Below are 282007 nucleotides of genomic sequence, written 5' to 3'. Positions count from 1 at the left end.
TCCTGGACTAGTGAGTTTTCTTTCCAGGGAAAACTCTGAAAAATGAGCCCAGGGGCCCCCGGCCCTGGGTGGGCACCTGAATGCAAAAAATCAAAACATCGAAGGATGCATCGCAGAACAAACCTGTCCCCGCCTCGAACTTGTGCTGCCGTAACAGTTCCAATGGTTCCCTAGAAACTGACATCAGGAACCTGGCCTGGTGAGTTTCCTTTTCAGGGAAAAGGGCTGGAATTAGAGAAAAGGCCCCCCTGGCCTTGGGCAGGCGCCTGGCTGCAACTCATAAGAACATCAAAGGATATCTCCGAGACTTCATCTGCCCCCACCTCAAACTTGCGCTGCCCTGAGAGTCCCAAGGGAGCCCTACAAACTCAAATCAGGAACTTGGACTGGTGAGTTTTCTTTCCCAGGCAAAAAGGCTGGAATTACCGCACAGGACCCCCTGACCCCGGGTGGGCACCTGACTGCAACAAATAGGAACATCAAAGAATATCTCCCAGAACAAAGCTGTCCCCACCAGAAAATGTGTGCTGCCACTACAGTGCCAAGGGAGACCTACAAACTGACATCAGGAACCTGGACTGGTGAGTTTTCTTTCCCAGGGAAAATGGCCAAAGTATGTGCCCAGGGGCCCCTGACCCTGAGCTAGTGCGTGACTGCAGAAACTACAAACATCGAAGGATTCATCCCAGAACAAAGCTGTCCCCACCTCAAATTTGTGCTGCCAGTAGAGTGCCAAGGGAGCCCTACAAACTGACATCAGGAACCTGGACTGGTGAGTTTTCTTTCCAGGGAAAAAGTCTGGAATTGGCGCACAGGTCCCCTGACCCCGGGTGGGCGCCTGACTGCAACACATAAGAACATCAAAGGATATCTCCGAGACTTCATCTGCCCCCACCTCAAACTTGCGCTGCCCTGAGAGTCCCAAAGGAGCCCTACAAACTGACATCAGGATCCTGGACTAGTGAGTTTTCTTTCCAGGGAAAACTCTGAAAAATGAGCCCAGGGGCCCCCGGCCCTGGGTGGGCACCTGAATGCAAAAAATCAAATCATCGAAGGATGCATCCCAGAACAAACCTGTCCCCGCCTCGAACTTGTGCTGCCGTAACAGTTCCAATGGTTCCCTAGAAACTGACATCAGGAACCTGGCCTGGTGAGTTTCCTTTTCAGGGAAAAGGGCTGGAATTAGAGAAAAGGCCCCCCTGGCCTTGGGCAGGCGCCTGGCTGCAACTCATAAGAACATCAAAGGATATCTCCGAGACTTCATCTGCCCCCACCTCAAACTTGCGCTGCCCTGAGAGTCCCAAGGGAGCCCTACAAACTGAAATCAGGAACTTGGACTGGTGAGTTTTCTTTCCCAGGCAAAAAGGCTGGAATTACCGCACAGGACCCCCTGACCCCGGGTGGGCACCTGACTGCAACAAATAGGAACATCAAAGAATATCTCCCAGAACAAAGCTGTCCCCACCAGAAAATTTGTGCTGCCACTACAGTGCCAAGGGAGACCTACAAACTGACATCAGGAACCTGGACTGGTGAGTTTTCTTTCCCAGGGAAAATGGCCAAAGTATGTGCCCAGGGGCCCCTGACCCTGAGCTAGTGCGTGACTGCAGAAACTACAAACATCGAAGGATTCATCCCAGAACAAAGCTGTCCCCACCTCAAATTTGTGCTGCCAGTAGAGTGCCAAGGGAGCCCTACAAACTGACATGAGGAACCTGGACTGGTGAGTTTTCTTTCCAGGGAAAAGTCTGGGAAATGTGCCCAGGGGCCCGCGGCCCTGGGTGGGCACCTGAATGCAAAAAATCAAAACTTCGAAGGATGCATCCCAGAACAAAGCTGTCCCCACCTCAAACTTACACTGCCCTGAGAGTCCCAAGGGAGACCTACAAACTGACATCAGGAACCTGGACTGGTGAGTTTCCTTTTCAGGGAAAAGGGCTGGAATTAGAGCAAAGGTCCCCCTGGCCTTGGGCAGGCGCCTGGCTGCAACTCATAAGAACATCAAAGGATATCTCCGAGACTTCATCTGCCCCCACCTCAAACTTGCGCTGCCCTGAGAGTCCCAAGGGAGCCCTACAGACTGACATCAGGAACTTGGACTGGTGAGTTTTCTTTCCCAGGCAAAAAGGCTGGAATTAGCGCACAGGACCCCCTGACCCCGGGTGGGCACCTGACTGCAACAAATAGGAACATCAAAGAATATCTCCCAGAACAAAGCTGTCCCCACCAGAAAATTTGTGCTGCCACTACAGTGCCAAGGCAGACCTACAAACTGACATCAGGAACCTGGACTGGTGAGCTTTCTTTCCCAGGGAAAAAGTCTGGAATTGGCGCACAGGTCCCCTGACCCCGGGTGGGCGCCTGACTGCAAAAATAAGAACATCAAAGGATATCTCCGAGACTTCATCTGCCCCCACCTCAAACTTGCGCTGCCCTGAGAGTCCCAAAGGAGCCCTACAAACTGACATCAGGAACCTAGATTGGAGAGTTTTCTTTCCAGGGAAAAAGGCTGGAATTAGAACAAAGGTCCCCCTGGCCTTGGGCAGGCGCCTGACTGCAACACATAAGAACATCAAAGGATATCTCCGAGACTTCATCTGCCCCCACCTCAAACTTGCGCTGCCCTGAGAGTCCCAAAGGAGCCCTACAAACTGACATCAGGATCCTGGACTAGTGAGTTTTCTTTCCAGGGAAAAGTCTGAAAAATGAGCCCAGGGGCCCCCGGCCCTGGGTGGGCACCTGAATGCAAAAAATCAAAACATCGAAGGATGCATCACAGAACAAACCTGTCCCCGCCTCGAACTTGTGCTGCCGTAACAGTTACAATGGTTCCCTAGAAACTGACATCAGGAACCTGGCCTGGTGAGTTTCCTTTTCAGGGAAAAGGGCTGGAATTAGAGAAAAGGCCCCCCTGGCCTTGGGCAGGCGCCTGGCTGCAACTCATAAGAACATCAAAGGATATCTCCGAGACTTCATCTGCCCCCACCTCAAACTTGCGCTGCCCTGAGAGTCCCAAGGGAGCCCTACAGACTGACATCAGGAACTTGGACTGGTGAGTTTTCTTTCCCAGGCAAAAAGGCTGGAATTAGCGCACAGGACCCCCTGACCCCGGGTGGGCACCTGACTGCAACAAATAGGAACATCAAAGAATATCTCCCAGAACAAAGCTGTCCCCACCAGAAAATTTGTGCTGCCACTACAGTGCCAAGGGAGACCTACAAACTGACATCAGGAACCTGGACTGGTGAGTTTTCTTTCCCAGGGAAAATGGCCAAAGGATGTGCCCAGGGGCCCCTGACCCTGAGCTAGTGCGTGACTGCAGAAACTACAAACATCGAAGGATTCATCCCAGAACAAAGCTGTCCCCACCTCAAATTTGTGCTGCCAGTAGAGTGCCAAGGGAGCCCTACAAACTGACATCAGGAACCTGGACTGGTGAGTTTTCTTTCCAGGGAAAAGTCTGGGAAATGTGCCCAGGGGCCTGCGGCCCTGGGTGGGCACCTGAATGCAAAAAATCAAAACTTCGAAGGATGCATCCCAGAACAAAGCTGTCCCCACCTCAAACTTACACTGCCCTGAGAGTCCCAAGGGAGACCTACAAACTGACATCAGGAACCTGGACTGGTGAGTTTCCTTTTCAGGGAAAAGGGCTGGAATTAGAGCAAAGGTCCCCCTGGCCTTGGGCAGGCGCCTGGCTGCAACTCATAAGAACATCAAAGGATATCTCCGAGACTTCATCTGCCCCCACCTCAAACTTGCGCTGCCCTGAGAGTCCCAAGGGAGCCCTACAGACTGACATCAGGAACTTGGACTGGTGAGTTTTCTTTCCCAGGCAAAAAGGCTGGAATTAGCGCACAGGACCCCCTGACCCCGGGTGGGCACCTGACTGCAACAAATAGGAACATCAAAGAATATCTCCCAGAACAAAGCTGTCCCCACCAGAAAATTTGTGCTGCCACTACAGTGCCAAGGCAGACCTACAAACTGACATCAGGAACCTGGACTGGTGAGCTTTCTTTCCCAGGGAAAAAGTCTGGAATTGGCGCACAGGTCCCCTGACCCCGGGTGGGCGCCTGACTGCAAAAATAAGAACATCAAAGGATATCTCCGAGACTTCATCTGCCCCCACCTCAAACTTGCGCTGCCCTGAGAGTCCCAAAGGAGCCCTACAAACTGACATCAGGAACCTAGATTGGAGAGTTTTCTTTCCAGGGAAAAAGGCTGGAATTAGAACAAAGGTCCCCCTGGCCTTGGGCAGGCGCCTGACTGCAACACATAAGAACATCAAAGGATATCTCCGAGACTTCATCTGCCCCCACCTCAAACTTGCGCTGCCCTGAGAGTCCCAAAGGAGCCCTACAAACTGACATCAGGATCCTGGACTAGTGAGTTTTCTTTCCAGGGAAAAGTCTGAAAAATGAGCCCAGGGGCCCCCGGCCCTGGGTGGGCACCTGAATGCAAAAAATCAAAACATCGAAGGATGCATCACAGAACAAACCTGTCCCCGCCTCGAACTTGTGCTGCCGTAACAGTTCCAATGGTTCCCTAGAAACTGACATCAGGAACCTGGCCTGGTGAGTTTCCTTTTCAGGGAAAAGGTCTGGAATTAGAGAAAAGGCCCCCCTGGCCTTGGGCAGGCGCCTGGCTGCAACTCATAAGAACATCAAAGGATATCTCCGAGACTTCATCTGCCCCCACCTCAAACTTGCGCTGCCCTGAGAGTCCCAAGGGAGCCCTACAGACTGACATCAGGAACTTGGACTGGTGAGTTTTCTTTCCCAGGCAAAAAGGCTGGAATTAGCGCACAGGACCCCCTGACCCCGGGTGGGCACCTGACTGCAACAAATAGGAACATCAAAGAATATCTCCCAGAACAAAGCTGTCCCCACCAGAAAATTTGTGCTGCCACTACAGTGCCAAGGCAGACCTACAAACTGACATCAGGAACCTGGACTGGTGAGCTTTCTTTCCCAGGGAAAAAGTCTGGAATTGGCGCACAGGTCCCCTGACCCCGGGTGGGCGCCTGACTGCAAAAATAAGAACATCAAAGGATATCTCCGAGACTTCATCTGCCCCCACCTCAAACTTGCGCTGCCCTGAGAGTCCCAAAGGAGCCCTACAAACTGACATCAGGAACCTAGATTGGAGAGTTTTCTTTCCAGGGAAAAAGGCTGGAATTAGAACAAAGGTCCCCCTGGCCTTGGGCAGGCGCCTGACTGCAACACATAAGAACATCAAATGATATCTCCGAGACTTCATCTGCCCCAACATGTAACTTGTGCTGCCCTGAGAGTGCCAAGCGAGCCCTACAAACTGACATCAGGAACCTGGACTGGTGAGTTTCCTTTTCAGGGAAAAGGGCTGGAATTAGAGAAAAGGTCCCCCTGGCCTTGGGCAGGCGCCTGACTGCAACTCATAAGAACATCAAAGGATATCTCCAAGACTTCATCTGCCCCCACCTCAAACTTGCGCTGCCCTGAGAGTCCCAAAGGAGCCCTACAAACTGACATCAGGATCCTGGACTGGTGAGTTTTCTTTCCAGGGAAAAGTCTGGGAAATGAGCCCAGGGGCCCCCGGCCCTGGGTGGGCACCTGAATGCAAAAAATCAAAACATCGAAGGCTGCATCCCAGAACAAAGCTGTCCCCGCCTCGAACTTCTGCTGCCGTGACAGTTCCAATGGTTCCCTAGAAACTGACATCAGGAACCTGGCCTGGTGAGTTTCCTTTTCAGGGAAAAAGGCTGGAATTAGAGCAAAGGTCCCCCTGGCCTTGGGCAGGCGCCTGGCTGCAACTCATAAGAACATCAAAGGATATCTCCGAGACTTCATCTGCCCCCACCTCAAACTTGCGCTGCCCTGAGAGTCCCAAGGGAGCCCTACAAACTGACATCAGGAACCTGGACTGGTGAGTTTTCTTTCCAGGGAAAAGGCTGGGAAATGTGCCCAGGTGCCCCTGGCCCTGAGCTGGCGCCTCACTCCAAAAACTCCAAACATCGAAGGATGCATCCCAAACAAAGCTGTCCCCGCCTCGAACTTGTGCTGCCGTGACAGTTCCAATGGTTCCCTAGAAACTGACATCAGGAACCTGGCCTGGTGAGTTTCCTTTTCAGGGAAAAGGGCTGGAATTAGAGCAAAGGTCCCCCTGGCTTTGGGCAGGCGCCTGGCTGCAACTCATAAGAACATCAAAGGATATCTCCGAGACTTCATCTGCCCCCACCTCAAACTTGCGCTGCCCTGAGAGTCCCAAGGGAGCCCTACAAACTGAAATCAGGAACTTGGACTGGTGAGTTTTCTTTCCCAGGCAAAAAGGCTGGAATTACCGCACAGGACCCCCTGACCCCGGGTGGGCACCTGACTGCAACAAATAGGAACATCAAAGAATATCTCCCAGAACAAAGCTGTCCCCACCAGAAAATTTGTGCTGCCACTACAATGCCAAGGGAGACCTACAAACTGACATCAGGAACCTGGACTGGTGAGTTTTCTTTCCCAGGGAAAATGGCCAAAGTATGTGCCCAGGGGCCCCTGACCCTGAGCTAGTGCGTGACTGCAGAAACTACAAACATCGAAGGATTCATCCCAGAACAAAGCTGTCCCCACCTCAAATTTGTGCTGCCAGTACAGTGCCAAGAGAGCCCTACAAACTGACATCAGGAACCTGGACTGGTGAGTTTTCTTTCCAGGGAAAAGTCTGAGAAATGTGCCCAGGGGCCCGCGGCCCTGGGTGGGCACCTGAATGCAAAAAATCAAAACTTCGAAGGATGCATCCCAGAACAAAGCTGTCCCCACCTCAAACTTACACTGCCCTGAGAGTCCCAAGGGAGACCTACAAACTGACATCAGGAACCTGGACTGGTGAGTTTCCTTTTCAGGGAAAAGGGCTGGAATTAGAGCAAAGGTCCCCCTGGCCTTGGGCAGGCGCCTGGCTGCAACTCATAAGAACATCAAAGGATATCTCCGAGACTTCATCTGCCCCCACCTCAAACTTGCGCTGCCCTGAGAGTCCCAAGGGAGCCCTACAGACTGACATCAGGAACTTGGACTGGTGAGTTTTCTTTCCCAGGCAAAAAGGCTGGAATTACCGCACAGGACCCCCTGACCCCGGGTGGGCACCTGACTGCAACAAATAGGAACATCAAAGAATATCTCCCAGAACAAAGCTGTCCCCACCAGAAAATGTGTGCTGCCACTACAGTGCCAAGGCAGACCTACAAACTGACATCAGGAACCTGGACTGGTGAGCTTTCTTTCCCAGGGAAAAAGTCTGGAATTGGCGCACAGGTCCCCTGACCCCGGGTGGGCGCCTGACTGCAAAAATAAGAACATCAAAGGATATCTCCGAGACTTCATCTGCCCCCACCTCAAACTTGCGCTGCCCTGAGAGTCCCAAAGGAGCCCTACAAACTGACATCAGGAACCTAGATTGGAGAGTTTTCTTTCCAGGGAAAAAGGCTGGAATTAGAACAAAGGTCCTCCTGGCCTTGGGCAGGCGCCTGACTGCAACACATAAGAACATCAAATGATATCTCCGAGACTTCATCTGCCCCAACATGTAACTTGTGCTGCCCTGAGAGTGCCAAGCGAGACCTACAAACTGACATCAGGAACCTGGACTGGTGAGTTTCCTTTTCAGGGAAAAGGGCTGGAATTAGAGCAAAGGTCCCCCTGGCCTTGGGCAGGCGCCTGACTGCAACTCATAAGAACATCAAAGGATATCTCCAAGACTTCATCTGCCCCCACCTCAAACTTGCGCTGCCCTGAGAGTCCCAAAGGAGCCCTACAAACTGACATCAGGATCCTGGACTGGTGAGTTTTCTTTCCAGGGAAAAGTCTGGGAAATGAGCCCAGGGGCCCCCGGCCCTGGGTGGGCACCTGAATGCAAAAAATCAAAACATCGAAGGCTGCATCCCAGAACAAAGCTGTCCCCGCCTCGAACTTCTGCTGCCGTGACAGTTCCAATGGTTCCCTAGAAACTGACATCAGGAACCTGGCCTGGTGAGTTTCCTTTTCAGGGAAAAAGGCTGGAATTAGAGCAAAGGTCCCCCTGGCCTTGGGCAGGCGCCTGGCTGCAACTCATAAGAACATCAAAGGATATCTCCGAGACTTCATCTGCCCCCACCTCAAACTTGCGCTGCCCTGAGAGTCCCAAGGGAGCCCTACAAACTGACATCAGGAACCTGGACTGGTGAGTTTTCTTTCCAGGGAAAAGGCTGGGAAATGTGCCCAGGTGCCCCTGGCCCTGAGCTGGCGCCTCACTCCAAAAACTCCAAACATCGAAGGATGCATCCCAAACAAAGCTGTCCCCGCCTCGAACTTGTGCTGCCGTGACAGTTCCAATGGTTCCCTAGAAACTGACATCAGGAACCTGGCCTGGTGAGTTTCCTTTTCAGGGAAAAGGGCTGGAATTAGAGCAAAGGTCCCCCTGGCTTTGGGCAGGCGCCTGGCTGCAACTCATAAGAACATCAAAGGATATCTCCGAGACTTCATCTGCCCCCACCTCAAACTTGCGCTGCCCTGAGAGTCCCAAGGGAGCCCTACAAACTGAAATCAGGAACTTGGACTGGTGAGTTTTCTTTCCCAGGCAAAAAGGCTGGAATTACCGCACAGGACCCCCTGACCCCGGTTGGGCACCTGACTGCAACAAATAGGAACATCAAAGAATATCTCCCAGAACAAAGCTGTCCCCACCAGAAAATTTGTGCTGCCACTACAATGCCAAGGGAGACCTACAAACTGACATCAGGAACCTGGACTGGTGAGTTTTCTTTCCCAGGGAAAATGGCCAAAGTATGTGCCCAGGGGCCCCTGACCCTGAGCTAGTGCGTGACTGCAGAAACTACAAACATCGAAGGATTCATCCCAGAACAAAGCTGTCCCCACCTCAAATTTGTGCTGCCAGTACAGTGCCAAGAGAGCCCTACAAACTGACATCAGGAACCTGGACTGGTGAGTTTTCTTTCCAGGGAAAAGTCTGAGAAATGTGCCCAGGGGCCCGCGGCCCTGGGTGGGCACCTGAATGCAAAAAATCAAAACTTCGAAGGATGCATCCCAGAACAAAGCTGTCCCCACCTCAAACTTACACTGCCCTGAGAGTCCCAAGGGAGACCTACAAACTGACATCAGGAACCTGGACTGGTGAGTTTCCTTTTCAGGGAAAAGGGCTGGAATTAGAGCAAAGGTCCCCCTGGCCTTGGGCAGGCGCCTGGCTGCAACTCATAAGAACATCAAAGGATATCTCCGAGACTTCATCTGCCCCCACCTCAAACTTGCGCTGCCCTGAGAGTCCCAAGGGAGCCCTACAGACTGACATCAGGAACTTGGACTGGTGAGTTTTCTTTCCCAGGCAAAAAGGCTGGAATTACCGCACAGGACCCCCTGACCCCGGGTGGGCACCTGACTGCAACAAATAGGAACATCAAAGAATATCTCCCAGAACAAAGCTGTCCCCACCAGAAAATTTGTGCTGCCACTACAGTGCCAAGGCAGACCTACAAACTGACATCAGGAACCTGGACTGGTGAGCTTTCTTTCCCAGGGAAAAAGTCTGGAATTGGCGCACAGGTCCCCTGACCCCGGGTGGGCGCCTGACTGCAAAAATAAGAACATCAAAGGATATCTCCGAGACTTCATCTGCCCCCACCTCAAACTTGCGCTGCCCTGAGAGTCCCAAAGGAGCCCTACAAACTGACATCAGGAACCTGGACTGGTGAGTTTTCTTTCCAGGGAAAAAGGCTGGAATTAGAACAAAGGTCCCCCTGGCCTTGGGCAGGCGCCTGACTGCAACACATAAGAACATCAAAGGATATCTCCGAGACTTCATCTGCCCCAACATGTAACTTGTGCTGCCCTGAGAGTGCCAAGCGAGCCCTACAAACTGACATCAGGAACCTGGACTGGTGAGTTTCCTTTTCAGGGAAAAGGGCTGGAATTAGAGAAAAGGTCCCCCTGGCCTTGGGCAGGCGCCTGACTGCAACTCATAAGAACATCAAAGGATATCTCCAAGACTTCATCTGCCCCCACCTCAAACTTGCGCTGCCCTGAGAGTCCCAAAGGAGCCCTACAAACTGACATCAGGATCCTGGACTGGTGAGTTTTCTTTCCAGGGAAAAGTCTGGGAAATGAGCCCAGGGGCCCCCGGCCCTGGGTGGGCACCTGAATGCAAAAAATCAAAACATCGAAGGCTGCATCCCAGAACAAAGCTGTCCCCGCCTCGAACTTGTGCTGCTGTGACAGTTCCAATGGTTCCCTAGAAACTGACATCAGGAACCTGGCCTGGTGAGTTTCCTTTTCAGGGAAAAAGGCTGGAATTAGAGCAAAGGTCCCCCTGGCTTTGGGCAGGCGCCTGGCTGCAACTCATAAGAACATCAAAGGATATCTCCGAGACTTCATCTGCCCCCACCTCAAACTTGCGCTGCCCTGAGAGTCCCAAGGGAGCCCTACAAACTGACATCAGGAACCTGGACTGGTGAGTTTTCTTTCCAGGGAAAAGGCTGGGAAATGTGCCCAGGTGCCCCTGGCCCTGAGCTGGCGCCTCACTCCAAAAACTCCAAACATCGAAGGATGCATCCCAGAACAAAGCTGTCCCCGCCTCGAACTTGTGCTGCCGTGACAGTTCCAATGGTTCCCTAGAAACTGACATCAGGAACCTGGCCTGGTGAGTTTCCTTTCCAGGGAAAAGGGCTGGAATTAGAGAAAAGGTCCCCCTGGCCTTGGGCAGGCGCCTGGCTGCAACTCATAAGAACATCAAAGGATATCTCCGAGACTTCATCTGCCCCCACCTCAAACTTGTGCTGCCCTGAGAGTCCCAAGGGAGCCCTACAAACTGAAATCAGGAACTTGGACTGGTGAGTTTTCTTTCCCAGGCAAAAAGGCTGGAATTACCGCACAGGACCCCCTGACCCTGGGTGGGCACCTGACTGCAACAAATAGGAACATCAAAGTATATCTCCCAGAACACAGCTGTCCCCACCAGAAAATTTGTGCTGCCACTACAGTGCCAAGGGAGACCTACAAACTGACATCAGGAACCTGGACTGGTGAGTTTTCTTTCCAGGGAAAAGGCTGGGAAATGTGCCCTGGGGCCCCCGGCCCTGGGTGGGCACCTGAATGCAAAAAATCAAAACATCGAAGGCTGCATCCCAGAACAAAGCTGTCCCCGCCTCGAACTTGTGCTGCCGTGACAGTTCCAATGGTTCCCTAGAAACTGACATCAGGAACCTGGCCTGGTGAGTTTCCTTTTCAGGGAAAAGGGCTGGAATTAGAGCAAAGGTCCCCCTGGCTTTGGGCAGGCGCCTGGCTGCAACTCATAAGAACATCAAAGGATATCTCCGAGACTTCATCTGCCCCCACCTCAAACTTGCGCTGCCCTGAGAGTCCCAAGGGAGCCCTACAAACTGAAATCAGGAACTTGGACTGGTGAGTTTTCTTTCCCAGGCAAAAAGGCTGGAATTACCGCACAGGACCCCCTGACCCCGGGTGGGCACCTGACTGCAACAAATAGAAACACCAAAGAATATCTCCCAGAACAAAGCTGTCCCCACCAGAAAATTTGTGCTGCCACTACAGTGCCAAGGGAGACCTACAAACTGACATCAGGAACCTCGACTGGTGAGTTGTCTTTCCAGGGAAAAGGCTGGGAAATATGCCCAAGTGCCCCAGGCCCTGAGCAGGCACCTCACTCCAAAAACTCCAAACATCAAAGGATGCATCCCAGAACAAAGCTGTCCCCACCAGAAAATTTGTGCTGCCAGTACAGTGCCAAGGGAGCCCTACAAACTGACATCAGGAATCTGGACTGCTGAGTTTTCTTTCCAGGGAACATGGCCAAAGTATGTGCCCAGGGGCCCCCAGCCCTGTTCTGGACCCTGACCGCAAAAAATCCTTATATCTAAGGATGGACCCCAAACCGAAGTTATCCCCACTTCAAACTTGTGCTGCTTGTACAGTGCAAAGGGAGACCTACAAACTGACATCAGGATCTTTGACTGGTGAGTTTTCTTTCCCAGGGAAAAAGGCTGGAATTGGTGCACAGGTCCCCTGACCCAGGGTGGGCGCCTGAATACAAAAAGAAGAACATATATCTCCGAGACTTCATCTGCCCCCACCTCAAACTTGCACTGCCCTGAGAGTCCCAAAGGAGCCCTACAAACTGACATCAGGAACCTGGACTGGTGAGTTTTCTTTCCAGGGAAAAGTCTGGGAAATGTGCCCAGGTGCCCCAGGCCCTGAGCTGGCGCCTCACTCCAAAAACTCCAAACATCGAAGGATGCATCCCAAAACAAAGCTGTCCCCACCTCAAACTTGCACTGCCCTGAGAGTCCCAAGGGAGACCTACAAACTGACATCAGGAACCTGGCCTGGTGAGTTTCCTTTTCAGGGAAAAGGGCTGGAATTAGAGCAAAGGTCCCCCTGGCCTTGGGCAGGCGCCTGACTGTAACTCATAAGAACATCAAAGGATATCTCCGAGACTTCATCTGCCCCCACCTCAAACTTGCGATGCCCTGAGAGTCCCAAAGGAGCCTTACAGACTGACATCAGGAACCTGGACTGGTGAGTTTCCTTTTCAGGGAAAAAGGCTGGAATTAGAGCAAAGGTCCCCCTGGCCTTGGGCAGGCGCCTGACTGCAACTCATAAGAACATCAAAGGATATCTCCGAGACTTCATCTGCCCCCACCTCAAACTTGCGCTGCCCTGAGAGTCCCAAGGGAGACCTACAAACTGACATCAGGAACTTGGACTGGTGAGTTTTCTTTCCCAGGCAAAAAGGCTGGAATTACCGCACAGGACCCCCTGACCCCGGGTGGGCACCTGACTGCAATAAATAGGAACATCAAAGAATATCTCCCAGAACAAAGCTGTCCCCACCAGAAAATTTGTGGTGCCACTACAGTGCCAAGGCAGACCTACAAACTGACATCAGGAACCTGGACTGGTGAGCTTTCTTTCCCAGGGAAAAAGTCTGGAATTGGCGCACAGGACCCCCTGACCCCGGGTGGGCGCCTGACTGCATTAATAAGAACATCAAAGTATATCTCCGAGACTTCATCTGCCCCCACCTCAAACTTGCGCTGCCCTGAGAGTCCCAAAGGAGCCCTACAAACTGACATCAGGAACCTGGACTGGTGAGTTTTCTTTCCAGGGAAAAAGGCTGGAATTAGAACAAAGGTCCTCCTGGCCTTGGGCAGGCGCCTGACTGCAACACATAAGAACATCACAGGATATCTCCGAGACTTCATCTGCCCCAACGTGTAACTTGTGCTGCCCTGAGAGTGCCAAGCGAGCCCTACAAACTGACATCAGGAACCTGGACTGATGAGTTTCCTTTTCAGGGAAAAGGGCTGGAATTAGAGCAAAGGTCCCCCTGGCCTTGGGCAGGCGCCTCACTGCAACTCATAAGAACATCAAAGGATATCTCCGAGACTTCATCTGCCCCCACCTCAAACTTGCGCTGCCCTGAGAGTCCCAAGGGAGCCCTACAAACTGACATTAGGAACCTGGACTGGTGAGTTTTCTTTCCAGGGAAAAGGCTGGGAAATGTGCCCAGGTGCCCCTGGCCCTGAGCTGGCGCCTCACTCCAAAAACTCCAAACATCAAAGGATGCATCCCAGAACACAGCTGTCCCCGCCTCGAACTTGTGCTGCCGTGACAGTTCCAATGGTTCCCTAGAAACTGACATCAGGAACCTGGCCTGGTGAGTTTCCTTTTCAAGGAAAAGGGCTGGAATTAGAGCAAAGGTCCCCCTGGCCTTGGGCAGGCACCTCACTGCAACTCATAAGAACATCAAAGGATATCTCGGAGACTTCATCTGCCCCCACCTCAAACTTGCGCTGCCCTGAGAGTCCCAAGGGAGCCCTACAAACTGAAATCAGGAACTTGGACTGGTGAGTTTTCTTTCCCAGGCAAAAAGGCTGGAATTACCGCACAGGACCCCCTGACCCCGGGTGGGCACCTGAGTGCAACAAATAGGAACATCAAAGAATATCTCCCAGAACAAAGCTGTCCCCACCAGAAAATTTGTGCTGCCACTACAGTGCCAAGGGAGACCTACAAACTGACATCAGGAACCTGGACTGGTGAGTTTTCTTTCCCAGGGAAAATGGCCAAAGTATGTGCCCAGGGGCCCCTGACCCTGAGCTAGTGCGTGACTGCAGAAACTACAAACATCGAAGGATTCATCCCAGAACAAAGCTCTCCCCATCTCAAATTTGTGCTGCCAGTACAGTGCCAAGGGAGCCCTACAAACTGACATCAGGAACCTGGACTGGTGAGTTTTCTTTCCAGGGAAAAGTCTGGGAAATGTGCCCAGGGGCCCCCGGCCCTGGGTGGGCACCTGAATGCAAAAAATCAAAACTCCGAAGGATGCATCCCAGAACAAAGCTGTCCCCACCTCAAACTTGCACTGCCCTGAGAGTCCCAAGGGAGACCTACAAACTGACATCAGGAACCTGGACTGGTGAGTTTCCTTTTCAGGGAAAAGGGCTGGAATTAGAGCAAAGGTCCCCCTGGCCTTGGGCAGGCACCTCACTGCAACTCATAAGAACATCAAAGGATATCTCCAAGACTTCATCTGTCCCCACCTCAAACTTGCGCTGCCCTGAGAGTCCCAAGGGAGCCCTACAGACTGACATCAGGAACTTGGACTGGTGAGTTTTCTTTCCCAGGCAAAAAGGCTGGAATTAGCGCACAGGACCCCTTGACCCCGGGGGGGAGGCTGACTGCAAGAAATAGGAACATCAAAGAATATCTCCCAGAACAAAGCTGTCCCCACCTCAAACTTGCGCTGCCCTGAGAGTCCCAAGGGAGCCCTACAAACTGACATCAGGAACCTGGACTGGTGAGTTTCCTTTTCAGTGAAAAAGGCTGGAATTAGAGCAAAGGTCCCCCTGGCCTTGGGCAGGCGCCTGACTGCAACTCATAAGAACATCAAAGGATATCTCCGAGACTTCATCTGCCCCCACCTCAAACTTGCGCTGCCCTGAGAGTCCCAAGGGAGCCCTACAAACTGACATTAGGAACCTGGACTGGTGAGTTTTCTTTCCAGGGAAAAGGCTGGGAAATGTGCCCAGGTGCCCCTGGCCCTGAGCTGGCACCTCACTCCAAAAACTCCAAACATCGAAGGATGCATCCCAGAACAAAGCTGTCCCCACCTCAAACTTACACTGCCCTGAGAGTCCCAAGTGAGACCTACAAACTGACATCAGGAACCTGGACTGGTGAGTTTCCTTTTCAGGGAAAAGGGCTGGAATTAGAGCAAAGGTCCCCCTGGCCTTGGGCAGGCGCCTGGCTGCAACTCATAAGAACATCAAAGGATATCTCCGAGACTTCATCTGCCCCCACCTCAAACTTGCGCTGCCCTGAGAGTCCCAAAGGAGCCCTACAAACTGACATCAGGAACCTGGACTGGTGAGTTTTCTTTCCAGGGAAAAGTCTGGGAAATGAGCCCAGGGGCCCCCGGCCCTGGGTGGGCACCTGAATGCAAAAAATCAAAACATCGAAGGCTGCATCCCAGAACAAAGCTGTCCCCGCCTCGAACTTGTGCTGCCGTGACAGTTCCAATGGTTCCCTAGAAACTGACATCAGGAACCTGGCCTGGTGAGTTTCCTTTTCAGGGAAAAGGGCTGGAATTAGAGCAAAGGTCCCCCTGGCTTTGGGCAGGCGCCTGGCTGCAACTCATAAGAACATCAAAGGATATCTCCGAGACTTCATCTGCCCCCACCTCAAACTTGCGCTGCCCTGAGAGTCCCAAGGGAGCCCTACAAACTGAAATCAGGAACTTGGACTGGTGAGTTTTCTTTCCCAGGCAAAAAGGCTGGAATTACCGCACAGGACCCCCTGACCCCGGGTGGGCACCTGACTGCAACAAATAGGAACACCAAAGAATATCTCCCAGAACAAAGCTGTCCCCACCAGAAAATTTGTGCTGCCACTACAGTGCCAAGGGAGACCTACAAACTGACATCAGGAACCTCGACTGGTGAGTTGTCTTTCCAGGGAAAAGGCTGGGAAATATGCCCAAGTGCCCCAGGCCCTGAGCTGGCACCTCACTCCAAAAACTCCAAACATCAAAGGATGCATCCCAGAACAAAGCTGTCCCCACCAGAAAATTTGTGCTGCCAGTACAGTGCCAAGGGAGCCCTACAAACTGACATCAGGAATCTGGACTGCTGAGTTTTCTTTCCAGGGAACATGGCCAAAGTATGTGCCCAGGGGCCCCCAGCCCTGTTCTGGACCCTGACCGCAAAAAATCCTTATATCTAAGGATGGACCCCAAACCGAAGTTATCCCCACTTCAAACTTGTGCTGCTTGTACAGTGCAAAGGGAGACCTACAAACTGACATCAGGATCTTTGACTGGTGAGTTTTCTTTCCCAGGGAAAAAGGCTGGAATTGGTGCACAGGTCCCCTGACCCAGGGTGGGCGCCTGAATACAAAAAGAAGAACATATATCTCCGAGACTTCATCTGCCCCCACCTCAAATTTGCACTGCCCTGAGAGTCCCAAAGGAGCCCTACAAACTGACATCAGGAACCTGGACTGGTGAGTTTTCATTCCAGGGAAAAGTCTGGGAAATGTGCCCAGGTGCCCCAGGCCCTGAGCTGGCGCCTCACTCCAAAAACTCCAAACATCGAAGGATGCATCCCAGAACAAAGCTGTCCCCACCTCAAACTTGCACTGCCCTGAGAGTCCCAAGGGAGACCTACAAACTGACATCAGGAACCTGGCCTGGTGAGTTTCCTTTTCAGGGAAAAGGGCTGGAATTAGAGCAAAGGTCCCCCTGGCCTTGGGCAGGCGCCTGACTGTAACTCATAAGAACATCAAAGGATATCTCCGAGACTTCATCTGCCCCCACCTCAAACTTGCGCTGCCCTGAGAGTCCCAAAGGAGCCCTACAAACTGAGATCAGGAACCTGGACTGGTGAGTTTTCTTTCCAGGGAAAAAGGCTGGAATTAGAACAAAGGTCCCCCTGGCCTTGGGCAGGCGCCTGACTGCAACACATAAGAACATCAAAGGATATCTCCGAGACTTCATCTGCCCCCACCTCAAACTTGCGCTGCCCTGAGAGTCCCAAAGGAGCCCTACAAACTGACATCAGGAACCTGGACTGGTGAGTTTTCTTTCCTGGGAAAAGTCTGGGAAATGTGCCCAGGTGCCCCAGGCCCTGAGCTGGCGCCTCACTCCAAAAACTCCAAACATCAAAGGACGCATCCCAGAACACAGCTGTCCCCACCTCAAACTTGCGCTGCCCTGAGAGTCCCAAGAGAGCCCTACAAACTGAAATCAGGAACTTGGACTGGTGAGTTTTCTTTCCCAGGCAAAAAGGCTGGAATTACCGCACAGGACCCCCTGACCCCGGGTGGGCACCTGACTGCAACAAATAGGAACATCAAAGAATATCTCCCAGAACAAAGCTGTCCCCACCAGAAAATTTGTGCTGCCACTACAGTGCCAAGGGAGACCTACAAACTGACATCAGGAACCTGGACTGGTGAGTTTTCTTTCCCAGGGAAAATGGCCAAAGTATGTGCCCAGGGGCCCCTGACCCTGAGCTAGTGCGTGACTGCAGAAACTACAAACATTGAAGGATTCATCCCAGAACAAAGCTGTCCCCACCTCAAATTTGTGCTGCCAGTACAGTGCCAAGGGAGACCTACAAACTGACATCAGGAACCTCGACTGGTGAGTTTTCTTTCCAGGGAAAAGGCTGGGAAATATGCCCAAGTGCCCCAGGCCCTGAGCTGGCACCTCACTCCAAAAACTCCAAACATCAAAGGATGCATCCCAGAACAAAGCTGTCCCCACCTCTAACTTGTGCTGCCAGTACAGTGCCAAGGGAGCCCTACAAACTGACATCAGGAATCTGGACTGCTGAGTTTTCTTTCCAGGGAAAATGGCCAAAGTATGTGCCCAGGGGCCCCCAGCCCTGTTCTGGACCCTGACCGCAAAAAATCCTTTTATCTAAGGATGGACCCCAAACCGAAGTTATCCCCACTTCAAACTTGTGCTGCTTGTACAGTGCAAAGGGAGACCTACAAACTGACATCAGGATCCTGGACTGGTGAGTTTTCTTTCCCAGGGAAAAAGGCTGGAATTGGTGCACAGGTCCCCTGACCCAGGGTAGGCGCCTGAATACAAAAGGAAGAACATATATCTCGGAGACTTCATCTGCCCCCACCTCAAACTTACACTGCCCTGATGGTCCCAAAGGAGCCCTAGAAAGTGACATCAGGAACCTGGACTGGTGAGTTTTCTTTCCAGGGAAAAGGCTGGGAAATGTGCCCAGGTGCCCCTGGCCCTGAGCTGGCGCCTCACTCCAAAAACTCCAAACATCGAAGGATGCATCCCAGAACAAAGCTGTCCCCACCTCAAACTTGAACTACCCTGAGAGTCCCAAGGGAGACCTACAAACTGACATCAGGAACCTGGCCTGGTGAGTTTCCTTTTCAGGGAAAAGGGCTGGAATTAGAGCAAAGGTCCCCCTGGCCTTGGGCAGGCGCCTGACTGTAACTCATAAGAACATCAAAGGATATCTCCGAGACTTCATCTGCCCCCACCTCAAACTTGCGCTGCCCTGAGAGTCCCAAAGGAGCCCTACAAACTGAGATCAGGAACCTGGACTGGTGAGTTTTCTTTCCAGGGAAAAAGGCTGGAATTAGAACAAAGGTCCCCCTGGCCTTGGGCAGGCGCCTGACTGCAACACATAAGAACATCAAAGGATATCTCCGAGACTTCATCTGCCCCCACCTCAAACTTGCGCTGCCCTGAGAGTCCCAAAGGAGCCCTACAAACTGACATCAGGAACCTGGACTGGTGAGTTTTCTTTTCCAGGGAAAATGGCCAAAGTATGTGCCCAGGGGCCCCTGACCCTGAGCTAGTGCGTGACTGCAGAAACTACAAATATTGAAGGATTCATCCCAGAACAAAGCTGTCCCCACCTCAAATTTGTGCTGCCAGTACAGTGCCAAGGGAGCCCTACAAACTGACATCAGGATCCTGGACTGGTGAGTTTTCTTTCCCAGGGAAAAAGGCTGGAATTGGTGCACAGGTCCCCTGACCCAGGGTGGGCGCCTGAATACAAAAAGAAGAACATATATCTCCGAGGCTTCATCTGCCCCCACCTCAAACTTGCACAGCCCTGATGGTCCCAAGGGAGCCCTAGAAAGTGACATTAGGAACCTGGACTGGTGAGTTTTCTTTCCAGGGAAAAGGCTGGGAAATGTGCCGAGGTGCCCCAGGCCCTGAGCTGGCGCCTCACTCCAAAAACTCCAAACATCAAAGGATGCATCCCAGAACAAAGCTGTCCCCACCTCTAACTTGTGTTGCCAGTACAGTGCCAAGGGAGACCTACAAACTGAGATCAGGAACCTGGACTGGTGAGGTTTCTTTCCCAGGGAAAAAGTCTAGAATTGGCGCACTGGTCCCCTGACCCCGGGTGGGCGCCTGACTGCAACTCATAAGAACATCAAAGGATATCTCCGAGACTTCATCTGCCCCCACCTCAAACTTGCGCTGCCCTGAGAGTCCCAAGGGAGCCTTACAGACTGACATCAGGAACCTGGACTGGTGAGTTTCCTTTTCAGGGAAAAAGGCTGGAATTAGAGCAAAGGTCCCCCTGGCCTTGGGCAGGCGCCTGACTGCAACTCATAAGAACATCAAAGGATATCTCCGAGACTTCATCTGCCCCCACCTCAAACTTACGCTGCCCTGAGAGTCCCAAGGGAGCCCTACAAACTGACATCAGGAACCTGGACTGGTGAGTTTTCTTTCCAGGGAAAAGGCTGGGAAATGTGCCCAGGTGCCCCTGGCCCTGAGCTGTCGCCTCACTCCAAAAACGCCAAACATCGAAGGATGCATCCCAGAACAAAGCTGTCCCCGCCTCGAACTTGTGCTGCCGTGACAGTTCCAATGGTTCCCTAGAAACTGACATCAGGAACCTGGCCTGGTGAGTTTCCTTTCCAGGGAAAAGGGCTGGAATTAGAGAAAAGGTCCCCCTGGCCTTGGGCAGGCGCCTGGCTGCAACTCATAAGAACATCAAAGGATATCTCTGAGACTTCATCTGCCCCCACCTCAAACTTGCGCTGCCCTGAGAGTCCCAAGGGAGCCCTACGAACTGAAATCAGGAACTTGGACTGGTGAGTTTTCTTTCCCAGGCAAAAAGGCTGGAATTACCGCACAGGACCCCCTGACCCTGGGTGGGCACCTGACTGCAACAAATAGGAACATCAAAGAATATCTCCCAGAACAAAGCTGTCCCCACCAGAAAATTTGTGCTGCCACTACAGTGCCAAGGGAGACCTACAAACTGACATCAGGAACCTGGACTGGTGAGTTTTCTTTCCCAGGGAAAATGGCCAAAGTATGTGCCCAGGGGCCCCTGACCCTGAGCTAGTGCGTGACTGCAGAAACTACAAACATTGAAGGATTCATCCCAGAACAAAGCTGTCCCCACCTCAAATTTGTGCTGCCAGTACAGTGCCAAGGGAGACCTACAAACTGACATCAGGAACCTCGACTGGTGAGTTTTCTTTCCAGGGAAAAGGCTGGGAAATATGCCCAAGTGCCCCAGGCCCTGAGCTGGCACCTCACTCCAAAAACTCCAAACATCAAAGGATGCATCCCAGAACAAAGCTGTCCCCACCTCTAACTTGTGCTGCCAGTACAGTGCCAAGGGAGCCCTACAAACTGACATCAGGAATCTGGACTGCTGAGTTTTCTTTCCAGGGAACATGGCCAAAGTATGTGCCCAGGGGCCCCCAGCCCTGTTCTGGACCCTGACCGCAAAAAATCCTTATATCTAAGGATGGACCCCAAACCGAAGTTATCCCCACTTCAAACTTGTGCTTCTTGTACAGTGCAAAGGGAGACCTACAAACTGACATCAGGAACCTGGACTGGTGAGTTTTCTTTCCCAGGGAAAAAGGCTGGAATTGGTGCACAGGTCCCCTGACCCAGGGTGGGCGCCTGAATACAAAAAGAAGAACATATATCTCCGAGACTTCATCTGCCCCCACCTCAAATTTGCACTGCCCTGAGAGTCCCAAAGGAGCCCTACAAACTGACATCAGGAACCTGGACTGGTGAGTTTTCTTTCCAGGGAAAAAGGCTGGAATTAGAACAAAGGTCCCCCTGGCCTTGGGCAGGCGCCTGACTGCAACACAGAAGAACATCAAAGGATATCTCCGAGACTTCATCTGCCCCCACCTCAAACTTGCGCTGCCCTGAGAGTCCCAAAGGAGCCCTACAAACTGACATCAGGAACCTGGACTGGTGAGTTTTCTTTCCTGGGAAAAGTCTGGGAAATGTGCCCAGGTGCCCCAGGCCCTGAGCTGGCGCCTCACTCCAAAAACTCCAAACATCAAAGGACGCATCCCAGAACAAAGCTGTCCCCACCTCAAACTTGCGCTGCCCTGAGAGTCCCAAGAGAGCCCTACAAACTGAAATCAGGAACTTGGACTGGTGAGTTTTCTTTCCCAGGCAAAAAGGCTGGAATTACCGCACAGGACCCCCTGACCCCGGGTGGGCACCTGACTGCAACAAATAGGAACATCAAAGAATATCTCCCAGAACAAAGCTGTCCCCACCAGAAAATTTGTGCTGCCACTACAGTGCCAAGGGAGACCTACAAACTGACATCAGGAACCTGGACTGGTGAGTTTTCTTTCCCAGGGAAAATGGCCAAAGTATGTGCCCAGGGGCCCCTGACCCTGAGCTAGTGCGTGACTGCAGAAACTACAAACATTGAAGGATTCATCCCAGAACAAAGCTGTCCCCACCTCAAATTTGTGCTGCCAGTACAGTGCCAAGGGAGACCTACAAACTGACATCAGGAACCTGGACTGGTGAGTTTTCTTTCCAGGGAAAAGTCTGAGAAATGTGCCCAGGGGCCCGCGGCCCTGGGTGGGCACCTGAATGCAAAAAATCAAAACTTCGAAGGATGCATCCCAGAACAAAGCTGTCCCCACCTCAAACTTACACTGCCCTGAGAGTCCCAAGGGAGACCTACAAACTGACATCAGGAACCTGGACTGGTGAGTTTCCTTTTCAGGGAAAAGGGCTGGAATTAGAGCAAAGGTCCCCCTGGCCTTGGGCAGGCGCCTGGCTGCAACTCATAAGAACATCAAAGGATATCTCCGAGACTTCATCTGCCCCCACCTCAAACTTGCGCTGCCCTGAGAGTCCCAAGGGAGCCCTACAGACTGACATCAGGAACTTGGACTGGTGAGTTTTCTTTCCCAGGCAAAAAGGCTGGAATTACCGCACAGGACCCCCTGACCCCGGGTAGGCACCTGACTGCAACAAATAGGAACATCAAAGAATATCTCCCAGAACAAAGCTGTCCCCACCAGAAAATTTGTGCTGCCACTACAGTGCCAAGGCAGACCTACAAACTGACATCAGGAACCTGGACTGGTGAGCTTTCTTTCCCAGGGAAAAAGTCTGGAATTGGCGCACAGGTCCCCTGACCCCGGGTGGGCGCCTGACTGCAAAAATAAGAACATCAAAGGATATCTCCGAGACTTCATCTGCCCCCACCTCAAACTTGCGCTGCCCTGAGAGTCCCAAAGGAGCCCTACAAACTGACATCAGGAACCTGGACTGGTGAGTTTTCTTTCCAGGGAAAAAGGCTGGAATTAGAACAAAGGTCCCCCTGGCCTTGGGCAGGCGCCTGACTGCAACACATAAGAACATCAAAGGATATCTCCGAGACTTCATCTGCCCCAACATGTAACTTGTGCTGCCCTGAGAGTGCCAAGCGAGCCCTACAAACTGACATCAGGAACCTGGACTGGTGAGTTTCCTTTTCAGGGAAAAGGGCTGGAATTAGAGCAAAGGTCCCCCTGGCCTTGGGCAGGCGCCTGACTGCAACACATAAGAACATCAAAGGATATCTCCGAGACTTCATCTGCCCCCACCTCAAACTTGCGCTGCCCTGAGAGTCCCAAGGGAGCCCTACAAACTGAAATCAGGAACTTGGACTGGTGAGTTTTCTTTCCCAGGCAAAAAGGCTGGAATTACCGCACAGGACCCCCTGACCCCGGGTGGGCACCTGACTGCAACAAATAGGAACATCAAAGAATATCTCCCAGAACAAAGCTGTCCCCACCAGAAAATTTGTGCTGCCACTACAGTGCCAAGGGAGACCTACAAACTGACATCAGGAACCTGGACTGGTGAGTTTTCTTTCCCAGGGAAAATGGCCAAAGGATGTGCCCAGGGGCCCCTGACCCTGAGCTAGTGCGTGACTGCAGAAACTACAAACATCGAAGGATTCATCCCAGAACAAAGCTGTCCCCACCTCAAATTTGTGCTGCCAGTACAGTGCCAAGGGAGCCCTACAAACTGACATCAGGAACCTGGACTGGTGAGTTTTCTTTCCAGGGAAAAGTCTGGGAAATGTGCCCAGGGGCCCGCGGCCCTGGGTGGGCACCTGAATGCAAAAAATCAAAACTTCGAAGGATGCATCCCAGAACAAAGCTGTCCCCACCTCAAACTTACACTGCCCTGAGAATCCCAAGGGAGACCTACAAACTGACATCAGGAACCTGGACTGGTGAGTTTCCTTTTCAGGGAAAAGGGCTGGAATTAGAGCAAAGGTCCCCCTGGCCTTGGGCAGGCGCCTGGCTGCAACTCATAAGAACATCAAAGGATATCTCCGAGACTTCATCTGCCCCCACCTCAAACTTGCGCTGCCCTGAGAGTCCCAAGGGAGCCCTACAGACTGACATCAGGAACTTGGACTGGTGAGTTTTCTTTCCCAGGCAAAAAGGCTGGAATTAGCGCACAGGACCCCCTGACCCCGGGTGGGCACCTGACTGCAACAAATAGGAACATCAAAGAATATCTCCCAGAACAAAGCTGTCCCCACCAGAAAATTTGTGCTGCCACTACAGTGCCAAGGCAGACCTACAAACTGACATCAGGAACCTGGACTGGTGAGCTTTCTTTCCCAGGGAAAAAGTCTGGAATTGGCGCACAGGTCCCCTGACCCCGGGTGGGCGCCTGACTGCAAAAATAAGAACATCAAAGGATATCTCCGAGACTTCATCTGCCCCCACCTCAAACTTGCGCTGCCCTGAGAGTCCCAAAGGAGCCCTATAAACTGACATCAGGAACCTAGATTGGAGAGTTTTCTTTCCAGGGAAAAAGGCTGGAATTAGAACAAAGGTCCCCCTGGCCTTGGGCAGGCGCCTGACTGCAACACATAAGAACATCAAATGATATCTCCGAGACTTCATCTGCCCCAACATGTAACTTGTGCTGCCCTGAGAGTGCCAAGCGAGCCCTACAAACTGACATCAGGAACCTGGACTGGTGAGTTTCCTTTTCAGGGAAAAGGGCTGGAATTAGAGAAAAGGTCCCCCTGGCCTTGGGCAGGCGCCTGACTGCAACTCATAAGAACATCAAAGGATATCTCCAAGACTTCATCTGCCCCCACCTCAAACTTGCGCTGCCCTGAGAGTCCCAAAGGAGCCCTACAAACTGACATCAGGATCCTGGACTGGTGAGTTTTCTTTCCAGGGAAAAGTCTGGGAAATGAGCCCAGGGGCCCCCGGCCCTGGGTGGGCACCTGAATGCAAAAAATCAAAACATCGAAGGCTGCATCCCAGAACAAAGCTGTCCCCGCCTCGAACTTGTGCTGCTGTGACAGTTCCAATGGTTCCCTAGAAACTGACATCAGGAACCTGGCCTGGTGAGTTTCCTTTTCAGGGAAAAAGGCTGGAATTAGAGCAAAGGTCCCCCTGGCTTTGGGCAGGCGCCTGGCTGCAACTCATAAGAACATCAAAGGATATCTCCGAGACTTCATCTGCCCCCACCTCAAACTTGCGCTGCCCTGAGAGTCCCAAGGGAGCCCTACAAACTGACATCAGGAACCTGGACTGGTGAGTTTTCTTTCCAGGGAAAAGGCTGGGAAATGTGCCCAGGTGCCCCTGGCCCTGAGCTGGCGCCTCACTCCAAAAACTCCAAACATCGAAGGATGCATCCCAAACAAAGCTGTCCCCGCCTCGAACTTGTGCTGCCGTGACAGTTCCAATGGTTCCCTAGAAACTGACATCAGGAACCTGGCCTGGTGAGTTTCCTTTTCAGGGAAAAGGGCTGGAATTAGAGCAAAGGTCCCCCTGGCTTTGGGCAGGCGCCTGGCTGCAACTCATAAGAACATCAAAGGATATCTCCGAGACTTCATCTGCCCCCACCTCAAACTTGCGCTGCCCTGAGAGTCCCAAGGGAGCCCTACAAACTGAAATCAGGAACTTGGACTGGTGAGTTTTCTTTCCCAGGCAAAAAGGCTGGAATTACCGCACAGGACCCCCTGACCCCGGGTGGGCACCTGACTGCAACAAATAGGAACATCAAAGAATATCTCCCAGAACAAAGCTGTCCCCACCAGAAAATTTGTGCTGCCACTACAATGCCAAGGGAGACCTACAAACTGACATCAGGAACCTGGACTGGTGAGTTTTCTTTCCCAGGGAAAATGGCCAAAGTATGTGCCCAGGGGCCCCTGACCCTGAGCTAGTGCGTGACTGCAGAAACTACAAACATCGAAGGATTCATCCCAGAACAAAGCTGTCCCCACCTCAAATTTGTGCTGCCAGTACAGTGCCAAGAGAGCCCTACAAACTGACATCAGGAACCTGGACTGGTGAGTTTTCTTTCCAGGGAAAAGTCTGAGAAATGTGCCCAGGGGCCCGCGGCCCTGGGTGGGCACCTGAATGCAAAAAATCAAAACTTCGAAGGATGCATCCCAGAACAAAGCTGTCCCCACCTCAAACTTACACTGCCCTGAGAGTCCCAAGGGAGACCTACAAACTGACATCAGGAACCTGGACTGGTGAGTTTCCTTTTCAGGGAAAAGGGCTGGAATTAGAGCAAAGGTCCCCCTGGCCTTGGGCAGGCGCCTGGCTGCAACTCATAAGAACATCAAAGGATATCTCCGAGACTTCATCTGCCCCCACCTCAAACTTGCGCTGCCCTGAGAGTCCCAAGGGAGCCCTACAGACTGACATCAGGAACTTGGACTGGTGAGTTTTCTTTCCCAGGCAAAAAGGCTGGAATTAGCGCACAGGACCCCCTGACCCCGGGTGGGCACCTGACTGCAACAAATAGGAACATCAAAGAATATCTCCCAGAACAAAGCTGTCCCCACCAGAAAATTTGTGCTGCCACTACAGTGCCAAGGCAGACCTACAAACTGACATCAGGAACCTGGACTGGTGAGCTTTCTTTCCCAGGGAAAAAGTCTGGAATTGGCGCACAGGTCCCCTGACCCCGGGTGGGCGCCTGACTGCAAAAATAAGAACATCAAAGGATATCTCCGAGACTTCATCTGCCCCCACCTCAAACTTGCGCTGCCCTGAGAGTCCCAAAGGAGCCCTACAAACTGACATCAGGAACCTGGACTGGTGAGTTTTCTTTCCAGGGAAAAAGGCTGGAATTAGAACAAAGGTCCCCCTGGCCTTGGGCAGGCGCCTGACTGCAACACATAAGAACATCAAAGGATATCTCCGAGACTTCATCTGCCCCAACATGTAACTTGTGCTGCCCTGAGAGTGCCAAGCGAGCCCTACAAACTGACATCAGGAACCTGGACTGGTGAGTTTCCTTTTCAGGGAAAAGGGCTGGAATTAGAGCAAAGGTCCCCCTGGCCTTGGGCAGGCGCCTGACTGCAACTCATAAGAACATCAAAGGATATCTCCAAGACTTCATCTGCCCCCACCTCAAACTTGCGCTGCCCTGAGAGTCCCAAAGGAGCCCTACAAACTGACATCAGGATCCTGGACTGGTGAGTTTTCTTTCCAGGGAAAAGGCTGGGAAATGAGCCCAGGGGCCCCCGGCCCTGGGTGGGCACCTGAATGCAAAAAATCAAAACATCGAAGGCTGCATCCCAGAACAAAGCTGTCCCCGCCTCGAACTTGTGCTGCTGTGACAGTTCCAATGGTTCCCTAGAAACTGACATCAGGAACCTGGCCTGGTGAGTTTCCTTTTCAGGGAAAAAGGCTGGAATTAGAGCAAAGGTCCCCCTGGCTTTGGGCAGGCGCCTGGCTGCAACTCATAAGAACATCAAAGGATATCTCCGAGACTTCATCTGCCCCCACCTCAAACTTGCGCTGCCCTGAGAGTCCCAAGGGAGCCCTACAAACTGACATCAGGAACCTGGACTGGTGAGTTTTCTTTCCAGGGAAAAGGCTGGGAAATGTGCCCAGGTGCCCCTGGCCCTGAGCTGGCGCCTCACTCCAAAAACTCCAAACATCGAAGGATGCATCCCAGAACAAAGCTGTCCCCGCCTCGAACTTGTGCTGCCGTGACAGTTCCAATGGTTCCCTAGAAACTGACATCAGGAACCTGGCCTGGTGAGTTTCCTTTCCAGGGAAAAGGGCTGGAATTAGAGAAAAGGTCCCCCTGGCCTTGGGCAGGCGCCTGGCTGCAACTCATAAGAACATCAAAGGATATCTCCGAGACTTCATCTGCCCCCACCTCAAACTTGTGCTGCCCTGAGAGTCCCAAGGGAGCCCTACAAACTGAAATCAGGAACTTGGACTGGTGAGTTTTCTTTCCCAGGCAAAAAGGCTGGAATTACCGCACAGGACCCCCTGACCCCGGGTGGGCACCTGACTGCAACAAATAGGAACATCAAAGAATATCTCCCAGAACAAAGCTGTCCCCACCAGAAAATTTGTGCTGCCACTACAGTGCCAAGGCAGACCTACAAACTGACATCAGGAACCTGGACTGGTGAGCTTTCTTTCCCAGGGAAAAAGTCTGGAATTGGCGCACAGGTCCCCTGACCCCGGGTGGGCGCCTGACTGCAAAAATAAGAACATCAAAGGATATCTCCGAGACTTCATCTGCCCCCACCTCAAACTTGCGCTGCCCTGAGAGTCCCAAAGGAGCCCTACAAACTGACATCAGGAACCTAGATTGGAGAGTTTTCTTTCCAGGGAAAAAGGCTGGAATTAGAACAAAGGTCCCCCTGGCCTTGGGCAGGCGCCTGACTGCAACTCATAAGAACATCAAAGGATATCTCCAAGACTTCATCTGCCCCCACCTCAAACTTGCGCTGCCCTGAGAGTCCCAAAGGAGCCCTACAAACTGACATCAGGATCCTGGACTGGTGAGTTTTCTTTCCAGGGAAAAGTCTGGGAAATGAGCCCAGGGGCCCCCGGCCCTGGGTGGGCACCTGAATGCAAAAAATCAAAACATCGAAGGCTGCATCCCAGAACAAAGCTGTCCCCGCCTCGAACTTCTGCTGCCGTGACAGTTCCAATGGTTCCCTAGAAACTGACATCAGGAACCTGGCCTGGTGAGTTTCCTTTTCAGGGAAAAAGGCTGGAATTAGAGCAAAGGTCCCCCTGGCTTTGGGCAGGCGCCTGGCTGCAACTCATAAGAACATCAAAGGATATCTCCGAGACTTCATCTGCCCCCACCTCAAACTTGCGCTGCCCTGAGAGTCCCAAGGGAGCCCTACAAACTGACATCAGGAACCTGGACTGGTGAGTTTTCTTTCCAGGGAAAAGGCTGGGAAATGTGCCCAGGTGCCCCTGGCCCTGAGCTGGCGCCTCACTCCAAAAACTCCAAACATCGAAGGATGCATCCCAAACAAAGCTGTCCCCGCCTCGAACTTGTGCTGCCGTGACAGTTCCAATGGTTCCCTAGAAACTGACATCAGGAACCTGGCCTGGTGAGTTTCCTTTTCAGGGAAAAGGGCTGGAATTAGAGCAAAGGTCCCCCTGGCTTTGGGCAGGCGCCTGGCTGCAACTCATAAGAACATCAAAGGATATCTCCGAGACTTCATCTGCCCCCACCTCAAACTTGCGCTGCCCTGAGAGTCCCAAGGGAGCCCTACAAACTGAAATCAGGAACTTGGACTGGTGAGTTTTCTTTCCCAGGCAAAAAGGCTGGAATTACCGCACAGGACCCCCTGACCCCGGGTGGGCACCTGACTGCAACAAATAGGAACATCAAAGAATATCTCCCAGAACAAAGCTGTCCCCACCAGAAAATTTGTGCTGCCACTACAATGCCAAGGGAGACCTACAAACTGACATCAGGAACCTGGACTGGTGAGTTTTCTTTCCCAGGGAAAATGGCCAAAGTATGTGCCCAGGGGCCCCTGACCCTGAGCTAGTGCGTGACTGCAGAAACTACAAACATCGAAGGATTCATCCCAGAACAAAGCTGTCCCCACCTCAAATTTGTGCTGCCAGTACAGTGCCAAGAGAGCCCTACAAACTGACATCAGGAACCTGGACTGGTGAGTTTTCTTTCCAGGGAAAAGTCTGAGAAATGTGCCCAGGGGCCCGCGGCCCTGGGTGGGCACCTGAATGCAAAAAATCAAAACTTCGAAGGATGCATCCCAGAACAAAGCTGTCCCCACCTCAAACTTACACTGCCCTGAGAGTCCCAAGGGAGACCTACAAACTGACATCAGGAACCTGGACTGGTGAGTTTCCTTTTCAGGGAAAAGGGCTGGAATTAGAGCAAAGGTCCCCCTGGCCTTGGGCAGGCGCCTGGCTGCAACTCATAAGAACATCAAAGGATATCTCCGAGACTTCATCTGCCCCCACCTCAAACTTGCGCTGCCCTGAGAGTCCCAAGGGAGCCCTACAGACTGACATCAGGAACTTGGACTGGTGAGTTTTCTTTCCCAGGCAAAAAGGCTGGAATTAGCGCACAGGACCCCCTGACCCCGGGTGGGCACCTGACTGCAACAAATAGGAACATCAAAGAATATCTCCCAGAACAAAGCTGTCCCCACCAGAAAATTTGTGCTGCCACTACAGTGCCAAGGCAGACCTACAAACTGACATCAGGAACCTGGACTGGTGAGCTTTCTTTCCCAGGGAAAAAGTCTGGAATTGGCGCACAGGTCCCCTGACCCCGGGTGGGCGCCTGACTGCAAAAATAAGAACATCAAAGGATATCTCCGAGACTTCATCTGCCCCCACCTCAAACTTGCGCTGCCCTGAGAGTCCCAAAGGAGCCCTACAAACTGACATCAGGAACCTGGACTGGTGAGTTTTCTTTCCAGGGAAAAAGGCTGGAATTAGAACAAAGGTCCCCCTGGCCTTGGGCAGGCGCCTGACTGCAACACATAAGAACATCAAAGGATATCTCCGAGACTTCATCTGCCCCAACATGTAACTTGTGCTGCCCTGAGAGTGCCAAGCGAGCCCTACAAACTGACATCAGGAACCTGGACTGGTGAGTTTCCTTTTCAGGGAAAAGGGCTGGAATTAGAGCAAAGGTCCCCCTGGCCTTGGGCAGGCGCCTGACTGCAACTCATAAGAACATCAAAGGATATCTCCAAGACTTCATCTGCCCCCACCTCAAACTTGCGCTGCCCTGAGAGTCCCAAAGGAGCCCTACAAACTGACATCAGGATCCTGGACTGGTGAGTTTTCTTTCCAGGGAAAAGGCTGGGAAATGAGCCCAGGGGCCCCCGGCCCTGGGTGGGCACCTGAATGCAAAAAATCAAAACATCGAAGGCTGCATCCCAGAACAAAGCTGTCCCCGCCTCGAACTTGTGCTGCTGTGACAGTTCCAATGGTTCCCTAGAAACTGACATCAGGAACCTGGCCTGGTGAGTTTCCTTTTCAGGGAAAAAGGCTGGAATTAGAGCAAAGGTCCCCCTGGCTTTGGGCAGGCGCCTGGCTGCAACTCATAAGAACATCAAAGGATATCTCCGAGACTTCATCTGCCCCCACCTCAAACTTGCGCTGCCCTGAGAGTCCCAAGGGAGCCCTACAAACTGACATCAGGAACCTGGACTGGTGAGTTTTCTTTCCAGGGAAAAGGCTGGGAAATGTGCCCAGGTGCCCCTGGCCCTGAGCTGGCGCCTCACTCCAAAAACTCCAAACATCGAAGGATGCATCCCAGAACAAAGCTGTCCCCGCCTCGAACTTGTGCTGCCGTGACAGTTCCAATGGTTCCCTAGAAACTGACATCAGGAACCTGGCCTGGTGAGTTTCCTTTCCAGGGAAAAGGGCTGGAATTAGAGAAAAGGTCCCCCTGGCCTTGGGCAGGCGCCTGGCTGCAACTCATAAGAACATCAAAGGATATCTCCGAGACTTCATCTGCCCCCACCTCAAACTTGTGCTGCCCTGAGAGTCCCAAGGGAGCCCTACAAACTGAAATCAGGAACTTGGACTGGTGAGTTTTCTTTCCCAGGCAAAAAGGCTGGAATTACCGCACAGGACCCCCTGACCCTGGGTGGGCACCTGACTGCAACAAATAGGAACATCAAAGAATATCTCCCAGAACACAGCTGTCCCCACCAGAAAATTTGTGCTGCCACTACAGTGCCAAGGGAGACCTACAAACTGACATCAGGAACCTGGACTGGTGAGTTTTCTTTCCAGGGAAAAGGCTGGGAAATGTGCCCTGGGGCCCCCGGCCCTGGGTGGGCACCTGAATGCAAAAAATCAAAACATCGAAGGCTGCATCCCAGAACAAAGCTGTCCCCGCCTCGAACTTGTGCTGCCGTGACAGTTCCAATGGTTCCCTAGAAACTGACATCAGGAACCTGGCCTGGTGAGTTTCCTTTTCAGGGAAAAGGGCTGGAATTAGAGCAAAGGTCCCCCTGGCTTTGGGCAGGCGCCTGGCTGCAACTCATAAGAACATCAAAGGATATCTCCGAGACTTCATCTGCCCCCACCTCAAACTTGCGCTGCCCTGAGAGTCCCAAGGGAGCCCTACAAACTGAAATCAGGAACTTGGACTGGTGAGTTTTCTTTCCCAGGCAAAAAGGCTGGAATAACCGCACAGGACCCCCTGACCCCGGGTGGGCACCTGACTGCAACAAATAGGAACACCAAAGAATATCTCCCAGAACAAAGCTGTCCCCACCAGAAAATTTGTGCTGCCACTACAGTGCCAAGGGAGACCTACAAACTGACATCAGGAACCTCGACTGGTGAGTTGTCTTTCCAGGGAAAGGGCTGGGAAATATGCCCAAGTGCCCCAGGCCCTGAGCAGGCACCTCACTCCAAAAACTCCAAACATCAAAGGATGCATCCCAGAACAAAGCTGTCCCCACCAGAAAATTTGTGCTGCCAGTACAGTGCCAAGGGAGCCCTACAAACTGACATCAGGAATCTGGACTGCTGAGTTTTCTTTCCAGGGAACATGGCCAAAGTATGTGCCCAGGGGCCCCCAGCCCTGTTCTGGACCCTGACCGCAAAAAATCCTTATATCTAAGGATGGACCCCAAACCGAAGTTATCCCCACTTCAAACTTGTGCTGCTTGTACAGTGCAAAGGGAGACCTACAAACTGACATCAGGATCTTTGACTGGTGAGTTTTCTTTCCCAGGGAAAAAGGCTGGAATTGGTGCACAGGTCCCCTGACCCAGGGTGGGCGCCTGAATACAAAAAGAAGAACATATATCTCCGAGACTTCATCTGCCCCCACCTCAAACTTGCACTGCCCTGAGAGTCCCAAAGGAGCCCTACAAACTGACATCAGGAACCTGGACTGGTGAGTTTTCTTTCCAGGGAAAAGTCTGGGAAATGTGCCCAGGTGCCCCAGGCCCTGAGCTGGCGCCTCACTCCAAAAACTCCAAACATCGAAGGATGCATCCCAAAACAAAGCTGTCCCCACCTCAAACTTGCACTGCCCTGAGAGTCCCAAGGGAGACCTACAAACTGACATCAGGAACCTGGCCTGGTGACTTTCCTTTTCAGGGAAAAGGGCTGGAATTAGAGCAAAGGTCCCCCTGGCCTTGGGCAGGCGCCTGACTGTAACTCATAAGAACATCAAAGGATATCTCCGAGACTTCATCTGCCCCCACCTCAAACTTGCGCTGCCCTGAGAGTCCCAAAGGAGCCTTACAGACTGACATCAGGAACCTGGACTGGTGAGTTTCCTTTTCAGGGAAAAAGGCTGGAATTAGAGCAAAGGTCCCCCTGGCCTTGGGCAGGCGCCTGACTGCAACTCATAAGAACATCAAAGGATATCTCCGAGACTTCATCTGCCCCCACCTCAAACTTGCGCTGCCCTGAGAGTCCCAAGGGAGACCTACAAACTGACATCAGGAACTTGGACTGGTGAGTTTTCTTTCCCAGGCAAAAAGGCTGGAATTACCGCACAGGACCCCCTGACCCCGGGTGGGCACCTGACTGCAATAAATAGGAACATCAAAGAATATCTCCCAGAACAAAGCTGTCCCCACCAGAAAATTTGTGCTGCCACTACAGTGCCAAGGCAGACCTACAAACTGACATCAGGAACCTGGACTGGTGAGCTTTCTTTCCCAGGGAAAAAGTCTGGAATTGGCGCACAGGACCCCCTGACCCCGGGTGGGCGCCTGACTGCATTAATAAGAACATCAAAGTATATCTCCGAGACTTCATCTGCCCCCACCTCAAACTTGCGCTGCCCTGAGAGTCCCAAAGGAGCCCTACAAACTGACATCAGGAACCTGGACTGGTGAGTTTTCTTTCCAGGGAAAAAGGCTGGAATTAGAACAAAGGTCCTCCTGGCCTTGGGCAGGCGCCTGACTGCAACACATAAGAACATCACAGGATATCTCCGAGACTTCATCTGCCCCAACGTGTAACTTGTGCTGCCCTGAGAGTGCCAAGCGAGCCCTACAAACTGACATCAGGAACCTGGACTGATGAGTTTCCTTTTCAGGGAAAAGGGCTGGAATTAGAGCAAAGGTCCCCCTGGCCTTGGGCAGGCGCCTCACTGCAACTCATAAGAACATCAAAGGATATCTCCGAGACTTCATCTGCCCCCACCTCAAACTTGCGCTGCCCTGAGAGTCCCAAGGGAGCCCTACAAACTGACATTAGGAACCTGGACTGGTGAGTTTTCTTTCCAGGGAAAAGGCTGGGAAATGTGCCCAGGTGCCCCTGGCCCTGAGCTGGCGCCTCACTCCAAAAACTCCAAACATCAAAGGATGCATCCCAGAACAAAGCTGTCCCCGCCTCGAACTTGTGCTGCCGTGACAGTTCCAATGGTTCCCTAGAAACTGACATCAGGAACCTGGCCTGGTGAGTTTCCTTTTCAAGGAAAAGGGCTGGAATTAGAGCAAAGGTCCCCCTGGCCTTGGGCAGGCACCTCACTGCAACTCATAAGAACATCAAAGGATATCTCCGAGACTTCATCTGCCCCCACCTCAAACTTGCGCTGCCCTGAGAGTCCCAAGGGAGCCCTACAAACTGAAATCAGGAACTTGGACTGGTGAGTTTTCTTTCCCAGGCAAAAAGGCTGGAATTACCGCACAGGACCCCCTGACCCCGGGTGGGCACCTGAGTGCAACAAATAGGAACATCAAAGAATATCTCCCAGAACAAAGCTGTCCCCACCAGAAAATTTGTGCTGCCACTACAGTGCCAAGGGAGACCTACAAACTGACATCAGGAACCTGGACTGGTGAGTTTTCTTTCCCAGGGAAAATGGCCAAAGTATGTGCCCAGGGGCCCCTGACCCTGAGCTAGTGCGTGACTGCAGAAACTACAAACATCGAAGGATTCATCCCAGAACAAAGCTGTCCCCACCTCAAATTTGTGCTGCCAGTACAGTGCCAAGGGAGCCCTACAAACTGACATCAGGAACCTGGACTGGTGAGTTTTCTTTCCAGGGAAAAGTCTGGGAAATGTGCCCAGGGGCCCCCGGCCCTGGGTGGGCACCTGAATGCAAAAAATCAAAACTCTGAAGGATGCATCCCAGAACAAAGCTGTCCCCACCTCAAACTTGCACTGCCCTGAGAGTCCCAAGGGAGACCTACAAACTGACATCAGGAACCTGGACTGGTGAGTTTCCTTTTCAGGGAAAAGGGCTGGAATTAGAGCAAAGGTCCCCCTGGCCTTGGGCAGGCACCTCACTGCAACTCATAAGAACATCAAAGGATATCTCCAAGACTTCATCTGTCCCCACCTCAAACTTGCGCTGCCCTGAGAGTCCCAAGGGAGCCCTACAGACTGACATCAGGAACTTGGACTGGTGAGTTTTCTTTCCCAGGCAAAAAGGCTGGAATTAGCGCACAGGACCCCTTGACCCCGGGGGGGAGGCTGACTGCAAGAAATAGGAACATCAAAGAATATCTCCCAGAACAAAGCTGTCCCCACCTCAAACTTGCGCTGCCCTGAGAGTCCCAAGGGAGCCCTACAAACTGACATCAGGAACCTGGACTGGTGAGTTTCCTTTTCAGTGAAAAAGGCTGGAATTAGAGCAAAGGTCCCCCTGGCCTTGGGCAGGCGCCTGACTGCAACTCATAAGAACATCAAAGGATATCTCCGAGACTTCATCTGCCCCCACCTCAAACTTGCGCTGCCCTGAGAGTCCCAAGGGAGCCCTACAAACTGACATTAGGAACCTGGACTGGTGAGTTTTCTTTCCAGGGAAAAGGCTGGGAAATGTGCCCAGGTGCCCCTGGCCCTGAGCTGGCACCTCACTCCAAAAACTCCAAACATCGAAGGATGCATCCCAGAACAAAGCTGTCCCCACCTCAAACTTACACTGCCCTGAGAGTCCCAAGGGAGACCTACAAACTGACATCAGGAACCTGGACTGGTGAGTTTCCTTTTCAGGGAAAAGGGCTGGAATTAGAGCAAAGGTCCCCCTGGCCTTGGGCAGGCGCCTGGCTGCAACTCATAAGAACATCAAAGGATATCTCCGAGACTTCATCTGCCCCCACCTCAAACTTGCGCTGCCCTGAGAGTCCCAAAGGAGCCCTACAAACTGACATCAGGAACCTGGACTGGTGAGTTTTCTTTCCAGGGAAAAGTCTGGGAAATGAGCCCAGGGGCCCCCGGCCCTGGGTGGGCACCTGAATGCAAAAAATCAAAACATCGAAGGCTGCATCCCAGAACAAAGCTGTCCCCGCCTCGAACTTGTGCTGCCGTGACAGTTCCAATGGTTCCCTAGAAACTGACATCAGGAACCTGGCCTGGTGAGTTTCCTTTTCAGGGAAAAGGGCTGGAATTAGAGCAAAGGTCCCCCTGGCTTTGGGCAGGCGCCTGGCTGCAACTCATAAGAACATCAAAGGATATCTCCGAGACTTCATCTGCCCCCACCTCAAACTTGCGCTGCCCTGAGAGTCCCAAGGGAGCCCTACAAACTGAAATCAGGAACTTGGACTGGTGAGTTTTCTTTCCCAGGCAAAAAGGCTGGAATTACCGCACAGGACCCCCTGACCCCGGGTGGGCACCTGACTGCAACAAATAGGAACACCAAAGAATATCTCCCAGAACAAAGCTGTCCCCACCAGAAAATTTGTGCTGCCACTACAGTGCCAAGGGAGACCTACAAACTGACATCAGGAACCTCGACTGGTGAGTTGTCTTTCCAGGGAAAAGGCTGGGAAATATGCCCAAGTGCCCCAGGCCCTGAGCAGGCACCTCACTCCAAAAACTCCAAACATCAAAGGATGCATCCCAGAACAAAGCTGTCCCCACCAGAAAATTTGTGCTGCCAGTACAGTGCCAAGGGAGCCCTACAAACTGACATCAGGAATCTGGACTGCTGAGTTTTCTTTCCAGGGAACATGGCCAAAGTATGTGCCCAGGGGCCCCCAGCCCTGTTCTGGACCCTGACCGCAAAAAATCCTTATATCTAAGGATGGACCCCAAACCGAAGTTATCCCCACTTCAAACTTGTGCTGCTTGTACAGTGCAAAGGGAGACCTACAAACTGACATCAGGATCTTTGACTGGTGAGTTTTCTTTCCCAGGGAAAAAGGCTGGAATTGGTGCACAGGTCCCCTGACCCAGGGTGGGCGCCTGAATACAAAAAGAAGAACATATATCTCCGAGACTTCATCTGCCCCCACCTCAAATTTGCACTGCCCTGAGAGTCCCAAAGGAGCCCTACAAACTGACATCAGGAACCTGGACTGGTGAGTTTTCATTCCAGGGAAAAGTCTGGGAAATGTGCCGAGGTGCCCCAGGCCCTGAGCTGGCGCCTCACTCCAAAAACTCCAAACATCGAAGGATGCATCCCAGAACAAAGCTGTCCCCACCTCAAACTTGCACTGCCCTGAGAGTCCCAAGGGAGACCTACAAACTGACATCAGGAACCTGGCCTGGTGAGTTTCCTTTTCAGGGAAAAGGGCTGGAATTAGAGCAAAGGTCCCCCTGGCCTTGGGCAGGCGCCTGACTGTAACTCATAAGAACATCAAAGGATATCTCCGAGACTTCATCTGCCCCCACCTCAAACTTGCGCTGCCCTGAGAGTCCCAAAGGAGCCCTACAAACTGAGATCAGGAACCTGGACTGGTGAGTTTTCTTTCCAGGGAAAAAGGCTGGAATTAGAACAAAGGTCCCCCTGGCCTTGGGCAGGCGCCTGACTGCAACACATAAGAACATCAAAGGATATCTCCGAGACTTCATCTGCCCCCACCTCAAACTTGCGCTGCCCTGAGAGTCCCAAAGGAGCCCTACAAACTGACATCAGGAACCTGGACTGGTGAGTTTTCTTTCCTGGGAAAAGTCTGGGAAATGTGCCCAGGTGCCCCAGGCCCTGAGCTGGCGCCTCACTCCAAAAACTCCAAACATCAAAGGACGCATCCCAGAACACAGCTGTCCCCACCTCAAACTTGCGCTGCCCTGAGAGTCCCAAGAGAGCCCTACAAACTGAAATCAGGAACTTGGACTGGTGAGTTTTCTTTCCCAGGCAAAAAGGCTGGAATTACCGCACAGGACATCCTGACCCCGGGTGGGCACCTGACTGCAACAAATAGGAACATCAAAGAATATCTCCCAGAACAAAGCTGTCCCCACCAGAAAATTTGTGCTGCCACTACAGTGCCAAGGGAGACCTACAAACTGACATCAGGAACCTGGACTGGTGAGTTTTCTTTCCCAGGGAAAATGGCCAAAGTATGTGCCCAGGGGCCCCTGACCCTGAGCTAGTGCGTGACTGCAGAAACTACAAACATCGAAGGATTCATCCCAGAACAAAGCTGTCCCCACCTCAAATTTGTGCTGCCAGTACAGTGCCAAGGGAGACCTACAAACTGACATCAGGAACCTCGACTGGTGAGTTTTCTTTCCAGGGAAAAGGCTGGGAAATATGCCCAAGTGCCCCAGGCCCTGAGCTGGCACCTCACTCCAAAAACTCCAAACATCAAAGGATGCATCCCAGAACAAAGCTGTCCCCACCTCTAACTTGTGCTGCCAGTACAGTGCCAAGGGAGCCCTACAAACTGACATCAGGAATCTGGACTGCTGAGTTTTCTTTCCAGGGAAAATGGCCAAAGTATGTGCCCAGGGGCCCCCAGCCCTGTTCTGGACCCTGACCGCAAAAAATCCTTTTATCTAAGGATGGACCCCAAACCGAAGTTATCCCCACCTCAAACTTGTGCTGCTTGTACAGTGCAAAGGGAGACCTACAAACTGACATCAGGATCCTGGACTGGTGAGTTTTCTTTCCCAGGGAAAAAGGCTGGAATTGGTGCACAGGTCCCCTGACCCAGGGTAGGCGCCTGAATACAAAAGGAAGAACATATATCTCGGAGACTTCATCTGCCCCCACCTCAAACTTACACTGCCCTGATGGTCCCAAAGGAGCCCTAGAAAGTGACATCAGGAACCTGGACTGGTGAGTTTTCTTTCCAGGGAAAAGGCTGGGAAATGTGCCCAGGTGCCCCTGGCCCTGAGCTGGCGCCTCACTCCAAAAACTCCAAACATCGAAGGATGCATCCCAGAACAAAGCTGTCCCCACCTCAAACTTGAACTACCCTGAGAGTCCCAAGGGAGACCTACAAACTGACATCAGGAACCTGGCCTGGTGACTTTCCTTTTCAGGGAAAAGGGCTGGAATTAGAGCAAAGGTCCCCCTGGCCTTGGGCAGGCGCCTGACTGTAACTCATAAGAACATCAAAGGATATCTCCGAGACTTCATCTGCCCCCACCTCAAACTTGCGCTGCCCTGAGAGTCCCAAAGGAGCCCTACAAACTGAGATCAGGAACCTGGACTGGTGAGTTTTCTTTCCAGGGAAAAAGGCTGGAATTAGAACAAAGGTCCCCCTGGCCTTGGGCAGGCGCCTGACTGCAACACATAAGAACATCAAAGGATATCTCCGAGACTTCATCTGCCCCCACCTCAAACTTGCGCTGCCCTGAGAGTCCCAAAGGAGCCCTACAAACTGACATCAGGAACCTGGACTGGTGAGTTTTCTTTTCCAGGGAAAATGGCCAAAGTATGTGCCCAGGGGCCCCTGACCCTGAGCTAGTGCGTGACTGCAGAAACTACAAATATTGAAGGATTCATCCCAGAACAAAGCTGTCCCCACCTCAAATTTGTGCTGCCAGTACAGTGCCAAGGGAGCCCTACAAACTGACATCAGGATCCTGGACTGGTGAGTTTTCTTTCCCAGGGAAAAAGGCTGGAATTGGTGCACAGGTCCCCTGACCCAGGGTGGGCGCCTGAATACAAAAAGAAGAACATATATCTCCGAGGCTTCATCTGCCCCCACCTCAAACTTGCACAGCCCTGATGGTCCCAAGGGAGCCCTAGAAAGTGACATTAGGAACCTGGACTGGTGAGTTTTCTTTCCAGGGAAAAGGCTGGGAAATGTGCCGAGGTGCCCCAGGCCCTGAGCTGGCGCCTCACTCCAAAAACTCCAAACATCAAAGGATGCATCCCAGAACAAAGCTGTCCCCACCTCTAACTTGTGTTGCCAGTACAGTGCCAAGGGAGACCTACAAACTGACATCAGGAACCTGGACTGGTGAGGTTTCTTTCCCAGGGAAAAAGTCTAGAATTGGCGCACTGGTCCCCTGACCCCGGGTGGGCGCCTGACTGCAACTCATAAGAACATCAAAGGATATCTCCGAGACTTCATCTGCCCCCACCTCAAACTTGCGCTGCCCTGAGAGTCCCAAGGGAGCCTTACAGACTGACATCAGGAACCTGGACTGGTGAGTTTCCTTTTCAGGGAAAAAGGCTGGAATTAGAGCAAAGGTCCCCCTGGCCTTGGGCAGGCGCCTGACTGCAACTCATAAGAACATCAAAGGATATCTCCGAGACTTCATCTGCCCCCACCTCAAACTTACGCTGCCCTGAGAGTCCCAAGGGAGCCCTACAAACTGACATCAGGAACCTGGACTGGTGAGTTTTCTTTCCAGGGAAAAGGCTGGGAAATGTGCCCAGGTGCCCCTGGCCCTGAGCTGTCGCCTCACTCCAAAAACGCCAAACATCGAAGGATGCATCCCAGAACAAAGCTGTCCCCGCCTCGAACTTGTGCTGCCGTGACAGTTCCAATGGTTCCCTAGAAACTGACATCAGGAACCTGGCCTGGTGAGTTTCCTTTCCAGGGAAAAGGGCTGGAATTAGAGAAAAGGTCCCCCTGGCCTTGGGCAGGCGCCTGGCTGCAACTCATAAGAACATCAAAGGATATCTCCGAGACTTCATCTGCCCCCACCTCAAACTTGCGCTGCCCTGAGAGTCCCAAGGGAGCCCTACGAACTGAAATCAGGAACTTGGACTGGTGAGTTTTCTTTCCCAGGCAAAAAGGCTGGAATTACCGCACAGGACCCCCTGACCCTGGGTGGGCACCTGACTGCAACAAATAGGAACATCAAAGAATATCTCCCAGAACAAAGCTGTCCCCACCAGAAAATTTGTGCTGCCACTACAGTGCCAAGGGAGACCTACAAACTGACATCAGGAACCTGGACTGGTGAGTTTTCTTTCCCAGGGAAAATGGCCAAAGTATGTGCCCAGGGGCCCCTGACCCTGAGCTAGTGCGTGACTGCAGAAACTACAAACATTGAAGGATTCATCCCAGAACAAAGCTGTCCCCACCTCAAATTTGTGCTGCCAGTACAGTGCCAAGGGAGACCTACAAACTGACATCAGGAACCTCGACTGGTGAGTTTTCTTTCCAGGGAAAAGGCTGGGAAATATGCCCAAGTGCCCCAGGCCCTGAGCTGGCACCTCACTCCAAAAACTCCAAACATCAAAGGATGCATCCCAGAACAAAGCTGTCCCCACCTCTAACTTGTGCTGCCAGTACAGTGCCAAGGGAGCCCTACAAACTGACATCAGGAATCTGGACTGCTGAGTTTTCTTTCCAGGGAACATGGCCAAAGTATGTGCCCAGGGGCCCCCAGCCCTGTTCTGGACCCTGACCGCAAAAAATCCTTATATCTAAGGATGGACCCCAAACCGAAGTTATCCCCACTTCAAACTTGTGCTGCTTGTACAGTGCAAAGGGAGACCTACAAACTGACATCAGGATCTTTGACTGGTGAGTTTTCTTTCCCAGGGAAAAAGGCTGGAATTGGTGCACAGGTCCCCTGACCCAGGGTGGGCGCCTGAATACAAAAAGAAGAACATATATCTCCGAGACTTCATCTGCCCCCACCTCAAATTTGCGCTGCCCTGAGAGTCCCAAAGGAGCCCTACAAACTGACATCAGGAACCTGGACTGGTGAGTTTTCTTTCCAGGGAAAAAGGCTGGAATTAGAACAAAGGTCCCCCTGGCCTTGGGCAGGCGCCTGACTGCAACACATAAGAACATCAAAGGATATCTCCGAGACTTCATCTGCCCCCACCTCAAACTTGCGCTGCCCTGAGAGTCCCAAAGGAGCCCTACAAACTGACATCAGGAACCTGGACTGGTGAGTTTTCTTTCCTGGGAAAAGTCTGGGAAATGTGCCCAGGTGCCCCAGGCCCTGAGCTGGCGCCTCACTCCAAAAACTCCAAACATCAAAGGACGCATCCCAGAACAAAGCTGTCCCCACCTCAAACTTGCGCTGCCCTGAGAGTCCCAAGAGAGCCCTACAAACTGAAATCAGGAACTTGGACTGGTGAGTTTTCTTTCCCAGGCAAAAAGGCTGGAATTACCGCACAGGACCCCCTGACCCCGGGTGGGCACCTGACTGCAACAAATAGGAACATCAAAGAATATCTCCCAGAACAAAGCTGTCCCCACCAGAAAATTTGTGCTGCCACTACAGTGCCAAGGGAGACCTACAAACTGACATCAGGAACCTGGACTGGTGAGTTTTCTTTCCCAGGGAAAATGGCCAAAGGATGTGCCCAGGGGCCCCTGACCCTGAGCTAGTGCGTGACTGCAGAAACTCCAAACATCGAAGGATTCATCCCAGAACAAAGCTGTCCCCACCTCAAATTTGTGCTGCCAGTACAGTGCCAAGGGAGACCTACAAACTGACATCAGGAACCTCGACTGGTGAGTTTTCTTTCCAGGGAAAAGGCTGGGAAATATGCCCAAGTGCCCCAGGCCCTGAGCTGGCACCTCACTCCAAAAACTCCAAACATCAAAGGATGCATCCCAGAACAAAGCTGTCCCCACCTCTAACTTGTGCTGCCAGTACAGTGCCAAGGGAGCCCTACAAACTGACATCAGGAATCTGGACTGCTGAGTTTTCTTTCCAGGGAAAATGGCCAAAGTATGTGCCCAGGGGCCCCCAGCCCTGTTCTGGACCCTGACCGCAAAAAATCCTTTTATCTAAGGATGGACCCCAAACCGAAGTTATCCCCACCTCAAACTTGTGCTGCTTGTACAGTGCAAAGGGAGACCTACAAACTGACATCAGGATCCTGGACTGGTGAGTTTTCTTTCCCAGGGAAAAAGGCTGGAATTGGTGCACAGGTCCCCTGACCCAGGGTAGGCGCCTGAATACAAAAGGAAGAACATATATCTCGGAGACTTCATCTGCCCCCACCTCAAACTTACACTGCCCTGATGGTCCCAAAGGAGCCCTAGAAAGTGACATCAGGAACCTGGACTGGTGAGTTTTCTTTCCAGGGAAAAGGCTGGGAAATGTGCCCAGGTGCCCCTGGCCCTGAGCTGGCGCCTCACTCCAAAAACTCCAAACATCGAAGGATGCATCCCAGAACAAAGCTGTCCCCACCTCAAACTTGAACTACCCTGAGAGTCCCAAGGGAGACCTACAAACTGACATCAGGAACCTGGCCTGGTGACTTTCCTTTTCAGGGAAAAGGGCTGGAATTAGAGCAAAGGTCCCCCTGGCCTTGGGCAGGCGCCTGACTGTAACTCATAAGAACATCAAAGGATATCTCCGAGACTTCATCTGCCCCCACCTCAAACTTGCGCTGCCCTGAGAGTCCCAAAGGAGCCCTACAAACTGACATCAGGAACCTGGACTGGTGAGTTTTCTTTCCAGGGAAAAAGGCTGGAATTAGAACAAAGGTCCCCCTGGCCTTGGGCAGGCGCCTGACTGCAACACATAAGAACATCAAAGGATATCTCCGAGACTTCATCTGCCCCCACCTCAAACTTGCGCTGCCCTGAGAGTCCCAAAGGAGCCCTACAAACTGACATCAGGAACCTGGACTGGTGAGTTTTCTTTTCCAGGGAAAATGGCCAAAGTATGTGCCCAGGGGCCCCTGACCCTGAGCTAGTGCGTGACTGCAGAAACTACAAATATTGAAGGATTCATCCCAGAACAAAGCTGTCCCCACCTCAAATTTGTGCTGCCAGTACAGTGCCAAGGGAGCCCTACAAACTGACATCAGGATCCTGGACTGGTGAGTTTTCTTTCCCAGGGAAAAAGGCTGGAATTGGTGCACAGGTCCCCTGACCCAGGGTGGGCGCCTGAATACAAAAAGAAGAACATATATCTCCGACACTTCATCTGCCCCCACCTCAAACTTACACTGCCCTGATGGTCCCAAGGGAGCCCTAGAAAGTGACATTAGGAACCTGGACTGGTGAGTTTTCTTTCCAGGGAAAAGGCTGGGAAATGTGCCGAGGTGCCCCAGGCCCTGAGCTGGCGCCTCACTCCAAAAACTCCAAACATCAAAGGATGCATCCCAGAACAAAGCTGTCCCCACCTCTAACTTGTGTTGCCAGTACAGTGCCAAGGGAGACCTACAAACTGACATCAGGAACCTGGACTGGTGAGGTTTCTTTCCCAGGGAAAAAGTCTAGAATTGGCGCACTGGTCCCCTGACCCCGGGTGGGCGCCTGACTGCAACTCATAAGAACATCAAAGGATATCTCCGAGACTTCATCTGCCCCCACCTCAAACTTGCGCTGCCCTGAGAGTCCCAAGGGAGCCTTACAGACTGACATCAGGAACCTGGACTGGTGAGTTTCCTTTTCAGGGAAAAAGGCTGGAATTAGAGCAAAGGTCCCCCTGGCCTTGGGCAGGCGCCTGACTGCAACTCATAAGAACATCAAAGGATATCTCCGAGACTTCATCTGCCCCCACCTCAAACTTACGCTGCCCTGAGAGTCCCAAGGGAGCCCTACAAACTGACATCAGGAACCTGGACTGGTGAGTTTTCTTTCCAGGGAAAAGGCTGGGAAATGTGCCCAGGTGCCCCTGGCCCTGAGCTGTCGCCTCACTCCAAAAACGCCAAACATCGAAGGATGCATCCCAGAACAAAGCTGTCCCCGCCTCGAACTTGTGCTGCCGTGACAGTTCCAATGGTTCCCTAGAAACTGACATCAGGAACCTGGCCTGGTGAGTTTCCTTTCCCGGGAAAAGGGCTGGAATTAGAGAAAAGGTCCCCCTGGCCTTGGGCAGGCGCCTGGCTGCAACTCATAAGAACATCAAAGGATATCTCCGAGACTTCATCTGCCCCCACCTCAAACTTGCGCTGCCCTGAGAGTCCCAAGGGAGCCCTACGAACTGAAATCAGGAACTTGGACTGGTGAGTTTTCTTTCCCAGGCAAAAAGGCTGGAATTACCGCACAGGACCCCCTGACCCTGGGTGGGCACCTGACTGCAACAAATAGGAACATCAAAGAATATCTCCCAGAACAAAGCTGTCCCCACCAGAAAATTTGTGCTGCCACTACAGTGCCAAGGGAGACCTACAAACTGACATCAGGAACCTGGACTGGTGAGTTTTCTTTCCCAGGGAAAATGGCCAAAGTATGTGCCCAGGGGCCCCGACCCTGAGCTAGTGCGTGACTGCAGAAACTACAAACATTGAAGGATTCATCCCAGAACAAAGCTGTCCCCACCTCAAATTTGTGCTGCCAGTACAGTGCCAAGGGAGACCTACAAACTGACATCAGGAACCTCGACTGGTGAGTTTTCTTTCCAGGGAAAAGGCTGGGAAATATGCCCAAGTGCCCCAGGCCCTGAGCTGGCACCTCACTCCAAAAACTCCAAACATCAAAGGATGCATCCCAGAACAAAGCTGTCCCCACCTCTAACTTGTGCTGCCAGTACAGTGCCAAGGGAGCCCTACAAACTGACATCAGGAATCTGGACTGCTGAGTTTTCTTTCCAGGGAACATGGCCAAAGTATGTGCCCAGGGGCCCCCAGCCCTGTTCTGGACCCTGACCGCAAAAAATCCTTATATCTAAGGATGGACCCCAAACCGAAGTTATCCCCACTTCAAACTTGTGCTGCTTGTACAGTGCAAAGGGAGACCTACAAACTGACATCAGGATCTTTGACTGGTGAATTTTCTTTCCCAGGGAAAAAGGCTGGAATTGGTGCACAGGTCCCCTGACCCAGGGTGGGCGCCTGAATACAAAAAGAAGAACATATATCTCCGAGACTTCATCTGCCCCCACCTCAAATTTGCACTGCCCTGAGAGTCCCAAAGGAGCCCTACAAACTGACATCAGGAACCTGGACTGGTGAGTTTTCATTCCAGGGAAAAGTCTGGGAAATGTGCCGAGGTGCCCCAGGCCCTGAGCTGGCGCCTCACTCCAAAAACTCCAAACATCGAAGGATGCATCCCAGAACAAAGCTGTCCCCACCTCAAACTTGCACTGCCCTGAGAGTCCCAAGGGAGACCTACAAACTGACATCAGGAACCTGGACTGGTGAGTTTCCTTTTCAGGGAAAAGGGCTGGAATTAGAGCAAAGGTCCCCCTGGCCTTGGGCAGGCGCCTGACTGTAACTCATAAGAACATCAAAGGATATCTCCGAGACTTCATCTGCCCCCACCTCAAACTTGCGCTGCCCTGAGAGTCCCAAAGGAGCCCTACAAACTGAGATCAGGAACCTGGACTGGTGAGTTTTCTTTCCAGGGAAAAAGGCTGGAATTAGAACAAAGGTCCCCCTGGCCTTGGGCAGGCGCCTGACTGCAACACATAAGAACATCAAAGGATATCTCCGAGACTTCATCTGCCCCCACCTCAAACTTGCGCTGCCCTGAGAGTCCCAAAGGAGCCCTACAAACTGACATCAGGAACCTGGACTGGTGAGTTTTCTTTCCTGGGAAAAGTCTGGGAAATGTGCCCAGGTGCCCCAGGCCCTGAGCTGGCGCCTCACTCCAAAAACTCCAAACATCAAAGGACGCATCCCAGAACACAGCTGTCCCCACCTCAAACTTGTGCTGCCCTGAGAGTCCCAAGAGAGCCCTACAAACTGAAATCAGGAACTTGGACTGGTGAGTTTTCTTTCCCAGGCAAAAAGGCTGGAATTACCGCACAGGACCCCCTGACCCCGGGTGGGCACCTGACTGCAACAAATAGGAACATCAAAGAATATCTCCCAGAACAAAGCTGTCCCCACCAGAAAATTTGTGCTGCCACTACAGTGCCAAGGGAGACCTACAAACTGACATCAGGAACCTGGACTGGTGAGTTTTCTTTCCCAGGGAAAATGGCCAAAGTATGTGCCCAGGGGCCCCTGACCCTGAGCTAGTGCGTGACTGCAGAAACTACAAACATCGAAGGATTCATCCCAGAACAAAGCTGTCCCCACCTCAAATTTGTGCTGCCAGTACAGTGCCAAGGGAGACCTACAAACTGACATCAGGAACCTCGACTGGTGAGTTTTCTTTCCAGGGAAAAGGCTGGGAAATATGCCCAAGTGCCCCAGGCCCTGAGCTGGCACCTCACTCCAAAAACTCCAAACATCAAAGGATGCATCCCAGAACAAAGCTGTCCCCACCTCTAACTTGTGCTGCCAGTACAGTGCCAAGGGAGCCCTACAAACTGACATCAGGAATCTGGACTGCTGAGTTTTCTTTCCAGGGAAAATGGCCAAAGTATGTGCCCAGGGGCCCCCAGCCCTGTTCTGGACCCTGACCGCAAAAAATCCTTTTATCTAAGGATGGACCCCAAACCGAAGTTATCCCCACCTCAAACTTGTGCTGCTTGTACAGTGCAAAGGGAGACCTACAAACTGACATCAGGATCCTGGACTGGTGAGTTTTCTTTCCCAGGGAAAAAGGCTGGAATTGGTGCACAGGTCCCCTGACCCAGGGTAGGCGCCTGAATACAAAAGGAAGAACATATATCTCGGAGACTTCATCTGCCCCCACCTCAAACTTACACTGCCCTGATGGTCCCAAAGGAGCCCTAGAAAGTGACATCAGGAACCTGGACTGGTGAGTTTTCTTTCCAGGGAAAAGGCTGGGAAATGTGCCCAGGTGCCCCTGGCCCTGAGCTGGCACCTCACTCCAAAAACTCCAAACATCGAAGGATGCATCCCAGAACAAAGCTGTCCCCACCTCAAACTTGAACTACCCTGAGAGTCCCAAGGGAGACCTACAAACTGACATCAGGAACCTGGCCTGGTGACTTTCCTTTTCAGGGAAAAGGGCTGGAATTAGAGCAAAGGTCCCCCTGGCCTTGGGCAGGCGCCTGACTGTAACTCATAAGAACATCAAAGGATATCTCCGAGACTTCATCTGCCCCCACCTCAAACTTGCGCTGCCCTGAGAGTCCCAAAGGAGCCCTACAAACTGACATCAGGAACCTGGACTGGTGAGTTTTCTTTCCAGGGAAAAAGGCTGGAATTAGAACAAAGGTCCCCCTGGCCTTGGGCAGGCGCCTGACTGCAACACATAAGAACATCAAAGGATATCTCCGAGACTTCATCTGCCCCCACCTCAAACTTGCGCTGCCCTGAGAGTCCCAAAGGAGCCCTACAAACTGACATCAGGAACCTGGACTGGTGAGTTTTCTTTCCTGGGAAAAGGCTGGGAAATGTGCCCAGGTGCCCCAGGCCCTGAGCTGGCGCCTCACTCCAAAAACTCCAAACATCAAAGGACGCATCCCAGAACACAGCTGTCCCCACCTCAAACTTGTGCTGCCCTGAGAGTCCCAAGAGAGCCCTACAAACTGAAATCAGGAACTTGGACTGGTGAGTTTTCTTTCCCAGGCAAAAAGGCTGGAATTACCGCACAGGACCCCCTGACCCCGGGTGGGCACCTGACTGCAACAAATAGGAACATCAAAGAATATCTCCCAGAACAAAGCTGTCCCCACCAGAAAATTTGTGCTGCCACTACAGTGCCAAGGGAGACCTACAAACTGACATCAGGAACCTGGACTGGTGAGTTTTCTTTCCCAGGGAAAATGGCCAAAGGATGTGCCCAGGGGCCCCTGACCCTGAGCTAGTGCGTGACTGCAGAAACTACAAACATCGAAGGATTCATCCCAGAACAAAGCTGTCCCCACCTCAAATTTGTGCTGCCAGTACAGTGCCAAGGGAGACCTACAAACTGACATCAGGAACCTCGACTGGTGAGTTTTCTTTCCAGGGAAAAGGCTGGGAAATATGCCCAAGTGCCCCAGGCCCTGAGCTGGCACCTCACTCCAAAAACTCCAAACATCAAAGGATGCATCCCAGAACAAAGCTGTCCCCACCTCTAACTTGTGCTGCCAGTACAGTGCCAAGGGAGCCCTACAAACTGACATCAGGAATCTGGACTGCTGAGTTTTCTTTCCAGGGAAAATGGCCAAAGTATGTGCCCAGGGGCCCCCAGCCCTGTTCTGGACCCTGACCGCAAAAAATCCTTTTATCTAAGGATGGACCCCAAACCGAAGTTATCCCCACCTCAAACTTGTGCTGCTTGTACAGTGCAAAGGGAGACCTACAAACTGACATCAGGATCCTGGACTGGTGAGTTTTCTTTCCCAGGGAAAAAGGCTGGAATTGGTGCACAGGTCCCCTGACCCAGGGTAGGCGCCTGAATACAAAAGGAAGAACATATATCTCGGAGACTTCATCTGCCCCCACCTCAAACTTACACTGCCCTGATGGTCCCAAAGGAGCCCTAGAAAGTGACATCAGGAACCTGGACTGGTGAGTTTTCTTTCCAGGGAAAAGGCTGGGAAATGTGCCCAGGTGCCCCTGGCCCTGAGCTGGCACCTCACTCCAAAAACTCCAAACATCGAAGGATGCATCCCAGAACAAAGCTGTCCCCACCTCAAACTTGAACTACCCTGAGAGTCCCAAGGGAGACCTACAAACTGACATCAGGAACCTGGCCTGGTGACTTTCCTTTTCAGGGAAAAGGGCTGGAATTAGAGCAAAGGTCCCCCTGGCCTTGGGCAGGCGCCTGACTGTAACTCATAAGAACATCAAAGGATATCTCCGAGACTTCATCTGCCCCCACCTCAAACTTGCGCTGCCCTGAGAGTCCCAAAGGAGCCCTACAAACTGACATCAGGAACCTGGACTGGTGAGTTTTCTTTCCAGGGAAAAAGGCTGGAATTAGAACAAAGGTCCCCCTGGCCTTGGGCAGGCGCCTGACTGCAACACATAAGAACATCAAAGGATATCTCCGAGACTTCATCTGCCCCCACCTCAAACTTGCGCTGCCCTGAGAGTCCCAAAGGAGCCCTACAAACTGACATCAGGAACCTGGACTGGTGAGTTTTCTTTTTCAGGGAAAATGGCCAAAGTATGTGCCCAGGGGCCCCTGACCCTGAGCTAGTGCGTGACTGCAGAAACTACAAATATTGAAGGATTCATCCCAGAACAAAGCTGTCCCCACCTCAAATTTGTGCTGCCAGTACAGTGCCAAGGGAGCCCTACAAACTGACATCAGGATCCTGGACTGGTGAGTTTTCTTTCCCAGGGAAAAAGGCTGGAATTGGTGCACAGGTCCCCTGACCCAGGGTGGGCGCCTGAATACAAAAAGAAGAACATATATCTCCGACACTTCATCTGCCCCCACCTCAAACTTGCACAGCCCTGATGGTCCCAAGGGAGCCCTAGAAAGTGACATTAGGAACCTGGACTGGTGAGTTTTCTTTCCAGGGAAAAGGCTGGGAAATGTGCCCAGGTGCCCCAGGCCCTGAGCTGGCGCCTCACTCCAAAAACTCCAAACATCAAAGGATGCATCCCAGAACAAAGCTGTCCCCACCTCTAACTTGTGTTGCCAGTACAGTGCCAAGGGAGACCTACAAACTGACATCAGGAACCTGGACTGGTGAGGTTTCTTTCCCAGGGAAAAAGTCTAGAATTGGCGCACTGGTCCCCTGACCCCGGGTGGGCGCCTGACTGCAACTCATAAGAACATCAAAGGATATCTCCGAGACTTCATCTGCCCCCACCTAAAACTTGCGCTGCCCTGAGAGTCCCAAGGGAGCCTTACAGACTGACATCAGGAACCTGGACTGGTGAGTTTCCTTTTCAGGGAAAAAGGCTGGAATTAGAGCAAAGGTCCCCCTGGCCTTGGGCAGGCGCCTGACTGCAACTCATAAGAACATCAAAGGATATCTCCGAGACTTCATCTGCCCCCACCTCAAACTTACGCTGCCCTGAGAGTCCCAAGGGAGCCCTACAAACTGACATCAGGAACCTGGACTGGTGAGTTTTCTTTCCAGGGAAAAGGCTGGGAAATGTGCCCAGGTGCCCCTGGCCCTGAGCTGTCGCCTCACTCCAAAAACGCCAAACATCGAAGGATGCATCCCAGAACAAAGCTGTCCCCGCCTCGAACTTGTGCTGCCGTGACAGTTCCAATGGTTCCCTAGAAACTGACATCAGGAACCTGGCCTGGTGAGTTTCCTTTCCAGGGAAAAGGGCTGGAATTAGAGAAAAGGTCCCCCTGGCCTTGGGCAGGCGCCTGGCTGCAACTCATAAGAACATCAAAGGATATCTCCGAGACTTCATCTGCCCCCACCTCAAACTTGCGCTGCCCTGAGAGTCCCAAGGGAGCCCTACGAACTGAAATCAGGAACTTGGACTGGTGAGTTTTCTTTCCCAGGCAAAAAGGCTGGAATTACCGCACAGGACCCCCTGACCCCGGGTGGGCACCTGACTGCAACAAATAGGAACATCAAAGAATATCTCCCAGAACAAAGCTGTCCCCACCAGAAAATTTGTGCTGCCACTACAGTGCCAAGGGAGACCTACAAACTGACATCAGGAACCTGGACTGGTGAGTTTTCTTTCCCAGGGAAAATGGCCAAAGTATGTGCCCAGGGGCCCCTGACCCTGAGCTAGTGCGTGACTGCAGAAACTACAAACATCGAAGGATTCATCCCAGAACAAAGCTGTCCCCACCTCAAATTTGTGCTGCCAGTACAGTGCCAAGGGAGACCTACAAACTGACATCAGGAACCTCGACTGGTGAGTTTTCTTTCCAGGGAAAAGGCTGGGAAATATGCCCAAGTGCCCCAGGCCCTGAGCTGGCACCTCACTCCAAAAACTCCAAACATCAAAGGATGCATCCCAGAACAAAGCTGTCCCCACCTCTAACTTGTGCTGCCAGTACAGTGCCAAGGGAGCCCTACAAACTGACATCAGGAATCTGGACTGCTGAGTTTTCTTTCCAGGGAAAATGGCCAAAGTATGTGCCCAGGGGCCCCCAGCCCTGTTCTGGACCCTGACCGCAAAAAATCCTTTTATCTAAGGATGGACCCCAAACCGAAGTTATCCCCACCTCAAACTTGTGCTGCTTGTACAGTGCAAAGGGAGACCTACAAACTGACATCAGGATCCTGGACTGGTGAGTTTTCTTTCCCAGGGAAAAAGGCTGGAATTGGTGCACAGGTCCCCTGACCCCGGGTGGGCGCCTGACTGCAACTCATAAGAACATCAAAGGATATCTCCGAGACTTCATCTACCCCCACCTCAAACTTGCGCTGCCCTGAGAGTCCCAAAGGAGCCCTACAAACTGACATCAGGAACCTGGACTGGTGAGTTTTCTTTCCAGGGAAAAGGCTGGGAAATGTGCCCAGGTGCCCCTGGCCCTGAGCTGGCGCCTCACTCCAAAAACTCCAAACATCGAAGGATGCATCCCAGAACAAAGCTGTCCCCGCCTCGAACTTGTGCTGCCGTGACAGTTCCAATGGTTCCCTAGAAACTGACATCAGGAACCTGGCCTGGTGAGTTTCCTTTCCAGGGAAAAGGGCTGGAATTAGAGCAAAGGTCCCCCTGGCCTTGGGCAGGCGCCTGGCTGCAACTCATAAGAACATCAAAGGATATCTCCGAGACTTCATCTGCCCCCACCTCAAACTTGCGCTGCCCTACAAACTGAAATCAGGAACCTCGACTGGTGAGTTTTCTTTCCAGGGAAAAGGCTGGAATTACCGCACAGGACCCCCTGACCCCGGGTGGGCACCTGACTGCAACAAATAGGAACATCAAAGAATATCTCCCAGAACAAAGCTGTCCCCACCAGAAAATTTGTGCTGCCACTACAGTGCCAAGGGAGACCTACAAACTGACATCAGGAACCTGGACTGGTGAGTTTTCTTTCCCAGGGAAAATGGCCAAAGTATGTGCCCAGGGGCCCCTGACCCTGAGCTAGTGCGTGACTGCAGAAACTACAAACATCGAAGGATTCATCCCAGAACAAAGCTGTCCCCACCTCAAATTTGTGCTGCCAGTACAGTGCCAAGGGAGACCTACAAACTGACATCAGGAACCTCGACTGGTGAGTTTTCTTTCCAGGGAAAAGGCTGGGAAATATGCCCAAGTGCCCCAGGCCCTGAGCTGGCACCTCACTCCAAAAACTCCAAACATCAAAGGATGCATCCCAGAACAAAGCTGTCCCCACCTCTAACTTGTGCTGCCAGTACAGTGCCAAGGGAGCCCTACAAACTGACATCAGGAATCTGGACTGCTGAGTTTTCTTTCCAGGGAAAATGGCCAAAGTATGTGCCCAGGGGCCCCCAGCCCTGTTCTGGACCCTGACCGCAAAAAATCCTTATATCTAAGGATGGACCCCAAACAGAAGTTATCCCCACCTCAAACTTTTGCTGCTTGTACAGTGCAAAGGGAGCCCTACAAACTGACATCAGGAACCTGGACTGGTGAGTTTTCTTTCCAGGGAAAAGGGCTGGAATTAGAGAAAAGGTCCCCCTGGCCTTGGGCAGGCGCCTGGCTGCAACTCATAAGAACATCAAAGGATATCTCCGAGACTTCATCTGCCCCCACCTCAAACTTGCGCTGCCCTGAGAGTCCCAAGGGAGCCCTACAAACTGACATTAGGAACCTGGACTGGTGAGTTTTCTTTCCCGGGAAAAGGCTGGGAAATGTGCCCAGGTGCCCCAGGCCCTGAGCTGGCACCTCACTCCAAAAACTCCAAACATCAAAGGATGCATCCCAGAACAAAGCTGTCCCGGCCTCAAACTTGCGCTGCCCTGACAGTTCCAATGGTTCCCTACAAACTGACATCAGGAACCTGGCCTGGTGAGTTTCCTTTCCAGGGAAAAAGGCTGGAATTAGAACAAAGGTCCCCCTGGCCTTGGGCAGGCACCTGACTGCAACTCATAAGAACATCAAAGGATATCTCCGAGACTTCATCTGCCCCCACCTCAAACTTGCGCTGCCCTGAGAGTGCCAAGCGAGCCCTACAAACTGACATCAGGAACCTGGACTGGTGAGTTTTCTTTCCAGGGAAAAGGCTGGGAAATGTGCCCAGGTGCCCCAGGCCCTGAGCTGGCACCTCACTCCAAAAACTCCAAACATCAAAGGCTGCATCCCAGAACACAGCTATCCCCACCTCAAACTTGCGCTGCCCTGAGAGTCCCAAGGGAGCCCTACAAACTGACATCAGGAACCTGGACTGGTGAGTTTCCTTTTCAGGGAAAAAGGCTGGAATTAGAGCAAAGGTCCCCCTGGCCTTGGGCAGGCGCCTGACTGCAACTCATAAGAACATCAAAGGATATCTCCGAGACTTCATCTGCCCCCACCTCAAATTTGCGCTGCACTGAGAGTCCCAAGGGAGCCCTACAAACTGACATTAGGAACCTGGACTGGTGAGTTTTCTTTCCAGGGAAAAGGCTGGGAAATGTGCCCAGGTGCCCCTGGCCCTGAGCTGGCACCTCACTCCAAAAACTCCAAACATCGAAGGATGCATCCCAGAACAAAGCTGTCCCCGCCTCGAACTTGTGCTGCCGTGACAGTTCCAATGGTTCCCTAGAAACTGACATCAGGAACCTGGCCTGGTGAGTTTCCTTTCCCGGGAAAAGGGCTGGAATTAGAGAAAAGGTCCCCCTGGCCTTGGGCAGGCGCCTGGCTGCAACTCATAAGAACATCAAAGGATATCTCCGAGACTTCATCTGCCCCCACCTCAAACTTGCGCTGCCCTGAGAGTCCCAAGGGAGCCCTACAAACTGAAATCAGGAACTTGGACTGGTGAGTTTTCTTTCCCAGGCAAAAAGGCTGGAATTACCGCACAGGACCCCCTGACCCCGGGTGGGCACCTGACTGCAACAAATAGGAACATCAAAGAATATCTCCCAGAACAAAGCTGTCCCCACCTCAAATTTGTGCTGCCAGTACAGTGCCAAGGGAGACCTACAAACTGACATCAGGAACCTCGACTGGTGAGTTTTCTTCCCAGGGAAAAGGCTGGGAAATATGCCCAGGTGCCCCAGGCCCTGAGCTGGCACCTCACTCCAAAAACTCCAAACATCAAAGGATGCATCCCAGAACAAAGCTGTCCCCACCTCTAACTTGTGCTGCCAGTACAGTGCCAAGGGAGCCCTACAAACTGACATCAGGAATCTGGACTGCTGAGTTTTCTTTCCAGGGAAAATGGCCAAAGTATGTGCCCAGGGGCCCCCAGCCCTGTTCTGGACCCTGACCACAAAAAATCCTTATATCTAAGGATGGACCCCAAACAGAAGTTATCCCCACCTCAAAGTTTTGCTGCTTGTACAGTGCAAAGGGAGCCCTACAAACTGACATCAGGAACCTGGACTGGTGAGTTTTCTTTCCAGGGAAAAGACTGGGAAATATGCCCAGGGGCCCCCGGCTCTGGGTGGGCACCTGAATGCAAAAAATCAAAACTTCGAAGGATGCATCCCAGAACAAAGCTGTCCCCACCTCAAACCTGCGCTGCCCTGAGAGTCCCAAGGGAGCCCTACAAACTGACATTAGGAACCTGGACTGGTGAATTTCCTTTTCAGGGAAAAGGCTGGGAAATGTGCCCAGGTGCCCCAGGCCCTGAGCTGTCACCTCACTCCAAAAACGCCAAACATCAAAGGATGCATCCCAGAACAAAGCTGTCCCGGCCTCAAACTTGTGTTGCCCTGATAGACCCAAGGCATCCCTACGAACTGACATCAGGAACTTGGACTGGTGAGTTTTCTTTCCCACGGAAAAAGGCTGGAATTAGCGCACAGGACCCCCTGACCCAGGGTGGGAGGCTGACTGCAACAAATAGGAACATCAAAGAATATCTCCCAGAACAAAGCTGTCCCCACCTCAAATTTGTGCTGCCACTACAGTGCCAAGGGAGACCTACAAACTGACATCAGGATCCTGGATTTGTGAGTTTTCTTTCCCATTCAAAAAGTCTGCAATTTGCTCACAAGATCCTGTGGCCTTGGGCTGGGCCCTGACAGCAACAAGTACAAACATCAAAGGAGATCTCCGAGACTTCATCTGCCCCAACTTATAACTTGTGCTGCCCTGATAGACCCAAGGGAGCCCTACAAACTGACATCAGGAACCTGGACTAGTGAGTTTTCTTTCCCAGGGAAAAGAAGCACTGTTTGTGCTCACGGCCTTGTGGACACCACTGGGCCTCCTGAAATTCCAAATGGGATGCCAGATGCCTTCCACACCAAAGCTGCCCCCGGCTCATGGCCTGACTGCTCTTGCCGTGGTCCTGGGTGGCCCCGGGATCTCCGTCTGGAATATCCCATGGCACTGGGATGACTTCGGCTCCCTTTGTCTCCTTTTCCACAGGAGATCTCTCCCAGGTGTCCCCAAGTCGTCTCAGCTGCCCCAGTTCCCTCCCAGTGTGCCACCCAACATTCCCACTTCCCTCCTGATTTTCCCAGGGTCCCTCCCAGTGCTCCCATAGCAGGTACAGGACGCAGTAGAAGCACTTCTGTCACTGCTTGTAGCCCTTACTGACACCACAGGAAGGCTCTGCGGGTTCTTGGGGATGGTGGGGAGGGATGCAGGGGTCCCAGCGATGTCACTCTGGGGGTTGGAAATCCAGATGGATTTCGGGAGGGGGGCATGGAGTGTTCAAGGGGGTCTCTCAATGGTCATATGGGGAGGGGTCCCAAGGGCATCCCAGGGTGTCCTGGGGACCACTGGGGGGTACCAGGGATCCCTTAGGGTTACTGGGGATCATTCAGAGGGTCCCAAAAAGATCAAGGTAGGTCCCTGGGGGATCTTTTTAGGGGTACCGAAAGAGTTTTGTAGGGTCCAAGGGGTCAGATCTCCCAATTGAGATATGGGGAGGAAGGGGGAGTCCCAGAGGGACTGGCAGGGGGGAGAACAACTTAGCATCACCAAACATGTTCTGGCAATCTCCCCATACAATCTAGAGCCCAACTACACCCTGCACTGCCAATTTCAAGTCCCCAGGACTTGTGTTGTTACAGGCTATGCAGCAGGGCAGAACAGCTCCAGGAAAAATACATGCAGACATCCACGACACAGGACAGGGAGAGAGAGCTTTTGAGGAGAAGAAAGGACCGAGAGACCCAAAGAACACACAGTGCACCAGAGACAAGTGACAGGACACACACCGCAACTGCTCTGCCCTGAGCACCTCAGCACTGTGATCAAAACAGACACTTTTTGCCTTTAGATGGCCTTAGGAGATGCTTCTTGCACATCCCTGCCCCCAAAGCTCATTCATAAGGCCCTCCCAGCACCCCACTTTCACCCCCAATGTGGGCCTGAGCCCTCAACTTATCTCTCAGCCATCTGGGGATGAGAGCACCCCGCTTTCACCCCCACTGTGGGCCTGAGCACTCAACTTATCTCTCAGGCATCTGGGGATGAGAATCCACATCGCGTGCCAATGGAGGCTGCCTCGCCTGCGGGGAATGTCCAATGGTCACCGGGCTGTGGTCCTGCGCTCAGCTACAATCGAGAACACCAAACATCACTGCATGATCTTAGCTGCACAATGGACAAAACCCAGCAATCCTGCTACTCACCACTCTCCTAAGAATGCTCGGGCCACGCACTTTGGCCAGGCTCGGAGGCTGCCACCATCATCGCAGGGTCTGCCTGGGTTAAGAAGAGACAAAGTGACTCGGCATTGCTGAAACACGAGTGGACCTTGGCTCCCCCTCCCTACCTCGGCAACTCACCGCAACTCCTCAGCCATTGCCAAAGGCTCCCTGGATGCCATCGTGAAATTCAAAATTTCAAGGCTTCATCTCAGAGTCCTAAAATACATCCAGAGGGCTCACAAGCACAGGAAATCCAGGCCATCAGCTGTTGATGACAGGGGCTTGGCATACTCTGGGTGGATTCCCTAAACACACAAACAAGAACAGATACATACAATTGCTCCAAAACCTGAAACCTGAGCACAAACAACTGCTTTGGCCCACTGCTCACCTGGCACACTTGGCCTTGACTGCTGCTATCTGCCTGGACCTCCTGAAAATAAAGGCAAAGAACACCGCTGTGACAAAGACACCCTTCAAGCATCCCCTGCAAATGCAAAAAATGACTGACCTGCTCATGGGAAAACCCTGACCCAGGACTGGGGCCCTTGGCCACAGATTTGAACTGTCAGCATCTGAAAGAAAGTTAGGACTGGTGTCAAACGGCTGCAGGACAACTTAACACAACTAAACATATTAAGCCAATCTCCCCATACAATCTAGAGCCCAACTACACCCTGCACTGCCAATTTCAAGTCCCCAGGACTTGTGTTGTTACAGGCTATGCAGCAGGGCAGAACAGCTCCAGGAAAAATACGTGCAGACATCCACGACACAGGACAGGGAGAGAGAGCTTTTGAGGAGAAGAAAGGACCGAGAGACCCAAAGAACACACAGTGCACCAGAGACAAGTGACAGGACACACATCAGAACTGCTCTGCCCTGTGCACCTCAGCACTGTAATCAAAACAGACACTTTTTGCCTTTAGATGGCCTTAGGAGATGCTTCTTGCACATCCCTGCCCCCAAAGCTCATTCATAAGGCCCTCCCAGCACCCCACTTTCACCCCCAATGTGGGCCTGAGCCCTCAACTTATCTCTCAGCCATCTGGGGATGAAAGCACCCCGCTTTCATCCCCACTGTGGGCCTGAGCACTCAACTTATCTCTCAGGCATCTGGGGATGAGAATCCACATCGCGTGCCAATGGAGGCTGCCTCGCCTGCGGGGAATGTCCTATGGTCACCGGGCTGTGGTCCCGTGCTCAGCTACAATCGAGAACACCAAACATCACTGCATGATCTTAGCTGCACAATGGACAAAACCCAGCAATCCTGCTACTCACCGTTCTCCTAAGAATGCTCGGGCCACGCACTTTGGCCAGGCTCGGAGGCTGCCACCGTCATCGCAGGGTCTGCCTGGGTTAAGAAGAGACAAAGTGATTCGACATGGCTGAAACACGAGTGGACCTTGGCTCCCCCTCCCTACCTCGGCAACTCACCGCAACTCCTCAGCCATTGCCAAAGGCTCCCTGGATGCCATCGTGAAATACAAAATTTCAAGGCTTCATCTCAAGAGTCCTAAAATACATCCAGAGGGCTCACAAGCACAGGAAATCCAGGCCATCAGCTGTTGGTGACAGGGGCTTGGCATACTCTGGGTGGATTCCCTAAACACACAAACAAGAACAGATACATACAATTGCGCCAAAACGTGAAACCTGAGCACAAACAACTGCTTTGGCCCACTGCTCACCTGGCACACTTGGCCTTGACTGCTGCTATCTGCCTGGACCTCCTGAAAATAAAGGCAAAGAACACCGCTGTGACAAAGACACCCTTCAAGCATCCCCTGCAAATGCAAAAAATGACTGACCTGCTCATGGGAAAACCCTCACCCAGGACTGGGGCCCTTGGCCACAGATTTGAACTGTCAGCATCTGAAAGAAAGTTAGGACTGGTGTCAAACGGCTGCAGGACAACTTAACACGACTAAACATATTAAGCCAATCTCCCCATACAATCTAGAGCCCAACTACACCCTGCACTGCCAATTTCAAGTCCCCAGGACTTCTGTTGTTACTGGCTATGCAGCAGGGCAAAACAGCTCCAGGAAAAATACGTGCAGACATCCACGACACAGGACAGGGAGAGAGAGCTTTTGAGGAGAAGAAAGGACCGAGAGACCCAAAGAACACACAGTGCACCAGAGACAAGTGACAGGACACACACCGCAACTGCTCTGCCCTGAGCACCTCAGCACTGTGATCAAAACAGACACTTTTTGCCTTTAGATGGCCTTAGGAGATGCTTCTTGCACATCCCTGCCCCCAAAGCTCATTCATAAGGCCCTCCCAGCACCCCGCTTTCACCCCCACTGTGGGCCTGAGCACTCAACTTATCTCTCAGGCATCTGGGGATGAGAATCCACATCGCGTGCCAATGGAGGCTGCCTCGCCTGCGGGGAATGTCCAATGGTCACCAGGCTGTGGTCCCGCGCTCAGCTACAATCGAGAACACCAAACATCACTGCATGATCTTAGCTGCACAATGGACAAAACCCAGCAATCCTGCTACTCACCGCTCTCCTAAGAATGCTCGGGCCACGCACTTTGGCCAGGCTCGGAGGCTGCCACCGTCATCGCAGGGTCTGCCTGGGTTAAGAAGAGACAAAGTGACTCGGCATTGCTGAAACACGAGTGGACCTTGGCTCCCCCTCCCTACCTCGGCAACTCACCGCAACTCCTCAGCCATTGCCAAAGGCTCCCTGGATGCTATCGTGAAATACAAAATTTCAAGGCTTCATCTCAGAGTCCTAAAATACATCCAGAGAGCCCAAATGCACAGGAAATCCAGGCCATCAGCTGTTCGTGACAGGGGCTTGGCATACTCTGGGTGGATTCCCTAAACACACAAACAAGAACAGATACATACAATTGCTCCAAAACCTGAAACCTGAGCACAAACAACTGCTTTGGCCCACTGCTCACCTGGCACACTTGGCCTTGACTGCTGCTATCTGCCTGGACCTCCTGAAAATAAAGGCCAAAGAACACCGCTGTGACAAAGACACCATTCAAGCATCCCCTGCAAATGCAAAAAATGACTGACCTGCTCATGGGAAAACCCTCACCCAGGACTGGGGCCCTTGGCCACAGATTTGAACTGTCAGCATCTGAAAGAAAGTTAGGACTGGTGTCAAACGGCTGCAGGACAACTTAACACAACTAAACATATTAAGCCAATCTCCCCATACAATCTAGAGCCCAACTACACCCTGCACTGCCAATTTCAAGTCCCCAGGACTTGTGTTGTTACAGGCTATGCAGCAGGGCAGAACAGCTCCAGGAAAAATACGTGCAGACATCCACGACACAGGACAGGGAGAGAGAGCTTTTGAGGAGAAGAAAGGACCAAGAGACCCAAAGAACACACAGTGCACCAGAGACAAGTGACAGGACACACACCGGAACTGCTCTGCCCTGAGCACCTCAGCACTGTGATCAAAACAGACACTTTTTGCCTTTAGATGGCCTTAGGAGATGCTTCTTGCACATCCCTGCCCCCAAAGCTCATTCATAAGGCCCTCCCAGCACCCCACTTTCACCCCCAATGTGGGCCTGAGCCCTCAACTTATCTCTCAGCCATCTGGGGATGAGAGCACCCCGCTTTCACCCCCACTGTGGGCCTGAGCACTCAACTTATCTCTCAGGCATCTGGGGATGAGAATCCACATCGCGTGCCAATGGAGGCTGCCTCGCCTGCGGGGAATGTCCAATGGTCACCGGGCTGTGGTCCCTCGCTCAGCTACAATCGAGAACACCAAACATCACTGCATGATCTTAGCTGCACAATGGACAAAACCCAGCAATCCTGCTACTCACCGTTCTCCTAAGAATGCTCGGGCCACGCACTTTGGCCAGGCTCGGAGGCTGCCACCGTCATCGCAGGGTCTGCCTGGGTTAAGAAGAGACAAAGTGATTCGACATGGCTGAAACACGAGTGGACCTTGGCTCCCCCTCCCTACCTCGGCAACTCACCGCAACTCCTCAGCCATTGCCAAAGGCTCCCTGGATGCCATCGTGAAATACAAAATTTCAAGGCTTCATCTCCCAGTCCTAAAATACATCCAGAGGGCTCACAAGCACAGGAAATCCAGGACATCAGCTGTTGGTGACAGGGGCTTGGCATACTCTGGGTGGATTCCCTAAACACACAAACAAGAACAGATACATACAATTGCTCCAAAACCTGAAACCTGAGCACAAACAACTGCTTTGGCCCACTGCTCACCTGGCACACTTGGCCTTGACTGCTGCTATCTGCCTGGCCCTCCTGAAAATAAAGGCAAAGAACACCGCTGTGACAAAGACACCCTTCAAGCATCCCCTGCAAATGCAAAAAATGACTGACCTGCTCATGGGAAAACCCTCACCCAGGACTGGGGCCCTTGGCCACAGATTTGAACTGTCAGCATCTGAAAGAAAGTTAGGACTGGTGTCAAACGGCTGCAGGACAACTTAACACGACTAAACATATTAAGCCAATCTCCCCATACAATCTAGAGCCCAACTACACCCTGCACTGCCAATTTCAAGTCCCCAGGACTTGTGTTGTTACAGGCTATGCAGCAGGGCAGAACAGCTCCAGGAAAAATACGTGCAGACATCCACGACACAGGACAGGGAGAGAGAGCTTTTGAGGAGCAGAAAGGACCGAGTGACCCAAAGAACACACAGTGCACCAGAGACAAGTGACAGGACACACACCGCAACTGCTCTGCCCTGAGCACCTCAGCACTGTGATCGAAACAGAAACTTTTTGCCTTTAGATGGCCTTAGGAGATGCTTCTTGCACATCCCTGCCCCCAAAGCTCATTCATAAGGCCCTCCCAGCACCCCGCTTTCACCCCCACTGTGGGCCTGTGCACTCAACTTATCTCTCAGGCATCTGGGGATGAGAATCCACATCGCGTGCCAATGGAGGCTGCCTCGCCTGCGGGGAATGTCCTATGGTCACCGGGCTGTGGTCCCGTGCTCAGCTACAATCGAGAACACCAAACATCACTGCATGATCTTAGCTGCACAATGGACAAAACCCAGCAATCCTGCTACTCACCGCTCTCCTAAGAATGCTCGGGCCACGCACTTTGGCCAGGCTCAGAGGCTGCCACCGTCTTCGCAGGGTCTGCCTGGGTTAAGAAGAGACAAAGTGACTCGGCATTGCTGAAACACGAGTGGACCTTGGCTCCCCCTCCCTACCTCGGCAACTCACCGCAACTCCTCAGCCATTGCCAAAGGCTCCCTGGATGCCATCGTGAAATACAAAATTTCAAGGCTTCATCTCACAGTCCTAAAATACATCCAGAGGGCTCACAAGCACAGGAAATCCAGGCCATCAGCTGTTGGTGACAGGGGCTTGGCATACTCTGGGTGGATTCCCTAAACACACAAACAAGAACAGATACATACAATTGCGCCAAAACCTGAAACCTGAGCACAAACAACTGCTTTGGCCCACTGCTCACCTGGCACACTTGGCCTTGACTGCTGCTATCTGCCTGGACCTCCTGAAAATAAAGGCAAAGAACACCGCTGTGACAAAGACACCCTTCAAGCATCCCCTGCAAATGCAAAAAATGACTGACCTGCTCATGGGAAAACCCTCACCCAGGACTGGGGCCCTTGGCCACAGATTTGAACTGTCAGCATCTGAAAGAAAGTTAGGACTGGTGTCAAACGGCTGCAGGACAACTTAACACGACTAAACATATTAAGCCAATCTCCCCATACAATCTAGAGCCCAACTACACCCTGCACTGCCAATTTCAAGTCCCCAGGACTTGTGTTGTTACAGGCTATGCAGCAGGGCAGAACAGCTCCAGGAAAAATACGTGCAGACATCCACGACACAGGACAGGGAGAGAGAGCTTTTGAGGAGAAGAAAGGACCGAGTGACCCAAAGAACACACAGTGCACCAGAGACAAGTGACAGGACACACATCAGAACTGCTCTGCCCTGAGCACCTCAGCACTGTGATCAAAACAGACACTTTTTGCCTTTAGATGGCCTTAGGAGATGCTTCTTGCACATCCCTGCCCCCAAAGCTCATTCATAAGGCCCTCCCAGCACCCCACTTTCACCCCCAATGTGGGCCTGAGCACTCAACTTATCTCTCAGGCATCTGGGGATGAGAATCCACATCGCGTGCCAATGGAGGCTGCCTCGCCTGCGGGGAATGTCCAATGGTCACGGGGCTGTGGTCCCTCGCTCAGCTACAATCGAGAACACCAAACATCACTGCATGATCTTAGCTGCACAATGGACAAAACCCAGCAATCCTGCTACTCACCGCTCTCCTAAGAATGCTCGGGCCACGCACTTTGGCCAGGCTCGGAGGCTGCCACCGTCATCGCAGGGTCTGCCTGGGTTAAGAAGAGACAAAGTGATTCGACATGGCTGAAACACGAGTGGACCTTGGCTCCCCCTCCCTACCTCGGCAACTCACCGCAACTCCTCAGCCATTGCCAAAGGCTCCCTGGATGCCATCGTGAAATACAAAATTTCAAGGCTTCATCTCACAGTCCTAAAATACATCCAGAGGGCTCACAAGCACAGGAAATCCAGGCCATCAGCTGTTGGTGACAGGGGCTTGGCATACTCTGGGTGGATTCCCTAAACACACAAACAAGAACAGATACATACAATTGCTCCAAAACCTGAAACCTGAGCACAAACAACTGCTTTGGCCCACTGCTCACCTGGCACACTTGGCCTTGACTGCTGCTATCTGCCTGGACCTCCTGAAAATAAAGGCAAAGAACACCGCTGTGACAAAGACACCCTTCAAGCATCCCCTGCAAATGCAAAAAATGACTGACCTGCTCATGGGAAAACCCTCACCCAGGACTGGGGCCCTTGGCCACAGATTTGAACTGTCAGCATCTGAAAGAAAGTTAGGACTGGTGTCAAACGGCTGCAGGACAACTTAACACGGCTAAACATATTAAGCCAATCTCCCCATACAATCTAGAGCCCAACTACACCCTGCACTGCCAATTTCAAGTCCCCAGGACTTGTGTTGTTACAGGCTATGCAGCAGGGCAGAACAGCTCCAGGAAAAATACGTGCAGACATCCACGACACAGGACAGGGAGAGAGAGCTTTTGAGGAGAAGAAAGGACCGAGTGACCCAAAGAACACAGTGCACCAGAGACAAGTGACAGGACACACATCAGAACTGCTCTGCCCTGTGCACCTCAGCACTGTAATCAAAACAGACACTTTTTGCCTTTAGATGGCCTTAGGAGATGCTTCTTGCACATCCCTGCCCCCAAAGCTCATTCATAACGCACGCCCAGCACCCCACTTTCACCCCCAATGTGGGCCTGAGCCCTCAACTTATCTCTCAGCCATCTGGGGATGAAAGCACCCCGCTTTCATCCCCACTGTGGGCCTGAGCACTCAACTTATCTCTCAGGCATCTGGGGATGAGAATCCACATCGCGTGCCAATGGAGGCTGCCTCGCCTGCGGGGAATGTCCAATGGTCACGGGGCTGTGGTCCCGTGCTCAGATACAATCGAGAACACCAAACATCACTGCATGATCTTAGCTGCACAATGGACAAAACCCAGCAATCCTGCTACTCACCGCTCTCCTAAGAATGCTCGGGCCACGCACTTTGGCCAGGCTCGGAGGCTGCCACCGTCATCGCAGGGTCTGCCTGGGTTAAGAAGAGACAAAGTGACTCGGCATTGCTGAAACACGAGTGGACCTTGGCTCCCCCTCCCTACCTCGGCAACTCACCGCAACTCCTCAGCCATTGCCAAAGGCTCCCTGGATGCCATCGTGAAATTCAAAATTTCAAGGCTTCATCTCAGAGTCCTAAAATACATCCAGAGGGCTCACAAGCACAGGAAATCCAGGCCATCAGCTGTTGGTGACAGGGGCTTGGCATACTCTGGGTGGATTCCCTAAACACACAAACAAGAACAGATACATACAATTGCTCCAAAACCTGAAACCTGAGCACAAACAACTGCTTTGGCCCACTGCTCACCTGGCACACTTGGCCTTGACTGCTGCTATCTGCCTGGACCTCCTGAAAATAAAGGCAAAGAACACCGCTGTGACAAAGACACCCTTCAAGCATCCCCTGCAAATGCAAAAAATGACTGACCTGCTCATGGGAAAACCCTCACCCAGGACTGGGGCCCTTGGCCACAGATTTGAACTGTCAGCATCTGAAAGAAAGTTAGGACTGGTGTCAAACGGCTGCAGGACAACTTAACACAACTAAACATATTAAGCCAATCTCCCCATACAATCTAGAGCCCAACTACACCCTGCACTGCCAATTTCAAGTCCCCAGGACTTGTGTTGTTACAGGCTATGCAGCAGGGCAGAACAGCTCCAGGAAAAATACGTGCAGACATCCACGACACAGGACAGGGAGAGAGAGCTTTTGAGGAGAAGAAAGGACCGAGTGACCCAAAGAACACACAGTGCACCAGAGACAAGTGACAGGACACACATCAGAACTGCTCTGCCCTGTGCACCTCAGCACTGTAATCAAAACAGACACTTTTTGCCTTTAGATGGCCTTAGGAGATGCTTCTTGCACATCCCTGCCCCCAAAGCTCATTCATAAGGCCCTCCCAGCACCCCACTTTCACCCCCAATGTGGGCCTGAGCCCTCAACATATCTCTCAGCCATCTGGGGATGAGAGCACCCCGCTTTCACCCCCACTGTGGGCCTGAGCACTCAACTTATCTCTCAGGCATCTGGGGATGAGAATCCACATCGCGTGCCAATGGAGGCTGCCTCGCCTGCGGGGAATGTCCAATGGTCACCAGGCTGTGGTCCCGCGCTCAGCTACAATCGAGAACACCAAACATCACTGCATGATCTTAGCTGCACAATGGACAAAACCCAGCAATCCTGCTACTCACCGTTCTCCTAAGAATGCTCGGGCCACGCACTTTGGCCAGGCTCGGAGGCTGCCACCATCATCGCAGGGTCTGCCTGGGTTAAGAAGAGACAAAGTGACTCGGCATTGCTGAAACACGAGTGGACCTTGGCTCCCCCTCCCTACCTCGGCAACTCACCGCAACTCCTCAGCCATTGCCAAAGGCTCCCTGGATGCTATCGTGAAATACAAAATTTCAAGGCTTCATCTCAGAGTCCTAAAATACATCCAGAGAGCCCAAATGCACAGGAAATCCAGGCCATCAGCTGTTCGTGACAGGGGCTTGGCATACTCTGGGTGGATTCCCTAAACACACAAACAAGAACAGATACATACAATTGCTCCAAAACCTGAAACCTGAGCACAAACAACTGCTTTGGCCCACTGCTCACCTGGCACACTTGGCCTTGACTGCTGCTATCTGCCTGGACCTCCTGAAAATAAAGGCCAAAGAACACCGCTGTGACAAAGACACCATTCAAGCATCCCCTGCAAATGCAAAAAATGACTGACCTGCTCATGGGAAAACCCTGACCCAGGACTGGGGCCCTTGGCCACAGATTTGAACTGTCAGCATCTGAAAGAAAGTTAGGACTGGTGTCAAACGGCTGCAGGACAACTTAACACGACTAAACATATTAAGCCAATCTCCCCATACAATCTAGAGCCCAACTACACCCTGCACTGCCAATTTCAAGTCCCCAGGACTTGTGTTGTTACAGGCTATGCAGCAGGGCAGAACAGCTCCAGGAAAAATACGTGCAGACATCCACGACACAGGACAGGGAGAGAGAGCTTTTGAGGAGAAGAAAGGACCGAGTGACCCAAAGAACACACAGTGCACCAGAGACAAGTGACAGGACACACACCGCAACTGCTCTGCCCTGAGCACCTCAGCACTGTGATCGAAACAGAAACTTTTTGCCTTTAGATGGCATTAGGAGATGCTTCTTGCACATCCCTGCCCCCAAAGCTCATTCATAAGGCACGCCCAGCACCCCACTTTCACCCCCAATGTGGGCCTGAGCCCTCAACTTATCTCTCAGCCATCTGGGGATGAGAGCACCCCGCTTTCACCCCCACTGTGGGCCTGAGCACTCAACTTATCTCTCAGGCATCTGGGGATGAGAATCCACATCGCGTGCCAATGGAGGCTGCCTCGCCTGCGGGGAATGTCCAATGGTCACGGGGCTGTGGTCCCTCGCTCAGCTACAATCGAGAACACCAAACATCACTGCATGATCTTAGCTGCACAATGGACAAAACCCAGCAATCCTGCTACACACCGTTCTCCTAAGAATGCTCGGGCCACGCACTTTGGCCAGGCTCGGAGGCTGCCACCGTCATCGCAGGGTCTGCCTGGGTTAAGAAGAGACAAAGTGATTCGACATGGCTGAAACACGAGTGGACCTTGGCTCCCCCTCCCTACCTCGGCAACTCACCGCAACTCCTCAGCCATTGCCAAAGGCTCCCTGGATGCCATCATGAAATACAAAATTTCAAGGCTTCATCTCAGAGTCCTAAAATACATCCAGAGAGCCCACAAGCACAGGAAATCCAGGCCATCAGCTGTTGGTGACAGGGGCTTGGCATACTCTGGGTGGATTCCCTAAACACACAAACAAGAACAGATACATACAATTGCTCCAAAACCTGAAACCTGAGCACAAACAACTGCTTTGGCCCACTGCTCACCTGGCACACTTGGCCTTGACTGCTGCTATCTGCCTGGACCTCCTGAAAATAAAGGCAAAGAACACCGCTGTGACAAAGACACCCTTCAAGCATCCCCTGCAAATGCAAAAAATGACTGACCTGCTCATGGGAAAACCCTCACCCAGGACTGGGGCCCTTGGCCACAGATTTGAACTGTCAGCATCTGAAAGAAAGTTAGGACTGGTGTCAAACGGCTGCAGGACAACTTAACACAACTAAACATATTAAGCCAATCTCCCCATACAATCTAGAGCCCAACTACACCCTGCACTGCCAATTTCAAGTCCCCAGGACTTGTGTTGTTACAGGCTATGCAGCAGGGCAGAACAGCTCCAGGAAAAATACGTGCAGACATCCACGACACAGGACAGGGAGAGAGAGCTTTTGAGGAGAAGAAAGGACCGAGAGACCCAAAGAACACACAGTGCACCAGAGACAAGTGACAGGACACACATCAGAACTGCTCTGCCCTGTGCACCTCAGCACTGTAATCAACACAGACACTTTTTGCCTTTAGATGGCCTTAGGAGATGCTTCTTGCACATCCCTGCCCCCAAAGCTCATTCATAAGGCCCTCCCAGCACCCCACTTTCACCCCCAATGTGGGCCTGAGCCCTCAACATATCTCTCAGCCATCTGGGGATGAGAGCACCCCGCTTTCACCCCCACTGTGGGCCTGAGCACTCAACTTATCTCTCAGGCATCTGGGGATGAGAGCACCCCGCTTTCACCCCCACTGTGGGCCTGAGCACTCAACTTATCTCTCAGGCATCTGGGGATGAGAATCCACATCGCGTGCCAATGGAGGCTGCCTCGCCTGCGGGGAATGTCCAATGGTCACCAGGCTGTGGTCCCGCGCTCAGCTACAATCGAGAACACCAAACATCACTGCATGATCTTAGCTGCACAATGGATAAAACCCAGCAATCCTGCTACTCACCGTTCTCCTAAGAATGCTCGGGCCACGCACTTTGGCCAGGCTCGGAGGCTGCCACCATCATCGCAGGGTCTGCCTGGGTTAAGAAGAGACAAAGTGACTCGGCATTGCTGAAACACGAGTGGACCTTGGCTCCCCCTCCCTACCTCGGCAACTCACCGCAACTCCTCAGCCATTGCCAAAGGCTCCCTGGATGCTATCGTGAAATACAAAATTTCAAGGCTTCATCTCAGAGTCCTAAAATACATCCAGAGAGCCCAAATGCACAGGAAATCCAGGCCATCAGCTGTTCGTGACAGGGGCTTGGCATACTCTGGGTGGATTCCCTAAACACACAAACAAGAACAGATACATACAATTGCTCCAAAACCTGAAACCTGAGCACAAACAACTGCTTTGGCCCACTGCTCACCTGGCACACTTGGCCTTGACTGCTGCTATCTGCCTGGACCTCCTGAAAATAAAGGCCAAAGAACACCGCTGTGACAAAGACACCATTCAAGCATCCCCTGCAAATGCAAAAAATGACTGACCTGCTCATGGGAAAACCCTGACCCAGGACTGGGGCCCTTGGCCACAGATTTGAACTGTCAGCATCTGAAAGAAAGTTAGGACTGGTGTCAAACGGCTGCAGGACAACTTAACACGACTAAACATATTAAGCCAATCTCCCCATACAATCTAGAGCCCAACTACACCCTGCACTGCCAATTTCAAGTCCCCAGGACTTGTGTTGTTACAGGCTATGCAGCAGGGCAGAACAGCTCCAGGAAAAATACGTGCAGACATCCACGACACAGGACAGGGAGAGAGAGCTTTTGAGGAGAAGAAAGGACCGAGTGACCCAAAGAACACACAGTGCACCAGAGACAAGTGACAGGACACACACCGCAACTGCTCTGCCCTGAGCACCTCAGCACTGTGATCGAAACAGAAACTTTTTGCCTTTAGATGGCCTTAGGAGATGCTTCTTGCACATCCCTGCCCCCAAAGCTCATTCATAAGGCACGCCCAGCACCCCACTTTCACCCCCAATGTGGGCCTGAGCCCTCAACTTATCTCTCAGCCATCTGGGGATGAGAGCACCCCGCTTTCACCCCCACTGTGGGCCTGAGCACTCAACTTATCTCTCAGGCATCTGGGGATGAGAATCCACATCGCGTGCCAATGGAGGCTGCCTCGCCTGCGGGGAATGTCCAATGGTCACGGGGCTGTGGTCCCTCGCTCAGCTACAATCGAGAACACCAAACATCACTGCATGATCTTAGCTGCACAATGGACAAAACCCAGCAATCCTGCTACACACCGTTCTCCTAAGAATGCTCGGGCCACGCACTTTGGCCAGGCTCGGAGGCTGCCACCGTCATCGCAGGGTCTGCCTGGGTTAAGAAGAGACAAAGTGATTCGACATGGCTGAAACACGAGTGGACCTTGGCTCCCCCTCCCTACCTCGGCAACTCACCGCAACTCCTCAGCCATTGCCAAAGGCTCCCTGGATGCCATCGTGAAATACAAAATTTCAAGGCTTCATCTCAGAGTCCTAAAATACATCCAGAGGGCTCACAAGCACAGGAAATCCAGGCTATCAGCTGTTGGTGACAGGGGCTTGGCATACTCTGGGTGGATTCCCTAAACACACAAACAAGAACAGATACATACAATTGCTCCAAAACCTGAAACCTGAGCACAAACAACTGCTTTGGCCCACTGCTCACCTGGCACACTTGGCCTTGACTGCTGCTATCTGCCTGGACCTCCTGAAAATAAAGGCAAAGAACACCGCTGTGACAAAGACACCATTCAAGCATCCCCTGCAAATGCAAAAAATGACTGACCTGCTCATGGGAAAACCCTCACCCAGGACTGGGGCCCTTGGCCACAGATTTGAACTGTCAGCATCTGAAAGAAAGTTAGGACTGGTGTCAAACGGCTGCAGGACAACTTAACACGACTAAACATATTAAGCCAATCTCCCCATACAATCTAGAGCCCAACTACACCCTGCACTGCCAATTTCAAGTCCCCAGGACTTGTGTTGTTACAGGCTATGCAGCAGGGCAGAACAGCTCCAGGAAAAATACGTGCAGACATCCACGACACAGGACAGGGAGAGAGAGCTTTTGAGGAGAAGAAAGGACCGAGAGACCCAAAGAACACACAGTGCACCAGAGACAAGTGACAGGACACACATCAGAACTGCTCTGCCCTGTGCACCTCAGCACTGTAATCAAAACAGACACTTTTTGCCTTTAGATGGCCTTAGGAGATGCTTCTTGCACATCCCTGCCCCCAAAGCTCATTCATAAGGCCCTCCCAGCACCCCACTTTCACCCCCAATGTGGGCCTGAGCCCTCAACATATCTCTCAGGCATCTGGGGATGAGAGCACCCCGCTTTCACCCCCACTGTGGGCCTGAGCACTCAACTTATCTCTCAGGCATCTGGGGATGAGAGCACCCCGCTTTCACCCCCACTGTGGGCCTGAGCACTCAACTTATCTCTCAGGCATCTGGGGATGAGAATCCACATCGCGTGCCAATGGAGGCTGCCTCGCCTGCGGGGAATGTCCAATGGTCACCAGGCTGTGGTCCCGCGCTCAGCTACAATCGAGAACACCAAACATCACTGCATGATCTTAGCTGCACAATGGACAAAACCCAGCAATCCTGCTACTCACCGTTCTCCTAAGAATGCTCGGGCCACGCACTTTGGCCAGGCTCGGAGGCTGCCACCATCATCGCAGGGTCTGCCTGGGTTAAGAAGAGACAAAGTGACTCGGCATTGCTGAAACACGAGTGGACCTTGGCTCCCCCTCCCTACCTCGGCAACTCACCGCAACTCCTCAGCCATTGCCAAAGGCTCCCTGGATGCTATCGTGAAATACAAAATTTCAAGGCTTCATCTCAGAGTCCTAAAATACATCCAGAGAGCCCAAATGCACAGGAAATCCAGGCCATCAGCTGTTCGTGACAGGGGCTTGGCATACTCTGGGTGGATTCCCTAAACACACAAACAAGAACAGATACATACAATTGCTCCAAAACCTGAAACCTGAGCACAAACAACTGCTTTGGCCCACTGCTCACCTGGCACACTTGGCCTTGACTGCTGCTATCTGCCTGGACCTCCTGAAAATAAAGGCCAAAGAACACCGCTGTGACAAAGACACCATTCAAGCATCCCCTGCAAATGCAAAAAATGACTGACCTGCTCATGGGAAAACCCTGACCCAGGACTGGGGCCCTTGGCCACAGATTTGAACTGTCAGCATCTGAAAGAAAGTTAGGACTGGTGTCAAACGGCTGCAGGACAACTTAACACGACTAAACATATTAAGCCAATCTCCCCATACAATCTAGAGCCCAACTACACCCTGCACTGCCAATTTCAAGTCCCCAGGACTTGTGTTGTTACAGGCTATGCAGCAGGGCAGAACAGCTCCAGGAAAAATACGTGCAGACATCCACGACACAGGACAGGGAGAGAGAGCTTTTGAGGAGAAGAAAGGACCGAGTGACCCAAAGAACACACAGTGCACCAGAGACAAGTGACAGGACACACACCGCAACTGCTCTGCCCTGAGCACCTCAGCACTGTGATCGAAACAGAAACTTTTTGCCTTTAGATGGCCTTAGGAGATGCTTCTTGCACATCCCTGCCCCCAAAGCTCATTCATAAGGCACGCCCAGCACCCCACTTTCACCCCCAATGTGGGCCTGAGCCCTCAACTTATCTCTCAGCCATCTGGGGATGAGAGCACCCCGCTTTCACCCCCACTGTGGGCCTGAGCACTCAACTTATCTCTCAGGCATCTGGGGATGAGAATCCACATCGCGTGCCAATGGAGGCTGCCTCGCCTGCGGGGAATGTCCAATGGTCACGGGGCTGTGGTCCCTCGCTCAGCTACAATCGAGAACACCAAACATCACTGCATGATCTTAGCTGCACAATGGACAAAACCCAGCAATCCTGCTACACACCGTTCTCCTAAGAATGCTCGGGCCACGCACTTTGGCCAGGCTCGGAGGCTGCCACCGTCATCGCAGGGTCTGCCTGGGTTAAGAAGAGACAAAGTGATTCGACATGGCTGAAACACGAGTGGACCTTGGCTCCCCCTCCCTACCTCGGCAACTCACCGCAACTCCTCAGCCATTGCCAAAGGCTCCCTGGATGCCATCGTGAAATACAAAATTTCAAGGCTTCATCTCAGAGTCCTAAAATACATCCAGAGGGCTCACAAGCACAGGAAATCCAGGCTATCAGCTGTTGGTGACAGGGGCTTGGCATACTCTGGGTGGATTCCCTAAACACACAAACAAGAACAGATACATACAATTGCTCCAAAACCTGAAACCTGAGCACAAACAACTGCTTTGGCCCACTGCTCACCTGGCACACTTGGCCTTGACTGCTGCTATCTGCCTGGACCTCCTGAAAATAAAGGCAAAGAACACCGCTGTGACAAAGACACCATTCAAGCATCCCCTGCAAATGCAAAAAATGACTGACCTGCTCATGGGAAAACCCTCACCCAGGACTGGGGCCCTTGGCCACAGATTTGAACTGTCAGCATCTGAAAGAAAGTTAGGACTGGTGTCAAACGGCTGCAGGACAACTTAACACGACTAAACATATTAAGCCAATCTCCCCATACAATCTAGAGCCCAACTACACCCTGCACTGCCAATTTCAAGTCCCCAGGACTTGTGTTGTTACAGGCTATGCAGCAGGGCAGAACAGCTCCAGGAAAAATACGTGCAGACATCCACGACACAGGACAGGGAGAGAGAGCTTTTGAGGAGAAGAAAGGACCGAGTGACCCAAAGAACACACAGTGCACCAGAGACAAGTGACAGGACACACACCGCAACTGCTCTGCCCTGAGCACCTCAGCACTGTGATCGAAACAGAAACTTTTTGCCTTTAGATGGCCTTAGGAGATGCTTCTTGCACATCCCTGCCCCCAAAGCTCATTCATAAAACCCTCCCAGCACCCCACTTTCACCCCCAATGTGGGCCTGAGCCCTATACTTATCTCTCAGCCATGTGGGGATGAGAATCCACATCGCGTGCCAATGGAGGCTGCCTCACCTGCGGGGAATGTCCTATGGTCACCGGGCTGTGGTCCCGCGCTCAGCTACAATCGAGAACACCAAACATCACTGCATGATCTTAGCTGCACAATGGACAAAACCCAGCAATCCTGCTACTCACCGCTCTCCTAAGAATGCTCGGGCCACGCACTTTGGCCAGGCTCGGAGGCTGCCACCGTCATCGCAGGGTCTGCCTGGGTTAAGAAGAGACAAAGTGATTCGACATGGCTGAAACACGAGTGGACCTTGGCTCCCCCTCCCTACCTCGGCAACTCACCGCAACTCCTCAGCCATTGCCAAAGGCTCCCTGGATGCCATCGTGAAATACAAAATTTCAAGGCTTCATCTCACAGTCCTAAAATACATCCAGAGGGCTCACAAGCACAGGAAATCCAGGCCATCAGCTGTTGGTGACAGGGGCTTGGCATACTCTGGGTGGATTCCCTAAACACACAAACAAGAACAGATACATACAATTGCGCCAAAACCTGAAACCTGAGCACAAACAACTGCTTTGGCCCACTGCTCACCTGGCACACTTGGCCTTGACTGCTGCTATCTGCCTGGACCTCCTGAAAATAAAGGCAAAGAACACCGCTGTGACAAAGACACCCTTCAAGCATCCCCTGCAAATGCAAAAAATGACTGACCTGCTCATGGGAAAACCCTCACCCAGGACTGGGGCCCTTGGCCACAGATTTGAATTGTCAGCATCTGAAAGAAAGTTAGGACTGGTGTCAAACGGCTGCAGGACAACTTAACACGGCTAAACATATTAAGCCAATCTCCCCATACAATCTAGAGCCCAACTACACCCTGCACTGCCAATTTCAAGTCCCCAGGACTTGTGTTGTTACAGGCTATGAAGCAGGGCAGAACAGCTCCAGGAAAAATACGTGCAGACATCCACGACACAGGACAGGGAGAGAGAGCTTTTGAGGAGAAGAAAGGACCGAGAGACCCAAGGAACACACAGTGCACCAGAGACAAGTGACAGGACACACACCACAACTGCTCTGCCCTGAGCACCTCAGCACTGTGATCAAAACAGACACTTTTTGCCTTTAGATGGCCTTAGGAGATGCTTCTTGCACATCCCTGCCCCCAAAGCTCATTCATAAGGCCCTCCCAGCACCCCACTTTCACCCCCAATGTGGGCCTGAGCCCTCAACTTATCTCTCAGCCATCTGGGGATGAAAGCACCCCGCTTTCATCCCCACTGTGGGCCTGAGCACTCAACTTATCTCTCAGGCATCTGGGGATGAGAATCCACATCGCGTGCCAATGGAGGCTGCCTCGCCTGCGGGGAATGTCCTATGGTCACCGGGCTGTGGTCCCGTGCTCAGCTACAATCGAGAACACCAAACATCACTGCATGATCTTAGCTGCACAATGGACAAAACCCAGCAATCCTGCTACTCACCGCTCTCCTAAGAATGCTCGGGCCACGCACTTTGGCCAGGCTCAGAGGCTGCCACCGTCTTCGCAGGGTCTGCCTGGGTTAAGAAGAGACAAAGTGACTCGGCATTGCTGAAACACGAGTGGACCTTGGCTCCCCCTCCCTACCTCGGCAACTCACCGCAACTCCTCAGCCATTGCCAAAGGCTCCCTGGATGCCATCGTGAAATACAAAATTTCAAGGCTTCATCTCAGAGTCCTAAAATACATCCAGAGGGCTCACAAGCACAGGAAATCCAGGCCATCAGCTGTTGGTGACAGGGGCTTGGCATACTCTGGGTGGATTCCCTAAACACACAAACAAGAACAGATACATACAATTGCTCCAAAACCTGAAACCTGAGCACAAACAACTGCTTTGGCCCACTGCTCACCTGGCACACTTGGCCTTGACTGCTGCTATCTGCCTGGACCTCCTGAAAATAAAGGCAAAGAACACCGCTGTGACAAAGACACCCTTCAAGCATCCCCTGCAAATGCAAAAAATGACTGACCTGTGTTGCAGAGGAATACTCATCCCACAGACCTGCTCATGGGAAAACCCTGACCCAGGACTGGGGCTCTTGGCCACAGATTTGAACTGTCAGCATCTGAAAGAAAGTTAGGACTGGTGTCAAACGGCTGCAGGACAACTTAACACGACTAAACATATTAAGCCAATCTCCCCATACAATCTAGAGCCCAACTACACCCTGCACTGCCAATTTCAAGTCCCCAGGACTTGTGTTGTTACAGGCTATGCAGCAGGGCAGAACAGCTCCAGGAAAAATACGTGCAGACATCCACGACACAGGACAGGGAGAGAGAGCTTTTGAGGAGAAGAAAGGACCGAGAGACCCAAAGAACACACAGTGCACCAGAGACAAGTGACAGGACACACACCGCAACTGCTCTGCCCTGAGCACCTCAGCACTGTGATCAAAACAGACACTTTTTGCCTTTAGATGGCCTTAGGAGATGCTTCTTGCACATCCCTGCCCCCAAAGCTCATTCATAAGGCCCTCCCAGCACCCCACTTTCACCCCCAATGTGGGCCTGAGCCCTCAACTTATCTCTCAGCCATCTGGGGATGAAAGCACCCCGCTTTCATCCCCACTGTGGGCCTGAGCACTCAACTTATCTCTCAGGCATCTGGGGATGAGAATCCACATCGCGTGCCAATGGAGGCTGCCTCGCCTGCGGGGAATGTCCAATGGTCACCGGGCTGTGGTCCCGTGCTCAGCTACAATCGAGAACACCAAACATCACTGCATGATCTTAGCTGCACAATGGACAAAACCCAGCAATCCTGCTACTCACCGCTCTCCTAAGAATGCTCGGGCCACGCACTTTGGCCAGGCTCAGAGGCTGCCACCGTCTTCGCAGGGTCTGCCTGGGTTAAGAAGAGACAAAGTGACTCGGCATTGCTGAAACACGAGTGGACCTTGGCTCCCCCTCCCTACCTCGGCAACTCACCGCAACTCCTCAGCCATTGCCAAAGGCTCCCTGGATGCCATCGTGAAATACAAAATTTCAAGGCTTCATCTCACAGTCCTAAAATACATCCAGAGGGCTCACAAGCACAGGAAATCCAGGCCATCAGCTGTTGGTGACAGGGGCTTGGCATACTCTGGGTGGATTCCCTAAACACACAAACAAGAACAGATACATACAATTGCTCCAAAACCTGAAACCTGAGCACAAACAACTGCTTTGGCCCACTGCTCACCTGGCACACTTGGCCTTGACTGCTGCTATCTGCCTGGACCTCCTGAAAATAAAGGCAAAGAACACCGCTGTGACAAAGACACCCTTCAAGCATCCCCTGCAAATGCAAAAAATGACTGACCTGTGTTGCAGAGGAATACTCATCCCACAGACCTGCTCATGGGAAAACCCTCACCCAGGACTGGGGCCCTTGGCCACAGATTTGAACTGTCAGCATCTGAAAGAAAGTTAGGACTGGTGTCAAACGGCTGCAGGACAACTTAACACGACTAAACATATTAAGCCAATCTCCCCATACAATCTAGAGCCCAACTACACCCTGCACTGCCAATTTCAAGTCCCCAGGACTTGTGTTGTTACAGGCTATGCAGCAGGGCAGAACAGCTCCAGGAAAAATACGTGCAGACATCCACGACACAGGACAGGGAGAGAGAGCTTTTGAGGAGAAGAAAGGACCGAGAGACCCAAAGAACACACAGTGCACCAGAGACAAGTGACAGGACACACACCGCAACTGCTCTGCCCTGAGCACCTCAGCACTGTGATCAAAACAGACACTTTTTGCCTTTAGATGGCCTTAGGAGATGCTTCTTGCACATACCTGCCCCCAAAGCTCATTCATAAGGCCCTCCCAGCACCCCACTTTCACCCCCAATGTGGGCCTGAGCCCTCAACTTATCTCTCAGCCATCTGGGGATGAAAGCACCCCGCTTTCATCCCCACTGTGGGCCTGAGCACTCAACTTATCTCTCAGGCATCTGGGGATGAGAATCCACATCGCGTGCCAATGGAGGCTGCCTCGCCTGCGGGGAATGTCCAATGGTCACCGGGCTGTGGTCCCGTGCTCAGCTACAATCGAGAACACCAAACATCACTGCATGATCTTAGCTGCACAATGGACAAAACCCAGCAATCCTGCTACTCACCGTTCTCCTAAGAATGCTCGGGCCACGCACTTTGGCCAGGCTCGGAGGCTGCCACCGTCATCGCAGGGTCTGCCTGGGTTAAGAAGAGACAAAGTGACTCGGCATTGCTGAAACACGAGTGGACCTTGGCTCCCCCTCCCTACCTCGGCAACTCACCGCAACTCCTCAGCCATTGCCAAAGGCTCCCTGGATGCCATCGTGAAATACAAAATTTCAAGGCTTCATCTCAGAGTCCTAAAATACATCCAGAGAGCCCACAAGCACAGGAAATCCAGGCCATCAGCTGTTGGTGACAGGGGCTTGGCATACTCTGGGTGGATTCCCTAAACACACAAACAAGAACAGATACATACAATTGCTCCAAAACCTGAAACCTGAGCACAAACAACTGCTTTGGCCCACTGCTCACCTGGCACACTTGGCCTTGACTGCTGCTATCTGCCTGGACCTCCTGAAAATAAAGGCAAAGAACACCGCTGTGGCAAAGACACCCTTCAAGCATCCCCTGCAAATGCAAAAAATGACTGACCTGCTCATGGGAAAACCCTCACCCAGGACTGGGGCCCTTGGCCACAGATTTGAACTGTCAGCATCTGAAAGAAAGTTAGGACTGGTGTCAAACGGCTGCAGGACAACTTAACACAACTAAACATATTAAGCCAATCTCCCCATACAATCTAGAGCCCAACTACACCCTGCACTGCCAATTTCAAGTCCCCAGGACTTGTGTTGTTACAGGCTATGCAGCAGGGCAGAACAGCTCCAGGAAAAATACGTGCAGACATCCACGACACAGGACAGGGAGAGAGAGCTTTTGAGGAGAAGAAAGGACCGAGAGACCCAAAGAACACACAGTGCACCAGAGACAAGTGACAGGACACACACCGCAACTGCTCTGCCCTGAGCACCTCAGCACTGTGATCAAAACAGACACTTTTTGCCTTTAGATGGCCTTAGGAGATGCTTCTTGCACATCCCTGCCCCCAAAGCTCATTCATAAGGCCCTCCCAGCACCCCACTTTCACCCCCAATGTGGGCCTGAGCCCTCAACTTATCTCTCAGCCATCTGGGGATGAGAGCACCCCGCTTTCACCCCCACTGTGGGCCTGAGCACTCAACTTATCTCTCAGGCATCTGGGGATGAGAATCCACATCGCGTGCCAATGGAGGCTGCCTCGCCTGCAGGGAATGTCCTATGGTCACCGGGCTGTGGTCCCGTGCTCAGATACAATCGAGAACACCAAACATCACTGCATGATCTTAGCTGCACAATGGACAAAACCCAGCAATCCTGCTACTCACCGCTCTCCTAAGAATGCTCGGGCCACGCACTTTGGCCAGGCTCAGAGGCTGCCACCGTCTTCGCAGGGTCTGCCTGGGTTAAGAAGAGACAAAGTGACTCGGCATTGCTGAAACACGAGTGGACCTTGGCTCCCCCTCCCTACCTCGGCAACTCACCGCAACTCCTCAGCCATTGCCAAAGGCTCCCTGGATGCCATCGTGAAATACAAAATTTCAAGGCTTCATCTCACAGTCCTAAAATACATCCAGAGGGCTCACAAGCACAGGAAATCCAGGCCATCAGCTGTTGGTGACAGGGGCTTGGCATACTCTGGGTGGATTCCCTAAACACACAAACAAGAACAGATACATACAATTGCTCCAAAACCTGAAACCTGAGCACAAACAACTGCTTTGGCCCACTGCTCACCTGGCACACTTGGCCTTGACTGCTGCTATCTGCCTGGACCTCCTGAAAATAAAGGCAAAGAACACTGCTGTGGCAAAGACACCCTTCAAGCATCCCCTGCAAATGCAAAAAATGACTGACCTGCTCATGGGAAAACCCTCACCCAGGACTGGGGCCCTTGGCCACAGATTTGAACTGTCAGCATCTGAAAGAAAGTTAGGACTGGTGTCAAACGGCTGCAGGACAACTTAACACAACTAAACATATTAAGCCAATCTCCCCATACAATCTAGAGCCCAACTACACCCTGCACTGCCAATTTCAAGTCCCCAGGACTTGTGTTGTTACAGGCTATGAAGCAGGGCAGAACAGCTCCAGGAAAAATACGTGCAGACATCCACGACACAGGACAGGGAGAGAGAGCTTTTGAGGAGAAGAAAGGACCGAGAGACCCAAGGAACACACAGTGCACCAGAGACAAGTGACAGGACACACACCGCAACTGCTCTGCCCTGAGCACCTCAGCACTGTGATCAAAACAGACACTTTTTGCCTTTAGATGGCCTTAGGAGATGCTTCTTGCACATCCCTGCCCCCAAAGCTCATTCATAAGGCCCTCCCAGCACCCCACTTTCACCCCCAATGTGGGCCTGAGCCCTCAACTTATCTCTCAGCCATCTGGGGATGAAAGCACCCCGCTTTCATCCCCACTGTGGGCCTGAGCACTCAACTTATCTCTCAGGCATCTGGGGATGAGAATCCACATCGCGTGCCAATGGAGGCTGCCTCGCCTGCGGGGAATGTCCTATGGTCACCGGGCTGTGGTCCCGTGCTCAGCTACAATCGAGAACACCAAACATCACTGCATGATCTTAGCTGCACAATGGACAAAACCCAGCAATCCTGCTACTCACCGTTCTCCTAAGAATGCTCGGGCCACGCACTTTGGCCAGGCTCAGAGGCTGCCACCGTCTTCGCAGGGTCTGCCTGGGTTAAGAAGAGACAAAGTGACTCGGCATTGCTGAAACACGAGTGGACCTTGGCTCCCCCTCCCTACCTCGGCAACTCACCGCAACTCCTCAGCCATTGCCAAAGGCTCCCTGGATGCCATCGTGAAATACAAAATTTCAAGGCTTCATCTCACAGTCCTAAAATACATCCAGAGGGCTCACAAGCACAGGAAATCCAGGCCATCAGCTGTTGGTGACAGGGGCTTGGCATACTCTGGGTGGATTCCCTAAACACACAAACAAGAACAGATACATACAATTGCTCCAAAACCTGAAACCTGAGCACAAACAACTGCTTTGGCCCACTGCTCACCTGGCACACTTGGCCTTGACTGCTGCTATCTGCCTGGACCTCCTGAAAATAAAGGCAAAGAACACCGCTGTGACAAAGACACCCTTCAAGCATCCCCTGCAAATGCAAAAAATGACTGACCTGTGTTGCAGAGGAATACTCATCCCACAGACCTGCTCATGGGAAAACCCTGACCCAGGACTGGGGCCCTTGGCCACAGATTTGAACTGTCAGCATCTGAAAGAAAGTTAGGACTGGTGTCAAACGGCTGCAGGACAACTTAACACGACTAAACATATTAAGCCAATCTCCCCATACAATCTAGAGCCCAACTACACCCTGCACTGCCAATTTCAAGTCCCCAGGACTTGTGTTGTTACAGGCTATGCAGCAGGGCAGAACAGCTCCAGGAAAAATACGTGCAGACATCCACGACACAGGACAGGGAGAGAGAGCTTTTGAGGAGAAGAAAGGACCGAGAGACCCAAAGAACACACAGTGCACCAGAGACAAGTGACAGGACACACACCGCAACTGCTCTGCCCTGAGCACCTCAGCACTGTGATCAAAACAGACACTTTTTGCCTTTAGATGGCCTTAGGAGATGCTTCTTGCACATACCTGCCCCCAAAGCTCATTCATAAGGCCCTCCCAGCACCCCACTTTCACCCCCAATGTGGGCCTGAGCCCTCAACTTATCTCTCAGCCATCTGGGGATGAAAGCACCCCGCTTTCATCCCCACTGTGGGCCTGAGCACTCAACTTATCTCTCAGGCATCTGGGGATGAGAATCCATATCGCGTGCCAATGGAGGCTGCCTCGCCTGCGGGGAATGTCCAATGGTCACCGGGCTGTGGTCCCGTGCTCAGCTACAATCGAGAACACCAAACATCACTGCATGATCTTAGCTGCACAATGGACAAAACCCAGCAATCCTGCTACTCACCGTTCTCCTAAGAATGCTCGGGCCACGCACTTTGGCCAGGCTCGGAGGCTGCCACCGTCTTCGCAGGGTCTGCCTGGGTTAAGAAGAGACAAAGTGACTCGGCATTGCTGAAACACGAGTGGACCTTGGCTCCCCCTCCCTACCTCGGCAACTCACCGCAACTCCTCAGCCATTGCCAAAGGCTCCCTGGATGCCATCGTGAAATACAAAATTTCAAGGCTTCATCTCAGAGTCCTAAAATACATCCAGAGAGCCCACAAGCACAGGAAATCCAGGCCATCAGCTGTTGGTGACAGGGGCTTGGCATACTCTGGGTGGATTCCCTAAACACACAAACAAGAACAGATACATACAATTGCTCCAAAACCTGAAACCTGAGCACAAACAACTGCTTTGGCCCACTGCTCACCTGGCACACTTGGCCTTGACTGCTGCTATCTGCCTGGACCTCCTGAAAATAAAGGCAAAGAACACCGCTGTGGCAAAGACACCCTTCAAGCATCCCCTGCAAATGCAAAAAATGACTGACCTGCTCATGGGAAAACCCTGACCCAGGACTGGGGCCCTTGGCCACAGATTTGAACTGTCAGCATCTGAAAGAAAGTTAGGACTGGTGTCAAACGGCTGCAGGACAACTTAACACAACTAAACATATTAAGCCAATCTCCCCATACAATCTAGAGCCCAACTACACCCTGCACTGCCAATTTCAAGTCCCCAGGACTTGTGTTGTTACAGGCTATGCAGCAGGGCAGAACAGCTCCAGGAAAAATACGTGCAGACATCCACGACACAGGACAGGGAGAGAGAGCTTTTGAGGAGAAGAAAGGACCGAGAGACCCAAAGAACACACAGTGCACCAGAGACAAGTGACAGGACACACACCGCAACTGCTCTGCCCTGAGCACCTCAGCACTGTGATCAAAACAGACACTTTTTGCCTTTAGATGGCCTTAGGAGATGCTTCTTGCACATACCTGCCCCCAAAGCTCATTCATAAGGCCCTCCCAGCACCCCACTTTCACCCCCAATGTGGGCCTGAGCCCTCAACTTATCTCTCAGCCATCTGGGGATGAAAGCACCCCGCTTTCATCCCCACTGTGGGCCTGAGCACTCAACTTATCTCTCAGGCATCTGGGGATGAGAATCCACATCGCGTGCCAATGGAGGCTGCCTCGCCTGCGGGGAATGTCCAATGGTCACCGGGCTGTGGTCCCGTGCTCAGCTACAATCGAGAACACCAAACATCACTGCATGATCTTAGCTGCACAATGGACAAAACCCAGCAATCCTGCTACTCACCGCTCTCCTAAGAATGCTCGGGCCACGCACTTTGGCCAGGCTCAGAGGCTGCCACCGTCTTCGCAGGGTCTGCCTGGGTTAAGAAGAGACAAAGTGACTCGGCATTGCTGAAACACGAGTGGACCTTGGCTCCCCCTCCCTACCTCGGCAACTCACCGCAACTCCTCAGCCATTGCCAAAGGCTCCCTGGATGCCATCGTGAAATACAAAATTTCAAGGCTTCATCTCACAGTCCTAAAATACATCCAGAGGGCTCACAAGCACAGGAAATCCAGGCCATCAGCTGTTGGTGACAGGGGCTTGGCATACTCTGGGTGGATTCCCTAAACACACAAACAAGAACAGATACATACAATTGCTCCAAAACCTGAAACCTGAGCACAAACAACTGCTTTGGCCCACTGCTCACCTGGCACACTTGGCCTTGACTGCTGCTATCTGCCTGGACCTCCTGAAAATAAAGGCAAAGAACACCGCTGTGACAAAGACACCCTTCAAGCATCCCCTGCAAATGCAAAAAATGACTGACCTGTGTTGCAGAGGAATACTCATCCCACAGACCTGCTCATGGGAAAACCCTGACCCAGGACTGGGGCCCTTGGCCACAGATTTGAACTGTCAGCATCTGAAAGAAAGTTAGGACTGGTGTCAAACGGCTGCAGGACAACTTAACACGACTAAACATATTAAGCCAATCTCCCCATACAATCTAGAGCCCAACTACACCCTGCACTGCCAATTTCAAGTCCCCAGGACTTGTGTTGTTACAGGCTATGCAGCAGGGCAGAACAGCTCCAGGAAAAATACGTGCAGACATCCACGACACAGGACAGGGAGAGAGAGCTTTTGAGGAGAAGAAAGGACCGAGAGACCCAAAGAACACACAGTGCACCAGAGACAAGTGACAGGACACACACCGCAACTGCTCTGCCCTGAGCACCTCAGCACTGTGATCAAAACAGACACTTTTTGCCTTTAGATGGCCTTAGGAGATGCTTCTTGCACATACCTGCCCCCAAAGCTCATTCATAAGGCCCTCCCAGCACCCCACTTTCACCCCCAATGTGGGCCTGAGCCCTCAACTTATCTCTCAGCCATCTGGGGATGAAAGCACCCCGCTTTCATCCCCACTGTGAGCCTGAGCACTCAACTTATCTCTCAGGCATCTGGGGATGAGAATCCACATCGCGTGCCAATGGAGGCTGCCTCGCCTGCGGGGAATGTCCAATGGTCACCGGGCTGTGGTCCCGTGCTCAGCTACAATCGAGAACACCAAACATCACTGCATGATCTTAGCTGCACAATGGACAAAACCCAGCAATCCTGCTACTCACCGTTCTCCTAAGAATGCTCGGGCCACGCACTTTGGCCAGGCTCGGAGGCTGCCACCGTCTTCGCAGGGTCTGCCTGGGTTAAGAAGAGACAAAGTGACTCGGCATTGCTGAAACACGAGTGGACCTTGGCTCCCCCTCCCTACCTCGGCAACTCACCGCAACTCCTCAGCCATTGCCAAAGGCTCCCTGGATGCCATCGTGAAATACAAAATTTCAAGGCTTCATCTCACAGTCCTAAAATACATCCAGAGGGCTCACAAGCACAGGAAATCCAGGCCATCAGCTGTTGGTGACAGGGGCTTGGCATACTCTGGGTGGATTCCCTAAACACACAAACAAGAACAGATACATACAATTGCTCCAAAACCTGAAACCTGAGCACAAACAACTGCTTTGGCCCACTGCTCACCTGGCACACTTGGCCTTGACTGCTGCTATCTGCCTGGACCTCCTGAAAATAAAGGCAAAGAACACCGCTGTGACAAAGACACCCTTCAAGCATCCCCTGCAAATGCAAAAAATGACTGACCTGTGTTGCAGAGGAATACTCATCCCACAGACCTGCTCATGGGAAAACCCTGACCCAGGACTGGGGCCCTTGGCCACAGATTTGAACTGTCAGCATCTGAAAGAAAGTTAGGACTGGTGTCAAACGGCTGCAGGACAACTTAACACAACTAAACATATTAAGCCAATCTCCCCATACAATCTAGAGCCAAACTACACCCTGCACTGCCAATTTCAAGTCCCCAGGACTTGTGTTGTTACAGGCTATGCAGCAGGGCAGAACAGCTCCAGGAAAAATACGTGCAGACATCCACGACACAGGACAGGGAGAGAGAGCTTTTGAGGAGAAGAAAGGACCGAGAGACCCAAAGAACACACAGTGCACCAGAGACAAGTGACAGGACACACACCGCAACTGCTCTGCCCTGAGCACCTCAGCACTGTGATCAAAACAGACACTTTTTGCCTTTAGATGGCCTTAGGAGATGCTTCTTGCACATCCCTGCCCCCAAAGCTCATTCATAAGGCCCTCCCAGCACCCCACTTTCACCCCCAATGTGGGCCTGAGCCCTCAACTTATCTCTCAGCCATCTGGGGATGAGAGCACCCCGCTTTCACCCCCACTGTGGGCCTGAGCACTCAACTTATCTCTCAGGCATCTGGGGATGAGAATCCACATCGCGTGCCAATGGAGGCTGCCTCGCCTGCAGGGAATGTCCTATGGTCACCGGGCTGTGGTCCCGTGCTCAGATACAATCGAGAACACCAAACATCACTGCATGATCTTAGCTGCACAATGGACAAAACCCAGCAATCCTGCTACTCACCGCTCTCCTAAGAATGCTCGGGCCACGCACTTTGGCCAGGCTCAGAGGCTGCCACCGTCTTCGCAGGGTCTGCCTGGGTTAAGAAGAGACAAAGTGACTCGGCATTGCTGAAACACGAGTGGACCTTGGCTCCCCCTCCCTACCTCGGCAACTCACCGCAACTCCTCAGCCATTGCCAAAGGCTCCCTGGATGCCATCGTGAAATACAAAATTTCAAGGCTTCATCTCACAGTCCTAAAATACATCCAGAGGGCTCACAAGCACAGGAAATCCAGGCCATCAGCTGTTGGTGACAGGGGCTTGGCATACTCTGGGTGGATTCCCTAAACACACAAACAAGAACAGATACATACAATTGCTCCAAAACCTGAAACCTGAGCACAAACAACTGCTTTGGCCCACTGCTCACCTGGCACACTTGGCCTTGACTGCTGCTATCTGCCTGGACCTCCTGAAAATAAAGGCAAAGAACACTGCTGTGGCAAAGACACCCTTCAAGCATCCCCTGCAAATGCAAAAAATGACTGACCTGCTCATGGGAAAACCCTCACCCAGGACTGGGGCCCTTGGCCACAGATTTGAACTGTCAGCATCTGAAAGAAAGTTAGGACTCGTGTCAAACGGCTGCAGGACAACTTAACACAACTAAACATATTAAGCAAATCTCCCCATACAATCTAGAGCCCAACTACACCCTGCACTGCCAATTTCAAGTCCCCAGGACTTGTGTTGTTACAGGCTATGAAGCAGGGCAGAACAGCTCCAGGAAAAATACGTGCAGACATCCACGACACAGGACAGGGAGAGAGAGCTTTTGAGGAGAAGAAAGGACCGAGAGACCCAAGGAACACACAGTGCACCAGAGACAAGTGACAGGACACACACCGCAACTGCTCTGCCCTGAGCACCTCAGCACTGTGATCAAAACAGACACTTTTTGCCTTTAGATGGCCTTAGGAGATGCTTCTTGCACATCCCTGCCCCCAAAGCTCATTCATAAGGCCCTCCCAGCACCCCACTTTCACCCCCAATGTGGGCCTGAGCCCTCAACTTATCTCTCAGCCATCTGGGGATGAAAGCACCCCGCTTTCATCCCCACTGTGGGCCTGAGCACTCAACTTATCTCTCAGGCATCTGGGGATGAGAATCCACATCGCGTGCCAATGGAGGCTGCCTCGCCTGCGGGGAATGTCCTATGGTCACCGGGCTGTGGTCCCGTGCTCAGCTACAATCGAGAACACCAAACATCACTGCATGATCTTAGCTGCACAATGGACAAAACCCAGCAATCCTGCTACTCACCGTTCTCCTAAGAATGCTCGGGCCACGCACTTTGGCCAGGCTCAGAGGCTGCCACCGTCTTCGCAGGGTCTGCCTGGGTTAAGAAGAGACAAAGTGACTCGGCATTGCTGAAACACGAGTGGACCTTGGCTCCCCCTCCCTACCTCGGCAACTCACCGCAACTCCTCAGCCATTGCCAAAGGCTCCCTGGATGCCATCGTGAAATACAAAATTTCAAGGCTTCATCTCACAGTCCTAAAATACATCCAGAGGGCTCACAAGCACAGGAAATCCAGGCCATCAGCTGTTGGTGACAGGGGCTTGGCATACTCTGGGTGGATTCCCTAAACACACAAACAAGAACAGATACATACAATTGCTCCAAAACCTGAAACCTGAGCACAAACAACTGCTTTGGCCCACTGCTCACCTGGCACACTTGGCCTTGACTGCTGCTATCTGCCTGGACCTCCTGAAAATAAAGGCAAAGAACACCGCTGTGACAAAGACACCCTTCAAGCATCCCCTGCAAATGCAAAAAATGACTGACCTGTGTTGCAGAGGAATACTCATCCCACAGACCTGCTCATGGGAAAACCCTGACCCAGGACTGGGGCCCTTGGCCACAGATTTGAACTGTCAGCATCTGAAAGAAAGTTAGGACTGGTGTCAAACGGCTGCAGGACAACTTAACACGACTAAACATATTAAGCCAATCTCCCCATACAATCTAGAGCCCAACTACACCCTGCACTGCCAATTTCAAGTCCCCAGGACTTGTGTTGTTACAGGCTATGCAGCAGGGCAGAACAGCTCCAGGAAAAATACGTGCAGACATCCACGACACAGGACAGGGAGAGAGAGCTTTTGAGGAGAAGAAAGGACCGAGAGACCCAAAGAACACACAGTGCACCAGAGACAAGTGACAGGACACACACCGCAACTGCTCTGCCCTGAGCACCTCAGCACTGTGATCAAAACAGACACTTTTTGCCTTTAGATGGCCTTAGGAGATGCTTCTTGCACATACCTGCCCCCAAAGCTCATTCATAAGGCCCTCCCAGCACCCCACTTTCACCCCCAATGTGGGCCTGAGCCCTCAACTTATCTCTCAGCCATCTGGGGATGAAAGCACCCCGCTTTCATCCCCACTGTGGGCCTGAGCACTCAACTTATCTCTCAGGCATCTGGGGATGAGAATCCACATCGCGTGCCAATGGAGGCTGCCTCGCCTGCGGGGAATGTCCAATGGTCACCGGGCTGTGGTCCCGTGCTCAGCTACAATCGAGAACACCAAACATCACTGCATGATCTTAGCTGCACAATGGACAAAACCCAGCAATCCTGCTACTCACCGCTCTCCTAAGAATGCTCGGGCCACGCACTTTGGCCAGGCTCGGAGGCTGCCACCGTCAACGCAGGGTCTGCCTGGGTTAAGAAGAGACAAAGTGACTCGGCATTGCTGAAACACGAGTGGACCTTGGCTCCCCCTCCCTACCTCGGCAACTCACCGCAACTCCTCAGCCATTGCCAAAGGCTCCCTGGATGCCATCGTGAAATACAAAATTTCAAGGCTTCATCTCAGAGTCCTAAAATACATCCAGAGAGCCCACAAGCACAGGAAATCCAGGCCATCAGCTGTTGGTGACAGGGGCTTGGCATACTCTGGGTGGATTCCCTAAACACACAAACAAGAACAGATACATACAATTGCTCCAAAACCTGAAACCTGAGCACAAACAACTGCTTTGGCCCACTGCTCACCTGGCACACTTGGCCTTGACTGCTGCTATCTGCCTGGACCTCCTGAAAATAAAGGCAAAGAACACCGCTGTGGCAAAGACACCCTTCAAGCATCCCCTGCAAATGCAAAAAATGACTGACCTGCTCATGGGAAAACCCTGACCCAGGACTGGGGCCCTTGGCCACAGATTTGAACTGTCAGCATCTGAAAGAAAGTTAGGACTGGTGTCAAACGGCTGCAGGACAACTTAACACAACTAAACATATTAAGCCAATCTCCCCATACAATCTAGAGCCAAACTACACCCTGCACTGCCAATTTCAAGTCCCCAGGACTTGTGTTGTTACAGGCTATGCAGCAGGGCAGAACAGCTCCAGGAAAAATACGTGCAGACATCCACGACACAGGACAGGGAGAGAGAGCTTTTGAGGAGAAGAAAGGACCGAGAGACCCAAAGAACACACAGTGCACCAGAGACAAGTGACAGGACACACACCGCAACTGCTCTGCCCTGAGCACCTCAGCACTGTGATCAAAACAGACACTTTTTGCCTTTAGATGGCCTTAGGAGATGCTTCTTGCACATCCCTGCCCCCAAAGCTCATTCATAAGGCCCTCCCAGCACCCCACTTTCACCCCCAATGTGGGCCTGAGCCCTCAACTTATCTCTCAGCCATCTGGGGATGAGAGCACCCCGCTTTCACCCCCACTGTGGGCCTGAGCACTCAACTTATCTCTCAGGCATCTGGGGATGAGAATCCACATCGCGTGCCAATGGAGGCTGCCTCGCCTGCAGGGAATGTCCTATGGTCACCGGGCTGTGGTCCCGTGCTCAGATACAATCGAGAACACCAAACATCACTGCATGATCTTAGCTGCACAATGGACAAAACCCAGCAATCCTGCTACTCACCGCTCTCCTAAGAATGCTCGGGCCACGCACTTTGGCCAGGCTCAGAGGCTGCCACCGTCTTCGCAGGGTCTGCCTGGGTTAAGAAGAGACAAAGTGACTCGGCATTGCTGAAACACGAGTGGACCTTGGCTCCCCCTCCCTACCTCGGCAACTCACCGCAACTCCTCAGCCATTGCCAAAGGCTCCCTGGATGCCATCGTGAAATACAAAATTTCAAGGCTTCATCTCACAGTCCTAAAATACATCCAGAGGGCTCACAAGCACAGGAAATCCAGGCCATCAGCTGTTGGTGACAGGGGCTTGGCATACTCTGGGTGGATTCCCTAAACACACAAACAAGAACAGATACATACAATTGCTCCAAAACCTGAAACCTGAGCACAAACAACTGCTTTGGCCCACTGCTCACCTGGCACACTTGGCCTTGACTGCTGCTATCTGCCTGGACCTCCTGAAAATAAAGGCAAAGAACACCGCTGTGACAAAGACACCCTTCAAGCATCCCCTGCAAATGCAAAAAATGACTGACCTGTGTTGCAGAGGAATACTCATCCCACAGACCTGCTCATGGGAAAACCCTGACCCAGGACTGGGGCCCTTGGCCACAGATTTGAACTGTCAGCATCTGAAAGAAAGTTAGGACTGGTGTCAAACGGCTGCAGGACAACTTAACACGACTAAACATATTAAGCCAATCTCCCCATACAATCTAGAGCCCAACTACACCCTGCACTGCCAATTTCAAGTCCCCAGGACTTGTGTTGTTACAGGCTATGCAGCAGGGCAGAACAGCTCCAGGAAAAATACGTGCAGACATCCACGACACAGGACAGGGAGAGAGAGCTTTTGAGGAGAAGAAAGGACCGAGAGACCCAAAGAACACACAGTGCACCAGAGACAAGTGACAGGACACACACCGCAACTGCTCTGCCCTGAGCACCTCAGCACTGTGATCAAAACAGACACTTTTTGCCTTTAGATGGCCTTAGGAGATGCTTCTTGCACATACCTGCCCCCAAAGCTCATTCATAAGGCCCTCCCAGCACCCCACTTTCACCCCCAATGTGGGCCTGAGCCCTCAACTTATCTCTCAGCCATCTGGGGATGAAAGCACCCCGCTTTCATCCCCACTGTGGGCCTGAGCACTCAACTTATCTCTCAGGCATCTGGGGATGAGAATCCACATCGCGTGCCAATGGAGGCTGCCTCGCCTGCGGGGAATGTCCAATGGTCACCGGGCTGTGGTCCCGTGCTCAGCTATAATCGAGAACACCAAACATCACTGCATGATCTTAGCTGCACAATGGACAAAACCCAGCAATCCTGCTACTCACCGTTCTCCTAAGAATGCTCGGGCCACGCACTTTGGCCAGGCTCGGAGGCTGCCACCGTCAACGCAGGGTCTGCCTGGGTTAAGAAGAGACAAAGTGACTCGGCATTGCTGAAACACGAGTGGACCTTGGCTCCCCCTCCCTACCTCGGCAACTCACCGCAACTCCTCAGCCATTGCCAAAGGCTCCCTGGATGCCATCGTGAAATACAAAATTTCAAGGCTTCATCTCACAGTCCTAAAATACATCCAGAGAGCCCACAAGCACAGGAAATCCAGGCCATCAGCTGTTGGTGACAGGGGCTTGGCATACTCTGGGTGGATTCCCTAAACACACAAACAAGAACAGATACATACAATTGCTCCAAAACCTGAAACCTGAGCACAAACAACTGCTTTGGCCCACTGCTCACCTGGCACACTTGGCCTTGACTGCTGCTATCTGCCTGGACCTCCTGAAAATAAAGGCAAAGAACACCGCTGTGGCAAAGACACCCTTCAAGCATCCCCTGCAAATGCAAAAAATGACTGACCTGCTCATGGGAAAACCCTCACCCAGGACTGGGGCCCTTGGCCACAGATTTGAACTGTCAGCATCTGAAAGAAAGTTAGGACTGGTGTCAAACGGCTGCAGGACAACTTAACACAACTAAACATATTAAGCCAATCTCCCCATACAATCTAGAGCCAAACTACACCCTGCACTGCCAATTTCAAGTCCCCAGGACTTGTGTTGTTACAGGCTATGCAGCAGGGCAGAACAGCTCCAGGAAAAATACGTGCAGACATCCACGACACAGGACAGGGAGAGAGAGCTTTTGAGGAGAAGAAAGGACCGAGAGACCCAAAGAACACACAGTGCACCAGAGACAAGTGACAGGACACACACCGCAACTGCTCTGCCCTGAGCACCTCAGCACTGTGATCAAAACAGACACTTTTTGCCTTTAGATGGCCTTAGGAGATGCTTCTTGCACATCCCTGCCCCCAAAGCTCATTCATAAGGCCCTCCCAGCACCCCACTTTCACCCCCAATGTGGGCCTGAGCCCTCAACTTATCTCTCAGCCATCTGGGGATGAGAGCACCCCGCTTTCACCCCCACTGTGGGCCTGAGCACTCAACTTATCTCTCAGGCATCTGGGGATGAGAATCCACATCGCGTGCCAATGGAGGCTGCCTCGCCTGCAGGGAATGTCCTATGGTCACCGGGCTGTGGTCCCGTGCTCAGATACAATCGAGAACACCAAACATCACTGCATGATCTTAGCTGCACAATGGACAAAACCCAGCAATCCTGCTACTCACCGCTCTCCTAAGAATGCTCGGGCCACGCACTTTGGCCAGGCTCAGAGGCTGCCACCGTCTTCGCAGGGTCTGCCTGGGTTAAGAAGAGACAAAGTGACTCGGCATTGCTGAAACACGAGTGGACCTTGGCTCCCCCTCCCTACCTCGGCAACTCACCGCAACTCCTCAGCCATTGCCAAAGGCTCCCTGGATGCCATCGTGAAATACAAAATTTCAAGGCTTCATCTCACAGTCCTAAAATACATCCAGAGGGCTCACAAGCACAGGAAATCCAGGCCATCAGCTGTTGGTGACAGGGGCTTGGCATACTCTGGGTGGATTCCCTAAACACACAAACAAGAACAGATACATACAATTGCTCCAAAACCTGAAACCTGAGCACAAACAACTGCTTTGGCCCACTGCTCACCTGGCACACTTGGCCTTGACTGCTGCTATCTGCCTGGACCTCCTGAAAATAAAGGCAAAGAACACCGCTGTGACAAAGACACCCTTCAAGCATCCCCTGCAAATGCAAAAAATGACTGACCTGTGTTGCAGAGGAATACTCATCCCACAGACCTGCTCATGGGAAAACCCTGACCCAGGACTGGGGCCCTTGGCCACAGATTTGAACTGTCAGCATCTGAAAGAAAGTTAGGACTGGTGTCAAACGGCTGCAGGACAACTTAACACGACTAAACATATTAAGCCAATCTCCCCATACAATCTAGAGCCCAACTACACCCTGCACTGCCAATTTCAAGTCCCCAGGACTTGTGTTGTTACAGGCTATGCAGCAGGGCAGAACAGCTCCAGGAAAAATACGTGCAGACATCCACGACACAGGACAGGGAGAGAGAGCTTTTGAGGAGAAGAAAGGACCGAGAGACCCAAAGAACACACAGTGCACCAGAGACAAGTGACAGGACACACACCGCAACTGCTCTGCCCTGAGCACCTCAGCACTGTGATCAAAACAGACACTTTTTGCCTTTAGATGGCCTTAGGAGATGCTTCTTGCACATACCTGCCCCCAAAGCTCATTCATAAGGCCCTCCCAGCACCCCACTTTCACCCCCAATGTGGGCCTGAGCCCTCAACTTATCTCTCAGCCATCTGGGGATGAAAGCACCCCGCTTTCATCCCCACTGTGGGCCTGAGCACTCAACTTATCTCTCAGGCATCTGGGGATGAGAATCCACATCGCGTGCCAATGGAGGCTGCCTCGCCTGCGGGGAATGTCCAATGGTCACCGGGCTGTGGTCCCGTGCTCAGCTACAATCGAGAACACCAAACATCACTGCATGATCTTAGCTGCACAATGGACAAAACCCAGCAATACTGCTACTCACCGTTCTCCTAAGAATGCTCGGGCCACGCACTTTGGCCAGGCTCGGAGGCTGCCACCGTCATCGCAGGGTCTGCCTGGGTTAAGAAGAGACAAAGTGACTCGGCATTGCTGAAACACGAGTGGACCTTGGCTCCCCCTCCCTACCTCGGCAACTCACCGCAACTCCTCAGCCATTGCCAAAGGCTCCCTGGATGCCATCGTGAAATTCAAAATTTCAAGGCTTCATCTCAGAGTCCTAAAATACATCCAGAGGGCTCACAAGCACAGGAAAATCCAGGCCATCAGCTGTTGGTGACAGGGGCTTGGCATACTCTGGGTGGATTCCCTAAACACACAAACAAGAACAGATACATACAATTGCTCCAAAACCTGAAACCTGAGCACAAACAACTGCTTTGGCCCACTGCTCACCTGGCACACTTGGCCTTGACTGCTGCTATCTGCCTGGACCTCCTGAAAATAAAGGCAAAGAACACCGCTGTGACAAAGACACCATTCAAGCATCCCCTGCAAATGCAAAAAATGACTGACCTGCTCATGGGAAAACCCTCACCCAGGACTGGGGCCCTTGGCCACAGATTTGAACTGTCAGCATCTGAAAGAAAGTTAGGACTAGTGTCAAACGGCTGCAGGACAACTTAACACAACTAAACATATTAAGCCAATCTCCCCATACAATCTAGAGCCCAACTACACCCTGCACTGCCAATTTCAAGTCCCCAGGACTTGTGTTGTTACAGGCTATGCAGCAGGGCAGAACAGCTCCAGGAAAAATACGTGCAGACATCCACGACACAGGACAGGGAGAGAGAGCTTTTGAGGAGAAGAAAGGACCGAGAGACCCAAAGAACACACAGTGCACCAGAGACAAGTGACAGGACACACACCGCAACTGCTCTGCCCTGAGCACCTCAGCACTGTGATCAAAACAGACACTTTTTGCCTTTAGATGGCCTTAGGAGATGCTTCTTGCACATCCCTGCCCCCAAAGCTCATTCATAAGGCCCTCCCAGCACCCCACTTTCACCCCCAATGTGGGCCTGACCCCTATAGTTATCTCTCAGGCATCTGGGGATGAGAGCACCCCGCTTTCACCCCCACTGTGGGCCTGAGCACTCAACTTATCTCTCAGGCATCTGGGGATGAGAATCCACATCGCGTGCCAATGGAGGCTGCCTCGCCTGCGGGGAATGTCCAGTGGTCACCAGGCTGTGGTCCCGCGCTCAGCTACAATCGAGAACACCAAACATCACTGCATGATCTTAGCTGCACAATGGAGAAAACCCAGCAATCCTGCTACTCACCGCTCTCCTAAGAATGCTCGGGCCGCTCACTTTTGCCAGGCTCGGAGGCTGCCACCGTCATCGCAGGGTCTGCCTGGGTTAAGAAGAGACAAAGTGATTCGACATGGCTGAAACACGAGTGGACCTTGGCTCCCCCTCCCTACCTCGGCAACTCACCGCAACTCCTCAGCCATTGCCAAAGGCTCCCTGGATGCCATCGTGAAATACAAAATTTCAAGGCTTCATCTCAGAGTCCTAAAATACTTCCAGAGGGCTCACAAGCACAGGAAATCCAGGCTATCAGCTGTTGGTGACAGGGGCTTGGCATACTCTGGGTGGATTCCCTAAACACACAAACAAGAACAGATACATACAATTGCTCCAAAACCTGAAACCTGAGCACAAACAACTGCTTTGGCCCACTGCTCACCTGGCACCCTTGGCCTTGACTGCTGCTATCTGCCTGGACCTCCTGAAAATAAAGGCAAAGAACACCGCTGTGACAAAGACACCATTCAAGCATCCCCTGAAAATGCAAAAAATGACTGACCTGCTCATGGGAAAACCCTCACCCAGGACTGGGGCCCTTGGCCACAGATTTGAACTGTCAGCATCTGAAAGAAAGTTAGGACTGGTGTCAAACGGCTGCAGGACAACTTAACACGACTAAACATATTAAGCCAATCTCCCCGTACAATCTAGAGCCCAACTACACCCTGCACTGCCAATTTCAAGTCCCCAGGACTTGTGTTGTTACAGGCTATGCAGCAGGGCAGAACAGCTCCAGGAAAAATACGTGCAGACATCCGTGACACAGGAAAGGGAGAGAGAGCTTTTGAGGAGAAGAAAGGACCGAGAGACCCAAAGAACACACAGTGCACCAGAGACAAGTGACAGGACACACACCGCAACTGCTCTGCCCTGTGCACCTCAGCACTGTGATCAAAACAGACACTTTTTGCCTTTAGATGGCCTTAGGAGATGCTTCTTGCACATCCCTGCCCCCAAAGCTCATTCATAAGGCCCTCCCAGCACCCCACTTTCACCCCCAATGTGGGCCTGAGCCCTCAACTTATCTCTCAGGCATCTGGGGATGAGAGCACCCCGCTTTCACCCCCACTGTGGGCCTGAGCACTCAACTTATCTCTCAGGCATCTGGGGATGAGAATCCACATCGCGTGCCAATGGAGGCTGCCTCGCCTGCGGGGAATGTCCAATGGTCACCGGGCTGTGGTCCCGTGCTCAGCTACAATCGAGAACACCAAACATCACTGCATGATCTTAGCTGCACAATGGACAAAACCCAGCAATCCTGCTGCTCACCATTATTCTCCTGAGAACGCCGGGCTCCTCGGGCCACACGCTTCACCCACGCTCTCCTGGCAGGGTCTGCCTGGCTGAAGAGCAGGCGAGGTGAGGTGGCGTTCCCAAAACTCGAGTGGACCCTGGTCCCCCTCACTAGTAGTTCCCCGACTTACAGCAACTCCTCGTCTGCTCCTGAGGCTCCCTGGTGCCACCTTCAAGTGACAAAGATCAAGGCTTCGTCGCAGAGCCGTGTGCCGCTTCCCGAATTCCCAGGAGAGCGAAGGAGCGGCTCTGCGGCCGCTTGCAGGGGGGACTCGCTGGTACACGAGTGGACTGCCTAACACACACAAACATGAATGGATACTGAGAGACACTACAACTGCAGGCACACAAATTCATAAATAAATAAACTAACAAAATCCAAAAATTCTACCAAAATATTAATTTTATTTACCCAGTATCCAAATAGATTGACAGAGACACCCTGTCCTATCCCCTCAATAAGACCTCTTAATCTATGCCAAAAAATCCTTGAAACTAAGATAACCCTGCCTGTATCGAAATAAAAAAAAAAAAAGTCTTGTAAACTTTATAAATTCATTAACCTAACACATCAGAACCATAAAAATATTAAACTTTTATGAACACCAGTACGCATTACACACTACTCTCATTTCAACGTATAAGAGTAAAGCTATTCCTATTACTAACCTAACACAAATATCACAAAATATAGCAGTAAGAAAAGAAAAAAAAAATAAACCTCACTAAAAATAAAATATAAAATTTTTATTTTAAGCAAAAAAAAAAATCATACATTCTAAACAGGAACTTCCTCAAAATCAAGTATTTCAATAAACCCAAAAAACTCTAACATATTTCAAACAACTACTAAAAAGCCAAAAAACATAAAACAATTAAGCAACCCACCACAACTATCTAAAACTATCTACAATAAACCTTCTTGAAAAAAAAACAATACCCCTTACGACTTCAACAATACATCACCAGCAATACCAAACAACTCAAAATACCGTAACTCCCATCCAAAAAATGCTCTATAAACTGAAACACTAAAATTAATCTACAAAACCCACTCACCCTTCAACAACCTCCTCTAACCTACACACAAATCTAAAACAAATAAGAATTAACTATAAACTATCATACCTTAAATAACGCCACCATTAAACACTACTGTACCAGACTTACTATAAATCAAAAACCACAAAATAACACACCACTGTTAACATTACCAATATTTTTCTCCATTCCTCTAACAACTGAATACAAACCTCAATTTACCTTCACTTGAAAAACATACAATACACCTACAACCAACTACCCCAAAAATAAAAACACAATCCTACCATCTAGCATAAATTCATCCAAATGAAACTTAAAAAAATAAAACTCCAAAACATCTGTAATAATCCAACAACATTAGATGAAAAGTATAACAAAAATATTTTTTAAAATCATCCAAATTCTTCTAAAAGACTATTACACCACCAAAAAAAAAAAAAAGGAATATCAAAAAGCCTACTGAAAAGATCCAATTCCTAAAAATAAAATAACAAAAGAAACATCAAATTCCCACCAATTTCATCAAAAACAGCCAGAATGGCTCCATGAGCCAACAAAAAGAACCCCAACCTATAAGAAAATGCCAAACCACCTCAGAAACAAACAATAAAACACAGACAAAAATGTCCTCTACCCTGCCATCAATGCCACATAAAGCAAATAAATTAACTGTTATCATACAGGACATCCATATAAAAAATCTCAATCGCCCTAAAACCTTAAAAATAATTACAAATTAACCCCAAAATAAAAACTTTAATCTCTAACAAAAGAAACCCAAAAACAAACAACAGAAACTAAAAATACACCACCATAGAACCAACTACCAGCAAAAAAAACCCCAAACTACTCTTTTTACTACCAGTTGTTAGTGAAGCACATCACAGAAATGAAACAAAAATAAAAAATAGCCCTATAGAAACCCACAAATCACAAAACCCCCTAGAAAAAGAAGTCCAACCAACATACTAAACTTCAAACCATACAAGAGACCCTGAAAGCTACTAAAAATGAAAACCAGATCTCTACACTAACTCAAAGAGTAACCAGTACTCTGCTAAGTTATCTTTAAAAACCAAAGTAATAAACGATATTAAAAAAATCTAAACCACTAGACAATAAAAAGCACCCAAATAAAAAACTACCTAAAAAATCCACCGTATAAATACACAAGTTCCTAAAAAAAACCACTAATAAAAAGCAACCAACAAATACATCAAACTAAAACAAAAACTCAAATAAATAAACTGAAATTAACAACCAAAAAAATTACTCCTAACTCAATAAACCCATAATGCCTCAATCCATCAAAATACAAATACCACCAAGAAATAAACACGTCACCAAAAGATAAATGTAACCATAAACGATAACTCCCAAATTACCGGTAACAATATAACATCCACGACAATTAAACAAACAAAATGAATAAAACCTCTATAAGAGAATTTTTAAAAAAGCAATACTCAACATTTAAAAAAAAACCCTCACTAATTCACTACAGGACACTACCTCAAACCCACCAAAACTAACACTACATACTCGCGCTAATAAAAGCCACCACAACCTAATTAAAAACCAACCCTGTACTTCATGCTACGACCCATAAAAACTATTGTAAACCTTAAAAAAAATATCCTTTAAGAAGATAACAACAATTATATTTTTATAATATAAAAACAACGAAAAAAAAAATCCAACATATCGCACAAAAAAAAAAAAAAAATCCAACAACAAACTCAATCCAAAAAAACCCTTGTCACAGCACCTGAACCAAGAACCGTAACAACCAACAAGTACACCGTGACCCTTCTCATACACCAACTACGAACAAAAGAAAACGACCCAATAAACTCCTCAGGAGCGCCTCAAAAGCAGCGCAGCGAGGGAGGCTGGAAGATGCGGAGCCGCGCTCCCGGCCCCGGGCGCAGCGCGGCTCCGGCAGGAAAGCGACTCCTCCGGCAGGCAGAGGCGGCGCCGCGCCGGCAGACCCCCGCCCGCTGCCCCCGGCCCGGCGGGGCCGGCACCGGGCCCGGGGGGCCCCGGCGGCGCCCGAGCCCCGCGCCCGGAGCGGACGGAGCGGCGGCACCGGCCGGCACCGGCGCGGCGCCCGCGCCGCCTCCCCCGCCCGCCGGCCCGGCCAAAGCTCCGCTCGGCTCCGCACGGCTCGCACCGGCGCGGCTCCGGCGGGCCCGCGGCAGCCCAGCCGCGCCCAGCTCCCCTTCCGCCCCGGCCAGCCCCGGCACTGCCGGCAGGGCTCCGCGCCGGACCCTTCGCTGCCGGGCCGGGGGCAGAAGAAGCGCCCCGAATGCAGCGGCACAGCCCGATCCCCGCCCTGCCAGCGCTGCCACGGCTGCAGCTCCCTTCCTCTGCAGCCCCGACTCTGACGCCACGCTCCGGCGCTCACCTCCCTCCAACAAGGGAAAAGAAATGTGGGATCCCCTTCAACTGCGTCCCCTAGAAGAGCAGAAAAGAAGCGGCTTGCCTCAAATGATGGCAAAAGGGGGCTTCTTACCTCAATCCAAACCCCTTAAAAGGCGGGACCACAGGACTGCCCCCTCCAATTCAACCTCAGGATGACGAAATTTCAAGGGAAAGGAGAAAAGTCCCGGCTAAAAAAGCGCACCAGCTCACCTGCTCAGCTGCTGCTTCTCGGCACAAAGGTTTGTCCCTCGGCTCCTCCTTTGAGCAATGCTCCACGAATCCAGGTGATCCCCCGGACCCTGTCCAAAGCACTCACCGTCCTTCCAGGAGACAGCCCCGGGAGCCCCTCATAAACTCCGCTTCTCCAGCAGCTTTGTGCAAAACCGATGGGAGGAAAACCCCCTAAATCAGCCGCCGGAGGAGCCGCTCCCTCCTCATCATCCTCTCAGCTCACACCTGTGGCTGCTCTGAGCCCTCATCATCTTAACAACTCACACCTGTGGCTGGTCTGAGCCCTCATCATCCTAATAACTCACACCTGGGGCTGCTCTGAGCCCTCCTCATCATCCTCACAGCTCACACTTGGGGCCTGCTCTGAGCCCTCATCATCCTAACAGCTCACACCTGCCGCTGTTTCCACTCTCCAAAAGCGTCTCTCCGTCTCCAGCACACAGCCCACTTCTCACAGATACAGATTCAACAGAAATCTGCTACGGCTGTCGGCTTTTCTTAATCCACCTGGTTACACAATTAAAACACATACATGCACTGATGGTGATTGAAAGAAAGCTTTCCCCTGGAGAAAACAGTCCTTTTGCTGGCACACTTTGCTACACCTTCGGAAAAAGCAGAATCGGCACCGACTCCTAAGACCCCTGCCGAGCAACCCAGCCCTGCTTGGGACACCCAAAGCAGCAGACCTCGAAAAAGGAGGGGAAAAGTCAAGCTTGGAGTGGAAAAAGAGGACAGAAGTACAGCAGCCTTTAAAAATGCATGCACGGAGCAATAGTGGGAACCAGACATATTTATTCTTTCCTTGCTTTCTGTGATGACATAAATAGGAAGTAAAAACACGTTAAACAAAAGGCAGAACTAGGATTTTACAGGTCTTTATTTTGGCAGGCTGCATGACAAACGCCTCTTCCGGGACTGCGACACGTTTGGGGGAATGGCAGAGAACGAAGGCAAAAGGTGCCGGGAGCCCTTTCTGTTCCCTTCAGCCCCTGCAGCTGCTCCGCTGGTTTCAGGGCACTTGCTTGGTTCGTTCCTAGAGAAAAAGGCTAGGGCATGATTTTCAAAACTACTGCCCATCCACAGTCAGAGTTTCCTACATTCCTGGGTACAAATGAGTGGATCGAGAGAGGGCTTCTTTCCAAATGAGGTTAGCCATAGCTTCCTATTCTTTACCAATACCTGTGAAAACGAAACACTTGCCAGGTTTTAGTATTCTACACACACCCCTCCCTGGGAATTTTGGGGCAGCTTTGGGTCCCTCTGCGGGACGGCACCCAGCGTGACCCCCTCCCCTCATTCGCCACCCACCCGCTCCTCCACCGCAGTGTGCGTCCCTCTCCTAGCGACCTTGGGGTGCCCCAAATGCCATCAGAGGCCCGAGGCTTCAGCCCCTAACCCTGACCCCCGAAGAAGGCACAGGACGAGTCCAACTGCCCCGGACAGCAGCCCAGCACTCCCTTCCAGCCCTTCCCACGCCTCCATCCCCCCAGAAAGGGACTCCGCCGCAACAAGAAAGGGGGGGGCAGCCCCCAGAAGGCTCGAAGCTCCTGCCCCGCCTCGCTGTCGCGGGCCAGGGGCAGAAACAGGGAGCGGCAGAGGCGGCGGGGACGCGGCACGGCCGGCACGGCACAGAGCGGGGGCCGCTCGCAGCGCGATGCCGGCGGAGCCGCGGGTCCGGCAGCGCCGGGGCGGGGTCCGAGCGGCGCGGGGGATCCGCCGAGAGCTCCGGCCCCGTGCGGGGACTCCCGCAAGGCCCGGGGGGCGCCGGGCTCCGGCCCTCGGGGCTTTATTCTCCGGCGCCCCGAGCCCCGCGGCTGCGGGGGAAAGAAGCGAAGGGGCGACGGGAAGAGAGGAGGGAGAGCGGGACATGCGAAAGGGCGGGGAGGGAGGTCGGGCTGCGGAGGAAAGCGGGCGGGGAAGGGAAAGGCCGGCAGGGCAGCAAGAGGGACGGGGCACAGAGGAGGGAGAGAGGGGGAATGGAACGGAGCAGCGGGGCAGGGACAGGACAGGAAGGAGCCGGGTTTGGGGGGGACATGGAAACGGGGGAAAGAGAGGTAACTGAATACGGGCAGGAGCATGGAGCGGGAGAGAGAGGGACAGGAGGGGATCCTCCCAGCGCCCCGGCTCCGCCCCGGCTCAGCCCCGCCCGGGCTGCTGCGCTCGGCAGAGCTCGGCTCCGTTCGGCTGGACTCGGCTCCTCGGCCAGCTTCGGCTACTTTCGGCCACGCTCGGCTATTTCCGGCCGCATTCGCCTCCATTCGCCTCTTCGGCAAAGCTCGGCTCGCCTCGGCTGAACTCGGCAAAGCTCGGCTCCGCTCGCCTCCTCGGCCCCTTTCGGCCGCTTTCGCCCACGCTCGCCTAGTCCCGCCCGCACCCGCCTTCCTTCGCCCATTCCCACAGCTCGGCTCCCTCCGCCCGGCCCCGGCTCCCTCCGGCTCACACATTTCCTCAGGGCACCTCAGCACAGGGCACACAAACTGCAGCCCCTAAAGGCTTGCGGCTCTTTCAACACACACACTCATAACTCAGCTCTCGGGACAGAGCTGATGGCCCCTTTAGGACAAGAATAGTTACACGTAAAAGCAATTCCCTCATTTTAAATCTCCTTTTTATTGACCCCCCCCAAAATCCCATCCCTACCACAAAGAATGTGCAGCTCCGGTGACGCTATTTGTACAAAGGCCCTGGGGCAGCACACAGCCGGGATTCCACGGAAGAAAGCCCGGTTTGCATTGCAGAGGTTCTCGCTCCGGCACTGCCTGTTTGCAGCTGGGCTCCGCTCCCCTCACGGCCACATCCCCGAACGATGTGCCAGATTTCCCAGAGAGCTCCCAGTAAAACTCAGCTACAGTCACTGAGCAGAAAATCCTTTGGGCTTTAGTTCCACCTCTCACCTGTTCCGAGCGCTGGGAACGCGGGTTTTGGTCCCACATCGCAGCAGCAGGGATGGATTAGGGTTTTGTTTTGGTTTGTGGTTTTTTTGTGTGCGTGTGTTTTTTTGTTTTTTTTTTTAATTAAAAAAAGGGTAATAACAAACCATGTCTGACATAAATGTCTTGAAGTGCCATTCAAGGTTTTTAAACCCAAGCAAACCGTCCTAATTCCCTAGCCCAGTCTTCTATTCATACTGGCTACTTACACCCCAGTGTAGGAAGCTCTGCAGCCTTCTTCTCCTGTCCTGTATTAGACAGAGGATGGATATGAAGGGCACACGCATGCAGTCTTTTTGGTTCTTCAAAAAGATAAAAATGCCTGCAATAAAAATTACAGAAGTAATATTGTCTCTCAAAGTGTTCCAGAAAAGGGAAATTGGAGCTTTAATGTCCCACTGAGAGATGTTGAATAAAATCTTCCCCCTGAGTTTGCACCCAGTAATAAAATACTGATTTTTTTTTTTTGACCAGACAAGGTAGGTCTATAGGAGAACAGCTCAGGAGGCTCTCATGGCTCACGGTGATGAGGATGGAGCAGGGCAGAACGTTAAAGGTGAAGTGTCAGTCCCCTGAATTAATGCCCTGATGGAGCCAATTTTTTTGCTAAGAGACACAACAGATCCTTCCCTTTGTTCCCCAGTTTCCAAGTCACCTGTAATTCGTTACCTGCACCAACCTGCCGCAGCTAAGTGACAAATCCAGCTCCTGTGCTCCAAGCCACGTGTCTCCCTGACGTGAAGGGAAGTCAGGGATACAGAATCAGCTGTGGAAGAAAGACAAGACAAAAATCAGAACATATATTCTTCTATTTCCCCACAGGATTACCAAGCCAAGCTGCTTGCTACCTCCAGGACTATGTTTGAAAAGAGTTCCCTAACTCTTTTCTTAGCCTGAAATTCCGGAGTGGCTTTGCCCATGCAAAGCCAACGATCCTACTCACAAGAAGGAACAAACCAGCTTCCTGTTAAATAAAGCACTTGGAAATATGAGCTGTCAGATGCTCTCACTGACCAGCAAAAGGGATCAGCATCCAGGCCCACGTGGAGCTGGGTTTTTAAATATCACAAATAAACTTAACAAAAAATTATTCCTGACTCAAACCCACAATGCCTCAAGCCATCAAAACAAAAATAGTTCTGGAATGACAGCTACACCTCTGCAGACCACAGCACAAAAATAACACTAAAGAATTTCTGACACCTTCCTTTTGAAGATGCTCTTACAGCATATTATCATAGTAAAGGGGCATTCCCTACATCTCTAACCAGAACTAGAGCTAGAGCTATCAGTTACTTTCACATACTCGCATGTCTGTATGGTGGCCTTAGGAGAAGCTGGCAACACCTCTTCTGGTACCACACCTTGGAGGCTCAGATTGAGTCAAAAGCACCACTGAAACCAGCTTGCCAGGAGCTAACTGAATAATGAAAGTCATTTTCTCCATTTCTGTGACAGAAAAGCCCTCCATTTGGACAGCATTATTTGCAGCCAATTATTCTGCTACTTCCAGCAGTGCTCCAGGGAGCTGTATCACTTCTCCGCAGAGCTCAGGAGCTGTTCATTAGGTTGATCTCCTATAGTCTCCAGTTCCTTTTGCTTGCACAATGTGCACCCTCCAGTACCATATGACAGGAGCTTTGAGTGCTGTCTGTTGCTCTGTATTACCCTCATAGGACTGAGGAACCCATCCCAGCCAGGGAAAGAACAGCTTTTTATTCTTGGATTAGGACACAAAGTGCCACAGTTTATCCTAACAGTGGGAGGAATAAAGAGGAATACCTGGCATACTCAGAATTCCACCTTAGGGCAAAGCCCAAGTGACACTGCCCTACAGCAGGATTTGAAAAATTCAGGGTCCATCTCTTAATAAATACATTTTGGCAAGAACCTGCACGATTCTCTTTGACATGTATTTCTCCTTTGTAATGACTCAGTGCTTGGTCTCTAGGACTTCCATATCCCTGACACACTTGCACTCGGATTACTAGCAGGAGGATCACAAACTTAGGTAGTCTCATATCTGTGCAGTATTTAAAGTCAAGGAACACTGGGCTTGGTCAGTAAGACGTCCAGTTTTACAATTTTCCATCACAGCTGCCTACACCTTTTAACATAAACTCGAAAAAGAGACAAAATTCCACCCTACCACTGTTGCAATAGGGAACTGAACTCTGATTTCAGACATTTTCCTCCTGCTTGAGCAGGGACATTGTACAAGATGACTCCACTGGTGGGTCCCTTTCAACCTTAATAATTTTGTGATTTTCAGGGTCTTCAGAGCAAGCCTGCTGAGTTTATAATGTTTTATTTAATTAAAAAAGCTGGAAGTGCAGCTCGAACCCTGAAAGTCAAAATGCGTTTATTCCTTACTTACTCATTACCCCCCAAAGTAGAGCTGCAGCTCAGCAGACAGAGAGGGACTTCTGTGGACACTGCATTTGTCACCTGTGACTAATTTAATTCAGCAAGCTCTAAACCACAGGTCAGCCTGTTCCATTACAGCATCATCAGGGCAACTTACAAGAACTGAAGCCAACTGAGAGTCCCTTCATCCCAAAGAGGACAAATATAAGCCTTTTACTTCAGCTCAGCAGAACTCTTAGTTCATCCTAACAAGAGGTAATGCATCCCAGCAGGTGTCAGTGAACCCAACCTCTTTAAATACTCATTTAACCCTACCTCAGCTGGTAATCAAAGTCGTGGGGGTGAGGCTAGGCTGAATTTCTCTTTTCTGTCCTTCTCCAGAGTAGTCCTAGTGAAGTGGCCTTTGACTCTGTTTTCTGAAGAGCCTAAGTGCTGCTCATGAAAGCCTCTAGATTTTTCTCCTGCTGCTGCTAGAGCTGTGACTTTGAAGAACTCACTCCTAAGAGCTGGAAATGTAAAAGCCAATTGGATGTGCTGGGCTGCAGTGCCCCAGCGCCCCAGGACAGGCAGTGCCCCTCACCGTGCCTGTGAGAAGGTGAAGCCAACCCACACCAGGTGCCTGTGCTGGACAAGTGGGAACACTGAAGCCAAGGCTGCTTCCTTCTTGAGGCTTTCTGAGGTAGCTGCTAGGAGAATTTCTCTTAGGCAGTCTCTCTCTCAAACCCAGTCTCTCAATAACCTTCTGACACAAATAGAGGAGGATTTTTGTTCACTATCTCCATGTGTGCAAGGTAGGAAAAGTTAATTAATTGCCAGCATACCAGAGGATTCCGCCAGAGGAATCCTCTATACCAAGGCCTTCCATCAGAGCAGAAGGCACTAACCACGCAAAACCTCCAGCGGGAAGGATCCTTTCCTCCTTTGCAAGAAACTGTGCTTAAACATTCCCCAGTAATTAAATATGCTTATGACTCTTAAAACATTTAAAGTTCCTTGAGGGAAGAAGGTGTGTGGAAGCACTATATGATCCACTGTGTTTGTTACGTTTGGGGTTATGTTATATATTCTTACGTAATGGTTTGAAACTTATCTTTATCCCTGCACCGTGTCCTTAGAACAAGGCTGTGAACACTCTTTTTCTCCAAATACAAGAATAATTGAGGAAACAGAACAGTGTTTGTCAGAAATAATGAGGGTAGAGACTGAGGGTGCCAGCATGCTGACTTGTACCACCTTAGGACACTTTTGGAAGTCATCACTCCTGTAATATACTGGATCCAATTTCAGCAAGAGCTCCACTCTCTCCTGTGGTTTCCACAGGGCCAAATAAGGCAAGAGCTCGTTGAGACTGAGGGCTCCTCATGCCCTCCAGCAAGGAGAGGGTGGGCAAAGACCCATCGGTAGGAAACAGATGATCCTCAGACTGAGCAAGTTGCTAACATCCTCTTGAATGTGCTGTGGAATTGTGCAGGCATTGCCATGGCCAGGGAGAGAGCAAATGGATGCTCTGATAATCTGCAACCTAAATTTAGCTGCAATTCCAGAGGGACAGTCTGATAGCCTGTTCCTAAGACATTTCATTTCCTGGACCTCAAAGATCCCCTCAGCCACTGCAGCTGCATTCTCTGAGGGTATATCGTGCGTTTCAGGCAGTTGGTGTTGGGTCCCTCCTCACTGATTCTGCCCCACATCTTGTGTTCCCAGGCTGAGGTGGGAGACTTGAGTGTAGAAGCAATTATTTATCTCTGCCTAACAGAGACTTCTGAGTATGATCTAGCTTAAATGCCTGCTTGTAGGGCAGGCTGCACAGCTGAACTTGCCAAACACGGAGAAGCTAAACAGGCACCAAACCCTTGGCTTATTTCTGGGGGAGGCCCTCAGATGGCTTCTGAGCTTCTCCAATCTACACTCTACAGGGAGTCTGCACATCTCTCCAGCAATTGAAATCTTGAGCAGGGAAGCAGGCTGGTAGCAAAAGACTGAGCTAACACATAGCGAGGCCAAAGGAAACCGAGTGTCAGCACAGCTTTGAGTCCAGAAACACAATCAAAGCCTGGGGAAGAGTGTGGCAAATGCTGGGGTCAGCAGTGCAAGTACAGGGCAAGGCTGGACGGTCCCTGAGCAAAGCACCGGGCACTGCCCAGACCAAACCAAAGACCAGAGTCTAAGCAGGAATACAGGGAGATTTCCAGGAGCTCTGCTGGGCTGGGATAGGCTCCCATGGTAAGCTGAGAGGATGGAGACTCGGCCTCCAAGCTACAGCCACTGGGACAACTCTCCATCACGGGGCCAGGGAGCTGTGCAGGGCACAGACTCACCTCATCCCCAGCACTGCTGTCCCCGGAGAGCCCGCTGGCTCTCTGCTCCTGCGAAATACTCTCTTCTCGCAAAAATCCAACTCCCTCACCACCTGCATCTGCTTCTTCTTCAGTATTGCCCACAACCTTCATTTCTGCTCTCTCCAAGCACTGTTCATCTCCACCTCTTTTTCATTGCAACATCTTTCAGTTGACACCTTTGAAGTGAAGAGGCCACTGAATTCTACCATTACAGAGTAAAACCACTCAGTATTGACACAGCCAGCTATTAGTTTTAATCCTCAGTTCTGCATTCCAAGGGATACTTTTGAAAACACACTGAAAACTCATAAAAATACGTGGCATTCACTGGAGCCAGGGCTCACTTCTGCACTGTGCCTTGGCACAAACACGCTCCATCACCTGTGACATCTCTCCTGCATTGACCATTGTTCAAAGCTTTCCTGCAGGGGCCTGACGGAGCAACAGGAGCTTGCTGAGCTTCTGTCAGGGCAGGAGCATAACAGGGTGCAGATCCTGTCCTGAACCCACCAAAGAGGGGTTTTTCCTGCATTCCTTCCTGCTGTGACACTCAATGACAAACATCCTCTGGGCCTCTATGTTACCAAATACAAGTACATGCCAATGTTTAGCGAGGACAAGTTCAGCTTTCCCAATCTAAACTTTCCATATGATGCAATGACACTGTCACTTATTTACTGAGAACCCCAGCCCACGTAGCCTAGAGAAGTGTCTGTTGGCTCAGAGCAAGCTTTAGGAGCCTGGAAGAAGCTTGTTTTGGTTTAGATGCCAGGCCCAAGACTGCATTTGAACTCCTGTCTCCCCAACAGAGGTTTCTAACCCATCCCCCATGTCACATGTGCAACACCAAATTCAGCAGAAAAGCACTTCTGGGAGAAGCTTAGGAATGGAGGAAAGTATAGTTATTATAAGTGTTTCATATATCTGTATGTAAAGATAGCTAAATAGATAGCTAAATATGTACAGACATCTGTACACCCACCTACACCGGTATCTATATGAAGTCCTTTTTAGACCCCTCCCCAAATTTCTAAGTGATTGGTGCTTATAGAGGCAAACAAAATGAACTTTTAAGTTAAGCCAACTTGGGTGGCTATTTGTGTCACAACAGTCTCTGAAAAAATGATGACAGCACTTAAAAGTCACCAATAGTAATAATAATAACAACAGTAATAAAGTATTTTGCTGCTATTTTGGCAGCTTATGCTGCTTCTTGTACTTACTGCTCAATGCCTTGCTATTTCAGTAGTTCACTATGAAGCAATAAAGCAAAAGCCTTAAGGCTGGCTTGCTTAGCTTACAAGAAGCTCTGTTCCAATTTGGAGAAAAAATAAAACTTGGAGCATTATCAGTAAAACAGAGATTCTACCCATACCCATTAAAAATGCAGTATTTGCTCTGCAGACCTGCAAAAACTTACTTTAAAAGGTTAACTGCGACCTTTCATAAACCCAGTCTCATTTTAGCAGAAGAGTTTCCTGCTTCTCTGTGACTGTGAGATGTATCTATTAAGTTCCTTTCAAAGGCCTTGCCTGACCTATTCATTTTGCAATTGAGAGCCAAAATAGCTCAATATCAAATATCTGCAAGCACCTTAGTACTTTTGGAAGAGTGGAACTGCTCGATCAAATCCTCACGCTGACCACACTGTTTCAAAATGCAACAATGAATTATGTCATTATGTCTCCATTTGGAAAGGATTATAATGTAAAATTAAGACAAGAGCCTGCCCTACTCTGAAGGCATGGGGACAATGGGGATTTGAGTCCCCAGTATGTAACTACTGTTGCAAATGGAAGACATCTATCAAGAACAGAGACGTGCGTTACTGCACGAGATACAGTGCCCAAGTCCCAGACTTCATTAACCTTAATTAAATGGTTTTGAAACCAAAATTTTTCCGTAGCAGTTCAACTGCATTAAAAGGGCCCTCCCTCTCTGTAAATGGTTTTGATACATAAATATGCAAGCACTCCCAGAAGGGCCACATCCTTAAGGACTGCTACTATATATTTACTTTATGAAGACACTGCCCCATCTGCTGGGTCAGCCACGCACACGGCCCCACTGCTACGCTTGAGTGTGGCACTGGAATAAAACTTTTCTTGTGTTTAGGAACAAAACCCCGTCAGTCAAATCCACAATCATTCCAGCAAGTAGGGATGCACCAAACTGCTCGGGTTTCCATCCCTGTTTATTCTGGAAACTGACCACAAACTCCTACGGAGATTTTGAAGGGCACAAGGGCTTCTTGTGAAAGCACAAAGGAAAGAATAAATGACTAAACTGGTATGTTCAGAAGAATCGGTGGGAGGTTTGTACCTAAGCACATAAGGCCACAGCCTCCTTTTTCAACATGTACAATCGTAGTATGAGAGAATGGTTTGGGTTGGAAGGGACCTCAAAGCTTTTCTCATCCCATCCCCTGCAGGGACACCTTCCACTACAGCAGGTTGTTCCAAACCCCATCCAACCTGGCCTTGGACAATTCCAGGGGTGGGGCTGCCTCAGCTTCTCTGGGCAACATCTGCTAGGGCCTCGTCACCGTAACAGGGAAGAATTTCTTCTGTATATATATTTCTTTAAGCTTTAAAGTCCTAAAGCAGAGGCCACCTCAGGCAGGCATTTACGGATGTAAAGGGTCCTTCTCAAAGGTAACTGTAAAACATGTTCAATGTTCATTAACCTTTCATATGCTGCTCACCAATTACAGAGTGCTTTGAAGAATTTTTAATGAACGTAAATTTTAACCAAAAATACTGCAAAGCCATTATTAATACTGTATGTAGGCACAGGGTACCTGACTTGTAAAGCTGCCAGGAACCTAAACTCTTCTGATAAGATTTGCCACATTTTTTTCTTTAAATAAATACATTTTTAAAAATCATCAAATGTCCCTGCTTTATTTCACCACAGCAACGAAATAAGCACAGTCTCAAGTCTGTGCTTCTGTTTCCTATTACATTAATTTCTCCTACCCTGTTCCTCCCTCAAAGCAGTGAACGTGCAGGCAAGTAATCCTGCCATTGCTCCAACTCCATGGAGGATACAAACCTGCCTGCAGCCTCTGTCCCTCTGCTACTAGGTAGTCCCTGCTGCGCCCAGGCTCATTATTCACCGTTGTAACAGAAATACTTTCATTTTTTTTCTCTTAAAAAGACACCTAACATTTCACCAGATGGTATCAGCACTTCCAAGTGCCTGTAAACCAGACTCCCCAAGCCCAGCCCATTAGGAGCTGCTCTGTGAGTGGCAAAGGAATCCAGAAATTAATCGCCTACCTTACACCGCTTCTCACCTGATCTTGGCTACTTCCTTTCCTCAGGCTCTGGCAAGAAACCCAGACATGAAGCAATTCCCCAACCACAATGACAGCCATGAAAACTATTTAAGCTGCTGACAGTTCGGCCCGTATCATTGGGCAGTCTGACTGAATTAGCACAGAGAATTTTAGGCTCCCCACACTCTTCTGAGCAGAGGTAGGGTGCGTTATGTTCCTGTCTTGTGGAAACCTGGCACGTGGCAGAATGGGAGTTGGGTTTGTGCATCCTTTGCTGCTTACTCCTCTCCTTACCCCCAAAAACTGGACGTGGAGCTGCAGACATCCTTTTTACCTTTGTACTGGGGAACAAAGAGGTGGCAGATCCCCACCATTAATAGCCTGTGCAGACAGACCAACAATGAAATACAACTGTACTGGGTTTGCAAGGCAAAGCTTTGGTAGCAGGGTGGGGGGCAGAGCGGCGGCTTCTGCAAGAAGCTGCTGGCAGCTTTCTCCATGTCTGGCAGAACCAGTCCCTGGCAGCTCCAAAGATGGATGTGCTTCAGGATGAGGCTGAGCCCATGAGAAATGGTGGTGGTGCCTCTGTGATCATGTGTTTCAGAAAAAAGAAAAAAATAAGTTTCTGCACAGTTGTAATTGCAGCCAGAGAAGAGTGGAGTGAGAGTACGTGAAAGGAACAACTCTGCAGACACCGAGGTCAGTGAAGAAGGAGGGGGAGAAGGTGTTCCAGGCACAGGAGCTGGGATTCCTCTGCGACCATGGTGAGGCAGCTGTGCCCCTGCAGCCCATGGAGATCCATGGGGATGCAAAGATCCACCTGCAGCCTGTGGAGGAGACCCATGCCAGAGCAGAGGGATGCCTGCGAGGAGGCTGTGACCCCGTGGGAGGCCTGTGGAAGGAGGAGCCCCTCCTGGAGCAGCTTGTCCCTGAAAGGCTGTACCCGTGGTAGGGTGGCCCACGCTGCAGCAGCCTGAAGGGACTTTCACCCACTGGAGGGACACAGACTGCAGCAGTGTGATGGGGAGTGTTGCCTGTGGGATGGATTCGCACTGCAGCAATTCACAGGGATCTGCTGCCTGCGAGATGGACTCATGCTGCAAAAGTTCATGGAGAACTGTCTCCCATGGGAGAGACCCCATGGAGCAGCAAGGGAGCGACTGCTTTCCCTGATGAACTGATTGTCACCCCCATTGCCTGTGTCCCTGCACAGATGGGGTAGGAGGTAGAGCTGGGAAGGAGGGTGTGGGAAGATGATGTTTTTAAGGTTTTATGTTGTTTCTCATTATCCTGCTCTATTTAGCCATAAATTCAATTAGTATCTCTAATAAGACTCTCTTTTGCCTGTGACGGTATTTGACGAGCGATCTCTCCGGGTCCTTATCTCAACCCTTTTTTGTATTTTCTCTCCTCTGTCCAGCTCTGGCGGCAAGTGATAAGAGAGGCTTTGGTGGGTGCCTTGCATCCAACCCACTACATGGGAGCCTGCTCCTGGATCATGGAGCAGCTCCTGCCCCACTGCTCTGGGAATTACAGCCTATTGGAAAGCACTTGCTAGCACAGCACTATGTAGAACAAAGATGAAATATTCCTCTTAAGCGTTTCTGATAGCCACCAGCAGAAGAATGACATATTCACCACGCCATCCAGCTGCCTCGAGATGTTGGCAATTGGTGGGTTACACTGATGGAAAAAATATTTACCCTAAAAATCCTGCAATGCACAAGAGCAGAGAACTAAGCACAGAACTCACTCACAATGGCTGGAGACAAAAGAGCTACAGCTAAAGCTATCACAGCCTCTAGTCATCATGCACACCCTAAAGCATGTCTGATCTATGGCAAGAGACCAGAAACAAGCCTGGCTGCTGGCTGTTCTTGCTCCCCAGCTGATTCTCATTGATGTTTGCCTTACATAATTCCACTTCAGGGCCTTAGCTGGATTTCCATCTGGCCATCACTCTCTCATGGCTGATTCCTTCCATTTTAAACCTTTGCTCCATCTCTGTGACATCTGCTGTTTTGTAATACCCCACACCCATCCCGGGCTCCTCTTTCAGTCCACGGACAAGCCCCCTGTCATCTGCTGAGCTCCTCTGCCACATAAGCCTCTCTGCATTCACCTTCACCAGAGGCTGCTTCAGTTCTGGCTGGACAGCTGCACACACATTGCCTCAAGTAGCTCCTCACTCATCTGTGTATGAGTATCATCAGAAACAACTATTAAGCACCCAAACTGCTTTTAATTGACCAGCAGTAACTCAGTGTTTCGCTCAGTACTTATAAAAGGTCACAGTTCTGTGTTTTCCAGTTCTGACTAATAGTACCCACCACCTGTAACCCCCAGAAGTGGCAATATTGCTCAGCTGCTTTTCACATCTCTCTTTAGCACATGCTATTAAGAGACCATTTACCTAATCAATTACACATTGAAAAGTATCTCTAGTGTCTAAAGGTACTCTAAAAGCTGGATGCAATGGAGGAACTACTTCCTGAAACTGATGGATGTGCTAAATCAATGACTGGTCACTGATTAAAGGCTGGAGCACTCACCTTGAGCTTTAACACTTCAGCTGATCAGCATGTGCACATGAGTACGTATCGATGCAAAGGATTGTCTTCTGCTTCAACTGACAAACTGCTGGATAGCTTTTAAATTAAAAAAATCAAAAAATAAAATAAATAAAATCTGTATTCCTCCAGACCCAGGGGAACAAACAAGCCAGACCTTCCGGACCCAAGCCCCAAGCCCTGCCAGTAACACACACAGCACTAAGGGATGCACAGCACGGCTGGGTGCTTAGGTTACCAACTTCTGAACTCAGGGAAGAAAGGAGGAAAAGGCAAACTTCTGGATTATTTAACAAAGTAATTTCAGCAACGATCACTCTTGGTAACTTAATGGAACAGAGGAGCAAAGTCCTCTGCCCAGAGACAAGAAGTGACTGTGTATGGCTCAGCTCACGGCCACATAACACACTCTGACCTCAGTCTGCTGGAGCATCCTCCATATGGGGACAGCAGGGGCAACCTGGATGGCTGGACTCACCTTTGACTACCAGCAAAATGCTGAAACAGTCCTGACCTGGTGCTGTGCGAAAGGAAACACTGCCAGGAAGCATTGACGGGATCAGTTCTGAAAGCAAAGCGAGGTCCTGGCCTCATGCATTGCCCTGTTTTAACCACACAGGCAAACAGCTAAGAAATGTAACTATTTTCTGCTTAAAAGCCGCAAATTCCTTGGAGAAAAGGAAAACTCAATCTGACAAAAAGAAACACTCAGGCAATGGTGAGAATCTGGCACATACCGGATAACAATCATTGCCCAAACGCTCCCAGAGAAAACTGAAATTAAAAGTCACAAGGCAGATGCAGAATATTATCTGTTGTGAAAATACATTATTCAGCCAGCACTGGTGGTGGAGACTTTTGGTGCAGTGCAATCTGCACACCCTGGTGACCACATATGCAGCAAGATGTGCTGCTTGGTATAGCCAAGAGAGAGCAGCACCCTTGCTTGTGAGGCATTTGGGAACCAGTGCCCTTACAGGTCAGAACTACTTGTTATGCCACTCTCACTGCATCACAGCCTTCTGGAACTCGAGTAACACAGACCAACCCTGCCTCGGGGCATGCAAGAAATCATATGGGGACAAGCTGCAGACAAATGGGCCACTAATCCTTGCCACATGCATCACCAATGGCACAGCATATGCTCCCAGTTACACTGTGGGTCACACTCTGGATGGAGATCTGCAGTCCTCCATCAGCCTTAGAAGAGACAGATGCACACACTCTACAGCCAATCATCCAATTTGCACCAATCTTCAAGACAAAATCACAGACCACTCACAGACAAACCTATGGCAGCGAAGTTACATTATGGCTTACTTAGTGGAGAAGAGGCCTCAGGAGTTGTCACCAGCTCTCTACAGCTTTTGTTTGCTCTACAGCACTGTTTGCTTGCCTAAGCCCACCCAGCACATGCTCTGGATGAGACCACAGTGGTCCTTGGAGCAGCAAGTGCTGCCAGGAGCTGGAGCCTTCCTGTAGCGCAGAGCTGCTCAGGAGCTGCTGCTCTCCCTGCACCACAGAGCCCTGTCCTGAAGCCTCCTGCTCCCGTGCCTCCATCTGCCATGGCCGTGCCCAGCCCTCGAAGGAAAAGCTCACAGCTCTGGCTCTTACAGCACTGCAGGAACTCGCACACGAGGAGGAGGAAGCACTGGGCTCTCTCACCCCCAGTGCCCGCCTTGTTCCAGCATGTCAGTCCTGCAGGGCAAATGCCCCAGTATTACACGCATTTATACAGCAGTATTAGACTCCATTTGGTAGCAACATCTGGCCTCCATTTACACATGCACACAGTACAAACTGATGAGTAAACTCACCCAAGTATTAATGTGACAATGGATTCTTCTCAGCTTTTGCTAACTTGACACCAAGGACAACGCAATGCAGAAAATCAGCCACGCAGCTTCAGACCTAAAAGTTAACTAAATCCAACATTTTCTTGCTAACAGCGATAGCAGGAGAAATGCACAGGCAAAGAAAGGAAATAGGCCATGCTGAGTGCAGGCTTTCTTGGAGGATATGCTGGTGCTTCTAGCAAACAGGGATGTAAAAACTTGCTGCATGGGACTTTGCAGTAGCCCTAAAGCATAAACAAGCTGTGCTAGAAATGGTTTAACAATCGAGATGAAGGTTGCCAATAACTGATAAAATAACTAACTTCCAGAAATAAAGAACCAACTCAGCTATTGATTCCTCTGAACAGAGGAGAGGATGGATCTCTGTGGTACTTTTGCAAAGTGCTCTTCTTGTGTGGTTGCAGCTTCTCTATTTAGCAGTTGGGTGAATGCAGTTCTCAATCCTTCTGCTCAGTCACCCTCAAAGACAATGCTTCCTGATGTTCAGAGGACCTCCATTTGCTTCAGTTTGTGACCACTGACACTCAGCACCACTGAGAAGAGTTTGGCTCCATCTTTTCTACATTCTCTCTTCAAGTATTTGTAACTAGACGCCCCTGAGACATCTCTTCTCCATGCTGAACAGCCTCAGCTCTCTCAGTCTTTCCTCCTGTCCCTTTACCACCTTCACAGTGCTCTGTCAGACTCTCTCAAGGAGGTCCGTGTCTCTCCTGTCCCGAGGAGCCCAGAGCTGCACACAGCACTCCAGACGTGGCCTCAGCAGCGCAGAGCAGAGGGGCAGGACCACCTCCCTGCCCTGCTGACAATACTTTGTCTAATGCAGCCCAGGAGATCACTGGCCATCCCTGCAGCCAGGGCACACTGTTTGCACAAGTTCTAGTAGTTCCAACGGGGCTCAGCATTTCTGGAGGACTCCACTTGAGAGATTCAAGTCCCATAAAAGTGCTGAATAAATTCACTGCGAGGGATTACGAGATCAACCGATGCATTGTGGAGAGACAACTGGCTAATTAAATGCCCTGCATCCAAGTAAATGGGAACAAGGGAAAGACTGAGAATTTAATGTACCTGCTCCTGGTTCTAGCCCACTTGTCCATGTTTGCCAGGCTTTGTTTGCCTAGAAAACTTTGGGTACTTCCTCCTGGTTTTCCCTGATGACTCATGCTACTTTCATCCCAAGCAAACAACTCTGCCATTTTTTACCCTTTAGGAAATAGATTCAAAACAGAACCAAAACTGCTTCAATAAGGGACTACATTTTGCTTTGATGAAGCCTGTGTTTACTAAGCTAACCTGCTCTGCTGGAAGTCTGCATGCCCCCTTCCCCGTGGGGGTTCCTCTACCACAGTCCAAAGGCAAAATGAGAAAATGTGCCTGGGCTGGGAAGAAACAGAAGCCACACCTTTGCAGCCTGGAACAAGCTTGAAGAATGCAGTTTGCCCTCTGAGAGGGCTCTTTGAGCCCAGTGGAGGGGGCTGAGAATTCACACTGGACTCACTTGCAGTAACCCTCTCAGACTGTATTATGTGTGTTTGCAAACAGGCATTACCTCATGGCAGAACGAGGTGGGAAAAGCAGGACTGGTACATCACACACTCTTATATACACCAAGTTAGAAAAACCCCTGTTAGGTTAATGTTTTTATACCGGTTTACAACCATGGGAAGCCGTGCCTGATGCATTACATGTTCATCCCTAGGTATTGGTATCCTTTCTGCACATGCTGGACAGATGCACCCGCATCGTTCATGGCTGTACTGTTATGAGCCCTCGAGAGCCTTGCCTCACATTATTTTTTCCTCTCCTCATTTTATCCTAAAGCATTGGCATATTGGTAAAGCCTGTACCTCTTGCTTTTCTTATAGCAACAGCAGTCACTGGAGGGAGAGGCAGAGGAGCTTGCCATTGCCATATTGACAGAAGTCAGCACTTCAGATCCCTGTTACTGCCTCAGAAAGAAAGATCTTGCTCTACTCACTTTCATCTCCAGCAAGTGCCAAATTATGTCAGTGTGAGAAGCTGCTCTGTCTCCTCCTTCCATTCACTGGTGGCAATGAGGCACAGACAAAAGATAAGGAAGACAAAACACCCAGCCATAGTTTGTGTTCAGCTGGTGAGTTTTTCAAACGCCTTGGCTGCACAAGCATAGGCAGCAATGGGAATTTTCTTTCCAGACAGAACCAAACACTAAAACACTAAAAGCAGGCTAGTCTTTGCCTGACCTACAGATATCCAATGACTGATGTTTCTTTAAACTGTCATAAAACATTCTATATGGGACTGCAAAAGAAAAAGCAGAAGGACCAGTGAAAGATATTAAATTATTCAAAGTAAGGAACTTACTCGGAGGCTTTAAATACAGTGCTTAGGATTTGGCAGAAGCTGAGCAGCCAGTTCATTCAATAAGACCCAACAAAAATAATGGTATGCATTTCTTCCTTTTATAGGTTTACGGCTAGAGGTGTCCAATTCCCACCTAAGTGACTCCCCTGGGCATAGGCCAGAGCAGTCTAATAAGCTCCTGTGACTTTCCAAGAACTGAACAAATGAAACAACACAAAGATGAGTGTACCTCAAGAGCTGTTTATGGAATATATTTGAGCTGGACTTAGTTTATCTGCATCCACAAATGCTTTAGGACCATCACATTACACTTGCAGGCAAATACACACACACAGAGAAAGGCATGTGCAGCCCCATGCAGAGATCACCTATGAGCTGCCAAAGAATAAGATGCCATGTTTAATATCCAAGAGAATAAATCTTCTTGTGTTTTTTAGGCTGCCTGCTGAAGTTGTTGCTGACCTATACACTTTAGGCTCATCTAACATTGCTGGGGAATTGAGGACTTTTAAGTCTGAGCATTCAAGACTTTCACCCAGCCTTGGGTGTTTTCTCATTTATGTTTTAAGAAAGTCCATCTTATATTTATCTTCAGGCAGCTACTCAAAAAGAAAAAAGGAAGGCACAGCCCTCCTTCAGTGCGTCCAGACTGTTTTGAAGAGACATCCAAGTAAAGCTTTTGAAGAGCCACAAACATTAACCTGACTGCTGTTACTCACTTGTGAGGATTTCTGACATTGCCTTTCAGTGACACTTCCCTTTGAAATCATTAATGAGCATCCTCCAAGGTGCTTCACCCTTCCAAGGTGACTGAATCTACTCCAAGAATTTTCTCCTTTTCTGAAATACACTCGAATAGACTGAGCAGACATGTCAGCTGTGCCTTCTGGATTTTTTTAAAGTTTTACTATTTCTGGTAGCAACACCATTTTCATCACCAGTATCCATCCCTGTGAGCCAGAGAGGAGCAGATCACCTGTCTGTCTTGACACTTTGCAGCTACTCTTGAGGAGGCTGAGCTGCCATGAGTCCCAGAACACATGAGTTTAGGAATCCAGGACCCTGGAAGCCTGGGCTGGAGGCAGCCCACTTGGCTTGTTGCAAAAGCCTAGAAAACTTTGGGTACTTCCCAAAATTAATTACAAATTACACAGCTGAAAGCATTGCATTCCTACATAACATTTTCATTTCAAGAAAAAAGTCTTTGCTAATTCAAAATACTCAGAAAGTAACTACTTTGATCTAGAGCCAATACCCTTTTTATCAGCAACCCAATGTGTAGAGAAAGCAAAGAAATACTAGCATACAAAATGTGAGTTTATAGCCAGTGCACTCCCCAAACAGAAACAATCTGTGGATTAGCATTAGCCATCAGCAGTGGCTCTGAAGGGCTTTGCCTCATCCATCACCTGACAAGGACATGGCAACTCCACACTCCGGCAAAATTCACAGTGTTCAGAATTCTTACAACAACCATAGACAGCTGCATGCAATGGAAACCAACAGATGCCCCGACCTATCTCTTGGCAGTGTGACTACTACTGAAACAAATTTCTTTTTTTCCCCTCAGTGCCGGCTAGTGCTTTAATTTAACCCACATACTATCACATAGCCATGTCCAGGGAGCAAGTCTTCTCCTTGCTTCTGTTTTAAACATTATCAACATGGCTCTATGTACAACCACGTTCTACAGCTTTTAAGGCAACTATTACCCAATTCCACCTTTATACACAAGGGCTTTAGCAGACCTGCATCAACTTCATAATGCCTGGACATCTGTTCTCATGTGTTCAGAGGAGAAACGAGAGAAATATCTCACTGCTTGTTCCAAGGCTTTCTTCTCTTCAACTGAACAAGGCTCATGAGTGGTACAGAAGGAATGAGGGAAGTATTTTTTTCTTGGAGCCCAACAATCAACCGACAAGACAACAAGGAAGCCCCTCTAGGGGACTTCTGACCACTCAGGTCATCGATATATTATTATTTTAACAGTCATAAAAATCACTTTTGTGATATTTCTCTCCTTGTTTCTTGCCATTCCCCATTTGTCCATCCAGATACATCTACTCTCATGTATCAGGCTGCACAATCCGTAGTGCAGAGACCATGCCTTCACTGTGTTTATGCAGTGCTCATGCAGCAAGAAGACTCTTGTCTAGCAATGAGGGAGGCTTAGGGATATCTGGTGTCCAGTAGCACAAGCAGCTGACAGTTCTTAGCTCTTCCTCAAACAAAATTTCATCTGTTGTATGCAACAGCCACTCCAAGTACAACTGCATTTTACAAAGCACTTTTCTGACAGATTTCAGCCAGGCTAAATGATGGCTCTTCCTCTTGTCAGAGGAAGTACCCTTGCTTTTTGCTTTGCCTGTGGATCATAAAAGCATCAAAGCACAAGGCTCTGCCTAATGACTTCAAACCAGAGGCCTCTGGATCCACTCTCAAGAGCACGTTCCCTCCCTGGGTACCTGCCTTGTCCCACCACAGCTTCCACCCTCTTCTTGGTGGATGCCCATTCTCAGCCAAAGCACAGCCATGGCCAGCCACTTGGGGATCATGCCAAAGCCATAACTGGGGGCACTGGGCAGAGCTGCCCACACAGCTGGCGCAATCTGGCACATCACCGTACCCGTGTGCTACACAAGTTTTGCTGCCACTGCCGTGTAGCTCACTGGTAACAGAAGATTAACAACAGATAATGGTTTAAATCAAATAACGTGATCTGAGCCCTGCTCTACTAACACGACTATCTCTTTACCTTTTCATTGCTTGCAATAATCAGGTAGTGGCAAGTTAATGAATTTCACAGCACGCATCACATAGCACCTTGTTACATAGCTGTTTCTTCTGCATCTGCAACAAAATGAAGGGTAAGACTGTGAAATTACTGACAGAAGGCAAGTAACAGTGTCTACTCACCACGGGAGAAAAGATGCCTCCAAGAGACTCATTCCATCATTCCCCTCTCTTTGGCAAATTACAAGAAATTAGCCCTTTTTATTTCTGGAAGAAATACACCACAGAGCAGTTGTGCCACCAGTGCACTGTCACCATGCTGCACCCATGGGCAGCTGATTCTGCACTGGAAACCAGAGAGCAGGAGAGCAGAAGCCTGGGGATGGGGGCTTGGTGGTATGCCAGAGAAGGCAGCTCCATACCTTTCACAATTCTTTCCCTTCTCAGTGCACCTGCTGCAGAGAAGGCCAAAGCTAAGACATTTTATATACATTTTTTTGATCACCCTGTTAGCTTAAGCGGAAACTTAAGTCTTCCCAGAACAATAAAATTCTATAGCATGCAGAGAGAAACGGGCAAGCACCAGAACCCCAAGGATCACTCCCAAGGGAAAATTAAATTCAGTTAGGGATGAAAAGAGCCAGAAGGTAACATGAAGGAAGGTAACAGGACCTCGCAGCCAGCAAGAGGATGGGAGAAGAAGCTGTGCTATCAGCAAGTACCAGTGCTGCAAATGCAGGGAGCACCATGCAGCCCCGTCTCTGCCAGGAAAGGCTCATGGAGCAGAAGAATGAGCACACAGGCTGCCTCTCAATCTCCTGGCAGGAAGCTTCTCTACTCCCCTTGTGCCTGGACACAAAGCTTTGGGCAGTAAGAAGGGAGAGGCACGGTGGCACCCGTTCAGGGACGAGCCAAGCTACGGCACACCCTGCCCTGGTTCAGTGCTGGGAACCGACGGTGATCTGGCTACAAAAACCACAGGAAAGATCGTGTTTGACCCCGTGCAGCTTTTCTCTTAGAAATCACTTTAGACACTCTTCTTGTGACTAGCGCTCAGCAAATCCTACCAGGACAGAATGGGACGTGCTGCAGCAGCAACCCTGACCATGGCGTGGCTGTCCCTGCTACCTGCATGAACACAGCTCAGCCACAGAGAAAATCTTTTGTGCCAGGAATGGTTACCAGTGCCAGGTGCTGGTAAGCACTGCTCAGGGTGCTGCTGGCACCTGGGATGGCTCAAAGCTCCATGGTTTGTGGCAACAGCCAAAAAGCACGTGCCACCTCCTGAGGACCTCCACCTGTAGTACCCCGGGCAATTCAAAACCCACTATTCCCTTGTGCCTTTGTCTACCTGGAGTAATTCAGGGAAATGAAAATACACTAACTGAATTAAGAAGAAAAATCTGTTAAGATACATTCGTCTTAGGCCTCTGATGGAGAATTGAAGCACCATCAATTGCCTTCCTTCCTGCTCCTTTAATTTGCAGAATGAGTGTCCATACAGACTTCTAATGAGGTTTAGTTCATCTTCCTGAAAAGGTAGCTTAGTTTAACTTTCTTCTATTCCTCCTCTAGACAACTTATGAATTACAGTATTAAAGCACCCTGACTCAAAGGATTCTTGCACTGTGGGAACACTTCCTGCTCAGAGTTTTTCAACAGTTAAAATCCCTGTGCAATCTTTTATGCCAGCTTTAGTCAACTAGCCCAAATGGGTCCACAAAAGACATCTGTATGGATGAATGCAATTAGTTAAAATCTTCTCCTTCTCCTACTTTCACTCCACTGCTGGAAATGACACAAAACATAAGAAATAACCCAGTACCTGTTCCGTTTTCAGACTGAAGCAACAGCATGTTCCTGGCTGCTAATGCAGCAGGGACAACAGCACTGCAGGGAACTCTTTGGATAATCACGTCTTCATTTAAAGAGAAGCCAATTCCTTCATCTAAGCCATCACTACCCTCCATCAGAACAGCCAGCATATCCACGACATCTAATAAGTGAAGGAAAAAATGTAAGCAGAGGATCCAGACTAACTGGGAAAACAACAGAGGTAGAATGCAACATTCCAGGAACACAAGGTATCTTTCTAGTTCCCCCCCAAAAAAAACCCAAAACAAAACAAAACCGAAGATAAAACCAAACAAACAAACAAACAACAAAAAAAACCCCTTAAATTAGTAACAACAAGATAATTATTTCTACCTCAATAAACCTATAATGCCTCGAACCATTCCAGGGAGGGCAGCAGGAGGGGCGGGCAGAGCCAGGGCCCCGCTCCGCCGCCCCGGCGGCATTTTCCGGCACGCGGCCGCTCCCGGCGTCTGGAGAGAGGCGCGGGGCCGGGAAGGCGGCGCAGCCCTGCTCCGATGCCGCTCGGCCGCGGCCCGGAAGCGCTGCGACCGCGCCTCCGCCGCCCGCCGGCACCGGCCCCGGCCGCCCTCGGCCCGCGGGGCCGCCTCCAGCCCACCCCTCACTCACAGACACCGCCCCTCTCGCCGCTCGCCCCTCGCTTCCGCCCCTCCCGCCGCTTCGGCCGGGCTCCGGCTGGGGGGCTGCAGTACCGCCCTGTGCCCACAAGGCGGCAGCACTTGTCCAGAGGGTCCGCGACACGATGGCGGCCCGTGGGGACCTTGACGGAGAAAGGCGTTTTTGCCCATGCCTGTCGGCTCCCGCCAAAAACCCGCACGCTCGCGGTGCTGCTGACCCCACAGCCCGTGTGCACGGCACCCGAACCGCCGCGGAAAATCCCGTCGGGGGGCGCCGGCCGTGCGGGTAATTCAGGCAGTGTAAAAAACAGACACGGGTCCTCGAATTTCAACGTCCTCGTTTTCGCGCCCTCTCGAGAAGGTCAAGCGAGGCCGCGCCACGCCACTCCCAAGATGGCGGCCGCGGGCTGCAGTACCGCTCTCTGCCCACACGGCGGCAGCACCGCGCCGTCCCCGCCGGCACGGCCTCGGCAGCGAATGCCCCAAAGCGTCCGCGCGGGAAAGAACGGAACAAAAAGCCTGCCTGCGACCCGACAGGAACCGAAAGAAAAAAGCTTTCCTCTTAAACTGCATTGCAACAGGGTTTGTTTTTATATTTTTCAGATTTATACTCACAGTCGGATTTGTAATGGATACTGATGGAAAACTGTATTTTTATAATTTCTTACATTTATTCCTATTCTATTTTTTTATACATATCTTATTAGATTGCTTACATATTTCTATAGTTAGATTTAGATTTCTAAAAGGTTTATATTGCTTAAAATAAAACCCTGCCTCTATCCAAGTAAAAATCTTTTAAAAAACCCCCTTTATTTAAACTCCATTTAAATGTATCTCTATTTTTCGCATTTATATTCAAATTTATATTTTAAATGTAGATTGATGTATGATGCTATTTATAGTCTATCTCTTCCTAATACTAATTTTAATTTCTATTTTATATTTTTATATATACACCTGTATACATTGATTATATATTTCCATATTTAGAATGATATCAAACTAAAATGTATATTCATCTCTTTTCCATTAAAACCCTGCCTCCAACCAAATAAAAACAAAAAAAGCCCTTTCTTTAAACGATTTTCGAATTTTTTTTTTTCATCATTATAGTCACACTTGAACTTCTACTTTATATAGATGTATTTATAAATATATTTTATATATATATATATAATAAGTTAGCGAGATAGATAAATTATTTTTTAAATTCTATTTCGTACACACTGCTAATATTTATATTTACTTACCTTTGAATTTTCATATAGATCTTAACGTATTTAGGATATATTTCTATACAAAGACTTCTAATTTTATTTCTATTCATAATTTTAATAATAAAACCCCTACCTAATACCAAATAGAAAATAAAAATCCCCGTTATTCTAAATTATATTTAAATATTTCTATACTTCTATTTTTGATTTTTACAAGTACTTATCTATTCTATCACAACATATTGAGGTACTATATTTCAATATATAGTATTTATGACATGAAATGCGTTGTAATAAGACACATACAGTAAAATATGCATTAGGTACTGTATTGATTCCTATTGTTTTGTAATATTCATATATCCACATGTATTAATTATACATTTCTATATGGACATTTATGTTTATAATCGATATTTATATGCATATAAACATATAAAATACTCCATATCAAACAAGGTTATACCTAATAGTAATGGACAGCATTATTTATGTTACATGTTTCATTTATATGTTTTCCATTTACATTTAAAATTGAAGTTTTATATTCCCATTATCATGTTTATGCATGTGTTCTATTTCATTAGAATTATAGTTAAAACTTTGCAGTTATAATCTAATTCCTAAAAATAAAATGCCAAAACAAACAGCATCAAATTCCCACCAATACCGTCCAAAAAATTCAGAAAGGCTCCACCAGCCAACCAACTACCAGCAAAAAAACCCGCACTACACTCCTTTCATTAGCAGCTCTTATCACGTCACAAAAACGAAACAAACATTTAAAAAAACCCTATAGAAACCCACACAGCAAATCACAAAAACCACTATAAAGGAAAAAAAAAAAAAAAGCCAACTAACTTACCATACTTCAAACCATACAAGAGACTCCCAACGATCCTAAAAAAAATAGTAACCAAAATTCTACCACTACACTAACTCATAAAGAGAACCCAATGCTCTATAAAATTAACTAAAAAAACCCCACCAAATAATTACAGATATAAAAATAAGGGAACCACGAAGAAACAAAAAATTCACCCCCCAGATAAAATAAACACCTAAAGAGATCCACCATGGAAATGCCCATGTTCACAAAAATAAAACCAATAAAAAACAACAACCAAACACATCAAACGACAAAAAAAATACATATTAACAACAACAAAATAAGTTCCTAACTCAAGAAACAAAAATTGCCTCAAATCAAAAAAACCACCTAGAAATAAACACGTCGCCAAAAGAGAAATGTAACTACAAACAATATCTCCCAAGTTCTCTGCAACAATGAAACATACACGGCAATCAAATAAGCCAAATGAATGAAACCCCTATAATATAATAAATAAGAATGCATTCATCAATATTAAAGAAAACCTCACCGATTAACTCCAGGGCACTCCCTCAAGCCCACCAAAAAAACCACTACGCACTCGCGCTAATAAAAGCCTCCACAACCGAATTGAAAAACGACCCTCTACTCCATGCTACGACCCATAAAAACCAGTGTAAACCTTTAGAAACGCATCCTTAAAAAACATAAGAACCGATCAAAAAGAAATCAAACAACAACACTCAACCCAAAAAAAAACCTTGTCACGAGCACCCGAAGCAAGAACCGTAACAACCAAGAAGTGCCCGGGGCCCTTCTCCTACAGCGACGCCGATCAAAAGCCAGCGATCCCAGGAGCTCCTCAGGAGCGCCTCAAAAGCAGCGCAGCGAGGGAGGCTGGAAGATGCGGAGCCGCGCTCCCGGCCCCGGGCGCAGCGCGGCTCCGGCAGGAAAGCGGCTCCTCCGGCAGGCAGAGGCGGCGCCGCGCCGGCAGACCCCCGCCCGCTGCCCCCGGCCCGGCGGGGCCGGCACCGGGCCCGGGGGGCCCCGGCGGCGCCCGAGCCCCGCGCCCGGAGCGGACGGAGCGGCGGCACCGGCCGGCACCGGCGCGGCGCCCGCGCCGCCTCCCCCGCCCGCCGGCCCGGCCAAAGCTCCGCTCGGCTCCGCACGGCTCGCACCGGCGCGGCTCCGGCGGGCCCGCGGCAGCCCAGCCGCGCCCAGCTCCCCTTCCGCCCCGGCCAGCCCCGGCACTGCCGCCAGGGCTCCGCGCCGCACCCTTCGCTGCCGGGCCGGGGGGCAGAAGAAGCGCCCCGAATGCAGCGGCACAGCCCGATCCCCGCCCTGCCAGCGCTGCCACGGCTGCAGCTCCCTTCCTCTGAAGGCCCGACACTGACGCCATGCTCCGGCGCTCACCTCACCCCAACAAGGGCACAGAAATGTAGGCTTCCCTTCAACTGCGTCCCCTAGAAGAGAAGAAAAGAAGCGGCTTGCCTCAAATGATGGCAAAAGGGGGCTTCTTACCTCAATCCAAACCCCTTAAAAGGCGGGACCACAGGACTGCCCCCTCCAATTCAACCTCAGGATGACGAAATTTCAAGGGAAAGGAGAAAAGTCCCGGCTAAAAAAGCGCACCAGCTCACCTGCTCGGCTGCTGCTTCTCGGCACAAAGGTTTGTCCCTCGGCTCCTCCTTTGAGCAATGCTCCACGTATCCAGGTGATCCCCCGGACCCTGTCTGAAGCACCCACCGTCCTTCCAGGAGATAGCCCCTGGAGTCCCCCATAAACTCCTCTTCTCCAGCAGCTTCATGCAAAACCGATGGGAGGAAAACCCCCTAAATCAGCCGCCGGAGGAGCCGCCCCCTCCTCATCATCCTCTCAGCTCACACCTGTGGCTGCTCTGAGCCCTCATCATCCTAATAACTCACACCTGGGGCTGCTCTGAGCCCTCCTCATCATCCTCACAGCTCACACTTGGGGCCTACTCTGTGCCCTCCTCATCATCCTAACAGCTCACACCTGCCACTGTTTCCACTCTCCAACAGCGTCTCTCCGTCTCCAGCACACAGCCCACTTCTCACAGATACAGATTCAACAGAAATCTGCTACGGCTGTCGGCTTTTCTTAATCCACCTGGTTACACAATTAAAACACATACATGCTCTGATGGTGATTGAAAGAAAGCTTTCCCCTGGAGAAAACAGTCCTTTTGCTGGCACACTTTGCTACACCTTTGGAAAAAGCAGAATCGGCACCGACTCCTAAGACCCCTGCCGAGGAACCCAGCCCTGCTTGGGACACCCAAAGCAGCAGACCTCGAAAAAGGAGGGGAAAAGTCAAGCTTGGAGTGGAAAAAGAGGACAGAAGTACAGCAGCCTTTAAAAATGCCTGCACGGAGCAATAGTGGGAACCAGACATATTTATTCTTTCCTTGCTTTCTGTGATGACATAAATAGGAAGTAAAAACACGTTAAACAAAAGGCAGAGCTAGGATTTTACAGGTCTTTATTTTGGCAGGCTGCATGACAAACGCCTCTTCCGGGACTGCGACACGTTTGGGGGAATGGCAGAGAACGGAGGCAAAAGGTGCCGGGAGCCCTTTCTGTTCCCTTCAGCCCCTGCAGCTGCTCCGCTGGTTTCAGGGCACTTGCTTGGTTCGTTCCTAGAGAAAAAGGCTAGGGCATGATTTTCAAAACTACTGCCCATCCACAGTCAGAGTTTCCTACATTCCTGGGTACAAATGAGTGGTCGAGAGAGGGCTTCTTTCCAAATTAGGTTAGCCATAGCTTCCTATTCTTTACCAATAGCTGTGAAAACGAAACACTTGCCCGGTTTTAGTATTCTACACACACCCCTCCCAGGGAATTTTGGGGCAGCTTTGGGTCCCTCTGCGGGACGGCACCCAGCGTGACCCCCTCCCCTCATTCGCCACCCACCCGCTCCTCCACCGCAGTGTGCGTCCCTCTCCTAGCGACCTTGGGGTGCCCCAAATGCCATCAGAGGCCCGAGGCTTCAGCCCCTAACCCTGACCCCCGAAGAAGGCACAGGACGAGTCCAACTGCCCCGGACAGCAGCCCAGCACTCCCTTCCAGCCCTTCCCACGCCTCCATCCCCCCAGAAAGGGACTCCGCCGCAACAAGAAAGGGGGGGGCAGCCCCCAGAAGGCTCGAAGCTCCCGCCCCGCCTCGCTGTCGCGGGCCAGGGGCAGAAAGAGGGAGCGGCAGAGGCGGCGGGGACGCGGCACGGCCGGCACGGCACGGAGCGGGGGCCGCTCGCAGCGCGATGCCGGCGGAGCCGCGGGTCCGGCAGCGCCGGGGCGGGGTCCGAGCGGCGCGGGGGATCCGCCGAGAGCCCCGGCCCCGTGCGGGGACTCCCGCAAGGCCCGGGGGGCGCCGGGCTCCGGCCCTCGGGGCTTTATTCTCCGGCGACCCGAGCCCCGCGGCTGCGGGGGAAAGAAGCGAAGGGGCGACGGGAAGAGAGGAGGGAGAGCGGGACATGCGAAAGGGCGGGGAGGAAGGTCGGGCTGCGGAGGAAAGCGGGCGGGGAAGGGAAAGGCCGGCAGGGCAGCAAGAGGGACGGGGCACAGAGGAGGGAGAGAGGGGGAATGGAACGGAGCAGCGGGGCAGGGACAGGACAGGAAGGAGCCGGGTTTGGGGGGGACATGGAAACGGGGGAAAGAGAGGTAACTGAATACGGGCAGGAGCATGGAGCGGGAGAGAGAGGGACAGGAGGGGATCCTCCCGGCGCCTCGGCTCCGCCCCGGCGCCCCGCCCGGCCCGGGCTGCTGCGCTCGGCAGAGCTCGGCTCCGTTCGGCTGGACTCGGCTCCTCGGCCAGCTTCGGCTACTGTCGGCCACGCTCGGCTATTTCCGGCCGCATTCGCCTCCATTCGCCTCTTCGGCAAAGCTCGGCTCGCCTCGGCTGAACTCGGCAAAGCTCGGCTCCGCTCGCCTCCTCGGCCCCTTTCGGCCGCTTTCGCCCACGCTCGCCTAGTCCCGCCCGCGCCCGCCTCCATTCGCCCATTCCCACACCTCGGCTCCCTCCGCCCGGCCCCGGCTCCCTCCGGCTTACACATTTCCTCAGGGCACCTCAGCACAGGGCACACAAACTGCAGCCCCTAAAGGCTTGCGGCTCTTTCAACACACGCACTCGTAACTCAGCTCTGGGGACAGAGCTGATGGCCCCTTTAGGACAAGAATAGTTACATCTAAAAGCAATTCCCTCATTTTGCATCTCCTTTTTTATTGAACCCCCCCAAAATCCCATACATATCACAAGGAATGTGAAGTTCTGGTTCCCCTACCCCCCCCCCCGTACGCTATTTGTACAAAGGCCCTGGGGCAGCACACAGCTGGGATTCCACGGAATAAAGCCCAGCTTCAATAATCAGAACAACTGATATTTGTTTACAAATTAGGTGCAGTTTTGTATGGTGCTGCGTACCCTCGGAGCCGAGTCAAGGAAAAAGAGCTACAGCACTGGAACCTAAGTTTTAGCAGCCTAGTCATCTGTAACTTGTGCCATAAAGTAAACCAAGGATAACTACAGTATTATCTGCTGAAGTTCTCTACTGTGGATTTCGGGTACAGCAGCACGTGCTTTACTCCCAACAAAAGCTGCTCAGGTGGGGGGAGCCGGGAAGCCAAGTCTCTCCACTTTGTCTGAACACCATCTTCCAGGAAGGTACTGCTTCTTCTCTCCCAGGCTCCCTTCAGCAAAGTGGCAAATTCAGAATCCGGTGCCACAGGAGGCCCTTGGCTTAAGTCCTTGTGGTTTTCAAACTGTTTAAAAAGCCAAACAAAAAGCATAAGAGAAAAAGAGTGATGAGTATGAAACAAAAATCTCTTCAGCCACCTTTGTTTTGAGATGAGCTCTGCACTGAAGCTCTGGGAGCACAGGCGTGCAGTCCTGCTAGAACAGAGCTGCCCAGCAGTGTCCCCAGGGGCATCTGGAGTGTTCACACTGCTGAGCTGAGAAAAACTCACCAAACCCAGCCCAGGGGCCTGTGATCCTCCACCCACCCGGGGGAACTCCGGGCGCTGTAAACAGAGGCCACAGCGCACACCAGGCTCTGCTGTGCCCGGTGAGGAGTCTCTGTATGAGCCTTGAGCCCTGGTATCGCCCCCCAAACACCACAGAGACCTCTTGTGCCATCAGAGAAAAGCCCTGGAGCAAACGTGTGTCCCCAGCGTGATCAACAAGAGATGCAGAATTACCTCCTCAATAAAAACGCTGTTACTGATGGAAATGTAACCTCTGTCGACAGCGAGGATTTTATAGGAATACTGGCTCAAGAATTCAGTGACTTCAGGGATTCCATACCACAGGTTCCTGGGACTGCTTGGGCATCCAGAGCCTATAGTATCGGTTAAACTGGTAGAGCTGAGGATACTTAGCAGCTTTCAGGGACTCGGGATCTTTGTCACAGAGCTGGAACGTCACGCAGGGAGCAAGGGGTTCTCTCAGAGAGTGCAGGAGGCCAGTGAAAACAGCACCAAGGTCCTCCACGACGTCTGCTCCTAGAAAAGCCAAATAAATTAAACTATTGACATGAGCACGGACACTGGGGCAACCTTCCTTACTTTGGGCCTTGCCAGCAGCCCACAGAGCCTCACGCAGAAAAGAACTGAACGAGATCAAAAAGTGTTCCTAGTGACCTAGACACATGCTCCTGGCCGCTGAGGTACCTGAAAAACCCTCCAGACATCATCAGCTCTTGCTGAAGCAAATAATCCACATTCACTTGTTGTGCCAAAAACACGCCCGGCCCTTAACAGGGAGAGACCCTGCCAGGCACCGCCTCAGAGAAGAACCGAGCTGTACTGGGGGGACACACCCAGCCAACGTGTACAAATTTAAACAGAATTTTCTCTCAGAACTGGGACTTTCAGCACACCCCAGGTGCTACTCGACTGCCACAGACACACAGAGGGCTTCGTGAGGTGCTCTGGGATTGGCCAGTCCTGCTCCAAGCCCTGCTGATGCCCCTGTGGTTTTAAGGATGTCCTCAAGGAGGTGGTAGAACCTCGCCATATTTGCCCCTGGAGCTTAATTTCTGAGGTTTTCTTTGGGAAACGCATCCACTTCCTACTTAACAATGCAGTCCCCTCTCCTGCTCTCGGGAAGAGCTGCCCACAGGCACGGGAACCACCTCTCCTCTCCTCTGCCCTTAAAACACTGTGTTACTGAGGCCAACTACTTCCAGGCCAAGACTGTCCATGCAGGGACAGTGTCCCTTCTCTTTAGGGTCAGGGAAAAAGGGCAGAAACACCTACAGAGCTTCAATGCCCCTCTTGAGCACAAAGCACCATGAATCTGCACCTCCTGCTGCTTGCAGGGAAGGTAATAAATTGCCTCAAGGTAAAAAATGATAAATGGTAAAAAATTATTGCAAGAGGGTAGAAATTATTCCACTTTCACTCCACTGCTAGAAATTACACATAAAACATAAAAAAAAACCCCTGTACCTGTTCTGTTTTCAGACTGAAGCAACAGCATATTCCTGGCTCCTAACGCAGCAGGGACAACAGCACTGAAGGGAACTGTTTAGATAATCATGTCTTCATTTAAAGATAAGCCAATTCCTTCATCTAAGCCATCACTGCCCTCCATCAGAACAGCCAGCATATCCACGACATCTAATAAGTGAAGGAAAAAATGTAATCAGAGGATCCAGACTAACTGGGAAAACAACAGAGGTAGAATGCAACATTCCAGGAACACAAGGTATCTTTCTAGTTCCCCCCCAAAAAAAACCCAAAACAAAACAAAACCGAAGATAAAACCAAACAAACAAACAAACAAACAAAAAAAAAAACCCCTTAAATTAGTAACAACAAGATAACTATTTCTACCTCAATAAACCCATAACGCCTCGAACCATTCCAGGGAGGGCGGCAGGAGGGGCGGGCAGAGCCAGGGCCCCGCTCCGCCGCCCCGGCGGCATTTTCCGGCACGCGGCCGCTCCCGGCGTCTGGAGAGGGGCGCGGGGCCGGGAAAGGCGGCGCAGCCCTGCTCCGATGCCGCTCGGCCGCGGCCCGGGAGCGCTGCGACCGCGCCTCCGCCGCCCGCCGGCACCGGCCCCGGCCGCCCTCGGCCCGCGGGGCCGCCTCCAGCCCACCCCTCACTCACAGACACCGCCCCGCTCGCCGCTCGCCCCTCGCTTCCGCCCCTCCCGCCGCTTCGGCCGGGCTCCGGCTGGGGGGCTGCAGTACCGCCCTGTGCCCACAAGGCGGCAGCACTTGTCCAGAGGGTCCGCGACACGATGGCGGCCCGTGGGGACCTTGACGGAGAAAGGCGTTTTTGCCCATGCCTGTCGGCTCCCGCCAAAAACCCGCACGCTCGCGGTGCTGCTGACCCCACAGCCCGTGTGCACGGCACCCGAACCGCCGCGGAAAATCCCGTCGGGGGGCGCCGGCCGTGCGGGTAATTCAGGCAGTGTAAAAAACAGACACGGGTCCTCGAATTTCAACGTCCTCGTTTTCGCGCCCTCTCGAGAAGGTCAAGCGAGGCCGCGCCACGCCACTCCCAAGATGGCGGCCGCGGGCTGCAGTACCGCTCTCTGCCCACACGGCGGCAGCACCGCGCCGTCCCCGCCGGCACGGCCTCGGCAGCGAATGCCCCAAAGCGTCCGCGCGGGAAAGAACGGAACAAAAAGCCTGCCTGCGACCCGACAGGAACCGAAAGAAAAAAGCTTTCCTCTTAAACTGCATTGCAACAGGGTTTGTTTTTATATTTTTCAGATTTATACTCACAGTCGGATTTGTAATGGATACTGATGGAAAACTGTATTTTTATAATTTCTTACATTTATTCCTATTCTATTTTTTTATACATATCTTATTAGATTGCTTACATATTTCTATAGTTAGATTTAGATTTCTAAAAGGTTTATATTGCTTAAAATAAAACCCTGCCTCTATCCAAGTAAAAATCTTTTAAAAAACCCCCTTTATTTAAACTCCATTTAAATGTATCTCTATTTTTCGCATTTATATTCAAATTTATATTTTAAATGTAGATTGATGTATGATGCTATTTATAGTCTATCTCTTCCTAATACTAATTTTAATTTCTATTTTATATTTTTATATATACACCTGTATACATTGATTATATATTTCCATATTTAGAATGATATCAAACTAAAATGTATATTCATCTCTTTTCCATTAAAACCCTGCCTCCAACCAAATAAAAACAAAAAAAGCCCTTTCTTTAAACGATTTTCGAATTTTTTTTTTTCATCATTATAGTCACACTTGAACTTCTACTTTATATAGATGTATTTATAAATATATTTTATATATATATATATAATAAGTTAGCGAGATAGATAAATTATTTTTTAAATTCTATTTCGTACACACTGCTAATATTTATATTTACTTACCTTTGAATTTTCATATAGATCTTAACGTATTTAGGATATATTTCTATACAAAGACTTCTAATTTTATTTCTATTCATAATTTTAATAATAAAACCCCTACCTAATACCAAATAGAAAATAAAAATCCCCGTTATTCTAAATTATATTTAAATATTTCTATACTTCTATTTTTGATTTTTACAAGTACTTATCTATTCTATCACAACATATTGAGGTACTATATTTCAATATATAGTATTTATGACATGAAATGCGTTGTAATAAGACACATACAGTAAAATATGCATTAGGTACTGTATTGATTCCTATTGTTTTGTAATATTCATATATCCACATGTATTAATTATACATTTCTATATGGACATTTATGTTTATAATCGATATTTATATGCATATAAACATATAAAATACTCCATATCAAACAAGGTTATACCTAATAGTAATGGACAGCATTATTTATGTTACATGTTTCATTTATATGTTTTCCATTTACATTTAAAATTGAAGTTTTATATTCCCATTATCATGTTTATGCATGTGTTCTATTTCATTAGAATTATAGTTAAAACTTTGCAGTTATAATCTAATTCCTAAAAATAAAATGCCAAAACAAACAGCATCAAATTCCCACCAATACCGTCCAAAAAATTCAGAAAGGCTCCACCAGCCAACCAACTACCAGCAAAAAAACCCGCACTACACTCCTTTCATTAGCAGCTCTTATCACGTCACAAAAACGAAACAAACATTTAAAAAAACCCTATAGAAACCCACACAGCAAATCACAAAAACCACTATAAAGGAAAAAAAAAAAAAGCCAACTAACTTACCATACTTCAAACCATACAAGAGACTCCCAACGATCCTAAAAAAAATAGTAACCAAAATTCTACCACTACACTAACTCATAAAGAGAACCCAATGCTCTATAAAATTAACTAAAAAAACCCCACCAAATAATTACAGATATAAAAATAAGGGAACCACGAAGAAACAAAAAATTCACCCCCCAGATAAAATAAACACCTAAAGAGATCCACCATGGAAATGCCCATGTTCACAAAAATAAAACCAATAAAAAACAACAACCAAACACATCAAACGACAAAAAAATACATATTAACAACAACAAAATAAGTTCCTAACTCAAGAAACAAAAATTGCCTCAAATCAAAAAAACCACCTAGAAATAAACACGTCGCCAAAAGAGAAATGTAACTACAAACAATATCTCCCAAGTTCTCTGCAACAATGAAACATACACGGCAATCAAATAAGCCAAATGAATGAAACCCCTATAATATAATAAATAAGAATGCATTCATCAATATTAAAGAAAACCTCACCGATTAACTCCAGGGCACTCCCTCAAGCCCACCAAAAAAACCACTACGCACTCGCGCTAATAAAAGCCTCCACAACCGAATTGAAAAACGACCCTCTACTCCATGCTACGACCCATAAAAACCAGTGTAAACCTTTAGAAACGCATCCTTAAAAAACATAAGAACCGATCAAAAAGAAATCAAACAACAACACCCAACCCAAAAAAAAACCTTGTCACGAGCACCCGAAGCAAGAACCGTAACAACCAAGAAGTGCCCGGGGCCCTTCTCCTACAGCGACGCCGATCAAAAGCCAGCGATCCCAGGAGCTCCTCAGGAGCGCCTCAAAAGCAGCGCAGCGAGGGAGGCTGGAAGATGCGGAGCCGCGCTCCCGGCCCCGGGCGCAGCGCGGCTCCGGCAGGAAAGCGGCTCCTCCGGCAGGCAGAGGCGGCGCCGCGCCGGCAGACCCCCGCCCGCTGCCCCCGGCCCGGCGGGGCCGGCACCGGGCCCGGGGGGCCCCGGCGGCGCCCGAGCCCCGCGCCCGGAGCGGACGGAGCGGCGGCACCGGCCGGCACCGGCGCGGCGCCCGCGCCGCCTCCCCCGCCCGCCGGCCCGGCCAAAGCTCCGCTCGGCTCCGCACGGCTCGCACCGGCGCGGCTCCGGCGGGCCCGCGGCAGCCCAGCCGCGCCCAGCTCCCCTTCCGCCCCGGCCAGCCCCGGCACTGCCGCCAGGGCTCCGCGCCGCACCCTTCGCTGCCGGGCCGGGGGGCAGAAGAAGCGCCCCGAATGCAGCGGCACAGCCCGATCCCCGCCCTGCCAGCGCTGCCACGGCTGCAGCTCCCTTCCTCTGAAGGCCCGACACTGACGCCATGCTCCGGCGCTCACCTCACCCCAACAAGGGCACAGAAATGTAGGCTTCCCTTCAACTGCGTCCCCTAGAAGAGAAGAAAAGAAGCGGCTTGCCTCAAATGATGGCAAAAGGGGGCTTCTTACCTCAATCCAAACCCCTTAAAAGGCGGGACCACAGGACTGCCCCCTCCAATTCAACCTCAGGATGACGAAATTTCAAGGGAAAGGAGAAAAGTCCCGGCTAAAAAAGCGCACCAGCTCACCTGCTCGGCTGCTGCTTCTCGGCACAAAGGTTTGTCCCTCGGCTCCTCCTTTGAGCAATGCTCCACGTATCCAGGTGATCCCCCGGACCCTGTCTGAAGCACCCACCGTCCTTCCAGGAGATAGCCCCTGGAGTCCCCCATAAACTCCTCTTCTCCAGCAGCTTCATGCAAAACCGATGGGAGGAAAACCCCCTAAATCAGCCGCCGGAGGAGCCGCCCCCTCCTCATCATCCTCTCAGCTCACACCTGTGGCTGCTCTGAGCCCTCATCATCCTAATAACTCACACCTGGGGCTGCTCTGTGCCCTCCTCATCATCCTAACAGCTCACACCTGCCACTGTTTCCACTCTCCAACAGCGTCTCTCCGTCTCCAGCACACAGCCCACTTCTCACAGATACAGATTCAACAGAAATCTGCTACAGCTGTCGGCTTTTCTTAATCCACCTGGTTACACAATTAAAACACATACATGCTCTGATGGTGATTGAAAGAAAGCTTTCCCCTGGAGAAAACAGTCCTTTTGCTGGCACACTTTGCTACACCTTTGGAAAAAGCAGAATCAGCACCGACTCCTAAGACCCCTGCCGAGGAACCCAGCCCTGCTTGGGACACCCAAAGCAGCAGACCTCGAAAAAGGAGGGGAAAAGTCAAGCTTGGAGTGGAAAAAGAGGACAGAAGTACAGCAGCCTTTAAAAATGCCTGCACGGAGCAATAGTGGGAACCAGACATATTTATTCTTTCCTTGCTTTCTGTGATGACATAAATAGGAAGTAAAAACACGTTAAACAAAAGGCAGAGCTAGGATTTTACAGGTCTTTATTTTGGCAGGCTGCATGACAAACGCCTCTTCCGGGACTGCGACACGTTTGGGGGAATGGCAGAGAACGGAGGCAAAAGGTGCCGGGAGCCCTTTCTGTTCCCTTCAGCCCCTGCAGCTGCTCCGCTGGTTTCAGGGCACTTGCTTGGTTCGTTCCTAGAGAAAAAGGCTAGGGCATGATTTTCAAAACTACTGCCCATCCACAGTCAGAGTTTCCTACATTCCTGGGTACAAATGAGTGGTCGAGAGAGGGCTTCTTTCCAAATTAGGTTAGCCATAGCTTCCTATTCTTTACCAATAGCTGTGAAAACGAAACACTTGCCCGGTTTTAGTATTCTACACACACCCCTCCCAGGGAATTTTGGGGCAGCTTTGGGTCCCTCTGCGGGACGGCACCCAGCGTGACCCCCTCCCCTCATTCGCCACCCACCCGCTCCTCCACCGCAGTGTGCGTCCCTCTCCTAGCGACCTTGGGGTGCCCCAAATGCCATCAGAGGCCCGAGGCTTCAGCCCCTAACCCTGACCCCCGAAGAAGGCACAGGACGAGTCCAACTGCCCCGGACAGCAGCCCAGCACTCCCTTCCAGCCCTTCCCACGCCTCCATCCCCCCAGAAAGGGACTCCGCCGCAACAAGAAAGGGGGGGGCAGCCCCCAGAAGGCTCGAAGCTCCCGCCCCGCCTCGCTGTCGCGGGCCAGGGGCAGAAAGAGGGAGCGGCAGAGGCGGCGGGGACGCGGCACGGCCGGCACGGCACGGAGCGGGGGCCGCTCGCAGCGCGATGCCGGCGGAGCCGCGGGTCCGGCAGCGCCGGGGCGGGGTCCGAGCGGCGCGGGGGATCCGCCGAGAGCCCCGGCCCCGTGCGGGGACTCCCGCAAGGCCCGGGGGGCGCCGGGCTCCGGCCCTCGGGGCTTTATTCTCCGGCGACCCGAGCCCCGCGGCTGCGGGGGAAAGAAGCGAAGGGGCGACGGGAAGAGAGGAGGGAGAGCGGGACATGCGAAAGGGCGGGGAGGAAGGTCGGGCTGCGGAGGAAAGCGGGCGGGGAAGGGAAAGGCCGGCAGGGCAGCAAGAGGGACGGGGCACAGAGGAGGGAGAGAGGGGGAATGGAACGGAGCAGCGGGGCAGGGACAGGACAGGAAGGAGCCGGGTTTGGGGGGGACATGGAAACGGGGGAAAGAGAGGTAACTGAATACGGGCAGGAGCATGGAGCGGGAGAGAGAGGGACAGGAGGGGATCCTCCCGGCGCCTCGGCTCCGCCCCGGCGCCCCGCCCGGCCCGGGCTGCTGCGCTCGGCAGAGCTCGGCTCCGTTCGGCTGGACTCGGCTCCTCGGCCAGCTTCGGCTACTGTCGGCCACGCTCGGCTATTTCCGGCCGCATTCGCCTCCATTCGCCTCTTCGGCAAAGCTCGGCTCGCCTCGGCTGAACTCGGCAAAGCTCGGCTCCGCTCGCCTCCTCGGCCCCTTTCGGCCGCTTTCGCCCACGCTCGCCTAGTCCCGCCCGCGCCCGCCTCCATTCGCCCATTCCCACACCTCGGCTCCCTCCGCCCGGCCCCGGCTCCCTCCGGCTTACACATTTCCTCAGGGCACCTCAGCACAGGGCACACAAACTGCAGCCCCTAAAGGCTTGCGGCTCTTTCAACACACGCACTCGTAACTCAGCTCTGGGGACAGAGCTGATGGCCCCTTTAGGACAAGAATAGTTACATCTAAAAGCAATTCCCTCATTTTGCATCTCCTTTTTTATTGAACCCCCCCAAAATCCCATACATATCACAAGGAATGTGAAGTTCTGGTTCCCCTACCCCCCCCCCCCGTACGCTATTTGTACAAAGGCCCTGGGGCAGCACACAGCTGGGATTCCACGGAATAAAGCCCAGCTTCAATAATCAGAACAACTGATATTTGTTTACAAATTAGGTGCAGTTTTGTATGGTGCTGCGTACCCTCGGAGCCGAGTCAAGGAAAAAGAGCTACAGCACTGGAACCTAAGTTTTAGCAGCCTAGTCATCTGTAACTTGTGCCATAAAGTAAACCAAGGATAACTACAGTATTATCTGCTGAAGTTCTCTACTGTGGATTTCGGGTACAGCAGCACGTGCTTTACTCCCAACAAAAGCTGCTCAGGTGGGGGGAGCCGGGAAGCCAAGTCTCTCCACTTTGTCTGAACACCATCTTCCAGGAAGGTACTGCTTCTTCTCTCCCAGGCTCCCTTCAGCAAAGTGGCAAATTCAGAATCCGGTGCCACAGGAGGCCCTTGGCTTAAGTCCTTGTGGTTTTCAAACTGTTTAAAAAGCCAAACAAAAAGCATAAGAGAAAAAGAGTGATGAGTATGAAACAAAAATCTCTTCAGCCACCTTTGTTTTGAGATGAGCTCTGCACTGAAGCTCTGGGAGCACAGGCGTGCAGTCCTGCTAGAACAGAGCTGCCCAGCAGTGTCCCCAGGGGCATCTGGAGTGTTCACACTGCTGAGCTGAGAAAAACTCACCAAACCCAGCCCAGGGGCCTGTGATCCTCCACCCACCCGGGGGAACTCCGGGCGCTGTAAACAGAGGCCACAGCGCACACCAGGCTCTGCTGTGCCCGGTGAGGAGTCTCTGTATGAGCCTTGAGCCCTGGTATCGCCCCCCAAACACCACAGAGACCTCTTGTGCCATCAGAGAAAAGCCCTGGAGCAAACGTGTGTCCCCAGCGTGATCAACAAGAGATGCAGAATTACCTCCTCAATAAAAACGCTGTTACTGATGGAAATGTAACCTCTGTCGACAGCGAGGATTTTATAGGAATACTGGCTCAAGAATTCAGTGACTTCAGGGATTCCATACCACAGGTTCCTGGGACTGCTTGGGCATCCAGAGCCTATAGTATCGGTTAAACTGGTAGAGCTGAGGATACTTAGCAGCTTTCAGGGACTCGGGATCTTTGTCACAGAGCTGGAACGTCACGCAGGGAGCAAGGGGTTCTCTCAGAGAGTGCAGGAGGCCAGTGAAAACAGCACCAAGGTCCTCCACGACGTCTGCTCCTAGAAAAGCCAAATAAATTAAACTATTGACATGAGCACGGACACTGGGGCAACCTTCCTTACTTTGGGCCTTGCCAGCAGCCCACAGAGCCTCACGCAGAAAAGAACTGAACGAGATCAAAAAGTGTTCCTAGTGACCTAGACACATGCTCCTGGCCGCTGAGGTACCTGAAAAACCCTCCAGACATCATCAGCTCTTGCTGAAGCAAATAATCCACATTCACTTGTTGTGCCAAAAACACGCCCGGCCCTTAACAGGGAGAGACCCTGCCAGGCACCGCCTCAGAGAAGAACCGAGCTGTACTGGGGGGACACACCCAGCCAACGTGTACAAATTTAAACAGAATTTTCTCTCAGAACTGGGACTTTCAGCACACCCCAGGTGCTACTCGACTGCCACAGACACACAGAGGGCTTCGTGAGGTGCTCTGGGATTGGCCAGTCCTGCTCCAAGCCCTGCTGATGCCCCTGTGGTTTTAAGGATGTCCTCAAGGAGGTGGTAGAACCTCGCCATATTTGCCCCTGGAGCTTAATTTCTGAGGTTTTCTTTGGGAAACGCATCCACTTCCTACTTAACAATGCAGTCCCCTCTCCTGCTCTCGGGAAGAGCTGCCCACAGGCACGGGAACCACCTCTCCTCTCCTCTGCCCTTAAAACACTGTGTTACTGAGGCCAACTACTTCCAGGCCAAGACTGTCCATGCAGGGACAGTGTCCCTTCTCTTTAGGGTCAGGGAAAAAGGGCAGAAACACCTACAGAGCTTCAATGCCCCTCTTGAGCACAAAGCACCATGAATCTGCACCTCCTGCTGCTTGCAGGGAAGGTAATAAATTGCCTCAAGGTAAAAAATGATAAATGGTAAAAAATTATTGCAAGAGGGTAGAAATTATTCCACTTTCACTCCACTGCTAGAAATTACACATAAAACATAAAAAAAAACCCCTGTACCTGTTCTGTTTTCAGACTGAAGCAACAGCATATTCCTGGCTCCTAACGCAGCAGGGACAACAGCACTGAAGGGAACTGTTTAGATAATCATGTCTTCATTTAAAGATAAGCCAATTCCTTCATCTAAGCCATCACTGCCCTCCATCAGAACAGCCAGCATATCCACGACATCTAATAAGTGAAGGAAAAAATGTAATCAGAGGATCCAGACTAACTGGGAAAACAACAGAGGTAGAATGCAACATTCCAGGAACACAAGGTATCTTTCTAGTTCCCCCCCAAAAAAAACCCAAAACAAAACAAAACCGAAGATAAAACCAAACAAACAAACAAACAACAAAAAAAACCCCTTAAATTAGTAACAACAAGATAACTATTTCTACCTCAATAAACCCATAACGCCTCGAACCATTCCAGGGAGGGCGGCAGGAGGGGCGGGCAGAGCCAGGGCCCCGCTCCGCCGCCCCGGCGGCATTTTCCGGCACGCGGCCGCTCCCGGCGTCTGGAGAGGGGCGCGGGGCCGGGAAAGGCGGCGCAGCCCTGCTCCGATGCCGCTCGGCCGCGGCCCGGGAGCGCTGCGACCGCGCCTCCGCCGCCCGCCGGCACCGGCCCCGGCCGCCCTCGGCCCGCGGGGCCGCCTCCAGCCCACCCCTCACTCACAGACACCGCCCCGCTCGCCGCTCGCCCCTCGCTTCCGCCCCTCCCGCCGCTTCGGCCGGGCTCCGGCTGGGGGGCTGCAGTACCGCCCTGTGCCCACAAGGCGGCAGCACTTGTCCAGAGGGTCCGCGACACGATGGCGGCCCGTGGGGACCTTGACGGAGAAAGGCGTTTTTGCCCATGCCTGTCGGCTCCCGCCAAAAACCCGCACGCTCGCGGTGCTGCTGACCCCACAGCCCGTGTGCACGGCACCCGAACCGCCGCGGAAAATCCCGTCGGGGGGCGCCGGCCGTGCGGGTAATTCAGGCAGTGTAAAAAACAGACACGGGTCCTCGAATTTCAACGTCCTCGTTTTCGCGCCCTCTCGAGAAGGTCAAGCGAGGCCGCGCCACGCCACTCCCAAGATGGCGGCCGCGGGCTGCAGTACCGCTCTCTGCCCACACGGCGGCAGCACCGCGCCGTCCCCGCCGGCACGGCCTCGGCAGCGAATGCCCCAAAGCGTCCGCGCGGGAAAGAACGGAACAAAAAGCCTGCCTGCGACCCGACAGGAACCGAAAGAAAAAAGCTTTCCTCTTAAACTGCATTGCAACAGGGTTTGTTTTTATATTTTTCAGATTTATACTCACAGTCGGATTTGTAATGGATACTGATGGAAAACTGTATTTTTATAATTTCTTACATTTATTCCTATTCTATTTTTTTATACATATCTTATTAGATTGCTTACATATTTCTATAGTTAGATTTAGATTTCTAAAAGGTTTATATTGCTTAAAATAAAACCCTGCCTCTATCCAAGTAAAAATCTTTTAAAAAACCCCCTTTATTTAAACTCCATTTAAATGTATCTCTATTTTTCGCATTTATATTCAAATTTATATTTTAAATGTAGATTGATGTATGATGCTATTTATAGTCTATCTCTTCCTAATACTAATTTTAATTTCTATTTTATATTTTTATATATACACCTGTATACATTGATTATATATTTCCATATTTAGAATGATATCAAACTAAAATGTATATTCATCTCTTTTCCATTAAAACCCTGCCTCCAACCAAATAAAAACAAAAAAAGCCCTTTCTTTAAACGATTTTCGAATTTTTTTTTTTCATCATTATAGTCACACTTGAACTTCTACTTTATATAGATGTATTTATAAATATATTTTATATATATATATATAATAAGTTAGCGAGATAGATAAATTATTTTTTAAATTCTATTTCGTACACACTGCTAATATTTATATTTACTTACCTTTGAATTTTCATATAGATCTTAACGTATTTAGGATATATTTCTATACAAAGACTTCTAATTTTATTTCTATTCATAATTTTAATAATAAAACCCCTACCTAATACCAAATAGAAAATAAAAATCCCCGTTATTCTAAATTATATTTAAATATTTCTATACTTCTATTTTTGATTTTTACAAGTACTTATCTATTCTATCACAACATATTGAGGTACTATATTTCAATATATAGTATTTATGACATGAAATGCGTTGTAATAAGACACATACAGTAAAATATGCATTAGGTACTGTATTGATTCCTATTGTTTTGTAATATTCATATATCCACATGTATTAATTATACATTTCTATATGGACATTTATGTTTATAATCGATATTTATATGCATATAAACATATAAAATACTCCATATCAAACAAGGTTATACCTAATAGTAATGGACAGCATTATTTATGTTACATGTTTCATTTATATGTTTTCCATTTACATTTAAAATTGAAGTTTTATATTCCCATTATCATGTTTATGCATGTGTTCTATTTCATTAGAATTATAGTTAAAACTTTGCAGTTATAATCTAATTCCTAAAAATAAAATGCCAAAACAAACAGCATCAAATTCCCACCAATACCGTCCAAAAAATTCAGAAAGGCTCCACCAGCCAACCAACTACCAGCAAAAAAACCCGCACTACACTCCTTTCATTAGCAGCTCTTATCACGTCACAAAAACGAAACAAACATTTAAAAAAACCCTATAGAAACCCACACAGCAAATCACAAAAACCACTATAAAGGAAAAAAAAAAAAAAGCCAACTAACTTACCATACTTCAAACCATACAAGAGACTCCCAACGATCCTAAAAAAAATAGTAACCAAAATTCTACCACTACACTAACTCATAAAGAGAACCCAATGCTCTATAAAATTAACTAAAAAAACCCCACCAAATAATTACAGATATAAAAATAAGGGAACCACGAAGAAACAAAAAATTCACCCCCCAGATAAAATAAACACCTAAAGAGATCCACCATGGAAATGCCCATGTTCACAAAAATAAAACCAATAAAAAACAACAACCAAACACATCAAACGACAAAAAAAATACATATTAACAACAACAAAATAAGTTCCTAACTCAAGAAACAAAAATTGCCTCAAATCAAAAAAACCACCTAGAAATAAACACGTCGCCAAAAGAGAAATGTAACTACAAACAATATCTCCCAAGTTCTCTGCAACAATGAAACATACACGGCAATCAAATAAGCCAAATGAATGAAACCCCTATAATATAATAAATAAGAATGCATTCATCAATATTAAAGAAAACCTCACCGATTAACTCCAGGGCACTCCCTCAAGCCCACCAAAAAAACCACTACGCACTCGCGCTAATAAAAGCCTCCACAACCGAATTGAAAAACGACCCTCTACTCCATGCTACGACCCATAAAAACCAGTGTAAACCTTTAGAAACGCATCCTTAAAAAACATAAGAACCGATCAAAAAGAAATCAAACAACAACACTCAACCCAAAAAAAAACCTTGTCACGAGCACCCGAAGCAAGAACCGTAACAACCAAGAAGTGCCCGGGGCCCTTCTCCTACAGCGACGCCGATCAAAAGCCAGCGATCCCAGGAGCTCCTCAGGAGCGCCTCAAAAGCAGCGCAGCGAGGGAGGCTGGAAGATGCGGAGCCGCGCTCCCGGCCCCGGGCGCAGCGCGGCTCCGGCAGGAAAGCGGCTCCTCCGGCAGGCAGAGGCGGCGCCGCGCCGGCAGACCCCCGCCCGCTGCCCCCGGCCCGGCGGGGCCGGCACCGGGCCCGGGGGGCCCCGGCGGCGCCCGAGCCCCGCGCCCGGAGCGGACGGAGCGGCGGCACCGGCCGGCACCGGCGCGGCGCCCGCGCCGCCTCCCCCGCCCGCCGGCCCGGCCAAAGCTCCGCTCGGCTCCGCACGGCTCGCACCGGCGCGGCTCCGGCGGGCCCGCGGCAGCCCAGCCGCGCCCAGCTCCCCTTCCGCCCCGGCCAGCCCCGGCACTGCCGCCAGGGCTCCGCGCCGCACCCTTCGCTGCCGGGCCGGGGGCAGAAGAAGCGCCCCGAATGCAGCGGCACAGCCCGATCCCCGCCCTGCCAGCGCTGCCACGGCTGCAGCTCCCTTCCTCTGAAGGCCCGACACTGACGCCATGCTCCGGCGCTCACCTCACCCCAACAAGGGCACAGAAATGTAGGCTTCCCTTCAACTGCGTCCCCTAGAAGAGAAGAAAAGAAGCGGCTTGCCTCAAATGATGGCAAAAGGGGGCTTCTTACCTCAATCCAAACCCCTTAAAAGGCGGGACCACAGGACTGCCCCCTCCAATTCAACCTCAGGATGACGAAATTTCAAGGGAAAGGAGAAAAGTCCCGGCTAAAAAAGCGCACCAGCTCACCTGCTCGGCTGCTGCTTCTCGGCACAAAGGTTTGTCCCTCGGCTCCTCCTTTGAGCAATGCTCCACGTATCCAGGTGATCCCCCGGACCCTGTCTGAAGCACCCACCGTCCTTCCAGGAGATAGCCCCTGGAGTCCCCCATAAACTCCTCTTCTCCAGCAGCTTCATGCAAAACCGATGGGAGGAAAACCCCCTAAATCAGCCGCCGGAGGAGCCGCCCCCTCCTCATCATCCTCTCAGCTCACACCTGTGGCTGCTCTGAGCCCTCATCATCCTAATAACTCACACCTGGGGCTGCTCTGTGCCCTCCTCATCATCCTAACAGCTCACACCTGCCACTGTTTCCACTCTCCAACAGCGTCTCTCCGTCTCCAGCACACAGCCCACTTCTCACAGATACAGATTCAACAGAAATCTGCTACAGCTGTCGGCTTTTCTTAATCCACCTGGTTACACAATTAAAACACATACATGCTCTGATGGTGATTGAAAGAAAGCTTTCCCCTGGAGAAAACAGTCCTTTTGCTGGCACACTTTGCTACACCTTTGGAAAAAGCAGAATCAGCACCGACTCCTAAGACCCCTGCCGAGGAACCCAGCCCTGCTTGGGACACCCAAAGCAGCAGACCTCGAAAAAGGAGGGGAAAAGTCAAGCTTGGAGTGGAAAAAGAGGACAGAAGTACAGCAGCCTTTAAAAATGCCTGCACGGAGCAATAGTGGGAACCAGACATATTTATTCTTTCCTTGCTTTCTGTGATGACATAAATAGGAAGTAAAAACACGTTAAACAAAAGGCAGAGCTAGGATTTTACAGGTCTTTATTTTGGCAGGCTGCATGACAAACGCCTCTTCCGGGACTGCGACACGTTTGGGGGAATGGCAGAGAACGGAGGCAAAAGGTGCCGGGAGCCCTTTCTGTTCCCTTCAGCCCCTGCAGCTGCTCCGCTGGTTTCAGGGCACTTGCTTGGTTCGTTCCTAGAGAAAAAGGCTAGGGCATGATTTTCAAAACTACTGCCCATCCACAGTCAGAGTTTCCTACATTCCTGGGTACAAATGAGTGGTCGAGAGAGGGCTTCTTTCCAAATTAGGTTAGCCATAGCTTCCTATTCTTTACCAATAGCTGTGAAAACGAAACACTTGCCCGGTTTTAGTATTCTACACACACCCCTCCCAGGGAATTTTGGGGCAGCTTTGGGTCCCTCTGCGGGACGGCACCCAGCGTGACCCCCTCCCCTCATTCGCCACCCACCCGCTCCTCCACCGCAGTGTGCGTCCCTCTCCTAGCGACCTTGGGGTGCCCCAAATGCCATCAGAGGCCCGAGGCTTCAGCCCCTAACCCTGACCCCCGAAGAAGGCACAGGACGAGTCCAACTGCCCCGGACAGCAGCCCAGCACTCCCTTCCAGCCCTTCCCACGCCTCCATCCCCCCAGAAAGGGACTCCGCCGCAACAAGAAAGGGGGGGGCAGCCCCCAGAAGGCTCGAAGCTCCCGCCCCGCCTCGCTGTCGCGGGCCAGGGGCAGAAAGAGGGAGCGGCAGAGGCGGCGGGGACGCGGCACGGCCGGCACGGCACGGAGCGGGGGCCGCTCGCAGCGCGATGCCGGCGGAGCCGCGGGTCCGGCAGCGCCGGGGCGGGGTCCGAGCGGCGCGGGGGATCCGCCGAGAGCTCCGGCTCCGTGCGGGGACTCCCGCAAGGCCCGGGGGGCGCCGGGCTCCGGCCCTCGGGGCTTTATTCTCCGGCGCCCCGAGCCCCGCGGCTGCGGGGGAAAGAAGCGAAGGGGCGACGGGAAGAGAGGAGGGAGAGCGGGACATGCGAAAGGGCGGGGAGGAAGGTCGGGCTGCGGAGGAAAGCGGGCGGGGAAGGGAAAGGCCGGCAGGGCAGCAAGAGGGACGGGGCACAGAGGAGGGAGAGAGGGGGAATGGAACGGAGCAGCGGGGCAGGGACAGGACAGGAAGGAGCCGGGTTTGGGGGGGACATGGAAACGGGGGAAAGAGAGGTAACTGAATACGGGCAGGAGCATGGAGCGGGAGAGAGAGGGACAGGAGGGGATCCTCCCGGCGCCCCGGCTCCGCCCCGGCTCAGCCCCGCCCGGGCTGCTGCGCTCGGCAGAGCTCGGCTCCGTTCGGCTGGACTCGGCTCCTCGGCCAGCTTCGGCTACTGTCGGCCACGCTCGGCTATTTCCGGCCGCATTCGCCTCCATTCGCCTCTTCGGCAAAGCTCGGCTCGCCTCGGCTGAACTCGGCAAAGCTCGGCTCCGCTCGCCTCCTCGGCCCCTTTCGGCCGCTTTCGCCCACGCTCGCCTAGTCCCGCCCGCGCCCGCCTCCATTCGCCCATTCCCACACCTCGGCTCCCTCCGCCCGGCCCCGGCTCCCTCCGGCTCACACATTTCCTCAGGGCACCTCAGCACAGGGCACACAAACTGCAGCCCCTAAAGGCTTGCGGCTCTTTCAACACACACACTCGTAACTCAGCTCTGGGGACAGAGCTGACGGCTCCTCTAGGACAAGAATAGTTACACGTAAAAGCAATTCCCTTATTTTGCATCTCCTTTTTATTTAAACCCCCCCCCCCGAAATCCCATCCCTACCACAAGGAATGTGAAGTTCTGGTTCCCCTACCCCCCCCCCGTACGCTATTTGTACAAAGGCCCTGGGGCAGCACACAGCTGGGATTCCACGGAATAAAGCCCAGCTTCAATAATCAGAACAACTGATATTTGTTTACAAATTAGGTGCAGTTTTGTATGGTGCTGCGTACCCTCGGAGCCGAGTCAAGGAAAAAGAGCTACAGCACTGGAACCTAAGTTTTAGCAGCCTAGTCATCTGTAACTTGTGCCATAAAGTAAACCAAGGATAACTACAGTATTATCTGCTGAAGTTCTCTACTGTGGATTTCAGGTACAGCAGCACGTGCTTTACTCCCAACAAAAGCTGCTCAGGTGGGGGGAGCCGGGAAGCCAAGTCTCTCCACTTTGTCTGAACACCATCTTCCAGGAAGGTACTGCTTCTTCTCTCCCAGGCTCCCTTCAGCAAAGTGGCAAATTCAGAATCCGGTGCCACAGGAGGCCCTTGGCTTAAGTCCTTGTGGTTTTCAAACTGTTTAAAAAGCCAAACAAAAAGCATAAGAGAAAAAGAGTGATGAGTATGAAACAAAAATCTCTTCAGCCACCTTTGTTTTGAGATGAGCTCTGCACTGAAGCTCTGGGAGCACAGGCGTGCAGTCCTGCTAGAACAGAGCTGCCCAGCAGTGTCCCCAGGGGCATCTGGAGTGTTCACACTGCTGAGCTGAGAAAAACTCACCAAACCCAGCCCAGGGGCCTGTGATCCTCCACCCACCCGGGGGAACTCCGGGCGCTGTAAACAGAGGCCACAGCGCACACCAGGCTCTGCTGTGCCCGGTGAGGAGTCTCTGTATGAGCCTTGAGCCCTGGTATCGCCCCCCAAACACCACAGAGACCTCTTGTGCCATCAGAGAAAAGCCCTGGAGCAAACGTGTGTCCCCAGCGTGATCAACAAGAGATGCAGAATTACCTCCTCAATAAAAACGCTGTTACTGATGGAAATGTAACCTCTGTCGACAGCGAGGATTTTATAGGAATACTGGCTCAAGAATTCAGTGACTTCAGGGATTCCATACCACAGGTTCCTGGGACTGCTTGGGCATCCAGAGCCTATAGTATCGGTTAAACTGGTAGAGCTGAGGATACTTAGCAGCTTTCAGGGACTCGGGATCTTTGTCACAGAGCTGGAACGTCACGCAGGGAGCAAGGGGTTCTCTCAGAGAGTGCAGGAGGCCAGTGAAAACAGCACCAAGGTCCTCCACGACGTCTGCTCCTAGAAAAGCCAAATAAATTAAACTATTGACATGAGCACGGACACTGGGGCAACCTTCCTTACTTTGGGCCTTGCCAGCAGCCCACAGAGCCTCACGCAGAAAAGAACTGAACGAGATCAAAAAGTGTTCCTAGTGACCTAGACACATGCTCCTGGCCGCTGAGGTACCTGAAAAACCCTCCAGACATCATCAGCTCTTGCTGAAGCAAATAATCCACATTCACTTGTTGTGCCAAAAACACGCCCGGCCCTTAACAGGGAGAGACCCTGCCAGGCACCGCCTCAGAGAAGAACCGAGCTGTACTGGGGGGACACACCCAGCCAACGTGTACAAGTTTAAACAGAATTTTCTCTCAGAACTGGGACTTTCAGCACACCCCAGGTGCTACTCGACTGCCACAGACACACAGAGGGCTTCGTGAGGTGCTCTGGGATTGGCCAGTCCTGCTCCAAGCCCTGCTGATGCCCCTGTGGTTTTAAGGATGTCCTCAAGGAGGTGGTAGAACCTCGCCATATTTGCCCCTGGAGCTTAATTTCTGAGGTTTTCTTTGGGAAACGCATCCACTTCCTACTTAACAATGCAGTCCCCTCTCCTGCTCTCGGGAAGAGCTGCCCACAGGCACGGGAACCACCTCTCCTCTCCTCTGCCCTTAAAACACTGTGTTACTGAGGCCAACTACTTCCAGGCCAAGACTGTCCATGCAGGGACAGTGTCCCTTCTCTTTAGGGTCAGGGAAAAAGGGCAGAAGCACCTACAGAGCTTCAATGCCCCTCTTGAGCACAAAGCACCATGAATCTGCACCTCCTGCTGCTTGCAGGGAAGGTAATAAATTGCCTCAAGGTAAAAAATGATAAATGGTAAAAAATTATTGCAAGAGGGTAGAAATTATTCCACTTTCACTCCACTGCTAGAAATTACACATAAAACATAAAAAAAAACCCTGTACCTGTTCTGTTTTCAGACTGAAGCAACAGCATATTCCTGGCTCCTAACGCAGCAGGGACAACAGCACTGAAGGGAACTGTTTAGATAATCATGTCTTCATTTAAAGATAAGCCAATTCCTTCATCTAAGCCATCACTGCCCTCCATCAGAACAGCCAGCATATCCACGACATCTAATAAGTGAAGGAAAAAATGTAATCAGAGGATCCAGACTAACTGGGAAAACAACAGAGGTAGAATGCAACATTCCAGGAACACAAGGTATCTTTCTAGTTCCCCCCCAAAAAAAACCCAAAACAAAACAAAACCGAAGATAAAACCAAACAAACAAACAAACAACAAAAAAAACCCCTTAAATTAGTAACAACAAGATAATTATTTCTACCTCAATAAACCTATAATGCCTCGAACCATTCCAGGGAGGGCAGCAGGAGGGGCGGGCAGAGCCAGGGCCCCGCTCCGCCGCCCCGGCGGCATTTTCCGGCACGCGGCCGCTCCCGGCGTCTGGAGAGAGGCGCGGGGCCGGGAAGGCGGCGCAGCCCTGCTCCGATGCCGCTCGGCCGCGGCCCGGAAGCGCTGCGACCGCGCCTCCGCCGCCCGCCGGCACCGGCCCCGGCCGCCCTCGGCCCGCGGGGCCGCCTCCAGCCCACCCCTCACTCACAGACACCGCCCCGCTCGCCGCTCGCCCCTCGCTTCCGCCCCTCCCGCCGCTTCGGCCGGGCTCCGGCTGGGGGGCTGCAGTACCGCCCTGTGCCCACAAGGCGGCAGCACTTGTCCAGAGGGTCCGCGACACGATGGCGGCCCGTGGGGACCTTGACGGAGAAAGGCGTTTTTGCCCATGCCTGTCGGCTCCCGCCAAAAACCCGCACGCTCGCGGTGCTGCTGACCCCACAGCCCGTGTGCACGGCACCCGAACCGCCGCGGAAAATCCCGTCGGGGGGCGCCGGCCGTGCGGGTAATTCAGGCAGTGTAAAAAACAGACACGGGTCCTCGAATTTCAACGTCCTCGTTTTCGCGCCCTCTCGAGAAGGTCAAGCGAGGCCGCGCCACGCCACTCCCAAGATGGCGGCCGCGGGCTGCAGTACCGCTCTCTGCCCACACGGCGGCAGCACCGCGCCGTCCCCGCCGGCACGGCCTCGGCAGCGAATGCCCCAAAGCGTCCGCGCGGGAAAGAACGGAACAAAAAGCCTGCCTGCGACCCGACAGGAACCGAAAGAAAAAAGCTTTCCTCTTAAACTGCATTGCAACAGGGTTTGTTTTTATATTTTTCAGATTTATACTCACAGTCGGATTTGTAATGGATACTGATGGAAAACTGTATTTTTATAATTTCTTACATTTATTCCTATTCTATTTTTTTATACATATCTTATTAGATTGCTTACATATTTCTATAGTTAGATTTAGATTTCTAAAAGGTTTATATTGCTTAAAATAAAACCCTGCCTCTATCCAAGTAAAAATCTTTTAAAAAACCCCCTTTATTTAAACTCCATTTAAATGTATCTCTATTTTTCGCATTTATATTCAAATTTATATTTTAAATGTAGATTGATGTATGATGCTATTTATAGTCTATCTCTTCCTAATACTAATTTTAATTTCTATTTTATATTTTTATATATACACCTGTATACATTGATTATATATTTCCATATTTAGAATGATATCAAACTAAAATGTATATTCATCTCTTTTCCATTAAAACCCTGCCTCCAACCAAATAAAAACAAAAAAAGCCCTTTCTTTAAACGATTTTCGAATTTTTTTTTTTCATCATTATAGTCACACTTGAACTTCTACTTTATATAGATGTATTTATAAATATATTTTATATATATATATATAATAAGTTAGCGAGATAGATAAATTATTTTTTAAATTCTATTTCGTACACACTGCTAATATTTATATTTACTTACCTTTGAATTTTCATATAGATCTTAACGTATTTAGGATATATTTCTATACAAAGACTTCTAATTTTATTTCTATTCATAATTTTAATAATAAAACCCCTACCTAATACCAAATAGAAAATAAAAATCCCCGTTATTCTAAATTATATTTAAATATTTCTATACTTCTATTTTTGATTTTTACAAGTACTTATCTATTCTATCACAACATATTGAGGTACTATATTTCAATATATAGTATTTATGACATGAAATGCGTTGTAATAAGACACATACAGTAAAATATGCATTAGGTACTGTATTGATTCCTATTGTTTTGTAATATTCATATATCCACATGTATTAATTATACATTTCTATATGGACATTTATGTTTATAATCGATATTTATATGCATATAAACATATAAAATACTCCATATCAAACAAGGTTATACCTAATAGTAATGGACAGCATTATTTATGTTACATGTTTCATTTATATGTTTTCCATTTACATTTAAAATTGAAGTTTTATATTCCCATTATCATGTTTATGCATGTGTTCTATTTCATTAGAATTATAGTTAAAACTTTGCAGTTATAATCTAATTCCTAAAAATAAAATGCCAAAACAAACAGCATCAAATTCCCACCAATACCGTCCAAAAAATTCAGAAAGGCTCCACCAGCCAACCAACTACCAGCAAAAAAACCCGCACTACACTCCTTTCATTAGCAGCTCTTATCACGTCACAAAAACGAAACAAACATTTAAAAAAACCCTATAGAAACCCACACAGCAAATCACAAAAACCACTATAAAGGAAAAAAAAAAAAAGCCAACTAACTTACCATACTTCAAACCATACAAGAGACTCCCAACGATCCTAAAAAAAATAGTAACCAAAATTCTACCACTACACTAACTCATAAAGAGAACCCAATGCTCTATAAAATTAACTAAAAAAACCCCACCAAATAATTACAGATATAAAAATAAGGGAACCACGAAGAAACAAAAAATTCACCCCCCAGATAAAATAAACACCTAAAGAGATCCACCATGGAAATGCCCATGTTCACAAAAATAAAACCAATAAAAAACAACAACCAAACACATCAAACGACAAAAAAAATACATATTAACAACAACAAAATAAGTTCCTAACTCAAGAAACAAAAATTGCCTCAAATCAAAAAAACCACCTAGAAATAAACACGTCGCCAAAAGAGAAATGTAACTACAAACAATATCTCCCAAGTTCTCTGCAACAATGAAACATACACGGCAATCAAATAAGCCAAATGAATGAAACCCCTATAATATAATAAATAAGAATGCATTCATCAATATTAAAGAAAACCTCACCGATTAACTCCAGGGCACTCCCTCAAGCCCACCAAAAAAACCACTACGCACTCGCGCTAATAAAAGCCTCCACAACCGAATTGAAAAACGACCCTCTACTCCATGCTACGACCCATAAAAACCAGTGTAAACCTTTAGAAACGCATCCTTAAAAAACATAAGAACCGATCAAAAAGAAATCAAACAACAACACTCAACCCAAAAAAAAACCTTGTCACGAGCACCCGAAGCAAGAACCGTAACAACCAAGAAGTGCCCGGGGCCCTTCTCCTACAGCGACGCCGATCAAAAGCCAGCGATCCCAGGAGCTCCTCAGGAGCGCCTCAAAAGCAGCGCAGCGAGGGAGGCTGGAAGATGCGGAGCCGCGCTCCCGGCCCCGGGCGCAGCGCGGCTCCGGCAGGAAAGCGGCTCCTCCGGCAGGCAGAGGCGGCGCCGCGCCGGCAGACCCCCGCCCGCTGCCCCCGGCCCGGCGGGGCCGGCACCGGGCCCGGGGGGCCCCGGCGGCGCCCGAGCCCCGCGCCCGGAGCGGACGGAGCGGCGGCACCGGCCGGCACCGGCGCGGCGCCCGCGCCGCCTCCCCCGCCCGCCGGCCCGGCCAAAGCTCCGCTCGGCTCCGCACGGCTCGCACCGGCGCGGCTCCGGCGGGCCCGCGGCAGCCCAGCCGCGCCCAGCTCCCCTTCCGCCCCGGCCAGCCCCGGCACTGCCGCCAGGGCTCCGCGCCGCACCCTTCGCTGCCGGGCCGGGGGCAGAAGAAGCGCCCCGAATGCAGCGGCACAGCCCGATCCCCGCCCTGCCAGCGCTGCCACGGCTGCAGCTCCCTTCCTCTGAAGGCCCGACACTGACGCCATGCTCCGGCGCTCACCTCACCCCAACAAGGGCACAGAAATGTAGGCTTCCCTTCAACTGCGTCCCCTAGAAGAGAAGAAAAGAAGCGGCTTGCCTCAAATGATGGCAAAAGGGGGCTTCTTACCTCAATCCAAACCCCTTAAAAGGCGGGACCACAGGACTGCCCCCTCCAATTCAACCTCAGGATGACGAAATTTCAAGGGAAAGGAGAAAAGTCCCGGCTAAAAAAGCGCACCAGCTCACCTGCTCGGCTGCTGCTTCTCGGCACAAAGGTTTGTCCCTCGGCTCCTCCTTTGAGCAATGCTCCACGTATCCAGGTGATCCCCCGGACCCTGTCTGAAGCACCCACCGTCCTTCCAGGAGATAGCCCCTGGAGTCCCCCATAAACTCCTCTTCTCCAGCAGCTTCATGCAAAACCGATGGGAGGAAAACCCCCTAAATCAGCCGCCGGAGGAGCCGCCCCCTCCTCATCATCCTCTCAGCTCACACCTGTGGCTGCTCTGAGCCCTCATCATCCTAATAACTCACACCTGGGGCTGCTCTGTGCCCTCCTCATCATCCTAACAGCTCACACCTGCCACTGTTTCCACTCTCCAACAGCGTCTCTCCGTCTCCAGCACACAGCCCACTTCTCACAGATACAGATTCAACAGAAATCTGCTACAGCTGTCGGCTTTTCTTAATCCACCTGGTTACACAATTAAAACACATACATGCTCTGATGGTGATTGAAAGAAAGCTTTCCCCTGGAGAAAACAGTCCTTTTGCTGGCACACTTTGCTACACCTTTGGAAAAAGCAGAATCAGCACCGACTCCTAAGACCCCTGCCGAGGAACCCAGCCCTGCTTGGGACACCCAAAGCAGCAGACCTCGAAAAAGGAGGGGAAAAGTCAAGCTTGGAGTGGAAAAAGAGGACAGAAGTACAGCAGCCTTTAAAAATGCCTGCACGGAGCAATAGTGGGAACCAGACATATTTATTCTTTCCTTGCTTTCTGTGATGACATAAATAGGAAGTAAAAACACGTTAAACAAAAGGCAGAGCTAGGATTTTACAGGTCTTTATTTTGGCAGGCTGCATGACAAACGCCTCTTCCGGGACTGCGACACGTTTGGGGGAATGGCAGAGAACGGAGGCAAAAGGTGCCGGGAGCCCTTTCTGTTCCCTTCAGCCCCTGCAGCTGCTCCGCTGGTTTCAGGGCACTTGCTTGGTTCGTTCCTAGAGAAAAAGGCTAGGGCATGATTTTCAAAACTACTGCCCATCCACAGTCAGAGTTTCCTACATTCCTGGGTACAAATGAGTGGTCGAGAGAGGGCTTCTTTCCAAATTAGGTTAGCCATAGCTTCCTATTCTTTACCAATAGCTGTGAAAACGAAACACTTGCCCGGTTTTAGTATTCTACACACACCCCTCCCAGGGAATTTTGGGGCAGCTTTGGGTCCCTCTGCGGGACGGCACCCAGCGTGACCCCCTCCCCTCATTCGCCACCCACCCGCTCCTCCACCGCAGTGTGCGTCCCTCTCCTAGCGACCTTGGGGTGCCCCAAATGCCATCAGAGGCCCGAGGCTTCAGCCCCTAACCCTGACCCCCGAAGAAGGCACAGGACGAGTCCAACTGCCCCGGACAGCAGCCCAGCACTCCCTTCCAGCCCTTCCCACGCCTCCATCCCCCCAGAAAGGGACTCCGCCGCAACAAGAAAGGGGGGGGCAGCCCCCAGAAGGCTCGAAGCTCCCGCCCCGCCTCGCTGTCGCGGGCCAGGGGCAGAAAGAGGGAGCGGCAGAGGCGGCGGGGACGCGGCACGGCCGGCACGGCACGGAGCGGGGGCCGCTCGCAGCGCGATGCCGGCGGAGCCGCGGGTCCGGCAGCGCCGGGGCGGGGTCCGAGCGGCGCGGGGGATCCGCCGAGAGCCCCGGCCCCGTGCGGGGACTCCCGCAAGGCCCGGGGGGCGCCGGGCTCCGGCCCTCGGGGCTTTATTCTCCGGCGACCCGAGCCCCGCGGCTGCGGGGGAAAGAAGCGAAGGGGCGACGGGAAGAGAGGAGGGAGAGCGGGACATGCGAAAGGGCGGGGAGGAAGGTCGGGCTGCGGAGGAAAGCGGGCGGGGAAGGGAAAGGCCGGCAGGGCAGCAAGAGGGACGGGGCACAGAGGAGGGAGAGAGGGGGAATGGAACGGAGCAGCGGGGCAGGGACAGGACAGGAAGGAGCCGGGTTTGGGGGGGACATGGAAACGGGGGAAAGAGAGGTAACTGAATACGGGCAGGAGCATGGAGCGGGAGAGAGAGGGACAGGAGGGGATCCTCCCGGCGCCTCGGCTCCGCCCCGGCGCCCCGCCCGGCCCGGGCTGCTGCGCTCGGCAGAGCTCGGCTCCGTTCGGCTGGACTCGGCTCCTCGGCCAGCTTCGGCTACTGTCGGCCACGCTCGGCTATTTCCGGCCGCATTCGCCTCCATTCGCCTCTTCGGCAAAGCTCGGCTCGCCTCGGCTGAACTCGGCAAAGCTCGGCTCCGCTCGCCTCCTCGGCCCCTTTCGGCCGCTTTCGCCCACGCTCGCCTAGTCCCGCCCGCGCCCGCCTCCATTCGCCCATTCCCACACCTCGGCTCCCTCCGCCCGGCCCCGGCTCCCTCCGGCTTACACATTTCCTCAGGGCACCTCAGCACAGGGCACACAAACTGCAGCCCCTAAAGGCTTGCGGCTCTTTCAACACACGCACTCGTAACTCAGCTCTGGGGACAGAGCTGATGGCCCCTTTAGGACAAGAATAGTTACATCTAAAAGCAATTCCCTCATTTTGCATCTCCTTTTTTATTGAACCCCCCCAAAATCCCATACATATCACAAGGAATGTGAAGTTCTGGTTCCCCTACCCCCCCCCCCGTACGCTATTTGTACAAAGGCCCTGGGGCAGCACACAGCTGGGATTCCACGGAATAAAGCCCAGCTTCAATAATCAGAACAACTGATATTTGTTTACAAATTAGGTGCAGTTTTGTATGGTGCTGCGTACCCTCGGAGCCGAGTCAAGGAAAAAGAGCTACAGCACTGGAACCTAAGTTTTAGCAGCCTAGTCATCTGTAACTTGTGCCATAAAGTAAACCAAGGATAACTACAGTATTATCTGCTGAAGTTCTCTACTGTGGATTTCGGGTACAGCAGCACGTGCTTTACTCCCAACAAAAGCTGCTCAGGTGGGGGGAGCCGGGAAGCCAAGTCTCTCCACTTTGTCTGAACACCATCTTCCAGGAAGGTACTGCTTCTTCTCTCCCAGGCTCCCTTCAGCAAAGTGGCAAATTCAGAATCCGGTGCCACAGGAGGCCCTTGGCTTAAGTCCTTGTGGTTTTCAAACTGTTTAAAAAGCCAAACAAAAAGCATAAGAGAAAAAGAGTGATGAGTATGAAACAAAAATCTCTTCAGCCACCTTTGTTTTGAGATGAGCTCTGCACTGAAGCTCTGGGAGCACAGGCGTGCAGTCCTGCTAGAACAGAGCTGCCCAGCAGTGTCCCCAGGGGCATCTGGAGTGTTCACACTGCTGAGCTGAGAAAAACTCACCAAACCCAGCCCAGGGGCCTGTGATCCTCCACCCACCCGGGGGAACTCCGGGCGCTGTAAACAGAGGCCACAGCGCACACCAGGCTCTGCTGTGCCCGGTGAGGAGTCTCTGTATGAGCCTTGAGCCCTGGTATCGCCCCCCAAACACCACAGAGACCTCTTGTGCCATCAGAGAAAAGCCCTGGAGCAAACGTGTGTCCCCAGCGTGATCAACAAGAGATGCAGAATTACCTCCTCAATAAAAACGCTGTTACTGATGGAAATGTAACCTCTGTCGACAGCGAGGATTTTATAGGAATACTGGCTCAAGAATTCAGTGACTTCAGGGATTCCATACCACAGGTTCCTGGGACTGCTTGGGCATCCAGAGCCTATAGTATCGGTTAAACTGGTAGAGCTGAGGATACTTAGCAGCTTTCAGGGACTCGGGATCTTTGTCACAGAGCTGGAACGTCACGCAGGGAGCAAGGGGTTCTCTCAGAGAGTGCAGGAGGCCAGTGAAAACAGCACCAAGGTCCTCCACGACGTCTGCTCCTAGAAAAGCCAAATAAATTAAACTATTGACATGAGCACGGACACTGGGGCAACCTTCCTTACTTTGGGCCTTGCCAGCAGCCCACAGAGCCTCACGCAGAAAAGAACTGAACGAGATCAAAAAGTGTTCCTAGTGACCTAGACACATGCTCCTGGCCGCTGAGGTACCTGAAAAACCCTCCAGACATCATCAGCTCTTGCTGAAGCAAATAATCCACATTCACTTGTTGTGCCAAAAACACGCCCGGCCCTTAACAGGGAGAGACCCTGCCAGGCACCGCCTCAGAGAAGAACCGAGCTGTACTGGGGGGACACACCCAGCCAACGTGTACAAATTTAAACAGAATTTTCTCTCAGAACTGGGACTTTCAGCACACCCCAGGTGCTACTCGACTGCCACAGACACACAGAGGGCTTCGTGAGGTGCTCTGGGATTGGCCAGTCCTGCTCCAAGCCCTGCTGATGCCCCTGTGGTTTTAAGGATGTCCTCAAGGAGGTGGTAGAACCTCGCCATATTTGCCCCTGGAGCTTAATTTCTGAGGTTTTCTTTGGGAAACGCATCCACTTCCTACTTAACAATGCAGTCCCCTCTCCTGCTCTCGGGAAGAGCTGCCCACAGGCACGGGAACCACCTCTCCTCTCCTCTGCCCTTAAAACACTGTGTTACTGAGGCCAACTACTTCCAGGCCAAGACTGTCCATGCAGGGACAGTGTCCCTTCTCTTTAGGGTCAGGGAAAAAGGGCAGAAACACCTACAGAGCTTCAATGCCCCTCTTGAGCACAAAGCACCATGAATCTGCACCTCCTGCTGCTTGCAGGGAAGGTAATAAATTGCCTCAAGGTAAAAAATGATAAATGGTAAAAAATTATTGCAAGAGGGTAGAAATTATTCCACTTTCACTCCACTGCTAGAAATTACACATAAAACATAAAAAAAAACCCCTGTACCTGTTCTGTTTTCAGACTGAAGCAACAGCATATTCCTGGCTCCTAACGCAGCAGGGACAACAGCACTGAAGGGAACTGTTTAGATAATCATGTCTTCATTTAAAGATAAGCCAATTCCTTCATCTAAGCCATCACTGCCCTCCATCAGAACAGCCAGCATATCCACGACATCTAATAAGTGAAGGAAAAAATGTAATCAGAGGATCCAGACTAACTGGGAAAACAACAGAGGTAGAATGCAACATTCCAGGAACACAAGGTATCTTTCTAGTTCCCCCCCAAAAAAAACCCAAAACAAAACAAAACCGAAGATAAAACCAAACAAACAAACAAACAAACAAAAAAAAAAACCCCTTAAATTAGTAACAACAAGATAACTATTTCTACCTCAATAAACCCATAACGCCTCGAACCATTCCAGGGAGGGCGGCAGGAGGGGCGGGCAGAGCCAGGGCCCCGCTCCGCCGCCCCGGCGGCATTTTCCGGCACGCGGCCGCTCCCGGCGTCTGGAGAGGGGCGCGGGGCCGGGAAAGGCGGCGCAGCCCTGCTCCGATGCCGCTCGGCCGCGGCCCGGGAGCGCTGCGACCGCGCCTCCGCCGCCCGCCGGCACCGGCCCCGGCCGCCCTCGGCCCGCGGGGCCGCCTCCAGCCCACCCCTCACTCACAGACACCGCCCCGCTCGCCGCTCGCCCCTCGCTTCCGCCCCTCCCGCCGCTTCGGCCGGGCTCCGGCTGGGGGGCTGCAGTACCGCCCTGTGCCCACAAGGCGGCAGCACTTGTCCAGAGGGTCCGCGACACGATGGCGGCCCGTGGGGACCTTGACGGAGAAAGGCGTTTTTGCCCATGCCTGTCGGCTCCCGCCAAAAACCCGCACGCTCGCGGTGCTGCTGACCCCACAGCCCGTGTGCACGGCACCCGAACCGCCGCGGAAAATCCCGTCGGGGGGCGCCGGCCGTGCGGGTAATTCAGGCAGTGTAAAAAACAGACACGGGTCCTCGAATTTCAACGTCCTCGTTTTCGCGCCCTCTCGAGAAGGTCAAGCGAGGCCGCGCCACGCCACTCCCAAGATGGCGGCCGCGGGCTGCAGTACCGCTCTCTGCCCACACGGCGGCAGCACCGCGCCGTCCCCGCCGGCACGGCCTCGGCAGCGAATGCCCCAAAGCGTCCGCGCGGGAAAGAACGGAACAAAAAGCCTGCCTGCGACCCGACAGGAACCGAAAGAAAAAAGCTTTCCTCTTAAACTGCATTGCAACAGGGTTTGTTTTTATATTTTTCAGATTTATACTCACAGTCGGATTTGTAATGGATACTGATGGAAAACTGTATTTTTATAATTTCTTACATTTATTCCTATTCTATTTTTTTATACATATCTTATTAGATTGCTTACATATTTCTATAGTTAGATTTAGATTTCTAAAAGGTTTATATTGCTTAAAATAAAACCCTGCCTCTATCCAAGTAAAAATCTTTTAAAAAACCCCCTTTATTTAAACTCCATTTAAATGTATCTCTATTTTTCGCATTTATATTCAAATTTATATTTTAAATGTAGATTGATGTATGATGCTATTTATAGTCTATCTCTTCCTAATACTAATTTTAATTTCTATTTTATATTTTTATATATACACCTGTATACATTGATTATATATTTCCATATTTAGAATGATATCAAACTAAAATGTATATTCATCTCTTTTCCATTAAAACCCTGCCTCCAACCAAATAAAAACAAAAAAAGCCCTTTCTTTAAACGATTTTCGAATTTTTTTTTTTCATCATTATAGTCACACTTGAACTTCTACTTTATATAGATGTATTTATAAATATATTTTATATATATATATATAATAAGTTAGCGAGATAGATAAATTATTTTTTAAATTCTATTTCGTACACACTGCTAATATTTATATTTACTTACCTTTGAATTTTCATATAGATCTTAACGTATTTAGGATATATTTCTATACAAAGACTTCTAATTTTATTTCTATTCATAATTTTAATAATAAAACCCCTACCTAATACCAAATAGAAAATAAAAATCCCCGTTATTCTAAATTATATTTAAATATTTCTATACTTCTATTTTTGATTTTTACAAGTACTTATCTATTCTATCACAACATATTGAGGTACTATATTTCAATATATAGTATTTATGACATGAAATGCGTTGTAATAAGACACATACAGTAAAATATGCATTAGGTACTGTATTGATTCCTATTGTTTTGTAATATTCATATATCCACATGTATTAATTATACATTTCTATATGGACATTTATGTTTATAATCGATATTTATATGCATATAAACATATAAAATACTCCATATCAAACAAGGTTATACCTAATAGTAATGGACAGCATTATTTATGTTACATGTTTCATTTATATGTTTTCCATTTACATTTAAAATTGAAGTTTTATATTCCCATTATCATGTTTATGCATGTGTTCTATTTCATTAGAATTATAGTTAAAACTTTGCAGTTATAATCTAATTCCTAAAAATAAAATGCCAAAACAAACAGCATCAAATTCCCACCAATACCGTCCAAAAAATTCAGAAAGGCTCCACCAGCCAACCAACTACCAGCAAAAAAACCCGCACTACACTCCTTTCATTAGCAGCTCTTATCACGTCACAAAAACGAAACAAACATTTAAAAAAACCCTATAGAAACCCACACAGCAAATCACAAAAACCACTATAAAGGAAAAAAAAAAAAAAGCCAACTAACTTACCATACTTCAAACCATACAAGAGACTCCCAACGATCCTAAAAAAAATAGTAACCAAAATTCTACCACTACACTAACTCATAAAGAGAACCCAATGCTCTATAAAATTAACTAAAAAAACCCCACCAAATAATTACAGATATAAAAATAAGGGAACCACGAAGAAACAAAAAATTCACCCCCCAGATAAAATAAACACCTAAAGAGATCCACCATGGAAATGCCCATGTTCACAAAAATAAAACCAATAAAAAACAACAACCAAACACATCAAACGACAAAAAAAATACATATTAACAACAACAAAATAAGTTCCTAACTCAAGAAACAAAAATTGCCTCAAATCAAAAAAACCACCTAGAAATAAACACGTCGCCAAAAGAGAAATGTAACTACAAACAATATCTCCCAAGTTCTCTGCAACAATGAAACATACACGGCAATCAAATAAGCCAAATGAATGAAACCCCTATAATATAATAAATAAGAATGCATTCATCAATATTAAAGAAAACCTCACCGATTAACTCCAGGGCACTCCCTCAAGCCCACCAAAAAAACCACTACGCACTCGCGCTAATAAAAGCCTCCACAACCGAATTGAAAAACGACCCTCTACTCCATGCTACGACCCATAAAAACCAGTGTAAACCTTTAGAAACGCATCCTTAAAAAACATAAGAACCGATCAAAAAGAAATCAAACAACAACACTCAACCCAAAAAAAAACCTTGTCACGAGCACCCGAAGCAAGAACCGTAACAACCAAGAAGTGCCCGGGGCCCTTCTCCTACAGCGACGCCGATCAAAAGCCAGCGATCCCAGGAGCTCCTCAGGAGCGCCTCAAAAGCAGCGCAGCGAGGGAGGCTGGAAGATGCGGAGCCGCGCTCCCGGCCCCGGGCGCAGCGCGGCTCCGGCAGGAAAGCGGCTCCTCCGGCAGGCAGAGGCGGCGCCGCGCCGGCAGACCCCCGCCCGCTGCCCCCGGCCCGGCGGGGCCGGCACCGGGCCCGGGGGGCCCCGGCGGCGCCCGAGCCCCGCGCCCGGAGCGGACGGAGCGGCGGCACCGGCCGGCACCGGCGCGGCGCCCGCGCCGCCTCCCCCGCCCGCCGGCCCGGCCAAAGCTCCGCTCGGCTCCGCACGGCTCGCACCGGCGCGGCTCCGGCGGGCCCGCGGCAGCCCAGCCGCGCCCAGCTCCCCTTCCGCCCCGGCCAGCCCCGGCACTGCCGCCAGGGCTCCGCGCCGCACCCTTCGCTGCCGGGCCGGGGGCAGAAGAAGCGCCCCGAATGCAGCGGCACAGCCCGATCCCCGCCCTGCCAGCGCTGCCACGGCTGCAGCTCCCTTCCTCTGAAGGCCCGACACTGACGCCATGCTCCGGCGCTCACCTCACCCCAACAAGGGCACAGAAATGTAGGCTTCCCTTCAACTGCGTCCCCTAGAAGAGAAGAAAAGAAGCGGCTTGCCTCAAATGATGGCAAAAGGGGGCTTCTTACCTCAATCCAAACCCCTTAAAAGGCGGGACCACAGGACTGCCCCCTCCAATTCAACCTCAGGATGACGAAATTTCAAGGGAAAGGAGAAAAGTCCCGGCTAAAAAAGCGCACCAGCTCACCTGCTCGGCTGCTGCTTCTCGGCACAAAGGTTTGTCCCTCGGCTCCTCCTTTGAGCAATGCTCCACGTATCCAGGTGATCCCCCGGACCCTGTCTGAAGCACCCACCGTCCTTCCAGGAGATAGCCCCTGGAGTCCCCCATAAACTCCTCTTCTCCAGCAGCTTCATGCAAAACCGATGGGAGGAAAACCCCCTAAATCAGCCGCCGGAGGAGCCGCCCCCTCCTCATCATCCTCTCAGCTCACACCTGTGGCTGCTCTGAGCCCTCATCATCCTAATAACTCACACCTGGGGCTGCTCTGTGCCCTCCTCATCATCCTAACAGCTCACACCTGCCACTGTTTCCACTCTCCAACAGCGTCTCTCCGTCTCCAGCACACAGCCCACTTCTCACAGATACAGATTCAACAGAAATCTGCTACAGCTGTCGGCTTTTCTTAATCCACCTGGTTACACAATTAAAACACATACATGCTCTGATGGTGATTGAAAGAAAGCTTTCCCCTGGAGAAAACAGTCCTTTTGCTGGCACACTTTGCTACACCTTTGGAAAAAGCAGAATCAGCACCGACTCCTAAGACCCCTGCCGAGGAACCCAGCCCTGCTTGGGACACCCAAAGCAGCAGACCTCGAAAAAGGAGGGGAAAAGTCAAGCTTGGAGTGGAAAAAGAGGACAGAAGTACAGCAGCCTTTAAAAATGCCTGCACGGAGCAATAGTGGGAACCAGACATATTTATTCTTTCCTTGCTTTCTGTGATGACATAAATAGGAAGTAAAAACACGTTAAACAAAAGGCAGAGCTAGGATTTTACAGGTCTTTATTTTGGCAGGCTGCATGACAAACGCCTCTTCCGGGACTGCGACACGTTTGGGGGAATGGCAGAGAACGGAGGCAAAAGGTGCCGGGAGCCCTTTCTGTTCCCTTCAGCCCCTGCAGCTGCTCCGCTGGTTTCAGGGCACTTGCTTGGTTCGTTCCTAGAGAAAAAGGCTAGGGCATGATTTTCAAAACTACTGCCCATCCACAGTCAGAGTTTCCTACATTCCTGGGTACAAATGAGTGGTCGAGAGAGGGCTTCTTTCCAAATTAGGTTAGCCATAGCTTCCTATTCTTTACCAATAGCTGTGAAAACGAAACACTTGCCCGGTTTTAGTATTCTACACACACCCCTCCCAGGGAATTTTGGGGCAGCTTTGGGTCCCTCTGCGGGACGGCACCCAGCGTGACCCCCTCCCCTCATTCGCCACCCACCCGCTCCTCCACCGCAGTGTGCGTCCCTCTCCTAGCGACCTTGGGGTGCCCCAAATGCCATCAGAGGCCCGAGGCTTCAGCCCCTAACCCTGACCCCCGAAGAAGGCACAGGACGAGTCCAACTGCCCCGGACAGCAGCCCAGCACTCCCTTCCAGCCCTTCCCACGCCTCCATCCCCCCAGAAAGGGACTCCGCCGCAACAAGAAAGGGGGGGGCAGCCCCCAGAAGGCTCGAAGCTCCCGCCCCGCCTCGCTGTCGCGGGCCAGGGGCAGAAAGAGGGAGCGGCAGAGGCGGCGGGGACGCGGCACGGCCGGCACGGCACGGAGCGGGGGCCGCTCGCAGCGCGATGCCGGCGGAGCCGCGGGTCCGGCAGCGCCGGGGCGGGGTCCGAGCGGCGCGGGGGATCCGCCGAGAGCTCCGGCTCCGTGCGGGGACTCCCGCAAGGCCCGGGGGGCGCCGGGCTCCGGCCCTCGGGGCTTTATTCTCCGGCGCCCCGAGCCCCGCGGCTGCGGGGGAAAGAAGCGAAGGGGCGACGGGAAGAGAGGAGGGAGAGCGGGACATGCGAAAGGGCGGGGAGGAAGGTCGGGCTGCGGAGGAAAGCGGGCGGGGAAGGGAAAGGCCGGCAGGGCAGCAAGAGGGACGGGGCACAGAGGAGGGAGAGAGGGGGAATGGAACGGAGCAGCGGGGCAGGGACAGGACAGGAAGGAGCCGGGTTTGGGGGGGACATGGAAACGGGGGAAAGAGAGGTAACTGAATACGGGCAGGAGCATGGAGCGGGAGAGAGAGGGACAGGAGGGGATCCTCCCGGCGCCCCGGCTCCGCCCCGGCTCAGCCCCGCCCGGGCTGCTGCGCTCGGCAGAGCTCGGCTCCGTTCGGCTGGACTCGGCTCCTCGGCCAGCTTCGGCTACTGTCGGCCACGCTCGGCTATTTCCGGCCGCATTCGCCTCCATTCGCCTCTTCGGCAAAGCTCGGCTCGCCTCGGCTGAACTCGGCAAAGCTCGGCTCCGCTCGCCTCCTCGGCCCCTTTCGGCCGCTTTCGCCCACGCTCGCCTAGTCCCGCCCGCGCCCGCCTCCATTCGCCCATTCCCACACCTCGGCTCCCTCCGCCCGGCCCCGGCTCCCTCCGGCTCACACATTTCCTCAGGGCACCTCAGCACAGGGCACACAAACTGCAGCCCCTAAAGGCTTGCGGCTCTTTCAACACACACACTCGTAACTCAGCTCTGGGGACAGAGCTGACGGCTCCTCTAGGACAAGAATAGTTACACGTAAAAGCAATTCCCTTATTTTGCATCTCCTTTTTATTTAAACCCCCCCCCCCGAAATCCCATCCCTACCACAAGGAATGTGAAGTTCTGGTTCCCCTACCCCCCCCCCGTACGCTATTTGTACAAAGGCCCTGGGGCAGCACACAGCTGGGATTCCACGGAATAAAGCCCAGCTTCAATAATCAGAACAACTGATATTTGTTTACAAATTAGGTGCAGTTTTGTATGGTGCTGCGTACCCTCGGAGCCGAGTCAAGGAAAAAGAGCTACAGCACTGGAACCTAAGTTTTAGCAGCCTAGTCATCTGTAACTTGTGCCATAAAGTAAACCAAGGATAACTACAGTATTATCTGCTGAAGTTCTCTACTGTGGATTTCAGGTACAGCAGCACGTGCTTTACTCCCAACAAAAGCTGCTCAGGTGGGGGGAGCCGGGAAGCCAAGTCTCTCCACTTTGTCTGAACACCATCTTCCAGGAAGGTACTGCTTCTTCTCTCCCAGGCTCCCTTCAGCAAAGTGGCAAATTCAGAATCCGGTGCCACAGGAGGCCCTTGGCTTAAGTCCTTGTGGTTTTCAAACTGTTTAAAAAGCCAAACAAAAAGCATAAGAGAAAAAGAGTGATGAGTATGAAACAAAAATCTCTTCAGCCACCTTTGTTTTGAGATGAGCTCTGCACTGAAGCTCTGGGAGCACAGGCGTGCAGTCCTGCTAGAACAGAGCTGCCCAGCAGTGTCCCCAGGGGCATCTGGAGTGTTCACACTGCTGAGCTGAGAAAAACTCACCAAACCCAGCCCAGGGGCCTGTGATCCTCCACCCACCCGGGGGAACTCCGGGCGCTGTAAACAGAGGCCACAGCGCACACCAGGCTCTGCTGTGCCCGGTGAGGAGTCTCTGTATGAGCCTTGAGCCCTGGTATCGCCCCCCAAACACCACAGAGACCTCTTGTGCCATCAGAGAAAAGCCCTGGAGCAAACGTGTGTCCCCAGCGTGATCAACAAGAGATGCAGAATTACCTCCTCAATAAAAACGCTGTTACTGATGGAAATGTAACCTCTGTCGACAGCGAGGATTTTATAGGAATACTGGCTCAAGAATTCAGTGACTTCAGGGATTCCATACCACAGGTTCCTGGGACTGCTTGGGCATCCAGAGCCTATAGTATCGGTTAAACTGGTAGAGCTGAGGATACTTAGCAGCTTTCAGGGACTCGGGATCTTTGTCACAGAGCTGGAACGTCACGCAGGGAGCAAGGGGTTCTCTCAGAGAGTGCAGGAGGCCAGTGAAAACAGCACCAAGGTCCTCCACGACGTCTGCTCCTAGAAAAGCCAAATAAATTAAACTATTGACATGAGCACGGACACTGGGGCAACCTTCCTTACTTTGGGCCTTGCCAGCAGCCCACAGAGCCTCACGCAGAAAAGAACTGAACGAGATCAAAAAGTGTTCCTAGTGACCTAGACACATGCTCCTGGCCGCTGAGGTACCTGAAAAACCCTCCAGACATCATCAGCTCTTGCTGAAGCAAATAATCCACATTCACTTGTTGTGCCAAAAACACGCCCGGCCCTTAACAGGGAGAGACCCTGCCAGGCACCGCCTCAGAGAAGAACCGAGCTGTACTGGGGGGACACACCCAGCCAACGTGTACAAGTTTAAACAGAATTTTCTCTCAGAACTGGGACTTTCAGCACACCCCAGGTGCTACTCGACTGCCACAGACACACAGAGGGCTTCGTGAGGTGCTCTGGGATTGGCCAGTCCTGCTCCAAGCCCTGCTGATGCCCCTGTGGTTTTAAGGATGTCCTCAAGGAGGTGGTAGAACCTCGCCATATTTGCCCCTGGAGCTTAATTTCTGAGGTTTTCTTTGGGAAACGCATCCACTTCCTACTTAACAATGCAGTCCCCTCTCCTGCTCTCGGGAAGAGCTGCCCACAGGCACGGGAACCACCTCTCCTCTCCTCTGCCCTTAAAACACTGTGTTACTGAGGCCAACTACTTCCAGGCCAAGACTGTCCATGCAGGGACAGTGTCCCTTCTCTTTAGGGTCAGGGAAAAAGGGCAGAAACACCTACAGAGCTTCAATGCCCCTCTTGAGCACAAAGCACCATGAATCTGCACCTCCTGCTGCTTGCAGGGAAGGTAATAAATTGCCTCAAGGTAAAAAATGATAAATGGTAAAAAATTATTGCAAGAGGGTAGAAATTATTCCACTTTCACTCCACTGCTAGAAATTACACATAAAACATAAAAAAAAAACCCTGTACCTGTTCTGTTTTCAGACTGAAGCAACAGCATATTCCTGGCTCCTAACGCAGCAGGGACAACAGCACTGAAGGGAACTGTTTAGATAATCATGTCTTCATTTAAAGATAAGCCAATTCCTTCATCTAAGCCATCACTGCCCTCCATCAGAACAGCCAGCATATCCACGACATCTAATAAGTGAAGGAAAAAATGTAATCAGAGGATCCAGACTAACTGGGAAAACAACAGAGGTAGAATGCAACATTCCAGGAACACAAAGTATCTTTTTAGTTCCCAAAAAAAAACCAACCAAAAAGAAACAAAACAAACAAAAAACCCCACCAAAATGGAAACATTTTATTCGGCCGCCGTGAGGACTTTCTTGGGTTGTTATTGATGTTTGGAGGGGTGTAAGAGCAGTTAACACTTGTGTTTGTGATGCTTTTGCTTGCTTTTGTAACTTTTCCTTTAGTACTTTAATAGTTTTAACTAAAAATGTTTGTTGCTTTGTTGCTATACTAGTTATCTTTCTTAGTGTATTTTTTATAGTTTAATTAGTTTTTAATGTATTTAATATACTTCTTGTAGAAGTATTACAATTTTGTAAAGCATACTGCTTTAATAATGATTTACGTATAAACTTAGGCACTCTATTTTTTTTTTATTCCTGTTGTTGCTTTATTAATAAATGCTTTAAAAGGTTTGGTTTTGTTTTTTTTTTGCTTAATTTTTATATATGCTGGTAAACTTCTTGGGTCTTTTACCTGATCTATAGCTCGTTGAGTTAGTTGCATTGCCTTTTGACATTTTTTAGGTTTTAGCATAGCTTGTGCCTTGGTGCGAAAATATGGTCTTAAGCTTATCAATTTATCTATAGTTACTTTGTGAAGAGGATCTTTAGGCTGCTTTTGCATAGCTACAGCTTTATTAACTTCTGCTTGCTAGTGTGCACTAAATAAAAGTTTCTGATGCAGTGAGAAAATAAGTTTAGCAAGACTTTTATAATTTTTTGGTAGCAATATATTAGTACTCTAAATATAATTTAGTATTTGCTTAGTTTGTTTATTAGTTACTCTAAATTGACTCACTGTAGCTTGCAACTGTGACAAAAATTTTTTAATCTAATGGTGTAATTTGAGCTGGTAACCTTTTGCTTGCTTGCTGCTGAAAAATTATAGGATAAGCTAGTTCTGCTGCTAGTTCTAAAGTTTGCTTATTTTCTTTGTTTAGTTTTACTTTTGTTAGAGTTGCCTAAACTTCTTTTTGCTCTCTGGCCAGAGCCTTTGTTAGGTCAGACTTTGCCTTAGGGGGTGATTTACTGACAGACAAACTCTGACAAACCGGTGATCTCTGTTTGGGGGGGCTGGAGGAGCCGTGGGCTCACAACCCGACTCTGTTTCCGTGTCCTCAGGCACGGGTCGCAAGGGAGGTAATTCCACTGTAGACACAGCAGGTGGCATGGAAATACTAGGTAATTAATTTTCTCTGCTATAACTTTTATTCTTCTCTAGTGTGAAGTTGCTTGTGCAGCAGCTTTTTTTTCTGCCTGATGTTGTAATAACTCATTGTGATCTACCTTTTACAACTTTTTTAGCTTTTTGGGTGTCTTATCATCATCTAAAATGTCTTCTTATAGTTTATCTTTAAACTTACGCCACTTAGACAACTTATGTACTGTATGAGAATTTATAAAGAGCCCCTTAGCATACCTATATGTTAATAACCTTGGCAGATCTTTATGTAAATTGATGTTTTTAATCTGCCTTTTCTGCAAGAACGCAGTAAATAAATCATATGCTGCTTGCCTCTCCATACCTCTATTGTCAGCGCTGTTGCAGCCCTCCGAGGTCGTCGGCAGCACGTATCGGCCAGGCTTGCCTCTGCAGTCACCTGGGGCACGGTGCACTCTATTTCAATTCAGCACTTTTGCCATCCTGGCTGCATCAGGACCTGAACTCTTTTTCCTCACTCCACCGTGGCGCCTATCACATCGTGGTCACTATTTGTGTGGAAAAATGACGGGAGACAAGCCCATTCTATAATGTCAACAAGTTTCAGTTTATTCTAAGCACGCATGTACAGTTATACCCGTTATAATGAAGCTCATGCATATTGCAAAACTTAGGCTCCTCATTGGTGTCTCTAGAACAGGTCAAGCCCGCCTTTGGGGCTTCCTCTGCTTGCTTTGTTTTCCCTTACACTTATCTCTTTGCTGACCGTTCTGCTGCCGGGCACCAGCTCACCCAAGGACGTGTGATATTGTTGCTACATCCGCTATTGCTGCACTCTGCAATTTTCAGCTACCGCTTCACTAACTGCATGTAGTCATGGCCTCTCTCCCGAAGCCGCTCATCCACAAAACTCTCCACACCATGATCCGAATTTTCTGGCTCTTTTCCCTCTTTTTTTTTTTTTTTTTTTTTTTTGCCTTTTCCCTATTTTTTTGCCTTTCCCGCATTTTTGGGCTCTTAAACCGTTTCTCTGTGCGACTTTCCCACATTTCCAGATCTTTTTCCCACTTTTCGGCTCTTTCGCCGACTTTGGTCACTCCCTCCCCAATTTCCGAGCTCCCCGATCCCATTTTCGCCCTTTCTTCCCCAATTTTTGGGCTCTTTTCCCATTTTAGGTCACTTTCTCCCCATTCCCGCGTTCCCCCATCCCGATTCAGGGCTCCTCGTCCCGCTTTTTGGCGCTTTTTTCCAGATTTTTACCTTTTTTTCCCCATTTTTCTGGGCTCCCGCCTGGCACATTTCCCGCGTCCGCTCCCTCATGGCGGCCGCGCACGCGCAGGAGCGACCACAGAGACGGTCCATAGAGATGAATGGGAGGTCCTCCAGGAGCATAGAGACGAGCCGGTAGTTCCAAAATACCATAGAGACGAACCGGAAGTCCTCCAAAGACCATAGAGATGAGCCGGACGTTCCATGATACCATAGAGACGAACCGGAAGTCCTCCAAAGACCATAGAGATGAGCCGGACGTTCCATGATACCATAGAGACGAACAGGAAGTCCTCCAGAAATCATAGAGATGAGCCGGAAGTTCCATAATATCATAGAGACGAACCGGAAGTTTTCCAGAAACCATAGAGATTAACCGGAAATTCCATAAAACCATAGAGACGAACAGGAAGTCCGCAGAAACCATAGAGATTAACCGTTGTTGTACGGACAGCGGCCGGCGCAGGGCGGAAAGCTTTAAAGCGCGGTGGCACGGACGGCGGCCGGCGCAGGACAGAAAACCGCCCTCGCCGCCGCCATCCTTCGCCGGCGCCGCCGCGGAGCCGCCTTCAGCCCTCCCCTCACTCACAGACACCGCCCCGCTCGCCGCTCGCTGCCGCCCCTCGCCCTTCCCGCCCCGTCTCGGTGGTTTTGGGGCCGCTCTGGCCCCTCCCGCCCCGTCGCGGTGATTTTGCCGGGGACTGGCTGGGGGCCTGCAGTACCGCCCTGTGTCCACAAGGTGGCAGCATTGCCGCACGCAACCGTCGGGGGCCGCCGCTCGCCTCGGGGCCGCGGGCGGGGCCGGCGGCAAAAAAGAACGGACGCCGTCCCCTGCGGAACGTCCTCGGTAGCAAATGCCCCGAAACATCTCGCGCGGAAAAGAACGCCAACGAAAAAACCCCTGCCTCTAACCCAACAAGAACCAAAAGAAAAAACCTTTTCTTTTAAACTGCATTTCAATGTATTTTATTTTTATATTTTTCATATTTATATTCACATTCTGATTTATAATTCGGATTCAAAGGCCGGCAGGGGAGGGAAGAGGGACGGTGGACAGAGGAGGCAGAGGGGGGGAATGGAACGGAGCAGCGGGGCAGGGACAGGACAGGAAGGAGCCGGGTTTGGAGGGGACATGGAAACGGGGGAAAGAGAGATAACCGAGGGGAATACGGGCAGGAGCATGGAGCGGTAGAGAGAGGGACAGGAGGGGGATCCCTCCCAGCGCCCCGGCTCCCCCCCGGCGCCCCGCCCGGCCCGGGCTGCTGCGCTCGGCAGAGCTCGGCTCCGTTCGGCTGGACTCGGCTCCTCGGCCAGCTTCGGCTACTTTCGGCCACGCTCGGCTATTTCCGGCCGCATTCGCCTCCATTCGCCTCTTCGGCAAAGCTCGGCTCGCCTCGGCTGAACTCGGCAAAGCTCGGCTCCGCTCGCCTCCTCGGCCCCTTTCGGCCGCTTTCGCCCACGCTCGCCTAGTCCCGCCCGCGCCCGCCTCCATTCGCCCATTCCCACACCTCGGCTCCCTCCGCCCGGCCCCGGCTCCCTCCGGCTCACACATTTCCTCAGGGCACCTCAGCACAGGGCACACAAACTGCAGCCCCTAAAGGCTTGCGGCTCTTTCAACACACGCACTCGTAACTCAGCTCTGGGGACAGAGCTGATGGCCCCTTTAGGACAAGAATAGTTACATCTAAAAGCAATTCCCTCATTTTGCATCTCCTTTTTATTGAACCCCCCCAAAATCCCATACATATCACAAGGAATGTGAAGTTCTGGTTCCCCTACCCCCCCCCCGTACGCTATTTGTACAAAGGCCCTGGGGCAGCACACAGCTGGGATTCCACGGAATAAAGCCCAGCTTCAATAATCAGAACAACTGATATTTGTTTACAAATTAGGTGCAGTTTTGTATGGTGCTGCGTACCCTCGGAGCCGAGTCAAGGAAAAAGAGCTACAGCACTGGAACCTAAGTTTTAGCAGCCTAGTCATCTGTAACTTGTGCCATAAAGTAAACCAAGGATAACTACAGTATTATCTGCTGAAGTTCTCTACTGTGGATTTCGGGTACAGCAGCACGTGCTTTACTCCCAACAAAAGCTGCTCAGGTGGGGGGAGCCGGGAAGCCAAGTCTCTCCACTTTGTCTGAACACCATCTTCCAGGAAGGTACTGCTTCTTCTCTCCCAGGCTCCCTTCAGCAAAGTGGCAAATTCAGAATCTGGTGCCACAGGAGGCCCTTGGCTTAAGTCCTTGTGGTTTTCAAACTGTTTAAAAAGCCAAACAAAAAGCATAAGAGAAAAAGAGTGATGAGTATGAAACAAAAATCTCTTCAGCCACCTTTGTTTTGAGATGAGCTCTGCACTGAAGCTCTGGGAGCACAGGCGTGCAGTCCTGCTAGAACAGAGCTGCCCAGCAGTGTCCCCAGGGGCATCTGGAGTGTTCACACTGCTGAGCTGAGAAAACTCACCAAACCCAGCCCAGGGGCCTGTGATCCTCCACCCACCCGGGGGAACTCCGGGCGCTGTAAACAGAGGCCACAGCGCACACCAGGCTCTGCTGTGCCCGGTGAGGAGTCTCTGTATGAGCCTTGAGCCCTGGTATCGCCCCCCAAACACCACAGAGACCTCTTGTGCCATCAGAGAAAAGCCCTGGAGCAAACGTGTGTCCCCAGCGTGATCAACAAGAGATGCAGAATTACCTCCTCAATAAAAACGCTGTTACTGATGGAAATGTAACCTCTGTCGACAGCGAGGATTTTATAGGAATACTGGCTCAAGAATTCAGTGACTTCAGGGATTCCATACCACAGGTTCCTGGGACTGCTTGGGCATCCAGAGCCTATAGTATCGGTTAAACTGGTAGAGCTGAGGATACTTAGCAGCTTTCAGGGACTCGGGATCTTTGTCACAGAGCTGGAACGTCACGCAGGGAGCAAGGGGTTCTCTCAGAGAGTGCAGGAGGCCAGTGAAAACAGCACCAAGGTCCTCCACGACGTCTGCTCCTAGAAAAGCCAAATAAATTAAACTATTGACATGAGCACGGACACTGGGGCAACCTTCCTTACTTTGGGCCTTGCCAGCAGCCCACAGAGCCTCACGCAGAAAAGAACTGAACGAGATCAAAAAGTGTTCCTAGTGACCTAGACACATGCTCCTGGCCGCTGAGGTACCTGAAAAACCCTCCAGACATCATCAGCTCTTGCTGAAGCAAATAATCCACATTCACTTGTTGTGCCAAAAACACGCCCGGCCCTTAACAGGGAGAGACCCTGCCAGGCACCGCCTCAGAGAAGAACCGAGCTGTACTGGGGGGACACACCCAGCCAACGTGTACAAGTTTAAACAGAATTTTCTCTCAGAACTGGGACTTTCAGCACACCCCAGGTGCTACTCGACTGCCACAGACACACAGAGGGCTTCGTGAGGTGCTCTGGGATTGGCCAGTCCTGCTCCAAGCCCTGCTGATGCCCCTGTGGTTTTAAGGATGTCCTCAAGGAGGTGGTAGAACCTCGCCATATTTGCCCCTGGAGCTTAATTTCTGAGGTTTTCTTTGGGAAACGCATCCACTTCCTACTTAACAATGCAGTCCCCTCTCCTGCTCTCGGGAAGAGCTGCCCACAGGCACGGGAACCACCTCTCCTCTCCTCTGCCCTTAAAACACTGTGTTACTGAGGCCAACTACTTCCAGGCCAAGACTGTCCATGCAGGGACAGTGTCCCTTCTCTTTAGGGTCAGGGAAAAAGGGCAGAAACACCTACAGAGCTTCAATGCCCCTCTTGAGCACAAAGCACCATGAATCTGCACCTCCTGCTGCTTGCAGGGAAGGTAATAAATTGCCTCAAGGTAAAAAATGATAAATGGTAAAAAATTATTGCAAGAGGGTAGAAATTATTCCACTTTCACTCCACTGCTAGAAATTACACATAAAACATAAAAAAAAAACCCTGTACCTGTTCTGTTTTCAGACTGAAGCAACAGCATATTCCTGGCTCCTAACGCAGCAGGGACAACAGCACTGAAGGGAACTGTTTAGATAATCATGTCTTCATTTAAAGATAAGCCAATTCCTTCATCTAAGCCATCACTGCCCTCCATCAGAACAGCCAGCATATCCACGACATCTAATAAGTGAAGGAAAAAATGTAATCAGAGGATCCAGACTAACTGGGAAAACAACAGAGGTAGAATGCAACATTCCAGGAACACAAAGTATCTTTTTAGTTCCCAAAAAAAAACCAACCAAAAAGAAACAAAACAAACAAAAAACCCCACCAAAATGGAAACATTTTATTCGGCCGCCGTGAGGACTTTCTTGGGTTGTTATTGATGTTTGGAGGGGTGTAAGAGCAGTTAACACTTGTGTTTGTGATGCTTTTGCTTGCTTTTGTAACTTTTCCTTTAGTACTTTAATAGTTTTAACTAAAAATGTTTGTTGCTTTGTTGCTATACTAGTTATCTTTCTTAGTGTATTTTTTATAGTTTAATTAGTTTTTAATGTATTTAATATACTTCTTGTAGAAGTATTACAATTTTGTAAAGCATACTGCTTTAATAATGATTTACGTATAAACTTAGGCACTCTATTTTTTTTTTATTCCTGTTGTTGCTTTATTAATAAATGCTTTAAAAGGTTTGGTTTTGTTTTTTTTTTTGCTTAATTTTTATATATGCTGGTAAACTTCTTGGGTCTTTTACCTGATCTATAGCTCGTTGAGTTAGTTGCATTGCCTTTTGACATTTTTTAGGTTTTAGCATAGCTTGTGCCTTGGTGCGAAAATATGGTCTTAAGCTTATCAATTTATCTATAGTTACTTTGTGAAGAGGATCTTTAGGCTGCTTTTGCATAGCTACAGCTTTATTAACTTCTGCTTGCTAGTGTGCACTAAATAAAAGTTTCTGATGCAGTGAGAAAATAAGTTTAGCAAGACTTTTATAATTTTTTGGTAGCAATATATTAGTACTCTAAATATAATTTAGTATTTGCTTAGTTTGTTTATTAGTTACTCTAAATTGACTCACTGTAGCTTGCAACTGTGACAAAAATTTTTTAATCTAATGGTGTAATTTGAGCTGGTAACCTTTTGCTTGCTTGCTGCTGAAAAATTATAGGATAAGCTAGTTCTGCTGCTAGTTCTAAAGTTTGCTTATTTTCTTTGTTTAGTTTTACTTTTGTTAGAGTTGCCTAAACTTCTTTTTGCTCTCTGGCCAGAGCCTTTGTTAGGTCAGACTTTGCCTTAGGGGGTGATTTACTGACAGACAAACTCTGACAAACCGGTGATCTCTGTTTGGGGGGGCTGGAGGAGCCGTGGGCTCACAACCCGACTCTGTTTCCGTGTCCTCAGGCACGGGTCGCAAGGGAGGTAATTCCACTGTAGACACAGCAGGTGGCATGGAAATACTAGGTAATTAATTTTCTCTGCTATAACTTTTATTCTTCTCTAGTGTGAAGTTGCTTGTGCAGCAGCTTTTTTTTCTGCCTGATGTTGTAATAACTCATTGTGATCTACCTTTTACAACTTTTTTAGCTTTTTGGGTGTCTTATCATCATCTAAAATGTCTTCTTATAGTTTATCTTTAAACTTACGCCACTTAGACAACTTATGTACTGTATGAGAATTTATAAAGAGCCCCTTAGCATACCTATATGTTAATAACCTTGGCAGATCTTTATGTAAATTGATGTTTTTAATCTGCCTTTTCTGCAAGAACGCAGTAAATAAATCATATGCTGCTTGCCTCTCCATACCTCTATTGTCAGCGCTGTTGCAGCCCTCCGAGGTCGTCGGCAGCACGTATCGGCCAGGCTTGCCTCTGCAGTCACCTGGGGCACGGTGCACTCTATTTCAATTCAGCACTTTTGCCATCCTGGCTGCATCAGGACCTGAACTCTTTTTCCTCACTCCACCGTGGCGCCTATCACGTCGTGGTCACTATTTGTGTGGAAAAATGACGGGAGACAAGCCCATTCTATAATGTCAACAAGTTTCAGTTTATTCTAAGCACGCATGTACAGTTATACCCGTTATAATGAAGCTCATGCATATTGCAAAACTTAGGCTCCTCATTGGTGTCTCTAGAACAGGTCAAGCCCGCCTTTGGGGCTTCCTCTGCTTGCTTTGTTTTCCCTTACACTTATCTCTTTGCTGACCGTTCTGCTGCTGGGAACCAGCTCACCCAAGGACGTGTGATATTGTTGCTACATCCGCTATTGCTGCACTCTGCAATTTTCAGCTACCGCTTCACTAACTGCATGTAGTCATGGCCTCTCTCCCGAAGCCGCTCATCCACAAAACTCTCCACACCATGATCCGAATTTTCTGGCTCTTTTCCCTCTTTTTTTTTTTTTTTTTTTTTTGCCTTTTCCCTATTTTTTTGCCTTTCCCGCATTTTTGGGCTCTTAAACCGTTTCTCTGTGCGACTTTCCCACATTTCCAGATCTTTTTCCCACTTTTCGGCTCTTTCGCCGACTTTGGTCACTCCCCCCCCAATTTCCGAGCTCCCCGATCCCATTTTCGCCCTTTCTTCCCCAATTTTTGGGCTCTTTTCCCATTTTAGGTCACTTTCTCCCCATTCCCGCGTTCCCCCATCCCGATTCAGGGCTCCTCGTCCCGCTTTTTGGCGCTTTTTTCCAGATTTTTACCTTTTTTTCCCCATTTTTCTGGGCTCCCGCCTGGCACATTTCCCGCGTCCGCTCCCTCATGGCGGCCGCGCACGCGCAGGAGCGACCACAGAGACGGTCCATAGAGATGAATGGGAGGTCCTCCAGGAGCATAGAGACGAGCCGGTAGTTCCAAAATACCATAGAGACGAACCGGAAGTCCTCCAAAGACCATAGAGATGAGCCGGACGTTCCATGATACCATAGAGACGAACCGGAAGTCCTCCAAAGACCATAGAGATGAGCCGGACGTTCCATGATACCATAGAGACGAACAGGAAGTCCTCCAGAAATCATAGAGATGAGCCGGAAGTTCCATAATATCATAGAGACGAACCGGAAGTTTTCCAGAAACCATAGAGATTAACCGGAAATTCCATAAAACCATAGAGACGAACAGGAAGTCCGCAGAAACCATAGAGATTAACCGTTGTTGTACGGACAGCGGCCGGCGCAGGGCGGAAAGCTTTAAAGCGCGGTGGCACGGACGGCGGCCGGCGCAGGACAGAAAACCGCCCTCGCCGCCGCCATCCTTCGCCGGCGCCGCCGCGGAGCCGCCTTCAGCCCTCCCCTCACTCACAGACACCGCCCCGCTCGCCGCTCGCTGCCGCCCCTCGCCCTTCCCGCCCCGTCTCGGTGGTTTTGGGGCCGCTCTGGCCCCTCCCGCCCCGTCGCGGTGATTTTGCCGGGGACTGGCTGGGGGCCTGCAGTACCGCCCTGTGTCCACAAGGTGGCAGCATTGCCGCACGCAACCGTCGGGGGCCGCCGCTCGCCTCGGGGCCGCGGGCGGGGCCGGCGGCAAAAAAGAACGGACGCCGTCCCCTGCGGAACGTCCTCGGTAGCAAATGCCCCGAAACATCTCGCGCGGAAAAGAACGCCAACGAAAAAACCCCTGCCTCTAACCCAACAAGAACCAAAAGAAAAAACCTTTTCTTTTAAACTGCATTTCAATGTATTTTATTTTTATATTTTTCATATTTATATTCACATTCTGATTTATAATTCGGATTCAAAGGCCGGCAGGGGAGGGAAGAGGGACGGTGGACAGAGGAGGCAGAGGGGGGGAATGGAACGGAGCAGCGGGGCAGGGACAGGACAGGAAGGAGCCGGGTTTGGAGGGGACATGGAAACGGGGGAAAGAGAGATAACCGAGGGGAATACGGGCAGGAGCATGGAGCGGTAGAGAGAGGGACAGGAGGGGGATCCCTCCCAGCGCCCCGGCTCCCCCCCGGCGCCCCGCCCGGCCCGGGCTGCTGCGCTCGGCAGAGCTCGGCTCCGTTCGGCTGGACTCAGCTCCCTCCGCCCGGCCCCGGCTCCCTCCGGCTCACACATTTCCTCAGGGCACCTCAGCACAGGGCACACAAACTGCAGCCCCTAAAGGCTTGCGGCTCTTTCAACACACACACTCGTAACTCAGCTCTGGGGACAGAGCTGATGGCCCCTTTAGGACAAGAATAGTTACATCTAAAAGCAATTCCCTCATTTTGCATCTCCTTTTTATTGAACCCCCCCAAAATCCCATACATATCACAAGGAATGTGCAGCTCCGGTGACGCTATTTGTACAAAGGCCCTGGGGCAGCACACAGCTGGGATTCCACGGAATAAAGCTCAGCTTCAATAATCAGAACAAATTACATTTTTTTACAAATTAGGTGCAGTTTTGTATGGTGCTGCGTACCCTCGGAGCCTAGTCGGGGGAAAAGAGCTACAGCACTGGAACCTAAGTTTTAGCAGCCTAGTCATCTGTAACTTGTGCCATAAAGTAAACCAAGGATAACTACAGTATTATCTGCTGAAGTTCTCTACTGTGGATTTCGGGTACAGCAGCACGTGCTTTACTCCCAACAAAAGCTGCTCAGGTGGGGGGAGCCGGGAAGCCAAGTCTCTCCACTTTGTCTGAACACCATCTTCCAGGAAGGTACTGCTTCTTCTCTCCCAGGCTCCCTTCAGCAAAGTGGCAAATTCAGAATCCGGTGCCACAGGAGGCCCTTGGCTTACATCCTTGTGGTTTTCAAACTGTTTAAAGCGAAACAAAAAACAGAAGAGAAAAAGAGTGATGAGTATGAAACAAAAATCTCTTCAGCTACCTTTGTTTTGAGATGAGCTCTGAACTGAAGCTCTGGGAGCACAGGCGTGCAGTCCTGCTAGAACAGAGCTGCCCAGCAGTGTCCCCAGGGGCATCTGGAGTGTTCACACCTCCACACAAACAAACCTCTGCCGCTCCCTCTTTCTGCCCCTGGCCCGCGACAGCGAGGCGGGGCGGGAGCTTCGAGCCTTCTGGGGGCTGCCCCCACCTTTCCTTGTTGCGGCGGAGTCCCTTTCTGGGGGATGGAGGTGTGGGAAGGGCTGAAAGGGAGTGCTCGGCTGCTGTCCGGGGCAGTTGGACTCGTCCTGTGCCTTCTTCGGGGGTCAGGGTTAGGGGCTGAAGCCTCGGGCCTCTGATGGCATTTGGGGCACCCCAAGGTCACTAGGAGAGGGACGCACACTGCGGTGGAGGAGCGGGTGGGTGGCGAATGAGGGGAGGGGGTCACGCTGGGTGCCGTCCCGCAGAGGGACCCAAAGCTGCCCCAAAATTCCCTGGGAGGGGTGTGTGTAGAATACTAAAACATGGCAAGTGTTTCGTTTTCACAGCTATTGGTAAAGAATAGGAAGCTATGGCTAACCTCATTTGGAAAGAAGCCCTCTCTCGATCCACTCATTTGTACCCAGGAATGTAGGAAACTCTGACTGTGGATGGGCAGTAGTTTTGAAAATCATGCCCTAGCCTTTTTCTCTAGGAACGAACCAAGCAAGTGCCCTGAAACCAGCGGAGCAGCTGCAGGGGCTGAAGGGAACAGAAAGGGCTCCCGGCACCTTTTGCCTCCGTTCTCTGCCATTCCCCCAAACGTGTCGCAGACCCGGAAGAGGCATTTGTCATGCAGCCTGCCAAAATAAAGACCTGTAAAATCCTAGCTCTGCCTTTTGTTTAACGTGTTCTTGCTTCCTATTTATGTCATCACAGAAAGCAAGGAAAGAATAAATGTGTCTGTTTCCCACTATTGCTCCGTGCAGGCATTTTTAAAGGCTGCTGTACTTCTGTCCTCTTTTTCCACTCCAAGCTTGACTTTTCCCCTCCTTTTTCGAGGTCTGCTGCTTTGGGTGTCCCAAGCAGGGCTGGGTTCCTCGGCAGGGGTCTTAGGAGTTGGTGCAGATTCTGCTTTTTCCAAAGGTGTAGCAAAGTGTGCCAGCAAAAGGACTGTTTTCTCCAGGGGAAAGCTTTCTTTCAATCACCATCAGTGCATGTATGTGTTTTAATTGTGTAACCAGGTGGATTAAGAAAAGCCGACAGCTGTAGCAGATTTCTGTTGGATCTGTATCTGTGAGAAGTGGGCTGTGTGCTGGAGATGGAGAGACGCTGTTGGAGGGTGGCAACAGCGGCAGGTGTGAGCTGTTAGGATGATGAGGAGGGCACAGAGTAGGCCCCAAGTGTGAGCTGTGAGGATGATGAGGAGGGCTCAGAGCAGCCCCAGGTGTGAGTTATTAGGATGATGAGGGCTCAGAGCAGCCACAGGTGTGAGCTGTAAGGATGAGGAGGGCTCAGAGCAGCCAACAGGTGTGAGCTGTTAAGATGATGAGGGCTCAGACCAGCCACAGGTGTGAGCTGTAAGGATGAGGAGGGCTCAGAGCAGCCAACAGGTGTGAGCTGTTAAGATGATGAGGGCTCAGACCAGCCACAGGTGTGAGCTGTAAGGATGAGGGCTCAGAGCAGCCAACAGGTGTGAGCTGTAAGGATGAGGAGGGCTCAGAGCAGCCTCAAGTGTGAGGCTAAATAAAAATGTTATGGCATTACTTTCAAAACCTTCAGATGTCTCTTCAGAGATTCTTATATTCCTGCATATAATAAAGTAGATAGAGAGGACATATTTGAAAATGAATATATAAATAAATTCCAGTGAATCTGTACCAAAAATCAGAGGTCCTGAATCACAAGAAGCTGTGCTGCAGGACCTGCTAGCCTTGGTGTGTCCCTGGTTGTAGCTGTTCAGGTGTTCCCCTGCTGTGCTGTTGGTGCTGCCTCTCAGAGCAGTGGGGATGGACAAAGTCCAAAGAGCTGGAGCTAAGCCCCACGGAGCTGTTTTGGAGCAGGTGGGTGAGGCAGAGCTGCTCAAGGGTGGTGTTAGGAACTGAAGCCTTCACAGGAGAAAGTGTTTGATCATCACAATCCCCTGCTTTTCCTATGACAGCAACTGTTCTTGGTCATTCCTACTCTTTGTAGGGAGTAAAAATTGCCTTGGGTATTTGCTAGTGGGACTAGTGACATCCTTTTCCTGAGGGGAGTCCTTGAAACAGAACTGTGAGAAATGAGGATGCTACAGCTGGAGTTCCATTCTCCTATTGGAATGGAGAGTCCATAGTCAATTGTTGTTTGGTGAGTTTCCCAGTGTCCCTGACCTAGTGCTGTGCTGTCGCCAAGTCACTTCATTCTGATTTAAACAGTCTCAATGCACTGCAAGTGTACACTGAAGTAAGAGATGCCAGTGAGAAGCTTCTTGTTCCCAAGGGCTTTCTTTAGGGACATGCAGCTTCTGAACTACTAAGATAATTCAGATTCCCACAGAAACCTGCTGAGCTGTGGTTCTAGGGCAAGAGTGTCAGGAAAGTGGCATCTTCTGTGCCAGCTCAGTAGTTCTTTTCCTTGGAGCTCTCAGGGTAAGGATGAAATGGTGTTCATGCCCCACTGGGAAAGCATGGAGCAGGATCAGTACTGTGTTTTTTTCCTGCTCTCTGCACTCTCTCAAGGATGACCTGGAGTGCTCTGGCTCACAGCAATATAATCTGTGTGTAACAGCTTCCTGTGCCTGCCTGTGCAGCTGGGACAGTCATGGAGAGTCCCATGGAATTCCTGAGGTTGGGAATGCCCTTGGAGACTGGTGGGTCCAACTGCTGCCCCAGCACTGCCAAGGACACCCTCAGCTCCATCCCCAAGTGCCACATCAGGAATCACCCAGTGAGTGACACAAATTGTGGTGAGGGCTGCAGGCACTGACAGCATCACTGGTAGTGGGGCTGGGGGTTCCCAGAATGGCTCCCTTGACCCATCCCTTCTCTCTGGCCTTCTCAGGAAGGGTGACTGGTCTGGAGAACACAAGGTGCAGGGGGTGTAGCTTAAGTGCAGACTTGGGACCATTTTGCTGCAGTTCAGGGAACCTGTGCCCAAAGCACCTTGAACTCCTGTTTGCTCCGATTTTCCTTTGGGTTTTTATGCACCTGGAAATGGATTTTAGGATCCACCAATAAATTCAGTGAATTGTCCCAGCCAAAGACCTTTTTGCTGATCTAAAAGTAGCTTTTAAACCACAGACCCAACCACAGCTTGCAGTATTTTCCTACAGCAGAGTGAGAGATGGCGGATGATCCTATTCACTGATGCAGCTGTGTACGAGGGCCAGGTCAGCTGGGACAGCCCTTGCTGTTGTTTTTTGTCTCTCAGTAAAGGAAAAATCACGTGTCTTTCCCATGTGGCATTGACTGAGGCTGTGAAGTGCAATCCAGGGCTGGTGCTTGGGGCTGTGGTGTTTGGTGTGCAGACAACATTACAGCCTGTCTGCTCTGGGGTTGAATGGCCATTTCCTCAGTTACTTGGACTGGGATAAAGCCAAGAGGCTGGTGGGAAGGGGTTTCTCCCAGGCCTGGACAGCCTCAAGACAGGGATGTTTTTTTTGAATGTTTGTTTTCTTTCATTTCTCGGCCCAGGGCTAAGTTGGTGTTCCCTGAATTGGGATGTGGAATGAGGAGGTCTCTGTTGGGAGAGTGGGAGAACGGGACACAGCTAACTGGCCTGTCCTGGATAGGCAGAGAAATTTGATATTGGCAATATGTGTTAGTGGGTATTTAATCAATGCAGCGGTGCCAGCATGGCTCAAGCGCTGGTACATCAGGACAGAGAGGAGAAGGGGCTGACAGACACTGGCACTGAATGCTTGGGCATGGCTAGAGATGAGCAGCTGGACCTCCCTCCAAGTTGTTCTGGGTGTGGATTTGCATCCTGTCTGGGCACAGAAACGTGTGGCAGCTGGAGACTGGGCAGGTTTGGGGGCTGTGCTGCCCCAGCCTCTTTAGTTCTTGTCCCTGGTTGTCCCCCTTCAGTGCAAAAGCATCCCTGCTTGGCTGGTTGCTCCCTGCAAACAACCCGAGTTCCTCGGCATTGGTGTGCCCCACCGGCATTGTCACCTGCCCTGGGCACAGTCGGCAGAGCTGCCAGAGCAGCCAGCAGGAGGGGCAGCCGCTCTTTGCCGGGAGGTGAGAGGTGCGAGGGCCAGGGCTGGAGGCACAGGCTGCCGGGCAGGGGAGAATTCTTCTCGGGGAGAATTTCCGCTCCCCGCAGCTCTCGGTGCATGGACTCTGGTCTCAGCCAGGTGGGACGTGGGGACTGTGTTCATGTTCCCAGGAACTCTTTTCCCATCTGCTGGGACTAACTGCCTAGAAAATGGCATTTCTGACAGCCCGGCACTACCGTGTCTGCTGGAAAAGGGTGGGGGTGAAGAGGCAAACGCCAGAGTTCCTTTGGGATGATGGAGTTGTGGTGTTTGGCTGTGCTGACAGGGGTAGGAATTCAGAGAGATGATGCTGGCTAGAACATTCGTGTAAGAACTTAAGGAAGATGAGAATGGGATATCCATGGATAATCTAGCCATGAGAGGGCAGTGAGACACAGTTTATGGTGAAAGCCATGCACTCAGAAATTACTTCAAAATTCCCCCGACCTTGCTCCATCGTGGAACAAATAAATACAAAGGTTTGCTCCTGCTCGTGCTGGGAGGAGAAAGTAATCCAAACCCAAGATGCTTTTACAGCACAAGTGGGAAAGATTCCAAAAATAAACAGCACTTCTCTGTATGTGCCTTGTGATTGCAATCATAATAGATGTATAATATCTATCTAATACATGTATCCTATGTAACATGCACTAAATATATCAGTTTCTAAAATAAATATAATACACAATAAAGTTATAATAGATGTTATTTATAAAATATTATAAATTCTAGTTATCCTATTACAGTCAATGCTTGCATTGAATATATAATAATTCCCTGCCAATTACTGAAGGAAAATATGTGGAGTCGGGTAACGACTGCAACAGGTACCCAGAGCAGTTCAGGGATCTCCATCCTTGGAGATATTCCAAACTGAAAGGCTCTGGGAGCACAGGACCCTGCAGAGGTCCTGGCCAAAGTATGTGACTGATCTTTGATGACTGGGAGCACTGCAGCCACCCAATAAACTCTTAGTAATTAGTCCTAAATTGCATGTGCCAAGCATGTTGAAGAAGACTTCTGCCATCTGTGTTTTTCTGATGCATCTCAGGTAGTTTGCGAGGTGAGTTGTGAATGAAAGGAGGAAGGATAGAGACATTTAAAGATAATAGATCTGGTGTAAAATCCTCCTTGCTCAGTCCATGCCTGTGCACTCCCCATTAATTATAAACACACTTTGTTCCCCTCTACTCTGTAAGCAAATTATCAGGGTGGTTAAATGCAGCTAAGGTGACAATATTTAGAGTTTCCCAGGTCTTATCCTCCAAGCCATGCCCAGGTAGGTCTCCAGACAGACTTTGCAAGGCTGAGTACAGGATGAGCTAGCTCCCTTGTGAGCTGGACTAACCAAGCAATGAGGTCAGGATAGGATAATGGGGCAAACTGAGCTCTGCTACAAGGAAATGTCATGTTGATAAATGCAACTGCAACGTTTTTCATAAACAAAATTAAACTTCATTTACTTCACAGTAGCTAATGTGCTGTTAATTCAAACCCCACAGAAGAACTCGCTGGACACAGTTAATAGTCATCAGAGCAGATAGGCCAGGCTTTGAAAACATTTAATATTCACTGAAGTGCTGCTTGTATCCAATTATAACTCACTACTTGCCATCCTAATAATTTAAATCTGTCCACTCTTTAGAGAGGAAAAAAATGCACTAATCAAAGACATGAATGCACCTTTTGCTTTTGACAGCATCAAATTAAAACTAAATGGTAGATCTTGAATGAATTACTTTGAAAGAATAAAGGCATTAATGAGGTAATTTCATTATAGAGGCTCATCCAAGCCTATGAGAAAACAAGGGAAGTAAATGGAGAGGAAAGCCGCCGAGGAAATTAGGGTTCCTTCCACAGTAATTAATGTTTGGGGCATTTAGTACAGGCACCAAATTAACTGCTCCAAAGAACGCCATTGACAAAAAAAAGACATTGTTGCCCTGCCATGTAATTAGAAGACAGTACAAGCAGAACACTTAATGAGCATAAAGCCAGCCTTTAACTTATTCTGCCCAGCTTCTGAAAACATGCCTTTGTGGAGGCCTAAGTTTAAGGAAGCACTGGGCGTACAATATAGGATTGTTTAGGTCCTTCTGGTCGTTGAGCTATAAACAGGTAGCCCTGAATGACAGACTCTGAGACTCCGGGGAGGCCTGGCTTCCCAGAAAAAAAAAAAAAAAAAAATCTTAAATGCATCCAGAAAGAAGCAAAAAAAGGTGAATAGGCCCAGCCCGGCAGAGTCAGTACAGTGAATGCTCACGGCTGTCTTAAGTGATTACATGATATTGTGCCACCCCCTCTCATTGAGTTATCTTTACACTGCTTTTGTCTCCTCTAATTGAAGCTGATGAGGTGCTAATTGGTTTCTTTTTTTAAAAAAAAGCACTACTTAAGCACTGGCAAACAGAGTAAGACAGCATGAGTGGAGTTAAGGAGGGCTAAGCAAAAAAAGAAAATTAAAAAAACCCACAAAACCCCACACCAACCAAAAAAACCCAAACCAAAACAAAACAACAAAAACAACCCACACCCCCACCCCAAAAAAAAAAAAAAACAAAAACCAAAAACCACCAAAACCCAAAACCAGCCATCCTCAAACCCCAAACCTAAACCAACTCCTGTTATTTGATACTAAATTGAGTAGGGAAATGATTGCATGAGGGCAATGGCTATGAGGGTTTGAATTTTGGGAGAGAAAGGGACAATTCCAGCACTAAATGAATGCCCACACTATGGCCAGCGTCCTTGGCATTCTTTTTTTCTTTTTTTTTTTTTTTTTAATTTAAAGTGCTGCTATCAGAGTATTAAACATGTTGTCACTACAGCTGGAGCCAGAGGTCCTGCCTTTGCCATACCCAACTGCATTTCCTGAAAAAGGGTTAGCATAACATTAAATACTCTGTATTTTCCATGTATTCTGTACGTGGGTTGATACCAGCTCCTGGTTTCCAAGACCAATTTTATAGTTCCCAGCTATTGAGAGTATTCTGAGTGCTAAAGGAGAGTACAAAAAGGCCTTGCTGTATTACTAGTGTTGCCTGGAAAGACACAGACATTTCTGTGAGCTTTTTGAAGGTGACAGCACAAATCCCCGTTTTAAACACAATCCTCTGCTGTTTCCGAATCTTTTTATATACAATCTAGGTACACATGTGGGCACAGGATGCTTTTTCAGGCTGTTTGTCCAAGTAAGCCACACCTTTAGGCTCCAGGAAAAGGCTACCTTATGATGATGGGTTCAGAGTCTCTGGCACTGGCTCAGGACCAACAGTCAGCTCTCGAAATTCTTCAAAATCCAGCAGTAGTTCCTAAGTAGTTTCCTACTGGACAAAAAGAGGAAAGTGGAGCTGAAACTTCTCCAGTCAGCTCAAGAGGGCAATGAACTTTTCAGTAAGACAATTTTGATTATCTATTTATGTAGATGAGCAATAAAGTGTCAGAGCTCCTCCTTTCCTCACTTTTTTTTTTTTTTTTTTTTTTTTGCCTGTGTATAGAAAACTCAGTCAGTATACAAACAGCAAGTTCCTTGGGTTTGTGTTTATGTTTGGTAACTTGTAGCTCTATTCACATTCTAAACTGGATTCTTTTCACTTTATTTCATGGTCACTTATTTTCTTTTGGTAGTCATGAAAACTAGGGATTTCTTGCTAGCTGCTAGAAAGAAATTTCCTAGAGAACAAAGTTACAATCAGTTGCTCCAAACAGGTGCCCATAGCCGTTCAACTATAAAACAGCCAAGAAAGATGCAAAACTGGTAAACCCTGCTTTTTCCTGCAGAGGCAAAGAGCAATTCAGTGGTTGCAAAACTCCTGGAGTGCCACGTGCCAAATCACCTTTGTAATCAGTATTGCCTTTGCTAGAGTAGAGCATCTTTTGGTTTGTTTCTGGTGGGACCTGATTGCATTTTCAGGCCATCTCATATGTGGCTCCTACCATCAGGGACCAAGAAATCTCATCTTTGAGCTCAGAGGGAATTTGGCAGCTATCCCTGCAGGAGAGGTGGCAGATGGCAGAGTATCCATCAGTCGCTGACATCAATAAAGCTGGAGAAAGCAAGCAGCAGAAGAGAGGCTGGGAAATGAAATCCTCCCGCTTTTCCCTGTCTCTTTCCTGATGCTTTATCTTGTAGTATGAAAATGGCTCTTCCTCAATTTTGGTCACTCTAGAAATGTTAGTTCAGTAAGAATTCACTTGGGGTAATGTTTAATAGGTTTACGAATTTTATTTGGAGGCAAAAAAGCACAACGGGTGACAGCAAAGAATTTGGTGTGGGTGTGACAGTGGGTGTGTCTATTTTCCCCCCGAGTTCCACAGGGACTTCGTGGTATTTCCAAGAGTTCTTCTCAGTAAAACTCAATTGGAGGGGACTTCCCCTGACTTATTCCTTTGGTTACCAAACCCACTGAGAGCTCCTTCCTGCTCACATACAGAAATAGAGAAAAGTGGCAGTGATGTGCTTGCACTTAAAATGAAATGGATGAACCAGATGGTTCATCAAGGGATGCATTAGGGATCATGCCCTATATTGCTCTCCCCACTGAGACTGGGACATGTAGGGCTTCAAAGAAACAATAAGGACATGGAAACTTGGGCAGAGCTGAGGGAAGGCCTATAGTCAGCAGAGAGAGAAATGCGCTGGAGAAAGCAAACAGCAAAGGTAGGGAGGGGAGATAAAACAAGGGAGATAACAAAAGGGTGGCAGAGGCGAGGCTCAGAGTCTGGGGGAGACATCTGAAAAGTGACAGGGACTTGTCACACAACCAGAAGAGAGGCAGCACTGAGAAATTGGGTGGTTAAAACTCTGCTGAGGATCACATGAGCAGCTCATCCAGAGCCTGCATTAGAGAAGCCAAAGTTCAAAGGCAGGGATGCTCCCCTGGTTTTTATGGCTCACTTCTGGGTCATTCAATTAAAGAGATTCTAAATTTGACAACTCCTAATGTTCAAAGATAAACATGAATGGCCCAACTGCTCATTCTAGTAAAATTCAAATAAAAAAGAGCCATCCAGCACCACAGAAGGACATGTTAGAAGGGGATCTCTCACTGAAGAGGAAAGTGAAGATGGTGTAGCTGCATTCCATCTCAGATGGCCTGACTCTGGTCACTATCAAATCAGTAATTGCCACCTTGAGGCTTCTACAGGCCAAAGTTGGATTAAGGCATTTGATTTTCCCAAGCATGTTAAGCTCTTTGCAGTTCCTTTAGTGAATTTAGCCACCCAATTGATGCATCCTTTTGAAATCTAGCCTTTTTATGAAGTGGGCTGTGGAAGGCATGATGCCCCTTATTAATTGATGCCCATCTATTATTTGTAAGATTTAGCCTTGATCCAGGAATAATTATAAAATTGTGTCTCAAAAAATATCAACCAAAAAACCTGTGATGGCATCCTAAAAAATCTTGTGTAGAGAGGCTATAGCCTTGTTGGCCCTCTTACCAGGTACTGGGCAGTTGGAAGAAAAGCAAAATATCCCCTGATATTCTGCATAAATTCTCCTTGCCATTTTTCAAATCTTTAACTTAAATTCAAGGCTATTACCTTTTTTTTTTCTTTTTTTTCTTTTTTTTTTTTTTTTTTACCTACTGACTACCTGTGAGCAAAGAAGGTAAATTCCCTTCTGGATATTTGTTTATTTGTTTCTTAGCTTGGTTTGGGTTGATGGTTGTTTTTTTTTTTTTTTATGGCTTTTTTGTGTGTTAGTTTGTTTTTGAATATTGTGAGTGGCTTAGGTTTCACCAGCTCACCTTCAGCACAGTCTTACCCTTAACTGAAAGTCCTACAAGTCCTACAGTTCCCATTTGAGAGAGCAGTGTGTTTCAATTTCCACTGTGCAACCAGGTGGCCTAATGTAAAATCACCTGCTTTTATTCCAAGGCTACACAGAAGAAAAAGAGAGATCAGCTGGCCTCTAAAATTGCCCTAATTTATACATCCACATACTTTGAAAAAGCATAGCACAAAATTAGAGGTGCCTGTGTTCCTGCCACAAGAATGCCCCAGCCATTATAGAATATCCTGTAATTGTCCCAAAAAGCAGGGAATGCCTGTTTGTTTTAAAGAAAGCTTTGAAAAATGCCTGTGCAATTCTTTCCCTCACAGAAGTGTGGTCCAAGTGAACTGAGAAAGCGGCAGGTATCAGTGGGTCATCTCCACTTTCTGTACTCTCTAATATTCGTCAAGCATAGTAATCTCATTCCCAACTGTTCCTTACGTCATACAGAACAAAACAATGCAAGAATCCATTTTAAAAACATTAATGTCTTTCACGGAATCCAACTATTTTGCTACAGATAAGCTGTTTGGCTATTTTATCCATGTGCATGGTATTTGTGTGTGAGATTTGCCCTGTCAAATGCCCCGAGGGATTAATTCCCAGAGTCTAAAGTCCCAGGAGTGGACTGCGTCCGGAGCTCTCAGAAGAGCTGTCTTGCTTTTCAGTGTTCTAAATCCCCCAGGGCGATTCCACAGGCAGCAACCTCCGGGCAGGACTAACCTCGGGAGGAAAAGAACACACAACACAGGGTGAGTGTGTCAGCAACGGCAGCTGACGCAAACAGAGACACCTTCACACTGGGAAGTCACGAAATCCATCAGTGCTGACTGAAGTATTTTGGGCTTGTCAAGCGTCATTGTTTTGGACTTCTCCTGACCTCGCTTAGCAGAACGGTGCCACCGCCTGTAAGATTTTTCTTCAGTATTTGCCTGCTAAGTAGCTCTGTAGGCATTTGTTTTCTCTCATCAAATCATTAAATGGCAATGCAGTTGTTAGTTCGCCTTGCCCAGTTCGAATACATTTTGCAGCCAGAAACCATTCCCAGTTCATTAAGTGCCTGACCTCAGCATTAACACCCCTTCTGCTCGGGTTGCCTTGGAAACAAAGCTTCCTGTGCGTAATCCAAGCTTATCTAGCTCTTTATCCTACATGTGACCCTTAATTACTTGCTAAATTAGAATGGTTTTCTGAAAATCACAAGAGGAGGTTAATATGGTCTCCAGAGCTGGTCAAGCTAAGATGACACCAAATTCACAGGGAATTCAAATTCCATGATCCCTGAAGGCGTCTCTTTCAGAAGGAAGATGAACTTTCCCAATGGGAGGCAGTGTGCCATGATAATGCTCCTGTCACTCACTTTCCTTGCCCTGCTTGTCCAGACCCAGCTTAATCCAGTGTGATCAACGGAGTAAGTAAATATCAGGTTGATTAATTACAGTGCAAGATTCAGTAACAACTTGTCTTCTGTAATTAACATTGTAATTGAAATTAAATAATACACTTTCACACACCGATTGCTGGCCTAGGAGTAGGAGCTAGGGAGAATCCTCAAGGGAGATGAAGCACAGAAAAAGAAGGCTCAGTATATTAATTGTCTTTTTTAAATTGTGGTACATCTTAAGAAATTCTTCTGTCAAAAAAAATAGTTTTTTTTGAAGGCTGGATTGATGATCTTAGAAGTCTTTTCCAACCTTAATAATTTTATTACTCTAAAAAAGAAAAATGTCCAGATGTCTTGGAGTAAAGGTTAAAATGGGTTGGATTGTTGAAGAATAGCTTAAAACTTCTGAAAGTCCACCTTCCTTTCACTGTTTTGATAAACAGACATAATGAGAAAAGATAATGCTCTCTAAGATGCCCAGTGCTTTTCCTATCCATTGTTTCCAGGGGCAACTCAAGGACAGTGAATCTTCGGGTTCAGTAAGTGTCTTTATAAAGCTGTGCTAAGGCTCAAATGCTAAGGCATGGTCTCAGGAAAAATCAAAAGTAAAATCCTCTGTGACTTCCACAGAACATTTAATTAGCTGCATATGTATTAAAGCACAGCCAGTGTAAAAAAACTCAGTCTGTTTCAGCATTCCCATCTATTGTGACACAGAAAATAATTCTGCCTGTGTGCAAAGGCTTGCTTTCAGAGATATTTATAAAAATCATGAACTGATCACTGAGACAGGAGGAAACCAGACAGGTCTTGCATTTCTGCTCAAAATCCTCAAGTTCAACACAAGATACCTCAAATGTTTATTAGCATAAGCAGTGGTGCTCCAAACACTTTTTAGGAGAGTTCATTGACTGGAACCTAATTTTTCCTTTTTTCTCCTCTGCCCTTTCCAGTGTGGGCTTGTTAGTGTGTCTAAATGCTTAGAGCTCTGGAGGCTGAAGGGAGAGATTTATAGTTACTGTGTGTTTACAGGGGTTTTGACTTCCCTGATGAGACTTATGGAAAATAAAATGGCATTTTTATAAGAATAATGACAGAGAAATAGTACTAACTACTTCCAGGCAGAATTTGAGACAATTAAGGTATTTCATTTGTTACGATTGTACAGAATTATGATTATACAGATTATCAACCTGCCAGTGCTCCCAGTCCCTGACAATCCAATTGTGTTTCAGGCCAGTGGGCCATTTTCTGTTCTCTTTGCTGAGCCTTCATTTCCCTGTTACTGGGTTTGAATTCAAATGTAATTTTCAGGACAGACTTCAAGTTCTTAAAAATAGAAAACATTTTTGTTTCTTCTAGTGAGCTCATGTAGCAAAAGAATTTGAAGAGACTTAACTTGAAGAGTCTAAACTGCTAACATCTATAATTTTGGGAGTCTCTAGATGTTTTTCCTGCATGTCACAGTGGATTGAAGGGCAGCTTTCCATGCCTGGGAAGAAGACTTTTAAAGGAGTTTCCATTTTCAAAAGAGATTTTACAAATCCTCCATGCACAATTGTCAAGACAGTATCTATGCCGATGCCTCTAAGTTACAAAATTTTAGCCTGCTTTCACATGTGTGGGTGAGTGGGTAAGAGGGAATTGTTTCAAGGCTTGTGCTTTTGTGTTTCTAGTCTCCTTCAGCATGGTTCTGGTATTTTATAGGCATTAATTCTGAGGTTACTGGCAAATGGAGGAAGTAGACAGGAGAGGGCCTCATACTGTTCTGTTTGGACCCCTGATGCACACGCCATTTTATCCTGCTGAAGTAATTCTAGAATTTTACCTCAAAAATTACTTTACAGATCTTTAAAGAACAGAAAAAGAGCTGAGTTTCCTATGTCTAGAAAGCTGCCAAGAAGAGACTCCCAATTCCCTTGACATCTCCCACATATGTGTCCTAAAAAAGCAAAACAGATTCATAATCAGGGGTTTAGAATATTGTTGGATGGAAGCCACTATACAAAACAAAACATCAAGCACTTTTTTCTCTATAGAAACAAGTGTTACCTGGTCAAGAATACTTAATATATTTATATATAGAAATTCTAAAATTTACCTCAGAAACCTTTTGCTTGCCAAGTCTCATCTGGTCATATATTTGCATACTCATCTGTATAACTGAAAAAGTGAGAATGTAAGGTTTTACTTTCACCCATGCTGAAGGAAATGTGTGCCATTTTAGAAAAAGAGCTTAATCTCTCCCCAGCGCCTCCAAGATCATCCTCTTTTTAGCAGGCTCTGAACATACTTACCAAGTCTTAAGATTGCTCATACTCACAGATTAAGAGGAAAAGAAGGGGTGTCAGAATCAAATGGGTATGAAAAATGTAGAACAAAACCCAAGAGTGTAAAGAAACTGAAAAAGAAAACCCCGACTGATAATTATTTTCTTCTCCAATAAGGCTGTATGACAGGCTGCTAAATGAAAATGGAGAGAGTGAAACAGGAAGCTCTTAACTGTTGCTTCAGTGCTTGATTTAACTCTGAGACAAGCCCTGCCCCTGCTCTGGGACGCTACACACTGACAAACAGCCGTGTTTCTCATCTTGGCAGTGTCGGGGACTCTCCCCAACTGTCACCGCTGTCACCTGTCACGGTTGGGGCCTGCCTGTCACCTGAGGTTTGTTTTGCTCACCTCTGCGGAAGGTTGGTCTGGCATGTTGGGGGAAACAGTGTGGATTTTCCTGCGGGACTTCCGACTACCCTGAGAAGAGCCCGTGGAAGTGCGGTCTTTGCTAAGAAAGTAATATTGAGGGGAATTAACAGGGTATTTATCTTTCAGACATTCTGTGCACTGTCACCGGCTCGCAGCTGCCAGAGAGGCCGCACGATCGCGGCTGACCCGCACACCAACTCACAGTGCACGACCCCTCGGACCCAGGCCAGCTCGGAAACTCACCGGGAGGGACGGATATCCGAGCCACGCTCTGGCCGTGCCCGGCGGCCGTGCCCGGCGGCCCGACCCGCTTCCCGCCCTCAACCCAGCCCACTCCCCGTCCCACTTCCTGCTCTGAGTCCGCCCCGCTCCCCGCCCTCAGCCCCGCCCGGTTCCCAGCCCGGTTCCCTCCCTCACCTTGGTCCCGCCTCTCTCCCCGCCCCGCACGCGCCCGCCCCCGCGCTCGTCCAATCAGGGGCCGCCCCGCTGGCCCTGGGCATTGCCCCGCAGCTGGACCAAGATGGCGGCGCCGCTCGCCGCGCTCGTGCTCCTGCTCGCCCTCGGCCGCCCGGCGCTCTCCGGTGCGCAGGCCACGGAGGGTGCGGCGGCTGCGCCGCATCGACGCTTCGAGTACAAATACAGCTTCAAGGGGCCGCACCTGGTGCAGGCGGATGGCACGGTGCCTTTCTGGGTGCACACGGGCAGTAAGTGCCGGACGGGGGTGACGGGCCCGGGCCAGTGGCCTTCCTGAGGTGGAGGCAGCAGTGTCCGGTCGGGGGATGCGGGGTCTTGGGGAGAAGCCGCAGGCGAAGCTGGCCGCGGGTGCCGGCCGTGCCCTCGGGCTCCACGTGGCACCAGAGGCGCAGAAAAGATACTGCGGTGGCGAGGAAGTGCCGGGCCCGCCCGGGCTCCCACCTGCGGTGCGAAGGCACCTATGGCCTCCTGCTGTGGCGGCTGCGGGCCCCGGCTAGGGGACTCGTGGCGCTGCCGGCAAGTGCTGATGTGTCACTGCTGCCGCGCTCCAGGTCGCCCCGGGCCGTGTTGCCGGACAAACTGTTGGGTTGCGTCGTCTCAAAGCTCGAAATGCAAAGGGTGCCTTGGCAAACAGGACTTGGTTGAACAACGTTTGTTTCTGTGTGCTCTGGGTAAAGGGTTCCGTCGTGCTCCGAAAGGCTTGTTGCCCTTCCTGAGTGGCCCCCCGTGTGAAAGGCGCTGACATTTACACTTCCACGTTCACTTAGTTTCGCTGCTGTGACTTGTGCTGTTGTTTTGGTTTTTGTCAGACTAATTTAGTTGCTACTGCTTAATTCTTAAATATACCTTTTCTTACTTGACATTATGATACAAGTGACATGAAGGCAACTGTCTATAGATGAGTTTTCTCCCTTCTTTTTCAATAAAATAATCCCTAAAAGCAATGTTATTTAATGCAAGCAAATTAATCACTCTCTGAATGTATGCCTATTGTTCTTTTACACTGCTAAACAGAAAGTTAGAATATCTTGTTTCCTTTCTAGATGCTATTCCAAGCGCAGATCAGATCCGTATAACAACCTCTTTGAAAAGCCAGAAGGGCTCAGTGTGGACAAAAAACAAATCAATATTTGAATATTGGGAAGTGGAAGTGACCTTTCGAGTTACAGGAAGAGGCCGCATTGGAGCTGATGGATTGGTAGGAGCAGTTTCACCTAGCTGAGAAAAACAAATGTGCTCTAAAAGTGAATCTTGACTTACGACTTTTTGCTTTCTTCATAGGCAGTGTGGTTTACAGAAGAGCAAGGCTTGGACGGGCCTGTTTTTGGGGCAGCTGATAAATGGAATGGTGTTGGAATTTTCTTTGATTCGTTTGACAATGATGGAAAGGTTGGTTGGGAGGAAACTCTTGCAGCAACGATGACAAATTAATTTCCTGTCTGTTGAGGAAGAAACTAGGATGTTGTTTTCTTACTATTCCCCTCTTTCACTTCAAAGGGATAAAATAGAAAGTCAAGTTTCCCTTATGCTGGAAACACCAATTTCTATGTGTGTCTTCAGAGATGCTGTTTTTCTTGGAAGAAATCTGCTTTGAGCAGCTCAGCAGCAAAGATTTTGTAGCAGATGAGGATGACAGTTGCTGTTTTCAATTCTCAATTTTCCAGTCCAGAATGATCCTGAAACTTAAACAATACATAGTAGGTCTGCTTTGGTGTTTTTGCTGTCCCTGCAAAACTCTGGCTTGCTTTAGACATTTTAGACTTATTTTAGCAGAAGGCTTTCAGAAGCGTTGCTGATATTTCACTTCAAATTAAACTAATCAATTTGTGTGCCATTTCTTTCCCTAGAAAAACAATCCCGGAGTGATTGTTGTAGGCAACAATGGAAAGTTGCTGTATGACCATCAGAAGTAAGTTTATTTTCAGTGTTACTACTGAATGCTTGCTTTTGAATGATGAAATGTTCCATGAAACCTTTTGAGAAGCATTATAAAGGCTTCTTTCATATGAAACTTCGTTGTATCCTTTACATTTGAGGGCTTCTATTTGTTTAAATACTGCTTTCTCTGTAACAGCAGAGAAATTGGCAACTGGATGGGTATTTTATTGGCAAATGCCCTTTGGGATGGATGGTTTCAGATGAGTATAGTTACAGTACAGACTATTGCTTATGGGGATCCTCAGCACACAGCTAATAATTGGTAGAAGTGACTAACTGAAAGCAAATTGCTGTTACTAAAATTAATTGGATTAATTTTGATTTCTGATTGTTTATCAGCAGCACAATGGACACCTTTTTGGATTTCGGAGAGGAGAGGTATCTAGCTCAGTTGGTGCAGTCAGTACAGCTTATTTCCATCTAGGTTTCCGGGTGCAGGAATGTATCTGAAAATTGTATCTTAGAATGTATCTCAGAAAACAGATTTCCCCATTGCTGCATTCCATCTGCATTGTGTCCTGTGTACAGCATGCAGTACTGGAGAGCGCTGCAGAAAGCTCAGTGCAATTACAGAACAGCCTGGAAAAGCTTGCAGATTGAAAAACTGGGATGAGTTTACATAGTGAGAGTCAGACACTTTTTTGTCCTAGCTGATGAATCATAACACAGAGTTTTATTGATGCTCTCTTTTTGCACAGCGATGGATCCACACAAGCACTGGCATCCTGTCAGAGGGACTTTCGGAACAAGCCCTATCCTGTGCGAGTCAAGATCACATACTACCAAAAAACACTGATGGTAAGTCTGAAATAACAGAATTACTTGTCTTTCTCAGCTTCTTAAACATGAAACTGGGTTTTCACAGAATTGCAACAAATATGTCCGTTCCAGTGTTGGAAACGTGGAGCTTGGTAGCAGAGGTGGAAGGAGGTGCTGTGTTTAAATGTTACACGGGTTCTTTTGGCTGCATTAGAATGCAGGTATTGCTGATTTTTCCATTGTGACTTAGGAGACAGTCATGCAAACACATTTATGATATGCTCAGATCCTTCCGTTGCTCTTGACTTGCCTGGAGAGATGTCCCAAAGTCAGGATCTGTTTAAGCTATAGGTGATCAAACTGCTCCTGAGTTTGGTATTTCTCAAGCTGATGTAAGAGTTGCAGAGGGTTTTATAGCTGATTTTTGAACCAGAGGTTCTTGAAATGGGGCTAAAAAACTAAAACTGTTCAACAGTAGATTTAAATTTTCTACTTGGGGCTTCTCACTTCCAAAAAATAGTAGGGCTTTCAAGACTAAAGATTAAAACCTACTGGTATAAGGGAGGCTGTAAGACTTCTTAAATATTAGCTGATTGTAAATTCCTTCTAGGTAAGGAGAGAAAAATACTAATGTGGTGCCGAGTTGTGAAAGCTACAAAGGGTGTGTTTGTTGGCATCTGATCCCTTCTGGAAAGGTGCTATTCATATATTCACAGGTAGCAGCCATACAGTGCACAGTTATAATTTTGTAGCAGAAGTTTCTCTAAAAGTAAACATGACTGCACCTAGAAGAGGGCAGACCTTGTACTGTGTTGTAAAGGGAAAAGCTGCCTCTCACTCTTGAATGAAAGTTAAACTTCAGCCTCCAAGGCTGCTCTGTTCTCACCTGGGCTCTGATGCCTCCTCTAGGAACTCCTCTGTCCCAGATGTTGCTGCTAAACTTAGCAGTTCTCTCTTTCTCCAGGGATGCATTTTGCAGATTCTCCTTATGCTTTGAATCAGAACTGCAAGGGATGACTGGTGTAGATCAGTTCTGTGTTGCCCAGAACCTTCTTGGGATGTGGACTTTTGCAAATAGAATGCTTATGTAAAATGTTGGGGTAGAATGTCTCTCTCAGAAAAGAAATAGTTTTGTTTTCTACTATGAGCTACTGAGTTACCCAATAAGTTGTATTTTGTGACCATTACTGCAAAGTGACAAAGCAATTAACAAAAATGTGGTGAAAATCCTAAGTGTTTGTCCTTTCAGGTATTAATTAATAATGGCTTTACTCCAGATAAAGAGGACTATGAATTTTGTGCCAAAGTGGAAGATATGGTGTTGCCATCACAAGGGTACTTTGGAATATCTGCAGCCACAGGGGGACTTGCAGGTAGAAAACATTAAAAATTATGGCAAATGCTGTGGGGACTTGCAAGGCTTGCAAGAGAGGTTGGTTGCATGGTTGGGTTTTTACTATTAGCGTTGATCCATTATACCAATTTTTGGCCATGATAATGTAATTAACCCTCTTGCAGTCCCAAATTACTGACATGCTTTGGACTTTTCCTGACTCCAGCTAAAGAATTTTTGTTTTTTCCTGATAAAGTCCCTATATAGTCTCATTCCTCACTGCACAAACACTTGTGAGGATGCTGTTTTTTGAAGATCCTTTGCAAGTGGAAGGTTGGCTTGGGAATTAGAGACATTTGTGAGGTGGGTTTTTTTTGTTTGTTTGTTTGTTGAATACAGATGACCATGATGTGCTGTCATTTCTGACCTTCCAGCTGACTGAACCTGGGAAGGAAACAGTAAGAATTTTTATGCATGATTAGTAAAATATTTTATTGTACATATTATTGTATGTGCAGTACCAGATTATGGTATTTCCTCTTAAGTCACATGTGGCATTCCCGTTTCACAATTTTGGCATGTAGCCAAATTTGCCATGTGGTTTAGAAAAATTAAACTTGTACTGTAATGTTTCAATAATATTGTCATTGGTACTCTCAAGACCAGAATTCTGGAAGCACCACTGAAGCAACAAAACTCATTATGTTAAATCAAACCATGCAGTACTATAAAGTACACTTTCTTTCGGAAGTGGCAAAATATCTGTTCTCACTTTCAAGTTTCCTTACTTCTAGGATGATTCTGCACTGCTAAATAGCATTTATCCTTGTAAAACTTGTTTTAATTTTCTATTGGGAAATTTTTTTATTTTATCTACATGGGGATGTGTGATTTTTCACTTCAGCTAAATATATGAATGTGTTGCAGTAATTTTGTCATGTGTTCACAACTGAAATCTGAACGGGAGAGTCAGTTGTGTTAAGAGTGGGGAAGAACGTGAAAAAATCTCACATGTGCCCTTCCCTCCAATAATGTTTTAAAGCCAACACCAGATGCAGAAATCCCTCAGAAAGATAAAGAGAAGTATCAAGAAGAGTTTGAACACTTTCAGCAAGAATTGGATAAGAAGAAGGAAGAATTTCAAAGGGAACATCCTGATGTGCAAGGACAGCCAGGCAAGTTATTGGAGCTATTTTTCAGCTGTCCAGGAAAACATTTGTTTTCCAGCATCTTCAGAACTAGGGCTGATCTTCCTAAAGTCACACTAATGTTACTTACATTATTTTAAAATATTTACTGTAATTTGTCTCCTGTTTCTAAAATTATCCTGGTGGTGCCTGTATTGAGGACAAAATAAATGACTGGAACCATGGTGGGAATTAGGAACAAGAGAAGGGAGAGAAGGTCATGCATCTCTCTAAAGTGGTGATTAAGACAGCATGGCCTTTTTTCATTATTTAAAGGACATCTTTTGGTCTGTTTCTGCACATCATAGAAAACTTTTCAAAGGTGGGCTAGTGCATATATTGGAACATGTGGTTACCATGTAAAAAGCTTTTTAATGCTTGTCTAATGCTGGAGAGACAAGAACCCGATTATTTGAAAATATAATGGAAGCCATTTGTTACTGTATGCGACTACAGATATACTTTGGGCATCTAGATGTGAAATTTCAGGTTGTCATCTTTATTGCACAGTGATGACTGTTCTAAAGGTCCTATAGGTTATTTTGATCTGCATTTTGGGATGCAGTTCAGCCTTTCTTTGATAAGAAATAATGCCTTTGCCAGAGTCTTTTGGATGCTGGGATGGGTAGGAGAAGGTAGATGGATGTGCATATGTTAAGGGAGCAAGAAGAATGATCCATTGCAACTTGTGAGGAATGTGCACATGGGTAAAAAGCCCCTGTGTTTTTTTCTTAGCAGCAGATGATGCTTTTGAAACTGTGAGTGATCGTGAACTGAGGCAAATCTTTGAGGGGCAGAATCGAATTCATCTGGAAATCAAACAGCTTAACAGACAACTGGACATGATTCTGGATGAGCAGAGGAAATATGTCTCTGCAGTCACAGAGGAGATTGCCAAAAGAGGAGCTGGGTTTCCAGATCAGCAGGGACAGGTAAATAAAACCCATGGTGATTCAGAGCCCAGCCTGATTTCAGCAGTGGGATCCATTTGTTTATTCCAAGATATGTTGATCTGTTTCCTCCCCCTGCCCCTAGCAGGTTTCCCAGCAAGAGATAGAGACAGTTGTGAAAACCCAAGAAGAGGTCATTAGACAAGTAAAGGAAATAAGGTAAACATTTTCCAAATATTATGGCCATGTTTTGAATGTTATGATTTCTGTTTAAATCCTGTGTATTATTTCAGTAGGACAGTACTGACAAACTTGATGTTGTGTCAGTTCCTTAGCGAAGACTCCCTGCATATATTTGATTTCTGTAATAAAGTCAGTTCATGCCCCAGGGATTGCTAAGGGCCCTAATTTGTCTCTTTTTTATAATGAAATTCAACAGGTAAGTTCAGCCCCTTTAAAAACAATGAAGTAAACCCCTTATCTTTAATGTGCTATACTGCTAAATTAGATTTGTGAAGATGCTTGTGTTTGATGGGGATGTCTCAGTACTTCTTTTAAGATGTTTTACTGTTGCTGTCTTAATCAGGAATGGCTTTAAGCTGGTTTAGCCCTCCATTTGTAGCAGCTAAAACATTACTTATAATAAAAAAAAAGGAGAAAAACAATTCCTTCAGTTGTGCTTCCCACCATATCAGTTTAAGGGCAGCTCGTGTGATTTATCTAAGTAGGTCAGTTTTTTGTAGAATGAAGATTAGAGTGCTTCCATTTTTGCACTTGTTCTTCCACAGAAGCTTTTATGTTAATATTCTTGACAAATCTTTATACCTTGCAAGCAAATTAGATTTTCATGTTAACATTGGCAGTCTGCCCTTTTAGTGACTACTTACCAGCTCACAGTTTGCGTAACATCATCTTAATACTTTTCTTAGATTAAAGAAATGCTTTATTTAGACAGAGAAATAAATGGCCCCTCTCTGCATCGCTTGTCATCCCGCAGGAAAAGGACTTAGGGGCCAAGTAATTTTCTTGGCAAGATTGTGGATTTCTTAATCACCTGATTACAGAAGAATCCTGCATGTCTCTACAATATAAACTGTCAGCAGGGTGTTATTAATGCAAAAGTCAATACAAATTCAACTTGATACAGCCCATGTCTATTAAGGGAAGTTATTTTGCTTTTAACAAAGTCTCGATCAGTTTGGACGAAGGTGAGTGTGCAGATTTCTGTTCATTATGTAAAGATGTCTCTGTTAGGAGGGAGAAGAACCAAGTGCGAGTCCCACTTGTGTTGTAACACCGTGAGGTGTGTGAAAAGACAGAATTACCATCAGTGATTATTAGGCAGTGGGCATGACAGGTTATTTAAGATAAAACCTTCCAGTGAGAAATCTACTTCTAAAATATATTATTATAACACTAATTGCAAGTCCAGGTAAATGAAAATTTGCTGACCACTCTACAGAGAGTTAGGAGTGCTCCATGCAAACACCGAAGTATGCTTCCATCTGGACCAAATGGAAAGTTTTAAGTAAATTAAAAAGAAATTCAAAGGCATACATGTTGATTGTCTATTCTGTTAATAATGAAGAGATTATCATTCACATGATAAATATCTTAGCTGTAGAATAATCCTCTTTGCAACTCAAAAGAAACAGCACAGTAGGGGAAAATGATATAAACATTGATTAGAGTTTAAGGTTTTTTTCTCTCATTGACTGGTTTACCTCAAACCAAATTAGTTATGAAACCTTAACTTTTTCTGGATTTAATTTCATTTGTTGTAGCAGGAAAATGAATTCACAATAAGACAATATTAAGTATTTTGACAATGCAAATGGGAATTGAGTTCCTCACATAAACGGTAATCATAAAACAAGGATGTATCTAAATCTTTTCTTATCCCTAAAGCCTCTTCCTTGTTTTTATTTCTTACATGACTTTATTTATTTATTTATTTATTTATTTTTCAAACAGCTTCTGGGTTTCTTTAAAGATTGCATTAAACTCTGCTGATCCTAAATCCTTGGCCAGCGCCTCAGGCAGAACTCTTGTTCTATAGCCCTCAGCAGTCAGGCAGCCAAAGCAAATGTCTAGCAACAAAATATTTGCTAGTTCTTGTTCTCAGTGTGACTGAGAGATGAGGCACTCTACAAATGGCAACTGTCTGCACAATTAACTATTTTTTAAAATTGCGGTTTGACTAAATGGTTATTTCTTGAGAGGTATTCTTGAAAGCTAGTAAAATTTGCTGCCTTTTGGTGCAACTGTGTATTTCAGCCTAATTCTAATGAGCTAAAAGCTGTCCAGAATAACTGCTATTTGTAGAAAAGCTGGTGTGTGTTGAAAGCTTGTTTGTTATTTGTCTTGTTTCAGAAGTTCTGTGACTGATGCTCTGAGATCCATCAGTGGGGCTCAACACCCTGGCTCTGCGGGAGTCTATGAAACAACACAGCACTTCAGTGACATCAAAGAACACCTTCACATAGTGAAAAGGGACATAGAGCATTTAGTGCAACGCAACACGGTAATTTATGTGCTGGGAGTGTAACGCGGCTTTCTTTGGCTGTTAGTGAAAAGCAATGCAACTGCTCCAGCATGCAATTTAGGGAGCAATTAATCCTTCATTAAGCTGCTTCGGTAAAACTATGCTGCTGTGACCTAACTGCATGATCTGGGTCTTGATGAGAAGTTTTGCACAAAGAGCATGATTTTTAGTCTAATTTCCTGTGGAAACAAGGTCAAGCAATTAGATTTTTTAGGTGCTTTTTTTTTGGTGTTTTTCCCCCTACTTAACAGCTCTATACAGAGGAGATTCTGTGGTGCTTCTGCACACAAGGGAGAGCTTTAATCAGGGAAAACTCAGGCAGGCTCTGCTTAAGGCTTCTTAATGCAGAAGAAATGACTGTGTTCACATTCAGGAGTACCTTAGTGTAGCCTAGGTAGCAGTTAAGCTGATGTAGCTTATGATCTGTAGAAGGTCCTTGATTAATTTACCATATTTATGTATTGTTTCCCACGTAAAGCTCAATTTAACATCAGGCAATTCGTCTGAGAAATGTAAAGGTGGAAGGGGAGAGTGAGATGAGGAGTAAGATTATTTTTTCAGAGTACTGTTATTTCTTTCCATCTTCTCTGATTTTTACGTCACATTACAAAGCCCTTGTTTTGTAAGTCTTTTGATGGGATGTCTTGTTTGCTCTTTTCTTGGTTTTTAGCCATCCACTGAGAAACAAAAGTGTCCAGAGTTGCCACCGTTTCCATCCTGCTTATCTACAGTGCATTTCTTCATATTTGTGGCAGTGCAAACTGTGTTATTCATTGGTTATGTAATGTATAGGTAAGTCTTGTGTAGCTCAAAGATAGCAGGGCAAATAGTTTTAGAACTGCTGACTGATAATGTCATTGGAATGGTATAATTGTGTTAATCTTATTAAAACAAGCAATCATTCAGATTGGAAGAGACCTTGGGAAGTCTCCAGTTCAATCTTCTGCTCCAAACGGGGTCCACACTGAATTCAGATAGGGTCACTTGGGATTTAAACTGGTCAGGTCTTCAAAACCTCTACGAAAGCAAAATTTACCACTGTTTCAGAACCCACTGGAAATGTTGAATTATCATAATGAAGTTTGGTTTATTCTACCCCCGTTCACCCACCGTGTATCAAGTGGGAACTTGATCTGGTTCAACTTGACTGTTGTGTCCTTATCTCTTTCTCTTTTTTTTTTCTCTTTTTTTTTCTTTCTATTTTTCTTTCTCTTTTTCCTCCTCCATTTTCCTCCTCCTTTTTCCTCCTCCATTTTTCTTTTTATTTTAATTTCCTTTTATTTTTTCTTTCTAAGCTTATTGGGATGGTCTTTCTCTTCTTTTCCCCCTCCTTGTGATGTCATAATGTTGAAATTCTGTTTGCATTGGTGAAAAGGACAACCTCCATGCGTGGTAGTCTTTTTTTGCCATGAACTGGAACAATGATTTCCAAGACAAACAAGGAGCTGGTCCCCTCCAGTTCTTTGTGATGTGTTTGTAATTCCAGCACCTGGATGTGGTTGATCCGGTGTCTGTATCCACTAAGAAAATTAATGATCTGTGCCAGAGGGAAAAGGAAATCCCACTTAAATTCAATTCTTTCCCTGCTTAGTTGCATGGGTTTCCTTTTCTCAGGTGATATTTAGGCAAATGAGATACTGAGAAGCTTCAGAAAATGTTCAAGAGTATTTTAAAATTTTTTGTTTGTTGGTTCATGTGGAGTTGTTTGTTTTGTTTTTTGTTCCTTTTGTGTCTAATGCAAAATTGGAACTACAGTGATGCTACCTGTGTCTTTTTTAATAGAAAAAATATATTCTGGTTTTGTGCTATGGTTCATATTTTCTCTAAGTCCCTGTTGATAAGGAATGGAATCTTCTAATCCTCAAATAAATGAAAATTTAAAACAGCTAGTTTCAAATTAGAAATACTTGAAGAACTATTTTCTGCCTTTTCTTTCAGGAGCCAACAAGAAGCAGCAGCCAAAAAGTTCTTTTGATGACCTGTTCTGTTTGTGTGTACATAACAGCAGTCTGTATGCACAGAAAATTCTACACTTCTGTAAATGAGGGAAATTTTAGTGTTGGATATACTTTACTATTATAAATTATTTAATTTTGTTGAATAAAGTAAGTTCCCATTTAAAGTGTTGATGCTAAAAACAGGGAGCAGATGCCGAATGGGATAAGACAGTGCACCCTGTCTGTGTTTTCAGCTGACTTTTTCATAAATACTGAAAGGCAAACTCCCCATTCCTCTGCTTTTGTTAAGATTCCAGAGGAGGAGTTGAAACACCCAGGCTTGGTTTTTGTTCTGAGTGTGAATTGCAGATGGATGATTTGTGCAGAAAACTTGCTACTGTGTGTCCTGACATAGCAGTTTAAAAAAAAAAAAAATAAAAAGAAGGTAAAAAAAATCCCTGACCTCAAAGAACCATTCTTCTGTGGGGTTTGGGGTTTTTTTTTGTGGGTAAAAACTTATTATAAACATTTTCTTTGATTACCGCTTGGATTTAACAGTATAAAAATATTTTAGTTAATTCTTATTTAAACACTTTTTAATATGTGGACACAAAGACAGGCCTTTAAGACCCTGACTCTTGATACTTGATGTAAAAAAACCAATTATACAGACCATGCAAAGAAAGGCTTCTCTCCCTGTTTTACAGTTTGATTTTGGGCAGTGAGAAAAAATGTGATAGTTTCTTCAAGTATGTTGTGGGGCTGATTTCTTTTTTCATGGTTTCAAGTCTGTCTGTAATTTTTGGGGGAGATTTGTGTAACTTTCCCAGCAAATGTGATTGCTTTATCCATCTTCCAAACTGATTGTATCAAGGATATATTTAGTGTGTGAATTTGTCTTTACTTTTCTAAAGCTGTCTTGTGTCTTTCATGTATTAAGTACAGATGCTTTGGTTTAAATCTTGACATGGGGAGTATTGTAAACTGCAGCTATTGAGTGTTAACCCATTTCTTCACAAACTTGCTTCAGACATGTTTGTTAATCTGTAGAACCAGTATTTTGTGTCAATTGCTGTTTGGATATCAAAAGCATAAGACTGGACATGTGATTTTGATACTGCTTATCAAGTGAACATTTGCTTCAGGAAAGAAAGAACGCAGAAGGCCCAACTTAGGAATGTGAAATTAATTAATTTTACGTTGTTTACATATCTGTGGTAACTTTGTCCTTGAGTTATATGTAGAATTAGAATAAGTATTTCTGTGGTTTCCTAAATTTTATAAAATACACAAATGCATCAGGATATTTCACTTAAAACTGTTAATTTGTTTGTCTGAATCTGCAAAAATGATCTGTAATATGACTACTCTTACTGCATTTCTGCAGTCTGCTCCCTTGGAGTGTAACACGTGCTGCCAAATTCACTGTAATGAAGAACACTAAAGTATTGTGCCTGTCAGTTTGGAGAAATGATAAATCTATGCAACATATTTTGTTACTTTAAGTACAGTGTCCAAAAAGTGAATGTCTGTGCTATACTAAGAAAATGACACTGGCTACACACCAATTAACACATCTGCAGTATGGAGGATACTCCAAGTGGTGTAGCTTTATAGATTAATTTCTAAATTTGAGCAGATTTTGCTGTACTAATGAGAGAAACCACTGCCTCAGGCTAATCAGTGAATAAACAACTTTTCAGATAAAGCAGAATAACCCACTGAAATTTATCTCTTCAGTTCTTTCAACACCAGCAAATATTTCCAGGTGCCTTGAGTCTAAGCTATTACAACCCGGACTCTTGTAATGAAACTTAATATATTTTCTTAAATGGTTCTGAAACTGTACAGTGGTGTTTCCTTTCAGTTGCAGACCTTCTTGCATCAGTGCAACATCCAAACAGAACTCCTCTCACAGCAGGCTTTGCAAAACCTCTTATGCAGAAAGTATTTTGATACATATCTTGCAGAATGAGGAGCAGTTCTGATGTGTCCATTGGAATGAGCCTGGATTTTTGTTACTGTGAAGTAACAAAATCCACCTGTTCCTTTGATTTAACACTGGAGCAGCCCATACTTCTGTTTGGTTAGAAAGAAGAGCAGGTTAGGGGTGATGTCTAGAAGGAAACTTGAAGCCTACAGTTTTCCCTTTAGGTGGAGGCTGCTGGATCTCACGTGTCTTGCACATGGAATGAGAAATCTTCTGTGGTAGGGAACAGAAGGTCTAATACGGAACACCACAACACTGGTAACTTTGCTTTATGATTCATTTCACAGTTGTCTCCCCTTGGAGCTTTCATAACTCACTAGATAAAAGAAAATTCCGAATTGCCCAGCTCAAATTTAGTGCTGTGCGTTCTTGAAGTGATAGCAACGAATTAGGATTCTAAGAATATTTTTTAGTCAATGTACCTCCTTCTAGGTGTCTTTCAGCAGTAACAGTGTGTTTGATTCTTACCCAGTAAGATTTCACAGCTAGGAGGAAAAGACACGGAATGCAGTTGGACAATATTAGGGAGAAAAGTTATATATGAATTGTGGATAATAAGTGTAAATATTTGGCAATGATGAGATTATGGGATGGGGTGGGGGTTTAGTAAACATATGGTCACCCCTGAATCTTTCACAAGTCAAATGCACAATACGGTTTGTAAATGACCTGGTTTATGGTGTGTAAATTAATTGCTCTGGTTTGTAACTTCTGTGGGAAGAAAATCTGACCTTTCTCAATGGATCAATAACTGTAACACCAAAAAATGTCTACTGTTTTTTTTTTTTAATTATTCGTTTAAATTCAAACAGCTGACAGTTTCATGTTTGTTTCTGACTGATGTAAATTGATACTTGGAGTTCAGAGATAACCTTATTTGAATAAAGGTGCATATTTTTAGTAAGCCTTTTTCTTTTCATTTGGTACATGTCCATGAAATCTAAGCAAGTGCATTTGAAGCATTCTTTACCCTCACTTCAGAGTCAGAACACTTACAGATCTGGGTTCAGTTCTACACTGGGGAGTTAATGGCATTCTGAGTCTGAATTCCCTCTGTGACTGTCACTTTTCCTTAGCCAGAAGTAAGTCTTTTAGCAAGTGGGGGACAGGAATCTTGAATTGAATCTATTCAAGCTGACAAAGCCCTAAAATATTTATTTCTGATGGTCCAGCTGCTAGAAAAGGCAACATCTTGGTAGAGGCATGAAGCAGGGGGCAGAGTCCTGGTTCTTTCAAGAACACCTAAGTATTTTTGCATTATGTGACTGATAGGAACACAGAATCTAAAAAAGATTGGGAGTTTGGATGGCATTTTTGGGCTGGCCTCCCTCTGGAATTTGCCTGTTTCAAGACTGAATTCTGTGCTGGGGTTAAAGATCTATGTGTTGTTCCTTGGGTGTGGGACACATGCTTTTATATATCAACCACTTTCATCAGGTAAAACAGGAACAGAGTCATTAATTTTGATTTCACTTAAGCTAGAAGGAAAAGACACAGATTTAAAGCAAAAGAAGTGACAACATGAGTACTTAATTAGCTGCTGTCTTTTATGTTTTCATGAAGTCTGGGATTCCTGTCATCAACAAAAAGCAGTAAATTTTTAAACTGCAGTAGAGCACCTGCCTGGAACAGAATTACTCTGGGGGTACTGGCTGAGTTGTGTATTTTGTCACCAGTCTGTCCTGTGCTTTTCAGCAGCTTCAGTGCCAGTAGGCCCAGTAACTTTCAAAGCCCTTTTTGTTATCTTTGATCTCAAAATTATCATGGGAAAGCCTTTTGCTGATTGATTGCAAGGTTGAGAGCTGGAGAGCAAGACCTCTTAGCAGTCCCTCCCAAAGCCAGTCCTTGCCTTTCTCAATCCTGTGAACGAATCACTTCTAGGCACAAAATTAGGTTAGAAACCTTTCTAGAGGGATCAAAGCCTACAGCAAAGTCAGGGAAGCTTCTTTTCAGTAAAGACCAACAGCACAAAGCTTAACAGGTACCACTCTCTATACACTTGGAGAAGACTGTGGAGACCTAGCACTGGAAAAATCACTGTTCACAAAGTTCCAGCTAGGAGAATTTAAAATACAGATGTTAAATAAAGTTGTTACTTGGAATTCATGATTCTGAGTGGTAAGTTTCAAAAAGAGAGACTTTCTTGTTTAGTCACTAATAAGTCAGGATTTCAGAATGTCCTGTGGTTGTTTTTTTCTTCTTGTTTTGGTTTGGATTTTTTTGTTTGTTTTGGTTTGCTTTGCTTTTTTGTGTATTTTTTGTGAGTTTTTTTTTGGTGGTGTTTTGTTTTTGTTTTTTAATAGTAATAGATCTGCTTTAATTAGAAAGGCTGTAATATAGATTAAGGTATTAGGCAAACTGGAATCCTCCCATCTCTCAGTTCTCATTGAAATTATGAGAGTGCTGGGAGAACCATTTAGATAATCAAAATTCCAGAATGTTGCATTAAGGCATATGCAGTCAGTGCAGTAGGATAAGTGCTCAAAACACAAAGTCATGAGCTTTGGAAACCTAGCAGTTGATTTTCTTTCCCAAAATAGTCTATGACCTAGGTGGCAGATCCTGGAAATCTTCACCTGAGGCTAATGATGTGACTAAAGGTTAGAAAGATAAGCACCAACAGGAACAATCTAGATCCAAAAGGTATCCATACTGTTTTCTGGCATACAGATTCAGATTTATTCATTCTTTATCAGCAGTTAGGATTACAAACAGCAGGTGTTTATGTAGCACCAAAGCAGGGGTCTAGATGGAGACAGTCTGGGGAAGAGCTGACAGAAACCTGAAAGAAAGAACACTAGGAAGATTTTAATTGCTTTCTTTGGGATTACTTTCTTGAAATAAAGTAATCATAACAGTGATGCCTCATTCATCTGCAACATAAACCAACCACATGAAGAGGGTCTGAAGAAAAACCACACAAAATATTTCTGTCCAGTGGGATAAAATATTAATGGATAAAAAGAATAAGGGGTTTTGCTTAATGAAGAACTCAAGTTTTCAAATCTGAGGATTTTCCACTCAACAGCCTGAATTTTGCTATATTACTATGACTATTGAGTCAAGCAGGTTTTAAATTCAGATACAGGGAATGTTGTGATCTCTGTGAAAGTGAGAGCAAACTTCAAGACTGAAGATGTCAAAATTGCATACTTTAATTGATTTGTGTGTGTGTGTGTGTGTGCGTGTGTGTGAGTGTGTGTGTGTACAATTAGCTTAAAGTATTAATGGAAAAAGTAGGTAGTTGCATCTAATGATTTTTTTGGAGTAATCTGAACCATCTGCCTCTATATATTAAGGAGTTCTTTCTTTAATCCAGATTATGGCTGACAAACTGGTTTTGGCATTCACATTTCACTAGCACTGTGCCCTTGAGGAGCTCATGTGGCTATAGAAACCCTCTTGCTTACAACTGTTGTGTTTGAAAACATTTTTTGTTTGGCTTTCTTGCAGTTGTTTTCTTACAGCTCCTTTTTTTTTTCTTTTTTTTCTTTTTTTTTGAGAAGATGGCCTTTCTAATGAAAAGTATGTTGAGCAACCAGGTAAAGAATTTGGGACTTGGAGGTGGAGGGGAAGAAAGCAAAGAAGAAAGCACTCCTTCTGATCCAGCAGCAGCTGCAGGAATGACCAGAGAGGAGTATGAGGAATATCAAAAGCAAATGGTTGAGGAGAAGTGAGTACCTGTTCCCTTAATTATGAGTATGGGGCTGATTCTTGGTAACTTTGTGCAAATAAAAATAACCCAAGAAAAAGCAAAACATGCTGCTTTTCACTGGTTTTTTTTTTGTTTTCTTTTTTTTTTTTTAAGCAGATGAATCTCTGCTAAAAAGATTTCCCAAAATAGAAGTTCCCCAACTGGAAATGGTAAAATAGAACATTCCCTCTTCCTGCCCCCCTCCCCATCTAGCAACTCTCTCCTATGCTTTCCTGCTATCTCCACAGCTTGATATGCTGGACTCATTCCTAGGTGATGTTATTTTATCTAGAAAAAATTCCCAAGATGTTTGTAGTGCAGGATTTAATTCTCTAATGTATATAATTTGTTCTAGAACTCCATGTGGACTACACTTTCAAGATGTAATATTTCATTGTCCACATTTATTATGGTAGACCTGAAAATGTACCGCATGTTCATTTAACTTCAGCAAAGGTTTAAGATGGTTATTTTTTTTCTAAAATCTACTGAATAAAGCAGAACTTTAAAATCAATTAAGTCTCAATTTTGTCTGTAAAGACAATATTTATCACTTGCTGTGTTTATGAAAACAAGTAAAATGGAGGACTTAGTGTGCGTAGGAGTTCAAACCATGCATAATTATAAATGAAACAATTGACTTTTAAATCTCAAATGCATCTGTTTCTCTAATGGTCAATTACATAATAGTTGTGTAAATCCTTCTTGTAAGATGATTATAGGTGCCAGGTTAATGACTGATGGAATTTGAGATATCCAGGTCTGTATTTAGCATCAGACATTTCAGTCAGGAAGCCCTGAAGAGTGTCATTTGGTTTGGAAAAAAGCACAGAATGTTTTGTTCTGCTTTTTGTCAAGTGATATTTAAAAGAGAAATGACCACCTGCTGGCAGGAAGATGCTTTATGGAGACTGAGAAGAAACACAGGATTCCTGGGATAGGGGAATGCCTGGGAAAATAATTACTTCTATACTGTTTTTAAGTGGGGCACGTATCCTTTCCCTGCTGAACTGTACTGAGGAAGCAGGGCAGGAGTATCCATATGGGACAATTAAAAACTCTAAGAGAAAAGATCACCTCTGGATGAGATGTGGTGCTGTGTCAGAAATCTCTGACATGAGCAGAGCATGGTCCTGTTTCAGTACTCCATGGATTTTGCCCAGTGTTCAGCTGTGCAGGAATAGAGACCAGAAAAGTAAATATGCCTTGCTGAACTTGTGCTCAGGCAGTTTTGAACCTGTAACCAACCAGGCTTTGGGTACTTCTCAGATTTTAGGTTTGTTTGTGGGGGTTTTGTTTTTAGAGGGAGAGAAATCCAAACACTCATTTTGGAAGCAGAGGAAAAGTAGTATTTCATTCTGGAAGTAGCTTTTATGTGCCAAAATACCTATACTGAAACAAGATCAATTTTGCAATAGAACTTCCATGAAAATGCTACTGGGGAAAAAAGAAATTAAAGGGAGAGGGGGGTGAAAGGTGAGTGTTATCAAATGTTACCAAAAAATCTTTGAGGAGACACGTTTTGCAAGTAAATGCATATGTAAATGCATATGTAACTTAAAAAAAAAAAAAAAAAGTGCAGACCAATTCTTAGATCTAATAAAAACATTTTATATAATTATAGATGAAGTCAGTAGTCTTCCATGCGGGGAAGCTTTAGAATTCATTGCCTTCATGAAACAATGAATGCACAAAGACCAGGAAAATTCATAGGTGACAGAAGCACAGGAAGTTTGGCCCCTTGGCATCGCTTTATTGGTATTGCTCCTTTTTTGCCTTTGAACAAGTTACTAATCTAGGGAATAACTCCAATGTGTAGCTTTTTGCACCCAAGCAACTGGTTTAGTGCAAAAGATTGTTTTTATTAGCATCTTGAAGGAACATTTTTTCTGATTTCCAGAATGGAAAGAGATGCAGCATTTGCACAGAAAAAAGCAGAGCGAGCTGTTCTGAGGGTTCACCTGAGAGAAAAGTACAGACTGCCCAAGGTAAGCCTGTAGCTCATGAGCTCATCTAGTCCAGAGGCCAAATTTCAACCGATAATTTTTTTAATTATTGTGTTATTTTGTAAGCTAAGCAAAAGCTTCAAGCAACTTATTTCAAATAAATTTTTAAATTATTGTGTTATTTTGTAAGCTTCTGCCATGGGCAGCAGAGAGGTAATACAGGACAGAGTACTCTTTCCAGGGGTTTGTATCACACATTTGCTCCGACCTGTCACTACTGGGAAGAGGTTGGCATATTTCATTTATACTCCTCAAGGATATGTGGTTCTTAGCAATTTGAGAGTTTATTTGTATTACTCACCTGCCAGCTCTGAGTCATTACCACTCATTTTCTGATCAGTACTTTTCTGTGCTTTTTGATTAAAATGGAGGAAGGTGAAGAATCTAGATCCTGTAAATTTAGCTACTAAAAATGTAGTGCTTAATCCAAACAAGTCATTAGGGACTCATCATCAACAGAAAGAGACCAGCACTTGTAGCCTTATCTAGCCAAACTTTTAAATAAGCCTTTAAGGTGGAGTTGGGTCACTTCCCAGTGGCTGCGTCTCTTCCAGAGGGAGACCAGGTGACATCTGAACTCAGGTAAGATGTATGCCACCCCTAAGAGCCTGGTTCCTCTGGTGCTCTAGCTGGACAACATACCCTGAGGATGAGTTTAATTACAGAAAGATTAATTATGCAAAAAAAAATTAAGTCCAAGATTTTAAGTGATTGATTGGATTGGAGGCCTAAGTCTCTAAACACCAGCATTTTAATAAGCAGCTGAGGAGTAAAATATCATTAGGCATTGCTTACCTTTTGGAGGCATAGGCTGAGACAGCTCCTGAACAGCATTTACCCAGTGTCTTGCCAGAGCTTTCCAAAGGAGCTGCTTTGGAAAGCTCCAGAACACTTGAGTGCTCAGGTCTCAACTGAACATCAGTGGAGCTGGGTGTCTCTGGTTTTCAAATTCGCCCACTTGTAGTGATTTTTACAGCTGGAGATGTTGTCCAGGTCACCAGTCCCCCTTGGCTGAGCACCTCATAGATACATAAGTATGCAGTGGGGATCTGACCCATCTCCAGCAGGGTCTTGGCTTTGGCATGTACCAAGTGCTCTCTGGAGCCATATGTCAGTAACAACAATAGAAGACTTGTCTCCAAGGTAGGAGAGTAGCTCTAAGCCAGAAAACAATATTGCAGGATACGTTTTCCTGCTTTTGTTTCTCCCTGTATAGCATTTCTTGGTTTTCATCAGCCCCAATGAAAACATGTTCTAGCAGGAAGAAAATATAACTACTATATGCATGCTAACATGTCCCTAAAAAAGAAAAATCAGTGCTGTAATACAACATTCTGGCAGGAATATGCTCTTAGACTTGTAATAATGCATTAAATATCTTGAAAATTGAATGTCATTCCAGGTAGCCTAGTATGGTCTAGAAACATTGAATATTACCAATATCAATCACTAACAAGCATTTTAAGTAAAAGCATGAAATTCAGGACTAAGCAGGGCCCCCCTTTGCCACGTAAAATCTAAAGCTCCATGCTATCTGGACCAGATTTATAAGAGAAAGTAGACCCTTAATGAACCTAATCCTATTAACAGAGTTGTCAACTTAGGTTTATCATCAGAAAGATGTTTTTAGCCATGAGACATTTGATCTATGGACAACTTTTTCATCTTTGGCGTATTCAGTGCATCACATTAATACAAAACATAAAAAAATATTATATAAATACAGACATTAATATTTTAATAATAATACTAATTTTTTTTAGAAGTGACCAAACTCTCTTATCCACTTGCTTCTTTTTTCCTGAACTGGGATTCAGTAATCAATGAACTTCTGCAAGGTCTAAACATAGGGGCATGAGTTGATGGTGAGCTGTGGAAAAAAAGGGGTCCTAGTGCAGATGTCAGGAGAGAGCAGTCCCCACTCACCAACTCTGTGCTCCAAGCTGTGATCTCTGGATTCTCTGAGGGTGTTTCTGGGGAGGAAGGCTGCTGGTTCCAACATTTGGCTCCTTGCACCTGCTTGTGAGGTACTTACAGCCCTTCGGTGGCATAAGGACAGTGGTGCTGCTAATTTAAGTCCCACCTGAAGGTCAAGGCAAGATGAACTCTGATTTTATATGTTACTGGTGCATTGTAGGTGATGAATCACAGGAAAAGGTCTGGAGTCGGCTACCTAAGGATCTCTTCACATAAGCATAGGTAAATGCTATGACAGGATAAGTTAGGCATAAGGAAAGCAGTACATTCACACAGGGATGCTAGAAAAGAGTTTGATTCCCTTGCGGATTAGTCTGTGGGCTTTGATATTTTTTGTTTACAAGTAGACTTCATATAAGCAGCGTTGAACCAGCATTTGGTTTTCTTTGCTCCTTAAGTTGCACAGAAGACTTTAACATCATTGTTCAGAGGACCAAAAGTGGCATTTAACAAGCAAAACCAAACTTTTATTGTTCTTCTCCCCTCCTGGAGGGCGTTGTCTCCCTTTGAGGGAGCTTGACAAAACTTTTACTGAAAAAAGCTATCTCCCTGAGGGACATTGCTTTTCCTGTGGGCAGAGACTGTCTCCCTGAGGAACATTGCCTTTCCTGCCCAGCAGACATGGAGCTGTCTCATGTTAAACTGTATCCTTTACCCATGGGAGCCAGAGAAGGAATTTCCCTTGTGATATCAGATGGTGACCATCTCCTGCTTGCAGTATCTTAATCCTTCTCCCTCTCTCTGTCATTCACCTGTTTTCTCATTTCTGTACACACTTAATGCTACAAAATAAAGTTGTTATGCTTGAACTGGACCCTTGCACCTTAATTTGGGCAGAGGACTTTACTGTCAAATTGTAACAAAGCAGATATTTAGACAGTTTTCTGCTCACAACTACCTGTGTATCGTTGTATATGTATAGAACTCTATTGCATCTACAGCAAAACAGATATGGGACTGACTACATCAGATGCATAATCAGGGTCAAGAAATACTATCATGCACTCAGACTCTATTGCCTATGCTGTTGAATTGTCAGAATAATGTCTGACCCAGTTTTGGCTTGGGCACTCTCCCAAGCAGTTCCCACAGCCAGTTTGGGAGTTAGGACAGGCATTTCCAATCAGCAGTTAGATGGGACCACCCTGTTTGGTAGGGAGAGAGTTCAATAACATCCCAGTGGGTTTTTCCAGGCCAGCTGGCCTTGGGGCAAGAGACCAGTGCCAGGCATATTTAATTTAGTAAAATAGATGTTGTTTCTGTGTTCAATTTTCCATTTTAAATCAAAGTAAACAAGAATCAAACACTCAAATTTTACAAGGAAGTGAAGACGCCATACATGCATCATGTGCCTCTTTGCTTTTTGTTGAGCAACCCCACACTGCTGAAGCTTGTTTAAGGTCTATTAAAGCTAAATGCCAAGTGGGTAGAGGCAGGTGGCTTGGGCAGAATTGTACTGCTTTAGACTGTATCTCAATATATATTTTTTTGGTCAGAGAACACTCTGAATCCCCAAACTGTTACACATCACATCCAGACTTGCACAGGACAGCGGGCTTTGATGCAAGAACATGCCAGACAATTGTTCAAATTGCTGAAGATGTGAATCACTACCGTAGCATGCAATGATGATACCTTAAATTAGAAATAATTCTAAAGTAAAGAATATGTGTGATTGTCTGATTAGGGACACTATATCAGTAATTAACATTTTTTTATCATCCTCTATTGCTACTGGTGAGGATTTAAAAAGTGCTAACTCCTTTCATAGCCATCAGTTGCTGAATAAAAGCTTAAAACAATTTTTTCCTGCTACACAATCAATAAAAAATACCTCTTCTGTTCGGGAAATTGTTTCTAGCTCCCACAGATCTGACTCCAGCAACCCTTACCAAAAAGGTGAAGAGATGCCCTCACCCATTTTCTCAACATAGCAGTAACAATCCTGTTAGAGCTCCCTACAGTTTCACAAGAGATATGGGGGAAAATCAGACTAAAGGGATGTACAGTAATTGCAAACGTAAAGTGTAGAAATATGGAACCATAAATAGTGGTTATTCAGCTGACCACCCCCAGCCTGCTTGTCCACGCTAAGGCCTGCAACAACACAGACATTGCTCATATATGTCCTTGCATTCATTTGTCCTTTCATTCATGCAAAACCCAGACCCCTCACTCTAAAAAACACCTCCTGCTGATCTCATTGCTGCTTATTCATATCAGGCCTTTGCTGCTGTCATGATTAATTTTGGAGATGTAATGAGGCATTAATGCTTATCTTTGATGTGTGAACTGTGTCAAAATATCCTGTTCTTCTGAGCTCTGGATCCATCAGAATCCACCAGCAAATGTGAACAAAATCACCATTGTTTGAAAAATTGACATAATCCCACCGATGGAGTGTTTCAGTAGGCAAGCAGGAAGCAAGTGTGTGTAGCGCTTACTGCATCTCAGCCCTTTTAATTTCTTAACCAGTTTCTTCTCCTGTCTCCTTTTGCTTTCTCAGATTCACAACCAATCTCCCTCCTCTCTTGTTGTCCAAGTCCTCCTATTACCCCACTTACCAGCAGTGTAACACTGATTATGTGCCAGGCAGCCCCCTGCTCTTCATCACAACTCAGAGAGGCCAACCAAAGATCCAGCCAGAGTTCAGACATGATTTGGGAAGATGGGGGACCCTTTTTCCAGTAATTCATTCTGAAGTTTAATGCATCTTTCTTCCAGAAGGCTTCAGTTTAGTGCTGATACCTAAAAATTCCCCCTACCTGCCCTGCCCAAGAATCAAATGAGGAAATGGTACCACAGCTCTTCTAAAGCTCTTGTTTCATTGACCACAAGCTGACAGGTAAAGCACAGCAGCTGACAGGCTTAGTAGTGTCCTGCAGCATGATTTGGGGGTCCACAAATAGCTTGAAATAGAATTCCTGCACCATCAGCATGGCAAAGGTTTCTAAAATGGCAAGTGACACTGAGGGCTTCAGTTTTGATAGTGCGGAAGCCCTTCAAAGAAATATAATTGACATTGCTCGAAAAATCTTAGACCTTTTATGCAGGCTGATTGAGGCCCTGAATTCACAAACTGCACATGAAAAAAAAAAAATCTGACTAAAAAATCTGTGCATGTTTTGGTTCTCCCTAAAAACCTAAAAAACAAGAAAACAAGAGGGCTTACTGGTAGATCCTGGAAGAGCACAAATACTCTCATCTGCTGGTTTTGTTTCCTGCTTTAGAGTGAATTGGATGAGAATCAAATACAGATGGCTGGAGATGATGTGGGATTGCCAGAAGACCTTCAGAAGATGGTGGCAGAAGATCAGGAGGAGGAAGAAGACAAGGACTCTATCCTGGGCCAGCTGCAGAACATCCAGAATATGGACATGGATGCCATCAAAGAAAAGGCACAAGCCACCTTCACTGAGATGAAACAGGCAGCTGAGCAGAAATGTTCCATGATGTAGATGAGCTACCACTGCCCAAAGGCTGCAGAGGGACAGCAGGCAGAGAGATGCACTTAGCTCTATAGCGTTCAGTGTAAATATAGAAAAGTGATGACAGAGAGACTTAAAACCCTGAGGGAAGAGTAAAAATTTACCTGCTGGGACTGCCTAGAAGGAAGTTAGAACTGATCCTCAGTTTTGAACATAACTTTTTCCCCCATGGAAAAAATGGCTTTAAAGAAGTTAATATTGGGGAAAAAATGTGCCTTTTTCCATTTTTTCCACATGACTGAAATGCTGTTAAATGTGTATGTTCAAACAAAATTGTTCTTCTGATACATCACATAGAGGTAACCACTCATTTAATCCTGCTTTCAGAAATAAACACATATATTTCTTATAAAAACATGTCTGTTTCAAGCATCTTGAGGCAAACACAGTGTTCAGATATTGACATTTGCTGCAAAACCTTGATTTTTAAAATCCAAAAAGTGAAGCATGTAACTCAACAGTGTGGGTCAAAAATAGTGTCATATACACTGAGTGGGGACCTGTAGGAAAATAAGGCTTGCTGGCCCTCAGACCTGCTCTGGAGCAATGCAGGCTTCTCCAGTCTGCTTTCATTTCCCAGCCTCTCAAAGACACTTCAGACATCAAGGGACGGCAGTGACTTTCTGCTTGTCTGCGATGTGTGCCAAATTCTGGGACTGGGGGTACCGGCACAAGTCTAGAACCAGCTCCCCACCCTGATTCTGGGAGTTGTCTCCACCAAAGGCTAAACATAGAAGGGTAAACCAGGGAGGGGCACCTAAACCTGAGGAAAGGCATAGCTCTCACTAATATTAAATCTGCCTGTGTCTATGGGACATGCAGACTGCTACTCTCAAGAAATTCTAGAAAATTAATGGCTTTGTAAGGTCTCCAGGAGCTAGCCTGGAAATTACATTTGGAAATGAATACATGTAGTACCTTCCTAGAGGTTTGTACGTTTCTCTCTCTCTCTCTCTCTCACTCACTCTCTTTCTCTCTCTCTCTCTCTCCTCTCTGTCTCCAGCCAATCAAGTAAAAATAATCATTTTAAATTAACAAATTCACTAAGTATGATTTATCTCCTTTCTTTCCCTTTTCCTTCTTTCCTTGCTTGCTTCCTTCTTTTTCTCTTTGTCTTTTCTCCCTCCCTGTAGAGGGGTCAGCAGTCACCCACAGCTACACCAGGACAGTGACAAGGTGCAGACAGGCACAGCATCTCAGGGAGGATGTGAGCCTGTGCACAGCCTGCAGTGTTTTATTGGTGACTTGAAAAGGAAGCTGAATTCTCCTTTTGGCAGTCACCTCTGTGGTGAGGCAGAGAGAAGGGCAAGGGAGAGAGGTTCCCCCTCCCTCCTACTCCAACAGCTGCTGGGTGCCAAGGTGGCAAGGGAAAGTCCCCCTACCATCTCCTGGTGCACTGGCGCAGACACTGAGATACAGAAGAAGGCCAGAGAAAAACTGCTGCCTTTAAAAATCTCATTACCACTGACAATCACAGTGGTGCCTGCCTCCACGTCTGCAAAAAAACAGAGGGGGCAGCATGCAGTTTTGTGTGTTCATCACATATGGATCATGGTTATTTATGGCAAATCACATTTATTTGACAAATACATTTATTTGTATGTCTTTTAGCTATTTTTGACCAGTATCCTTTGTTACATTTCAAGTTGATTGCCAGTTTTCCTAATGTTTCTCCTGAGCACACAAACACTTTCTAAAAACACTCCTCCCTACCTTATGTTAAATGTTCTCATAGGTAGTTTCTAGTTTCCCTGAACACAGCTAGTTTGCTACCAGTAAAAGGAAGCTGAGATTCCTTCCTACAAATAGAGCTTGGGAAAGTTCTTTCATCAATCACTCGTCAAATATAAACTGAACAGACTTGCCTGAAAACCTGTTACCCATTTTCTTCCCCATTAAGAAAATAGGCATTTTTTCTTGCTCATTTCCTTCTTACCTAGGAAACACAAAGCTGACAAGTTCTGACCTTCCTTTCTCTTTCCAGAGAATGTCCTAGTGTATTAAATGGCTCTCATCCAACAGGTAATTTCTTTAGTGGACAAAACGTATCTTCAGCATGTCCCTCAAGCATCAGAGCTATTTTGCCTAAAATCACCAACACTTCTGATCTGATTTTGTCCTCTTTGGATTCTGCTCTCACATGGCACTGCAGCATCTAATTATCTATGTGGAAAGACAAGTGGGGTCTTTTAGGAGGTCTTTACATGAAGGAGATAAAAGAGTCACCAGCTCAGCTCAACCAGCCTGAAGTTTGTGAGGCTTAATGCATTTCCCTCTGCATTAATATAAATCTCGGTGGTGTCCCCACACTGTTTTGTTGCTTTACAGACTGAATTGTTCTATCTATAAAACACCAAAATAAACAAGCCTAAGGATTTTGACCTTTGAATTAAAATGTGCTTGGGACATCCCAAAAATCTTTCTGAAAGCATGTGGTGATTTAAAGGATCTAATTAAATTTGTCAGCAGATACAGGATCGGCATTTTCACAGTTTAAAGGGTCAGAGAAGAAAGTACAGTCAGAATCACCAAACAAATTATTAATGAGATTCCAAAAAAAGTGTCAGGGCTGGCAGAGACAAGCAGGACTGGGAGGGGGCTTGGGACTGGCACAAGATGGGAGCCCAGCCCCAGTGAAGTGCTGCTGGTACAGGAGTGAGCTGCCTTGTCACCACTGTTAGACCAGAGCTCCCACATTTAGTCTGGAGTGGCAGAGCCAGGGCAGGGGGGCAAATCTGTGCTGCCCTCAGAAGGAGCCTGATCTTCAGCTTGCTGAAGGCGGCTGCCTGCTCCTGGCAGCACCTGCAGGGCTCATCCCTCCAGCACCGGCTGTTCTCGTCTTCAGCCACCAGCCACAGGCCTGGGGAGGCTCATGAGTAGGAGGTGGTGAGGCCACCCCACATACATGCAGCTCTCAAGGTGCTTAGCCCTGGGGACAGGTCACAGGGCAGCCACTGCACGTGCATGTGTGCTGGTATGAGAGTCTGGGAATCTTTGTGCCCATATCTGTGCACAAATGCACATGTACACGTGTGCATGCAGCAATACACGTGTGAGAGTGGACAGGGACATGTCTTATGTGTCCGTGTGTCTTTGTCAGGAGCAGATTAAAGGGTTAGGTCACATGGCAGCTACTGCTGGACGGACCCTACCTGGGATTTGGGTTCTTAGTGTTAATAGGATTGCTGGAGCTCAAGACCCTCATCCCATCAAGATAAATGTCTCTAGTGCCCACTCTTAAGCAAACCGAATTCAATTAGGCTAATTGGAAAACAAGTAAAGAAGGATTGTGTTAATATAGCCTTATAGCATGAATCTCCCCTCCTTCCCTGTAAGCATAGCAAGCCTAAATGCCAGCACGCTCACACCCAGTCCATGGTGCTTCCACCAGAAAGGGCTGCCTGGCTCCCAGAGCCTATTCCATACCTACAGCCTGGACAGACAGCAGGACAAGAAGATCTCTGTGCAACTCCTGGGTGCCAGACAGGACTCTGGGAGGTGGAGAAAACAGCTGATTGATTCTCCTGGACAGATCAAGCAAAGTCTCAGCAGAAAAACAATGGAAGTGTGAGCAACACTGACAGGAGGAGACAGCAGCTTCCTCATGCATAATGCTTTCAAGAAGGTTCTGAAACTGCACACTTAGGTGGAATTTTTGGGAGGAGAAATTCCTTTTTTCTGGTTGTTTTTAACAATCTGGATGCTGGATGATACAGAGCATGAAAACTGCAGGAGGGTGCAGGTTCCTTCTAGGTGAATATTCCCTCCTTTTCCTTGCTTCCCTCCTGTTGATTTGCAGTCTGACCTTGGAAGCCCCATTTATCTTTCAGGGAGGTCTTCCCTGCTGCACATCTTTGGTCTGGAGAGTGATGTCACTCCTGCAGTGTGACTTCAGCTGCAAATCTCTGCTCTGCAAGGCAGTAATTATTTCACCTGGACATAAAGAAAAGGCAGGAGAAAAGGAAGGAGGAACCTGTGGCATTTTATGGTGCTGATTTCATTGTGTGAAACCACGTCCACGTCCACTGTTGAGTATGTCTCAACAGAGACTACAGGATGCAAACCATTTCCCTTTAGTCTTCACTATACATGTACAGGAAGGAGGTACAGCAGACTACTGCACTTTACAAATTGTTAATCTTGAGAACTTCTGTTACTTTCCAAGTGTAACTTCAGCAGAAATTTTAATAATGCATTGCAAAAAAATAAAAAGGTGATGGAATGGGGGTAACCTTTGGAAAGGCAAGTAACAAACCCTGCCTGTTTCATCCCCTAACAAATACTCTCAAATTTGATTCTGGTTGCCCCTACAAGTTTGCAAAGGTCAATGGTCTTTGCAAAGCTGGGATGTACCACAGGATCAGTTTCTGAGGCTTCATACTAATACGATACATCTCCCAGAGGCTGCAAGTGATTCAACTGACAACCAGGACATCAGACCCAAAGGGAAAAGTTCAGTTACCATTCTTTGCCTATCTAAACCCTCTGTGTAATCAGAGGAACCATTAGACTTTTTCCCCCCCTGGAGTACTGTAACACCTCATGCATGTCACACAGTCTGTGCCTGAATCATGGCAAGAGAGAAAAGACAGATCTATAGCTGGAAGAGTCAGAGCTCTCTCTGCTCTGCCTACACTGTTATGGGGTTTTTTCCAGGTATTTTTTCAAACTGGGATCAAGGGAGTGGCTTCCTCTCTCAACAATTCCACTCACCCGCAAGAAGGATGCTACAGTGACAAATGTAGCTCCACATGGAAAACACAAGTGGAATATTCTACTGCTGAGGAAAGAGGAGCCTTCTCTGTCAGGGAGGAAGGTCTCTTGTGTCCTGTGTAGGACTCAAGCACCATGCTTCAGGGCTGGAAGGCTTTTTTTTCTGCCTTCATATTGTGATTAACAGCAAAAAAATCGAGTATCGACTCTGTAACTGACAACTTTGACAAGTACCCCAAAAGCAGCATCTGTGCTAGGATCCAATGCCCCTTATGTCACTGACTAAAGTGGTTTGCTCCCTCATCTCCTATTCCTATCTTTCTTAACTACAACAAGCAAAACTGATTCCTAATTTTGCCCAGGACTTCTAGAGGGACAGGTGTGTTTTGTGCTGATTTTGAATGTTGTAAATCCCCAGTTTCAAATTAGAAGAAATTAGGGATATTGCACAGTTCATTCATTTTCACTAATAGAGTTCCTGGGAAACACACATGTAGATTAAAGGAACATAATGGTCCCTGGCTGATTGCTTTGAGTACCCTCCAATGTCCCTACAATGGTATTGACTGGCTTTTTATAGTGTCCACAAAAGGCACATTAACCTTTTCTTGTCTCTTCTGTTGGCCTCGTCTCTGTGCAAATGGATGCCTGAGTTCTTTCAGCCTCAAACCAACCCCCAAGCAGTCAGTGAAAGCAAACCTCACCTAGAGCTAGGAAAAGCCATGCACTCCTAAAAGAAATTTACTTCGGGACATCAGAACATAAACCTGCAAAAAGTGTGGACACTGGCAGAAACAAGTACTGCCAATCTTTGAAGTGATTCCTCTGAAAAAATCTACATGATATGGAGCCTGTTGGGGCAGAAGGAGAATTTTTTAAAAATGCATATGTATTGAGAGAGGTTATACTTATTAGACTAGTTAATGTAGCTGGAAGAACGAGCAGTAGCAGTGGTGTTTTTTCACATACACTCTCCTCGGGCTTCAAATGGAAACATCTTCAAAGCTAAGTGTAGACTGAAAACCACTCTGGATGTTACTGAGTTTGCTCACGTAAACAAGCTGGGACAAAAGGTATCTGGTGCCTCAGAGGAACTGGGAAGTGCTAGTGTGAAAGTGACAGAAAAACAAAAGCAGGGGAAAGATTGGTTCAGGAGACGTGACGCTGTTACCTGGTTGGTCCTGTGGTGGGTCAACGTCTGCCACCAAGCCAAGTACTAAGAGAAATGCGTGGGATTTGGCTCCCTGCCTCACCTCCAAAAACATTTTGTGCATCCCCCATGAAGCCATGCCCTGCCTGCTACCCACCCCCCCCCCCCCCCCAAGCCCCACGCGCACCGTGGAGTACAGGGTCACAGAATCACAAGCTCTGTCCCATAGCAGCGTACTTGAACTTCCTCGCAAATATTGCTTAGAGCTTCCTCGGGTTTGTGAAATCTGAAAGGCTGAGCCCACCTCCTGCGTCTATCCTGCCCGGAAGCACCTGTCTTTGAAATGCCTTTGGAGACAACCGGGCGCAGGGCGAGTGTCCCGCAGAGCACCAGCGCAGCGTCGTTTACCCCAGTGCCCCTGAGTCGAGCCGGAGTCGCGGATCGTCCCGCAGGGCAGCTTTCGAGCTCCCGCCGTGAAACCGACGCACCTACAAACCGTGTGGGAGGGATATGGACTGCAGCCGTCGGACAAGAGAAACGCGGCGAGGCTCCGAGAGCCGCCGAACAGCGCAGGGCCGTGCCGGGGACCCGCTGTACTCCGACCCAGCACCCCCGGACTCCCGCCCCTTCCCTTCCCGTCCTGTTCACTGAGTCCCCTTTACCGCGCCCCGGCAGCGGCTGCCGCGATTCCCGCCGTCCCGGGTCTGTCCCCCCGTCCCCGGCACGCCTCTCGCCGCCCGTCCCACCACCGTTTTCGACAGCGCTGCCCAGGGGCTCCGACCGCGGCGCTCGGCCTGGGCCAGCCCCCGCCTGCAGCTGGGGCCGCCCCGCCCCGCCTCGGGGGCCCCGGATGGCATCGCCCGGCGCCGTCTGGGGCCGGGGCCGCAGCCGGAGCCGGGGCCGCAGCCGGTGGGGAGGGGCGGGGCGGCCGGCGGGGGCCGGGAGATGCCCTGCCTCCCCCTCCATGCCGAAGATGTGCGGGGGCCTCGCCTTCCCTCTCGCCTACCGCCCCCTGGCACTCCTCCCCCGCCCCAAGGAGGCCAGCCCGCCCGGCGACACCGTGCCAGACTTGCCCGCGCCGCCCTGAGGCCGGGTAAGACTGCAGAGCCGCGGCGGAGCCCCGGGCCGGCCGCCTCATGCACCCGCCCGGCGCCCCGCTCGCCATGGCCGAGGGCGCATTCTCGCTGGCCGGCCCGGCGGCGCGGAGCCCCGGGGGAAACCCGTCGAGGCTTCACAGCATCGAGGCTATCCTGGGGTTCACCAAGGAAGACGGGCTGCTGGGCGCCTTCCCGCCCGACGGCAGCGCCAAGGAGGCAGACCGGCGGGGGCCCCGGCATTGCCTGCCCAAGATGCTCGGAGAGCAGCCGCCGCCCGAGCCCCAGGGCCGCGCTGAGCGCTTCCAAGGTGAGCGTTGTAGACGAATGCCGGGTACTGGGGGGCGGACGGGTGGGCGCTGCTCCCCTACGCCCCGGGCAAGCCCCGCGGTGAGATCCTGCCGGTGACCCCCCCCCGTCTTCCCCTCGCAGAACCGTACTGTCCCGGCAGCGCCAGCCCCGAGTTGCCCGCTGGCAGCAGCGGCGAGGAGAAGCCGTCGGAAGAGGAACAGCCCAAGAAGAAACACAGGCGAAACCGCACCACCTTCACCACGTACCAGCTTCACGAGTTGGAGCGTGCCTTTGAGAAGTCCCACTATCCCGACGTGTACAGCCGCGAGGAGCTGGCCATAAAGGTCAATCTGCCCGAAGTCCGCGTCCAGGTAACGCCCGGCCCGGCCCAGCCCCGACGGCCCCCGGCGCCGGGAAGCTACACACGGTCCAGCCCAACGCGCTTCGGTGCAGCCCCGTGGTCCCGGCGACCGGAGCAGGCCCGGTGCGGCGCGCAGGCCCGTGACTGCAGCAGGGCTCCGGCCACACTCGGGGCCCTGCTGGAGCGCTGGGCGCGGCTGCCGCACAGCCACGAGCCGGCCCGGCCGGCGGGACAGCGCGGGGCTCGGGGCAGACCTGCGTCGGGCAGCCGCGTCGTCGGTGCTGCTGCCCTTTGAGTGGCGTGTCCCAGCCCGGGGCTGCTGAATGTGCTGTGTGCCAGGGCAGTGGCGGGTGGATGGGCGGGCCAGCTCCACCGGGACTGCTTTCCACCGGGCGTAGGGTTGCAGATCGTGGAGGAATGCCCGAGCCCCCCAAATTCCCTTCTGCCCCGGTACAGCAAGGCGTGTTTTCCCTCACTCTGTTTTGCGTGCATGGCTGCAGAGGTGAGCCTCTTTCCACTGCCTAGGGCCTGGCTGATACAGCTCTGCTTGCAGGTTTGGTTTCAGAACAGAAGAGCTAAGTGGAGGCGGCAGGAGAAACTAGAAGTGACCTCCATGAAGCTGCAGGACTCGCCCATCCTCTCGTTCAACCGCTCGCCGCAGGCAACACCCATGGGTCCTCTGAGCAGCAGTCTACCCCTGGAGACATGGCTCAGCCCACCCGTGCCCAGCAGCACAGCCCTGCAGACCCTGCCTGGCTTTGTGGCCTCGCCACAGAGCCTGCCCAGCAGCTATACACCACCACCCTTCCTGAACTCTCCGGCAGTGACCCATGCGCTGCAGCCCCTGGGGGCCATGGGGCCACCGCCACCTTATCAGTGTGGGGCCAACTTTGTGGACAAGTTCCCTTTGGATGAGGCAGATCCACGCAACACCAGCATTGCCGCCCTGCGGCTGAAGGCCAAGGAGCATATCCAGTCCATTGGCAAGCCCTGGCAGACAATCTGAACTCCCTCTCAGCACCTGGGAGAAAGCCATGGGGAAGGTGCATTCCAGAATGCCCAAGGGACACCCTTACCCTGCCTCAGCTGCCGCGGATGACCAGGCACAGGAGGGCTGTCCCTTAACTAGCCTTTCCCCTATGCCTTGACTTGCTTTTGTATTTTGTGGTCCTTTTGATTCCCTTTTCCACAACCCCTGAAGAGTTAGGGGCCTGATCATAGCTTAGGAAAAACAATCTCTTTTGCTCTCCCTCCTTGGCTGGATGCTTTAGTTGCAATAAAAGCTATAGTAGGGCAAAGAGCCATATAAAGTGGCTGGGAGCTCAGGACTGCTGTACTGAGGGGACTGCAGGAAGGGGGTTCTACTTTTACACCATTAAATGGCACCATCTGCATGGAGGCTGTGTATCATGTTTCTGAACCCAAATGGGCATCTTGGGCTGGACCCTCTCCTCCATGTGATGCACAGAGGGGTGGGAGATGCTTGGCTGTGGGCTCTTCTCTGTACTCCATCAGCAGAACCCTGTCCAAGCTGGCTGTGGCACTGGGGCCTGCATCCCCATGATGGAGAGTGTGCCCAGATAGGAGTGGGCACAGAGGGTCTGGAGCCCTTGCAGTTCTTGGGCCAGGTAGACCACTTCCACAATTGCCCTTGTGGAGTAGTGCCAGGCTCATGTGGGCTCTGCAGGCCACAATCAGTGACAGTTCTTGCCTCTGCAAAGAAGGGGAATGGCAGGACCCCCAGGGCTCCTGCCCCCTGCAGCCAAGCTGCCCAGAGGGAGAGACAGATGGTCTCTGGTTAGGCACTAACACTGGGCTGGGGCCTGGCAGGCTCATCCTGCCTGCTCTGGCTGCCCAGGACAGCCCCTGGAGGCTGGCACAGAGCTGAGCCATGCCTGCTCCCCTACCCACACAGTGCCCATCGCCAGGCTGCCCAAACTAAAACTGCGGCATCTTTATTTTTCATTATCTCGGTTACTGCCTGTAATAGGGCTGAGAAGCTGTAATGAAACACTCCTTCTCCTCTGTTGGTTATGGGGTGCTCTACACACTTGGGAGGTTGTGGCAATTAATGTTTCTCATTAGAGAAGAGAGAAGGATGCACAAGTGCCCTCATTGTGTCCTGGGGATGATTCAGTGCAGACTGGGAGACCTCTCCTTTCACCATTTCCCACTCATTGTGGCCAGACAAAGGCCGGCATCTAATTATATTTTCACAATCTGTGCGTGTATTTTAAGAGTCCTGTCAGAAACAAGTATGTCAGCCTTGTTCAGCTTCACTTCAGAGAGCTTTTTAACCTCAGACAGCAGTTTCTAAACATCCCTTCATAGCCTTCTCCACAGCAGCCCCATCTATTGTATGGAGAGCTTCTTTTACAGATAATAGGAATCCCTGTTGTTTTCAAACGCCTTTTCCTCTGTCCCCAGCCTCCCTGCAGATCCAACCTGCCTCTCTGGACCAGAGCACACACTGTGTTCAGGACTTCCAGCTTCCCTCCCCTGAGCTGTGCTGGTCCAGGACATGAAGGGAAGCCAAGTAAGTAGTCCACCCTGAATCTGGGGGGGAATGAAGCTCTGCTGGGGAAGACTGTCCTGCTGGGCTCTCATCTTGACAGTTCTACTGTGTGTGCATTTGTGGTGGTGCCCACCCTTCCCAGCACACATCTCTTTGCTTCCTTAGCAGAGAGAGGAAGTGTTGCCAGGAAGAGAACTGCCATTTCTGTCAGGACCAGGGAGGTAGTTTGCTAACTTCTAGTAACTTACTCAGGTAAAAGAGGAGAACAAAAATCATATTGCTTCCATTTTTAGGTCTTATTCTAGTGGTCCTTTCACATGTGAGCTTTGCTTGCATCACCAGTTGCAAGAAGGCATGGCATTTTTGGTGACTGCAAGAGAAGGATTTCTCTTGGTGTGCTTGAGAAGTGCCTGCATGGCCTGGTTTGTGTCAGCAAGAGACACACACTAATGAGTGACTGCACAGGCTCTGCACACTTTTCCTTCTCAGGGTAGAAACAATCTCACTTGTCATTACTTGGCTGCAGTCCAGCTGTGGCTCTGAAGCTGAAAACCCTATGTTTTAATGTGCAGGTAAGCACATTAAATTGCTACTCTAAAGTTCTCACCTGTGCTTATTGCTCATGGTTAATAAGGCAACTCCGCAGGATTTCAATAGTGCTTAATGCCATATTTTGGCATTACTACCCCCCCTTTTCTCTTACCTACATTTCTTCTGTATCCTGTAGAGCCGCTGGAAAGAAGCCCTCTAATTCCTGATCAGCTGTCACCAGTGCTGAGGCTTGGTTACTCGAGATAGTCAAAGACTGGGAGTAGATACAACCACAATGACAGGGCAGCAGAAGTAGCAGCTGAAGACGCCTGCTCACTTTTAATAAGGTCCTGATTCAGCACCTGCAAACTAATAAAGATTATGGCAAGATATGGTGGTTGTTCCTTTATTGGCATCTTGAACAGGTCTTTCTTATACTTTGTACAGGTGAGCCCTGTAAGTGGATTGACTTTGTGCACTCATGTCCTTCAAGGAAAACTGTGAGTTTATTGCTAAAAATGAGTATTTTACTAGCTACACATAAGTGGACAAATAAAGAGACAGAGGCATATGCAAACACATCTTTCTTCTAGTCTGTCTAGTTTTCTGTGTTCCTACACTTTCTTTCAAATTGTTCCATTCCATTTTAAAAGCCCATTTGTTCATTTTGTTGTAAATATCTTCTCCTCCTTAATTGGGTGCTGAGTCTAATAATCCTGCCTCGGCTTGTTAACTGTACAATACCAGTCAGAGTTAATGACCCATTAGCGATTAATTCCTTAAACAGCATCTAATTGCTCACTGTAAAAGCTTTTCTTAAAACTGGATTAAATCATCTAGATCCTTAACCACTTCTTTAACTTTGCTAAGGCTATTAGCATGGCCTTCTGAGTGGTCTGTTTCTTCTTTTGCTTAAACTGTATTAGCAACATAGTATTTTTAGTGTCCATACTTGACTTCTTTTCAGCACCTGAAGTTATAAGGAAGAATAATACAGATAAAAGACTGCCAGAGAATGAGTAGTTATGAGGAAAATGTCATGATGGAATTTGTTCTCAAGAGTATATTCTGGTCTTCCCTTCTCTCCATCCCTGCTCAAAATCCTGTCAATATTCAAGAAAACTAGCAGATACCTGAGCTCTTTAATTTTAACTTGAGGTTCAGCTCTTTGGCTTCTCGATGGAGCAGGACTGTCTCTGTGTGAAGAAGGGACCCTTAGTCCCTGCTGGATGGCTTGGAAGCTGTCATTCCCTCTGGAGCAGTGGGCTGGCTGTTGTGTGTGCTACTGCCACGGTATCTCACAGCCCCTGTGACATGAAAATACACATTGCTCAGCCATAGTTTGAATTTCTGTTACTAGCTGCTGTGGTTGAGGGCAATACTATTCCCTTCTTTTGCGCAGAAAGTTAAACAGTCTTGTTTCCATCTGCCCTGGCTACATCTGACAGGCATTTCAATTATGGACATTCAGTTTCTTACTATTGCAGTATCTCAAGTAGCTTTTCAAAGCTCCTTGTTACACCTTTCCTCATTTCTAGGGACGTACTATGAAGTCCAACAGACATTACTTCAACGGGGCTCCCTTCAGCTACAGTACTGCAGCTTTTGTCTTCTATGCAGTCAGTCCTCCTCCTTTGTCGCTATTATAAACCTTGGGACTTTCATCAGTAGTTTGTCAGCCACAGAGTACCCACCCACAAAATGCTAGCATTGGAGAAAATAGTGGAACAAAACAAAAACAAAAAAACCCCAACCAAACAACGAAACAAAAAAACCCTACCAAACAACCAAAAAGCCCAAAACAAACAAACAACCCCCCAAACAACAAAAAAACAAACAAAAAACCAAACCAAACCAGACAAATAAACAAACAAACCCACAAAAACAAAAACAAAAAAAAAAGGCGTGAAACCAAAAGCTCGTTAGACCAGGACGCTGACAGTACCAGTCTCTCTAGTAGAATTAATACTGTGTCTCCTCTCTGAGCGTCTCTATGTTCTGCCAAGGTATTATGTCAAAACAAGCTGGTATTTGGCAGTCATCCCTGTGTCATATGACACTTCTGCCCCATAAAGATTGGGATTGCAGAGCCGGGCAGAGGGCTGCGACTGAGTTACGGCAAACAGCCGAAGCCACGGGGCTCACCTGGCACCGCAGCGCACCGGGACACCCTGCACAGCCGCGCCTCGGCCTCGGCCGGTCCGTCCCGAGGCGCACCGGAGCGCCCCCCTCACGGCCGGGGTTCGGCCTCGGTCCGTCCCGGGGCTCACCGGAGCGCTCCCCTCACGGCCGGGGTTTGGCCTCGGTCCGTCCCGGGGCTCACCGGAGCGCTCCCCTCACGGCCGGGGTTCGGCCCGTCCCGGGGCTCACCGGAGCGCTCCCCTCACGGCCGGGACTCGGCCCGTCCCGGGGCTCACCGGAGCGCTCCCCTCACGGCCGGGGTTCGGCCTCGGCCCGTCCCGGGGCTCACCGGAGCGCTCCCCTCACGGCCGGGGTTCAGCCTCGACCCGTCTAGGGGCTCACCGGAGCGCTCCCCTCACGGCCGGGGTTCAGCCTCGACCCGTCTAGGGGCTCACCGGAGCGCTCCCCTCACGGCCGGGACTCGGCCTCGACCCGTCCCGGGGCTCACCGGAGCGCTCCCCTCACGGCCGGGACTCGGCCCGTCCCGGGGCTCACCGGAGCGCTCCCCTCACGGCCGGGACTCGGCCCGTCCCGGGGCTCACCGGAGCGCTCCCCTCACAGCCGGGACTCGGCCTCGACCCGTCCCGGGGCTCACCGGAGCGCTCCCCTCACGGCCGGGACTCGGCCCGTCCCGGGGCTCACCGCAGCGCTCCCCTCACGGCCGGGACTCGACCCGTCCCGGGGCTCACCGGAGCGCTCCCCTCACAGCCGGGACTCGGCCTCGACCCGTCCCGGGGCTCACCGGAGCGCTCCCCTCACGGCCGGGACTCGGCCTCGGTCCGTCCCGGGGCTCACCGGAGCGCTCCCCTCACGGCCGGGGTTCAGCCTCGACCCGTCTAGGGGCTCACCGGAGCGCTCCCCTCACGGCCGGGACTCGGCCTCGACCCGTCCCGGGGCTCACCGGAGCGCTCCCCTCACGGCCGGGACTCGACCCGTCCCGGGGCTCACCGCAGCGCTCCCCTCACGGCCGGGGTTCGGCCCGTCCCGGGGCTCACCGCAGCGCTCCCCTCACGGCCGGGCCGAGGGCGCCGCCTGCCGGAGGCGGCGGGAGCAGGAGGTCGCGGCCCGTCCCGGTCGAGTTTCGCCTCCGGGCATAGCGGAGCTGCCGGCAGCGCGCCGGGGGCTGCGGGGCAGCGTCATCTCCCGGGCACACACGGGGCACGGAGGGTCCCGGCAGAGCGGCTGAAAGTACAACACACGCCCTGTCCCGGGGAAGGCAGTGGTCTTTGCTACTGGCCTTTACACAGCGAATTTCACTGCTTAACTCAAATAAAAGCATAAACTCCGCCTTTTCCTTGGTACTATTTATTGCGAATGTTGCAATGTCATGTAGTTTCAAACTAAGGGAAGAAATTATTTGATAGGTAAGTAATATAATTAATTGGAAGACCCTTCCGTGACAATTATATATATATATCTCAAAGCCATTCAAATGAGAAAATGCAATCTTGAAAATGAAGTAGAGGATTTAGTCCTTACTGAACCATACAAGTGTGTATTTAAATACTTTACACAAAGGAATTCTTGTGTACAGAAAAGTAACCATGTTGATTATCTGACACAATCAAGTGCTTGTGAAATATAGTCTCTTACAGAAAGTATTCAATTTCCTTATGATTTAGTGATTTTCTTTCAGCTTGGAGTGCTCTCTTTCATATTCACAACTTGAAGCAGATAGTCCATCATCTAATAAAAAGAAAAATATATTATTTATAGACCAGTCCTGAAAAAAGTAATTCACTAAGATAATAAACCTTCTATAAGTTAATAAACCTAATAGATAACTGCTCTGTGCATTCACATAACAAACATATTCCTAATAATCTTTCCAAAACAGATCCCATTTGTCTTGGTTAGTGTAATAACTAACTGCCAAAGTAGGAGGAAAGTCATTCTCCCAAATAATTCTGTGTGCCATCTCATTTATACCCTGTCTCATTAGTGTGAAAAAGCCAACTAATAGAAACAATTTAAAGTTTATTTTCCAACTTACTTTTGCACTTAGTCCAACTTGCAGGAGAGATTTGCTGTAATTTATTCCCAGAATAAAGAGCAGGCAAGGTATTAACTGAAAACAAAATAACACAGGTGCACCATCCCAAACCACAAGCCCAATAAGTACTGGGTTCACCTCTTCCATTTTTTTGACTCTTTGTGTGTTACAGCCATTTCCCTCCTCTGAGCGAGTTCTTTAGAAAGAATTCTTTTCTTCTTAAGAGATGTACAGCCCAGAGTGAGCATCAGTGGTGATGCACTAGATGATTTGGGCTAATAAGAGAGACGCTGAATTGAGTTACCTGAGGTACTTATGTGTATTTACTTCTAGCTTTAGGGCTTCCTGATCTTAAATTTAAAATTCAGATTTTAAATTAAGTCAGCTAAATTTGAAAGCATTCATGAAACAAAGTTCTCGGAGTCTGTCTGTTCCAAACACAGCCAGTCTTGGGTGTGTGCAGCAGGTGGAGCACATGGCTGCAGGCAGGCTCCTCGTGGTTGGCATCTCTGTCAGTGCATGGGAATTACAGAAGCTGGCAGCAGGGCTCATTATTTACCTTCTTTTGTTCACATTTAGTATCTCAGTCCAACAGGCCACTGCACAGGGAACAGTAACCCGCTGCAAATCAGGTGTCTGGTTCCTCCTATAAAAAGTTTCTGCTCCAAACTCACGTGAACTAGGCCTGGAAAAGTATTTCATACCAAGAACAAATTTTCTGCATGCACTGTGCCATTATCCTCAGCTTCCTGTACCTGGTAATCCTCTCCTCTGTATGGACACCTTCCACAGCTGTGGTACAGCAGCACCTTATGCCAAGGTGTCGCCTAACCAAAGTCTGTGCACCCGAAACGCCTCACATCCTGACAAACCTACACAATCAACCCCCAAAGACCAGTTATGCATTTGTACCACTATGCACATGAATGTCTCATTCCGTATATCAGAGTTCCACCTTTATAAATAAGGCATCTTCTGTTCAAAATAACTTTAAAATTAAAAATAATTCTTATTATTGAAATGTTTAGGAAACTATCCCTGCTCTCAAAAGAGTAAAGCACATTCCTTTTGATCTTCATGTTTTCTTCATCTAGAAGGAAGATCTCAGAAATACCTTAAATTTCAGGCGCTTTCTTGAAGCCAAGGGAAAAACAGGACATCATATCCTGTCTAGGCTGTGTATCATCAGATATTTGTGTCCGACAGCAGGAAAATACAGCTACAGCTATTTTCATTAGATTTTACTTCAGGGTAGAGACAAAGAAACTGTTCAGTGATGGACATCAAATGAGGTTGTGCAAGTTGTCCTCTATCTTAGTCACAGGAAAAACATGAGCTTTTTTTACTAATCCTTGCAGAAATCCTTGCAAAAATCTGTATACTTTAGGCAATAACCTCATTATTCCATGAGGATGTTCGATGTCTGACCACAGAAATGCAGATGTTAATTTGCAGTGAAAGTATACACATATGGATATGATTCAAATTGCCAGAGGCAACTTGCAGCCTTCACAAGTAGGATTTATTGACAAATACTTTTAGAAGTCAGAACATTTCCCTCTTTACATTAAATAATGGAATTTGTTCATTTAATTTGATTACAAAGCTGCACACTGCAGAACTGAAGATGGAATAAATAGTTTATCTTTTAGATAGTATTCATAATCAGTTACTGTGATGTATCACTATCATAAAGCTACAGCCAAAAAGAAACCTATGGACAGCATTCATATCACTGGTGTGAGAGACTTAAATCACAGCTTAATTTAAAGGGTGATTTTTTTTACCCACATTCCAATAAAAGCCTAAATATTCACTGATTTGATTGCACCAGGATTTCAGGAGGGAAACCAGGCTGAATTTAGCCCAGGAATATTAATGACATCATATTGCAGTAGAATACGGGAAGTAAAAATTCTTCCCATTGATGTCTTTAAGGGGGCATATTAATATTTTTGTTCTATTTCATTGTCACCCAAAAGGATTCTGCAGCTTTATCACCATGACTGTGCCTGAGGTATTATAAGGAAAGGAATTTTCTTGTGGATCCTGCGATTTACATTAGACCCCAATAACTTTCTGTAAAACCTCACTGTTATCCTTCCCTGAGTATTTTATAGGATTTCCTAAAACAATAGGGATTAATCTATTCTAAAACCTTGTTGTCTTGTGCAACAGCACTAAGAAGAACATTAACTTGAGGGATGAGAAGGGGCAGCGTATCAGTAGCCCCAGACTCCTTTAGCAAACGCAGCGATAGCCAGCACCATGGGCTGGAGAAAAGGCAAAAAAAAAAGGGATAAAGCTGGGACCAGAGAAAATTCTGCAGCCCTCTGGCTTTACTTAGCCCAAGGCAGAACATCCTGAATGGTGCTGGAAGGGGGTGGTCAATGTGATGTGGTTCCTCCTGCCCTCACACTTGTTTTTCACACTAGTTTGGCTTTACTGGGCAGTATGTGCTGCTGATGTGATCACCTAAGCACAAAGAAAAGAATGGCCCAGCCAAGCAGCTTGAAGGGAACCCAGGCACTAAAATCCGCTGAATGCATGCTGTGTTTATGCCCACTAGCAAATGAAGTCACCAAAAATACAATTGGTGAGTGACAATCAGTAATGTAGAGCAGAGTCTTGCAGTACTAGTACTGAATGTCTAATACATGAGATGTGTTTGTGCTGCTTTTCTGGACAATCCACCAGTTAGAGGAAGCTGATATGCTACTGTAAACCAAAAACTGGACACATGGAATATCTTTACAGGTTTTATCTTACTTACATGTTTCCAACTGCTATTGTCATCTGTCTCCCAGGTGTTCCTGGTATACCAGGGGAGCCCTCCTTTTGAGAAGTGACCACTTTTATTTTCATTCCTTTCCAGCAGCCTTAGCAAATATTTTGAGATTTCTTCCCACTGCAGATACTCTTCCAGCTGCTTGATATTGTCAGGTAATGCTGAAAATGGTGTCTTGTTTTCTTCTTCAAAACCATAAGGAAAATCTCCAGTGCTTTTTTTCCCCATTAAATGTCCTGCAACAACAATTAAAGTAGCACAAAATTAACCAAAACACTGTCAGAGAAAACGTGGCTGAGAAAGGGGCAGCGATTACCAAGCACTTTGTCTGGAGATAGAGAGAGAGAAGCTCTTGGTAAGATTTGATGGAATAAAAGTGGATGGAGAAGCCGAGGTTTTAGACTTACCCTGCCTCGACACGGGACGCAGGAACCTTGCGTTCCAGTGCCTTTGTAGGAGTTAAGCCGCACTTACCCACAGCCCAGTGGCTGCCGCGGGGGTAGATCTTGGTGAGCGCGGGGGTCCCGCCGGGCTGCAGGGGCGCCGCTCCGCCCTGCGCCGTCAGCAGCGCCAGCGCCAGCAGCGGCAGCGCCGCGGGCCGCCCGCCCCGCATCGTGCCCTGCTGCGGGTGCTGCCGGTGCTGCCCGAGCCGCGCTCCGCTCCGCTCCGGCTCCGTCAAGGCTCCGAAGCGCCGCCGCCACCGGCCCCCATTTATCCGGAGCCGGGCCCGGCGCGAGCGGAGCCCCCGCGCTTGACGCCTCCTCACGGGGCCGCTCCCGCCCCGCCGGCGCCCGCGGGGGGAGCTGAGGCGGTGCCGGCCCCGGGGCGCGGCCCGGGCCGGGGGGGGGACGCTCTCCCTCTCGTTTCCCTTCGCAACACGGGCGCGTCCCACAGGTTCGTGCTCCCCCTCTGCGTCCGCCGGGAGTCGGTGCTGACGGCGGCCCGGACACCTCGGGCAGCGCTGCCGGCAGCGCCCGGGCACCGGAGCTCCTGAGGGCGGCAACGGCCGCGGAGGGCACCCGGGGGCTGCAGGGGGCGACGTCACCCCCGCCCCGCGGAACCGCACCGTGCGGGCTTCGATGCGGCTGCACCTGGGGCAAAGGGGCTCGCTGTCCCTCGCTGGGAATGAAAATCTGGTGCAAAGAGCTTATTTTATTTTCCAGTATCACCTAAATTTCCTGCCACAAGTGACAGTAAATAGAAGCGCATTTACAGGACTTTCTGCTTTCCCTGCACAGGGACCCTGTAAACTTTGAAGCCCCTGAGGCACCTGGAACTGGCCAACTTTGTAGTAAATGGATGAAAATAATTCCAGCCTAAAGAGGCAGTGCAGGGAAAAGAGGCAGTACATCCCTGGAAAAGCCCTGAAGTGGAACACAAAGTGGTTTCACTGAAGTGAAGGTGTGTGAGCAGCGATGGGACATAAAGTCCTGATGTGCCTGTTTGTCACCCAGGAGAACAGCAGAGACAGGATGAAGCCACGTGTAATGTGTGCAGTTTATGAGATAATTTTGCTGTCTACAGACCTATGGCAGGAGCTGGGATACACAGAGAGCAGAGCTGACTCTAAGGAACCTGCCAGCTCCTCCAGCTAGCCCCACATGACTGGAACTGAACTATCCCTACTGGAAACTCACACGGATATGAATTAACATAATTTCCAGGCAAACTCTTTTGTTTTGAAGTTCTCCTTTTGAAATCAATCGTGTATCCTGCTGTATTGAGCCAAATTGTTCCCTTGTTTAGTCACAGTTTGTTTCATCTTATTTTACTGATTAATGTGATTCATTCTTTTCTTTTGGTTATTAATTATGCATTCATGCTTAATTCACAATAGTATTTTCATGCCTCAAGTTGCACTGTGCAGCCTGCAGTACAGCTACCAACATGTGCTCTGTTCTGAGTGACAGCCGATCAAATAAAATATTGCAATCCAGAGAAACTCCTAATCATTTGGGGCAACCAAGGCAGGAAATTTAAAAATTCAGGAAATTGTCCATTTCAGAGAACAAAAACCAAAACCACCCAAACATGAATTCTTACTCAGTCCCAAGTCTCTTGTACTGAAAATACCATGCAAGCAAATAAACCTTTCTTGTATGTAGGATTGTATATGTACTATGCCTTTATTATTTATTCACTTGTTCATAAGGATTTATTCTAATTCTTACTACCCTTCTCAGGAAAATAGCAACTTCATTGTATAGAGAAATAGTATTCTGGATCCCCCACAAAAGAAAAGGTACAACCAAAGGATGTTATGAACTCTGAATGACTCAAGTCACCCAAGACAATATTCCTCTTTAAGAAGAAGCCTGATAACATCAGTTTGTGTTTAAACATCAAGAAACAGCTCTCTCTGTTTTAAAATACCCTTCCCTTTTTCATATATCCACGGCAAAGCAAAATGTTGCTGTGCTTCGTGACAGGAGAACATTAATGGTTTTTAAATGCTTATTACCATGCTAAACTTTAATCTGCTACCTTCACATTTTACACAAGCATCATTGTTCTATCAGCAATGCATATTTAATGGCTATAAAAAGGGGTAATATAAGAATGGTGTGCCTTTCATCACTTTCTTTGTAGGGACCCTGGTGTTACACGCAGCCAGGAAGTATGTACAGAACAAACACCGGTGGAAGCCTATCTCCAACGTAATAACAGGCGTGATCACTGAGGAATACTCTGTAAATGTTGAAGATGCTGAATAGACTAATCTCCAGCATTTCCAACCCGCACTCAGAGCAGGTGTTCTGCAAATAACCTCAACATCGACTCAGTGCAGCAACAGTTCCCTGAAGAACTGAAGATGTTTCTCAGAAAAGAGCTCCGCAACTTTACAGAGGCTGAATAATATGAAATAGTAACATTTATTTAATAAGGTCCAGTGTAAGATAGTTGACACTGTGCTGCATTTTGGGAAGCCCTGGACAGCTGAAGCTTAAGCACAGTGATTGCTCACTGCACATTTAACTTGTGCCAGGCCGCTGTGGCAGCCACAAGTTTGGGTTTATGATTTTTGCAGTGGAAGAGCTTAATAATTGCAGAATTCAAATGGGAAGCATTTATGGACATGCCTGTGGACCAGAACAGCCTACAGGGACCACCCGGCCCAACAGCCTGAGCCCTTTCAGACTGCCCAGAAGCTCAAGGGCACTGTTTAAGTGCTGCTGGAATGCTGAGCCTGGGGCATCCATCCTCTCCCAAGGGAGGCTGCTCCAGGCCTGAGTACCCTCTCAGTATGGAAGTGGTTTCCGACATCCACTCTGATCCCCTCTGGCACGGCCCTGAGCCACTCTTGTGACTAGATCCCAGTGTCACAGTTGACCAGCTGCAAAATGTCCAACTGCACTCTCCAAATTAGAGCTGCCTGTGCTCGTATTGGGGTAGGTGGACAGCATAAATCTGGATTTCAGCAACATCAAGAGAAAGAAAAAAATCTTACTCCACATACACTCCAAAAAACACATTATTTTTTCTCAACTGGGATGATACACTTCCAGGAAGACTGCAGTAATGATCCCAACATTATTCTGCCATGCCATTTATTATACTCGATTTTATTCCTATACAATTTGACACAAAATAAGTAATTTTTATAATACAGTTGGACATGAAAACCACTTAGTAGGACACAAAAGAAGTAATATTACTTGGAGAAATTCAGCAGTTGTCTGCTAAGCATGAGCTGTTACAACAGAAAAGGTGTCATTATTGTATAATAGAGTATTTTTGCAGAGGTAAGGGATTACAGAAGAAACAGAACTCCAGAGGAAAAAAAGCATCATGCTGTTCCTTATCAAAGCTACAAAAACAAAGCCAGCAAGGAAAACAAGTTCTGCTTTGTTGAAGGTGCAACACTGACATTTGAAGATAAGTAAAAAATGCCAAATTTCATGAAAGACAGTTATCAGGTAAGTTTTTTAATGAAAAATCAATTTTATGTTTAACACTATTCAGGTGTTATATGATAGGAGAGAATAATACATTCTCCAAACTGGCATAAGAGCTCTGGTTTCCCTGCCTCGGCAATATCCCTGAAGTGCACTACTGTGCTATTCATTCAGTAATTTACAAGTGTTATTAAAGCCCCAGAAAACCTTTTTGTTAGGTTAGTTTAAGAGCTAGAACACAAAAGGCAGATCATCAACAGCCTCAACGCTAGCAACACACACAGTCCCTAAAAAGCAGGCCTCTAAAAATCAGGCCATATGGCCTTTTTTCCTTACCTTGTGAAAGAGCAATTTCAAATTCAGAGAAAAAGCTCTGAGTCCGCACTGCTCAGTACCAAGTCAGAGTGGAACTCCCCTTCCTGGCTGTTTTTGGCAGCCGCAACCAGCCAACTTAGGCATAAGTCTGACTAAACTCTTAGAACTTACTACCTGTTCAGAGAGTCTGTGTCCTTACAAGCACTGATCAAAACAGTTTGTATGGTGGAGAAAAGAGGGCAGTGACAGATTAAAAATAACCCCCAAAACAAACAGGAGGGCAAAAGTGGATTCAGACGCAGCACCAGTCAGTCAAACCCACTGAGCATGGCAAGAGAGCCCTTGGCTGCTCCAGCACCAAACCAGCATCAAACTGGCTGCTCCAGTCCTCCAAACCAGTGCCAGGCTAGCTGAGAGCAGTCTGTAGAAGATGATAAATGCATCATTTTGTAATTAGCCAGCAGCCAACAGCTTCACTCATTAGGTGTCGTTTATTTAGACAAGACAAAAGCTTGCACAGTTTTGTAACCATAAAGAAAAATGAAACCATCCGAAATATATTATTTTTTCCCCCTGTATATTTCCCTTTGTTCTTGTGTTTAGGATTCCCGCTTGAGCAGTACATATGCTCCCATCACTGCCAGGAGAGCATACTGCAAAGAAACACAGAACACAGACGCGTTACAATTCCTCTCCACTGAGCTCTGAAAGCATAAACTGTTCAAAAGGTGCCCTCTCAAACATCACATCACACTTTGCACAATTACAGAGCTCTGATCCTACAAAATTGCAGGAAGATTTTAAAGTGATAAAATTCATCATAACCAGGCATCACAACTGCATACACTTAACTAACAAAATTCTAAGAAATTACATGTTTTCAACTCCTTACAAACAACAAATTCTACTGCCCAACAGTAAGCAAGGAAATCCAGCTCATCCTACATTAGGTACCAAACTACAGACACAAATTTATTAACATGTCTGCTTAGAGGCAAGGTTCTTATTGTCTGTACTTGTTATTTTAGCAATTCAAGTATTCAAAACGTCAGTATACATACCTTAAATTTTGGGTAGTCATTCATTATTATAGTTACCATGCCTACATAGGGCAAAAACCTGTAATTGATAAAACAGGTGAATGTAAAATTAACCCTCAAATATTACATGAAAGTCTTTTAATGTTACTCAATCTGGAATATTTCAGTGTGATCCCATAATTTACACCTAATGCAGATCTGGATAGGAAGTAGAATTCATTAGTTTTCCTTAATCAAAGTTATCTGAGAAAATCTGAAGAGATTTCAGCTCAGCTGAAGGAGAAGGAGACAAAATCAAAAGCTCAAACCTTCCATAAAATTCCTGTGGAATGCCAAAACAATTTCCTAGAAATTCCCAGCAATTACAAGGAGAAGATGGTTAATATTGTATTTTCAGATGAGCTATTTGTTAAATGCCCTTTTTTTCCCCCCCACACTCCACATCAGTGTGAGGACTATGGGAAGCAACTTTGCTAGGTTTTCTCTTAAATTACAATTCTATTTAAAAAATACATCAAATCTGGTTTGTATCAACAGCAGAACCAATTTAAGAGCTAATTTTTCTCTTTAATTACAAAGTACATTTTGCTTTACTTACCCTCTTGCTCTTCCAACAACATCTTTCTTCTCTAACCAGTTCTGACCTTCTTTGTACAAGCCTCTATCATCAACTTCATTATTATCCCCTTTAGTCAGAAATTTGATGTTCCCATTTCCTCTAGAAGGCAATGAGGTGATAAACTAAATAACACTTAATTTAAAAATCTCAATTAACATCTACAAAGCAAATGAGGATGAAAAGTGCTACAAGATTAGATAACAATGTTTGCTTTCAGCCCTGTTTATTGAACAACCACCATTAAATCATTAACATTACAGACTTTACTAACTTTATCTATCAACAGATATTAACAAGAAACATTTTTTTACAACACTCCTAGATTGTGATGTAAGCAATTACACAATGGACATGAAAACTGGAGGTGGCAAGCAAGCACTGTCGTTGATGAAAAGGACATTGTCCATCCAGGCACTAAACTTCCTCAACAAAACCCTGTGTGTTTATCAGCATCTTTGACAGAACATGAATTCAAATACAGTTCTTAAGTTTACAGTCTTACAATGAATTTTGCTTAAATATTGATATCAAGAAATGAGGAGCTCTCATAATGACAAACTAGGTAATAAAAAATTAAAATAGGTGATTCTTGGAAATTTTAAAAAAGCACAGAAGAACAGACATTACTCAAGAAATAAACACCTTCAGTTCATGGAGCAAATACGCCAGTGCTTGCCACCTCCGGCTTAGCTTTTCACTGTGCAGAACTAGGAGCAGAACTGTAGTTTGGAAGGAACTGTTTAGCAGGGTAGGCATTTGCACTCAAGGCCAAACCAAGCCCCTTCCCTGGTGCTTTTCAGCACAAATTGCCATGGGCAGCGTGGCCAAGAGACACAAGAATAAGAAGAATCTCTTCTTTTATCCTGAATCAAATTTGGAAAACTTCAGTTAGCAAAGCTCACACACTCTGTCAGGCTGCACCCTGATTCTGAATCTCCACCTTTCACCAAAAGTTTGCTCCCACAAGCAAAGTCCCAACTGTACAACCATCAGCATAGAAGCGGATTCTGCTCCCATGCACACTCCTGCTGCCAAGATTCCTCCTGGGCACAGCTCTACCTGCTCCAACCCTGAGCAGCTTTGCCGAGGGAAAGGTCTCAAACCCTCAAGAAGTGCGACACAGAACTGCGGACAGAAGTGGCTCACATCCTACAGCTGAGCTTTCTCTCACTGCTTATCCTCACTTGCCTTTCTCATACATTGAACCACAATTAAACTGACACCGAAAGCCACGGGGAAGGAAAGGAGCTTTACAAACAAAAAACCACCAAGTTGCATTACTTTTCATGTACTTTGATAACTCTGTGCACTATTGGAATGTCTCTGCCTTCAACTTTAAAAACAACTATTTCACCAGCTCTGATTGGGTCATCATGGAAATTTGTTAGGAACAGCAGGTCTCCCCTGTGAAAAGCTGGCTCCATGCTGCCACTACAAACAACAAGAAAGAGAAAGTCTGTTGGCATAAATGAAAGAAGCACCAGGAAATCAAAGAATATTTAATTCTTACAGATAAACCCACAATTTTAACAGAGATCTGTAGCTTCACCCATTCAGTAACACCACTCAGACCTTTAACAGAACCCAAATGCCAGAAAGCAATCTGCAGGAGTTTACCCATTACGTTAGGGAACTTGGATTTTAAAGGGTCTGACACATTTACTGCTCCTACAAACCTCAGTGGGAACTGGCCCATGGCTACTGGCCCTATGTAACTTTTGCTGGAGCTCAAACACAGCCAGAAGAAAGACAGTGTTTGAGTCCTTCTTTAAATAGGTGACATTTCAAATTCCAGCTGTATCCAAGGGGAAGGGGGAGGAGACAAAAGGCAAAACAAGACCTGGATTTGAAGCAGAAAGCCTTTCCATTGACTCACCTGAGCACCACAACAATGGGGCTCTCACTGCCAGTCACCACGATCAGCCCTTTCCAGATCATTAGGGCAGAAGACACAATCATAGCAAAATTTAAGACTTGGTAATATAGCTGTGTGAAACAAGGAAATTGGTTTTTAAAGGTACTGTATTATATTTAGAAGCACAACATAGAACTTTAACTCAAGTGCACCACAAATTTTAGGCTTTTATGCTGAAATCCTATTCCAACACAAGTCTGGTAGCACAGGTTGCCATGTCAGAATCTACCAAACTGCAGCATAAGGCTGGAATCCTCTGTGCGCCTTAGTCTTGGGTTAATCCACTCCTGTGTGTTAGTGACAGACGCAAACACACTGATAAAGGCTCATAAAGCTGGGGAAGCGACCTGGCAAACGACCAAAGCGGGTTCGGTCACACGGCCCTGCCTCCCTCCCGAGCTCGGAAATATCCCAAGGGACGTGTGGAACACCGGACTACCACCAGAGGCTGACTTTCTGGGAGTGACTTTTGTTTAAAAAGAGGAGCTGGAGGAGACGAGAGACGACAAAAGATAATTTCCTGCTACTGTCTCACTGAAACTTCTTATCTAGAAAATCACTGATTTGACTTTCTGCCCTCAAACGCTCCTGCTCCGCCAGCCCTTCCAGCGGCGGATGCGCTTTAACCACACTCCTTCATTTTTGTTCCTTTTCTCGGCAGCACACGGAGAAGGATAGCGGTGGGAAGGACCCTGCACGCTGGCGTTCGAAACCCGCCGCTCCCAGTGCGGGCTGCGAGCCGCGAGCGCGGCCCCGGTACCTGCCGCTTGTTCATGCGCCGCAGGTCCCCGAACAGATCCATCGCGGCCCCGCCGCGGAGCCCGCCGCCCTGCGCCACCACCGCCCTCAGCGCAGCGCCAGGGGGAACAGCGGGGCCCGCGCTGCTCTCTGGGATCTGTAGTCTCCTTCCTCTCCCGCCCTGCTGACGCACGGCGGGCCTCCTCGGCCAGGTGAACCATAGCTCCCAGACGCACCGCGGCGAAAGGTCCTGATGACGAGACCCCCTTGATATTCGCCGCTGGAGGTGCCTGAGCAGCTGGCTGTACCGAGGGACCGTCGGTGAACGCTCAGATCCCTGGCCTCGGAGTGAAGAGCCGCGCACGCCCGAGAAGCATCGGGACGGCCGCCCCGCTCTCCCGGGCGCGGAGAGTCTTGGGTCAGGCGAATGCCGCGGGCATCCCGGGGCCGCCGCTGCGTGTGCGCAGCTCATTGGCGGGAAGGGGAGGCGCGCGCGCTCTGTGAGGGGTGGGCGGCGGCGGCCGGCAGGGGGCGCTGTGCTGAGCGCGGGAACGGTGTGAGGGGCCGTGCCGCCGTGAGGGGCCGTGCCGCCGTGAGGGGCTTCCCGCCTCGTGAGGGGATGGAGGGGTGTGAAGGCAGTGAGGGGAATCGCAGTGTCCTCAGCGGCTGTGAGTGGAATAATTTCATAATTTCAGCAGGTAGTGGTGACCTCAGCGTTTGCTCGGGGACCGCGGCAGGGCCCCGATCAGAGAAGAGCACAGAGGCCCGGAAAATCCGCAGCCCTTCGGTGCCCCGGCAGGGATGGGCCGGGGCTACTCCGTGTGCCTGGCAGTGGTCAGACCCCGAGCAGCACAGGCAGACTTCACACCCATTTCCAGTTTGTCACTGAATGGTTGCATGAGCCTGAAACAGCAAGCAGCCACATAGATACAAGTCAGAGAGCCCCGAGCCTGATTTCCTGGGAATTAAATGGGCCAAACCGAGTCAGGCATTCACCAAGTTTAAAATTACCCACTGAAGACTGAGAATGGAAGAACAGAGAACACATGGAAATGCTACTAAGATAAATGGAAACAAACCATCTGGCCAGAGCAGTGTTTTTGTAATTTAGTAGAAATACACCAAGACTTTAATGCTGGTAAACAGTTGGATGAAACAGACTAGGACTGACTAAGAGAGGCAGAACTGACCTTAGAGCACACGGGAAGGTGTGATGCTCTCAGGAATGAATAGAAATGCCAAATTGGAAAGAAGGCTTCAAGGACACCAGGTAGGCATGATATCTAGATAAGATCCTTCACCTCATCTAATTGTTCTTCCAGTGACAACAGTATTCTTTTACTTACTACACAGGAGTTCCTCTAAGTTTATGTAATTTCAGGTTAGTTCTCTGCTATCCTTTAAATACTCAGAGAAAAGCATCTGCCACTATCCTCTTTGAGCAGATGCAATATTCAGAAGTAATTACTAAGAGAGAAGGAAAATAGACAAGAGCAGGCTCAAAGGTGGTGAAAAGATTCTGAATTTTCTTTGTGCAATTAAGAGTTTAATTTAAAAGGTGTGTAACAAAGTTATATCTTCTGTACAAGTGGTATCTGCCCACTGAAATGTTGTATTGACTCTTGCCCAGCAAAAGGTTTTCTACTCAGGCAATTCCCTGAGTAGGTTTTTCATACCATACTATTTGGACAGATTTTTTTTTTTTTTAAATAGAGTTTTTTGCCTTTGTGTACAAATCTGCTTGCCTTTATTTTCATAAAAAAACCCAAGAAAACAGAGATTAAAAATGGTGATTGGGACAAAATTGATACAGGCTGTACAATCAACATGAGGGAGACCAACAAACCTCAGTGTCTAAAAACCTCATTGAACATACCAGTAAGTTACACTAGGGTTCAGACCATTAACTCATAGCAATCTGAAACAATTCGACAAAAACATCTTTGTTAAATTTGCTTTGCTATTGGAAGGAAATCTCTATCATTTATTGTGGTTATAGCTGTACATTCCAATTTAGCTATTAATTAATTTTATTAATGAATTAAATCATGTGCATCAATATGAAAAAAAAAACCCCAATAAACCAGCTTTTGTTCCAAAGCACTATGTATCACACCCAAATTCCTCCTAAAGTACAATAGTTTTAATCCTTACTTTGTATTTAATTAATAAATATTTGACACTTTTCTATTACCTGGTCACACAAGGAATGGCTGAACATAAATGGATGAATTTTCATCCTAGACTAGAGTTGCAATACTGCCACTCACAGAACAAAGACAAATGGCTGTAATAGAAGAATTATCTCTGAGTGTTATTTTTTGGGTAGTGCTTTATTCATCAAACAGGCAGGAAATTGTTCTTGCTTATTGTGAAGCAGGAATATCATTTTTGGAGGCAAAAGACAAGCCAGTCAGCAGGGAGATGGCAGCAGCTGAGAGAATGTAAATGACAAAGTTCAGTGTTAGAACAATTCCTTGCAGACATTCCTGATGGAGAGAATGACAAGTGGAAATCGAGGTGGTAAATTCTAGTTCTGTAACAAGCAGAGGGAGGAAGCAGAGTTAGCGTATGGAGAATTTACAAAAGTGAGAAGGCAGCTTTGTGTTGAGACCTGGGAGGATTGAAGCTGCTTATGTTTTTGTTCATACAGAGGGAACTTTCTTTTGTCCGAGGCAAGAACCCACACTTAATTCTGAGACTGCAGTTCTGTTGCCTGTTGGTTTGATTGTGCTTGGTGTTTGATAGGTCAGAAAACACTTGGACTCCTTCATTGCTTGTGGTGAGGCAAGAGATACATATTGGGAAGTTGCTTTTCTTCCTTTTCCAGAGATGCTGGGATTCACCCACACCTCTCTTAGTGGCTTTGTCATTTTACCATCTGCATGATTTTGATTATTAAAGGTTACATGTGTTTTGAAATCTTTCCCCGCGCTGGATGTTTGACTTCAATATTTGTACAGTAGATCTTCTGGAGCTCTGCAGCTAGAATATCATGCTAGTTTTTTAGTACACAGAAAATGTAGCTCTTGGCATTCTGGCAGATTTGCCAGACCTTTGCACACAGCCAGGCATTTGTACTACCTCTATATATAATATTGAATGACAGCTCTTTAATTTCCAGGGGACTGGCCATGGGCATTGAACTCCCTCCTCTTCTGGATACTTTTAATCCTTGTGCTCCCTTGCAGTTTTGTAACAACAGAAAGACTATTTGCCCCCTGCATGCCCATGGATGCGCACCCGCACTTTGGATGCCACTGCCTGGGAGCATGCGTGGCTTTTGTCTTGTGTCACTCCTCTCCTGACTCTTGTCATGTGCTTTGGGAGCTGGCAAGGACTCACAGGCACAGTTTGCACCCCCAGTGTCACTTTCTAAGGGTATGAGTCAACATTTTGAGTCTGCTCTGTGACCCAGTGTCTGCAGAGCTAATTGGATTTCTGCTGAGTGGATTTGTTTCAGGGAATAGTTTATTTGTGAAAATAATTTCTTTTGCTCAGGAAGAAGGGTAAGGGGAGGGAGGGATCCAGCTATCTGAACATTCAATTGAATTTAGCGAATAATGTTCTCTTTTTCTTCCCCTTCTCCCATGGAACAGGGGAAAAAAATATCAGAACAATCACTAAATCAGGAAATATTGTTGTGCTTGACCTGCAATATTGGTCTGGCCTGCAGAGGTATGGCACTCACTGTTAGCCAAGTGACCCGGTGAGAGCAATGCTGACAATACTCTGCATGCATATCCTCACCATCACATTAGAGCCATTGAATATAAAGCAGCACAATTTGAGAGCAGAAGATAAATGAACTGCATAAAGTCTTTTGCCAAATCATATAAGGGGACGTATTTGAGAAGGGTACTATGCTCAGCTTATTTGGCTAATAGTCACATTACTGTTTCAAATACATTTCTTCCTTCAAAGTAGAATTCTGGGGTTCAGAGAAGAGAGCTGTAGTGCCTCCCGTTAGTTTTCCAGGTAAATCTGGGTCATTCCCAGTGCAGTGCCTTACTGTGATGCCCTCAAATGGGCCATTTGGTTCTCAATGAGGAAAGGTCTTTTTTTTCCATTTAGGAAAGAAATAACATCAAAACCAGGTTTTGTATGGTCACTGTTGAGGAGCGATTACAAATTTTTTTTTCAAAGTGAGCAAGTGCCCAGGGATGAGCCAGGAAGTGGCTCCTTCTTTCGTGCTCCTGTGTCCACATCCACTCCTGGCTGCAGAATCTACTATGTACACAGAGCCTGGGGATGTAGGTCAGGAACGCTTGTGCCTTCCATGGGTGACCAGTTCTGTACTTATTTCTCTTGTCAGTCCATTCCCCACTGTTCCCAGTCACCCTTCACAGAGCCTGGGCAGATAACCTTTGAGTAATAATCTGAAATTCAAATACAAATAATTGACTACTGAACTGCCCTAATATTTGAGAAAGGTTTTAAACTAAAACAGGTTCTTCTGTGTGCTGTTACTGGCCTGGCAGCTGTGTGTGTACGGTAAGTGTACTGAGAAAGGTAATATTAACAGAATGAAAAGGTCGGAGTTTTATAAAAATCCTTTTAAAAGTAAATAGGCTTGCCAAACTGAATTCCCCACAGGTAGACAGAGGTTAAGAACTGAGAACATTTGGGCCTTTGGTAGGTCAAGTTGTTCATCTGTAAACACCCTTCAGAAATACAAACACCAGCCAAGTCTGGAGAAGTACAGGGATTGTGGCCAGCCAAATTTAGCTCTGGCTGTGCCTCCAGGCAAGCAGGCCAAGGCTCAAACAGCTCCTGAGGGAGGTATCTGGGGGCACCGTGGGGATGGGCACAGCACACCTGTGTCATGCCCAGGGACAAGGGAGGCAGATGCACATGGTAGTCGCTGCCCACATGCCCTAGTATTAGCAGGTGAAAAAACAGGTTTATTGCAGCTGTGTTGACAGATGGACCCGGGCGTTGGTGCAGTCCTGGCTGGGCAGTTTGCAGCTGGATATTTGGGCAGAGGCCTTGGTGCGCTCCACGCCTCTTTGAAGAGATGGGATGGAATGGGAAGGCACACAACAGGAGGAGATTTATAGCCTTAGTTTCTATTGCAATTTGAGATTGCACTGTTAAGCACCTTTGTTTCTAACCACAAGAGTGGCTGCAAAATGGTGGAGTCTACATGACCCCTTTCCTAACTCTCAGAGAGGTTTTATGAGGTTTAATCCATTACTCGATCCTCACAGGAAAAGAGGAGTATTTATGTCATCACTGACTGTTAGTCTCACATTGTTAATTAAAAGCAAACAACTTAGATGTCAGATCTTGGACAAAAATAAGTTTAAAAAATTCTTCTACAGTTTTCAAGAGGAAATAATTCCTTTAGGTATGCCTACTGCTATTTGTGCCTTTTCACCACATCTCACATTGCTTTAAAACCTGTTTGCCTTCTGCTTTTCTGGACATCCTGTTAAGGAGATATGTCAGCTCTGACACAGAAATGTGGCTGGAGCTTGTGGGGCAGTTCAAGGCCCTCTATCTCTTAAACCTTTCAAGAGATTACTGGCAGGAGAGTTAAATTTCTCTGCCAGCTAGACCCAAAGAGAGCCCGCTGCCAAGCAGCTGGGTTGCGTTTCTTGGCTGTGCAGGAGCTCCTCTGGGGACATGAGTGGCAGCGTGACACCCTGGCACCATGATGCCATTTGCATCATCAGGTTACTTGCAGGTGTAAGACAGTGAAAAGGGAAAATAAAGAAAAGTAATAGTAATGGCTGTGAAAATTGAACTTTTATTATCTGTTCACTGTATACAAAACACCATTCTGCATAGTGATAACTCATTTGTTGTACAGTTGACAGTGCACATCAACAAACAAGTGTTCAGAGGTATCCACTAAGTGGGAAGGGCAGTGGTGGCAGTAGCCAGCATACACTGAGGTGCTGTGCCCACTGTGCGCTTTAGATGAACTACCTCACAAGCACTTGATGTGCCAGTAATATAAATGGGCTAACAAGCATCTACCCAAGAGCCAGATTAGGAATGAGGATGGAGAGAGCAGAACTAATGTACCTGATAAACAATTTCCAGAATGATTAAATTTTACAGAGGTGGCAGAGAGGACCTATATTTTTTTAAACACTTCAAAATTTAAAACTGTTAGAATTTAACGATAAATAACAGAATCTCACAAATCTTTTGGGGCAAAATGCTCCACATTTATTTACATATGAAGTGTGTTTAATACAGTCGTAATGGACATAGTGTATAGTAACATCTGACAGCAGCAAGACTTTTAAGGAACCCAACAATTACTACTGTTTATCATGCATCTATCTATATATACACAATTTGTTTTAAAAAAAGGTACAAAAATTTTTTGTAGGGTTACATACAAGGTATAAAATGCAAAAACAAACTAAAAATATACTCTCACAGAGAACTCTATCTGAAAGGAACAGTATGGTACCTTTTTGTACTTGTGCAAGCAAAACTAGTGGTGCTGGACAGGAGTTTGCAATGTCTGGCCGAGCTCCGCAGGGCCTACGCTAAAGCTGCAAGCCCCAGTTCTGCTCCTGGCTGGGGCTGGCTCCTTCCCAGTTGTGGCTGTGTGTGACACTAAGCACCAGAACATTTGGCATGATCATGTGGAGTTGGCAAATCCCAACCCCTGTAGCAAGGGTCAACTATTTTGTTTCAATAACCAGCAAGGAAAATACATAATGCTGTGTAATCACTTCTGTATGTTTAATAAATTACATGACAAAAACCATCATAAGTATAAACCTATTCCTCTAATTACATCTTATTTCTTAAATCCAGAGCAGCCCAGCCCATTTGTAACAATTTGACCTTTGATCACAAGCACCTGGTGACCTAAAAAAGACACTTCATGATACTCAAGAGTTGTGCATTTATACTCTTTTTAAAAGTACTTTACCACTCCAGGGGGTGTGCACCTGTTCTGGTGTTGCCACCTAAAAAACAGCACTTTATTTTACACATGCAGTGGTACTTTTATCTTTTTTTATAATATATTTTGTAAGAAAAAGTGTAAAAGCTTCCTCAGACATTTGGAAGCCCAAATTCCTTAGAATTTAAAATCTCCCCTTAGCTTGCTTCCTCTCTCCTCTCCCCTCCTAGCACCTCCTCCTGATGCACTTCCATTAGCTAAACTTTCTTTCAGAAGCATTCAAAAAGCAAAGAGTTTAAGAGAACCCAAGGAACTGCCCCAGCATTCAGAACTCTTCTAAAGAAACTTACTACAAAAGAACAGAAAATAACCAGAAAAAAACCCCAGTTTTTCGACTAGATACTGATACAAATACATAACTAAAGAGTATAAAAATTATTAGTTTAAATATATACAAACATTTTTCAACTCAAATACTGCTTCAATGGTTCTGACGGTTTAGACAATGAGGTGAAGGGGACACTTTTATGCAGAATATATTGCAACAGCCTGAACAGTACTGTTAACACTATTATACCTTGAACTTTCTGTAACAAAAATGTCACTAGTATTCCAATGTGGAGCGAGATTTCTGCATCCCAAACAATCTGATCACTTGTCAGCTGAATTCATTCTTTTGGACTTGATGAAGGCCATGCCATGTGTTCTCATGTGAGTGTTTAAGGCCGCTTCAGTTTCAAAAGTCTTTGCGCACACTTTGCATCTTCTGTCTGATGCTGCACTGTTGGAAGAGTCATCCTCATGGTTGGGTTTGTTTTCTTGTTGATTATCCTCCCCAGACCCATTCTGTTTTGATACTGGCTGAGGCTCCTTCAACTTATGTACAATGAAGAGGTGTCTGGAAAGAGACACATGAGATGTGTAGCAGAGTCCACATTCCCTGCACTGGTATGAAGAGCCATCAGATTTATGCTGAGGAATATGTTCATGAAACTGGAGAAGATTTTCTGTTGTAAAGCCACAGACTGCACACTTGTGAACTTTAAAAACATTTATCTTCAGCTTCTTTAATGGCTGAGTAATTGCACCTCGTGGAGGTCTGAACTCCATTACTGGTTCTTCCAATTTACGCTTTGGACTAGGAACCTAACAAAGAGACAGAAATAGTGTATCATATAAGCATAAATATGCAGTTCTTTTCGTAACTATTTGTGACTTGCAAATGTCAAAACCTTTCCCTTAGCAAATTTTAAAACAACTCTGATAAACAATCCTTTTGAGGTTCTGCTTCACAGAAGATGAGGCACTTATGGCATGGAAGTACTTGTATTTATTTAAAGATCCTGAATATATACCGAAGAAAAAACATTCTCAGTGACTGAATGAGTCTTCTAAGTCATTACCTTTGTGTCTTCTTTTACTTCCCTTTCTTCCATATTGGTAGATTCAGTCATTTCTTTCACATCAGGGTCTTTAATGCCATGCATCAACTGAATATGTTTTTCCAACATCAACCTCTTGGTAAAAGTACGTCTCGAATCTGGGCAATGCCTGCAGATACACACACACACACAAACATTCAAGTGTCATACTTAAGAAGTGTCTTTTGTAGATTGGAAGAGTGGCTGTGTATGTGAGAGACTCCTGAAAACCAGGTTTTCCAAAGTGGAACTGTGAACGCTCCTCTCAGCCAACTTTCAGATTCTAGACTTTACACACTGCACTTTCAGGAACCTGACACGTTTCTGCAGGCAGGATAGGTAATTAATTTGGCCTGTCCTGGGCATCTGAAATGACGGGACACTGGCTTTTCCACAATTAAAGAAAGATGTTCAACTAAGAATGGTTTTTGTATTCCATTTCTAAAGAAAATAAAACCAGAACTTACGAGCATGTATAAACCTTCCTAATGCCTTTGTGCTTGATACGATTGTGCCGACATAAACTGTGGGATGAACTGAAAGATTTGTCACATTGCCGACAAGGATGTTTCTTCATTTGCTTCAAAAAAAAAGAGAAAGAATTTAATTTTAAAAGCTCAGTAAAAGTGGTGCATGTGTTGAACCTTCTGACGAATAGGAAAGAAACATCACTTACCTGTTTTTGGTACTGTACTTCACGTACACCCCGCCTTCAACAACACTGTACAAGTCAGAGCTGGACCTCTTTCAAAGCAGTGTGGCCCCCATGAGCTCTACACACACACACACACACACACACACACACACACCTGTCTCTAGCTGTAAACTGGTGTCATGGACAGTGGATGAAGAAAATTTCTTCCACCAAAGAAACAGGGAAGATCGGAGGACTATTTCTGGATCAATAAAGGCAGCAGGATGAGGGGGTTGCCTTCCCACCAAACCATGTCCCCAGCTGCTGACTAGGAGCTCCTCAGCCACATACAGGGAGTGGTGAAGAGCACAGAAGAAGGACTTGAATCTCACAGACACTGACACACTAACAGGGTTCAGGAAAGGCATGACGAAATGAGCGGCATGATCTGATGCCAATTTGATGGCTATCTGTTCAGGGATTTCTGTGGGACTGATGTTGCAGCTGGCCAAGTGGAAGGAAAAAGTAAAGGAAGAAACTGAGAAGGGCTGGAGCAGTCGCACACTGTAGCTGTGTGGCAGTGAGCAGAAGCATCAAGCCCATGATCAGAAAAGCAGGACGAGGATGATACTCAGCAGGACCTGGGGGCACTATGTGGGGTAGCCAGTTGTGACCCCACACTTGTTCTAAATGCCTTGGGGAGACTTCAGCTAGAGATCCAAACAGGATTTTGGATGCATTAGTTTCTGCAATGGCAGCCAAACCAAAAAGAACTGAAAAATTAGTTCTGTAACAAAGTGCAGCATGATCTGTTGTACAGCATCTCATCTTGACAGAAGAGGGTGATCAATGACTAAGCTGGAGTAGGTAATTCCTACTTAAAAAACATCTGCCCTTTAACAGAAACACACCTGCACACAAAGTCCAAGGAGCTAGCAGATGGCCAGGATTTGAGTGCAACAATTATCTGATATTTCATAATAAGGGCTATTCTTGAGGTAACATTGCACATAAACATCAGAGAGAGAAAGACACAGATTTAGAGCTAATATTTTTAAAGCATTATTGATATGCTACTAACCTTCTTTTACATGCCCTTGGCTACTCTGCTGTGGATGGAATCAGACTGAATATCGCTCTCTAGTTCACTCTGAAGTGAGAGTTTTACTGAGAGGTTGTGCTGCTTTGTTTTTAAGAATTGCATAAATGTACAATGTATTCAGTCTTAAACACATTTCTGATTGCCAGTAAAAGCTCTGCTGAGTTAATATTTGGGCAGCAGGAAGCTGAAGGAATGGGGCGGGAGTTACTGGAGGCAATGATGCTGGGGTGCTATTTGCTTGAAGTTGTCCTAAGAAAATTGAAGATGACACTCAGTAGTGCAGCATTTTCAGCTTTTCCATAAAACGCTTATAAACAGAATAAAATAATTTGCGGAACAGCTTTAGAGATAATAACTGTAATAGAAACCTCTGGAAATGTGCAATCATTTATTACAGCACATTAGGATCCTGAAAACTACGGATTTTTCACTCAGAGTGGTTCTCCTCCACTTAGACAAAATCAGCCTATTATCCCTCCCAGTCCTGCTCTTTTGCTGAAGTGCAGCACAGTACATCAGTTTAGCTCCCTGGTTCCCAGCTGAGGAAAGAGAGCATTAACACCAGCACACAGCAAAGGTGAAGACTGGCTTGGCAGGTGGCTGCCGCATGTCATCAAGGGGCTGGAGCCTGCTCTCACAGCTAAGCAGGGTCACTATTGCCTTCCTGACTGCCAGTCTTTTTAAGTTCATTTAAATGGAAATGCTACTGAACACAGGAAGAACATCAAACAGTCTCTCTGCTGACATGAGGATGCAACATTCCCACATTTCACTTTCAATCCATTTTAAGTAAGATATCTCAAATTCAGGTGCTCTAAATACAAAATTCAACTTGTTAACTCAGCCGAACTCTTAAATGTCACATTAGAGCAACAGCTCAACTGTGGAATGTGTCTACCTTTAAATGAAACACCAGTTGGCACTCACTGGATGAGTAAAACATGATTGAGTCTCCACTCCCTGAGGCTAACAGGCACTGAGCTTCAGAAGAGAACACAATCAAATTGTTTAAGTTGGAAAAGATCTTTAAGATTGGGTCCAGCTGTTAGCCCAAGCCCAGCGCTGCCACATTCACCACACCACCGTGAAGAGAGGGAATTGAGAAGACACAAAGAAGAAATAAGAACCTGGAACAGATTAGATGGCTTGGATGAAATACAGCAATATATCTCGCTCTTTCCATCTTGAAAAAATTTCAGTACTGAATTAACAAGCTTATAGTTGATTTTCTCAGTGGAATGATGTAGAAACTGAAAAAAACTAAGCAGCTGAAGCAAAAAAGATGAAGTAGATATAAGAATAGTGAATAATAATGCTGGGACTTAAAGAAATTATCTTCAAAAACACAAAAGAAATTTAGAAACAAATACTTCAGATTTAATTCACCTTTTTGTACTGAATATATTCCATTACCTTTCCATGTTCTTTCCTCATGTGGGAGATGTAAACGTCTCTCTGAGTGAACAGCCTGTCACACTCCCAACACGTCCAGCCAGGACTAGTGACTTTTTTAGGTTCTGCTTTCTTTATGGGAGAAGGAGATTTCTTCTCCAACTTTTCTGTTCCATTAACAGATTTTGTGTCCTCTTTGTGACTGGCTGAGTTTTGAGTTGTGGGTTTAGTACTGAGAGGCAGGTTTATCCCCAGGTTTGGTGGCCCCTCAACACTTTTCAAAGTTCCATGCATAGACTACAATAAAAGAGAGAGAAAAAAAGGTAAAAAAATGACACAGACATACACAGTTGTACTCAACCAATAGCCTTCAGTTACTTGTTTGGCATGCTGTTATCATCAGATCACATTTGTAAAGGAACAAGATTAAGTAAAGGCAAGACCTAGCATGACCTAACAATAACTGACACCGTATGTAGGTATTTTCACAAAAAAATAAGAGACTTCCTTTGGAGGGTAAGTTTAAGTTGCGGTTTAGCAACCTAAGGGAGGAAAAAGGGGTTCAAGAAATACTTCATGTTAAGCTTAATTTCTTGCTTTGCTTAGCTGACATGTTAGTTGAGCACCCTCATTCCAGATGTGACTAGAGATTTCCAAGAAGGAAAGGTGTTTTTACTGACCAAATGTTGACTTGCCATATTGGTAAATAAGATAAGGCAACTCTGGAAACATCACGTGGCTATGTAATTTATTAACATTTTACACTGAGGCTGAAGTTAAGCCCTGCTTTACTCTCATTTAGGGCTACATTGCTAGGTAGGTGTGGGGCAAGGTGTGTGGGGCAGACAGGGCCCCACAGCAGATCAGAGGGGTCTGAATGGCTGTTCTCCAGCCCCTGAAGCTCCTGGGTGGGAAGCTTTCCTCAGAGACTTATGTCTGCACTTTAAGTCAATGGTCAGTAAGAAGGGAAGAACTCCTCCTTCCCCCATTCTCCATTTCGGAACCAGTGTAAGTGCGCTGGTGTGACCTGAGCCTTCCACCAAAGAGACTTGTTCAGAAAGGGCTGCAGGGCTTCAGCTGTGTGTCTGAGTTCCACACGTGGACATGGACACAGCAAGAATGAGGAGGGTTTGGGCCAGAAGGGATGACTGCAGACCAGAGCTAATCCACTGCTGAACAGGGACCCACAGCTGAGGTCCCATGTCTGAAAGGCTTTCCTTTACCAGGACAGTGTTCTTATCCTCTCACCTACTGAACCTTTCTATAACCTTCTTGATTCTGGGAATATAGGAGTATCAATGTGATACTCCAGCAACAAGTTCTTTTGTAAATACTTCGGCTCTTGCAACTACCCACTGGCTCTAGAGCAAATATCAACTTCATCAGTAGAACACATTCTCTGATTTAACAGCTTTTAAATACCAGAAAAGCCAATGATTAACCCCCCATAATGGTTAATAAAAAGTAAAGTGCACAGGATCAACAGCTAAGAGCAAAGTGCAGGTGGGTAGTAATGGAGGAGGTACTAATACTGTGCTTTAGTATCTGCACAGAGGAGCAGGAAATGAGGTTCCTGTACTCTCAGGCATCTGAAGCTGACCTGGAGATTCTATTGCAGCCTAATCTGTCAGCATGTAAAATGTCAGTGTTCAACTTTCCAAATGTCTTGTAAATACAGTACTTGAAATTTCATTTCTTATTTGAAACTACACCAAGAGCATTAAAGCATAGTATGGAGTCCTAGTGCTGCCCAAACAGGGAGCATTACAGCTCCAGGCCAGGCCAGATCAGTGCTTCACCATCTGCTCTCACTGGCTGCTGGAAATTTTTTTGCAGTGAGTCATTACAAGAAAATAATACATACATTTTGCCATCAAGAAATATTGACATCTGCAGGAATTATTCTGGGTTATTTTCTGTAGCTTTAAATAATCTCCTCCTGAGCTTCCTTCTGTCCCTTTCTGTCCTACTTTCATCCAGGTCTGTCTCTGCCTTGATGGTTTATGTCTAGCCGTACCAAACCATTACTTTCTGTGCAGCTGAGCTTTGCCTCTGACTGGCACTCAGACTCTCCCTGAGTCCTCTTGTGCTTTTATCCTCTCCCTGAATAATTTTCTGCTTTTATTTATAACTTGTTACTGTTTTTTTCAGTTCCCCTTAACTGAATTCCAATTTACACTGCTTTGGTCCAGTCCCTGCTGCTACACACACATCCTAAATGCAAAACCAGCAATAGTACTACTGCACATGTATTGTCTAATCCTCTAATTTTAGTCTCAAAAATGTCTGAATCATTTATAGTGAATCGTACTAAAACCCCACTGGTTGAAAGTTCAAATACTGGCATGGAACACTAAAGCCAAAGAAGTTAAGTAATGCCCAAGTAACTGAGCATATCTTTGAAATGTGAGATGCTGAGCACCCCAATTTCTGTAAAGATAGCTTCTGGCTCTAACTGCAGACAGATCAGTTTTGCATTGCTGCATGAGAGGAGCATCTAAGATATCTTGCAGTAAACATGCAAGAACTAATGCTACTAGTTCAGAAGCAAAGAAAATATCCAGTCCTTATATTTCTGAACATCTTGGCTCAGCCTTTCTCTCAGTCTCCTCCTCAAGTTGAAGACTGGCTTTAAGACCACCTGTTTTTTTTCAAGACTTATGACCTTATTTTCAACATTACTTCAGAGACTTCTGTGGTTACAAGTGCCATAGTTGGGACTAAAATGAAAAATGATGTTTTTAGCAGCCAAAAAAAGATGTCTGGTGTTACACCGTGCAGTAGAGGAATAGTATTCAGAAATTGTGTCACTGCCAGAGAAGCGCAGCAGCCTCCACAGTCCCATTCTGTGTTCAGGCACCAGGGATTAATAAGGAAAAACCTCAGCTTTGGTCTGTATGACATGAGATAACAGTCTGTGTCAAACACACAGCTAACAAATGATAGCCAGGGGGCTGCTGATCCTTCCAATCAGGACTTACATGGATCACAGTGAATCATTAGCTCTTAATGGTGTTCTGTGGAAATCCGCTGGAGTTTTTTTCAAAGCACACATGTTCAAGTTCACATAACACAGGTAACCTCTACATCTACCAACATACTGCTTCCTGGTGAATTCTGAACAGCAAAGGTTTGATTTTGTGATGCACTCAGCAATCTCAGCTCCTAACAATTGAAATTATACTTAGAACACTATAAGTAACTCAGTATTTGTTAGGATTTGGCTTGCTGAGATATTCCCAGTATACCAAAATCAACATTCTAACAGAAAAAACTGAGTCATCACAGATATGCTGAAGACCAAACAAAATATAAAATTTTAACATTTGAGAACATCATTGACAGATTACTCTCTCAGAATTATTAACATCTCTCTCAGCAGTCTTGTTACTCTGTGCCTTTTCACAGTATGTTCTCACAGCATATATTGCATGACAAATGGTATCATGAAGGAAACAAGAGAAGATGCCTACACACCTTGATATGATCCATCATAAGCTGTTTCTGTGCATATAGAAGAGAACAGTCTGGACACTTGAAAACAGACACCTTCTGGTTTTCAATGTGCTGATCAAAGTGGCGATAGAGCAAAGGTTGCAGAGTAAACACAGTGTCACACATAGAGCATTTATATATTATTCTGAAAACAGAAGCACAATAAACAATATCAGTCATGTTGATGATCTATTTGCAAGAATCATGACGTTAACTTTTTTTCTCATCACAGATAAGATCTGACATGTTTAAGCAATCATTTCACACTGCCTGAAAAAAAGTTAAACTAATTCAAAACATCCTTCAATTTCAAAATATGGGAACAGTAGAAGAAACAGAAAATAGAAAAAAAATTGAAAGTGCAAACAAGAAGCCAATGAAAACAACAGCATGTGCCAGTTACATATACAACAACAACATCTGCTCAGGATACTCTGACAGTTCAACGCCTTCAGTTTCTGAACTCACACTGTAGATAAAGGATAATATCCCTGGCTCCAGGTTACAAACCTGTATACTGTATATGCAGTATATTGTAAGGAGTGATTAATTCAATTGTAGTTAGCAACATGCTTCAAGATAAATACATTTTTGGCAATGTTCATGGCTTTGATGCTCCTGAATGCCAGACCTAGACTCTGTCAATGCCCTGAAGCTCCAACAGCACAGGACGGGATTTCCTTGATCTGCCATTCCAAGCCTTGATGAATCTGTCACAGAAATGTAGAGACACCACCAAATGCTTCCTTTCTTGGAGCACATGTGACTTTTGAACATCGGTTCCCCAGCCTCCTGTTCTTACAGCAGTTTTCTAACCACAGATCATGAGATGAGAGAGAAATCTAAGCCATGCAATCTATAGTGCTGCAGAGAAAGTTTAGTTAAAAGAAGCCCAATCACAGGTGCTCAGTATGCAACAGGCACTTCCCATCCTTAAGAGTAACTTCCACTTAAAAAAACAACCCTCAAACCCTCCTGTCTGCTAAAGTGCTAAATCTTCTCATTAGCCACATAAATGTTCCCAGTGCTTTCTACACCCCTCTAAGTTAATTATCATTGATAGTGCATTGTTCCAGAGCTCTAGGGATCACTCTGCACTGGGATTACAAGAACCTGGGCATTGCTTCCATGTCCAAGCTGTCCTGTAACTCCAAATGAAAAACAATACACTTCTTCATGTTAACTGGGAAAGACTGTTTTTGTGCTGTCAAGGAGTGCCAGTTTCTCACACATGCTAAGATAAATGTATTATTTACACAGCATCCTCTGATGATCAATGTACTATTGTCCTGCTTTCTGTGGTGAATCCTTCACTGCAGATCTGGAGATATGTAGAAATTCTATCTCAATTTATCACATATAAAAACTGTAACTCTCTAAAAACACCACAAGCTACATCTCTGTATTTTCTGTGGCAGCTAAAGTACTTTACTCTGCCTTCACAGAAGCAGAACTATCTGGTAAAGATCCGAATTTCAGACAAGTTCTGGGCAAAGACTGTACTCACTTAAATTCATACCAACACACCTCACAGTATGACTATACACTCCTGGAGTATTTCCTTCAGACACAGCAAAAACATGATTTTCAATCCTTAACCATGCAACCATGTTCACTGGTTTTGTTTTTCTTTAATTTAATTGAAGTAGTGTTTACCATGCAACTGCCTAAAATGCTCTTCAAAGCTTAAAGGCAGTTGTGCTTCCTCAGGATGTCATTTACAGGGATGCTGGAATAAGTCAGGCGGTTCATCCCATCCCATCCCATCCCATCCCATCCCATCCCATCCCATCCCATCCCATCCCATCCCATCCCATCCCATCCCATCCCATCCCATCCCATCCCATCCCATCCCATCCCACCCTATCCCACCCCACCCCGTCCCACCCCATCCCATCCCACTCCCAGGCTGCTCCTGCCCCACAGTACACAACAAAGCAGGCACACAGCCTTCCCAAAAATCTGTTTAGCAAATTCATGTATTATCTTGTAATAAATACAAGTGTTATCTCACAGGAAAATGCTTTCAGTCACATAAAAGACATTTAGCATTTGCAAAGCCTCTGCACCAGAGGATAGTATTCCTCCTTCCCAAATTTTTTTCTTGAAAAAAGGAACTTGTGGGATAATACACTTTTTACCAATAGTATCCTAAATATCCATAATTTGGCTTGATAAATAAGAATTCCTCCGGTATTCAAAAAGAGATCAGCCATGAAAAATATATTAGTGCCATTCCTAGACACTATTTACTGAAAAAAGATCACCTCTGTGGTTTTCTGGGAAACCAGAGCTTAGAGTATGTTACAGGAGAAAGTTTTCCAGAGTTGAAAGACAAGACAGCCCTCCATTTCCCTATATTAAAATAATCTAATTTCATCCCAGTGAGAATCCCTGCATATAAAAGTCATTTTTCATACACCAAGTAGTTTAGTGCATCTGTTCTGCAGCAACTGTTCGTAATGTAATTATAAATCACACAGTTCAAATAAATGCCAGGGGCGGGCAGCCTGATTCCCCAGAAGCCCAATTCTGTAAACAGAGGAGTGTGGCCTACTACAGAGTCCCTCAGAAGCCATGAGGCACTGCTGAAGCCGTGGCCAGTGTCCTTGGACTGTGCCACACCCCTGGGGTCAGGAATGAGGCTTGCAATGGGTGCCTGTCACGCAGCCTGGTTGCCCATGATGCAGCACAGACAACCCAAATGTGAATGTATTGCCTCAAATACAACCTGTCAGCTCTGCTCAGAACTAGGCAAGCCAAGAACTCTGAGCACTGCAAGGGCTGGAAAAATCCCACCAGTCACTTTGCATGCATTTAAGGCAGCATTGTGATTAAAAATGGCAAATTTAAAGGAAACACCACTTCTTAAGAGGAGTGCTCAGCTATGGATTCTGTGACTTATTACAGTAGTATATAATAACATTTATTTTTTTTTTATAATCAAAGTAAATTAGTAAAGGAATATTATAAGTGCATCTATGTGGAAAAAAACTAATGCAAAATACTTAATTCCTGAACGTGATCAGAAATTTGGAAGATCCAAGCACAGTTCACTTTTCATATGTGTAGCATCTTACAGTGATCTTAATCTGTTAAATTTGTCTAATGACAAATCTATGGGAACCTGAAGTTTTATATGTTGGTATCTCACAGCCCCTGACTGATGATACCATCCTGAATTAAAACAATGCATAATTTCCCACAAGGCAGAAATTACTTCCATTTGGTAATCAGACATGGTAAGTTTGTTGCCATTTTGCTTTGATGGAAGTGCAAACAAAGAAAAATATCTCCTGTTAATATGTTAGAAGAAACAGTGAGAAACTGAACTTTTAGGAACACTGGTTATTACATCACATGACACTTCTTGAGCCTGCAAGTTGTTACCATGCTGGTGCACTGTGCACGCCCTGGAGAAAACATGGAGATCAATGCCTGTTTGCTCTCAACAGTGCACTCTAGCAGTGAGGAAGAGGCAGATGGAGGAGAAGGGGTGGTCAGAGAGGCTCACACCTGAGGGCTGAAGGAGTCTGCACACACAACAGCACTTGCTGCCTTCAGCAGAGCCTCACACTGTCCAAGAGCTTTAAGAAAAGACCCTGAAAACAAGTCCTACTTGTACCCTGTGTCACCACCTTCAGCAAACTACCACCTTCATGGGCAACTTTCCTAGTTACAGAAAAGCCAGAAAGAGATTACCTATTGGAAAAAAAGCTTATATAAAACAGATAAAATCACCTTTTCTCAACTTTTCAACCACATTAAGAAAATCACTGCATAAGCACTGATTAGTCTTAGCAGCTGTTTTTGGAATCACATTAGTTTAATTCACAGTAAAAATGCAGATGAGCTAAGCAGATTAAAACATTAGAATGAGCAACACTGGCCACCTGTCCAAATAATTTGTATAATTACATTCTACAATCACTCTCTTGTGGCATGCAGTGCTTAAATACCTCTTAGTGCATTCAGAGAAATATCACCTTTGCCCAATGAACTACCAGCTGAAAAGTCATGAAAGCACTACACAAATCCCACATTACCAGCAGGCTGACAAACACCACAACACTGGTGGCTGTAAGAGGTGTCCTGCAAGCACAGGGCAGCATGCAATTTCATGGGTCATTCAAATGCAAACAAATGCAGTAGAAGATGAATTTTGCTTACTTCGGTTCGCCTATCTTGATACCCGGGTGTTGTGTGTAGGCATGGGAGTGTGTGCTGGGAGCAGATTTAAATGCCATGGGACAGATAGGACACTTGTAAAAGACTTCACAGTGACAGCCTTGAATATGAGACTTGAGTGCCGCCACGTCGGAGTACACAACATTGCAGTGCACGCAGCTGCGGAGAGAGCGGAGGAGAGTCAGTGCAGCCTGCCCTGAGCAGTGCTGGACATAATCAACATGGATTTTCAAGCAAAGGGAAGAGAGAAACACACATGGATAGCAAGTGGATAAAACTACATTACTCTGTCAACTTAAACAACCCCAGAAAAATCAACATAACCAGTGATTTGTGGATCACAAAGTAAGGGGAAAGAAATTTCTTACACTGTAATTTGAAAAACGTTTTTATGCTATTACAATAGAACAGATAGAAAGGTGGATAGACAAATACTCTATTGATTGCAAAAAAAAAATGCTTAAATCCTCTGCAAATTTGGAAAGAGATTTTCCAGAATGCATTTTTATCACATGCAGGGCATTGTTTAAAGTACACCAAAGCAATTTAGAAACAACCACCAAATGGAAAACCAGTAAGGAAAATATTTCCCTCATTTAGATTTAATGAAGATATACTGGTAATGATTTTCTGTACATGTAATCAAATCAGCACTCAGATTGAAACTCAGGAAAACTAAACCAAATCCCTACTATCAGATCAACGTATCATATTGGAATTCAGAAAATATTTTTCAAAAACATACTTCTGCTGTGTCGAAAATTTGTGACCTTTCTGCATCTATTCTAAAATGAAATGATTAAAAATTGAATTAATATTAGAACATAAGAATTTTCATACACAATGATCCCCTTTAATGCCCTACATCTCCAGTAGCAAATGCTCCCAAATCAGTCCAAGAACATAGTGCAATCAGCAATTACCTGTCAAATGAGACAATTTCTTATTGATCAGTATTTTGCAGTAGGACTTTTAAAAGCTCTTCAAACGGAGAAGGCCTCCACCCTTCCAGAATTTTAATTTTAGCATCTATCATGGCAGTATAATTGTTGTCACATAAATGTCAGTTTAACTTTTCAGTAGTTTTACTGCCCTGATGATAGCAATAAAGCAGGAAATACAGTTCTACATTGAATTCAAGGATCCCATTTTACTTTTAAAATTTATTGAATTCAAGGATCCCATTTTACTTTTAAAATTTATCGCTCTTGAATTTTATGAAATGTCATCCTTTCTTTTTCTGGGCATTTAATTTATAATCTTAATTATATTTATTGACTTTATACCCATGTAGTCTCTGCTTACCAATATATTCTCTAAAGCAGATTATTCTGGTCTTTTTTGACTCTCTTAAGAGTTTCTGTGCTCATACTGAGTGCATGTGATGCACTCAGTAACACATCTACTCCTGAGGTGTCCCTCTGGAGAGCAGGGTGGCATTTTCACCTCCCTGTGCCACGGCTTGACTTTATTCTCTAGTGATGGCACACAACAACTGAGCCTCAGCATCCACCATTGTATATTACACAGTTCCTAAGGACCAAGTGTTCCTCTTGGGGACTGTTCCAACAGCTGCTTGCTTTCACCATGGCAGGATGCAGTGAAACTTCAGGCTGAAGTTTTCAGCTGATTCAGTGCAGACAACTAGCCTAAATCACTGGAGTCAAAGGGAACTGCTTGGCAGAGGCCCTTTGGAGAGGCAGGACAATCTATGCTGCTCCTTAGGCAAAAGCACTGCAGTTCTAAGGAGAGGCTGAGGAGGCTAAGGAGGGAGACAGTAACATTCCCAGAGACTGCTGTTGCTTGCCTGGGTGACTTTGGTTTATTCTCACCAGATCAAGAAATTCTGATTCGATGTGACAGGAGATGTTTATGAGACATCTTGAAAAGTTTAGTGACTGAGATTCCCAGTGAAGGGGATTCTGCTGGTGTTACTGGGAAAGGCCAGGAGTCCCTAGAGGCGATACTGTGTACAAACCCAAGGGACATACATTAGAGGGAAGAGCAGGGGGAAGTGCAGGAAGCAGATGGAGGAAATGCAGGACTAGACAGGCTACTGCTTGAGAGAAAAGGGTAAAAGAACCCAAAGAAATGAAAAGAGCTTAGAGTTAATGTCAGGCCATGAATTCAAGCCGAAAGCAGAGGCTTGATGCAGTAAAAATGCTTTCTTCCCTTAGGGGACGACTGCACAGCCATCCTGGAAAATGAACTGTGGCACCTTAAGGGTGGAAGATTTAGAATGGCCTTTTTCCAGGCAGACATGGTGAAGTGGACGTGTTTTTGGAGTGCTAAGCAAAGCTCGGGGTACAGGTGGCTCTTCTGATTTCTTGCTGTGCTGCCTGCCATTCAAGTGCAAGGAAAATGCTAACAGAAAGCATTTTCTCAGTCTTTCAAAATTAAACACTTCTATGAAATGCCTCTGCTCCCCATTTTCTCAGTGAGTTGCCATTACAGGGAAATGTAAAAGTCAAAGGGAAAGTGAAGAATAACAGAGGAGAACCAAACAACAAGGTTGTTTGAGAAAGGCAATTTCCAAGTGATTTAAAGTTATAAGGAATCTTGACTTGCCACAGAAAGAAGAACAACCAGACAGGTGCAGTATGCCCATCAACATCTCAACCATACATTCTGGAAGTACTGACAATGACTATTCTACCAGAAAGAACAATCTAAAATTCAATGTATTGAAAAAAACTCAAGGTTTTTGAAAACCTGAAATTAAGATAATGCATCTGAATTCTAGACTTTATAAACCATGAAGTCCTGAATCTGTGTTACACCAGCTAATATTCTGATTTAATCATATACAAAAGTGGATGCTCAAAACAAAGCAGAATCCTAATGTATTTATTCCAAAATTTCAGTACTAATAGTACTATCGCCATGACCATCTTAAACCCATGAAGCTGCTATGGTCCAAACAGTGATTATGAAAATGGAAAACCACTTTAAAAACCATAAATTATACAAAAATTTACAGCAAAAGGAATCATTATACTGACCGAAACCCAACTCTTCGGGTATAATGCAGGCAGTTCTTAGTGACATGGGTCTGGAAGTGGACAGATCTGCAGATTGCTCCACATTCAGGACACGTGTATGGAGATTTATGCTGATGAATTCTCTGGTGTGATGCAAAACTGCACTGGTTAGGAAGCAGCATCTGGCAGATATTGCATGTCTTCTAAATGATAAACCAGAATAGATGAGACAAAAGGTTTGGTTCAGCTCTACATAACGTCTTGTGTCTCAAACACTGCAATACAGCAAATAAAGGTTAAATTTCGTAACTGGGATGGGACCCAATGCAGTAGGCAAGTACAAACACAAGACCTGCTGACAAAGCTGGCACGTGCTGGTAGCCAGACTGACTGGCATTCTGGGCTACAAAGCTCCTTCCTACACTACTGACCACGGGAGATACACATGCTTTACAGAAATATTATTTGGGTGCCTTCCCAGACTACCTTAATAGTGCAAGGGGCCTACATACAACTCCAGAATCAAGTTATTGCTACTGTCTCTTGTGGCCTGGGACTTGTGAACCTCACCAGTGACTTGCAAAGATTTAAAATCAAATCCAAGACTCCTTCATAACATCAGTATGTTTTTGAACATGTATTTGCATGTTTTTAGGAATGTTCTAAGAGTCTGGCATATGTACTGATGTGTACACTCTGCAAGAATATTGACCAAAAAAAGATCTCCAGATCTGCATTATAAATTATTTACTACCATACGCATGAAGAAATCCTGAAATAAATGCACTGGAAGCACTGTGGCCTGGTGTGTTTGCGCAGAGTCCTCCACACAAACAGAGTTCTCCAATGTCCTGACGCAGCAAGATGGCAAAATGCAAACCATTAAATACACAGCATGTTAAGCAAAGAAAGCATGCCATCACTGCAATGCAGGTTCCACTGGCACTCCTGCCAGCCCACTACAGTAGTGTTCAGCATGGGTAGATGTACTTGCTCTCCTGCAAGCCTCTACCCGAGTTCAGCTGTCTACAGGGATTTCAAACTGGCACCTGCTTAGAGCCTTTGGTACGCAGCAAGGCTATATTGAGACACAGAAATATCCACTTTGAAATGCCAAATACTTGGTCTTAATTGACCAAGAAATGCCCAAAAGTGGGGGACTCACAGCCTCGGGCTGACCAGAATTGTTCTGGGGTGTTAACTTTGTCTTAAGTTCAGATGAAGGCAAAACCCTCTGACCAGCAATAAGTGCCACATTTACTGGGCTCAGTACTGTTCCCCACATCTCTCTTTGGCTATCCATGTATTAACAAGCTGTAATACAATAGTGGAGAATCTGGAGCATTATTTGATTACATAAGAAAACAGCAAACCAGAACTTCTTATTCCAGTAGCAGAAACATTTAGAGGTTTCCCAGTCCTTCCAAAGCCTTTGGCTTGCAGGACTTCTGAAGGAAACTGGGATGTGATGCCACAGAAGAGCCACACAACATTCCAGCCTCAGCTCAGAGATCTTTCTGATTTTGCAGCAAGCTGCCAGACCCGTTTACTAACCCAACATGCCAATAATGCTCTTAGTTAAGGCCCCTGCTCTGCTATTTCAACAAGTACAGAAAATGTTTAATTGTAACTGATTACAGTAGAACAAGAAGCATCTACTGTGAAATTCTGACATTTAGCACGTTTGCTTACCATTTTATTTTGGGCTTAAGGTGGCATTAACTTCCAGTTCTCTCATTCCAACCCACACCAAAATAAAACACAGTTTGTGAAAATCATCACCTGCCTGCATTTAAAGTCAAAGTTTCAGAAAAAAGAAAGGGTTAGAAGGAAAAATGGTGGAGGTGGAAAATAAAGAAACACACATACGCTGAGTATGAAGGGAAATGAGCTATGCAGTTTCCATGGGAGCTATATACTCCTATCTATAACTAAGAGAAATACTAACATTCATTAGCCCAGATATGCTACCTTTTTCCCCCAGCAAGTAGATGAGGGTTTTATTCAGCCAGAAAACCTGTCAGTGAGTCAGGGTTAATACTCCTTTAGCAGGAATATTCCTTTAGGTTAATATTCCTTTAACAGGAATATTAATGGCAATAAAACATTACCGAAAGGTAAGAACTTTATAGTGAATGTATTTTCACTGATAAGACTGTTCTACCATTGCTTATTTTAAACAAAACATTCTACCTTTGTAACAGGAGTATACAAGAAGCTACTTACTCATTGGAAACACGATTTCAGGAGCAATTAGATGGGACACTAGAAAGAGGAGTAAGCTGCAAATAACCTTTTTTCCTATTACTTGTTTGCAAAATCTAAGTGTTTATTTTTATTCTTTCTTCCTTCCTTCCAAAGGAAGATATTTTTTTCCTTCCAAGAAAAGACAGGGAAGTTAGATGAGATTGATATTTTTTTCCTTCCAAGAAAAAATATCAATCTCATCTAACTTCCCTGTCTTCCTCCCCCACAATAATGGCAGTTTTACAGCAAAAAGACAGTGCCAAGCACTAAGAAGGAAAACAAGTCAGATTATTTCTCATCCAAGCTTCTCAAGACATAACATCTAATGAAAAAGCAGCAACGTACTTAGTAATAAATGCCTATGCAGAGCCTTTCTCCAGGAAACACTACCCCTACAGGACGCAACCAAACTCCTCATAAAGAAGAGCACCTGTTTGACATATGGAAAGGACTACAAAAATGTGGAATTAAGATTTAAAAGGATATTTCAACAAAGAACATTTACAACTACATTTATTAAGTGTTCTTTTCAAACAGAAGAACATGAAAATAGCTTCTTTTCCTCCAGTGCTTTGCACTGTTTTTTTGATCCTGCAACTCAGCAGAGCAGGTTTCCATGAGGAGACACAAACACCCTGACCGGCAGCAGGCAATGCCAGCTGCTCCTGCAGCTCCAGCGGCTTCCCTACTTGAATAGCAGTACCTGGGAACCCATAATTCTCTCTCGACCTCCCTGCAGCTGCATTTTGACATTCTGTGAACATCACAATTGCTTCCCTTTAGTAAATTACCAGGATAAACAGCATCTAAAGGACTTGTATGGAGAGGAAACTTGGCAGCAACAGGGCAAAAGCACCAGACAGAGGGAGAAAGGGAATGGCAAAAGGTTTAGTTTACTTGGCCATAAAGACAAAAATCCTTACACGCCGAAAGTGAGAACATCACTTTATCTTTATTCTCTTTCTTTTTCAATTTCTATTTTAGCCTCATTCTCCCAACCTATTCTCTGTCCCTCATCCAATTGCTTTGTCTTGTCACCTTCTTACGTGCTTGCTTTTCCAGTATCAAAACCACCAGGTTTTTGCAAGGTCTACTGGATCTTAGATTGAATGTTACCTAATGGGCTTATTATGGGAAAAAATCTACCTACAACCAATAAGCATCAGCAAATCAGTTAGCTAAACTCCCTAAGTAGCCTAAGCTGGTGCAGAGTATACTCTAATGTTCAGCCATTAGATCCTGTTCAGAACTGCAGCAACATCTATGGATGGACATGTTCTGCTGAAGGAAACTCCCTTAGGTATGCACACTTGCAGTATCTCACAGAAATTCACTTGCATGGCATTCCACTTGGAATCCAAATAATTTCAGTCTAAATCTGCTAGCCAGTTAAAGGGAGGAGCTAAGGCAGAGCCACATAATCAAGGTTATTTCCATGTGCAAATCTTTTTACATTACTCCCTGCAGTGGTAGGTGCAGTGGAGCTACTTCATGGTACAGAGCAGGTCCTACATGTAGCGAACAGATCCTGACAGGAACCTGCCTGTGCTCCTAGGACTACTGCATTTTTTCCTAACTGCAGGACTTAAAAATCTTTAGCCTGTCCACTGTTGTGTGATTCCCAGGAAGACTCCTGGGGCATTCCTGTCTTGAGCATGCTTGCAGGTGTTCAGCTTCCCCCACAGCAAGAAGCTGGAGTAACGAGCTCACCTGAATGCTTTGAAACACACCAGAATCCCTTTTAATTGGCACACCCCAACAGAGATCCAACCATATCATTTAATTAGCCACCTTCACTCTGCCAAGATTATAAAATACATCGCACACTGATTAATATTAAGTTTTATTGAATGATGTGTTTCTTTCAGGTCAGGCCACACACATTAGTAATAATTTTCAAATGGTTTTTATGTTGAACTCATTAGCATTTGTAAGAGGAAAAGAAACCCAACTAATTAAGCCAATGATCACACAGAAAGGAAGATGTGCAAGTGAGAACATTTTGCACTTTCTGAGGAAGAGTTGAGGCAAATAGCAGCATTCCTGTCAGTAGTCAGTGTGCCATTTGTCACTGCCTGAGTCCCTCCCCTGCACGTGAGGGGAATGCCTCACTCACTTAGGGCACTTGGTGAAAACTCTAAAACATGAAGACCAATCATTCAGGTTGAATAGACAGGCTGTTAATGAGGGTGCCAATTAAGTGGATTCCACAGGCTAGTCAAATTCCAAAGCACAGAAAGAAGCATTAACATATTATTAGTAATACCCACGATTATTTTCTGCATTATCATGTTCAGCTGTAAGAAAACTAATGCTAAATTTTAGCAAAAATATACAGTATCTATTTCAGACTTCAGGGCCTAAGATTCTGAGTCTTATTTTAAAAGTGTTGACATTCACTATGTAAGTGCTTGCAAGGCTTTCTGTGGTTTTCATTTATCATTTTAATCACAGAGGTTCAGATAATTAACAGCTAAATGAAAGTAAAAACATATCCAAAGTCTCCTAGGCTTATAGATGAAACATTGGAATGTAAACATAGGATACTCTACTTGTCCACTTGTGTCTGCAGCCTGCTGGAAATGAGTTGCAAGAGATGTCTCATCTTGGAAAACTTCATTGCACTCCAAACACTTTAGACTATGTCTACAGAGTTTTGATGGATCTTCGTCTAGCGGCATAGCTGGAATGACAGGAGAGCTCGCAGGGGCCGAGATCACTGTCCCAGTTAAGCCAGTCTGGATCTTTGTTATGGAGTGTGTGCCAGCTCCCCCTGCACTCTGGAGCACGGCTGCAGCAGTATTGCTGGAAGGAGATGCTATCATTTGATCTGCTGGGACTGGTTTTAGGATCAGGTGGGAACACTGCATCACAACGCCTTTTTCCTTGTGCCCACGAGCATGGGATAGGAGACTACATTTATTGTAGAAAACTAAATTCTTTGTACAATGATTACAAGTCACTTCAATTCGCACACTCCTCCTGTCATAATGCTGGGTCAGGCTCTTCTCGAGAGCAAACGAGTCACCACACTCCAAACACTTGTAACCTCGTGTTGGTAGCGTGATTCCGGCATTGGCAGGGGGGCTAAGGTTTGGGATGTAAACTGGTACGGGATTGACACTGCTCAGCACCTTATTGAATGCTTCCACCACAGAGCTCTGTAGAGATGACACCACCTGCACTCGAGACACTTTTTTCGAAGGCTGGGAGGTGGCTGCAGAAATTATTGCCTGCTTGATTTGCTGCTGGGGTTTTGTTAGCACTTGGCGCAGTTCAGAGGTGGTTTGAGCACCCTGAGGCAAAAGGTTAAGGTTGGCAAGATGGACTGTCTTTGGCACAAGTTTGGCACTGGCAAGGCTTGATGCTGGCACCACAACTGTCTGCTGCTGGATGGCGTTGGCAGCTTTGATAATGGCGCTGCTGGCGCTCTGCACAGACGCAGCAGAGATGACGGTGGCTTTCACTGTGGTGTTGTTAGCCAGCTTCAGATTGATCACTTGGGAACCTGCAGTTTTCACTGCTGAAACGGGCAGGAAGGCAGTAGCCACGGGTTTGATAGTCACCTGTTTGGGGGCAAGTTCTGCAGATCCAACTGCATTGGTGACAATGGAGGACTGCAGAGGAGCTCTGGGAGGAGAGGAGAGAACGGCAGCGGAAGTTGGTGAGGACAGGAGAGATGTCATGGAGGTTACCATGGAAGCACTCTGCTCTGGCTTTTTACCAGAGTCCAAATCAACTTCTGGCAACACTCTAGTAACAGTTCTCTTGATCTCCCCAGAAGAAGTCTTGATGGTTTTTATGCGAACCTTAGGAATTGCTGGTGTTGACCCTGCGGGAGAAGATGGAGACCCTTTGCTACTATTCTCACTTGAGACACTTCTGGGACTATCGGGCGGTTTGACAGATGGCTTCTTAGCACCATCAATGAGACTCTGAGACTCAGGAGATTTTTCAATAGCCCGGGGACTTTCACTCATGTCTTTTGGTAATGGAGAAGACTCTCCTGAATTAGACTGCAAATCTTTACTGCTATCTGTAGCTGCCTTTTTAGCACTCAGTGCTGCGATTGCAGCAATGCAGGACGAAAGCTTTGCTGATGACTTCGTTTTGGACTGGGAAATGCTGGCAAGATCTGTGTCACATTTTTCAGTACTCAGTTTTCCATCAAGTACCCTGTTTTCAAGAAGCTTCTCAGAATTGTCTTTTAGTAACTTGTCCTCTGTTTTTCGAGTTTTAAAAGGCTCATAGACACCTAAATTCATGGAGCTTGTCTCTGTCTCTCGTTTACCAGTTTTATTTTTATCCATACTACTTGAAACATTGATTCCAGATTTAATTAAGTTCTCCCCTCCAAGTGCCTTTAGTTTGTCATATTCCTGCTGCGATAGAGATCCTGCCAAGACATTTGCTCTGAAATTTGCACGTATCTCCTCTTTATCTGGGGGGTCATCCACCTCAATTCTCTCATCATCATCAAATTCTTCCGCACTTGATATTGGGCTGAACTGGTTGAAAGATGAATCCTTCAGTGTAGTCTCAGAAGCTGACCCATCATCTTTAAGTGATTTCCCTTCATCTTTAGTGTAACTCTCAAGAGCTGCTGACGTTAGAAAGCCATTGTGTAAGCTATTGCCTGTGCAATGGTGGCCATCCTTATCCAGACCTTCGGAAGAATCAATAGTACGCACATTTTTCACAATGACGCTCACCCCAACATCAGATGATGATGGGACGTGGGAGTCTTCATCTGTGTGAGCATTTTGTTTTATGTGGCTTTCGTGGTCATCATGTCCAGATTCAATAGCTGCTTTGGGATCTACCATGTCTGGTATGTCAAAGGCTGCAAGAAGGTCATCAAAATCTGGGGTCTTCATATCCCCCATGGCCATGTATTTGATTGTAAGCAAATCTGTAAAATAAGCAGAAAGTCATCACTTTAAGATCCAGTAACCCAGTCTTATACAAAACAAGTGCTTGTTCACATCTGCCATGCAAAGAAATGTTATTTCACTTCTGAAGTAATGTTTTCAGAGATTATACACTACAGAACAGTGTCCAGATGTACAGCTGAATTATTACACCAAGAACTATAGTAATTTATAAACTCCACAGATAGTAACCTGGCAACTTTATTCTGGGCCCAAATTGCAGTGACCTTCCTCTTCCCTCTCCTACACTCACTCCTATTCTAACCCACCCAGACTGCAAAATACCTGGACAATCATAAAAAAAAAAAACCACAAGGCACTTGTAATTTCTCTTAAATTGTGACTTTCCTTAACAGTTGCACTATTAATCTGAGGAGTCTTCTTGAAAATAATGACATATAAAGTAATAAACATCTGTAAGACTTAGGTATTCATCAACACTGGCTACCTGGGAAGTCATTGTGGACTATGAGAAGGCAACTGAGGAAAATTTTTAAAGGATACTGAAATAGACATAGACATTTCATTAAACAGCTTCAAAGAAATATAGAAAGGTTTGAAAATTTGTTTACACAGTTCACTTAATGGCTTTGGGCCCTTTGTCTAAAGAAGTCCTCTTAATAAAAAAGTAGATGCATGCATCAAATCAAAATAACAAAGCAAGTTTCAATGAGGATTAAATGGAAAAGCCTGCAGATATCAAAGCATATCAAATCCATGTAAACTGACAGAAAGCTTTGACACAGTTTCTCATAGTCTGGGATACTAATGAGTTGCACTATGGTCGTACATCTGTCCATAGGTGTCTTTTTACAGTTGTTGCATACACTCAAAAAGAGCTAGATAGTCTCCCTCATCTGAAACTTCCTCTAATTACATATCCTGGAATTTAATTAACATTTACCCCTAACAATGAATGAAGGCCTGCTTACACACTTAATTCCTCCAAGTATGTTTAAGATCACAATGGCCCAGCAGAGGAGACACAGCTGTCCTTTACTGAGAACTACTGCTGCCCTTATCAAGAACTGCTCTCATTCTTCTAACTTTTCAAGCAAAAACAAAAAGGGAAACAAACGTGGTCAGCTGTGATACACAAGGAAGAGGAGGTCTAACCTGGCCATTTTATTAATCTCTTCTTCAGTATTCTAGGGCACCCATCTTAAGATTCAGTATATACGCTATGTTTCCACACAACTGCCAGGACTCTGTAGCCCTATTCCCCTAGTCCTCTTTTTTTTTTTTTTTTTTTTTTTAATCTTTTTTCCCCTCACAAACCTTTTAGTAACTCTTTCCCTTAAGGATAAAACTTCACCTTTTATCCAAGATCAAGGTCAACTGACACCTTGGCTGCCAGACGAGCTGTGAGTCTATTTCTTCCCTGGGCCAACATAATGCCTGTAAATACTTCAGAAAAGGAAATAAGGCAAGCTCCTGGTTCCCTGGGAAATGAATTTCCAGGAACTAGAATATCTTTGAAAAGTGCTCTGAGAATGCTTGAGAAAAGTTATACAGAAAACCAGTTTATTCAAAATTTCAAGCATTACTTTGCTTACTTATCATTCAATGATAAAAGTAACACGGAAAAAATATGGATATGGCCAATAGAATTACACAGCTAGGGAGTCACAAAGCAGTGAGGTGAAATACTTCCGGCTTCTGCTTTTCTGATGGTGGTTGAGAGAACTTCTGGGATGATAATGAGTTTTAAAAACTTAAAATAAGAGATTCTGAATATACCCTTACTACATGGTTTCCCCGAATCTCTTCAGTCACAACATCCACCCCTGTATCTGTGTGTCAGCATCCTACTGAAAGTAAGTTCTGCGGGTGAACCAGCAGTGGTTTATTTGTGTTCATGCCTTCCCAAAGCATGCGTGCATGACTTCCTGTGTTGTTGTTTCTTTCGAAACACATCTCAAATGTTTCCTATTAACAGCATGAAGAACATGGCACAGATTTTAGCCAAAGCAAGGCACTCCTTGTCTCTTCCACTGCCTTGCTTTTCCCAGTCAGCCTTTTTACTCCAGTTCACCTGATACCACATTCCAGTGAAGCAATCACTTGGGGAATTATGTCAAAACAAGACCCAGACCATGAGAACTCTCTTCTAATAGCAGAAGTAGCAAGCAGGACAAGCAGGATTTAGAAGCAAACAGCTGCTTCTGAAGAACTGACATTTTGTTTTTGTGATAACTACATGGAATTGTTATCACTCCTCCACAGCCCCTCTTATCTGTACCTGTTCCAGGTAGAACGACTCCAGCCATATGAGGAAAAACAAACCTACCCTTTCATGTTCTCTGTTGAGATGGGGGGACACAACAGAGAAACACACACATTTTTTCTTACTTTCAAAGTCAGATTTATCTTGTAGGTCTTCAGGACACCTGCAGATTAGGCCCAGCATTCTCCACATAAAGACCAAACTGCCTAGAAGCTGTTGCTGAGATTAAAAGGTGCTTTCCTGGGTAAAGCCAAGCAATTGTAAACACTCCAATCAGAATCATTCTGGGGAAGTTCAACAGCCTACTGAAGACAAGGAAATAGAATAACTAACTTGGCAGCTCCCGGCTCCTTGGCAGCTCCTATCTCTAAACTGCTCAGACACCTAATTTTTGTCTGTCAGGTACAAGAACGGCTTCAAGCTTTCCAGAAATGGCAAAAAATCCTCATCCTTTCCCAATTAATATTTTCTATGCATGAAGTCTTCTATAATTTCTGGATCACAAGCATGGTGTTAACATCCTCAATTTTTACTCTTTTATTTAATCCTTAACCTTTGAAGAACCAACCAGCTCTTCCTCCTTGACACTCACCTTGTTCACCCAGATCTTCCAAATAGCTAAACCACAAGTCTAACACCTTTATACAACTGCTTTAACTGGACCAGACCATCTTTTCTGCCTTACTGAATTCCTACCCTTTGCCTTCAAATCCCACCTAAATATCTAATTCCTTGATTTTGTTCAGACAATTACTCAACTTCAGTTCCCTCAGAAATAGGAAAACCAAATATAACCTTCCTCTTACCTATGGCATTCATGTTCTTACGACTACATTCCTTTACCAGCCCTAAACTCGTTTGCTCTTCATATTACCTGCATTTTAAGACTGTACACCCTGTAGGATGGAAATAGTTTTTTTTTTGCATGTTCTTCCAAAACCACCAGCATTCTTTCCAGTTTTGTGAAATGAGAACACTGAGAGGACACTGAGAGACCTCTTTTCAGGGTCTGGCACATGGCAGCATCTTGGTTCTGTTATAGCCACATATAGGAATTAGTCTGTTACTTCTACTGATTCCCAGGCAGACACGCTATTCCAGAGCAAAATTCCAGTAATCTGGAATACTTACTCCACTTCCAAACAAGAGTAATGATGCCAAAGTAACATCAAGCTCATTCTGGAAGAAAATGCCTACACAGGGAGCAATACCAGCCTAACCAGCATAAAAACATACTTTTTGGTTTTGGTTTTGGTTTCTGTATTGTTGTGATAAGAAATTTCATCAGGTAGAGAAGACATAAGGGATTCAATCAAAATTACAGTAACATATATCCTAACATTAGACAAACTTCACCTTAATACACAGATTATGAGCAGTTCATTGGTTATTAGTAATTATGACTGACTTACACTTCCAGTCATTTGCTCTGAAAGCCAAGCGTTGTAAAGACAGACAAAGCAATATGCTAATGTAACCACAAAACCTTCTTCAGGAAATGGGAACCACATCTCCAATCACGGTCTTGCCTGGTTTGACATACTCAGCAGGCAAGTGGGATGTGCAAGAGGCCACTTCAACCACAGTCAGCAATGGCTCTCATGCTCGTATACATAATGAACAAGTTCCTTTTCACTATCAAAGGGCCCATGACCTACTACTGTTGCAAAACCCAGACAAACACCCAGTTCCACAAATCACAGAAATTCCTTTTGTAATATGCAAAGTAATTCTTACCCTAAGAATTTTCAATTTCTTAGGATAATGGTCTTAAATTTAGCATCCATTTAGCATCCACAGCATCAGTAAGGGCATGCCAGTCTTGATGTAAGCACCTTAGTGAAGTATGGGGTGTTTTACAGTTAAAATTTATCCCAAGAACCTACTTTTTCTATATTATGCACCATATCCACCTGCCTTCAAAAAAGGGAAAAATCCAATTTGCTTCCATGCTCAAGATTCAATGAGTAAAAGACTTAATCCACCATTCTGGCAGCCAAAATAGTTTTACTTGTAGTTCATGACTCCTTAGGAGCCTCATCCTGTAGTCCAACACATCAGTCTTTCAACTATCTCAGGTTCTCTTTGGGTATGAGAAAACAAGACAGGAAACAGGAAGGGAATCTTCTGGAGTCTGAACCACTGCTAGCACAGTTTGAAAAGAACCACACACAGCTGGTTCAAAGTTCAGCACAATCAGCCTTTGGCTGGTAAAAAGAACAGGGTTGTTTCAACACAAGCAAGGAATCTCCTTATGCACAACATAGGGGTTGAATAGGCCATCCCCAGCTACAGCTGGCCACATGAAAACCACCTGTACTTATCAAGAGATACAGGCCAGGGTTTGGGTCCACCTACTTCCCAAATCCCTCCTAAAACAAAGATGAATTCCTGAAAAGCAGGGAAATCTACATACCATTATTTTTCCAGTCTGCTTTGAAATTAATTACAACATGGCTTAATTTTGTACTTCTATATGCAAATAGGCTGGGGCAGTACCATGTGAATAATTCAGATGCACAACAATGAAGAGAATGTTGAGATTCCCAAATGAATGCAGACTGGAATTACGTTCTAAATGGCACAAGCTTCCCACGTCTTTCCTTTAAGGTACTTTTTTTGAAATGGATGACAACTGTGGCCCAAGCACAGCATGAGCAGCTGTAGCCTCCCAGGGAGCTGTCCCAGACAGGGCCCACCACGGCAACAAGCAGGCTCAAGAACATTAGGGTCAAGTTTGGGCTTTTCTGAACATATATTCCTGCTACTCTGCTGCGTATTTGTATGTTAACACATAGGCATATGGCTATGAAAACAACAGTCAATTCATTCCAAAGGGACTTGGAATGTGATAAATCCTTACCCTCATTCTGAAGACCAAATAGCTGAGGCCAATGCAAAATGAGATCCTGGGTGCTGATACGAAGACCAGCCCTCCAGCATTAACATTTGCTGCTGGAAAGCTGGCCTGCATGCACAATCCAAATCTCCTGATGAAAAGCGTTTACTGATATTACTAGACTGAAAAAAGATAACTCACAGAGAATACTGCAGACTCCATCTATTCAGTTTTCTCATCTTACGGCCACCAAAAAACCCTGCAAATTCAACATCTCCTTTGCTAAAAATAAAAATTCGTAATACAGATAGCATTCAAAAACCCAAACAAAACAGATTCAAGGAATTTTGTCACAATCCAAGAACTTAAAATTTTAAATCTGCCTCCTATTCTGTCAGAAGGAAGAAAAATCCCAAAAGATGCTGTTGTATTATATGAATTTTAGCTGACACTTGGAAAAGAACATGCATCCTCATCAGGAACAGGACCATGCAACAAGAATTCCTGTTTGCAAGCATCATTCTGCTACAGACGTCTATAGTCAAACATAGACCCTCTGCATCCCGATGCTGAAGGACAGGAGCAGAAATCAGCACAGTGATCTGTCAGGCATTTTGCTCTGCCACAAGCTAGTCCCTGCTCTCTCAAACCTGAAAAACAACACATCACAGCTGCAGTAAAGCTCACAAACCCAGAATTTCAGGCCAAATTTTAGCATATTATTTTCACTTTTCTACAATTAATAGCTCAGTGCCTTACGTAATCTACTGCAGTCAGAAACAAAAAGGTTCCCTTGTATTGTCACCCTGCCTCAGCAGCCAGCACACAACTTACCAGTATCCACAACCTCTCAAGGCTTTTAGGACTGTCTATTCTGCTGAGCACAGAGGAAAGGACCCACATTTCACACCACAACAGAGTATTTCAAATGTTCTGCCTCCATGTTATCTTGATTGTAGTTTACCAAACCAGCTAACACAGCCAGGACTGGGAAGATTTTTAAAAAATCACACTGGTTAGAATTCTAGAGTTGCTGATTTCCTGTTATAGGAAGTAACAGTTCTAGCAAAAGAATCCCCCAGGCAATATGTTTAGTGATCCACTGTGCAAGCTCTAACAGCCTTTGTTCTTCCCTTTGCTGGATTCATTCCTGCTTCCTTCTCTCTATCCCTCTCCCTCTCTCTGAATCCTTCAGATTTCACTATAAGATAAAAATGTCAGCTCAAATCTAAGTACACATTTTGTATTTTCTAGTTGAGAAAGAAAAACTAAAAATTCTATCCATTATCCATTGCTTTGAGTTAAAAGCAGTCACCCCTCTGCAGTTGCTGCACTGCCCATCCAGCTTCCTATGCACAGTATTATAATTCATACCACTGGAGCTCCACTCAGCTCCCCAGAATACATCTTTCCATTTGGCCACTGCAAAATCCTCCCCAGGTTACAAAAGTTTAAGAAAAGCCATCCATACTATTTCTTTTGCACAGTTTTTTCCTCTGTAGGTGATATTAAGTACATGTTTAACACTGAAGACCTGAATAAAAAAACAAGTATTGGGCCACTGAGATGAGGTCGAACGATAATGTATAAATACCCAGACAGCAAATTCTGCATGTGTGAGTCTCTTAATACAGCACAGAACAGCTCCCTGCCACAACTGGTCGGCAATTCATGATTGTCATTCAGAGGCCTATTCCATATTCACTACATGGTGAAAAAAAAGTTCAGCGGGATAGATTTCAATGAAAACACTGTATTTAGCCAAGATATCAGTAAGTCTTTTCAACTAATAGCTTTAATCCTTTTAAAAATGGAGGACCTTAATAGCATTTCTTCATTAACACTTAAACAATTGTCAAGTGTGCAATCAGGATGCAACTCCACGCTATTGTTCTATTCAGCCCAAACCACCACATCTCACCTTGTGAACCTTGACCTTTGAGGGATCTTTTTAGCCAGTGCTCAGTTACTGCCACAGCCTCATTACCTCTGCAAACACCAAAGGGTTAAAGGCAGCCTCAATCAATAGGCCTACAAGGAAAAAAAAAGGGAAAACGAGTATGCCTTACAGCATCTTTTCAATGCTTTTATGCACAATTCTACAATATTGTTTCCTTCTGGCCTTAGAAAAAGGCACAGTAACTCCCCCCCCCAATTAATGTTTCCTAAGGAAGCAAACCACAAGACAGCACCCTGTAAATAAAACAGCATGCAAAGCATCCTCAGTCACAAGCATATCTACAATTACAAATAATTCAATCCATTTTATTTAGTTTCATTTTAAAGCAGACTGCGTAACCAGTGTCCCACCCTTGCAAAGCAAAAATATTTTAGTAAGGGTCATAAATCTCAGCTCTTGCCCATTCCTTAAGCATAAAAAGGCACAAAAAGCCAAAGTAATCTCAGTTACTGCAAATATGTACATTTACATACAGAACCCTTTATGACTACGTTAGCCACATACCAGTGCTGTGTGTCTAAAGTGTGCATTCACATACTGTTTTGGGATGGTATCTTTCTGCAAGCTCCTCTGCTTTTGGCTGCCATGAAGGGAGGAAGCTATCCCAGTGTAGTAGCTCAGTGACTGCATTGTGTTCAGGAGCTGATCTGCCTCAAACCAGTTCCAGCCGGTTCTGGTCACCCTACATAAAAAGCTATGGCAACCCTCGCTGAGTTGCCAACAGGACCCTGAAAATCGCAGGGGCTGGTTTTTGTGTGGCGTGGGGCCGGCACAGCCCTGTGCCCCAGCTCCCCTCTTGCCCGGCCCACGCGGCCCCTGCTCCCCAGAGCCCCCCCACACGCTCCCTTGCTCGCCTCCCCCACTTACCTCCCACAACCTGGCTGAGAGCAGTGTGTGCGTGCCTGTCTGTAGCTAACAAAGAGACCGCAATAAAAATCCTCATAGGATCTCTCTTGCAGCACCAGGCAGGCTCGGCCACAGCCCTGGGAGACAGGCTGCTAACCCGGGTGGCTGCCCCTCTGCTCCCCCAGATGAGGGGTGGCTACTCACACACGTAAAATCTGCCCCCTCATGCCCACGGCCATGGGGTGCCCGATCAAGGGCTTCTCCCATCTGCCCTCCCCACTCCTCGTTCCATCTGGGGCCGCCCGAGTGGCATCTCCAGTGCTCTGAGCAGCATTACTATAGTGTACCCACAAATGCACCTCCCGCCCCTCAATAAATCCATTTCTGCAGCAGCAAGATGCCTACAAAATAGTTCATTTGCCCCCTCCTCGCAGCACCGACTTGGCTGCTACACTGATTTTTCTTTTTTTTCTTTTGCTATTCGACTATGCTGGAGGCCTTGAGAAGCAGCGAGCTGCAGCCCCACGGCTGGGCAGCCCCCCCCGGCTTGCACCCGCCGGCTCGGGAGGCCCGGTCAGGCTCTGCACAGCTCCCACCCCGCAGAGATTGTGCGGACCGACTGCTTGTCCGGCCCTGCACCTCTCAGGCGATGCCTGCCCAGGGTCTCAGCCCCTTGCAGTGCCCATGCCGCTCCGGGGGTCTGCACCCACCTGTGCCCGTGGCCGTTCTGCTCCTGCCCGCTCGCCTTCACCTCGGCCACGTAAGGGCCTTCCTCCTCCTGCATGGCTGACAGTCACCCAGACCGAGACAGCAGCCACCCCGCTCCTCTTGGCTACTCACCCTTGCTCTGGGAACACCAGTAACCACCTCCGCCTACGCGCTGAAACCCCCTCCTCTCGGAGGCTGCGGGAGATGCTGCTCTGCAGGGCTCCCTCCGGGTGGGTGGGCGACCCCGGCAAAGCCCCTCTGCCCCTGGCTGCACCTGCAACTGAACAGAGGTCTCGGGCACAACCCTGCAGCCCTCCCTGCAGAGACACCTTCTTCGCATCCCTCATCCCCACCCCGTTCTGGGGAGAACCACCATGTTCTTCCGCTGCCTCGGCCCGTCTT

At 48.2% G+C, this 282007-nt stretch overlaps 9 protein-coding genes and 12 long non-coding RNA genes across 87 annotated transcripts; 3 read left to right on the top strand and 18 right to left on the bottom strand.

The window, feature by feature from the left end:
- Positions 1–58418: 58418 nt before the first annotated feature.
- On the bottom strand, positions 58419–65427 carry LOC144248924 (uncharacterized). 3 transcript variants are annotated; one of them, XR_014951471.1, is made up of 8 exons: positions 65023–65427; positions 64770–64936; positions 60846–60918; positions 59952–60768; positions 59699–59865; positions 59543–59615; positions 58718–59465; positions 58419–58631 (listed from the first exon to the last, which is right to left on the bottom strand). It is a non-coding gene; the product is annotated as an uncharacterized LOC144248924 (long non-coding RNA). The 3 variants fall into 3 exon arrangements; XR_014951470.1 differs by having other exon boundaries at positions 59699–60768; XR_014951472.1 differs by lacking the exons at positions 64770–64936; positions 65023–65427 and adding an exon at positions 61002–61164 and having other exon boundaries at positions 59699–60768.
- A 105-nt stretch (positions 65428–65532) lies between these two features.
- Positions 65533–66860, bottom strand: LOC146763946 (uncharacterized). The gene is made up of 3 exons (XR_014951476.1): positions 66072–66860; positions 65916–65988; positions 65533–65838 (listed from the first exon to the last, which is right to left on the bottom strand). It is a non-coding gene; the product is annotated as an uncharacterized LOC146763946 (long non-coding RNA).
- Positions 66861–68400: 1540 nt separating this feature from the next.
- On the bottom strand, positions 68401–69762 carry LOC146763945 (uncharacterized). The gene is made up of 3 exons (XR_014951519.1): positions 68745–69762; positions 68589–68661; positions 68401–68511 (listed from the first exon to the last, which is right to left on the bottom strand). It is a non-coding gene; the product is annotated as an uncharacterized LOC146763945 (long non-coding RNA).
- A 1311-nt stretch (positions 69763–71073) lies between these two features.
- LOC146763944 (uncharacterized) lies at positions 71074–72445 on the bottom strand. Its single transcript, XR_014951487.1, has 3 exons — positions 71418–72445; positions 71262–71334; positions 71074–71184 (listed from the first exon to the last, which is right to left on the bottom strand). It is a non-coding gene; the product is annotated as an uncharacterized LOC146763944 (long non-coding RNA).
- A 2587-nt stretch (positions 72446–75032) lies between these two features.
- Positions 75033–78016, bottom strand: LOC146763943 (uncharacterized). Of its 4 annotated transcripts, none has more exons than XR_014951549.1 (4): positions 77925–78016; positions 76591–77841; positions 75510–76507; positions 75033–75423 (listed from the first exon to the last, which is right to left on the bottom strand). It is a non-coding gene; the product is annotated as an uncharacterized LOC146763943 (long non-coding RNA). The 4 variants fall into 4 exon arrangements; XR_014951548.1 differs by having other exon boundaries at positions 75033–76507; positions 76591–77691; positions 77769–77841; XR_014951547.1 differs by having other exon boundaries at positions 75034–75173; positions 75257–76507.
- An 8983-nt stretch (positions 78017–86999) lies between these two features.
- LOC146763942 (uncharacterized) lies at positions 87000–88793 on the bottom strand. The gene is made up of 3 exons (XR_014951381.1): positions 88469–88793; positions 88313–88385; positions 87000–88235 (listed from the first exon to the last, which is right to left on the bottom strand). It is a non-coding gene; the product is annotated as an uncharacterized LOC146763942 (long non-coding RNA).
- A 790-nt stretch (positions 88794–89583) lies between these two features.
- On the bottom strand, positions 89584–91580 carry LOC146763941 (uncharacterized). Of its 2 annotated transcripts, XR_014951389.1 has the most exons (4): positions 91105–91565; positions 90949–91021; positions 89771–90871; positions 89584–89687 (listed from the first exon to the last, which is right to left on the bottom strand). It is a non-coding gene; the product is annotated as an uncharacterized LOC146763941 (long non-coding RNA). The 2 variants fall into 2 exon arrangements; XR_014951388.1 differs by lacking the exon at positions 89584–89687 and having other exon boundaries at positions 89699–90871; positions 91105–91580.
- Positions 91581–92206: 626 nt separating this feature from the next.
- On the bottom strand, positions 92207–94961 carry LOC146763940 (uncharacterized). 2 transcript variants are annotated; one of them, XR_014951380.1, is made up of 4 exons: positions 94888–94961; positions 94705–94810; positions 92407–92875; positions 92207–92323 (listed from the first exon to the last, which is right to left on the bottom strand). It is a non-coding gene; the product is annotated as an uncharacterized LOC146763940 (long non-coding RNA). The 2 variants fall into 2 exon arrangements; XR_014951379.1 differs by lacking the exon at positions 92207–92323 and having other exon boundaries at positions 92335–92875.
- A 5729-nt stretch (positions 94962–100690) lies between these two features.
- Positions 100691–128144, bottom strand: LOC144248246 (uncharacterized). Of its 7 annotated transcripts, none has more exons than XR_014951121.1 (5): positions 122162–122796; positions 120359–120453; positions 103515–103611; positions 103055–103167; positions 100691–101094 (listed from the first exon to the last, which is right to left on the bottom strand). It is a non-coding gene; the product is annotated as an uncharacterized LOC144248246 (long non-coding RNA). The 7 variants fall into 7 exon arrangements; XR_014951122.1 differs by lacking the exon at positions 100691–101094 and adding an exon at positions 113384–113479 and having other exon boundaries at positions 102507–103167; XR_014951118.1 differs by having other exon boundaries at positions 103055–103611.
- A 949-nt stretch (positions 128145–129093) lies between these two features.
- LOC146763939 (uncharacterized) lies at positions 129094–135871 on the bottom strand. Of its 12 annotated transcripts, XR_014951108.1 has the most exons (5): positions 135705–135719; positions 135478–135527; positions 131344–131514; positions 130093–130395; positions 129094–129657 (listed from the first exon to the last, which is right to left on the bottom strand). It is a non-coding gene; the product is annotated as an uncharacterized LOC146763939 (long non-coding RNA). The 12 variants fall into 12 exon arrangements; XR_014951115.1 differs by lacking the exon at positions 135478–135527 and having other exon boundaries at positions 135705–135871; XR_014951113.1 differs by lacking the exons at positions 135478–135527; positions 135705–135719 and adding an exon at positions 135586–135632.
- Positions 135872–138232: 2361 nt separating this feature from the next.
- On the bottom strand, positions 138233–144639 carry LOC146763938 (uncharacterized). Of its 9 annotated transcripts, none has more exons than XR_014951102.1 (4): positions 144620–144639; positions 140484–140654; positions 139233–139535; positions 138233–138797 (listed from the first exon to the last, which is right to left on the bottom strand). It is a non-coding gene; the product is annotated as an uncharacterized LOC146763938 (long non-coding RNA). The 9 variants fall into 9 exon arrangements; XR_014951103.1 differs by lacking the exon at positions 144620–144639 and adding an exon at positions 144478–144496; XR_014951104.1 differs by lacking the exon at positions 144620–144639 and adding an exon at positions 144381–144398.
- A 1002-nt stretch (positions 144640–145641) lies between these two features.
- Positions 145642–154279, bottom strand: LOC146763937 (uncharacterized). Of its 13 annotated transcripts, XM_085566271.1 has the most exons (5): positions 153976–153993; positions 153749–153798; positions 149620–149790; positions 148370–148672; positions 145642–147934 (listed from the first exon to the last, which is right to left on the bottom strand). In XM_085566271.1, exon 5 carries the CDS (start codon positions 147223–147225, stop codon positions 146173–146175), a length of 1053 nt encoding a protein of 350 aa, XP_085422397.1. In that variant the 5' UTR covers positions 147226–147934; positions 148370–148672; positions 149620–149790; positions 153749–153798; positions 153976–153993; the 3' UTR covers positions 145642–146172. The 13 variants fall into 13 exon arrangements, with proteins under 13 accessions (XP_085422397.1, XP_085422399.1, XP_085422404.1 ...); XM_085566273.1 differs by lacking the exon at positions 153749–153798 and having other exon boundaries at positions 153857–154270; XM_085566278.1 differs by lacking the exon at positions 153749–153798 and having other exon boundaries at positions 153976–154000.
- A 2224-nt stretch (positions 154280–156503) lies between these two features.
- Positions 156504–163282, bottom strand: LOC144248930 (uncharacterized). 13 transcript variants are annotated; one of them, XR_014951086.1, is made up of 5 exons: positions 163116–163130; positions 162889–162938; positions 158754–158924; positions 157503–157805; positions 156504–157067 (listed from the first exon to the last, which is right to left on the bottom strand). It is a non-coding gene; the product is annotated as an uncharacterized LOC144248930 (long non-coding RNA). The 13 variants fall into 13 exon arrangements; XR_014951095.1 differs by lacking the exon at positions 162889–162938 and having other exon boundaries at positions 163116–163282; XR_014951091.1 differs by lacking the exons at positions 162889–162938; positions 163116–163130 and adding an exon at positions 162997–163043.
- A 2359-nt stretch (positions 163283–165641) lies between these two features.
- On the bottom strand, positions 165642–171596 carry LOC146763936 (uncharacterized). Of its 4 annotated transcripts, none has more exons than XM_085566262.1 (5): positions 170586–171596; positions 169690–169873; positions 167895–168065; positions 166644–166946; positions 165642–166208 (listed from the first exon to the last, which is right to left on the bottom strand). In XM_085566262.1, exons 1-2 carry the CDS (start codon positions 171460–171462, stop codon positions 169860–169862), a joined length of 891 nt encoding a protein of 296 aa, XP_085422388.1. In that variant the 5' UTR covers positions 171463–171596; the 3' UTR covers positions 165642–166208; positions 166644–166946; positions 167895–168065; positions 169690–169859. The 4 variants fall into 4 exon arrangements, with proteins under 4 accessions (XP_085422388.1, XP_085422389.1, XP_085422387.1 ...); XM_085566263.1 differs by having other exon boundaries at positions 166644–166943; XM_085566261.1 differs by having other exon boundaries at positions 169690–169856.
- Positions 171597–172288: 692 nt separating this feature from the next.
- On the bottom strand, positions 172289–178236 carry LOC146763935 (uncharacterized). Of its 2 annotated transcripts, none has more exons than XM_085566265.1 (5): positions 177226–178236; positions 176332–176498; positions 174536–174706; positions 173285–173587; positions 172289–172850 (listed from the first exon to the last, which is right to left on the bottom strand). In XM_085566265.1, the coding sequence occupies exons 1-2, from the start codon at positions 178100–178102 to the stop codon at positions 176482–176484; spliced, it is 894 nt and encodes a 297-aa protein (XP_085422391.1). In that variant the 5' UTR covers positions 178103–178236; the 3' UTR covers positions 172289–172850; positions 173285–173587; positions 174536–174706; positions 176332–176481. The 2 variants fall into 2 exon arrangements, with proteins under 2 accessions (XP_085422391.1, XP_085422392.1); XM_085566266.1 differs by having other exon boundaries at positions 176332–176515; positions 177226–178226.
- A 15664-nt stretch (positions 178237–193900) lies between these two features.
- Positions 193901–207359, top strand: LOC110478586 (protein ERGIC-53). The gene is made up of 13 exons (XM_021545326.4): positions 193901–194106; positions 194920–195074; positions 195158–195265; positions 195724–195785; positions 196513–196612; positions 197823–197946; positions 198306–198364; positions 198949–199081; positions 199832–200025; positions 200132–200202; positions 202357–202507; positions 203199–203320; positions 204467–207359. The coding sequence occupies exons 1-13, from the start codon at positions 193923–193925 to the stop codon at positions 204501–204503; spliced, it is 1500 nt and encodes a 499-aa protein (XP_021401001.2). The 5' UTR covers positions 193901–193922; the 3' UTR covers positions 204504–207359.
- Positions 207360–209813: 2454 nt separating this feature from the next.
- LOC144248196 (complexin-4) lies at positions 209814–217726 on the top strand. The gene is made up of 3 exons (XM_077790110.2): positions 209814–210128; positions 212050–212137; positions 217363–217726. Exons 1-3 carry the CDS (start codon positions 209962–209964, stop codon positions 217588–217590), a joined length of 483 nt encoding a protein of 160 aa, XP_077646236.1. The 5' UTR covers positions 209814–209961; the 3' UTR covers positions 217591–217726.
- Positions 217727–224452: 6726 nt separating this feature from the next.
- Positions 224453–226623, top strand: LOC110478587 (retinal homeobox protein Rx2). The gene is made up of 3 exons (XM_021545327.3): positions 224453–224887; positions 225010–225239; positions 225783–226623. The coding sequence occupies exons 1-3, from the start codon at positions 224620–224622 to the stop codon at positions 226233–226235; spliced, it is 951 nt and encodes a 316-aa protein (XP_021401002.1). The 5' UTR covers positions 224453–224619; the 3' UTR covers positions 226236–226623.
- A 5122-nt stretch (positions 226624–231745) lies between these two features.
- LOC146763934 (gastrin-releasing peptide-like) lies at positions 231746–235947 on the bottom strand. The gene is made up of 3 exons (XM_085566267.1): positions 235712–235947; positions 235223–235473; positions 231746–232142 (listed from the first exon to the last, which is right to left on the bottom strand). Exons 1-3 carry the CDS (start codon positions 235848–235850, stop codon positions 232089–232091), a joined length of 444 nt encoding a protein of 147 aa, XP_085422393.1. The 5' UTR covers positions 235851–235947; the 3' UTR covers positions 231746–232088.
- A 2832-nt stretch (positions 235948–238779) lies between these two features.
- Positions 238780–243996, bottom strand: LOC110478590 (signal peptidase complex catalytic subunit SEC11C). Of its 2 annotated transcripts, none has more exons than XM_021545330.4 (6): positions 243787–243996; positions 242984–243093; positions 242389–242538; positions 241087–241206; positions 240510–240567; positions 238780–240101 (listed from the first exon to the last, which is right to left on the bottom strand). In XM_021545330.4, the coding sequence occupies exons 1-6, from the start codon at positions 243979–243981 to the stop codon at positions 240048–240050; spliced, it is 687 nt and encodes a 228-aa protein (XP_021401005.1). In that variant the 5' UTR covers positions 243982–243996; the 3' UTR covers positions 238780–240047. The 2 variants fall into 2 exon arrangements, with proteins under 2 accessions (XP_021401005.1, XP_021401007.1); XM_021545332.3 differs by having other exon boundaries at positions 243783–243890.
- A 5496-nt stretch (positions 243997–249492) lies between these two features.
- Positions 249493–281482, bottom strand: LOC146763933 (zinc finger protein 532). Of its 6 annotated transcripts, none has more exons than XM_085566257.1 (10): positions 280919–281482; positions 280013–280122; positions 270647–273006; positions 265869–266050; positions 262849–263025; positions 258661–258823; positions 255205–255480; positions 252523–252635; positions 252038–252185; positions 249493–251780 (listed from the first exon to the last, which is right to left on the bottom strand). In XM_085566257.1, the coding sequence occupies exons 3-10, from the start codon at positions 272984–272986 to the stop codon at positions 251286–251288; spliced, it is 3894 nt and encodes a 1297-aa protein (XP_085422383.1). In that variant the 5' UTR covers positions 272987–273006; positions 280013–280122; positions 280919–281482; the 3' UTR covers positions 249493–251285. The 6 variants fall into 6 exon arrangements, with proteins under 6 accessions (XP_085422383.1, XP_085422382.1, XP_085422380.1 ...); XM_085566256.1 differs by lacking the exon at positions 280919–281482 and adding an exon at positions 278926–279078 and having other exon boundaries at positions 280013–280837; XM_085566254.1 differs by lacking the exon at positions 280919–281482 and adding an exon at positions 280556–280837.
- Positions 281483–282007: the final 525 nt, after the last annotated feature.

This window comes from Lonchura striata, chromosome Z, assembly GCF_050655825.1.
Source record: "Lonchura striata isolate lonStrDom1 chromosome Z, ASM5065582v1, whole genome shotgun sequence".
Lineage (NCBI taxonomy): Eukaryota > Metazoa > Chordata > Aves > Passeriformes > Estrildidae > Lonchura > Lonchura striata.
The sequence above is the reverse complement of the archived record's forward strand: the minus strand, read 5'-3'. Positions and strand labels throughout refer to the sequence as shown.

What these genes read in the sequence shown, in the direction of transcription:
- LOC146763937 (XM_085566280.1), bottom strand. Translation starts at nt 147,225, where the DNA reads ATGTGTGAGCCGGAGGGAGCCGGGGCCGGGCGGAGGGAGCCGAGGTGT.
- LOC146763936 (XM_085566261.1), bottom strand. Translation starts at nt 171,462, where the DNA reads ATGTTTCGGGGCATTTGCTACCGAGGACGTTCCGCAGGGGACGGCGTC.
- LOC146763935 (XM_085566265.1), bottom strand. Translation starts at nt 178,102, where the DNA reads ATGTTTCGGGGCATTTGCTACCGAGGACGTTCCGCAGGGGACGGCGTC.
- LOC110478586 (XM_021545326.4), top strand. Translation starts at nt 193,923, where the DNA reads ATGGCGGCGCCGCTCGCCGCGCTCGTGCTCCTGCTCGCCCTCGGCCGC. An exon ending in GCATTGGAGCTGATGGATTG is followed by an intron (nt 195,075 to 195,157) that starts GTAGGAGCAGTT and finishes CTTTCTTCATAG; the next exon opens with GCAGTGTGGTTTACAGAAGA. An exon ending in AGCCACAGGGGGACTTGCAG is followed by an intron (nt 197,947 to 198,305) that starts GTAGAAAACATT and finishes TGTTGAATACAG; the next exon opens with ATGACCATGATGTGCTGTCA.
- LOC144248196 (XM_077790110.2), top strand. Translation starts at nt 209,962, where the DNA reads ATGGCCTTTCTAATGAAAAGTATGTTGAGCAACCAGGTAAAGAATTTG. An exon ending in AAGCAAATGGTTGAGGAGAA is followed by an intron (nt 210,129 to 212,049) that starts GTGAGTACCTGT and finishes TCTGATTTCCAG; the next exon opens with AATGGAAAGAGATGCAGCAT. An exon ending in AAAAGTACAGACTGCCCAAG is followed by an intron (nt 212,138 to 217,362) that starts GTAAGCCTGTAG and finishes TTCCTGCTTTAG; the next exon opens with AGTGAATTGGATGAGAATCA.
- LOC110478587 (XM_021545327.3), top strand. Translation starts at nt 224,620, where the DNA reads ATGCACCCGCCCGGCGCCCCGCTCGCCATGGCCGAGGGCGCATTCTCG. An exon ending in CCGCGCTGAGCGCTTCCAAG is followed by an intron (nt 224,888 to 225,009) that starts GTGAGCGTTGTA and finishes TTCCCCTCGCAG; the next exon opens with AACCGTACTGTCCCGGCAGC. An exon ending in TGCCCGAAGTCCGCGTCCAG is followed by an intron (nt 225,240 to 225,782) that starts GTAACGCCCGGC and finishes CTCTGCTTGCAG; the next exon opens with GTTTGGTTTCAGAACAGAAG.
- LOC146763934 (XM_085566267.1), bottom strand. Translation starts at nt 235,850, where the DNA reads ATGCGGGGCGGGCGGCCCGCGGCGCTGCCGCTGCTGGCGCTGGCGCTG. An exon ending in CGGCAGCCACTGGGCTGTGG is followed by an intron (nt 235,474 to 235,711) that starts GTAAGTGCGGCT and finishes TTGTTGTTGCAG; the next exon opens with GACATTTAATGGGGAAAAAA. An exon ending in ACAATAGCAGTTGGAAACAT is followed by an intron (nt 232,143 to 235,222) that starts GTAAGTAAGATA and finishes TCTTTTTATTAG; the next exon opens with ATGATGGACTATCTGCTTCA.
- LOC110478590 (XM_021545330.4), bottom strand. Translation starts at nt 243,981, where the DNA reads ATGGTTCACCTGGCCGAGGAGGCCCGCCGTGCGTCAGCAGGGCGGGAG. An exon ending in CCCATTGTTGTGGTGCTCAG is followed by an intron (nt 242,539 to 242,983) that starts GTGAGTCAATGG and finishes TGTTGTTTGTAG; the next exon opens with TGGCAGCATGGAGCCAGCTT. An exon ending in GTTGTTGGAAGAGCAAGAGG is followed by an intron (nt 240,568 to 241,086) that starts GTAAGTAAAGCA and finishes TATCAATTACAG; the next exon opens with GTTTTTGCCCTATGTAGGCA.
- LOC146763933 (XM_085566257.1), bottom strand. Translation starts at nt 272,986, where the DNA reads ATGGCCATGGGGGATATGAAGACCCCAGATTTTGATGACCTTCTTGCA. An exon ending in CTGCAGACACAAGTGGACAA is followed by an intron (nt 266,051 to 270,646) that starts GTAGAGTATCCT and finishes TTTATCATTTAG; the next exon opens with AAGACATGCAATATCTGCCA. An exon ending in AAGTAAAAGAAGACACAAAG is followed by an intron (nt 251,781 to 252,037) that starts GTAATGACTTAG and finishes TCTCTTTGTTAG; the next exon opens with GTTCCTAGTCCAAAGCGTAA.